The sequence below is a fragment of the Odocoileus virginianus genome, chromosome 2, assembly GCF_023699985.2.
Source record: "Odocoileus virginianus isolate 20LAN1187 ecotype Illinois chromosome 2, Ovbor_1.2, whole genome shotgun sequence".
NCBI classification, from domain to species: domain Eukaryota; kingdom Metazoa; phylum Chordata; class Mammalia; order Artiodactyla; family Cervidae; genus Odocoileus; species Odocoileus virginianus.
Window position 1 is genome coordinate 95,745,086 of NC_069675.1, and position 272,403 is coordinate 96,017,488.

The 272,403-nt window shown below is 53.3% G+C and overlaps 2 protein-coding genes across 2 annotated transcripts; both read left to right on the top strand.

The window, feature by feature from the left end:
- Positions 1 to 14,544: 14,544 nt before the first annotated feature.
- HMCN2 (hemicentin 2) lies at positions 14,545 to 189,675 on the top strand. Its single transcript, XM_070454654.1, has 98 exons — positions 14,545 to 14,800; positions 38,027 to 38,097; positions 39,704 to 39,862; positions 40,689 to 40,811; positions 50,084 to 50,255; positions 50,892 to 50,998; positions 52,123 to 52,243; positions 54,709 to 54,972; positions 57,976 to 58,120; positions 58,653 to 58,774; positions 60,694 to 60,966; positions 61,856 to 61,997; positions 62,434 to 62,561; positions 63,587 to 63,700; positions 66,267 to 66,416; positions 75,604 to 75,792; positions 76,745 to 76,840; positions 77,131 to 77,258; positions 79,069 to 79,213; positions 82,407 to 82,519; positions 82,643 to 82,802; positions 83,833 to 83,998; positions 95,005 to 95,132; positions 97,511 to 97,765; positions 98,454 to 98,540; positions 103,064 to 103,258; positions 104,206 to 104,336; positions 104,673 to 104,820; positions 105,218 to 105,344; positions 107,615 to 107,769; positions 108,747 to 109,025; positions 110,706 to 110,987; positions 111,665 to 111,773; positions 111,999 to 112,168; positions 113,680 to 113,834; positions 114,286 to 114,382; positions 115,444 to 115,539; positions 117,250 to 117,426; positions 118,514 to 118,671; positions 119,701 to 119,824; positions 120,474 to 120,649; positions 121,907 to 122,003; positions 122,209 to 122,328; positions 124,787 to 124,948; positions 125,759 to 126,040; positions 127,199 to 127,366; positions 128,940 to 129,053; positions 129,471 to 129,557; positions 133,457 to 133,648; positions 135,414 to 135,587; positions 135,705 to 135,818; positions 136,326 to 136,468; positions 136,833 to 136,983; positions 137,576 to 137,794; positions 140,194 to 140,307; positions 140,928 to 141,115; positions 142,438 to 142,534; positions 143,291 to 143,452; positions 143,642 to 143,755; positions 144,531 to 144,733; positions 145,433 to 145,514; positions 147,268 to 147,399; positions 150,432 to 150,575; positions 150,668 to 150,827; positions 150,917 to 151,041; positions 151,899 to 152,082; positions 154,566 to 154,663; positions 155,296 to 155,562; positions 156,315 to 156,505; positions 156,964 to 157,045; positions 157,140 to 157,276; positions 157,850 to 157,991; positions 158,078 to 158,222; positions 159,013 to 159,140; positions 159,771 to 159,927; positions 161,113 to 161,234; positions 162,027 to 162,191; positions 163,471 to 163,578; positions 163,795 to 163,929; positions 164,290 to 164,424; positions 164,974 to 165,164; positions 166,815 to 167,028; positions 168,199 to 168,333; positions 169,527 to 169,717; positions 171,287 to 171,368; positions 174,913 to 175,182; positions 178,842 to 178,991; positions 180,772 to 180,909; positions 181,030 to 181,151; positions 181,510 to 181,747; positions 181,881 to 181,943; positions 182,056 to 182,178; positions 182,839 to 182,973; positions 184,472 to 184,600; positions 185,131 to 185,448; positions 186,574 to 186,693; positions 187,538 to 187,664; positions 188,854 to 189,675. The coding sequence occupies exons 1-98, from the start codon at positions 14,545 to 14,547 to the stop codon at positions 189,197 to 189,199; spliced, it is 15,225 nt and encodes a 5,074-aa protein (XP_070310755.1). The 3' UTR covers positions 189,200 to 189,675.
- An 11,873-nt stretch (positions 189,676 to 201,548) lies between these two features.
- ASS1 (argininosuccinate synthase 1) lies at positions 201,549 to 253,936 on the top strand. The gene is made up of 15 exons (XM_020875577.2): positions 201,549 to 201,632; positions 209,346 to 209,455; positions 211,586 to 211,654; positions 212,955 to 213,143; positions 220,162 to 220,218; positions 222,137 to 222,211; positions 225,413 to 225,483; positions 225,622 to 225,652; positions 230,618 to 230,708; positions 233,317 to 233,401; positions 233,901 to 233,965; positions 242,644 to 242,775; positions 248,054 to 248,210; positions 252,575 to 252,640; positions 253,653 to 253,936. Exons 2-15 carry the CDS (start codon positions 209,351 to 209,353, stop codon positions 253,696 to 253,698), a joined length of 1,239 nt encoding a protein of 412 aa, XP_020731236.1. The 5' UTR covers positions 201,549 to 201,632; positions 209,346 to 209,350; the 3' UTR covers positions 253,699 to 253,936.
- Positions 253,937 to 272,403: the final 18,467 nt, after the last annotated feature.

Consider the following 272,403-nt stretch of genomic DNA (forward strand, 5'->3'; position numbering starts at 1 on the left):
CAAGGGGCTCTCAAGAGTCTTCTCCAGCACCACAACTGAATGCTTTATAGGATCCTAAGTAACTCTGTTTTTGATTTTTTAAGGAAGCTCCATTCTGTTCAAAGCCATCCTGACTGGTGTGAGGTGATATCTCATTGTAGCTTTGATTTGCGTTTCTCTCATAGTCAGTAATGGTGCACGTCTTTTCTTGTGCCTCTTGGCCATCTGTATGTTTTCTTTGGAGAAATGTCTATTTAGGTCTTCTGCCCATTTTTTGATTGGATTGTTTATTTTGATGATATTAAGCTTCATGAGCTGTTTGTAGATTTTGGAGACTAATCCCTTGTCAGTCACATCATCTATAAATATTTTCTTTCTGTCTGTGGGTTGTCTTCTCATTTTGTTTATGGTCTCCTTTGCTATGCAAAAGCTTTCGAGCTTAATTAGGTCCCCATTTGTTTATTTTTGTTTTTATTTCCATTACTCTGGGAGACGGATCAAAAAGATACTGCTGCAATTTATGTCAGAGTGTGTTCTGCCTATGTTTTACTCTAGAAGTTTTATAGTGTCTGGTCTTGTATTTAGGTCTCTAATCCATTTTGAGCTTATTTTTTGTGTGTGGTGTTGAAAAATTATCTGACTTAATTTTTTAATATGTAGCTGTTTAGTATTCCCAGCACCATTTGTTGAAGAGACTGTCTTCCCACCATTGTATAATTTTGCTTCCTATGTTGCAGATTAATTGACCAGAGGTGCTTGGGTTTATTTCTGGGCCTTCTATCCTGTTACATTAATCTATATTTCTGTTTTTGTGCCAGGACCAACCATACTGTCTTGATGACTGTAGCTTTGTCAAATTTTAATATTTTTTGATAGGGATTGCATTGACTCATCTGTTGATTGTCTTGGGTAGTGTAGTCATTTTGACAATATTGATTCTTCCAATCCAGGAACATGGAGTATCTTTCCATCTGTTTGTGTCTTCTTCAACACAGAAGAAGCCCCAGATCATGAATATATTATCTTCTATGTTTTTTTTTAAGTTTGATAGTTTTATTTCTTTTATGTTTAGATCTACAACTCATTTGAGTTGATTTCTGTATAGGTGTGAAGTTTAGATCAAGGATTTGTCAAGTTTTTGCGTATGGGCATCCAATTGTTCCAAGACTGTCTGTTGAATTGCCTTTTCACCTTTGTTAAAAAACCAACTGGCCGTGATTATGTGTGTCTATACCTGGACCTTCTCTTCTGCTCCACTGATGTATTAGCGATTCCTTTACCAGTACCACACTGACTTGATTGATAACTGCTATGTAGTAAGTCTTAAAATTGACTATCATGAGTCTTTGCATGGTAGCCTTCTTTTTCAAAATAGTTTTGACTCTTATTTCCCTGTCTTTCAGTATAAATGTTAGAATTGGTTTGTTTCTATCTTAGAGACTGCTAGGATCTGTATTGGAATGGCACTAGGTTTACAGATCAATTTGTGCAGAATTGACATCATGGCTATACTGAGGCTTCTTATCCAAGAACACAATCTCTCTTTTCATTGCTTTTATTTTTTTAAACATTTATTTATTTTTGCCTGTGCTGGGTCTTCACTGCTGCACGGGCTTTCTCTGGTTGCAGAGAGCAGGGGTTACTGGTTTGCGGTGTGTGGGCTTCTCACTGCAGTGTCTTCCCCTGTTGTGGATCACCTGGTCTAGGCACACAGGCTTCAGTAGTTGTGGCCCACGGGATTAGTTGCACTGCAGCACGTGGGATCTTCCTGGACCAGGGATTGAACCAGTGTCGCTCGCATTGCAAGGCAGATCCTTCGTCACTGGACCACCAGGGAAGCCACTGTCTTTTCATGTCTTTAGATTTTCTTTGCTTCCTTTCATCTACACTTCGTAGTTTTCAGTGTATGGATCCTATAGCTGTTTTGTCAGATTTATATCTAATTATCTCATTTTGAGGTACTATTGTAAAATAGCATTTAAATTTTTTTATTTCCAATTGTTCATTACTATTATATATGAATAAGATGGATTTTTCTGTGTTGATCTTGACCCTGCCACCTACGTAAACTCACTTGTTAGTTCTGGGATTTTGTGGGTTGGGAGTGGGGGTTAAAAAATTCATCGGGATTTTCTATTCTGACAATCATGTCATCTCAAAGGAAGAACAGTTTTATTTCTTGCTTTCCAGTCTATAGCCAGCCCCCTCTCCCACTTTTCTTGCCTTATTATGCTGACTAGGACTTCTAACATGATGTTGATAAAGAGTGTGAGAGTGGCACTGTTTCCTTGCTCCCAATCAGAGGGGGAGGGTGTTCAATCTCTCAGCAGTAACTCTGATGAGCAGTAACTGTAGGTTGGTTTTTTTTTTGTAGATTCCATTTATCAGGGTGGGTCAATTTCTTTCTATTTTTATTACTGAGAGCTTTTTCAAGAATGGATACCACATTTTCTCAAATTCTTTCTCTGAATCAATTGATACAATCACGTGGCTTTTCTTTTTCAGGCTGACCATATGGTGGTTACTCTGATTGCTTTTGAACACTGAACTAGTCTTACATTCCTGGGATAAACCCAACTTGATCTTGGAATATTATTCCTTTTATGTGTTTCTGAATTTGTTTGCTGATAGTTTGTTGAGAAGTTTTGCATCTCTGCCCATGAGAATTACTGGTCTTTGATTGTATGTCTTTATCCAGTTTTGGTATCAGGTGGTGTCATAAAATGAGTTACAAAGTGTTCCTTTCTCTTTCATTGGGTAGAATTTCTTTGAATATTTGGTATGATTTACCAGTAAATTATCTGGACAAGGAGGCTTCCTTTTTGGAAGGGTTTTAAATTATAATTTCAATTTCTTTATTAGTTATAGGATGAGTCAGGTTATCTATTTCAACTTAGGAGTAAGCTTTTGTAAAAACTTTTTTTTGAGGAATTTGTCCATTTCATCTAAATTATTTGGCTTATGTGCACAGAATTGTTCTATTATTTGTTATTCTTTTAATATCTGTGTGCCTGTAGTGATCTCTTATCTCTCATTCCTGATATTGATATTTTTTTTTCCTTTGTCAGTTTTGCTTGCAGTTTATCAGTTTTATTGATCTTTTCCAAGAAACAACCTTCGGTTTCACTGATTATCATTTTTCTGATTTCAACTTTACTGATGTCAGCTCTTATCTTTGTTTCTTTACTTATGCTTTAGATTTATCTTAAGCCTTTTTCTAGTTTCTTAAAATGGAAGCCCAGATTATTGATCTGAGATCTTTTTTTTCCCCAATATGAACATTTAATACTATAAACTTTCTTCTAAACACTTCTTTACCTGCATCCCAAATATTCTGGTCCATTGTCTTTTCATTTTTCTTATTGATTTCTAGTTTAATTCCACTATGGTCAGAGAACATACTTCATATATTTTCAGGTTTGTTATGACGTAGCATCTGGTCTTTCTTGGTGACTGTCCCAGTTGCAATCAAAAAGACAGTGTGTTCTGATGTTGGGTGGAGTGTTCTGTAAATGTCAATTAGATCCAGGTGGTTGTTAGTGATGTTCAATTTTCCTGTGTCCTTGCTGGTTCTATGAATTACTGCGATATGCTGAGTGACCACCCAGAGGATTTGTTCAAATAGGGGACAAAGTTGAGGGACAAGGCACCTTGGTCATCCAGAGGCTGTCTTCCCGGCTGCACTGGTGTTCATTGCACTGTCTTGGGAGGCAGACACATATTTGTTTGAATCACCTCGGTCCCCCTGCTTCCTAAAGCAGAGCTCATGGCTAACATCTGAGTTTCAGATGTCACCTATGGACATCCAAACACATATATACCTAAAATCTTACTTTTCATCTCTCCTGACATTTAAAACATCTATTTATTTATTCATAGCTGCGCTGGGCCTAGGTGCAGTGAGCGGGGATTACTCCCTAGTTACGCTGCACAGACTTCTTGTTGCAGTGGCTTCTCTTGTTGCAGAGCATAGGACTCTAGGGTGTGTGGGCTCAGTAGTTGCGGCACAAAGGGGTAAATGCCCCATGGCATGTGGACTCTCCCCAGACCAGGGATCGAACCTTTGTCCCCTGAATTGGCAGGTGCATTCTTAACCACTGGACCACCAAGGAACTCCTCTCATGACATTTTTGAGGAGGGGAACTTGAAAAAGTCTGGGTCTTCACTTCCTTTCCCCCACTAACCTCCTAAGGAAGATTTTGTTGTTTTCTCTAAGACTCTGGGCTGATAAAAAGTAATGGGTAGAGAAGTTGAGATAAATCAAAGGGGCTAAATTAAGTTGCGTTTTAAAAAGAGTTCATTGCTATGAAGGAGAAAATACTTGATGTGGAAGGGTGTGGAGAGGAGAAATTTAGAGGTGCAGCTCTGAGGATGAAATGACTTCAGGGGAGATGTGTTGAAAGCAGACTTTTACAGAGTTAGGCAAGATGTCAGGAGGTGTAATTCCCCTTCTGCCAATACTCCAAGAGCCTTCAGTAAAGGCTGACTTGACTCTTTAATGTCTTTGAGTCACATTTGTATTTCTTCGGGCTATGACACCTTGCCGAGTTGGACCTGAAGGTCAGTCAGAGGCCAAGCTGTCATTCAAGGTGTTAATTTAGGGGACACCCTACAGGAGTTTGGGAGAGTAGGGTTTCTTTCTTTTCAGGCCCAGAAGGCACAGAACTATGCTCCCTACGCCAACAGGGGAGACTTGGCAAGAAGGTTACATGTTGGAATTCAGAGAACTCCTTAATTTTGAAAGTACTGTATTTAAAGTGGATCACTTCCTCCAAAAGCAGGTCATCAACTCCCTCAGCGCACAGTTGTCTGGTTACATCAAAAAATATATTTTCCCCTTTGTCAAGTTCACAGAACTAGGAGGAATCACTTGGTACAGGGAGGGCTTTAATTAGAAATATTTGAGGGAAAAAGAGGGGAAACTACCCATCCTAAATCCTGAACCCACCTCCTCCCATCCCTCTCCACCAGCTCTCTGAGTTGTAAATGGGAAGGAGAGAATTAGAACCAATGATAATAATAGCTTGCTGTACCCAACAATTATTGAGTGCTTGGTGAATGCCAGATCCTTTCACATGCAGTGAAAGCGCCTAGGCCAGGACCTGACATTAGGAAGATGCTCAAAACCTGTTTGCTGACTGACTAACACTAGCCAGGTCTGCCAAAGATGCTTCAGTGCTCAGGTATTTTGCTCCTTTTAATGATAATTTACCTGCCATCTCAGGAGAAAGACAAGCCCATGAAGCCATCTCTTGAATAAAGCAACATTTCTCCACCTTCAGTATTTCAGCCTTTTGTTATAAATGGCAGAAACTCAGCCCAAACAATCCTAAACAAGAAAAGAGAACTTATCAATTCCTATGATCACACCATAGAAAGTAGGGGATGGGGAGCAAGGACTCAAAGGGTGAGACGCTTCCCTCTCTTCCTCCCTCTGCTTCTTGGCTCCGCTGGCTTCTCTCTCCTACTGCAGGTGGTCTCTCCCCACATGGAAGTGCTGAACATGATTGCCGGCCTGCCTCCTGCTCACAGCCTTTGAGCCCTGCCAGCCCAGAAGCAAGACTCTTCCCCAGTAGAAATATTCCAGGGAAGGATGTTGATTGGCTCCACTTGGGTCACATGCCTATTTCTAGACCAGTCCCAGAAAAGTATTCTGATTGGCTCCGCTTGGCTCACATGACCATCACTAGACCAATCTCTCTAGCTGGAGAGATGGGACAGTATGATTAGTTCAGCCTGGGTCATGTGACCTTCTTTGCTGGGGGACGTCTGCTGAAATCCATTTCCTGAAGCAGTGGAGCCCTGTTGTCAGTTGTAGGCAGCAGAGGTGAACTTTTGCTGATCTCGGCAGTGCAGTTGGGCGCTCACACATGAGCCAGGAATCATACTTGGTGCTCGCCAGGTGGAAACAAGCCTTCCCGGTCCCAGTCGGATGACTAAAGGCTGTGGCTAGTACCACTGCCCCTGCCACACCAGGAACTTGATCTTGCTGCTACTGCCACCAAGCAGCCAGCAGCTTTTTTGTGTCTGGCTCTGGACCTGAAGGGCAGCTGAGGGTATCTGATGGGTGCAGCCTGTAGCACCCGTGCTTCAGCTGCAGGGGAGGGCAGGAGACCAGGTAACTGTATTTTAATATTGTGGCTGGCCAGAACTCAAAACAAATGTCCACTGCAGGGTATATATTGAGCATTCATGCGACAGCCACTAACCACTTCGTTCCCAAAGCTTCTGCTCCTGCAACGTAAGCCTGTATCTACTAAATGTCAAATGAGAGGTCACCAGATCGCCTTTTGTAGTGGAGTCCACCCCATAAATCTTAGTGCTTGGCACGCCGCTCCTCTTCATGCTGAGAAGGTCATGACTTCATGTCTGGACTGGCAAGCATCATTTCTCTCTTTCAGATTTTCCAAGCGGGGTTTCTTAGGAGGTAATTCCAGGCGCCATTAATTTAAACATCTTTAATCTGATTTATTTTGCAATTCCCTGCTTTAATCAAAGGTCAGCTGTCCCAGCTCAGTTGTTAGGATGAATCTGTTTCCTTGATGGACAGCATCTTCCCGACACTGGATCTTTTGCTGGAGATCTCTTGAGGGCAAACTGAATTGGCAGGAAGTGAAAGGAGACTCGGGGGGTAGGGGTCCTGGGTGGTGTGTGAATCCATCATCTTCCCCCAGAGGTTGAGCTGAGCTTTACCCAGAGGCAGAGGAAGGCCCCGGCTGCCCTCCTTAGATCCCCTAATCCTTGTGCATGCATGCGTGCGTGGGTGCATGCGTGCATGCGTGCACACTCAGTTGTGTCCGACTCTTTGCAACCTCATGGACTGTAGCCTGCCAGGCTCCTCTGTCCATGGAATTTTCCAGGCAAGAATATTGGAGCAGGTTGCCACTTCCTTCTCCAGGAGATCTTCCTGACCCAGGGATCAAACCTACATCTCTTGTGTCTCCTGCATTGGCAGGTGGATTCTTTATCAGTTGAGCCACTGGAGAATGCCTTACTCTGTTTTCCCACTCATTCTCCTCAGACAGCCATGTCCTGCCTTAAAAAAAAATCTTTTTATTGTGGTGAAATACACATACCATAAAATTCACCATGTTAGTTATTTGAAAGTGTACAGTTCAGTGACAGTTCATATATTCATGGTGTTGTACAACCATCGCTGCTATCCAGTTGCAGAACATTTTCATCACCCCAGAAGGAAACCTCCATAGCCACAAAACAGTGGCTTGCCCAGATCCCCACCCCCAGCCCTGGGCTACCAGTCTGCTTTCCGTCACCATGGATTTGCCTAGTTTACATTCTGGATGTTTCCAGATTCTGCAGATGTGTTCCATATAAATGGAATCATACCATTATATGGCCTTTTGTGTCTGGCTTCTTTCACAATGTTTTTGAGGTTCATCCACATTGTAGCATGTGTCAGAACTCCTTTCCTTCTCATTGTTGAACAATATGCCATATTTTGGGCTCTCCTAGTAGCTCAACTGCTAAAGAATCTGCCTGCAATGCGGGAGTCCTGGGTTTTTTTCCTGGGTTGGAAAGATCCCTTGGAGGAGGGCATGGCAACCCACTCCAGCATTCTTGCTTGGAGAATCCCCATGGACAGAGGAGCCTGGCGGGCTACAGTCCCTGGGGTCGCAAAGAGTCAGACATGACTAAGCACAGTTCATGCCATATTTTGCTTATCCATTTGTCTGTGATGGACATTTGGGTTGTTTTCTCCTTTGGGCTAGTGTGCATAATGCTGCTGTGAGTGTCCATGCTGATGGACAGGCATCTCTCAGTGAGAAGTTTTTGGCTGCAAGTAACAGAGAATGCAATGTGATTGGCTTGACTCTGAAGGGAAATGCCTCGTTGCCTGTGATGGAAAGGCACACCTAGGGCAGCTCCAAAGAGCCCTTCTCGGCTCTTTTCTTCCCCTCAGGCTGGCTTTCCTCATGGTTTCGGGCTGCAAAGTTACAGGCACGACATCACTGAGTGGAAGAGGAGGGGCTCTTTCTTCCTTGTGCCTCTTTTTCTAGAAGCTTTATAGTTTAACTTTTACACTTTGGCCTACTAATCATCTTAACTTCATTTCTGTGTATGGTGTGAAGTTGGGATCCAGGTTCATTATTTTGTTCCATACAGATATCAGATATCTAGTTGTTTCAACACTGTTAGCTCAGAAAGGCTTCTCTTTCCCATTGGCACCTCTGTCAAAAATCAATTGCTGGGCTTGGGGGAGAATAGATGCATGTATATGCATGGCTGAGTCCCTTCGCTGGTCACCTGAAGCCACCACAGCATTGTTAATCAGCTACATCCCAATACAAAACAAGAAGTTTAAAGTTGGAAAAAAAATCAGGCCCGTGGATGTGCAGATCTATTGTAGGACTCTCTTTTTCTGTTCTATTGGCCGATTCCCCTTTCTTTCGTATAAATTGGAGGATAATTGCTTTACGATGTTGTGTTGGTTTCTGTCATAGAGTGGCATGAATTAACCAGAAGGATATCATCTTTCTTTTTGCCCATACCACTCTGTCTTAACTACTGTTGCTTTAGAATAAGCCTTCAAATCAGATAGTGACCTTGTTCTTTTGTGTGTCTTTTCTGGAAACACCCTAGCAGGAGATACCACTCACATCCCACTGGCCAGAACCACATCAACTCCCATTCCCACCTCAACCACTGGCCAGGGGACTGGGACCACTTGGGTGAGCTAGCCCACCAGAATTTCACTTGGAGAGGGGAATGAAGAGTAGACACCTGAACCCAAAAGTCAAAGGTGAAAGCCGAGCTTTCCAGGGAGAAGTGGGGGAAACTTCACGGTAAGAAGCCAACAGTTTCTGCCAAAATGCCCGAAGCAGTTCAGTGGAATTTTTAATCATGGGAGAGAAAGAGAGAGAACAAAAGAATAAAAGGGACAGACAGGAAACCTCAACTCATCCTGGATATTATTCCCAGCCACTGATGACAATGACAAAGAGGACATCATGGCCGTAAGTGACAACAAGGCTTAGCATACAGCACAGTGAGCAATGACCCCTTGCCAATGATCCGGGCCCCTTCCCCCCTGATGACAGCATCAGGGGCTCGGTGACACTTGAGATCCATCTGGGGGACGATGGTCGGGTCTGGGTGGTGGGGAGCAAGTCTTGGATCTCTTGGCTGTGGTTTAGCTCCTTTCATTGTTCAGTTTTGGAGGCATGGGGATGAGTAACAGTTCCTGTAACTCTTAAGCTGCTCAAATATTTCTTGGGACCATCTCAAACCATTCCTTAGGGCACATGTGACTTGGAGGCTGGTCCCACAGAGGGATGGATGCGGCAGTAAATCACTCAAGTGCCTGGCTGCCTGGAGCCCGCACACCGCTGTGATGAGTCTGGCTCCCCGGCTCCTCCTTCTTATCCTCAGTAGCTCCGTCTTCTTGACTTGTTTGTCAGTTCTTCAACTCCTCGCTAGTTCTGTCCTCCCGGGCCCTCACTCAATTCTTCAATTCCTTCTAGAAGAGAGAAGCAAGGCTTTGAGATAGTTCCTACCTCTCCAGCCCTGGGTGTGTGATCACACAGGGATGGGCAGACTTGTGTACGTGTTTGCTCCTCTCTCTCCTCTCATTTTCCCCAGGCAGTTTGGTGAGACATGGTAGGCTATGACTTTACGGCATTTCAAAGGTGCTGAGAGTCTGAAACATAAGTCTGAGTCCAGCCCACGGGCTGCCCACCAGGGTCCACTGTAACTCTAGAAGTTCTGCTTGTTGGGACTCCTGTACCAGTCATCTGCCCACGTTTCTGACGTAGCGTGGAGTGAAGCAGCTGATCACAGGTCTTAGAGAAAGGCGGGCATGGATGCCGAGTCCAGCCTGGACAGGTGACTTTGCCTCTCGGAGCCTTAGTTTCCCCATCTGTCACATGAAGGGTAAGTATTGACGTCCGTGGCAGTTAGAGGAGAGCTAAAGAGGCGTGATGCGGACTGTCTGGCACTCAATAAGGATGGGGCAGTTGCTCTCCATCGTTAGTATTTTACTCTTTCAGAGGAAAAGAGCAGTTTCCTTCAGGGAGAAGACTGGAGTGGGACAGGGTGAGAGGTGGGTGTCAGAATCACAGAGGCTTGGCACTTCCCTAGCAGTCCAGTGGTTAAGCCTTCACCTTCCAACGCTGGGCGTGTGGGTTCGATCCCTGGTCGGGGAGCTGAATTCCCACATGCCTCCTGGCCAAAAAAACCCCAAAGGTAAAACAGAAGCAATATTGTAACAAAAATAAAGACTTTAAAAATGGTCCACATTAAAAAGAAAAAAAACTTAAACAAGAATCAGGGAGGCAGAGACTAGGATGCGTTTAAGCAGTGGGATGTGAGGAAGGGTAAGGAAGGCCTATGGGTGGGAAGGGGCCACCTTTCTTGGACCAGCCAAGTGTCTAGAGCCACAGGTTTTGATCCAGCCCCTCAGCTGGTCTTGGATCCCAATGTGGACACAGGAGACAGGCCTGGATGCCTAAGCCAAGTCGGAGAGTGGTGGGAGGGGCCATAACAGTGCATGCCTCCTGCAAGTGGACGGGCCAGACCCACGATGCTCTCCATAGCAAACATGTGGTATGCTCGGAAACAAATAACCCCACTGAGACCGCTCTTTCTGGAAACAGGGGAAAAATGTGGATTATCTTGAGTTCAAAAATGTGGGCTCCCAGGCGGCCTATAAAGTCAAGGTAGTGGGATAGAAGCTGATTGATGAGTGTGGTTATGTTTTCTCTGGCCTTTCTGTGTTCACGCTCGGTGCTGTAAGGCCCCTTCACTTGGGTGACCATGGTTACATTCTTGGGGAGCACTGAACACCCGGAGGGGCTCAGTGGGGCCGTCCTGGATGCTGGGTGCCTGCCAAAGGCTCCTTTCCATGGTAAGGGGAAGGGCGAGAGAGAGGCTTTGCCGTGATGATTGCAGACAAGTTCCCTCGCCTCCTTCTATGTCTCCAAGGGACCCCGGAAGTGCTTCTAGAGGTGGGGGGCTGAAAGAACCACTGGAGGTCATCTTGTCAGCCCCCTTCCACCTGCAAGAATCCTACAGATGGGGAAATGAGCCAGAGAAGGCAGGGGCCTCGCTTGAGGTCACCAGGCTGTGTGGGGACTCAGATCCATGGTCCCATGGTTCTGGCAATCTGCTTGAGAAGCGTCTTGCTTTCTGTGGGTCCTGTCTGCTCTCAGCTCCTCTGGGGAGAAGGCTTATGGCTTCTTGGAATCTATAAGCTTGATGCTCTGAACTTGTGCTGCTGTGACCTTTCTGAAAGGCAGACTGGAGCAGGTTGCTTCCCAAAGGGCCATCTTCAGCAGCTCCAGGGCCTCTGCAGAGACCCCCACGTGTGCCCTTTGTAAGACACGTGAGGCCCTGCAAGAGCCGGCCTCTGTCCTCTCCTCCGCCATTCCTCTCCAGTCACACGGGCTAGCAGGGGGTCTCTCGCGTCCTCTGCCTTCGCACATGCTGTTCCTGCTCCTCGAATGCCCTTCCCTCTTGTTCTCGAAGGCTTCTCAGGCTATCCCCGTGGCCTCCTCTGACCCCTTAGACTCAGCCACTCCTTCCTGTGAGCTCCCAGAGCTCTCGATCACTCCCCTATTAGCACTTATCTCATTGACTCAGAATGATTTGTTTACATGTCTCTTCTCCCCAGGGTAGGAGGCGTGCCTTCCACATCTGTATGTCCTCCTTCCCCCAGCAGTGCCTAGCAGAGTGCCGGAAACCCAGCCTGGGCTCAGCCGGTGTACGTGGAGTGAATGGCCGAGGGACGTGTGTGTCCTCAAAGGTCCCCCTGCACGCGGCCTGGAACGTCACCGCCTGTGAGCTGTGCCTGGCTCCTGGCTCCTGTCCCCCTTTGCCTTCCACAGCTGGGGCCTCTCTTCTCCCTCCAACAGCTGGCCCAGCCCTGCCCAGACTCGGTGGGGGGGAGCCACAGCCTAGCCCAGGGAGATTTAAAGAGCCCGTGCTCGGAAGTGCAGGTGACTCAACCTCCTGTGAGCTTGACCGCGAGTTCTGTTGTCACCTGGCTCTAGACTCTTGGTTCCCACCACATCCATGAGACAGGCAGCTCCCCAGAGACCATTTTCCCCAGAACTTAGTCCTTCTTATGAAGGAGTCTAGAAGTAAGTCCTCCTGGCCTAGGCTTATTCTAGAACTGAGTCCTCCTGGCCTAGCCCCAGTCTAGAACTGAGTCCTCCTGGCCTAGCCCCAGTCTAGAACTGAGTCCTCCTGGCCTAGCCCTGGTCTAGAACTGAGTCTTCCTGGCCTAGCCCCGGTCTAGAACTGAGTCCTCCTGGCTTAGCCCCGGTCTAGAACTGAGTCCTCCTGGTCTAGCCCTAGTCTAGAATTGAGTTCTCTTGGTCTAGTCCTAGTCTATAACTGAGTCCTCCTGATCTGGTCCTAGTCTAGAACTGAATCCTCCTGGTCTAGCCCTAGTATTGAACTGAGTCCTCCTGGTCTGGTCCTAATCTCTAACTGAGTCCTCCTGATCTGGTCCTAGTCTAGAACTGAGTCCTCCTGGTCTAGCCCTAGTATTGAACTGAGTCCTCCTGGTATAGCCCTAGTATTGAACAGAATCCTCCTGGTCTAGTCCTAGTCTAGAACTGAGTCCCTGAGGATATGTGTCCCTTTCCTCCCCATGGCCAGGGCCCAGACACTGGGCCTCTCTGATATTCGCTGACCCATTTAGGTGGCAAACCTTCCCTGGGTGCCTAGCATGTGCAGGTACGGGGTCTGCTGCCGCAGAGCTCACAGTGGAGATGGGAGGACCAGTGATGACACTGGTGATGCTGGGTGGGCAGTGCTAGGACAAGAGGTCAGACAGGGGGCCCTGGAGTCACAGGGTAAGGTGCTGAAGTAACCTCAGAGGTGGGGTCTGAGCTGAGATGGAGGGGGCAAGGAGATGTTATGAGGAGAAGGTGCGGGGGTGCTTCTTTCTGGTTGAGGGCTCCGGAGGGGCAGGGTCTGGAGAAATCTACCACCACGCCTCACATACAGACCAGAACCTTCAGTTGTGTCCCTGGGACTGGCTGTGCCTGTCCTGGGAGCGTGATGTTCTCGAGGGAGGGACTGAAAAGTGAGAGGACTGTGGCTGCCTCCCATGGTGCTCCAAACCAGGCGAGCCCACGAGGCGGTTTCTTCTTTATTTTGTTGTTTAGTTGCTAAGTGGTGTTCGACTCTTTTCAACCCCATGGACTGTAGCCTGCCAGGCTCCTCTGTCCATGGGATTTCCCAGGCAAGAATACTGGAGTGGGTGGCTGTTTCCTTCTGCAGAGGATCTTTCTGACCCAGGGATTGAACCCAGGTCTCCTGCAATGGCAGGCAGATTCTCTGCCACTGAGCCACCTGGGAAGTCCCTCTTTTTTATTTATTCAGTCAATACTGAATGAGTCCCCACCATGAGCTAGGGACTGGGCTGGGAACTGGGGTTGGGGGCGGGAGTCTGATCTGGGGAACCAAGATGCATTCCTGCCCTCAAAGGTCTCATGGGCCAGTCAGGAGAGAGGCATAGAAGGAAGTCACGAGAACACAGCGCGGGGTTAGCGGTGCTGGGGTCCCAACTCTCTCCAGGTGGTGGGAGGGAGCCCCTTCTGGGAAAGGATGGCCATAGGGACCCAGATAGCACCACGAGCATCTCACCTGTGTCCCGGAACACTCACATGGGAGCCAGTGAGAGCGGTGGGCAGAGGGAAAGCCCCACCCCCGGAGTCATCAGGTGACCTACGGACAATGTCATCGCGCCTAGCAGAGGCAGCAGAGACCCGGGGTGGGGGGGGGCGGGGGGATGATCCTTCCAGTCGAGTCTCTGCTACTTGAGAGCTGAGTGATTTGGGGGCAAAGGACTGAGCTTCCGTTTACTCATCTGTAAAATGGGTTGTGTTATTGCCTCCCTCTAGGGTTGCAGCCAGCCTCTAAGGAAATAGTAACTATGTGATAAGGCTTAGCGACGTCATAGCTGCTCAACTTCTGTGCCTTGATTACATTAACCGTCCTAATAGACAATAACTGGGACGCACCCATCCCTGTGGAAAGAAAGGGACTTGCATTTTGTGTGTGTGTGTGTGTCTGTCTGTCGGGGGGTTTTTAGGGAGTTGGGTGCAGGGAGCCACAAAAGCTAGGGCCGTGGGCAGACCTCCAGGGCAGGGGACGCGCGGTCCCCGCCTTCTCCTGCCCCCGCAGCGGGGCGCGCGGTCGGCGGGAGGCGCAGGTGTCCAGCGGGTCCCGCGCGTCCCCATCCCTCGCCGCCTTGGCCCGGGCCCCAGCTCCCTTCTGCCGTCCGCCCCGCGTCCTCCTCTAACCTCGGGTCTGGACGGCCGAGCAGTGGGGCCGGGAAAGTTTGAGTCACGGTGGGGGGAGCGGAGGAGGCGGGCCCGTGACCCTGAACGGGGTGGGCTCTAGGACCCGCCTCGGGCTCCCAGCAGGGGGACCCCGCCGCAAACCCAGGTCCCGCGCGCACCGGCCGCGGCGCGACGGAGCGAGGGGCTGGCTGCAGCGCTCGTCGGGTGGCCGCTGGGTGCACCAGGGCAGTCGCGCTCCCCAGGACCCGCGCGCCTCCACCGCGGCAGCCGCAGCTCCGCGGCCGCGCTCAGCATGAGGCCCCGGGCGCCGCTCCTGCGGCTGCTGCTGGCGGTCTCCGCGGCCGCCGCGGCGATGGTCAACGAGCCCGGGACGGCGTTGTCCCCTACTACGGGGGGCGCCACCCTGGCCATCGTCTTCGACGTCACCGGCTCCATGTGGGACGACCTGATGCAGGTGTTGGACGGCGCCTCGCGCATTCTGGAGCGCAGCCTGAGTCGCGGCAGCCGGGTCATCGCCAACTACGCGCTGGTGCCCTTCCACGACCCAGGTAGCGCCCCCCGCGCCCCCGGCCTGGCGCCCTGGCGCCGTGCGCTCACCCGCCGGCTCTGCGCCCGGGGCGCACTGAATGCTCGCCGGCGGCACCGCGGCCCGGCACGGGCGCCTTCTCCACATGTCCACTCTGCTCGAGCCCCGGCACCTGGGCAGGCCTCGCAGCCTTCCCGTCCTCCCCGCCCCACAACCCCGAACCTGCTCTCCCCTTCTCCCGCGCCTCCCCGCCCGCGTCGTCGGGCGGGTGACAGAGAGGCAGGCGCACTGCCTTCAAAAGCCGCGCGGTCACCTCCCGGCTGCGCGACTTCAGCAAATGACTTGCCTCCCGGAGCATCACAGGGTGAGAACTGCTTCCCAGGCTCGCTGAGATGTTGAACTGGGGCCTCGGTGTCCAGGGCCTGGCACGTGCGCGCCTCCGCTGGGTTTGCGGGTTTGCCTTGTGTTAGACTTTGCTCCCATGGTGGGATTCAGGGGCTAAACTCTGCATATCGGCCCTCACCTGTTCTCCAGAGAAAAACAGCGGCCAGGCGGCCTCCACCCAGCTTGTTTTCACTGCCAGGCCCTTACCTAACCCTCTCTCCCCTGCAAGCAGCACCTCGCCCCCTACAGCCCCCCACCTTTCATCTCGGTGTTAAGGCCATGCCCTGGAAAGAGCTCCTGGGAGACCCCACTGTGAGGAGTTTCAAGGAAAACAGCTGTGGATCGGTGGGCTCAGACCCCCAACCTTGTGAATGGCAGGGCTGCTTGTTCTCAACATTTTTAGTGAAAAACTTCAGACTTACAGCAACATAGGGAGAAAAAAAAATACATGAACACCTGTCTGCCCACCACTCAGATCCCATGATTAATTTTACAGCGTTTTGTCATGTCTCTCCATTAGGCACCTCCCTGTTCAGAAGGCCAGCTTTCTAAAGCCAAAGACTAAACTAAAAATGGCAGAGTTTTTTGTAGAATTGTACTGCAAAGTGTTCTTGTTCAGAGGAAATGCACCCAAGGTGAGATGAGCTAGGAAGCCCTGTTAGAAGCCCTGTTTTCCTTGATTAATCACAACATCATTAGAGATTTTTGAAAAGCGGGGTAAGGCTGGGTGTGACATAATCCTTTACAGCCCCCAGGCTGAGTGTGGAGTCCCTCCGCTTCCAGGAGCTTTGGGCTCTGTAAGACTCTGCAGCTCACAGCCCAGAAGCCAGGAGTCTAGACAGATTTCTGGGAGAAGCAGAAGCTTGGCTCTCACCTGAGGTCAGGAAAGAGTGAAGTTAGGGGAATTGTGATATTGTGGGGTGTGGGGTGTGCGCTGTGTCCTGGAGGCTTCAGCTCAAACACAGCTCATCCTCTGTCCCCCTAACTTTCTCACTCCCTCCTGGGTCATTCTCGGGCTTCCAAAGATAATGCATTGAAAGCGCTTAGAAATCATCTAATCCACCCTTACTCTTACAATTGAAGAGACTGAGGCTCAGGACATGGATGGGACTTCCCCAAGGCCACCTGCCAGGCCGACATGATTTCTGACTGATGCAGTGAACATGAGTTTGAGCAGACTCAGGGAGCTAGTGAAGGACGGGGAAGCCTGGTGTGCTGCAGTTCCATGCGGTCACAAGGAATCGGACATGACTGAGCGACTGAACAATAACCCATATTTGTCTCTAAAATGCTCGGCTCCATTGGAGGGCTGGAGAGCAGCCTTTTGGAAGCAGATACAGTGTCCTGGGATCCATAGTGTCCTCACTGTCCCCTCTCTGGCCATCATCTTCCTGGAGCCCTCGTTCCACCCCCAAGCTCTCCTCTCCTCTCTGGATGCTGAGCGAATGTGTGACCCTCTAGCCTTCACTCCATCTTCTGCAAAACAAAAAAATCCCACCCCCCTTTTCCATCTCTGCTTCCCAGACCATGCTCCCTACTGACACCCCAGGTCCATTGGAGGGGGAACCTCAGTGTTTATTGAGCCCTTGCTGTGTGCACAGTCTTGTGAAGCTCTCAGTGTGAAGCAGGCAGGGTTTATGCCAAGGAGCTGGCAGCCTGCTGGCGACATGGGCAGAGGGTAGCAGGTGTCCCCCCTGACGGCTCCTGACTCTTGGTTAGTGTGGGAAGGGACTCAACAAGGCTCTCTGAGGAAGCAGCATTGGAGCAGGACCTGAGGAAGTTGAAGGGAAATTGATCAGCTTTTGACCACCTGCTGGTGGATGCTAGGTGCCAGGGATACAGAGGGACGGAGGTCTTCCTAAACACATGGAGCTCGCTGAGTAGTGGTTGACACGTTGGGGCATGTGTCTGTGGATGTGGAGCCTGGGTGCAGGAGGGGTGAGATGGGGCAGCCAGGAGAGGTGAGGTTGGTTCAGGCTGTTGTTAGTGAAAGGTAGGGTCTGGCTGCTTGCTGCTCAAAAGCCAGTAAACAGGCTGGGTTGGTGGAAAGGAAAGTTTGCTTTATTTCGGATGCCAGCAACTGGACGGGGGAGGGTGGACATCATTCAAAGGCCGACACCCCTCCTCCCCCAACCACCACCACTGACAGTCACTGGGGAGGAGCTTTTGTAGATGGAGGGAGGGGGCTAGATGCAGAAATAGCACAGTCAGCTCTGACAGTCATCTTGAAACTGATCATCGGTGGTCTGACCAGCATCATCTTGGTTGTTTTGGGTGAGGTTAACCTTCAGTTCCATCTGCAGTGATTTTGGAGCCCAAAAAAATAAAGTCTGACACTGTTTCCACTGTTTCCCCATCTATTTCCCATGAAGTGATGGGACCAGATGCCATGATCTTAGTTTTCTGAATGTTGAGCTTTAAGCCAACTTTTTCACTCTCCTCTTTCACTTTCATCCTAGACAGCATATTAAAAAGCAGAGACATTACTTTGCCAACAAAGGTCCGTCTAGTCAAGGCTATGGTTTTTCCAGTGGTCATGTATAGATGTGAGAGTTGGACTGTGAAGAAAGCTGAGCGCCGAAGAATTGAAGCTTTTGAACTGTGGTGTTGGAGAAGACTCTTAAGAGTCCCTTGCATTGCAAGGAGATCCAACCGGTCCATCCTAAAGGAGATCAGTCCTGGGTGTTCATTGGAAGGAATGACGCTGAAGCTGAAACTCCAATATTTTGGCCACCTTATGCAAAAAGTTGACTCATTGGAAAAGACCCTGATGCTGGGAGGGATTGGGGGCAGGAGGAGAACGGGATGACAGAGGATGAGACGGCTGGATGGCATCAGTGACTTGATGGACATGAGTTTGAGTAAACTCCGGGAGTTGGTGATGGACAGGGAGGCCTGGTGTGCTGTGATTCATGGGGTGGCAAAGAGTCGGACATGACTGAGCGACTGAATTGAACTGAACTGAACCTTTAGTTCCAGGGTCGGTCTGTTTGCATTTCTTTGAGGCACATTCTCAGAATTGGGGCAGCTTGGGTCATGGCTATAGTTTTGTCATCGTGTAGTTAATTTCTCCACCTGGTGGGGTTTCAGTATCTGCAAGACAGCTCACAGGATATGGCTCAGAATATTATCTATAGACCTTGAGAAGAAACCAAAGATCTTTGAATGTGCTTAATGAGCACATTATTATTATTTGGTCTCCTTTGACTGTTTCCCCTTATTTCTGCATATTCACACTTCTCTGATTATACTTATTCTTTGACTAAAGTTTTTCCACAGACAAAAGGCAGGCAGAGGACATGGGCAAGGACCCTAGTGTCCTGCTCCATTTCACTATGACCGCAGAACTGAGGACTCCTGGATGTCCTTCTATGGGCTTTGAGCAGACATTGAGTGTTTCTGAGCAAGGATTGGAGCTGTGGTTTAGGTTAGGCTGTGTCTTTTGACTCGGCCAGTAGAATTCCCTTTGGTGGAAGTAGGGCTGAGAGGTTGGGGTTTTAGCTGACAGTTCAGGGCTTCCGTGGTAGCTCAGAAGGTAAAGAATCTGCCTGCAATGCAGGAGACCTGGGTTTGATCCCTGGGTTGGGAAGATTCCCTTAGAGAAGGGAGTGGTTACTCACTCCAGTATTCTGGCCTGGAGGATTCCATGGACGGAGGAGCTTGACAGGCTACAGCCCACAGGGTTGCAAAGAGTCAGAAGTGACTGAGCGACTTTCACTCACTCACTCAGGTCCCCCAGGGCTGTGTACTAGGAGCATCTTCCTAAAGGAAACCCCTACATTAAACTCCAGAGACCACACTTTGCAAGTTTCAAGTGGTTCTGGGTGGCACATGCTTCAAGATAAACCAGAACTTGTGCTTTGGAAATGTTTTTTAATGGGAAAAAAAAAATGGTATGTTCCCAAATGGCAGAGTTAGAATTTTGCTAATGGTTTTATTTTGGCTGAAATTTAGGTTGTTTTCAGTTTTTCTCTATTAAAATGTCGCAAAAAGCACTCTGGTGTGTAAATCTTTGTCTGCATCTTTGATTGGTTTTTTCGTTGGATTAAAGTTTTGGAAGCAGAATTCCTAGGTCATTATATAAACACACTGAGTGGGGGGGCAACTCTTCAAATTGTTTTCCAAAATATCTTGGAAGTTAAACTTCTACCAGAAGCATCCGGGGGGACCGTTTCCGAGCAGCTGCCCTCAGCGCCAGTGTGCTGTGTACGTGCGCTCAGATCCATAGTCTTGCCTGACTCTTTGCAACCCCACGGACTGTAACCTGCCAGGCTCCTCTGTCCATGGGATTTCCCAGGCAAGAATATTGGAGTGGGCTGCCATTTCCTTCTCCAGGGGATCTTCCTGACCCAGGGATCAAACCCCTGTCTCCAGCACTGGCAAGCAGACTCTTTACTGCTGAGCCGCTGGGGAAGCCCGAACAGCTGATGAACTGGAAAGGGGCATTGTGTTTTTGCTTTTTTGTGTGTTCAGTCGCATCTGACTCTTTTTGGCCGCATGGCTCCTGTAGCCCGCCAGGCTCCTCTGTTCATTACATTTTCTAGGCAAGAACACTAGAGTGGGTTGCCATTTCCCACTCCAAGGGATCTTCCCAACCCAGGGATTGAACCCAAGTCTCTTGCATTTCCTACAATGGCAAGCAGATTCTTTACCACTAGTACCACCTGGGAAGCCCCCAGTCCTAGGGATTAGGATAATAATATTTCCCCCCCTAATTCAAAAGATGGAAAATGATCTCTACTGATTTTAATTGCTAGTGAGTTTCAGTAAGTCCTCAAGTGTTCACTAGATTTTTGTGTGTGTGTGAATTTCTTCTTTCATAAATTGTCAGTTCCTTTACTCATTTTTCCATGTGAGATTTTTAGTGGCTTTCTTATCAGTCAGTATGAGGACTTTATATTGATGATATTATTGTTTTTTGTTGTATGATTTTGTATGTTGTAGCGTTTTCCCTGATTGTTTGCCTTTTAATATTTGTGGTTCTTAATGTTCTGAAGTTTTAAATGTTTATGTAGCAAATCTAGTGACTTTTTCCCTTTGTAAATTTCTTCACTTTCGTTCTTAGAAAAATATGTTGTTTTCTTATCACAAAATCAGGTAAATGTTCTAGGTTTTTTCATTTGTTCTCTTTTTTTCTTTTTATATTCACTTTTAAAACCCGGGATTAAAAAAAAATCAGCATATGATATTAAAAATAACTTGATGTGATTCTTCTAGAACAGGATAATTAATGGTTAGGGTACATTTTATCAGATATTCCTTTCTTTTTCATTCATTTGGATCCTGTCTTTGTCCAAAATTACTTTATATCAATTAATTTATCTTTCCATTCTGTCCTATTGTATGACAGTTCTTGTGCCAGGGGCACACTGCATTCATTATTTGGGTTTATAATGGAGCAAATCCTTCCTCCTATTCTTAAAAAAAAATTACCCCCAGCCTTATTGAAATACAATTGACATGTAATATTGTGTTAGTTTAAAATGTCCAGTGTAAAATAAATAAATGAATAAAATGTCCAGTGTATTGATTTGATACATTTATATATTGCAAAATGATTACCACCACAGCATTGGCTAATGCTTCCATCTTGTCACATAATTACCATTTTTTTTTGTGGTGAGAACATTTGTGATCTACTTTCTTGGCAATATTCGAGTACATAATACGGTATTATTAGTGATAATTACTATGTTCTACATTCAATTCCCAGAACTTGTTCATCTCATAACTGGAAGTTTGTACCCTTTGACTAACATCTCCTTTCTCCCACTTCCTGACTCCTAGAAACCACCACTTTACTCTGTTTCTATGAATTTTGGTGGTTTTTTTTTTTTTTTAGATTCTATATATAAGTGAGATCATACAGTATTTGTCTCTCTCTGACTTATTTCACTCAGCATAATGCCCTCAAGGTCCATCCAAGTTGTCCCAAACAGCAGGATTTCTTTCTTTCTTATGGTCAAATAATTTTCCATTGTGTATGTATGCTGTATCATCTTTATCCATTCACAGCTGACCACTTTAATTTTTATCTTTTTTGCCCCAGTGTGCAGAAGGATCTTAGTTCTCTGGCCGGGGATGAAACCAGTGACCCCTGCAGTGGAAGTGCAGAGTCTTAACCAGTAGACCACCAGGGAAGTCCCAACAATTTAAAATTTTTAATGAACTTTTAATTTTAGAACAGTTTTAAATTTACAGAATTATTGCAGAGATAGTACAGCAGTTCCCACATACCCAACATCCAGTTGTCTCTATTATTACCATCTTCCATTATGATGGTGCATTTATCTCAACTGATGCTGGGAAAAATTGAAGGTGGGAGGAGAAGGGGATGACAGGATGAGATGGTTGAATGGCATCACTGATTCAATGGACATGAGTTTGAGTAACCTCCAGGAGTTGGTGATGGACAGGGAGGCCTGGCGTGCTGCAGTCCATGGGGTTGCAAAGAGTTGGACACGACTGAGTGACTGAACTGAACAACCCAATATTGAAATAGTATTATTAACTAAAGTCCATTCGTTATTTGGATTCCCTCAAATTTCCCCTAGAGTCTGTTTCAGGATCTCATCCAGGATCCTGTGTTACATGTACCTGCCATGTCCCTTAGGCTTCTTTGGGTTGTGATGGTTTTTCAACCTTTGTTTTTGATGACCTTGACAGTTTCAATGCGTATTGCTCAGATGTTTTGTCCCTCCATTGTAATTTGCCAAGTGTCTTTCTCCAGTTAGACTGGGTAATGGGAGGAAGATCACAGAGGAACCAGATATGATATGTTCTCATCATGTCATGTCAAGGGCACATGCTATCAGTGTGACTTATCACTATTGACGCTAACCTTGATCACCTGGCCAAGGTTGTCAGGCATCTTCATGGAAGCTTACTCTTTTCTTTCTCCCTTTCTGTTCTATCATCTTTGGAAGAAAGTCACTACATGCAGCCCACACTTAAGAAGTAGGGAGTTGTGATCCATCTCTGTGAATATGGAGTATTTACAAAAATTGTTTGGAAATCTTCTGCATGAGAGAGTTGACTCCTCTCCATTTATTTGTTTATGCAATCATTGGTATGTATCAGTATGGACACATTGTTTTATTCTTTGGGTTGTAATCCAGTACTGCTGGATTTATTTTGTTGCTCAAGTTTTTCCAACTTTAATCATTGGAAGCACTTTCATTTGGCCTCTGTGTACCTTTGACTTACACTTACTGTTGTGAGCTATTTTTTAAAGCACTTTCTTACTTTCTGGCTCTACAAGCTATTCCACTCATGTATTTCCTGCCCCAGTTCTAGAATTAGCAGTTTCTCCAAGGAAGCCTGGTTCTGCTTATTAAAAGATGGTATTCGATGCCAGCATTAGACACCAGCACCTGAGGGCTTCCCAGGTGGCGCAGTGATAAAGAATTCGCCTGCCAACGCAGGAGACACAGGAGATGTAGTTTTGATCCCTGGGTTGGGAACATTCCCTGGAGTCGAAAATGGTAATCCACTCCAGTGTTCTTGCCTGGTGAATTCCACGGACAGAGGAGCCTGGCAGGCTGCAGTCCATGGGGTCACAAAGAGCTGGACACGACTGAACTCACACCTCTCACTTCTGAGTGCAAGGTGTGCCTGTTGCTACTGGTTGTCACTGCTTCTGTATCTTTAGCTGACAGAGCAGGAGACAGATGTTGTATATGTGACTCGTGTGTGTACCTGTAACTATTTCTCTATTTACCGTTTGTATCTAGATTAAGCTGATCGAGTTCATTCTGCAGCCTCCAAGTCTCTTTCATTACCACGTGGATCCCTCTAACCTCCTAGTCTTGCTTATCTATAGCCTCCCACACCGACAATGACTAACCTGACTCTCTTCATCCTCCACCCACTATCGCTGACATAATTGTTCAGTGGCTGACATAATTTATGGTGGTTTTAGCCTTGCTAACTTGCACCCCATTGAAAACAACTTTATTAACAAGAGTACCATTCTTTAGCCTTTAGTCTTGTAGATGCAACTCATTTCCAGAGTTACTTGGCCCGGGACCTCCTTCATGTTCCTTTTTATTCTTCTTCATTTTCAAAATATTCTTGAACATGATTCTTTTCAGATGAAAAGTAGAAAAACTTAGTCAACTTGCCCCCAAAATTTCCTGCTGTGATTTTTCTCAGAATTGTGTTAAATTTTGATTTGGGGAAGAAAAATCATTAAAAAAATTTAATTTTTTCCATGTAGGAGTGCTGTGTGTGTGCTGCGTTAGGTTGCTCAGTCGAGTCTGACTCTTTGTGACCTCATGGACTGCAACCCACCAGGTTCCTCTGTCCATGGGATTTCCGAGGCAAGAATGCTGGAGTGGGTGGCTAATTCCTTCTCCAGGGGATCTTCCCCACCCAGGGATTAAGCCTGAGACTCTTGTCTCCTGCACTGACAGATGGATTCTTTACCTCTGCTCCACCTTGTTGAAGATCTCTTCCTTTTTTTTTTTTTTTAACATATTTATTTCCTTTATTGAAAACTTGTAGTCTTTTTCCGTTATAGGTTCCACCCATTTCTTTTTAAGATCTGTGAATATTCGGGGTTTTGTATGACTATTTTGACAAGGACTTTTTTTCATTACATTTTTTGCAAATGAGTATTGCTAGTATGTTGGAAAGCAATTTATTTTCATATATTTATTTCGTTTCCAACTTTCTTACTAAAGGGTTTTTTAAAAGACTAGTTCTAATTTTTTTTGAGGGAGTAATGTCTTGAGTTGTCTAGGTTGACAACCACAGCCTGTCCAAATTATAATATTGTTTCCTTTTTTCCAATCAAACTTTTCACTCATTTGGAATGTTTTGTAGTATTTAGCAGCTAGAGCTTTCAGAATAGTGTTAAGTAATAGTGATGGCTGAAGTGGGTCTTGTTTTTACTGTATTGTCTTTCTTGTTAGTTCTTGATTTGAAGTTTTCTTTATCAGATGGAGGAAGATACTCTCATTATTAATTTACCAAGGGTAGAAAAAACACCCCCCAAACAAATAAACCCCAATGGTGCAGTGGGTAAAGAATCTGTCTGCAGTGCACAAGACATAGGACATGTGGGTTTGATCCCTGGGTTGGGAAGATGCCCTGGAGGAGGAAATGGCAACCACTCTGGTATTCTTACCTGAAAAATTCCATGGACAGAGGAGCCTGGTGGGCTACAATTCAAAGGGTCGCAAAGAGTCAGATACAGCTGAGCACTGAGTTGCAATCAGACAAACAAACAAACAAAAAAAGCCAAATGAGGGTGGGTGCTCAGTATTAGCCAGTGACTTTCTGGCTTTGCTGAGATGTTTGTGAGATCTTTCGCCTGTTGACCTCTTGTTGTGATTCTTTCCTTCTTAACCATTTCCACATTCCGTGCTTAATAATTCACCATGACCGAGCAAGGATTATTCTTTGGTATACAGCTGGATTCTATTTGCCAGTGTCTTGTTTGGGACTTCTCCACTCATTTCAATATGTGTGATCAGTAAGTGATATTCTTTCTTTGTGCTCTTTGTCAAATTTTGGCATCAAGGCTTAGCTCTTTCAGTGAATAACTGAAATTATTGTTTCCTCAAAAAATTACAAATTTAACACATGCTTGTTAAATATTCTATTAACACTACTCTCAAGAAACGCAAACGCTTTTAATAATTTCGTGCTTCCAGACTCTGTGTGTGGTTCACTTGCATACATATGTACACTTCATTTTTTTATTACATAAAAATAGGATGATATTATGCATACTGTTTTGCAGCCTGCTTTTCTGCCCCACATAATATATCATGGGTATCTCTTCATGTTAGGAAATATCAAGCCACCCCATTGTTTTCATGACTACAGAAGGTGTTACAGGAAGGACCTTAATTTTTTTAATTAATAATTAATTATTTTAAAGTTGGGGTATAGTTGCTTTACATGCTGAGTTAGTTTCCGCTGTACAATGAAGTGAATAAGCTATATACATGCATATATCCTCTCCCTCTTAGACCTCCCTCCCACACCCACTCCCCCATCTCACCCCTCCAGGTCAGCACAGGGCACCAAGCTGAGCCCCTCGCTCTGAGGTCTAAGGAGGTCCCCACTAGCTGTCTGTTTTATACATGGTGGTGCACATACATCAGTACTAGTCTCCCAGTTCATCCCAGCCCTCCTCCCCCACCGTGTCCACGTGGAGAGATCTTCGCTTATCTTCTCTTGACTTATCCAGCCATTCTCATATTGTGGAAAATAGGTTGCTTTGAATTTCTTTACAACACACACACACATTTGCAAAAGCATTGCTATTGGATAGGTTCTCAGACTGCAATTGCCATTGTTAAAGCATGTGAGCATTTTTAACTTTCATAGAGATCAGCAAACTGTCCTCCAAAAGTGCTGTACCATCTTGCCCTCTTACCTAGAGTGTGATACTGCTTTTCCCAACCTTGTTGGCATCCAGGGATATTACTCTTCCTGTTTTTGCTAATCCAATAGGTGAGAAGTGTTGACCTGGTTTAATTTGCGTGTGTCTGATTGAGGGTGAGTTTGAGCATCTTCTCGGGGTCCCCAGGTGTTCTGCCAGCCTTCCACAGGGACGAGGTGGTTTTAGCTGGTCAGCAGCCAGGATTCTTGTCGTTGTTTTGTCACTCAGTCATGTCTGACTCTTTTGCAACCCCATGGACTATAGCCCACCAGACTCCTCTCTCTCCATGGGATTTCCCAGGCAAGAATACTGAAGTGGGTTGCCAATTCTTTCTCCAGGGGATCTTTCCCGACCCAGGGATTGAACCTGTGTCTCCTGCATTGGCAGGTGGATTCTTTGGCGCTGAGCCACCAGGGCAGGAGCCAGGATGCAGGCAGGCAAAGTGAATGTGTTCAGCAGGCAGAATCGCCCATGAGGTGGGGTGACTTGGATTCTTGCTGCATGCTCTAATATGTTTGTGTATATGTGTGTGTGTATGTGTACCTGTATATACTGTCACCCTGGAGTGACAGTGCATTAACAAACTTCTCATCATGAAATAGATAAATCAGTCTTTGCTCTGAGCAGAAAATCTAGCCCTTTGACCTGCCCCCCCGTGCGTCTCTCCTCGGACAGGCTTGTCCCTGTCACCGAGGGCACCTGATCAGAGTGCAGCGTCCCTGCCGGGGCTTTCCAGCATGACAGTGCAAGGCAGGGGTGTGGGGAGAGGAGCGGGCTGGGCATGCCTCTGAGAGAAGCAGGAGGATGAGGATGCGGTGAGTCTGAGGGTGGGGAGGCTGCCTGCCCGGCAGGCCTGGGGTGGCTGAGTGCGTTCAGTCCACCCAGTCCCCAGGGATCCCTGGCAGACTCACTATTCACTCGCTCCATATGCAATTCCCAGGGGATTGCCTGGGGAGGATGTGCCTGGCAGGATGCCAGCTTGTGCTGTGGCACCTTCAGTGGGTCCCTCCAGGCCCCCAGAGAAGGGCCCAAGTCCATTAACTCTCTGTCCCTGTAACAGAGAGTCCTGGGCTGCTCTGAGAGGTGGGGAGACAGGAGTGACCCTTGAGTTGAGATGGGGAAGGGCTGGGTGTGGGGGCGACGGTGGTGGTTTAGTTGCTAAGTCGTGTCTGGCTCTTTGTGACCCCAAGGACTATCGCCCGCCAGGCTCCTCTGTCCACGGGATTTCCTAGGCAAGAATACTGAAGTGGATTGTCATTCCCTTCTCCAGGGGATCTTCCCGACCCAGAGGTCAAACCTGGGTCTCCTGCATTGCAGGCAGATTCTTTACCATCTGAGCCACCAGGGAAGTCCTGGGTGTAGGTGGCAGGGGGCGTCCATATAGGACCGAGGGCAGCACAGTGGGCAGAAGGAACAGCACAAACGATGACTGTGCGGCTGGCAGGAGTATAGATCTGAACATCTCCCATCTCCCCGAAGATGGGGGGACTGGCAGATGTGGATGCTCAAGGCAGAGCCTGAATCCGTCGTGTGATCAGGGCCCCAGGAGACTCTCAGGGGACACGGATTCTAGACTCCTGGATGCCAAGGAGGACGCCGAGGAAGGTTCTGAGGTTCTGGGACTATTTGTGCTCTTTGGACAGAACCACAGTTGCTTCCTGCCCCGCCTCATCTGCCTTCAGTGGTGTCTTCAAGGGAGTCCGTTTAGCCATTCAGTTCCTGGGCTCAGGAACTGTTGTAATCCTGGCAGGCCAGACTTCCTTTTCTCCAGCCCCTGCCTTTTAAACATGGAAGGACTGAGACCCGGAGAAGGGACACAATTTGCCCACCGTGGTGGCAGATGGTGGGACCCTGCGTGGGGCTCCTGCAGTTGAAGGAGGGGCCATGTGCACATCCGGAGTGACCCCAGGATCTAAGCGCTGCTTTCAAGCAGGTGGGAAGCATCTCTGCAGCTTCCTCATTGTAAGACCTTGGGCAGTTTGCTTTACCTTCCAAAGCCCTCGAGTTCTCACCTATAAAACAGATAATAAATAGGAGGCTATAGGCTGAAATATGATTTTTTTTTTCCGATGCAAATGTATATTAAGTGCCTAAAACAGAATCGGGTGCTTAATAAATATCAAAACAATGGTAGCTGTCCTTGTCATCATCATCACCATCATTCTGGGATTCAGTATAGTCAATTATGTGGCTTTGGAGCCAATTATGTGGCTTGGGACATTATTCTAGATGAAACTCTAGACATTATTCTAGACTCAGGGAAGAGTCCTGGACTTGAGGTCTTTCTGAGATTGGACCTCTGGTGCCTGACTGTGGCCTTGACCACTGGGACGCACAGAGTGGGTGAGGGGCTGGACTATCCATCACCCACGTGAAGAGCTGGGTAATTCTTCTCGTGCGTGATTCTCATGTCCCAGAGGCGCCACACCCTCCTCTTGTCGAGTGGAAAAAACTTCCCTATGGAGAGACAGTTTTGGGCCAGGCTTCTGGGGCTTGCATGTTCCAGGACAGCACAAGGAGAGCCAAGGTCATGGGTTTAATCATCCCTATGGCCAGCGAGCCCTGCGCGGAAAGACTGCACGCCACATCTGCCCAATTGTTTGGCAAGTGCCCACCTTCAGTCACGAACCTCCCTCCCCTTCCAGTAACAGGACTTTGGGGCTGGGGAACAAGTGTCAAGGGTCTGCAGCTTCATGCGTGGTTGAGAGCTTGGATCTGGGATTGGATGGACCCAGGTTTGAATCCCATCTCTGCAACTTCCTCATTGTAAGATCTTGGGAAGTTTGCTTTCCCTTCCTAGCCCTCAAGTTCTCATCTATAAAACAGAGATAATAAATAGGAGGCTATAGGTTGCTAATTTTTTTACCCTGAACAAATATTAAGTGCCTAGAACAGAATCAGGTGCTTAATAAATATCAGAACAATGGTAGCTGTCCTTATCATCATCGTCACCATCATTCTGGGAGACAGTATAGCCAGTTAGGTGGCTTTGGAGCCAATTATGTGGATTGGGACATCATTCTAGCTGGAACATGGTCCTCACAGAATTCTTGTCCTTCCTAGAACCTCAAAATGTGACCTTTTTTGGAAACAGGGTAATTGAAGATGTAATTAGTCAAGATGAAGTCATGCAGAAATAGAGTGAGCCCTTAATTCAGTGTGACTGGTGTCCTTATAAGGAGAGAAGAGGCACAGGGAGGCGGCCCTGCAGCGATGGAGGCAGAACTGGAGTGATGCTGTGTCTACAAGTCAGGGAGCACCAAGGATTGCTGGTACCAGGAGAGGTGAAGAGGAAGACGGCATGGGGCAGATTCTCCTCGAGAGCCTTCAGAGAAAGCATGGGCTGCTGACACCTTGTTGTTGGACTTCTAGTCTCCAGGAATGTGGGAGGATACACTTCTGTTGTTTAAAGTCACCAAGTTTGTGATATTTTATTATATTAATAGTGATACCAGGAAACTAGTGGGGCTTCCCTGGGGTCTCAGATGGTAAAGAATATGCCTGCAATGCAGGAGACCTGGGTTCGATCCCTGGATTGGGAAGATCCCCTGGAGAAGGGAATGGCAACCCACTCCAGTATTCTTGCCTGGAGAATTCCATGGATGGAGGAACCTGGTGGGCTACAGTCCACAGGGTTGCAAAGAGTCGGACACGATTGAGCAGCTAACACTTTCACTTTCAGGAAACTAGTACAGATATTAACTACCACTTACGAGTTGTATGACCTTCACCAAGGTCTTGGCATCCTCAATTCTAACAGGGAACTGTTAATAGGACTGAGCTAAACTCTGTGAAATACTAAGTGCTCAATGCATTGAAACTGCTGCTAGGGTCATCACTCACTTCTACCTCCACGACCACCACCACCACCACCAACATCATCATCAGTGTCATCAGCATCGGCGTTATCAACGTCATCACCACCGTCATCAACATCATCGCCACCATCATCAGCATCATCACCAGCAGCAGCAGCAGCGCCACCACCATCATCCACATCAAGTCATGCTAGGAAGGGCTTTTTATCCAGAGCCACCCCTGCCTGGACCCTGTGAGGGAAGGAGATGGACAGGGGCTTAGGCAAGGCCTCTCAGAGGGCAAACTCACATGGAGACATGCCAGGTGTCCCGCCCTGTCCTGGTACCTCACTCTGTCCTGCTGAATGGCAGGTCTTGAAATGACCACCCTGCCAAAAGCACCCTGTCCTGGAAGCTTAGGGATGGTGAGTGATGATATTGCGGCAAGTGTCAGGAATGAAAAATAAAGCCGTGGACCAGCATCAAGGAAAGACAAGGAGGCATCCATCTCTGTCTCACTGCCTGGAACTGTAGATGGATGGGTGGGCGGGAGGACAATCGGAGAGCAAGGAGGACAGGTGGAAAGACCTTTGTGTCCCCATCCCTGTCTGGGCATCTTGATACCTGGTCCATTCCTGGAATGATGGGACTGGTCAGTAACAGTCAGCGCCCAGAGGTGTTTTGGGGATTATCTCTTCAGTACAAGGAAGAAATTAGACCAGTTTTGTGCATCAGTGTGTCTATGTATGCAAGTGTGCTCTCCCCTGAAAGCCTTCTTTGTTCAGAACTTCGGGCCAAGCTTTTAAAATGCCCTGTCCCCTACCTCAAGAGGAATGATACACACTTTTGTCCATCTGGCCAGCTCTCCCTTAATATGGCCAACTCCCAGGCATGCCCTGAATAACCACCTTTGGTTTCCTGCCTCGTTTTGGATCTGTTTCTCTGAGTGGTGGGCAGCGAGTGGCATGCTGTGATGGAGGGCCTCCCCACATCCTCCCCAGGGTCAGCCAGGCTTCACATCCAGCAAGTAATTGCTGAGTGTTGACTATATGCCTGGCGTCGTGCTGGGCATAGGATAGAAAGATAAATGAAACTTCGGTCCTGACTTGAGGCTACTTAAACAGTATACTCTAACAGGATTTGTTATGAGTAAATAAAGATTATTCATTTACTCATTTGGACAGTATTTCTTAAGCACTTACCATGTGCCAGACACTGAGGTTGGCACGAGGTCTATGATGATGAACAAGAGAAGGGATCACTGTGGGCATGATGTAGTCGGTCAGTTCTTGTGCCGGATCTTCCCACCTGACCTGGAAGGACTCCTTTCCCCTCTCTGGCCTCAGTTTCGCCGTCTTTTTAAAGCTGGGGTCTTCGGATCTCTTCATGCTCAACGTTGTTATGTTTGGCACGTAGGTTGATAGTCAAATCATTTTTCCCCAAGCCCATTCCTTTTGTTAAAATCTGTTTTATTGACGTACGGTTGCTTTACGATGTTAAGTTCTGCTACACAGCAAATTGATTCAGTTATACATGTTGTATATTCTTTTCCATTATGGTTTATCACAGGATGTTGAATATAATTCCCTGTGCCATACAGTAGGACCTGTTGCTTATCCATCCTATGTATAATGGTTTGCATTTGCTAATCCCAAACTTCCAATCCATCCCTCTGTCCTGCAGCCCCTCCCCCTCCCACAAGTCCATTCTCTATATCTGTGAGTCTTGTTTCCATCTCGTAGATGAGTTTATTTGTGTCGTATTGTAGATTCTACATATAAGTGATATGTGATATTTGTCTTTCTCTTTCTGACTTATTTCACTCAGTCTGATAATCTCTGTGTCCGTCCATGTAGCTGCAGACGGCATGATTTCATTCTTCTTTATGGCTGAGTAGTATTCCACTGTATACATATATACCACATTTTTAAAATCCACTCCTCTGTCGGTGGACATTTAGGTTGTTCCTGTATCTTGGCTGTTGTAAATAGTCCTGCTGTGAACATAGGGGTCCAAGCCCATTCTTGAAGGAGACAGGATGGTAGTGGTTGAGATAGGCCAGATAATGCCCCCCAGATACCCACAGAACTTGTAAATCTATTACTTGTCATGGCAAAAAGGACCTTGTAGAGGTGGCCAAGTTTGGAATCCCGAGATGGAGAGATGACCCTGGGTTGTGTGGCTGGGCCCGTTGTAATCACAAGGGTCCTTCTAAGAGGGAGGCAGGAGAATCGGAATAAGTGAAGGAGATGTGATGATGGAGCAGAAGGAGAGGAAGCTATTTTAAGACGCGACATTACTGGCTTTGAAGATGGAGGGCAAAGACCATGAGCCAGGGAATGCAGGAAGCTTCCAAAAGCTGGAGAAGGCAAGGAAACAGATTCTCCCCTCGGGGCGCAGGAAGGAACACAGCCCTGCCAGCACCTTGCTGTTAGGACTCCCGACCTCCAGAAATGAACGCGTGGTGTTTCAAGACACTGAGTTTGTAGTCATTTGTTACAGCAATAACAGAAAACTAACACAGAGTCCGTCAAGTCCTTTCCAGGGATCACCAGCCCAGGGGGTCCTCCAGGGCTCCTGAAATTTCCTGTGTCTTGTGTTTGCCATACGATCCCTGGCTGAGACACCCAGAGGTTACATGAGGTGGTTTCTGTTGGGGAACGTTGCTGAGGGGTGTGGGGGAGTTGGGATTGGGCAAATCCCCAAAGAATCTTCTTTCTTCTCAGTACAGAATATCTTAGAACAGCTTTGATGATGGAAAGTCAGACTTTAGACTGTAGGTCTGGCATTCTCCCCATCTTCCACTACAGGGCTGCCCATTTTGGTTTTCTCCACCCAGCAAAGTTGTTTAAAAAAAAAAACCTGAAAAAAAAGAAAAATGAGGGGAAATCCCAGAGGAAGCTGGTGACCTACATTTTAACTTGACAAGTAGAACCATGGAGAGGATCAACTCCCTTTGACTACTGTTATCCTTCCAAGAAACTTCAATACTTTGGCCACCTGGTGTGAGGGACTGACTCACTGGAAAAGACCCCGATGCTGGGAAAGATTGAAGGCAGGAGGAGAAGGGGACGACAGAGGATAAGATGGTTGAATGGCATCACTGACTCTGTGGACATGAGTTTGAGCGTGCTCCGGAGTTGGTGATGGACAGGGAAGCCTGGTGTGCTACAGTCCACGGGGCTGCAAAGAATCAGACACGCCTGAGCAGCTGAACTGAACTGATCCTTCCATGGAAGAAAGAACGACCCTTAGCTCCCCAAGAAGGAAACAGATGGACTGCAGCAGAAAGGGCTGTCCTTCCAACAGGAGCACATTTATGATAGCCATCTTTCTCACCTTGCTGTGAATGGGAAGGAATGTGATCAGCCTAACATGGGTCCAGCCTTGGGAACTGTCAGGTAGCCTGAGAGAGTGCCTCTGGTAGATTGTGATGGAGGGGGCAGGGCCTCCCAGATTCAGAACCGGGCACTAGGACTTCCCTGGCAGTCCAATGGTTAAGATGCGGTGCTCCCAATGCAGGGACCCAGGTTTGATCCCTGCTCAGGAAACTACAGCCATGTAGCAACTGAAATCCTGTCCTGCAACCCAGACCTGGTACAGCCAAATAAAATAAGACTATCACGTTTTGAAAAAAGAACTGGGCACTGCAGAGGCTTCTCTTGGTTTCCAGGCAAGGAGCAGTTGCCGATGATTCCTGAACGGGGGTGATATGAGCAACACTGGCCATGAAGGCAGCTCCTCTGGCGTTGACAGTGGATGGATCAGAAGCAGGAATGTCTGGGGATGAGGAGGACAGTGATGGGGTTACTGAATTTGCATCCAGAGTCTTTACAAATGCCCTTCCCTTTGGCCCAGCAAGTCTGCTTATGGGAGTATATCCCAAGGAAATGATGGAACTAGTGCTTAAATGTGATGAAGATAAAGATGTTCTTAATAATGTTGTTCATTATGAAAATTGGAAACATAACAACATGGGCAAGTCTTATCCAAAGGAAATAGTTTGTAGCCATTAAAAATGATTTTGAACAGAGTATTTGACCTTCTGGAGAGATGCTTACAATATGTTGTTCACTGAAAGGAATCAAGTTAAAAAGAGTATGTTATTTATATATGAACAGAACTTCTGCTACAAGTAGTACTCATTTGTAGAAGATTTACAAATATGATGAACATTTTGAAAGTTATGTGTAAAAATAAGAGTAATGATTTCTGGTTAAGTGGAATTCCCTGCTTTTTCTGCATGTCAGGAATTTCTATGTACAGTTCCTTAGGAAGTAGTTGTCAAGAGCTTAGATTCTGGAGTTGTACAGGCCTAAGCTAATAGTCAATCCTGAAGGAAATCAACTCTGAATATTCACTGGAAGGACTGATGCTGAAGCTAAAGCTCCAATACTTTGGCCACCTCATGGGAAGAGTCAACTCGTTGGAAAAGACCTTGATGCTGGAAAAGATTGAAGGCTAAAGGATAAGGGGGAAACAGAGGATGAGATGGTTAGACAGCCTCACTGACTCAGTGAACATGAATTTGGGTAAACTTTAAGAGATAGTGAAGGACAGGGAAGCCTGGTGTGCTGCAGTCCATGGCATCGCAAAGAGTCGGACATGACTTAGTGATTGAACAACAACGACAAAACTAATATTCTAGCTCTGATGCTTACTGGTTGTGTGTCTTTGGGCAAGTTACTTAGCTTCTCTGGGCTTTCATTTCTCCTCTGTAAGATGTGGGTAAGAGTTGGCTTTGCCAGGTGTGAGGGAGGATTTAGTGAGCTAATAATATACAGGCAACATCTCAGCACATGTGCTGATACATAATAAGTGCTTAAGAAATATCAGTATCGTTAACGTCATGTATTTTAGATGAATATATGAAAGTTAAACTGTTAGTTTCCCAGTTGTTTCCAGCTCTTTATGACCCCATGGAATGTAGCCCACTAAGCTCCTCTGTCCATGGGATTCTCCAGGCAAGAATACTGGAGTGGATGGCCATTGCCTTCTCCAGGAGATCTTCCCAACCCAGGGATTGTAGCTGGATCTCCTGCATTGCAGGCAGATTCGTTACCATCTGAGCCACCAGGGAGATCCCTGGATAAGCAACAAGGTCCTACTGTGTAGCATAGGTGGCTATATTTAATATCCTATGATAAACCCCGGGTTGGGAAGATCCCCTGGAAGAGGGCATGGCAACCACTTCAGTGTGCTTGCCTGGAGAATCCCCATGGACAGAGGAGCCTGGCGGGCTGTAGTCGATGGGGTTGCAAAGAGTCAGACACGGCTGAGTGACTAAGCGCATGAAGTACGTGATAAACCATAATGGAAAAGAACATGAAAAAGAGCACATATGTATAACTGAATCACTTTGCTGCTCAGCAGAAATTAACACAACATTGTAAATCAACCATACATCAATAAAATTTAAAAAAAAGAAAAGAGGGGGAAGATCAAAGAATCGCGTGTTCAGCTCATCAGGGCCATCTCCCAGTTGCTGAGGTTTTGGTTCTGAGCCAAGCATGGTGCTTCCCTGCCTGGCTTCACTGGATTCTCACAATGATCGTTCTCGGCGAGGAGATAACGCCTCGTTTTACAGATGGGGAAACTGAGGTTTGGAGCCGTGTAGTAAGCTCTGAGAAGGCCTATGGCAGGAGAAGGGTGGAGCCAAAATTCCAATCAGATCTGTCTGAGGTCAAGTGAAAGTTACTCAGTCATGTCTGACTCTTTGCGACGCCATGGGCTATACAGTCCATGGAATTCTCCAGGCCCAGAACACTGGAGTGGGTAGTCTTTCCCTTCTCCAGGGAAATCTTTCCAACCCAGGGATCGAACCCAGGTCTCCCAAATTGCAGGCAAATTCTTTACCAGCTGAGCAACAAGGGAAGCCTAAGAATACTGGAGTGGGTAGCTTATACCTTCTCCAGGGGATCTTCCCAACCCAGGAATTGAACCGGGGTCTCCTGCATTGCAGGCGATTCTTTACCAACTGAACTAGCAGGGAAGCCTGTCTGAGGTCAAAGGCCAAAGGTTTTGGCTGAATTAGTCACTGCAGAGTTCAGAAGGAGGGAGGCGGTGGAGACACTTGGTAAAGGCCAGAGCAGGTGCAGGAGGCGGCGTTGGACATGGTGAGTAAATATATAGCAGAGAGGCAGGGGCCACTGGGTAGAAGTGTGGTATAAATATATATAAATATTCAGCCAAATAAAAAATATAGATATATTTACTCAACCATAAAAAGAATGAAGTCATGTCATTTGTAGCAACATGGATAAACCTAAGAGATAACCATACTAAGTGAAGAAAGTCAGACAAATACCATGTGAAATCACTTATATGTGGAATCTCAAATACAACACAAATGAACATATATCTATGAAACAGAAACAGACTCCCAGATACAGAGCCCAGACTTGTGGTTGCAGAAGAAAAGCTGGTGTCCAGACTCTTCCTTGATAATTGTGGATGAATGCTGGATGATTCCATGTGCTTAATTTTCTAAGAACTAAGGTTGGTGGACGAGTTGCCAAGTACAGGAATATTTTTTAGAGAGTGATTGGAATTTAGAATTCTTGAACTAAAAATAGCCCGTGACTAGAATTAACCAAGAACTCAGATGACCTATTTCCTAAAGAAATGGGATGTCCACATCACCTTGCAAAACCCCCACTGTGCACATGTCCACATGGTGAGTTGGAATTCTGTCTCAGTTCTCTGTGCACTGGTCGTCTTGTCTTTAGTTAGCTGTGGCCTTCAGTGACTTCTCTTTAATAAAAGACTTTTTTATTAGGGAAAATGTCCAGTATATACAAAGTAAGCAGAATAGTGTAATGGATCCCTGTATCTCATGTGGCTCAGCGGTAAAGAACCCGCCTTCAGTGCAGGAGACAGAGGAGACATGGGTTCGATCTCTGGGTTGGGAAGATCCCCTGGAAAGGGAAATGGCAACCCATTCTAGTGTTCTTGCCTGGATAATTCCATGGACAGAGGAGCCTGGAGGGCTACAGTCCATGGCTTCAGGAAGAGTCTGACACAAGGGAACATGCACACATGGATATATCCGCATCCCCCAGCATCACCAAATACCCTGCAAAACCTGTCATTCTTGTTTCCTCTACACCTCCTTCCCTACTCCACTCTACCACTCAATGATGATCATTTTTTTATGGTTCTTTTTTTTATGAGGTAAAATTTACAAACATTGAAATACTGAAAATCTTTGCTTTACACTTTTGACAACTGGATACACCCAGGGAACCCACATTCCCATCACAATATGGAACACTCCTGCCTTCCCAGGTAGTTCTTTTGATCTCCCTCTTCCCTAGACAACCCCTGATCTGATTTATTTCAGCTTTGATTAATTCTGCCAGTTCCAGAGCTTTCTGTAAATGGAAACATATAGTAGACACTCTTCTTTGACTGTCTTCTTTTGTGCAGGACTGTATCTGTGAGATTCATCCATCTGGTTGCCTGTAATGGTAACTTGTTCTGTTTTCTGGCTGAGTGGTATTTGATTACATGAATGTACCGCACTTTGTTTATTCATTCACCAGTTGACGGACAGCTGGCTTGTCTCCAGTGCTGGGCTATTGTGAATACAGCTGCTATGAATATTTGAGTACAATTCTTTAAAAAAAATTTTTTTAAATCAGAGTATAGTTGTTTTAAAATATTGTGTTAGTTTCTGCCTGTGTGAATGCTAAGTCACTTCAGTTGTGTCCGACTCTTTGTGACCCTATGTACCGTAGCCCACCAGGCTCCTCTGTCCATGTGGTTCTCCTGGCAAGAATACTGGAGTGCGTTGCCATTTCCTTCTTCCAGGGATTTTCCCAACCCAGGGACGGAACCCAAGTCTCCCCTGTCTCCAGCATTACAGGAAGATTCTTTACTGCTGATCCACCAGGGAATCTGTCTCTGCAAATGGCACAATTTCATTTCTTTTTATGGCTAATATTCCATTATATATATGTACCATATCTTCTCTATCCATTCCTCTGTTGATGGATGTTTAGCTTGTTTCCATGTCCTGGCTACTGTAAATAGTGTTGCAGTAAACACTGGGGTGCATGTATCTTTTGGAATTAAAGTTTTTTCCAGGGGTTTGCCCACGAGTGGGATTGCTGGGTCGTATGTTAGTTCTACTTTTAGTTTTTTAGGAGCCTCCAGACTGTTCTCCATAGTGGCTGTATCACTTTGCACTCCCACCAACAGTGTAGAAGGGTTCCCTTTTCTTCACACCCCCTCCAGCATTTGTTGTCTGTAGATTTTTTGTTGATGGCCAGTCTGACCAATGTGAGGTGATACCTCATTGTCATTTTGACTTGCATTTCTCTAATAATTAGTGATGTTGAGCATCTTTTCCTGTTGAGCCTCTTAGCCATCCTGACATCTTCTTTGGAGAAACATCTGTTTAGGTCTTCTGCCTACTTTTTGATTGGGTTGTTTGCTTTTTTGATGTTAAGCTGCATGAACTATTTGTATGTTTCAGAGATGAAGCCCTTGTCAGTTGCTTCATTTGCAAATATTTTCTTCCAGATCTGATCCTGGCAGCTGCTCCCTCACCCCTCCCCACTTTGTGGGGGACTCTGAGGCCCAGGCCTCGGCTCCTCTCGGTTGCTGCCCAGCCCACGGAGGTTGTGCGTCTGGGGGTCAAGCCCACCTGGTCCTCTCTTCCCTACAGATATTGGCCCGGTGACCCTCACGTCGGACCCAGCGGTGTTTCAGAGGGAGCTGAGAGAGCTCTATGTGCAGGTGGGCGGCCCCGCGCCTGGCTTCTGGCCCCCTGTGCCCTTCGTCACAGACCATGCCAGAGGCCCAGGTTATTGCCACACCTAGGGGCCGAGGTGGTGCTTCCTACAGTGACCTGCCACCCAGCTCTGCCTGGGGCGCCCCCTCAGCTTGGAGGTCCTGGAGATTCCGTACTGCTTGGGGTTCCTTCCTTTATTCAGTGACCAAATACCTACAGGAGCCCCTGTGCCTGGCACCTAGTAGGTCTTATTATTGACCGCATGGATGCAGGGGTGGGAGGAGGGGGTATATGACAGCTAAGGGAAGATGTATGCCTGCTAAGTCGCTCAAGTGTGTCCTACTCTTTGCGACCCCATGGACTGTAGCCCACCAGGCTCCTCTGTCCATGGGATTCTCCAGGCAAGAATACTGGAGTGGGTTGCCATGCCCTCCTCCAGGGCATCTTCCAGACCCAGGGATGGAACCTGTGTCTCTTATGTCTCCTGCATTGGCAGGTGAGTTCTTTACCACTAGCACTGCCTGGGAAGCCCAAGGGAAGGTGCAAGAGAGGTCAGTTCAGACCCCCAAACCCAGCCCGAGACTGGGTCAGACATCCCATGGCTACCAGGGCTTTTTGGCCACGCTGAACACCCTGGTCCAGCCTCTGTTTTCCTCCTGCCAGCTTCCTGAATGTAGGGCGTTCTCTGATGTGTCCAGCTCACTGCCAAGTCCCCCAGGGCCCAGAACAGGGCCCGGCACACAGAACGAATGAGTGAACCAGGAGAGAAGATTTACTGAGGTTACCTTGTGCACATCCTGATTCTGATGCTGGATGTGCAAACCTGGGGAGGCAGAAAGCTCCCGGCTTGGGAGTGGGGAGGGAGGGCTGTGTGTTTATTTGGGATTGACTCCAAGGTGGGTTTGGTTTTCCCAGTGATATCACTTCCCAGCTCAGTGATAATGAACCCACCTGTCAATGTAAGAGTCTTGACTTCAATCCCTGGGTCCGATCCCTGGGTCGGGAAGATCCCTTGGAGAAGGAAATGGCAATCCCCTCCAGTATTCTTGCCTGGGAAATCCCATGGACAGAGGAGCCTGGCGGGCTACAGTCCATGGAGTTGCAAAGAGCTGGACACGACTGAGTGACTGAGCATGCAGGCATGCACCAGGGCAGGTTAGAGAGAAGGCTTGACAAGGCAGCTTTGAATGTTTCCCTCTGCCCACCCCTATCCCTCCTTCCCTGGTGAGCCTTCTACCCCTCTGTCCTCCAAACCGTGGCTCACTCATGCCCTCTTTGGTGTACCTGTTAGATGCTTCCGTGGCTCCATCCTTCGTCCCCCACTTGTAGCACTCGTCACCATGATGATTAAATAACTGTGTCATGTTTATTAATGTAAAGTCTGCCTCCCTGCCAGACTCCATGGGAAGGAGGGACCATGCTCCTCAGGCATGAGTGAGTGAATGAAGAAATGAATGAATGAATGATAGATGACGCAGGTGTGTCTCAGGGAGGGGTTTGGGGCCCCTGGACAGGTGGGACAGAAGCCACTGAAGGGGACGCCACCCCCCCCCAGGGCGGGTCCCACCTGGAGGAGGTGGGTGGCAGCTGCTGACCTGCCCTGTCCTCCAGGGAGGCGGGGACTGCCCAGAGATGAGCTTGGGGGCCATCAAGGCTGCCGTGGAGGTGGCCAACCCCGGCTCCTTCATCTACGTCTTCTCGGACGCCCGTGCCAAGGACTACCACAAGAAGGACGAGGTGCTGCGGCTCCTGCAGCTCAAACAGTCGCAGGTGAGCTACCAGCAGGGGCTCTGGGGGCCACTGGGGTCTCCGAGGGCAGCCCCGAGCCCCCGCCGGGAGAGCGGAGCTGGGGCTTCTCCTGCACAGCCTGGGTTCCAGTCCGCACCAGCCTCATTGGCCAGCCCACTGGTGGAGCCGGGCTGTGAAGTCCAAGTGTGTTCTCATGCTCCGGCCCCGCCCTCGGGGCTCACGCCTCCCTGGCGGGGGCCCACTTTTAATACAGACCACAGCACTCCTCCGCTGCCTTCACACCCTGTCCAAGTCTGGGCGATCCATCTTCCTCCTGGCATCTCCTCTGCTCCCCGTCTGTCATTCTTCACCCACTGTCTCAGGGTCTGGAAGATGCGTCAGGGCTTTGGCTCCTGGCTGTCACAGCGAGTGGTGGGGGAGGCGGGGGTGGGGTGGGGCTGCAGGGAGGAATCCCTGGGGAAGACCTCAAGAGCTGGGACTCCTCTCTGGATGGGAAAACTCCTTTGTTCTCTCATCTAGAAAAAACGCGGGTTCTCCAAGGTTCTTCTAGCTCTGCAGCGTCCGGGGGCCACTTGGAGCAGAGTCGATTTCACTCCCTCCCTTGTAGATTTCATAATGGCTCCTACTGTATTCCTGGCCCTGTGATGGACACGTGACCTGCATCCATCCTAACCCCCACGGGGCAGGAACTCTCATCATTCACATTTCACAGGTGGATCACCCGAGCCCAGAGAGACGACAGGGCTTCCTCCGGGTCACTCCCCCCTGGTCTGGCCGCCCCGCCCCACTCCATTCACACCGAAGGTGGTGAGGACGCCATGAGCCAGGCTGCCCGTCTGTCTTCTAGGTGGTCTTCGTGCTGACGGGGGACTGTGGTGACCGCACCCACCCTGGCTACCTGGCCTACGAGGAGATTGCTGCCGCCAGCTCTGGGCAGGTGTTCCACCTGGATAAGCAGCAGGTGACCGAGGTGAGCCTGCCCCGACATCCCCGTGTCCCTGGGCGGCTCTGCCCGTCGGCTGGCTTCCAGGAGCAGTGCTGAGTGCTTGCCTCACAGCAGGAAGCCTGGTGCTCAGGGCTTTGTGACTTCATCTTGTAGAACCCTCTCAGTCAGCCCCCAAAAGTAGGTGCTGCAGGTATTTCAGTTTTGCTGGTAAAAATGTCTGGGGCCTGAAGGAATATCCTGGGTTTTAAACCCGGGATCCCCAGCCAGTCCAGGCTGGCAGGATGGATCTAGCAAAGCTCGGCAGAGTAGGGATGTTAAGGGGAGCTTCTCTCCAGAGTCGAGGGGCCCAGGGGTGGCTGGAAGATCACCAGGGCCGTCAGATTCAGGCTGTGTTGCTGGGACAGCAAGCTGTGCTTGGGGACTTGGCAGGGAGGGGCTTGCTTGACACACTGTGGCCCGACATGCAGGGCCGCCGATGGCCCAGCTGACCGGGCGTCTGTCCTGGTCTCGGTCTTGGAGCAGGAGCCCCGCCTCCCTCCCCTCCGGGGCTCCATCAGTTGCTCAGATCTCTCCCAGTTCTCCCTCTGCTCCGCACGTCCATTCCTCCCCAGGAGCCAGAGGCATCCTTCCAGTGGCATGCTGGTAAATGTTTCACGACCATCTCTCTCTGGAAGGAATAAGAATGCCCATTTCCCCGGTGTAAACACTCCTACTTGGGCTGGTTTCAAGCCACCGTCATAAAGTCATAGAGCATGGGAAGTGATGCTCGCAATCTGCCGTCTTGGGCCTGTGTGATCCTACATCCCACCAGATCCTCTAAAACTAATTCGACCGACAGGCCCCTCCACGTAGTGCCCTGGGGAAGGTCCAGACGCTGATCTGAGTTCTGCCTCTGCCAGCACATGGCCTGTGTTTCCCCGCTTGCCTGCTGCTGCTGCTGCCTCTCCGCTCTTTCTTCCATGTCCTGTGTCTTTTCTACCTCAGGGCCTTTTCTCGTGCGGCTTCTTTTTCCAGCTCCTCCCCCCCAGTTCCTCATCTTTCCAGTCTGAGTGGAATCACGCCTGCCTTGATTTTTGTCAAGATTAAGTCTCCTTTCATACCCCCTCGGAGCTCCCTGGGGGGCTTTATATAATCATAATTTTACAACCGTGTGATTATTTAATGCTGTTAGGCTGTGAGATCCCCGAGGGCAGGGCCCTTAAGGTCCCATTTACGACTGTGTCCCCAGCACCTGGCGCAGCCTCCAGCATGGAGCAGGTGCTTGCTGAGTCGATGGAGACAGACACCTGGCGAATCGATGACGTGGGGTCCCTCGGGCTGGAGGGGGAGGAGAGTGGGAGGAACACTCCCAGTCTGAGGCCACTGCGGCGCGGCCTCCCGCCAGCCCGTGTGTTGTGTATTTTCGTCTCCAGGGCCGTGTTTAGGTTAGCGCCTTGGCTCCCTGTTGACAGATGGCGTTTATGGTTCTCTGCGACACGCCAGGATTTATTTCTTTTGGCATGTCAGCCTGCTCTGGCACCGAGCCGCCCAAGCGAGGGTGGGAAGCATTTCAGAGTGGAGTGATGGCTTGGTCCTTGTTTGGGGGTGCATCTTATCTGGGCAGTTGCTCAGGAACTGGGTTCCTGCCAGGGGTCAGTCAGATGCCAGGCAGCAGGTGAGTTGGTGGAGGACGGCTTGCTCAGGTGTGGCGCTGGACTCTCTGAGCCTCTCATTCGAGACATGGAATCTGGGGCGATCCCCTGGCTCCTGGCCTTGGTGCCCGCCTTCTGCTGTGGGAGCCTGGCTGGGCAGCACCTGTCTGATGTACTGGGATCTCCAGTGGCCAGGCCTGGTTGCCCCTGGCTAGGGGCCTGGGTCCCTCCCCTCCCTGCAAAGAGTGCCATCATCTGTTAGCTTCATGCCTTGTACCTGGCCCCTTCCAGATGTCCCCAGACATTTGGCAATGATCCCCACCAACCTCCACCCCCAGGAGAGAGGAAACGGTGCCTTTGCCTGGCTAGAAGCTGCCAAAGTGCCCACACCCTGCCTGTTTGTCCTTTGACCTTTTCAGAGTCTGGTGTGCCAGGAGTGGCACATTTTTTTTTTTTCCATTTATTTTTATTAGTTGGAGGCTAATTACTTTACATCATTGCAGTGGTTTTTGTCATACATTGAAATGAATTAGCCATGGATTTACATGTATTCCCCATCCCGGTCCCCCCTCCCACCTCCCTCTCCACCCGATCCCTCTGGGTCTTCCCAGTGCACCAGGCCCGAGCACTTGTCTCATGCACCCAACCTGGGCTGGTGATCTGTTTCACCCTAGATAATATACATGTTTCGATGCTGTTCTCTTGAAACATCCCACCCTTGCCTTCTCCCAGAGTCCACAAGTCTGTTCTATACATCTGAGTCTCTTTTTCTGTTTTGCATATAGGGTTATCGTTACCATCTTTCTAAATTCCATACATATGTGTTAGTATACTGTAATGGTCTTTATCTTTCTGGCTTACTTCGCTCTGTATAATGGGCTCCAGTTTCATCCATCTCATTAGAACTGATTCAAATGAATTCTTTTTAATGGCTGAGTAATATTCCATGGTGTATATGTACCACAGCTTCCTCATCCATTCGTCTGCTGATGGGCATCTAGGTTGCTTCCGTGGGAGTGGCACACTTTGCACTCACTTTTCTCTTTGTTAATTGAGCACCTGCTACACGCCGGGGCAGCTTTAGGTGCAGGACGCCAAGAGATAATCCATCAAGCGCACATCTCATGCTTTCAGGCATTTACCTTTCTCTGCCTTTGAGATTCTGGAGTAACAAAAGGAAGGTGAAGATCTTCCCCCCGCTAGCAGAGGTATTCTGGAGTTTTGCCATCCTTCGATGGCCAGTGGGGGTGGGCATTAACCAGGGGAAAAGCGAACTGCCCCCTGAGACAGTGAGCGGGGAGGGGGCGGGAAGGTGGAATTAACAGGTGAGGAGACACAGGCCCTGGAGGTGACCCTGCCCTGGATCCTTCTCTGGGGAGGCGGGGTGGGAGGGGGTGTCAGGTCACATGCTGGCTTCAGACTCCTCTCCAGCTCTGCCACCTGTCTGCTCTGAGACCTTGAGCATGGCACTTGACCTCTCTGGGCCTCCGTTTCCTCATGTTCACAGCTGGGTCATGAGGGCCCCCGCCTGGAGAGATGGTGGCGAGGGTGGGAGGAAGACCCAGCCTTGGGAGGGAGCCCTGAGTGAGAGTTAGTGGTGGCCACGGGATCTCCAGCCCCGTGCTTCGATAGGGAGTACAGAATACACACTCCCAGAGGTCCAGGGAGCCCCCCTCAAGATTAAGAGCTCTCTCGGGATAAGGTTCTCAGGAAGGTAGAGCCTGGGGACAGTGCCCCGTGATGCCCAGTTGGCAGAGGCCCTCGATTTTCTGATCTGTGGCTCTTGAGATCCATTCAGTGACCACTCCACCCCCCCCATCCTGCCTCACTGCCCCAGCTTCCTCAGCCTCTCTGGCTGTTGGATGTCTGGGAGGAGCCTTGGTTGGGGGTGGTGGTGGTGGTGGTGATTTATCTGCTGCGAAGGGCTGAGCGGCAACCATCTGGCCAGGGTAGCAGCGCCAGATTCTCTCATTCCTTCCCCATCAGTGACAGAGAGACGAGACCCAGCGCATTGCTGGCTCCTAGGCCCCTGGTCCTGCTGACATCTGGAAGTCATTACCTTCGCAAATAAACATTAAGCCTGCTTGATGAAGCCTCTCTGCTCAGGAGTGTCCCTAGATTCCTCTCTGAGCCCCAGAGCCATTGCCAGGTCCAGCAGGCTTTGCCCCCAGGCCTGGGCCTGCGGGGGTCTGGCCTTGCTGTGGGGTCAGAGGGTCTGCACCCCCAGCTCTGGAGTGGCGATGTGTTACAGGGCAGCCTTTGTTGATGGGCTGCCTCCTGATGGGGTCACTGGCCTTCTGGCCCATCTCAGCCCTCTCTCCGTGGCGTGGTTCAGTAGCATGAGCTCTTGGGCATCTTCTCTCCATCAAAACATCCTAGAAAGGGCTGGTCATGACAGTTGCAACACAGTAGCGGGTGTGGGATGCGTCTGGGTAATTGTCAGATGGTGCTGCCACCACCACCTGCCGGCTTTGCTCGGTTATGATTTCCTCCTGACCCCTGACAAGGCCTGGCCCTGGGCGAAGGGGACAGTGGTCACAGAGCTGTTTCTTTGCTCTGGGGGAGCTGCCTCACTTACTTGGCCAGCTTCTGTCTGCCTTTCTAGCTGGGAGCCTTGGCTGCTACGTCCCGTCCACCCCCGCATGGACAAATAACCTTGCCCTCATTTCTTAACCCGAACAGGTGGGATCTTTTTAAGAGAAACATTATTTAGAAAGTCAGGCAAAAACAGAAGAATAAAGTAGCTCCAAATGTAAAAACAGAAGAGTTTCAGAACACAGGATTCTTGTCCCGTGATAACTGAAATCTTGCTGTAAAATCTAGGCACATGTGTTTCAGCTCGGTCTCATCAAAACGTAGTCACTTTCCAAATCTCGAGCAGTTCTTCCAATTCCCTTCTGTTCCCTTTCTCTTCCATGGAAGATCACGTGGTAGGCAGAGCTGAAGGACTGTGATTTAGAGCGAGGATGACCAGTATGTAGCATGCCAGACACTATTTTCTAATTCCATATCCGTGGCAGACATTGCTAATCAATTACAGACCTTTTTCTAATTGAGTCTGAATGTGGCTTCGCATTTCTCCAAATGGCATTCCAAGAAGTTACTTCCAGTTGATTAGAGCTGGCAAGCGACAGGAGAGCACTGTGGTTGCTCAGGTATATTTTAAAGTCATACTTGTAAACATATACTCGTTCCTTTTAGATGATTTTTACTTAAAAATTTCCCATGAGATGTGTCAGATATTGAAAAGTAAAAAAAAAAAAAAAAGTACTATCAAGATTTAGCAATTCACATTTTTGCTCCAGCTGCTACATCTCTCTCTTTCTATACTTTTTGTTGAATCATGACACCGTATCCATAAATAATTCAGTGTGGATCAAAAAAAAAATAGACTCCAGCATAACCCATAGTATCACCTAATATAATGAATAGTACTTTGCAAGTATCATCTGATGCCAAGTCCATATTTAAATTTCTCTATTTGTCCTCAGGATGTTAAATCAGGTTTTAATCAAGGGCTGTGCACTTTATGGGGTTGTTATGTCTGTTAAGTTTCCTTAAATCTGGAGGGGATCCATCCTTTTTTCAGGCCACTAACTTGTTGGAGAGGCGTTGATTATGCCATGGCCTGTGTTCTGGATTCATCTGATCGCTTCCTTATGGTGTCCCATAAGTGGTCTCCCCACTTGTGCCTTTACTTCCTCTAAGCTGGAAAGTGAAAGTGTTAGCTACTCAGTGGGGTGTCCGGCTCTGTGCGACCCCATGGACTGTAGCTCGTTAGATTCCTCTGTCCATGGAATTCTCCAGGCAAGAATACTGGAGTGGGTTGCCATGCCCCCACCAGGAGAACCTGGGTCTCTTGCACTCTAGGCAGATTCTTTACCATCTGAGCCTGGAAGTTAGCTTTAAATGACTATTCAGAAGGAGGCTGACCTTTGTGGCAGGAGTATTTCATCCTTGGTGCTCTGTGTGTGTTTTCTTTTGCATCATACCAGGAGGAAAATGATGTCTGATTGTCCCCATTACTGATGACCAGTTTGATCGGTTAAAGCAGTGACAGCCAGCTCTCTGCATGGCAGACCTTTGCTTTTTCCTTTCTGACCCAAGGGGTCGGTGGGGTCACTCTGGGGCTCTAGTTCCCCAGGAGCTTTTTCATCTCATGTTTTAGCATCTCATGTTTTAGCAAAACCATGTTTTAGCATTCACTGAGGATGCTTGCCTGAAACAATAATTTTATTAGGAGGTTGCAAAAAAATGATTTCCTAATTGCATCATTCCTTCCACATTTGTTAATGGGCGTTCTCCCACGAAGAAGAGCTTTTGCTTCTCCAAAGGGGTGATTTGGTTCCTCTGAAGTCACGGTTCCTACTGAAAAAATAGGGATCACACTTCTCTCTCTTTAATTAAGAATTTGCTTTTATTGGTGGCAAATGAGATTTTGTTGTTTTGAATTTTTATTTTCTTTTTTGAGTATTTTTGTGGCACCTAGATTACATGGTGCTTCCCCGGTGGCTCAGATGGTAAAGAAGCTGCCTGCAACGCAGGAGACCCGGGCTTGGTCCCTGGGTCGGGAAGATCCCCTGGAAAAGGGAATGGCTATCCACTTCAGTATTCTTGCCTGGAAAATTCCGTGGATAGAGGAGCCTGGCAGGCTACAGTCCACAGGGTGTCAAAGAGTCAGACAGGACTGAGTGACTAGCTTAGATTGTATAATTCGGTGTGGTTTGATTGATTATAGTCATTATTCTTTTGGAGGCTCAAAGTCTCCCACATTTAGCCAACAGGAGCTCCTTTATGCTGGTTCCTATGTCCTTCTGATAGGTCTCCATTACTCTTGTTTTTTGTCTTGTCACATAGCTTGCAGGATCTTAGATCCCTGACCAGGGATAAAACCTGTGTTCTCAGCTGTGAAAACTAGAGCCCTAACCACTGGCCCACCAGGGAATTCCCTGTCCCCATTAGTCTTTGAGACCTTCCTTGCTTTATGAAATTCAGTAGTCCTAGGCTTTCCTTGTATATTGCCTGCCCCAGACCAGAAATCAGCCATTTCTCCAAGGAACTCTGGGGGAAAACAGTAGTTAGAAACCACTGGGTTCTGAATTCACTTGGAATAAATTTATATTTAAAAAAAATCCTTGCAGCTCTCTCCGGGCTGTAAGAGAAAAGTCTTGGTTGAGATTTCCTTCCTTGCTTTATTCTGCAAGAGACATAAAATGGTTTCACAACCACAATATAGCTAGTTCTGATTGTTATTATTGTTGTTCAGTTGCTAAGTCATATCTGACTCTTTGTGACTCCAATGGACTGCAGCACACCAGGCTTCCTTCCCTGTCCTTCACTGTCTCCTGGAGTTTGCCTAAATTTATGTCTATTGAGTCGGTGATGCCATCCAACCATCTCATCCTCTGTCACCCCCTTCTCATCCTGCCCTCTGTCTTTCCCAGCATCAGGGCCTTTTCCAGTGAGTTGACTCTTTGCATCAGGTGGCCAAAATATTACAGCTTCAGCTTTAGAATCAGTCCTTCCAATGAATATTCGTGGTTGACTTTCTTTAGGATTGACTGGTTTGATCTCCTTGCAGTCCAAGGGACTCTCAAGAGTCTTCTCCAGCACCACAATTCAAAAGCATCAGTTCTTTAGCACTCAGCCTTCTTTATGGTCCAGCTCTCACATCCGTACCTGACTACGGGGAAAACCATAACGTTGACTGTATGGACCTTTGTTGGCAAAGTGATATCTCTGCTTTTGAATATGTTGTCTAGGTTTGTCATAGCTTCCCTTCCAAGGAGCAAGTGTCTTTTAATTTCATGGCTGCAGTCACCATCCACAGTGATTTTGGAGCCCAAGAAAATGAAATGTCACTGCTTCCACTTTTCCCCCTTCTATTTGCCATGAAGTGATGGGACTGGATTCCATGATCTTAGTTTTTTGAAAATTGAGTTTTAAGCCAGGTTTTTCACTCTCCTCTTTCACCTTCATCAAGAGGCTTTTTAGTTCCTCTTCACAGGTGACATAAAACAATTTCACAATCACAATACAACTAGTTCTGCCAACTGCCAACTGCTAAATAAAGGTTTCTTTGCACTTTCTTTTTTCGCCCTCAGGGTGGCTCTCACTGAGAAAGTATGTGGAACTCCTTGGTTTCTGATTGACTTGGAGCTAACCCTTTCCCTCATACTGGGGTTATGTTATCAATTTGTCGTACAGTCAGTCCACGTTTCATTTTGATTCTGTTTCAGGGTTTGCACAGGATGCTTCTTGACGTAACTTGCCTTGAAAAGAGGTGGTTCAAAACTGGAGAGGTTCCCCCCCTCTTTTTTGTTTTCTTACTGGAACCTGGGTGGCTCAGCTGTTGCTGAAGAGGAGGTGTGAGCTGGGGTGGGGGGTGTGGCTGGAGCTGAGCATTTGTGAGATGAACTTGAGGACCCTGTTCAAAAGGTGTGTGCCCTGCGGCGTCACACACAGTGAGCACGTGTCCTGAGCCCCTTATCCTGCCCAGTCGCTGAGGCTGGGACACAGCAGAGTCTCTGCCCTCATGGGACTCCCAGGCCAAGAGGGGTTACGGGTATGAATCTAACCAGGAGTTGGCTGCTGAGGAAGGGGCAGGGATTTCTGCAAAGAGAAGAGCATGTGTGGGGGGGAGCTGCCCAGGGGGCAAGGGACGGGGAGCCAGCCCGGCAAGCGTGGGGGGCATCAGGAGCATCATGAGCTTGGGTCAGGTTGAACGGGTGAACCAGAGAACACAGGGACTTAGAGACCATGGTAAGTCTTGGAGAAACAAGATAATTTTGTGCTTAGTAGAGACTGTCTTGGCGGGGATTTGAGAACCTCCTGAAATCATACTCTAAATGTGTGCCTAACTCGTAGGATGTTCTGAAGAGTTATCTGTCACCTGATTTTTCAATGGGACTTGTCAAAAACATAAGATTTTATTATTTTTTATTTTAATTTAATTTTTTGGGCCATGCCATGCACAGGGCTTGTGGGATCTTAGTTCCCTGACCAGGGATGGAATCCCAGACCTCAGCTGTCAGACCATGGAGTCCTAACCACTGGACTGCCAGGGAATTCCCCAAACATAAGAATAAGCAATTGTACAACCAAGGATATTAGATTTCTCAGTGTTGTGATAAGGGTCAGGAGCAGACTGTCTGCTTAAAGACATGGTCCTACTTAGAGAGCATGGTGCCTGGTGGGGGATGTGGTCTGAGGGCCCCTGGGCAGGGATAGTGAACCACACTCTGGGGGAGATTCCGGACTTCCAGGGTGCATCAGTGTGTAGGAAGCACCAGGAGGGCTTCCTGGAGGAAGTGATGGATGTCATAGAAATTGGCCACGTGACAAAGGAGGGGCGTCATCCCATCAGAGGGGTGCCCTCTCCTCCTTCCATCTGGGCTGAGTCCTCTGGATGCCTTCATTCAGGTGTCACAGCTCTGAGACCACAGGCCAAGAGGGAAGTGGTGTGTGAATCAGGTCCAGTGTAGGGCAGTGGGGACTGTGACGGCCTCAAGTGACCTGGAAAGCCTGTATGCTGCCTGAAACTCACCAGGGGATAAGACGCTGCACACAGCTGGCAGCCTGCTAGGGACCCACCTCCGGTGGGCCAGACACAAGCAAGGCATCATGGGCACCTACTGGCGTCAGCCTTGCTCTCCTGCCTCCCAGGTGCTGAAGTGGGTGGAGTCAGCCATCCAGGCCTCCAAGGTTCACCTGCTGTCCACGGACCATGAGGAAGGCGGCGAGCACACGTGGAGGATCCCCTTTGACCCCAGCCTAAAGGAGGTCACCATCTCCCTGAGTGGCCCAGGGCCCGAGATCGAAGTCCGAGACCCGCTGGGTATGTGAGCCCCAGAGCTGGCCTCCTCCTTGGCCCTGAGACTGAAATAAAAGTCCAGGATGGGACAGAGAGGAGGCCAGGGGATTTTGGACACAAGACTCCAGGAGCATGGAGGGTAAGGGAGATGCTGAGTCGAGGGCAGAGAGGGTGCCTACAGTGGGTGAGGATTCAGGGAGGCCATTAGCAGCCCAGCGAGGGGAATTAAAGTGATGACAGTGCCCGGGGCTGCCAGATTCACATGGCATCTTCCCTGGGTTCTCTCTTCAGTGGCCTGAAGAGTCAGTGGGGCAAGAATTAGTGGCACAGTGCAGAGATGGGGGCTCTGGGAGGTGGGGTGACTTGTCAGGGTCATGCAGGCTCCATATGATCTGGACCCGGCTGCCTGGTGCTGTGGTGTTCCAAGGATGTCCTGAGTACTCTGGTCCAGAGGCCAGGGGTACAGCCAGCACCTGGGGAGGGATGAAGATGGAGAGCCAGAAGAGGGAGAGGCTCGGGTACCACCAAAGGCCTCTTGTCAGTTCCTCTAGGAAGCCCAAGGCAGGTGTTGGAGGGCTGGAGGTTCCTGGGGATGGGGAGGAGTGCTCTGTCAACCCCAGAAAAGAGTCGGGGGCTGAGCAGGTGCTGGGGCTTCCACAGGGAGGATCCTGCAGAGAGATGACGGCCTCAATGTGCTCCTCAGCATCCCTGACTCCGCCAGGGTCGTGGCCTTTAAGCCCGAGCATCCCGGGCTGTGGTCCATCAAGGTAGGAGGCCTTGGGTTCCTGCGGTTGGGGAGACCAGCTTCACCAAGCTGAGACACCATCTTCCTCTTGCCTGGGCCCTCGGGAGCCTAGGGCCCTGGGAAGCAGAGGGTTGGAGTGTGGGCAGTGATGTGGGCATATCAATAGAAGTAAAGGGGCAAGATCAGAGGAGGAGTGTTCTGCTTTGCACCAGTGAGAGAAGTGGAGTGGTTTGGGGTAAGTGAGGGGACTTCAGAGAAGGGCTTGGAGAAACCACTCGAGTGTCCACAGGTGGGCGACGGGGGTGGCTCGGGACCCTGTCCTTTGAGGAGTGTGCAGAAGAGGCTAGGGTGACCTTGGGCTCAGAGGCACAGGGCTGGCAGGGGGGCAGAGTCTGTTCCAACCTGCCAGGGGCTGGGGGCCTGGGGCTGGGGGCAGGGCTCCCGGCCAAGCACCCTGGGATGGGGTGGGCTGCTGTCTCGGGAGCACACAGCTGATCAGCAAATAGTTCTGGAGCCCTACTGGGTGCTGGGCTTCCCTGGTGACTCAGTGGTTAGGAACCCGCCTGCCAAGCAGGAGACTTGGAAGACGCAGGTTCAGTCCCTGGGTGGGGAAGATCCCCTGGAGAAGGAAATGGCAACCCACTCCAGTATTCATGTCTGGGAAATGCTATGGACAGAGGAGCCCAGTGGGCTACAGTTCACGGGGTCGCAAAAAGTCAAACACGACTGAGTGACTAAACCAACGGCAACTGGGTGCCAGGCACAATGCTGGGCGCTGCGGGCACTGCCAGCCTTCAGGTTCGGAGCGTCTTTGGGCTGAGAGCTCTCATGCCAGTGGGGAAGGCAAGGCAGGGGTTAGAGGGTTAGATGTGCAGGGGACAGAGGGGACCCTTGGGTGTTGGGGTGGGAGTGGAACGACAGGGCCGCTTTAGAGCCCCGCTCAGGCAGTGCCATGGCTGGTTTCTTCCTCCCCAATGGGGCAGTATCGTGCTAGGTCCCCAGGGATTGGGTGAGTCACCCACAAGTCTGCAAAGGCGGGAGAATTCCAGCTGCTGACTCCAGGCCGGGTCAGGTCAGCCACCTCCCACCTGGAGCTGGGGGGCTGGGGTCAGACACCCTGGTGACGTGAGCCTGGGCCTGGGCTAGGTCTACAGCAGTGGCCGCCATTCGGTCAGGATCACGGGCATCAGCAACATCGACTTCCGAGCTGGCTTCTCCACTCAGCCGTCCCTGGACCTCAACCACACCATTGAGTGGCCCCTGCAAGGTACGGTGCTCTGGGCCCTGGGGCGATGCAAGGCTGCCTCCTGCAGGGGTGGGGTTCACCTTTGGGAAGTTGAGGGTTGCAGTTCCGGGGGGCAGCCATGAGCCTGTGACTATGGAGTAGGCTTGCAGGGGTTGGTCCAGCCTCTCTCTCACATCACAGTGAACTGCACCCAGTGCTAGCACCTGCTCTTTGGGCTCCAGCCAGGGTGACCCTGGGACCGTTTACTTTTAGAACTTCCTTCCTGTCCCTCAAGGGCTCCACAAGCTCAGACTGTCCCCCTGACCCTCCTTTCCCTTTCTCTTTGTCAAGATTTGTCTGTCTAGAGCCCCACTTCTTCCAGTGAACATCAGGCTGTTGTTCAGGGGCTAAGTCACGTCCAACTCTCGATGACCCCGTGAACTGCAGCACACCAGGCTTCCCTGTCCCTCGTTATCTCCTGGAGTTTTCTCAAACTCACGTCCATTGAGTCAGTGATGCCATCCAATCATGTCATCCTCTGTCGCCCCCTTCTCCTCCTGCCTTCAATCTTTCCCAGCATCAGGGCTCAGAAATGTGGCCTCTTGCCATGAGGCTATTTGGAGGGTTTTGCTGGGACCGGCTGAACAGAGAGATGGGAGGGACTGGGTCAGAGCATATTAAAAAGCCGAGACATCACTTTCCTGACAAAGGTCCATATAGTAAAAAATATGGTTTTCCCAGTAGTCATGTATGGAAGTGAGAGTTGGACCATAAAAAAGGTTGATCACCAAAGAATTGATTCTCTCACATTGTGATGCTAGTGAAGACTCTTGAGAGTCCGTTGGATGCAAGGAGGCCAAACTAGTCAATCCTGAAGGAAATCAACCCTGAATATTCATTGGAAGTACTGATGCTGAAGCTCCAATATTTTGCCCACCTGATGTGAAGAACCAACTCATTGGAAAAGACTCTGGTGTTTTCTGGGAAAGAAATCTCTGGGAAAGATTGAGGGCAGAAGGAGGAGGGGGTGACAGAGGATGAGATGTTTGGATGGCGTCATGGACTCAATGGACACAAGTTTGAGCAAACTCTGGGAGACAGTGAAGGACAGGGAAGCCTGGCATACTGCAGTCCATGAGATCGCAAAGAGTGGGACTCGGGGACTGAATAACAGCAAGGTCAGGTCAGATAATTCTGGACCACGGAACAGTGACCCCAAAGTGTTGATGCTGGGTCCTTAGGGCTTTCTTTTGAGTCTATATGTCCACTAATGTTTGTCATTCTTGTCAGCCCTTGTGGGTTTCCCTGCCAGGACCAGCAGCGATATCTTCAAAATGAAAAGTGGGCTGCTTGTTCATTCTGTTTGTTTTTGCCAATAGCAAGGAGGTGGGAGGGAGGCAAGCCAAGAGAGATGAGAAATCCTAAGTGAAGTGCTGTGGGGGTGGCGGGGGGAGAGTTTGGAAGCAGAGTGGTCCTCAGCTACAGTCCCCGTGGGAAAGGGTGAAGGGGGCCACGTGTGACCCTCTTTGGTTTCTGCTTTTGATAAAGATGTGGCTCCATCCAAGACATTTTTTAAAAGCGAGAAAAACAGCAGGGCAATTGCAAATGATAAATGATGATTGGCACTTGACCCCAGGGCACCAGGCAGTGGGAGAGGCTGCAGCGAACTGAACAGTGGGGGTCTGGGCCACGGGAGCAGCTGCTACGTGCCTTTGGCTGGTTATTGTAACATGGGAAGGAAGCCCAGCACTGACACACTCGAGTTTTCAAAGAAATCTGGGCTTCTAGATTTGAACATGCCCTTTCTAGACTGTTTGATATTTTTTTCAAAAGATGGAAGGCATTTTATGGATCACGTCTACCACATCCTTTGGTTCCCAGTTTATGATGAGAGAGAGAGAGAGAGAGAGAGAGAGAGAGAGAGAGAGAGAGAGAGAGAGAGAGAAGAATAGCTATCTGAAAAGGGAGAGACCTAACAGTTTCCAAATCAACTTAGAAGATTGTGAAACCCAAGTCTAGTTCTGGCTTTCCTGGGATGATGTGGAAAGTACATTTCCAATGAGATGGGAAGGGAAACCACAGGAAAGCCAAGCAGGAATCAGCATTCCCAAACTGGGGTGTGTATCTCACCCAGATACACATCTCGGCCAGTCCCAGAGCCTGTCGGTTGACAACCAACACCAGAGTTAGTGGCGGGATGGGAGGGTGCCCTTTCTCAGCTCTGCTCCGTGAGCGCCCCAGTCTGCAGGGCAGAGGTGGCGCAATCATGGGAAGCCATGGGCCGGAGGAGAGTGCTGTTTCAGGACCACGGACAGTAGCAACCCCCCTTCTCTCCTCATCCCACCCAGCATTCCTTGGCCTGGGGAAGAGAAGGTGAGGGAACGGGTGTAGGCGGACCAAGCAGGCTGGGCCCCTAGCCATGGCCCTGGGGTGGGGCCCCTGCTTGGGGAGTCTCGTGGAGCCCAGCGCAGGTGCCAGCACCTCCTTCCCCGCCCTTTCCTCTGCAGGCGTGCCCATCTCCCTGGTGATCAACTCCACGGGCCTGCGGGTGCCTGGCCGCCTGGACTCAGTGGAGCTCTCACACAGCTCAGGGCGGTCCCTCCTGACTTTGCCCACACAGCCCCTCTCCAACGGGTCAACCCACCAGCTGTGGGGTGGGCCGCCCTTCCACAGCCCCCAGGAGCGTTTCTACCTCAAGGTGAAGGGCAAGGATCATGAGGGAAACCCTCTCCTCCGTGTTTCCGGAGTTTCCTACCGTGGGGTGACTCCAGGTGAGTAATTGACTCCTACCACCCCCAGCTCCCTGGCTCCCTTGCAGGCTTATTTCTCCCTGGAAGGCTTTCCTGATTCAATTAGATTAGGAAATGTTTATTAATTAAACTCCAGGCTCTGCAATACATTATGCCTAATACTGAGATGCTTCAAATGCAGTTTTCAGCTCCAGGGTTTACTGCAAAGTCATCTATGCATCTGTAAATCCATCCATGCATCTATCCATCCATCCATCCACCTGTGCATTCAACATTCACTTTGCATCAGTCATGGTTCTAGAAAGTGTAGCCACAACAGTGGGCAGGGCAGTGAGTATTACGCCCTTGCATAATCATAATTACTATCATCGTTATAGCGATGGTAACACTAATCTAATCACCATTTTGAGCACGTCTCGTGGGACAATCCTGGGCCAAGCACTTGCCATGCATTTGTTCACTAAATGCTTATACCAGTTCCTTTTATTCCCCCTCCTGGTCTAAAGGGTTTCTTTTTATAGTCTCTTGCATGCTCCTTGCAAAATCTATCTTTTCAAACCTTTTACTTTGAGATGTTCTTGAAGAAGTGAAGTGTGAAGTGCTAGTCACTCAGTTGTATCCAGCTCTTTGCGACCCCATGGACCATAGCCCACCAGTCTCCTCTGTCCATGGAATTCTCCAGTCAAGAATACCAGAGTGGATAGCCATTCTCTTCTCCAGGGGTTCTTTCCAGCCCAGGGATTGAAACTTGGTCTCCCGCATCGCAGGCAGATTCTTGACTGTCTGAGCCACCGGGAAAGCCCAAGGTTACCATAAAAGGAGTAAATTTCTTCACTTAGCTTCTCCTGCATTAATATCTTCTTATTTTCATTTTGTAAAATTGAAGTTTAATTGCTTTACAATACAGTGTTAATTTCTGCTGCTCAACAATAGGGATCAGCTATATGCATACGCATATCCCCTCCCTCCCTCTCCCCCCGCCCCACCCCCACCCCTCTAGGTCTTCCCAGAGCGCTGAGCTGACCTCCCTGTGTTCTTACACCCAGTTTGAGATGTGTCTCCATTTTATTGCTGGGGAAGTGAGACCACTGATTGCGCAGGGTTGCTCGGAGGGTTGCATAAACTAATGTTCGTAACAAACAGGACGGCTCTCAGATGCTCAGAGGCTGTACCCAGGGTGTGGGGACCGTGAACCACGCCCCTCCACATGGCTGCTGGCACTGTGATGTCACTGTAGGCACGAGTCACCTCGTGTCCCCACCTTTGGTGGTGTTGTGCTGTTTCCCACGTGTGTGGCCTCTGCGGGTTTCCCGTGTGTCCCAGAGGTCTCGGCATCCAGGCTGGAGGCTCCCGGAGGGCAGGGCGGCACCTCTGGCTTTCCATCTCTGCCTCTGGCCCTGGGGAGTGGGGTCTGAGTTCACTGGGCACCACTCCCCTGGTGGTGACCCAGGAGGAGCTCAGAGATGGGTGACACTGACATCCCACATCAGCAGTGCTGGGGGTCTCAGGCTCCCCTGGCCACTTCACTTAGGGATGCAGAGAGGGTGCTGAGATGCCCGTGGTGAGATGGGGGACTTTGAGGACCTGAGTGGGGCAGGGAACTGCAGGCCTAGGGGCTTGGGAACCCTTCTTCCGTCTCCCAGCTTCTACTCCCCGGCTGTGGCCCCCCGGGCTCCTCCTGCCTTGACCTTTGCAGCTTTCAGGAGGCATTTTCAGGCAGGAATCTCAGCAGGGAGACTAAAGCAGCCTTTCTCTCTCCCTCTCCTCTTTTCTCAGATGGCTCCCAGAGCTGGGGGGTTAGTTAAGTTCTGGCTTTCGGTCTCCATGTCAGCTCTAGATTAAAGGATGGGGGTGGAGTGGGGAAAAGATGTGGTTTTGGTGGGGGGGTTGCGCCCCCCCCCCCCAGGTCTGGGAGGCTGGGAGTTTGATTGGGAGCAAAAGACTCTGGGTTTGGAGGCATGGGGGTGGTGGGTCCGGGGGTCCCTGGGCTTCTTTCAGCCCAAGGAAGAGGGAGCCAGAGGCTTGCAGTGTGTGGGGGTGAGCCGTGGCTGCCGTACGCACAGCTGAGGACGTGGCTGCATGGTCCGACACCCCTCTCCCCTGGGACGTGGCAGGGAGCCTGTAACATGATGTCACCGCCGCCCTCCCACCCCCAGCGCTATGCTCGGAGGAGGTCTGGCCCATTGTCTCACCCTCGGAGCATCTCTGGCGGGGATGAGGGAGAGGGCAGCGCAAGGGTTCCCCACAAGTCTGCAATCGCCCAGCGAGGCATGGACGGTCCAAGACTGACCCTGGGGGTCAGTTCTCAGACGTTTCCCCTGAAGTGACTCCAAGAGCCAAGGAAAGACTATGTGTCACCCCAAGTCCAGGGTCAGGTGGGAGGAGGCAGTGGCATCTGATGGGGGTCCCCAGAGGCTCATCCGAAGCTGTGAGATTACATGGAAATCTCTTATTTTATCTTGAAAATGCGTGTGAACTCTGTAGTCACAGCCATGCTCCAACTAGGCTGATTTTTAAATTAAAAAACAAGGCTTCCCGCCCACAGCTTGTGAGTAAAACTGACCCTGCAGGAGGGGCGAATGATGCACAGCCCTCCCCAGGCCCCTGGAGAGTATCATCTGGGGAGCATTTCATCAGATTTGAGGGCTGGTTCGACTTCTCTGTCGCCCACACAATTGACACAATGGTAGCACAAGTTGTAAAACCCCCACAAGTCTTCATGGAAGGAGCTGGCTCTGCCACATGTGTGTGCCAAGGGCTTCCCACTCACCACCTCTCACCGGCAACTCACCACAGCTCAGTGAGGTCACTAATGCCATTAACCCATTTTACAGAGGTGAAAACTGAGGCTTAGGGAGGTGATGCCCCCTGTTCTTGGTGGCCACCGGATGGTGAAGCTGGAGATGGAAGCCCTGCCTTCTGGCCCCTGGTCATCCTTGTGGGTCTCTGTGTTGCTAGTTGTGTCGAGGGCAGACTGAGGGTGGAGGGCAGGGAGGAGTCCTGAGTGCTGGTCCTTGCCCACAGGTGCCCCCCTGGTCAGCATGCCCCCCAGGATCCATGGCTATCTACACCAGCCTCTGCAGGTCTCCTGCTCCGTGCACAGCGCCCTCCCCTTCCGGCTACAGCTGTGGCGGGAGGGAGTCAGGCTGGGTGAGGAGAGGCGCTTTCGGTGAGTGGCTCAGGACTGCCCATTCTCCCCAGTCCCAGGGCTCCTGGGGGCCTGATGCCCTGGAGGGACCTAAGGGGAGCGTGGGTGGCACACGTGGGGCCTTGGTCATCCTGCTGGGCACCTCCCAGCTTGGCCAGGGTTGGGGGAGAGTGGGTCCTGAGGCTCCCACCGCTGCTGGGCCATCACTCCTTGGATGAGCCATAGGCCTTCCTCAGATTCTGAAAATTCAACCCGTGAAGGCCCGGCTCTGTGCTGGTCAGCGCAGGAAGGACCCTCTGAGACCTTCCCTCCTATGGTTGGAAGCCCAGGGCTCAGAGAGGGGAAGGGACGTTCTCAGAGTCACATGGCATATCGTTGGGATTTGCACATCCTTAGCTGCCTGTCTCTTCTTACCAAGTCTCTGAGAGGTTTGGGGGCCTCTTTCTGGGCAAGATTCAGGGGGTCAAGCCCCCATCCAGAAGCCTGGATGAGGCCAGGGAGCCCTGATGGGGGGCAGTGCGGTTGTGTGTCCCCAGCTCTTCTGTGTTTGCAGGGAGTCAGGGAACAGCAGCTGGGAGATTCCTTGGGCCTCTAAGGCTGAAGAAGGCACGTACGAGTGCATGGCAGTCAGCCGGGCTGGGACCGGACGAGCAAGGGCTCAGATCGTCGTCACAGGTCTGTCCCCTTGGGCCCGTCCTGACTCTTCCCTGTAGGATTCCCTCCCAGACTTCCTTCATCTGTGGGTGAGTGTGCCAGCCAGCTGCCGGGGGCCGTCCATCATCCAGAGCCCGACGCCCACGCTGCACCTGCCTGCCGGCCTCCGGTTTGGGCCGTCTGCCCCAGGAGTGGCCTGTGGTTGCAGGAAGGTTGAGAACCCCAGCTCGGGGCTCCGCCTCCCAGTCCCCAGCCTCAATCCCACCCTTGACTTCTTGGTCAGCCCCCAGACCCTTACAAGGGCCACCGTCCACCTCGTCCCCAACCCGTAATGCCTGCAGGTCCTGCCGCCGTGGCAGCGGTGAACTCAGGAAGGTTGGAAATGCCACAGATCCTCTTACAATGCAATTGGCTTTATTTTTAAAATAATGAACCTAAGCTGCCTTGATGGGCTTTCCCAGTGGCTCAGTGGTAAAGAATCTGCCTGCCAATGCAGGAGACACGGGTTCAATCCCTGGGTTGGGAGGATCCCCTGGAGGAGGAAATGGCAACCCACTCCAGTATTCTTGCCTGGAAAAATCCCATCGACAGAGGAGCCTGGCGGGCTACAATCCATGGGGTCGCAAAAGAGTCGGACACGACTTAGTGACTAAACAACCACAAAGCTGCCTTGAAGAAAAGGGGCCCAAAGAACATAGAGGGATCAGTCACTCTGCATTCCTAAACTCACTCAAAATCACTCATGCTCCCTGTAGGAAGACTGGAAAAATATAAGCCAACAGAAAAGATGGAAATGACCTGTGACCCCTCCACTCTAGAGATGACTTTGACAGCATTTGCTTTACTTCTTTTTGGACCTTTATCCATGTGTGCATTTTAAGAAAAACGGGATAATATCGTACATACTTAAAGCAACCTGATTTGATGTCTGGAGTCAAATTTCCCCATTAGACATCATGGTCATTGGCATGTGGACCCAGTTTTTTTCCTACAGGTCCTGCAGACCGTCCTTGATTAGGTGGTCTCTGAGCTGTCACTTCTTAATGTTTTTTTCTTATTTAGAGTGTGGGTTTCTAAGCTCTTTCTTCTTTGGGGGCAGTGGCCTTCCTTAGTCCACATTTGGCTGCTGTTTATACAGAGAATAGCTCTGTACTTGTTACTCTTTTCCAGTTAAGGGTGATTTCCAAGACTTTATCCACCAGTGTGGAATTATTGGGGTTTCCCAGGTGGCTCAGCGATAAAGAATCTGTCTGCCAATGCAGAAGAAACTGGTTCAATCTATGGGTCGGGAAGATCCCCTGGAGAAGAAAATGGCAACCCACTCCAGTATTCTTGCCTGGGAAATCCCATGGACAGAGGAACCTGATGGGCTACAGTCCATGAGGTCACAAAAAGCCAGACACAATTTAGTGACTGAGCATGTACGCTTGTGGAATTATTGCCTCAAAGGGTGTGAAGTGTGGGTTGTTTGTTTATTTTAGTCGTTGCATCATGTCTGACTCTGAAACCCCATGGATAGGAGCCCGCCAGGCTTCTCTGTCTACGGGATTTTCCAGGCAAGAATACTGGAGTGGGTTGCCATTTCCTTCTCTAGGGGATCTTCCTGACCCAGGGATTGAACCCACGTCTTCTACACTGGCAGGTGGATTCTTTACCACTGAGCCCTGGGAAAGCCCGGAAGAATGGGCTAACTCTTGTTAACTTTTGCCGTTGGCTGTTGAATGGAAATCAGGCACGCATGCACGCACACACACACACAGCCCCCAGGCGGGTGTGAGATGGCCATGGGGTGGCATTGTCCAGGCATGATGAGCAGATGCTGGTGAACTGCCCTGCTGGGGGATGCAGTGGACTCTGGGGTCTGGACACCACCAGGGCCTGCAGAATGTCCCCTTCCCCGTGCCAACCTCTCAGTGCCTCCTGCGCTCCTGTTCCTGCAGACCCCCCGCCGCAGCTGGTCCCTGTCTCCAATGTGACCGTGTCCCCGGGAGAGACCGCCATCCTGTCCTGCCTTGTCCTGAGCGAGGCTCCCTACAACCTTACCTGGGTCCGGGACTGGCGAGTCCTGTCGGCCTCGACGGGCAGAGTCACCCAGCTGGCCGACCTATCCCTGGAGGTCAGGAACACCACCCCCAGCGATGGCGGGCGGTACCAGTGCATGGCCAGCAACTCCAATGGAGTCGCGAGGGCATCCGTCTGGCTCCTGGTGCGAGGTGAGGCTGCTTACTACCTGGCATTTCTCCAGGAGCCCATCCGTCCATCCCTCTGCTCAGACATCAGCTCTGGCAGGCAGCATCAGCCCTTCCAGAGTTTTCTCAACCTTCGGAGTAAGAGGATTCTGTAGCCTCCCAGCCTAAGTGTAGTGGTTTGGCACTGTTGGGAAGTTCATCCTCATATCTAGCCTCAATTTCTACTGCTGTCGGCCAAGCCAATTTCACTGTGTCCTGTCCTCTTTCTGGGTCATTGAGCACTTCCATTGTCCAGCCCTCTCGGTATGCAGGACAGAGATGGGACACCGGAAACTTCTGGAAGCCCAGAGATCAGATATGCTTAGCAGGGTTTGGGTAGCGCTGACCAGCTGGGGGTGGAGGAGGCAGTGAGAGGAAACACATCCAGAGGGTTAGTGCCTGGATTAGGTACTCACCTGGGATTTAGGTCCACTCAAGATTTAGACGCATCTTGCTCCTCTAGGGACCTATCTCCCAAGTGTAAAAGTGAGTATGTTGGAACAAATCTCTCTCTTGTGCCAATGACTGTGGATTGGCTGCTTAGAGTGTGTTGAGAAAGATTCTGAGGCCATATCGAGGCTGCTGGTATAGGAGGGGCTCAGCTCAGAGCAGAAATTCAGGGAGCTCAAGGTTCCCACCAGGGGCGTTAGGGAATTCAGGTCCCTCTGTGGCCCGGGGATGTGCCTGGGGGCTGCCTGGTCAACCCTGGTTCCCTGAGAAGCCAGTCACAAGGATGCAGGTCCCTCGGGCCCTTCCTTCCTATGTCGCTGCTGTCTGTGGCTGCGGGGAGGAGCGGGGGCCCAGTGCTGGGTGCCTGGGACAACACGGCTGCTCTGACAAGCTTCTCCCCACCTGTCCACTCCTTGAACCCCAGAGGCCCCGCAGGTCAGCATCCACACCAGGTCACAGCGCTTCTCCCAGGGCATGGAGGTGAGGGTCCGCTGCTCGGCCTCCGGATACCCTGCACCCCACATCTCCTGGAGCCGCGAGGGTCGCGCCCTGCATGAGGACAGCAGGTGAGGGCCTCGGGGACCTCTCTGGGCCTCAGTCTTCTTAACTGTAGCAAATGGGGAGTGGCATTTGCCCTGCCTTCCTCCTGATGATTTGAGACTCAGGAGCAAGATCATTTGGGAAACATAGCGATGCCTCATGTGGGTTCTGGAGTCAGGCGTTCCAGCTGCAGGATCTGGTAGACCTGTGCTTGCATTCTGCCTCTGCCATTCAGGCTGTGTGCCTCTGGGCAAGTCGCCTTACCTTTCTGAGCCTGATGAATGAAAAAGGAACATAAAAAGTGATGAACCTATAGCCTGGCACAGAGCAAACAGTCAGTGTAAAACGATGTCACCGGTGATGTCATTAATTAATCTGCTTTTAATAATGACTGGGGCAACCTCATGAGACCCAACCTAACCGGCCCCTTCCTGTTGAACACATTTCGTGGCACGACTCCAGAGTCCGCGTGGATGCCCAGGGAACCCTGATCATTCAGGGGGTGGCCCCAGAGGATGCGGGGAGTTACAGCTGCCAGGCTGCTAATGAGGTTGGCAGAGATGAAGAGATGGTCACCCTCTACTATACAGGTACTTGGGTCAAGGGCATTTGCAGAAGAGGGTCCCCAGGCCAGCCTTCCCCCCTCGCTCCCTTTCTCCCTCTCGTCCTCAGATACTTAGGAGTATCTAATGTGTGGCAGACACTGGGATACAATAGTGAACACAGGGTCCCCGTCCAGGTAGAGGTTACATTCTAATGGGGAAGCAGAAAGGAAAACATGCAGATAAATAAGGTACTTTCAGATGGTGAGGGTATGGGACGAGCACAGAGCAGGGTGGTGTGATGGAGCGACGTGTAGCTGGGCAGAGAAGGAAACACAGGATCAAACTCCTGCCCCAGACGGGAATGGGAACAGCGTTTCAGTGAGAGAGACAGGGTGGGGCAAAAGCCTCGAGGTAGGAATGGCCCCTGGGGTCTCCAAGGGGCTGCAAGGAGCAGGAGACTGGCTGGAGTCAGGGGCCAGGGAGCCCTGAATAAAATAAATAAAAAATAAATAAAAAAGAGTGTATGTATATCTGACTCACTTTGCTGCAAGCAGAAACTAACATAACATTGTAAATCAACTATACTTTAAAAATTATCTTTAAAAAGTATATATAAGAAAAAGGAAATATAAAGTGTTTAGAGGTAAAGGGATATCATATTTGGAACTTATTCTCAGCCATTTAGAAAAAAAAAAGAATACAGAGAGAATTCCATCATGATAAAACAAAACGAATATGGCAAAAATGTTAACATCTGGTGATATGTGTGAAAGGTACATGAAGAACCTTTGTATTATTCTTGCAACTTTCCAGTGTGAAATTATTCAAAATAAAAACTTAAAAAAAAAAGAGGACAAGAAGGGAGTTTAGTCCCGGGAGTAACTGGCTGTTAAAAACCGGCCGAGGCTGCATCTTTCTGGGGGTGACTGTCCTGGTTGGTGGGGGTGGGGAGGAGGCAGGCGCTCAGCCCACCCTGGCCCCTCTGACCCTCCCCCAGCTGGGGAAAACGGCACTGTCGCTCTAGGGAGTCTGTGGCTTGGTCCCCAATTCCCCGTCTGCTCCCCACACAGACCCACCATCCGTGTCAGCTGTAAACGGCGTGGTACTGGCTGCCGAAGGGGAGGAGGCGGTGCTGGCATGCGAGGCAACTGGGGTGCCCCCGCCCCGGGTCATCTGGTATCGAGGTACATGATTGGGTGGGGAGAGGGGCCTCCAGAAGGGGTCTGCGGGGGGCCCTGGAGGATCAGCTTTCCAGGATGGTCATGGGGGGCACTCGGAATGGGGTGTCTGGGGAGGACTGTTTCAAGCAGCCCCCATCACCCCTAGCCCAGTATCCATATATAACTGATGCAGACTGGCTCTGTGATCAGGAGCAGGATTTAGAGTAGACACAGATTTAAATTCTGGCCCCCCCGAGTGGCCTCGGACAAGTGATTTGGCAAGTGTGAGCCTGTTTCCTTAGTTGGAAAATCAAAGACAGTTTGTTTCTTCCCTAACATTTCTCTTGTTTATTTGGCTGCATCGGGTCTTAGTTGCTGCACATCGGCTCTTTAGATGTGACAGATGGGATCCACCTCCCCGACCAGGGATCGAACCCGAGCTCCCTGCATTGGGAGCTCGAAGTCCCAGCCACTGGACCACCAGTCTCTGAGATAGGCTGGTTGTGTGAGGATTAAATGAGTCCATATGTGCAAATTGTTTAGAACAAGCCTGGCCCACGGCCTGGGCTGTGTCCTTAATGGTGGTGATGAAGATGCTGTGATTATCAGGGAGCTGGCAGTCGTGGTGAGCGTTCTGTTATGAGGCTTTTCTGAATTAGTAAGTGTAGAGGGTTTTCTGTGTGTTGGACCCCAAGCTGGAGTTTGATCGACAGGAGCCACTCTTGCGCCCACACCAGTGGACCTGGGTCCTGGGGCTCCTGCCTTGGACTTTCCAGGGAAGAGCCCTGGGCTCCTTCTCAAGCACAGCCCCCTCCCATCCAGACGCACTCCAGTCTTGGCAGCACCTGTCTGATCTCAGCAGAGCCTCACCTTGACCCTGACAGGCAGTGTTAGCTCAGAGTTTGAGCATTTTGTCCGTGGTCACCAGCTAGTGGCGGGACTCCTTCCTCAGGGCGTGGTCACTGCCTGTCGTGGCTGGGAGCTCTACCAGCCCAGCCCGGGAGCCGCCTTTTTACAGGGGGTCTCCCAGTGGAATGGCTTCCCAGGTGGCATTAGTGGTAAAGAATCCGCCTGCCAATGCAGGAGACGCCAGAGACGCCAGTTCAACCCCTGGGTCGGGAAAATCCTCTCTTGATGAGGCAGTGGCTACCCAGTCTAGTATTCTTGCCTGGAAAATCCCAGGGACAGAGGAGGCTGGCGGACTACAGTCTGTGGGGTGGTAAAGAGTCGAACTGAGCACAAACGCACACTATCCCTTGGAATGTTATTCAGCCTTAAGAAGGAATGAAATTCAAGTTATACAACAACGTGAATATAGTTACATTGAACTGTGCACTTGAAAATGATTAAGATAATGCATTTTATGAGTTTTTTAACCACAATTAAATTTTTTCTTAATTAGTCTCCCATGACAAAGAAAAAAAATTAGAAAAAAAAAATCAGGCCCATAGCAGCTATTGTGTAAAAATTTCCCCCTACTTCTCATTGGCCAAATGAAGAAAAAAATATTTTATCTGTGACATTTTCAGAGACATTTGCTCTAATATGGGGTATTTAAGTAGTAAAATGTTAAAAGAAAAGATAAAAAAAATTTTAATTTGGAAAAAAGGAATGCAATTTTTATACAACATAGATGAACCTTGAAAACACGATGCTAAGCAAAATAAGCCAGACACAGAAGGACAAATATATGATACCACTTAACTGAGTGGGATCTCTTATAAGAAATGCCTAGTATGTGCAAATTTAGAGACAGAGAGGAGATGCCAGGGGCTTGGGGAGGGGGAAATGGGGAGTTAGTGTTTAGTAAGTAGGGCTTCCATTTGAGAAGATGAAAAAGTTTTGTGGATGGATCATGGGGATGTACCTGATCCCGCTGAATTGGACACTCAGTGCTTAAAATGGTAAAATCTTGTGTTATGTATATTTACCACAATTTTGAAAACAAAAAATTTAAATTAAGTTGTAAAAAAAGGTTCAAATCAGGGTGGTCCTCCAGGCCTTCGGAGCCTGGAGGGGTGGGAGTCAGGGAACAGTAAGAGAAATGAGAAAAAGGCATCAGAGAGGGAGAACTGGGGGGGAAGGTGGGGGTCTTCTCCCAGAGCTGACCCAAGCCTCAGTCTGCCCCCGAGCAGAGGGCGGGAACCCAGGAGGGAGACCCAGGCAAGGCGTTCTTGGGTGATGAACCTGTCACATGCGAGGGGGCAGGCTGAGACTCACTCTTGGCCAACAGAGGGACTCAGGGAACTGGATTCAGGGGTGCTGATCTAAAAGAAAATTTTTTTAGCTGTGGTAAATTGTGCATAACATATCCATTACCCTCTTAACCGTCTTTAGGTATATTCACATTGCTGTATAACCACCACCACCCGTCTCCAGAACTCTTTTCATTTAGCAAAACTGAAAATCTGTGCCCATTAAACAATAGGGGTCCTGATTGCAGGCTAGGGGATCTTTACCTCACCCACACCCCTCTGAGGTCCCAGCCTTGTGGCATCGCAGGAACCCAGGGTCAGGAAGGCAGCCTGATCCCCGGGCCTCCTGTGGCAACCATGAGTACCTGCCTGATGTTTTCTCATCTTTGGTCCAGGGGATCTTGAAATGATTCTGGCCTCTGAGGACTCCAGCTCTGGGATGCTGCAGATCCCAGTGGTTCGTGAGAGGGATGCTGGCGTCTATACCTGCCGAGCTGTCAATGAGTTGGGCGACGCCTCTGCAGAAATCCGGCTGGAGGTTGGACGTGAGTGTACACCTTGTCCCCCGCTGTGCCCTGCCATCTGCCCTACTTCTGAGCAGGGAGGAGAGAATGCTACCCTGTAGCCTGCCAGTGGGGAATTTGCATCATTTGGATCCAGAGCACGTGGGACAGGGATTTTAGAGGGAGATGGTGTATGCGTTACCACTTGCTGTGTAACAAATTGCCCTGAAACTCTGTGGCTTAAAACAGTGAGCATCTATTGATGCACAGTTCTGGGGGGCTAGGATTCTGGTTCTGACTCAGGGTCTCTCACGGGATGGCACTTATTACATTGGTTGGGGATGTGGTCATCTGAAGGCTTGACTAGGGCTGGAGGGTCCACCTGAAGTTCATTTATGAGGCTTTTATCAGGAAGCCTCTGTTCCTTACCCCACTTCTCGTGACATGGGTTTTCCTAGAGAAAGTGAGTTGAAAGGGATAGACAGAATCCAAGGTGGAAAAGTTTAGTCTCAGTCGTGTCTGACTCTTTGTGACCCCATGGGCTGTAGCCCACCAGGCTCCTCCGTCCTTGGGATTTTCCAGGCAAGAGTACTGGAGTGGGTTGCCATTTCCTTCTCCAGATCTTCCTGACCCAGGGACTGAACCCGGGTCTCCCACCTTGTAGGCAGATGCTTTACCGTCTGAGCCACTAGAGAAGTCTCTGAGCCACCAGGGAAGTAAGTCTTTATAGCCAGTTACAGTCTTGGAAGTGACATACCATCACCTGTTATATCCTATAGGTGACATGGACCAACCCTGGTATTGGTGAGTGGGAGAGACCCCTCAAGTGTGAGAGTCCCAGAAAGCAGGGGGACATTGCCCACCATGAAAATAGTTTGGCTCCAGCTTGGACATCGTCATCCCTGAGACCCGAGTTCCAGTCTTGTCTCCATCACTGACCATCTATGTGCTTTGGTCAAGTCATTGACCCTCAGTTTTCCCATCTGTAAAATGGAGCCAAGGGCTTCCCTGGTGGCTCAGCGGTAAAGAATCTGCTTGCTATACAGGAGAATTGGGTTCGGTTCCTGAGTTGGGAAGATGCCCTGGAGAAGGATATGGTAACCCACTGCAGTATTCTTGCCTGGGAAATCCCGTAGACAGAGGAGCCTGGCGGGCCATAGTCCCTAGGGTCACAAAAGAGTCAGATACGACTTGGCAACTACACAACAACAAAGCAGAGCTGACCACACTACTTCCTTTGTTGAGTGGCTGGGAGGGTTCAATGAAATCAGACACATAACGTTCAGCACTGGGTTTGGCCCAGCATGGGTGTTTAATAAATGGAGAAGTGATTATTCCCTTTTTACAGATGGGGAGTCTGGATTCTTCTGTGGCTGGAACACGGCCTTGGCTGTGATTGCCATGAGTTCTTGGTCCCAGGCCTGGATCCCGGGCACTGGGAATTGCTCGGAAGTTGTGGGCACAGCTCCTTGGCGTGCTGAGCCAGAGCAGATGGGGCTCTGAGGGTCAGCTGTGGCCATGACGGGAAAGACAGGTGCTGAGAGTTTGGGGGAAGTGCGGAGAATGGGGAATGGGCTTGAATGGGCCGGATGGGATGGCCAGGGGCCTCCCCAGGGAGGCTTGATCAGGAGGGTCTGGCCCTGGGGGAGACGGTGCCATCTCAGGCTTGGGGATCCTCCCACGCGTGGGGGTGCCTTTAGTGTTCATTCATCTGTTCCATCGTTGCCATCCTTCAGCACGTGGTCACCAGGTGGCCAGGCCCTGTACCCCAGACCCTGGGTTGGGAATGCAACCGCATCAGCCCTTGTGTTATCCTTGGTGCCAAAAAGAGAGACAGTAAACAGACAATTAGAATGCTCAGTGTACTGAGTAATTGGAAGTGGCAACCGTGGGGCCTATGCCCAGAGAAGGGGGCTAAGCCAGCACCAGAGGCTGGGAAGGCTTCTTGGAGGAGTCGATGTCTAAGCGGAACCTAGAAGCAGTCAGGTGACGAGCTGCAAAAAAAGATCTGTACAAAAAAGATCTTCACGACCCAGATAATCACGATGGTGTGATCACTCACCTAGAGCCAGACATCCTGCAATGTGAAGTCAAGTCAGCCTTAGGATGCATCACTACGAACAAGCTAGTGGAGGTGATGAAATTCCAGTTGAGCTATTTCAAATCCTAAAAGATGATGCTGTGAAAGTGCTGCACTCAATATGCCAGCAAATTTGGGAAACTCAGCAGTGGCCACAGGACTGGGAAAGGTCAGTTTTCATTCCAAGCCCAAAGAAAGGAAATGCCAAAAAATGCTCAGACTATCACACAATTGCACTCATCTCACACACTAGTAAAGTAATGACCAAAATTCTCCAAGCCAGACTTCAGCAATATGTGAACCGTAAACTTCCAGATGTTCAAGCTGGTTTTAGAAAAGGCAGAGGAACCAGAGATCAAATTGCCAACATCCTCTGGATCATCGAAAAAGCAAGAGAGTTCCAGAAAAACATCTATTTCTGCTTTATTGACTACGCCAAAGCCTTTGACTGTGTGGATCACAGTAAATGGTGGGAAATTCTGAAAGAGATGGGAATACCAGACCACCTGACCTGCCTCTTGAGAAACCTCTATGCAGGTCAGGAAGCAACAGTTAGAACTGGACATGGAACAACAGACTGGACCCAAATAGGAAAAGGAGTACGTCAAAGCTGTATATTGTCACCTGTTTATTTAACTTATATGTAGAGTACATCATGAGAAACGCTCAGTTGGAAGAAGCACAAGCTGGAATCAAGATTACCAGGAGAAATATCAATAACCTCAGATATGCAGATGACACCACCCTTATGGCAGAAAGTGAAGAGGAACTAAAGAGCCTCTTGATGAAAGTGAAAGAGGAGAGTGAAAAAGTTGGCTTAAAGCTCAACATTCAGAAAACTAAGATATGGCATCCGATCCCATCACTTCATGGCAAATAGATGGGGAAACAGTGGAAACAGTGGCTGACTTTATTTTGGGAGGGCTCCAAAGTCACTGCAGATGGTGATTGCAGCCATGAAATTAAAAGATGCTTACTCCTTGGAAGGAAAGTTATGACCAACCTAGACAGCATATTAAAAAGCAGAGACATTACTTTGTCAACAAAGGTCCATCTAGTCAAGGCTATCGTTTTTCCAGTAGTCACATATGGATGTGAGTTGGACTATAAAGAAAGCTGAGTGCTGAAGAATTGGTGCTTTTGAACTGTGGTGTTGGAGAAGACTCTCGAGAGTCCCTTGGACTGCAAGGAGATCCAACCAGTCCATCCTAAAGGAGATCAGTCCTGGGTGTTCATTGGAAGGACTGATGTTGAAGCTGAAACTCCAATACTTTGGCCACTTGATGCAAAGAGCTGACTCATTTGAAAAGACCCTGATGCTAGGAAAGATTGAGGGCAGGAGGAGAAGGGGATGACAGAGGATGAGATGGTTGGATGGCATCACCGACTCAATGGACATGAGTTTGGGTGGACTCTGGGAGTTGGTGATGGACAGGGAGGCCTGGCATGCTGCGGCTCATGGGGTCGCAAAGAGTCGGACACGCCTGAGCGACTGAGCTGAACTGACGAACTGCGGGGACTGTGTTGGACAAGACTGAGCGACTGAGCTGACGAACTGCGGGGACAGTGTTGGAAAGACTGAGCGACTGAGCTGACGAACTGCGGGGACAGTGTTGGAAAGACTGAGCGACTGAACTGACAAACTGCGGGGACAGTGTTGGACAAGACTGAGCGACTGAGCTGACGAGCTGCGGGGACAGTGTTCCAGGCAGAGAGAACAACATGTGCAGCTCTCCCCAAGGCAAGAGAAGCCAGGCAGAGGGTGAGGCATCGGGGATGGGGAGGGGCGAGGCCGGGGCGGCCGGCTGCCCAGCTGTGGGTCACTCCTGGCTTTTGGCTTGGGGAGCCCGGTGGAGTCTGGGCTTTGTCCTGAGGAGGCGGTGGGAGGTATCTAAGGAGAATGATGTGCTCAGACTTTCCCTGTCTGTGTGGCTGGGCTCTTGGGTGGGGTGTGGTGGGTGTGGAAAGCCATAGGGCCTGATGATAAAAATATAATCAGTCTTCTGTGAAATCTGCCCTGTAGCAAGCCCAGCTCTAAGCACATTTCATGTACTAACCTGTAATCCTCATAACAACCCTTTGCAATGGGTTCCACTTTATCCTTTCATAGATGGGGAAACGAGGCACAGACAGGTTAAGTGACTTGTCCAGGATCACACAGCTGGTGAGTGGCAGAATCTGAACCCAGGGTCAGGGCTTTTTAGCCCCTGGACTTGGTCCTGATGCTCCAGGGTAAGCTTGGACGTTGCTTCTGCACTCTGAGCCTCGGGTTGCTCACCTTCAAAATGTCTGTGGCTATTGTGTGAGTGAGAGATAGGAAAGGCCTTGGACAAGAAGGGCTCTGACAGATGTCACTGTCACTGTGATTAGTTGGTGGGTTCTGGGTAGGCAGAGAAGGCGCTCCAGGGACGGTGCCCTGGGCGTTGTTACAAGCGGTCCTCCTTTGTTCCGTGTCTGGTTGCTTTTCAGCAAAGCCTTATTTCTTTGGGGCCCAGGCCGACCCGCCTGCCTTATCCTGTTCCTTCACCTTCAGCCGTTGGTCTGGAGGCCATTTCCCCACGTCAGAGAAAGGAGGTGGCGGGCACCCCGGAGGCAGGCATCTGGGGCACGGGGCCACTGTGGCCTCTGGCCTTGAGGTCAGGGACGGGGTGGACTGTAGCCCAACACCTGTGTGTCTGGAGAGAGTTGGCCTGGCAGTGGTGGTGGGAAATTGAATTTCCTGCCCATCTGGGTGGCAGCTGTGGTGTGGCCTTTCTGGCCAGCCCGCCAGAGCCTTGCAGGGCTGAGGACAGGGGGCACTGTGCCCAATTCCTGCTGTTCGGCTGGGAACTGGCTTCCTGGAGGTATCGGTGGTGGGGGGCGGGGGCGGTGTACAGAAAGGAGGGCAGCCTTCCTCTGACCAGCCTTTGGGGGTCTCTCCCCTCTGGGCCTGGCATCTGGCAGACAAGAGTCCTGGATCGAGGTCCAGGGCCTGCTGTTTGTTTGGCCAAGTCATTTACCTTCCTGGGCCTCACCTTCCTCATCTGTAAAATGGGGCTGCTGATGACCGAGGCTTATTCACAAGGTCCTTGAGAGATTTAATGAGAATGTGCTTCACTCAGGACTTGATTGAAAGAAATACTCAGTGTACAGGAGGTCATGCCAGGTGACAAGGGCCTGGTGTGGCAGAGTGAGACGGAGTGGTTGTCACGTGGCTGGTGACCAGGCTACATGGCAGTACCCCAGTGCCCCCAGTCCCCCGATCCCCTGTCACCCCCAGAGCTCAATGCTCTTTCTACTATTTTAAAACTGCTCTGACCGAAGTTCCCTTTGTCCTGCTGGTTTCTCTTGAAATGGATGTTCACTCAGCCCTCTTTCCTTCTTTATTTTTAGGATTTTTATTTACTAGGCTGCATCGGATCTTAGTTGTGGCACGCAGGTTGTGCATTGCGGTGTGCGGGCTTCTCTAGTTGTGGCATATGGGCTCAGCAGTTATGGTGTTTGGGCTTTGTTGGCCCACGGCATGTGGGATCTTAGTTCCTCAGCCAGGGACTGACCCTGCATCCTCTGCATGCCAAGGCAGATTCATAACCACTGGACCACCAGGGAAGTCCCCACTCAGCCCTCTTTCTATCATCTCATTTTCGTCTCTGCTTCTTATTCCTGACTTGGAAGCACTTGGTTGCTGGGTGGATGAGCAGGGGAGCGGCGGGCGTGCGTCTGTGAAAGCAAAGCCCCTCCGGCCAGCCAAGGGGAGCAGGAGAGAAACACAGCTGGGCTCTGGGGCCAGCATCCGGGCTGCTACTCCATCAGGCAAGGGCCCAGAGCCCATGACCCTTTTAGGACTGCTGGACAGGGCTCTGCTTTTAATTTCTTTTGCCATCAGGAGAAAAAAAAAAGTGAAGAATAATAAGTAGATGAAAATTAACCCAGCCTGGATAGTATTTGTCTTTATAAACAGTCATAAAATACAGTTTAAGATTTTTTTTTTAGGGAGGAGAGTCATCCTGTACTTCGGCCAGTGGAGCTGAGGCTCCAGGCTCCACCGCAGGGTCTTTCTGTGGGGAAAGGGGTCTTCCCAGGAGGGGCTGTGGCAGCCATCCCCAGCCCTGTCTCGTTCCAAGAGACCCTAGAATCCCTCTATAAGCAGGGCAGGGCCTGAGGCCAGCCCCTCCCGTGGTCACCCTGCCCATCGGCCGAGTCTTTGGGCCTGGGTCCCCCGCCCTCCTTCTGGCCAGGCTGAGTCAAGACTGATTAGAGCTCTGTTTCCCAAGCTGGCACATCCCCACAAGCTCTGACTCAGGGCCCTGGGCCTGGGAACTGGGAGGTTGGTGGAGGAGACTGGGGGACTGAAGGGTCTCCAGATGATGATAAAGAACCCTAGAACTTTAAGGTACTGGAACTGGGAATATAGTTATCTCTTTCTGGAGGGGGATCCGAGGTCCAGAGTGGTGAGGGGGTTCATCTACGGGTGTCCAGTGGGGCAGAGGCCATGAAGCGGGGGTGGGGAGCGGCCCTGCCCAGGCTTCAGGCCTTCAGGCTGGTGGCCTTGCCCGGGGGGCCAAGTAAGAGGAAGTCATCACCTCTGTCCATGTCACTTCCTTGGAGGATCCCCGGGGGTGGAGGGAATAGCTCATCAGTGCTGTTACGTCTCAGCTGTGGCCACACCCTCCTGTCCTGCCCCCTCCCAGGCCTGTGGCTGGCATCCTTCACGGGGCAGTTTTCTCTTCCTGGGTGCTTCTGGTTCCCCACACAGAGCTGCCTCCCTGCAAACGCACTGCAGCTGTCAGATGATGAGATTACAGAGCGTGGCGGCTGCCGTGTGTCTAGCTGTCTCGGGGCACGCACAGCTCCTGCCCCGTAAACCTGCTCAAGGTCGAGGCAAACGGGGCCATTCCTGGGAAAACCTGGTGGCTGTGGAACCAGCTCACGGTCCCTCCCTGCAGAGGGGCACCTGAGAGTCTGAGGAGGGGGCTTGGAGCCTGAAAGCAGAGGTGGCTTAGCCTTGGGGATGGGACCCTGGGAAGGCCATGGGGCTGGCAGCCCACCCCACCCCCAGACGCTGCAGGACAAGCGTGGAGCCCACGGGGGCCCAGCTTTGCATCTCAGTCCCCCATCTGCACAGTAAAGGGGCAGAGGACCCCCGGCTCTGGTGCGCAGGGTTCTGGGGTCCCACATTGCTGCAGCCCGTGGGGTTGCAAAGAGTTGGGCATGACTTAGTGACCAAATGACAACAACAAACTGGGGTTGTGAGAATATCCACTTCATGAGTTTATTGAGACCATGAATGAAGTCATGTTTCTAAAGTACCACCATCATGCCTGTCACTGAGTAGGCATTCCATATGCTACGCTTTGATGTGACATGAAAGTCACTCATTCATGTCCAACTCTGTGACCCCATGGACCACACAGTCCATGGCATTCTCCAGGTCAGAATACTGGAGTGGGTAGCCTTTCCCTTCTCCAGGGGATCTTCCCGACCCAGGAATCGAACCAGGGTCTCCTGCATTGCAGGAGGAGCTATCAGGGAAGCCCAGAACCCTTTGATAGTTGCTTACTATTATAAGTCAACTGTCCCTTCTTGGGGAGGGAAGTGAAGTTCAGGATTGGGAGGAGAATGGGAAGGAGGGTGTGCTTTTTAGTACCCCACAGTTAGGAGGAAAAGTGGGACTCTTTGGCTATGGAAGAAGAGGGTCAAGGGGCAGCATGAGAAAAATGGGGAGTGGGAGGCTTGCGGGAGGAGGGAGCTTTGAGTTGGGCCCTGCAGTGCGCTGCGTAGAGCTGAGGAGGCAGGCTCTGGGGTACCTGGCCCTGGAGCTACCTACTCAGGGTGGGGAGAGGGGAATGAGAAAGCTGTATCCCCAGGGCCAGGGCTTTGCAGTACCAGTGACCCCATCTGAGGCACCCGGAGCAGATACTTGCTTGGATTCTCAGTCGCTGCAGCTGCCAGGCCCCAGTGAGAAAGAAAAGCGACGTGCGGGTGGTGTCTGAGCTCGGGTCCAAAACTGTCTTCCTCCTTGCAGCGATTTTCCAAGTTGTGTTTATATCTCCCTGGAACTCCCCTGCTTCCCAAGGCCAAGAGGGAAATTTGATGTCATGATTTGGATGGATGGGGGAGATTTCTGCAGAGAGACGGCGAGAACGAAGGGTTGGAGGATTTTCCTCTATGCTGGATGTGATGGGTTCAGAATAGGCCAGGGTCCTTCCTGGTCAGGGGTCTGGGGACAGGGATCTGAGGGCGTGCCCAGAAGCTGCAGGGAACGGGGCCTGGACCTGTCTGGAGTTGGGCCGACTTCTGGCCAGCAGAAGAGTGGAAAGGATTATGAGTCTCTGTTTGGGGAAATAAATTATTTCTATGTCCCCCTCCCCATCATAAAAATAAGACAATACTTAGAAAAAAATTTTTGGAAGAAACACTTCAAACCATTAACAGTGGCAAGGACATGAGGTTTGAAGTGTGTGGAGCAAAAATGAAGCATAAACCCTTATGTGATGCTTGAATTTTTTTTATAATTCAGGTGCCCTTGGTTACGTCTGTTATCCTGGTGTAATTATTATGATGGCTCTTTTCACTCTCCAGTGTCCCATTTGGACCATAAAGTCTAAGGTCAAGTTATTTATAGGCCTGTTTTGACTTTGTAGTAGAGATTTATATGCTTATTACAAGATGTTCAACAAGCAGAGAAGGATGTAGCAGCTAAAGTAAAGATGAGCTAGAACCTCCCTATGAAGTTGGCTGTTTGGGGTCATGCAAAGAGAAGCTCTGGTGGCCCAGGAGGAAGACATAGTGGTGGGGGGGCCCTCAGAGCTGGTGGGGTTCCTGTGGTCAGGCATGACTCGCAGCCCCTCCAAGCTGGCTTCCCAGGAGATGGCATCTGCAGGAGCAGGCGTGTTTCTCCCCTGTATGTCTGGACAAGGTGGGGTCCCCAAGATGCCATGCGGGGAGGACTTCATCCCTCCGAACGCCGCTCGTTCTGCCTCATCATCCCCAGGAGCCCTTCAGGGCTGCACCCTGCCAAGCTCAAGTTGGCATGAGTTAGGTTCTTGAGGGAGAGGCTGGAAGAGGGAAATCCCCCAGCGAGGGGAGAGGAAGGCAGGCCTTGGAACAGTGCCCTCGGGGCCAGGCGGGGCCAGCCACTGGGCAAGGCTGACTGTCACCTCCCTGCAGATGCGCCCCAGCTATTGGAGCTGCCCCAGGATGTCACCGTGGAACTGGGGAGGAGCGCCTTCCTGGCATGCCGGGCCACGGGTCGCCCACCGCCTACCATCACCTGGCGCCGTGGAGATGACCAGCCTCTGGGGCCCAGGCCAGGCAGCAGGACTGGGTGGCCCGATTCAGGGGTGCTGTTCTTTGAAAGTAAGAGATTGGGGCTGGGGGAGGGTGGACAAGGGAGACAGGATGGCTTTTGACACCCTAAGCCCCCAAACTGGTCAACTGGGAGCAGGACACTGACCCCTAGAACTGGCCATGGGTCAGGCTGATGTAGGGTCATATTTCGGCCGCGTGACTCTGGTCAGGTCACTCCGCTCCTCTGAACCAGTCACACTAGTAATAGTGATGGTACCTCCCACCCTGGTTTAACAACAGTCCACCTTAAGGACCTACTGTGTGAGTAATACACGCAAATCCCCTAGCACAGTGTCTGACACATATTAAGTGTTATATGTGATAGCCATCATCATCACCATCATCTTCCTCATTATCAATTCCATCATTACCACCACCATCATCACCATCACCATCATCATCACCTTTACTACTGTCATCATCACTATCACCACCATCATCACCATCACCACCACCATCATCACCATCACCATCATCATCACCATCCTAACCATCATCATTACCATCACCATCATCTTTATCATTATCATCTCAATCCTCACCACCACCATCACCATCATCATCACCATCATAACTATCACTGCCCTCATCATCACCCTCATCACCATCACCACCATCATCACCACAACCATCATCATCACCATTATTTTCACTACTGTGCCAGGCCGGATGCTGAGCACTATATTTGCATCATCTATTGATCCCTCCTAATCATACTACAGAGTGCAGTTATTGATAAATTATCCCCTTTCTACACATGAGCAAGCCTAGGCCTTCTCACCTTCCCAAGGCCCGGCTGTATCCCCTATCCTTCTCCTCCCTGCCATCCCAGCCTTCCTATCTGACCTCTGCAGGGCCAGGCTGTGCCAAGGGTGCTGTTGGCACCTGGGGAGCTGGAACCTGTGGGGGCTAGAGGCAGAATGTGCTCTGACAGTCAGGTCTGCCTTTTCCTGCCCCTCAGGTGTGGTCCCCGAAGACCAGGCCCCGTATATCTGTGAAGCTCAAAATGTCTTTGGGAAGGTCCAGGCGGAGGCCCACCTCCTCGTGACTGGACATGGTTCGCTGGTGGATCTGGAGAGGAGGGGTTTGGTGGGGACACTGGGCCCCCCAGGGAGGCCCCCATGGCTGCCCGTCCTTTTGGACAGGAGTGTCCACAGCCAGATTCTCCTAGAGGAGCATCTGAACCCCTACTTTCTGGGTAGCGTGCCCCAAGAAGTGTGCCGTTTGACCCTTGGGGATCCCCGATCCTGATGCCCCTCTGGGTTCTGTGGGGAGGAGGGAGAGGGGAGCGAGGGCCTTGGTTCCCACAGGAAGCCAGTGTACCAGCACCGTCTCCTCTCCCTGCAGCCCCGCCACAGATCGCCAGCAGTGCCTCCACCGTCCGGGTGCTGGAGAGGCAGCCGGTGTCCCTGCCCTGTATCGTCCTGTCTGGGAGACCCCGCCCCGAGAGGCGCTGGCTCAAGGCCGGCATGCCTGTGAGTGCTGGGCCCCTCTGGGTGCCGCGGGCAATGTTGTGGGGAGGAGGGAACTGTCACATTAACACCTCGACCTCTGCTTTGCGTTTCCCCTGTTTGGGAGTGTCTTCTCCCTTCCCTGCCTCTTTCCAGGACTTTCTCTGATAATGCACTAGTAGCATCCTTTACCCTCTCGAGTCCTTGTGCTTCATTTGTGCTGCGACTGGGGAGCAGCAGTTTGGTGGGGGCACAGACACAATGCATTCAGCCGTCGCCCCCGTTCTGGCGGTTCCACGACAGAGGCGAGATCTGTGCAACTGAGCATGTGCCCAGCGGCCTGGCACACTGCTGGGCACACAGTGGCTGCTTTACCCGCTCCCATTCTTTTGGATTTCTTTGTTGTTGCTGTTGTTTAGTTGCTAAGCTGTGTCTGACTCCTTGTGACCCTATGGACTGTAGCCTGCCAGGCTCCTCCGTCCATGGGATTCTCTAGGCAAGAATATTGGAGTCGGTTGCCATTTTCTCCCCCAGGAGATCTTCCTTTCTTAGGGATTGGACCTGAGTCTCCTGAATAGACAGGCGGATTCTTTACCGCTGAGCCACCTGGGTCCCTCTATTTCCCTTCTCCGTTCACTCCTCCTTTCCCTCCTTTCTCCGGTCAGACATCTGAGGTCCTTGTGCCCAGGAAGTTATAAAAAAGGTGCCCTCACCCCAGAAGACATCCCAGAAGATGCTGGACACCCAGGGGAGGCAGCAACTGTGTGCCCAGACCGCTGCCCTGGTCCCATCCCCGCTGTCCCAGCCCCTGACGCAAGAGGACAGACAGGGTCCAACTCACAGAGCGGGCAGGCTCTGTGGAGGCTGATCACGTGGGTGCCCCTCTGCAGGATCACCAGGAGGAGGACCCTGCCTGGGCACACGGGCTGGGGCAGGGAGGAGCATTCCCCAGTAGAATCCGACGGGCATGAGGGGAAGGGGTGGCCCTGGGCCTCGTCCACGCCAGGACAGGGAGTGACCAGAGATGCAGAGCCTGTTTTAGCTCAGCGGGGACACTGGGTGGGTCTGCTCCTGCCCAGATGCCGGTGGCAAAGAGCAGAAGCCCCCTCAAGCTTACTCATTCCCAGGGGGTCCCAAGACAGCCTGGGAGCCTCTCCCAGAACCCGAGAGCAGAATGTGCAGCCAGGCTCGAGGGACAGAGACAGGGAAGCCCAGAGCGGGCTCACCTGGCGGAACGGTCCTCACCAAGGATGGACTGGCTGGGCATCTCTGCAGAGGTGGCCCCAGGCCCCATTCTGGACCAGCTTCCCCTGCCCCACCTCGGTCCTGATGGGGACACACCTGGCCAGCCACCAGGAGCCGCTCTCTCTGGGACCACAGCTGATGCGGCCGCACCTCCGCTCCACTCTGCATGGCTCGGTTCTCTCCCCGAGGACGGGCTGTGCCTCCTCTCTGTGGCCTTGGTGTGGACAGGCCTCGGAGCTCCAGTGCTGACTCAGTGAAGGCTCTGGCCCCAAGCCTACCCTCCTGGGAGTGGCTCCTCTCAGCGTCCTTGGGTCAGGTGTCCTGCCCTGGACCAGTGGACCTTGGGCGAGCAGGGTCAAGGGTATGCCGGGGGTCAGACCCACCCGGCCCCGAGGGTCCGTGGGGGCTCATGACTACCCGGGAAGGGATGGGAATGTCACCCCCAGGCCCCCCACCATCTCTGCAAGCCCCTGACCTCTCTATCCAGGCTGTTTCACGCTGGGCTGGTGGACAGTGAGGTTTCTGGAGTTCTCTTAGCAGCTCTGAGTGGGGCCCTTGGTCCAAGCTGATTCTTCTTTGCCCACACCAGCTCCCACCGGGCAGCCGGCATTCCGTCCGGGCAGACGGCAGCCTACACCTTGACCAGGCGTTGCTGGAGGACGCCGGCAGGTACAGCTGTGTGGTCAGCAACACGGCCGGATCTCAGCACAGGGACGTGCAGCTGGTTGTCCAGGGTGAGTCCTGGGCTGGAGGTGGGGGCAGCACGGGGTGGGTGACGGTGCCCACGGGGAACTCGATCCCGAACACCTCTGTTCAAAGAGACTGCACACACAGTACGTATTCACTGTAGGAAATTTAAAGACTGGACCAAAAAACTCCAAAACAAAACCAACCTTCCATAATACCAGTAACTAAGAAGAACTGGAATAATCTTACATTTGTTGTGTATCTTTCATACTTTATACACACATGAGCTTCACATGTACACGCTGTATATATATTTATACACATTTATATAAATGTACGTATACTTTTACATGTACATTATAAATATTCTTTATATATCTTGTATATGTTATTTTTGCATGATATACATTCTGTATATAAATTATGTATACATTCTTTGTATACACATACATAGAAATATTTAGAAACCAGTTGGAGTAATATTACTGTCTTGCAACCCAAGTATTTCTTGTGACAATATATGACGTGCTTTCTGCTAATAAGACTCAGACTGCATGTCCTGTGTCTGGATGAACCAGGTGTATCTAACCTGCCCCCCAACCCTGTCCAGTGTCACCTGCGTGAACACCTGGGGATAAACGTCCTGAGGCCCCACCTTTGCCCATGTGACCAGGTCTTTCCCTAGGATACACTATCGATGTGGAATTGAGTTTTGACTCACGGAGACTGCACATTTTTAGGGCTTTTCATGTATTTGCCCAATGACTTTCCCATCCACAGGAGGGGAGGGTCCCTGTTTCCCTTCACCACCCAACCAGGTACCACCATTCTTTTTAACATAAAACAAAAGTTTAAGTCCAGTTATGTTTTGTCACTCACCGCATACATCAATATCCTCTTTTTATTTGTTTCACTTGCTTTATTAAACCCCTGAGGGATGAGTGGGAAGAACTCATTGTTCCCCATTTTGTAGTGGAAAACCGAAGCTCAGAAGGAGGCTGGGTCTAGAACCCAGCTGTCCTGTCTCTTTACACTTCCGGTTAAAAACAGTGACCAAAAGTGGGGTATGCGTCACATCCAGACCTCTAAAAGGGTGCTAGTTTTCCTAACCACTCCAAGTGGAGGGTTTAAGAGCCTCCACGCTCTGAAGTGAAGGAAGCTGAGGCTCCAAGACCGAGGTAACTCAGTAAGTCATACCATCAGCAAGGGCTGATTCTGCTGAAAGCCTCCCCCGGAATTCCTTCCCCGAACACAGCCCCCCCCACCCCACCGTGGGGATAGACATCAAGCTCCGCCCTCCTGGCTCATGTCACTTCCATTCAACAAATTCTGATTGACTTGCTGGCTTTGGCCACCTGGGAGAATCCAGAAGGGCATTCCCCGGAGGGAACTTAGTATTACCGTCAGAGCCCTTGGCTTCTGGCCTTCCTTCCCAGGTCTGATTTCTCCATGCCTGGTTCCCTTCCCCTGCTCCTCCTGCAGACAACCCCCCCTGCTCTGCCACATTTTAATGCCTAAAAATCTGGATGGCTCCCAGGATGGATTCTGCACTTGTTTTCAAGTTCACTGTGTCCTGTCAACATTCTTTTCTGCCACTTCTCATCTGTCCATCCCCAGAGAGTGAGCTGGGAATTGAAGTTACTTAGCTTTTTTTTCCCCCCTTTTTTTTTTGCTGACCAAGGAATACGGGTACCAAAAGATTAAGTGATTTATCCGAAGTCCCACAGTAAAGAAACAGCACAGCTGGTTCCTAGACACAGGCTGCCCTCTGTCTGGGACACGAATTTACAGCAGCGGTGGCCGTATTCTCCTGCTAAAGTGTTATTTTTAAAAATCATGATAAAATATACATGACATAAAGCTTACCATTTTAACCATTTTAAAGTGTGCAGTCTAGTAGCATAAATTAAGTCGCATAAGTGGCATTCGCGTTGCCGTGCCACCAGCTGCATTTGCCCAGCACGCATGCTTGTGCGTGCTGTCGCTTCGGTTGTGTCCGACTCTTTGCGACCCGATGGATCGTAGCCCTCCAGGCTCCTCTGTCCATGGAATTCTCCAGGCAAGAATACTGGAGTGGGTTGCCATGCCCTCCTCCGGGGCATCTTCCTGACCCAGGATCAAGCCTGCATTGGCAGGCAGGTTCTTTACCACTAGTGCCATCTGGGAAGACCCTTGCCCAGAATGCAGCAAGCCAGAACACTGAGATGCTGAGGCTTACTGCAGAGAAAGGGTGTGTTCACAAGGCAGTCAGGTGAAGAGACAGGAGAGTAAGTCTCAGGTTGGCCTCCCCAAAGGCCAGAGGCCTAGGGTATTTATTAAAGAAGTAGTGTGGTCTTAGGCGTGGGAAAAGGTGACTGCAGGCAGGGAAGGGCACAAGGTCATCAGTGTTCTGTGCAGGTGTCCCTGGGTGACTTGCTTCTTCATGAGATGCATGTCCAAAAATGGAGGCACCTAGCGTGATCTGAGGGTGGGGCTTTTGGTCCTCTGATGTCAAAAAGTCACTTATCAGACACCTGCGTAGACCCAGTTTTAGGGTCAGTGGTCCCAATCAGTCTTAGTTGGCTTCTACTTTAACTAAACACAGCTGACTTCCAATTGTTTTCTTGGGAAACAACTCAGACAAACATCTTATTGTTTAGGCTACACGAAGCTTGAAGGATATGCAATTTGCAATGAAACAATTAAGCGAGCTTGCTCAGTGAAGGCGGGCTCAAGCAGAAGGGTATGCAGCAAGCTGTAAGATAAGCTCAAGAATTTCTGTTAGTTGCCGGTATTGTTAACTCCATGGGGCTCAGTTTGGGGATGGGTTTTTAACTCCACGGAACACAGTTTCACACCCATCACCACCATCCATCTCCAGAACTTTTTCAACTTCCCAAGTTGAAACTGTACCCACCAATTCTGCATTTCCCCTCCCCCAGCCCCTGGTCACCATTAATTCTGCTTCCTGTCTCTATGAATTTGCCTGTTCTAGGTATCTCCTATAAGTGGAATCTTACACTACTTGTCCTTCCATGTCTGGCTTATTTCACTTTGCATAATATTGTCAAGGTTCATCCATGTTGTACTGTGTATCAGATGGTTGTTCCTTTTGTAGGGCTGAATAATATTGCACATGTACACATCACGTTCTGTATATCCATCACCCTCTGATGGCTACTTGGATTGTTTCCACCTTTTGGCTGTTGTGAACAATGCTGCTGTGAACTCTGGTTTATGAAATTGGTTTGTTTTTGAAAGTGCCACCTAGAATCCAGCCCACTGCCACCCACCATATCACCAATGAAGGCGTTCCAGCCTCTCTCCCCTGTGTAGCCTCAGGAGTTCCCACCCCAACCATCACCTGGACCAAGGTAGGTGAAGCCTGTTACCATAAAGGTAACCAGAGAGGTAGGCCCAGTGATCAGGGGGAGAGGAGCGATGCAAGTTGCCGTGGGAGGTGGGCTCTGCTGATGTCACCTGTGACTCTGCTGCAGGAGACCAATGCCCTGGCCTCTGGGGATCCCCACTACAATGTGAGCAAGGACGGCACCCTGGTCATCCCCCGGCCGTCTGTCCAGGACGCAGGGGCCTACGTCTGCACGGCCACCAACGCAGTGGGCTTCTCCAGCCAGGAGATGCGGCTTTCTGTCAATAGTGAGTGATGGCCACCCCTGTTCTGGGAGAGGGGCTGGGCAGGTGTGGAGGTGGGGGCATGTACAGTCTGACCTCCCCTGCATCTTCCTGGCACCCTGACAGCAGCCCTGCCTCTAAATGCTTCCTGTCTGCAGATCAAAGCTCTCCTGCCTCTGAGGACTATCCCCAGCAGTGTGGCCACGCTCTAAGAGTGGCTGCAGCTCAGTAACTAGGTGGGGAGGGGGAGAGACCTTCATGTTGACAAGCCGGGGAAAGACACCAAGCCTTAGACTGGACTCCCACCCCTCAGCAGCCCCCTTGCCCACCTTTCTCCACGACTCTTTGACTCTTCGTGCCCAGCACCTCTGGCCACCTTTCAATTTCTTAAATGATCCGTCCTACCTCAGGGCCTTTGCACACACAGCTTCTTCTGTTGGCATGCCCTTCCCTCACTTCTGGTCCACTGACTTCTCCCATCAGTCAGATCTCAGTGCTTTCTGATCCCTCGGGCTGAACTCTCTGGAATTTCCCCTTCTTAGCGCCCATCACAACTGCCATTGAATAATTAATTGTGTATTGAACTGTTCGGAGCCAGGGTTCCCCTCGGGCCCTAAGTACGGAGGGAGACTGGGCATCAGCTGATGGTTAATCCCATTTATTCCTGAGGATAAATGGGATGATCCAGGCCAAGAAGGGAGAGAAAGGAGGGAGGAAAGAACCTGCCAGAGTGTCCCCGGGGAAGGGGAGCAGGATGGAGAGAAGCTAGAGGAACATAGACGTTGGGGCAGGAGGGACCATGTTGGGGTCAGCAAAGCAAGATGAGCTTCCAGAAGTGGGGGGGTGGACAGGCGGAGGGGAGGCTGGGGGAAACCATCGGATCTGAGCCCAACCCGAAACCTACGCTCTCCCGATACAGCAGAGCCCACCTTCCTCTGCACCTCCGGGGTGGCAGTACCACCTCAGCTTCCTAGGGGAGCCACGCTGGTCCTCTGCGGGCCGCATCCCATGGCTTCCCGCCCTGCTCATACTCCCTGCATGCTTCCGCCAACAGCCAAGCCCAAGATCCTCGTGAATGGGTCACACGCAGCAGACAAGCCTCTGAGGGTCACAGCCAAGGCCGGTGATGAGGTGATCCTTGACTGTGAGGCCCAGGGCTCTCCACCCCCACTGGTCACCTGGACCAAGGACTCCCGCCCCATGCTGCCCATGACCGACAGGTAACCCCAGCTGCGTGGCCTCGGGTCGGGGGATGGACAGAGCTTGATGTTTGGGGAAACTGACCTCAAGGTGTCCAGTGACCCAGCTGGTGTGTGGACCCTGTGTATGGGGGGCGGGTACCTGACTGATTCCACAGGCAGTGCTTTTCACCCACTGGCCTCTAAGGGAGCATGGATGCCCTTCAGAGGGGCGAGGCCTCTGGAATAACACGCATATGGCCCTTCCCGCACAGCCAACGGGCGCTGCCTGTAGGATCGTCTCCTATCTGCTCAGCCGCCCTTGCTACCTGAGTGGAAATGAGGCTCAACCAGGTGGAGTGAGCTGCTCGTGGTCACTCAGCTAGCAAAGTGGAACGCCACGGTTGGGACCGCCTTCTTGAGCAAGACATGTGCTCCATCCTTGCCTGCTCCTCCAACCCGGTGTTTGGCAGCCGGGCTTTCAGGGGTCCTGGGAGTTGGGGGGAGAGGGAGGAGGCTGCCCTTCAAAGCCAGGCCGAACCCCCACCTCAGACAGGGATGTAGGGCAGGGTGGTTCCCGACAAGAATGCCTCAGAACTCCTGGGGCCCTTGACTCTCGCCGGGTGGGGGTGGGGCGAGGGGGCAGCTCCAGCTGGTGACATCAGTCCTGGCGAGGTCTCTGAGACGTTCCAGATGGAGAAGGTCTCAGAGTAGCCTGCGGTGCAGCCTCCACCCGCCCCCCCCAACACCCACACATGGGCTCTGCCTCTCGGAACATCTGTTTGGTGACCCTCCCAGTCCTGGAAGCCTACACACCTGAATGAGGCTGGGGTCCGTGACCGGGCTGGTTCTGTGCCGCCCCCACCCGCATGCCCTCCGGTGTCTCTGGAGGCTCCGTGTTGTGGGTGGGCGTGGGGGCCGGAGGAACCTGCCTCTCTCCCCAGAAAGCCCGGTCCTAGCTCCTTGGCTGGACAGCCGCCGGCGGGTGCTTGTTTATTTCTCGCTTGTTACTGAAATGGAGAATCACAATTCCCATTTGTTCGCCCCTCCTTGTTGTGATACGTTAATAGATCAGCCGGGAGCCATAAATCTGTGAAAGCTGCTTTTGCAATCCTAGAGTTTTGTTCTGCTTTTTCTCCCTTGCCCCCTCCACTTCTTGCTGGCTTATGGCTTTCTCTTGAGATTTATGAGATTCCGGGAGTTCACCTACATGAAAAGGCAAAATATGCCAGGGGGGGTGGGGCTGGGGTGAAGGGCAAAGACTCTGGCATTAAATCAGACCTGCCTGCGGATGCTGACTGCTTATGTATTAGTCATGTGGCCTCAGGTGGCCCCTGGCTCCTCTTGGCCTGTTTCTCCATCCATAAGGTGGACACGGTTTAAATTCTGCTTTCAAGATACAGTGATGAATGTGCGATGTTTGGTGCATTGTGAGCGGTGGAAAATCACCCCCTTTGATATCATTTTCCTGCTGCTGCTGGAAACTAAAGCACCATTTCCAGCTTTTGAAAAAATCATCATCATATCTAATATCCCATTTAATTCTCACTGACTTTTTTCAATAGGAAAGCTTTATTGAGATATAATTCACATGCTTTCCAATTATATGTTTTTTTAGTAAGTTCTAAAGTTGTGTAACCATCATCACAATTAATTTTAGAACATTTCCAGCACCCTCCTCCATGAAAATATCCCCACACTGGTTGGAAGCCACTTCTCATGCTTTCCCCACCCAAGCCCAGCCCTTGGCAACCACTACATCTGCTTTCTGCCTTTGGATTGATCTGCTCTGGATGGTTCACATAAATGTAATCATGAACAACGTGACTTTTTTGCATCTGGCTCCTTTCACTGAGAACCATATTTTTGAGGTTCCTGCGTGTTGTAGCAGGTGTCAGGACTTCATTCTTTTTTATGGCTGAATAGTATTCTGTTGTGGTGATGGACCACCTTTTGTCGATTTATTCACCAGCTGATGGACACTTGGTCTGTGTCCTCTTGCTGGAAATTGTGAATAATAACTTCACCGACTATTGATTATATCTTAGCTTCATTTGTGGGTTCTGCGTCCCTGTGGTTCTTTGGGCCTCCCCGTGGCTTCTGATAACTTCCCCGAACAGAATAGAGCTCAGTTTTCTTACCAGACACACAGTTCCCTTAGTCCCATGGCCATTTAGCCAGAAAATGCAGGTTTGAAAAGCCCGTGAGGCAAGGATGGGCTTCCCTGGTGGCTCAGCTGGTAAAGAATCCGCCTGCAATGCTGGAGATCTGGGTTTGATCCCTGGGTTGGGAAGATCCCCTGGAGGAGGGCATATCAACTCACTCCAGTATTCTGGCCTGGAGAATCCCCATGAACAGAGGAGCCTGGTCAGCCATGTGCTCGAAAAGAGTCGGACACGACTGAGTGGCTAGGCACACACACAAGAGGAAATGTCTGGAGGAGGGAGAGCTAGGGAGGTTGGGATGGGCATGGACCCACTGCTACCTCTAAAATGGATAACCAACAAGGACCTACTGTACAGCACAGGGAATTCTGCCTAATGTTACGAGACAGCCTGGCTGGGAGGGGAGTTTGGGAGAGGATGAATAGATGTATACCTATAGCTGAGTCCCTTTGCTGTCCGCCTGAAACTATCGCAGCATTGTTAATGGGGTATATCTCAATATAAAATAAAAAGTTAAAACAAAACCAAAAACACCCGTGGGACGCACACACGAAGCACTGATGGTGGTGGGGAGTGGGTGGCCTTGCTGTCCGCTGCTCTTCCACACTTCCTCCTCCATCTTTTCCATCTCCCAGGGACACGCTGCTGCTCCCGTCCCACCAAGGCTCAGCTTCAAAGCTCGCATTCTGGTTGCTTCAGAACTTATTTTGATGAGTCGCGGGCAACCATCTGCCTCCAGAACCTGAGATCCTTCCGCATGGCTGAGCCACGCCCCTATTCTGCCACACCCCTTCTGCCTGGCTGAGCCACGCCCCTACTCTGCCACACCCCTTCCGTCTGGCTGAGCCACGCCCCTCTCCTGCTACACCCCTTCTGCCTGGCTGAGCCACGCCCCTCTCCTGCTACACCCCTTCTGCCTGGCTGAGCCACGCCCCTACTCTGCCACACCCCTTCTGTCTGGCTGAGCCACGCCCCTACTCTGCCACACCCCTTCCGTCTGGCTGAGCCACGCCCCTCTCTGCCACACCCCTTCCGCCTGGCTGAGCCACGCCCCTACTCTGCCACACCCCTTCCGCCTGGCTGAGCCACGCCCCTACTCTGCCACACCCCTTCCGCCTGGCTGAGCCACGCCCGTCTTTTGCAGTGTCCACTTCATCTGTCCTCTGCTGATAGAGGGCAGGGGGAAGGCCTGAACTGCAAGGGTTGCCCAGGGCCTCTCTTTCCTGATGCTGTGCCGACCCTGGCCAAGGGGTTGTGGTCAGGGTCACCAGCAGACCTCCAGCACTGGTGCTCCATGGTGACTCTGGTGCAATCAGGGCTGAGTTCCACAGTGTGGCTGAGCCTCTGAGGCCTCCTCATGTTGGGCGAGAGGTTGCCCTCTTCTGCTGGCCATCCTGGAGGTGGGTGCGGTGGGCAGGGTCCTGCACACTGCACTGAGGGAGGAAACAGAAGCCATGGGGGATGGGGAACCAGAATCCTGACTTTCCTTCTCCTGGGCAGGGCCCTAGACACACATAGACGTGCACAGACACCTACAGACGTGAATGCACAAGGACAGGCACAGAGACACAGACGCATGGCCATGCACACTGCATAGACACAGTCAGTTCAGTTGAGTCGCTCAGTCGTGTCTGACTCTTTGCAACCCTCTGGACTGCAGCACACCAGGCCTCCCTGTCCATCCCCAACTCCCAGAGCCTACTCAAACTCGTATCCATTGACTCGGTGATGCCATCCAACCATCTCATCCTCTGTCGTCCCCTTCTCCTCCCGCCTTCAATCTTTCCCAGCATCAGGGTCTTTTCAAATGAGTCAGTTCTTCGCATCAGGTGGCCAAATTATTGGAGTTTCAGCTTCAGCATCAGTCCTTCCAATGAACACCCAGGACTGATCTCCTTTAGGATGGACTGGTTGGATCTTGCTGTCCAAGGGACTCTCAAGAGTCTTCTCCAACACCACAGTTCAAAAGCATCAATTCTTCGGCACCCAGCTTTGTTTATGCTCCAACTCTCACATCCATACATGACTACTGGAAAAACCACAGCTTTGACAAAACAGACCTTTGCAGCAAAGTAATGTCTCTATCTAGGTTTGTCATAGCTTTTCTTCCAAGGAGCAAATGTCTTTTAATTTCATGGCTGCAGTCACCATCTGCAATGATTTTGGAGCCCAAGAAAATAAAGTCTGTCACTGTTTCCATTGTTTCCCCATCTATTTGCCATGGAGTGATGGGACCAGATGCCATGATCTTTGTTTTTTGAATGTTGAGTTTTAAGCCAGCTTTTTCACTCTCCTCTTTCACTTTCATCAAGAGGCTCTTTAGTTCCTCTTCGTTTTCTGTCGTAAGGGTGGTGTCATCTGCATGTCTGCATATGTGAGGTTATTGATATTTCTCCCAGCAATCTTGACTCCAGCTGTGACATAGACACAGACACAGACACAGACAGGCACACAGACAGACCAGGGAGGCAAGCGTGAGAGCACGTGGACACACACATATCAGGCTTCTGGGCCAAGGTCAGGCAGGCCATTGCTTTCTCTGGAGATTCTAGAGAATATTTTGAACTCAGGAGACTTGACCTTCTAAGTCAGAAAGTCCTAATGAAAAGAAAACATAGTAGGAACCTGAATACCCCTGAAACTCTAAACCACCCACCTGTGTCCACGACCCCTTCTAACGTATTCTTATAGATGTTTTTAGAGAATTCAGTTGAGTGCATCTTGTATCCTGCCCTCATCATTGATTTTTCCACATTTTCCCACATTTACCCATTTCCTAGATTCATCCTGACCCATGTCATTGCTTTTCATTTAAAGGGCAAAATAACATTCCGGGCATTTCAGCTCTCACGGTTGCTAAGCTCTTCCTCTGTTTGAGGCAGATGCACTGTTGCCAGTTTTTGGTGATAATAAATGGGGCTGTTGGAACGTCTTTGCACAAATATTTCTCTTTATCTCCTGGATCGTTTCCTTGGGGTAGAGCCCCAAAAACCGAGGGCTGAGTCCAAGGCTGGGAATGGCCACCGGGTGCCTCTTACCCTGTGGGACTGCTGTTTGGGGAAAAAAAAGCATTGTAGTTGTGAATTCAAAATTGAAGTCTATAGGGTTTATTGAGCATCTTTGTGCCCAGGACTGTATAGGACAGAGAAGACCTGGGTCTGGACTGTGTGTGACGTCAGGTGGCAAAAGACCTCGAGTACCCTCCCAGCCGTGCCCCCAGCTCTCTGAGTGAACTTCCCCGTCTCTGGGCCTCAGTCTTCCCATCTGAGAAATGAAAGAGTTGAACAGGCGATGGTGGCGGGAGAGTGCCTAGTGGCTCTGGTCCCTTGACTCAGCCCGGGGATGCTGGGGCGAGGCGGTGTTGCTAGGCAACAATGTTTGTTTGTGGTTCTGATGCGTAGCTGGGACAGCTGCAAGTGCTCCTGGCTCCGGCTCTGGCTCCCGGGGGCAGCCGGCCAGGATCCACACAGGGCCAAGCCAACCGCGTCGGGGGGAAGGGAGGGAACAGTGAGAGAATGGAGCATCCAGGGATGCTGTAGGGCAGTGGGACACTCACTCCCCCTCCTGGCTCAGAGGAGGGGAGGGGGCTGCAGCTGGGTTCTGACGGTCCAAGAGAAAAGCTGCTCCCCATTGCAAGCCAATGGCATGGCAGGAACTGCCCAGGGGCTCCCCATGGGGGTCTTTACCTGGCTGGATCTTCATAACTCATGCCGATTCCTAGCCTGGTGTCTGGGTGGCCCGTGCACAGCCATGACTTCATCCCTCTGGGTCTCAGTTTTCTCCTCTGCGAAAGGGGAGATGACTGGATCACCCCTGCCTCGGGGTGACCTGCCTGCCTTGCAGGTTTGGATTTCGGGAGTTTCAAGTGTACGTGGAAGTGCAGAGCTCCACGGTGGCGCATAGGAAGTGTCTGAGTGTTGACAGCCTCACCTGTTAGCCGTCTCAGGGTTTATGTTCACGGGCTCAGGGGCTGTGCGTTCACCCCCGTGCTCACATATTTTGCTTGTCCCTTCGGTTGATGTCAGGCCCCTCTTGCTGAATTGTTCCAGCTTGGGGTTTCCGTTTGGAGCTTCCTTACAAAGGTCTATGATATGCCTGAAGATCAGAGTGGCCTCTGTGGATGGGTGAAGGTGCTCTTCAGGCTGAGTGGTGCTAGCGGGGGAGGGGGACAGTCCTTGTCCCTGGACTCAGACCCCGCCCTGGCCCAGCAGATGCATGGCCAGCATGTTAGTGACATGCGGTGGGCATCTGTTGGGCGCTGCCCAGCTCTGCTGTGCGCTGTGGGTGAGGATCAGCTTCTGGCCGGCTCGGTTCTGCGGCGGGTGCTGTTCATTCATTTGACAACCTCCTCCCGGAAGGTCCTGATCACAGAGGAGGCTGGATGGACTGCTTAGAAACAAGGGCAACAGAATGAGCGTGGGACCCAGCAAGAGGGACTGGGCGGAGACCAACCACCCAGACTCCCAGCAACCGGAGGACAGGGGACATTCACTCCGCCCCAGTGGTGGCTGGACCACCTTGAACCCAGTGGCTCTTTGTAAGATGAGTGAATCAATGAATGAATGAGCAATCGGCAGAACTTGGCTCCATAAAATTCAGAGCAGGGGAAGTGTAACTCACCTGCCTGGTCTCATCCGGAAAGGCTTCCCGGAAGAGCTGGAGGCTATGCTGCCTTGAAGGGGATCTGGGGGGCAGGAGAGCAGTGCTGAGATGGGATGGGGTGTGGGAAACACTGTGAGTAAAGGTGGGAAGGGGTGTGTGTGTGTGTGTGTGTGTGTGTGGACAGGGACAGTTGGGATTTCCCATCAAATACTTATTGAGTACCTGTGATGGGCCAGCGCCTGTGCCAAGGGCTGGGGACATGGCAGGAACCTGGGCACACCTGGCCCCTCCCCCCACAGAGCCATCAGAGAGCGACAGGCAGCTGCAGGGGTGATAAATGCCATCGTGGTTCCAGGAGCCTTTGTGTGAGAGCAGGGGTCCACCTGGGGCAGCAGAGGCAGCTGCCTGGAGAGGTGACCCCTAGCTGGGTTGCAGCAAATGTGTGGCCTGGGATTTGCACTTTCTATCCAACGCCCTCTGGTCTCTCCAGGCAGGTACGTCCCCCTTGGAGCTCTCAGGGCCAGGGAGACCCGGCAGGGTAGGTGGGTCTCCCCCACACCGTCCCCCACCATCTGTGTGGCTGTGTGAAACTCACAGCCAGCAGCGAAGGCTGGAGCCCAGTGCATGTCATAAACAGGAAATTCCCCTCAAACCTCTCTGCGTTTTCATCTGGGCGCCACTTGGAGCCATCTGGCTGCTCTCGCCGCGATGGGAGTCTGCTGCTAATTACGCCACATGCACCCGGCACACGGCAGCCCTCTCCCCAGTTCCTCCCACCTCACCCCTGCCCATGCCCACCCCCATGCCCGGAGGTTGTAGCCCCCAAACCTCAAGGATCCTTGGGAAAGTGGAGAAAGAGAGAGAGTGTGCAAGGGGCATGGGGTTTGGGTGGTTCAGAAGGGCTGCCCTGGAACCCCCAGACCTCCAGGTCCTCTCTGATCCATCCCAGGCCCCACAGCTTTGTCCCCAGTCTGGTCTGAGTGGGGGCTGCTCTGTGTCAGGTCTGGGCTAGGTTCTGGGGATACAAAGGAAAATAAGGCGGATGGAAATGTGTCCTCTTAGCGCCCGCAGGTGACAGGTGGTCACAAGCCGGTGTGGTGAAGGCTGCGATGGAGAGGTCTCTAGAGGTCTCAGCTTGACCATCTATAAGATGGAGTCTTCCTTCTCTCCATCTCCTCCTCTGTGACATAGCGAGCAGCCTTCCCTTTCTAGGAAATGACCTGGGGCTCATCATGAGAAAGACAAGAGGCCTCTTTTATTGTTGAGAATTGTTTCCACTTTTGGAAATTTCTTTCATTATTTTTTTTTTTTTCTCCCAGAAGCTCCGACTTCCTATCCTTTTAAGGGCTTGGTGAGGGAGGGAGCAAGAGGTCCTTTAGTCTCTAAAGTTCTCAGAACTAGAAGGCAACCTCTGAGATAAAAGGAGTCCAGAGCTGCCTTTTCAAATATGGAGACATTGGGGCTCAGAGACGTTGTCTGCCCTGTCTGAGGTTGCACAGCATGTCTAGAGCAGAATGGGACCTTGGATCCAGAACTCTGGTGCTCAGCCTAGACATCTTTCCACTGACCCAGGGGCTCCTGCTTGGCTAGTTGACGTTCGCAGCAAAGTCCCCGAGGGAGCCATGTCACCGCCCCAAGTGTGATTAAGTGTGTATGTTTCAGCCTCACACTGATTTGGCTCATGCTGTTGGATGTTGACATCATTTAACCTAATTAAAAAAAAAAACAAAACCACGATCACAGTGGATGAGAAAAAGCCGCACAGAGGAAATGCTTACTTGTCACTGGGACAGACAGACATCTGGGTGGTGTTTTCACTCCCTTTTCTTCCACTTTGGAAGACTAAGGGACCTACTGGTTGGGGGCTGGGAGCGAGCACATGGACACACTGGGGGTGGGTTTTTTACTAACAGCAGGATCGTGTATGGAGCACTTCCTATGTCCCAGGGACCATGGACTTTGTGTGCGTCATGTCACTTCATATGTGCTGTATCCTGTGACCCCAGGGGAGGATACTGAGACTCGGGGAGAGGGAGTCCTTGGCCCAGAGGTCATGGGCGGGGGTGATGGCACTTGCTGTCAAAGCCCGGCTCCCGTCTGCTCCTCTGGGTCACTTTTGGGGGGCAGGGGCGCTTCCCTGTGTCCTGGGTCAATGCTCCCAAGAGGTGGACCTCAGAGGGTCTTGGTACAACCCTGATTCCAGCCTCCGCCCCCCAAATCTGGCTGGGGCCTGGGAATGTGTATGTTTCACATGTGGCTGGAACATTCTGATGAGAAGCCCTGCCCTGCAGCAGTGAGTGATGGCCTCTGTGAGAGCGGATGGCGCGCGCCCATGTGGGGCCCAGGGGGCCAGCTTCTGTGCCTGGGCACGCATGTGTCAGTGTGCAGAGAACTCTGGCGGCGAGAGAAAGAACCAAGGAAGGAAAAAAGGGCTGGAGGAAAGGGAAGAAATCTAGATGTTTAAATGTACACCAAAAGGAGAGCTAATTAACCAAGTGTGGTAAATTCACACAGAGGACTACTATGCAACAGTGAAAAATGAGTGAATTGGACCCACATACATATACACTTTGCCATTTATATGAGTTTTAAACAATGCAAAATTATGTTGTATGTTGTAATGGATGCACCGTTGTCACCATGGTAACAGCTGACCTTCATTGAGTGTGTCTCTGTTCTTGGGTCTGGAAGATCCCCTGGAGAAGGGAATGACTACCCACTCCAGTATTCTTGCTGGGAAATTCCAAGAACAAAGGAACCTGGCAGGCTGCAGTCCATGGGGTCGCCAAGAGTGGGACATGACTGAGCGACCTAGCACACATTCACACTGTTCTAGGCACTGTGTTGTGAATTAGATCTTTCAGTTCTCTGGACAACCCCATGAGGAAGAAGCACCACTTCTGTCTTATTTCCCCCTGCCCTGCAAAGGAGCCAACCAACGCACAGAAAGGCTGAGTGACTTAACCAACGTCACACAGCAGGCACGGGGCAGAACAGGGTCGGAGCCAGCTGGCCCCAGCCCGGTGCCTGGGCTCTAGAGACCGCCAGCTGGTGTATCACTCCCAGCTGTCCTCAGAGGACTTGGCCCAGGTACCCACTGGACGTTCAGGGCAAACTAGAGGAGGGGATTACAACCCCACTTTACAGATGGGGAGACAGAAGACCCACAGGGCAAAGCTAGTGGCCCGAGATTGCACAGAAAGTGAATTGCCAACAATATCGACCTGGTGGATAAGTGTATGCCCAGTACTTCGCTTGAAGCTGCTTAGTAAATGGGGGACTGCTGTCATCCTTGTTTTGCATAGGGAGAATCTGAGACTCAATGAGAGGGGAGTGGGGACCGGGATCGGCGCTCAGCTGGACCCTGATGAGCACAGGCGGGGGAGGGACTGGCCCTTTGGGGTCCCCCACCGCTATGCTGGCTGCTTGTTCTCGGGGCCGGCTGGGGCCAGGGGCTGCAGCTGCCCTCCCAGTTCTATGGGGGCAGGGGCTACACGGAGCCAGCACATATGGGCCAGTGATATCATGTCTGCGGGGATCCCCTGGGGTTCAGTCCAGCTGCGGGAGCCTGGCTGAGGGTCCCAGATCTCTGTGGGCTGGGGGCCAGGTGACTTCAGCAGGTGGGCTGGAGTGGGGAGGGCAGTGATGGGGGAACCTCACAGCTTCCTCCCGAGAGCCCAGCACAGCGCCGGACAGCTGGACACCAAAAAACACTGTGTTCGTAGTCTGGGTGAATCTGACCCCAAGACGCAGAGGGCCTCTGGCCTGCAGCTTCTCCCTGGAAGCCAGGGGTCCTCCAGGTGAGGCCTCGCCTCCACCTCTCAGGACAGGGTTGAGGGATCGTAGGTGTGTGCATTAGAAAAGGAGGGGTTGCTGGAGACCAGGTGCTGGGCCGTGGACTGAGCCCACGTGGAATCTGTCCCCAGCCCCAGTCACAGCACTCCTTAATGTACCCATTTTACAGATGAGGAAACAGAGGTTCCAAGAGATGAAGAGACTTGCTTTACCCAGCTCAAAATTGGAGTTCAAAGTCAAACCCAGCCAGCGGACTCCTAGCTTAGTGTTCTTTGTCTCTTACACCAGTTGGAGTGGACCTGGCCTTGGCCTGGTGGTTTGGGGAACTGGAAGCAGGGCACGGGGGGCAGTGAAAGGTGGGTGGTGGATACTGCCTCAGTCCTGGCAGGCTTCCTGGAGGAGGCAGCTGGTTCAAGTTGGGTCCTGAGACCTTGCCAGCAGATGTGGGGTTGGTTGGGGTCTCACCAGTGTCCCTCATTTCCTCAGGCATCACCTCCTCCTGCTGGGCTCCCTGCATCTGGCCCAGGCCCAGGTCAGTGACAGTGGCCTCTATGAATGCACAGCCAGTAACCCTGCCGGATCCGCTACTCAGTACTACATCCTCAGGGTGCAAGGTAGGGCCCTGGCTGGCAGCCTCTGTCTCCCCACGTGGCCCCTGCCCCCACCTCTCTCAGGCCTTTTGGTGTTCCTCCCCATCCCCATGCCAGGCTCTGTCACCTTTTCATGGCCTTCCAGCGTGTGCTCCATCTACCCTATTTCCTTTTCCAAGTCTTGTCTCTCCTTCTCCCCACCCCTTTTCCTCCCCTCTCCTGTACCCCTTGGTTGAGCTCAGACAGGCTGTTAGAGCTCCCCCTGAGAACCGAGGGTGGGACTCCAAGGCGGCAGGGACTTAGGGTTTGGGAGGGCAACCCACATAGGGTATTCTGGGTCCCAGCCCAGGTGGGGGCCCAGGAGTGGGCGTTCACCTGGGTGGTCCAGGTCCAATTCACAGAAGCCACGCAGTGGAGTCACTCCACCAGTGAGGCGGGGAGCCTGCCACCTCCAAGAGCCCCAGTGAGTCATCTGAGACCCGGGTCCACCAACCACAGCCCTTAGCCACTTCTCGCCTACACGCCGTTCTCATTTGGCCCACAAGTGAAGAATGATGTCTGCGTTTTCTAATGATTGGGGAAGAAAAGACAAATAATGTGACATATGAAAATTATATGAAGCTCAGTTCTTCAGTGTCCATTAATACAAGCTTCACTGGCGCGCCTCCACACACGTTTGGTTACATAGCGTCTGTGGCTGCCTTCACACTGAAATGGCAAAGTTAGTAGCTGAGACAGAGACCATCTGGCCTGCAGAGCCTAAGATATTTACTCTCTGGCCCTTTCCAGAAAGAGCCAATCCCTGCTCTAGGCTTAACTACCCATTTTACAGGTGGACAGACTGAGGTTCAGAGAGGTAGGGGCTCAAAGCTTCGCTGTGTGTTCACATGAGCGTATGAGAGAAGGTGATTTGGATGTTAAAGAACCCACCTGCAGTGCGGGAGACCTGGGTTCAATCCCTGCTTTGGGAAGATCCCCTGGAGGAGGGCATGGCAACCCATTCCATTATTCTTGCCTGGAGAAATCCCATGGACAGAGGAGCCTGGCGGGCTACAGTCCGTGGGGTCGCACAGAGCCAGACACAACTGGGCGACTAAACATAGCACAGCTCAGGAGAGGAGCAGGGAAGCGGGGGGCGGGAGGATGAACAGAGCTGGGCTTGAGTGCTGACTCTGCTGCCGACTGGCTGTGTGACCTTAGGCCAGCTGCTTGGACTCTCTGAGCCTTGGATTCCTCATCTACAAAGTAGAGGCAATAACGCCTATCCCACAGTAAGGGTACTGATGACTTCAGGTACTCAGCACAGTGGAAACTGTTAGTGTTTTCAGCGGGGTGGTGGGCACCCTGTCCACCCTTGTGCTTCTGGACAGCAAGGCTCTGGGCTGGGTTTGGGGGAGCCAAACTCTGCCCAGGGGCCAGCTCTCATGGATGGTCTTATCTTCAGGCTCCTCTTCTGAAGCTGGGAAGGGAGTGGGTGTCCTCAACTTCCCCTGAGGGCCCAGGACATTATTCCAAGTCTCTGAGAATTCTCCCAGACTCACCCAGTCTGGCTGCATGGAAACCTCTTGCATTCCTGCTCATCCAGCCCCAGGTTTGGGGCTGATCCAGCTCCTGTGAGCAGATATGGAGTTGAAGACTCTGGTCAAGTCACATAACCTTTCTGAGCCTCAGTTTCTTCATCTGCAAAATGGGCATGACATCACCCACCCGTGGGAGGGACCAACTGGGAAGGAGGATGGGGAAGTGACTTGAAAACAGAAAATGTGGAGAAAATGAAACCCATCATCTACCTCATCCCCACCCCACCCCACCCCAGGGAAAGGAAAAGAGCGAGCTGGGAACCCCGAGAGTGGGTCTAAGCTGCTATGTTTTAGGCACCACTGTGGACCAGGCTCCTTGCTGGCTGCTCTGATGCCATGTCCTGTTGCACCTGGGGCAACTTTGCGAGGAGGAGAAACTGAGGCCCCGGCCAATGCAGGGCCCTGTGACCTCGAGGGGCAGGCCTAGGACTTGAAGCCCCCGCTCGTGCCTGCTGCGCCCTGGGCCTCGGTGTCCCCATACCACACTGAGCTGGTGATTCTCACATGGTGCTGGGGGCAAGCCCAGGGGTGGGGAAGTAAGCCCAGCGTGGAGGAGCGATGCTTTGGTGAGAGCACGGTTGTTCAGGGGAAAGAGTGATGGCACTCATGCTTGGGGGGTGGTCCACACAAGGTGGCCTGATGTCATTTCCCAAAAAACCAGGAACGGTAGGCCTCAGATCACCCTCTGCGCCCTTCAGGTTGCTGACGTCCAGGATGCGGGGAGCCCTGAGCAGGCCGGGCCTGCCCTGGGTGTCTGGGCCCGGCATCCCCTCCCCGCAGCCCGCGCCCCTGCCCTGACTCCCCTCCCCATGGCCCTGTCAGTGCCCCCGCAGGTGCAGCCGGGCCCACGGGTCCTGAAGGTGCTGGTGGGAGAAGCCGTGGACCTGAACTGCGTGGCCGAGGGCAACCCGGAGCCCCGGGTGACCTGGTCCAAGGATGGGGTGGCCCTGCGGGGCGAGGGGCCTGAGGGCTCCATCCACTTCACAGCCATCCAAACCTCCCATGCTGGGACATACCGCTGCGAGGCGTCCAGCAGCGCCGGGGTGGACGCCTGGGAGCTGGATCTCAGGGTGCTGGGTGAGTGGTCCCCGAACCCCAGAGCTCCCCGGCCCCCCCCATCTTCTGCAGCCCCCTGCAGCTGCCTGGGCTTCTGAGCTGCTGAACTCCTTCTTCCCCCCAGACCTGAGGCCGCATCAGGCAGCTCTCGCCCGCCCCGGGTTGCGGGGGCGGGGTTCCTTCCCCGGGGTGGGCTGCAGGCGCCCTAGGGTTGCTGATTGAAGAGCAGACGCCTGGGCCTGGGGCCAGCTTCTCCCACTTTCCAGCTGGACAGCCATCAGCCAGTCATTTACATTCTCTGACCCCATAAAATGTGTCCAATAATATGTGAGGGGTCAGTGCGAGAATGCGTGTGAAGTGTCTGGTGCATAGAAAGTTCTGGATCCCTGGTGTTAGCCTGTTCCCTCTGATGAATCTGAAACACACGCATGCAGAAAGCTGCTGCTGGAGGGGCCGGATGCCCGAGCTTAGCCCCCGAGCCTGGGGGGTTTGCTCGTGGCCCTAGAGGCTGTTCCATGGACCACCCTGGGCGGGGGGTGAGCTGATGCCTCTGGCCCTGAGGCTGAGGGCTGGGGTGCAGGGCTTGCCCCCCTTATTCCAACTGAGGCTCTGAAGGAAATGCTCCCTCCCCCCAAGGCCCTGGGCTCCTGGGGGAAGTGCCAGGCTTTGGGTTTGGGGGTGTGAGTGTGGCCACATCACCTCCCACCAGAGCCACCGCACTGGGGGACCGATGAGACCAGCGGCCTGCTGGAGAGGGTAGCAGGAGAGAACGCCAGCCTGCCGTGCCCTGCCAGAGGTGAGGCTGGGCCCTGGGTGGGCCAGGCGGGGGAGAAAATCCACCCATGTTCCAGCACCCTGGGTCACTCACTGTGGGCAGTGCCCATGGGTATGGAGGGTTATGGGGTCCCCACTTCCACCTGCCATGCCAAGCACTTCATCCCATCCACAACCCTACAGGATGGGTGTTAGCATTAGCTCTTTTTCACTAGGGGCAATTTAGGCTCAGAGAGGTTAAGCAGCTTGCCTGAGGTCACACAGCTGGAAGATGACTCACGGAGTATAATATGCTTTAACCCCTAGCTCTGAGTACCTGTTAAGCCCCGAGTCCCTCTGTGCCAGGGAGCGTAACACCTGGGGCCGAGGAAGGCACCAGGGTCCTGGGATCAGGGCTTGTGGCTCCGGCCTCTCCCCCAGCCCCAGACTCTCTCACAGAGGATGGATCCACAGGGTTCTGGGCAAACTGTCCCTTGGGGGCCCTCCTGGGGCAACAGCACAGTGCGGGGTCAAGATCGCCACCCCTGGTCAACTGCCCAGTGCTGGGCAGGTCACATGTCCTTTCCGAGCCTCAGTTTTCTCGGCTGTCCGGTGGGGGTCACACCCATTCTTCCCCAGAGGGCTGCCATGGACTGTGGGAGTACTAGGTCCCAGCACCGTGCCTGGCACACAGGAGGGGCTTGGGGAAACGTGTTGAATGCATGGAGTGATTCTACCATCCATGAAGCCTCCCAGTGGCACCCAGTGGGTGCCAGCCCAAGTTGCTTCTTCTGGCTTTGGACCAAGATGGCCTAAATGTCTCCTCTGTACGTGGACAGTGTTCTCTTGGAGAGCAGGCGTCTGGGTGTTCGGGGAGCAAGTGGCAGCTTACAGGAAGACTGGCAGGAGCTAGGAAAGTGGATTCCAGTTGGCACTGCACTTCCTCGTTGCTCGGGGCCTGGGGAAGTCCTCGGAAAGGGGCGGGGGGAGGGGCAGGTAGGAGGCAGGTGGGAGCCATGGGCTTCCTTGGTGGCTCAGCTGGTAAAGAATCCGCCTGCCATGCTGGAGGGCAGGAGACAGGTTCGATCCCTGGGTCAGGAAGATCCCTGGAGGAGGGCAAGGCAACCCACTCCAGTATTCTTGCCGGGAGAATCCCATGGACAGGGGAGCCTGGTGGGCTACAGTTCATGGGGTGGCAAAGAGGCATTCGCCACTGGAGCCCTGGGCGTCGACCACCTGAACGGACCCTCATCTCGCTCTTGACCAGGCCGCCACCTTGTGTTAGTATCTGGTAACAGCAAGGAATGTTTAGGGCACGCTCGCAGAGTTCAGTTCAGTCGGGTCCTGCTCTCTGCCATCCCATGGACTGCAGCACGCCAGGCCTCCCTTGTCCATCACCAACTCTTGGAGTTTACTCAAACCCATGTCCATGGAGTCGGTGATGCCATCCAACCATCTCATCCTCTGTTGTCCCCTTCTCCTCCTGCCTTCAATCTTTCCCAGCATCAGGGTCTTTTCAAATGAGTCAGTTCTTCACATCAGGTGGCCAAAGTATTGGAGTTTCAGCTTCAGCATCAGTCCTTCCAATGAACACCCAGGACTGATCTCCTTTAGGATGGACTGGTTGGAGCTCCTTGCAGTCGAAGGGACTCTCAAGAGTCTTCTCCAACACCACAGTTCAAAAGCATCAATTCTTCAGCGCTCAGCTTTCTTTGTAGTCCAACTCTCACATCCATACATGATCACTGGAAAAACCATAGCTTTGACCAGATGGACCTTTGTTTGCAAAGTAATGTCTCTGCTTTTTAATATTCTGTCTAGGTTTATCATACCTTTTCTTCCAAGGAGCAAGCGTCTTTTAATTTCATGGCTGCAGTCACCATCTGCAGTGATTTTGGAGCCCCAAAAAATAAATAAAAAATTTTCGGTCGCTCTCGCACAGGGAGTCCCGATATAGACCCATGGAGGAAATACAGGTTCAATCCCTGGGTGGGGAAGATCCCCTGGAGAAGGAAATGGTAACCCACTCCTGTATTCTTGCCTGGAAAATTCCCATGGACAGAGGTGTCTGGCGGGCTACAGCCCTTGGGATTGAAGAGTCAAACATGACTTAGCAACAGACAGCAAGTGTGGGCTGTGGGAGGCGGGACCACCAACCACCGCCTCTTGCCCTGATGCCTCACGGCCACCTACGACCCCAGCATCATCTCTGGTCAGCCAGGGCGTCCTCTGGGCCTAACTTCAGCCAGGTCGGCATCACCCAAGTCTCCTTCATTAAAACAGCCTACGTCCCCTCCCTGACTCCCCAGCTGCCCTTGGCCTTCTCCCTTTCAAGCAGGTGACTATCTGTTGGGGACTGGCATTCATTTCAGCCATGCGACCTTGGGCTCTGAGGGCGAAAGGAGAAAGCCCTGAGCACCCGGGTGTGTCCCCTGGGAGCCCTGGTCCCCTGCAGTGGATGGCACCATCTGCCTCCTCCTTGCGGGTTGTGGCAGAGGCCAGGAGCCTGGTCACCAACTTGCTGGTAATTTGGGACAATCGCCGCTCCTCTCTCAACCCCCTTAAAATGGGAGTGGAGTGATGAGTGACTTTCAGCAACAGCCCTGAGACCCTGGAGTCTTCATTCAGAGCAGCGGTGGAGTTCTGTGGTTAAAGCTTGTTTAGGGGTTCGCCATTTGCATTTAAAAGGAAAAGTTCCAGGGTTCAAAACGCAATGCCCCTCCAGGCCAGCAGCTCCAAGGTCCTGGTCTCTGGGGAGGAGGAGGAGGATGGGCTGGGGTCTTCTGGAGAAGATGAGGCGCTGGGAGGGGCTTGTGTGTGTTTGTGGGGGTGTATGTGTGTGTTCACACACATGTCCCCACTCTGGGGAGCAGGACCCGGCCGTGGGTCACCTGGATGAGCATCCTAGGCAGGCACAGAGGAAACGACAGAGGAGCCTATGAGAAAACAGACATGGAGGATTAAGTAGCTCAAAGATCACGGAGCGTGGGAGCGTGGGTGGCCGTGGTCCCTCCGTTTCCGAGACAGCCAGCGGGCAGACTCCCCAGCGCTTGTCGGTGCTGCTCGGGCAGGGCCTCCTGAACACCTCGGTTGCCTTGGATGTGCCGCGTCTTTTTTTATTTAATCATTCCTTTCTGGCTGCACTGCGTCTTTGTTGCTGTGCGGCTCTCTCTGGTGGCAGCAAGTAGGGACTGCCCTCCGGTCCCAGCTCGGGGGCTTCTCACTGCAGTGGCTTCTGTTGTTGCGGAGCATGGGCCTTTGTTGCTCTGCGCCATGTGCGGTCTTCCCGGAGCAGGGATCGAACCCGTGTCTCCTGCGTTGGCGGGTGGATTCTTAACCACTGAATCACCAGGGGAAACTGGACGTGTCGCCTCTTGGGGTCATTCCCGCCGTTCCCCCTAAGTGAGGTGGCCCACCCCTCCTTGCAACAGCAAGGATAAGAGAGCAAGTGAGACAGGCAGAATGTGTTTACAGAGTGCCCCGAGCTGCCAGGGGAGTGGGCAGATGAAGTGGGGGTGTGGTTCATGATGACGGTGTTTGGCGATGACTGTGATCCTGATGAGGGTGACGGAGGTGCTGTAGGCTGCCCTCGTCCTGGGCACTGGTGGAAGCAGGAAGGGAGGTGAGGGCCCAGCGGGCAAGACTGTGGGTAGGGGCTGCCTTTGGTCCTGAGGTCGCTCAGCGCCTCTGCAGAGCTGGGGCTCACGTGACCGAAGCCCGGCTGTGACCACTGGGTGCCTCACCTCCTGGGCACGTGCACTGCTTGGAAGACTGGGTTATGCCTCCAACACTGATCTGAGGACCTACTGTGTGCCCCGGCTGTTTATCCTGCACCCACTGTGTGCCAGGCCTTGTGAGCCGACAGTCTGATGGCAGAGCCAAACTCTGGACAGTGCAACGTGGGGGATGATGGAAAAGGGCATTCTGGGGGATCGTGACGCTCACAGGGTGGGGGTGTGTGGCCAGCAGTGCCCACCTTGTGCCTCAGAGGTGGCCAGGCCAGAGCAGGCCAGGCCAGAGCAGGCCAGGCCGAGCCGGGGCCTCCACCGTTTATGTGATGATCCAATGGGACAAGACCAAGGCTGAGCATAGAGAGCTGATTTCTTTCCTGTAGCATCTGCTGGGTGCCAAGGGCTGGGGTTGCAGCGGGGCATAAAGCAGAGACCCCGGACCTTGTGGGGGGAGACAGATAATAAACCAAAAAATATATATAGTGTAAAAAAAAGTGCATCTTACATACATTAGGAAGTTGTAGGCAGGGGGCAAAGGAAGACGCAGATCAGGGGTAGGGGGTGGGAGGGCCCGTGACGGTGCAGTTCCAGGTGGGGTGGGTCCTCCGAGAAGGGAACCGGCTTCTGGGGGCACTGGGAGGCCGCATGGACGCGCAGCCCTGGGTGGGAGGGGCCGGGTGTGTGGGCACCTGCAGGCAGCCTGGGGACCAGGAGGGGCCTGAGACGACCCCCTCCTGGAGGGTCGGTGATGTTCGCACCCAGGTTGAGGGGAGGGGCAGTGCGGTGTGGACCAGGGAGACAGGGTGTTGGTGCTGACGAGCCGGTGCCCTGCCAGGGACGCCCAAGCCGCAGGTCACGTGGCGGAAGGGCCCGTCGTCCGAGCCGCTGCGTGGCCGGCCCGGCCTGGCGGTGCTGGACGAAGGCTCTCTGTTCCTGGCCTCCGTCTCTCCCTCCGACGGCGGAGACTACGAGTGCCAGGCCACCAATGAGGCGGGCTCCGCGTCCAGGAGAGCCAAGCTGCTGGTTCATGGTGAGTAGGGACCCCAGAGCTGGGGGGTGATGGTACCCTGGGGTGCCAGGGTGGGGCAACGTGAGCTCCCTGGCCCGAGAGCTCAATGCCAGGAGTATACAGGTCCTTGCTCCTCTGTCCCTGATGCCTGTCAGGGAGGGCTTGAGGGTGTTGTTGGGAGAGTGCTTCCTTCGTGCAGAGAGCCTCCCATGGAGACAGTGTAAGGAGACCCTGGAATTCTGTAAATGGCTTTAAAATGGGCTAGGAGTGAATCTCCTTTAGAATGCTCACCAGTGGTCAAAGCCCACCTCCCACTAAAGCTGCTGAAGCTACCTGAGGCTCATATTCCCTCTTCCCTCTTGCCCACATGTCTCCCTGGTACCCGGCCCTCTCATCCAGGCTGCTGTGTGCAGGGGGAGGGGAGCCCTTCCCTCAACTCGGGCTCACAGAGGGGGTGAGAGAAGCCGCTTTAATCATGGGTTCCTAATGGAACCACCTTCTGCCTCCCCGTAACCAGCCACGCCCGCTTGCCCTGTAATGACTTGTCTGGGCAGTTTGTTTCAAAGACACACGCAGGCTGCACCTAGAGAGACTCTGACTCCGTGGGGGGGGGTGGGGGGGGGGCGGTCCCTCAGGCACCGTCCTTGGTGACCATGACAACCGTTTGGGCGGAGAACCGGATGGAACCAATGGCTCCCGCATCTTGGAGAGCTGAATGTCAGAGCGAGTAGAGTTCCTGGGCTCGACCAGGGCGAGGTCCCAGGGCGAGGCCGCCGTGGCCATTCCCAGGTCCACATGGCTCCTGACGGTCAGAGTCTGGAATGGGCGTCCTGGAAGCCCAGAAGCTGGGGAAGAGGGGGGAGGCGGGGCTGCCCTCCAGGCCAGGAAGAACGGCCTGAATGATTCAGGGGTCCCTGGCCGTGGCTGACCTGCCGAGGGGCGGCTCCTCTGCTTCTCCTTCTCCCAAGTGCCCCCCAGCCTCCGGGAGGACGGGCGCAGGGCCAACGTGTCGGGCATGGCCGGGCAGTCCCTGACGCTGGAGTGTGACGCCAACGGCTTCCCGGCCCCCGAGATCACGTGGCTCAAGGATGGGCGGCAGGTGGGTGTCTCCCGGGGCTGGATGGGCCCCGGGTGGGATATGGACAGGGTGCAGGCCTTCTGGACGGGTTCCTGCAGGTTACCAGATGTGGCTGGGAGATGTGGCAAGGTGACAGGTGTGTTTAGGGATGCACTGGGGGCTCAGGGCCACGGGGGTCCCTTCACTGTGGTCCCACAAGGAAGCCTGGAGGGCTGCATGGTGGAGAGGGCACAGAACCATTCTGGGTTCCAGTCACCAACCAACCCCCTGGGCCTCAGTTTCCTCACTGCTGTCGGGAGCTAGGGGGTGGCCAGACCACCCCCCTACCACCAACTCCCTCGGGCCTCTTCTGCTCAGATCCCCGCCGCGGGTGGCCACCGCCTCCTGGATGGAGCCCGGGCCCTCCACTTTCCCAGGATCCAGGAGAGCGACTCTGGCCTCTATTCCTGCCGGGCCGAGAACCAGGCCGGGACCGCCCAGAGGGACTTCGATCTGCTAGTGCTCAGTGAGTGAGGTGGAGCTACCCCAGTTCCCAGGGGTTCTGGCCCTGCAACCCCTCTCCTTTTGGGCGTGTGTGTGTGGCGGGGGGGGTACTGCCCGCTGGGAGCTGGGGACACAGAGGGGCCCATGGCAGACCGCGTCTCTGTCCTCACGGAGCTGTGGGGCGGACATTAGACAAGCGGGCCGGGAGCTGTGTCACTGCTGTTGGACCATGTGATACAATACAGCAGCGCAGGCGCAGAGGATGCACAGGGCCGGGGCTGCTTGGCCAGGGGCTTGGGGAGCTTCCCACGAGGGCCGGGCGGGAGAAGGGAAGGGTGAGCAGGCAGAGGCCCTGGGCAGGCAGGGATTGTAGGAGCTGAGGATTTTTCACCACACCCTCCCAACCCTTTCTCGGCTAGTCCCACCTGCGGTGCTTGGAGCCGAGGCTGCCCAGAAGGTGGTGGGCCTGGCTGGTACAGGGGTGGAGCTGGAGTGCCGGACCTCAGGGGTCCCCACACCCCAGGTGGAATGGACCAAGGACGGGCGGTGAGTGGCCCCTGGCAGGTAGCATGGGCCAGGTGGAGTGTGTGTGTGTGTTGAGGGGGGTCCTCTGGGGAGGTGAACTCTGCAGGGATGGGTTTTGATGGGCGTTGTGTGAGCCACCCAGGGCCCAGGCAGAGATCACCCAGGTGAGACCCTGTTTTCCATGGGCAGAGTCTTCTCATTACTCGGCCAGCCTTCCTTTTATTTTTAAAATTTTTCAAAAATATTTTTAAAGGTTTTTAAAAATTTTTTAGGTATTCATATGATGTTTACCATTCTGAAATGGAAGCTTACCATTGCTTCCCAAGTGGCTCAGCTGGTAAAGAATCCACCTGCAATGCAGGAGATCTGGGTTCAATCCCTGAGTTGGAAAGATCCCCTGGAAAAGGCAAAGGCTACCCACTGCAGTATTCTGGCCTGGAGTATCCCATGGACTGTATAGTCCGTGGAGTTGCAAAGAGTCTGATACGACTGAGCGACTTTCACTTTACTTTCACTTCACCATTCTGAAGTGCACAATTTGGTGTGAGTGGTACATCCATAGGCTTGCAGTCCGTCAGCTCTATCTAGTTCCAGAATATTTCATTACCCCCGAAAGAGACCCCACACCCATGAGCAGTCACTCCTCTGATCCTCCCTCGCCCCCAGCTCCTGGCAACCACTAACCTGCTTTCTGTCTCTACGGACTTCCCTCTATTTTGTATTACTTTCTTGCAGTCATACAGTATGTGTATGACTTTTCACGACTGGCTTCTTGCCCTTAGCACACAGCTTTTGAAGTTCCTTCACGCTACAACCACACTCAGTTCAGTTCAGTTCAGTCGCTCAGTCGTGTCCGACTCTTTGCGACCCCACGAATCATGGCACACCAGGCCTCCCTGTCCATCACCAACTCCCGGAGTTTACTCAAACTCATGTCTATTGAGTCGGTGATGCCATCCAGCCATCTCACCCTCTGTCATCTCCTTCTCCTCCTGCCCCGAATCCCTCCCAGCATCAGGGTCTTTTCTAATGAGTCAACTCTTCTCATGAGGTGGCCAAAGTATTGGAGTTTCAGCTTCAGCATCAGTCCTTCCAATGAAAACCCAGGACTGATTTCTTTTAGGATGGACTGGTTGGAGCTCCTTGCAGTCCAAGGGACTCACAAGAGTCTTCTCCAACACCACAGTTGGAAAGCATCAATTCTTCAGCGCTCAGCTTTCTTTGTAGTCCAACTCTCACATCCATATATGACCGCTGAAAGAACGATAGCCTTGACTAGACAGACCTTTGTTTGCAAAATAATGTCTCTGCTTTTTAATATGCTATCTAGTTTGGTCATAACTTTCCTTCCAAGGAGTAAGTGTCTTTTAATTTCATGGCTGCAATCACCATCTGCAGTGATTTTGGAGCCCAGAAAAATAAAGTCTGACACTGTTTCCACTGTTTTCCCATCTATTTCCCATTAAGTGATGGGACCAGATGCCATGATCTTAGTTTTCTGAATGTTGAGCTTTAAGCCAACTTTTTCACTGTCCTCTTTCACTTTCATCAAGAGGCTTTTAATTCTTCTTCACTTTCTGCCATAAGGGTGGTGTCATCTGCATGTCTGAGGTTATTGATATTTCTCCCGGCAATCTTGATTCCAGCTTGTGCTTCTTCCAGCTCAGCATTTCTCATGATGTATTCTGCATATAAGTTAAATGAGCAGGGTGACAATATACAGCCTTGAAGTACTCCTTTTCCTATTTGGAACCAGTCTGTTGTTCCATGTCCAATTCTAACTGTTGCTTCCTGACCTGCAAACAGGTTTCTCAAGAGGTGGGTCAGGTGTTCTGGAATTCCCATCTCTTTTAGAATTTTCCACAGTTTATTGTGATCCACACAATCGAAGGTTTTGGCATAGTCAATAAAGCAGAAATAGATGTTTTTCTGGAGCTCTCCTGCTTTTTTGATGATCCAGCGGATGTTGGCAATTTGATCTCTGGTTCCTCTGCCTTTTCTAAAACCAGCTTGAACATCTGGAAGTTCACGGTTCTCGTATTGCTGAAGACTGGCTTGGAGAATTTTGAACAACCACGCCACCTCATTCCTTTTAACGCTGAATAATATTCCATTGTAGGGAAGGACCACATTTTGTTTATCCATTTATCCATTGATGGGCACTTGGGTTGTTGGTACTTCTCAGCGACTGTGAGTTTTCCAGTCTTCCTTTTCCCAAGCATCAGGCCCCCTCTGTGCAGCCCGCCCCTGCTAGCGCCTTGGCCTTACTTCTCTCAACCATCTTTTTCCAGACCTGTCTTTCTGGGAGAGCCCCACATCCAGCTTCAGGAGGATGGCCAGGTTCTCAGAATCACCAACAGTCACCTGGGAGATGAGGGCTGGTACCAGTGTGTGGCCTTCAGCCCAGCCGGCCAGCAGACCAAGGACTTTCAGCTCAGAATCTACTGTGAGCCCAGCCTCTTCCCATCCTCACTAGGGGCTGCCCACTGCATGGGGTGGGGCGGGTGAGGGCAGAAATGGGAGTCTCTGAGGAGTCCGCCCCCAGTTCAGTAAAACTGGGAGGGGACGGACAGAGGGAATCTGAAACATTCCCCAAATCCCGTCGTCCCCATCCGAGCTTTCCAAGTTCTATCTTTGGTACACTCCAGATGGTCGTTTCTTTAAATCAAATCACTTTTCTTTCTTAAAATCATATCAAATCACTGAAGCCCAGTTACCTAAAAGGATGTTGGATATTTCAAAGGGAAGTGGGAACCAGGGTTGCTTGGCCTTCGTGGGAGGAAGCTGTGAAAACAAATGCCACCAAAGAGGGATGCTGGAAACCCTGAGGCATGAGCTGCCCGCATGTGGTAGAAAGTGCAGAATAGAAAGTGCTAGAAAGGTTAAGAACACAGTCACGCCAGACACACCAAGCTACCTTTTCCTTTGTCGTAATCAGGCCGGAAGGAGATTAGGGAAGGGCATAACTGTTCTGTTATGAGATGCATGTCCGTGTGTCCCGAGGGTCCGCTTGGGTAGCACCCGTGGTGTGTGACCTGCCCTGCGGGACCCCTGATCCAGTTCAGCCCCTCGTTTTACGGATGAGGAGGCTGAACCCCAGAGGAAGCGACCTCTCCAGGTCATACAGCCGCTTAGAGGCGGGGGGTGGGGTGGGGGCATCCAGACCTGACCCGCGGCCCCTGCCCTGCCTCCTGCACCTCTTGCCATGGCCAGGCTCGCCTTCCACGTCAGCACGTCCCGAGCTGGCCTCTCCCGTCTGTCCCCGAGTCCCCCGCCCCTCCCCGCCCCCTGCAGTGGAAGCTTGTGACGGGTGCGGTGCTGTGACCCACGGGCAGGGGCTTGGGGGCTGCAAGGGGCGGGACGCCAGCCGCCTCGGCGCTGGGCAGGCTCCCTGTGACCTTCTCTCACCCCCACTGTCTTCAGCACCCCCCTCCATCTGGGGCTCCAATGAGACGAGCGAGGTGGCCGTCATGGAGGGCCACCCCGTGTGGTTCCTGTGCGAGGCACGAGGGGTGCCCACGCCCGACATCACCTGGTTCAAGGATGGGGACCCCCTGGTCCCCAGCGCTGGGGTGATCTACACCAGAGGCGGCCGGCAGCTGCAGCTGGAGCGGGCCCAGGGCTCGGACGCTGGCACCTACAGCTGCAAGGCCAGCAACGCCGTGGGGGTCGTGGAGAAGACCACCCGGCTGGAGGTTTACGGTGAGTGGCCCGGGGGCGTGGCAGGAGCAAGGGTCCGCTGGGGTGAGCGGAGGAGGACCCTGCACCACGGTGGTCTCCGTCTGGCTCCAAAGGTGGTGAGGGGAGCGGCCAGAGGCCCAAGATAATGAGATTGAAGAGTTACCCCCGGGAGAAGGGTCATCCCATCCAGCCTCCCCTGGCCAGAGAGGAAACTAAGGCCAGGAGATGGGTCTGTCTTGGGGGCCCAGGGAGAGCCCAGTGGAGAAGCCAGGTCTCCCGTTATGGTTTAGGGCTTTTCAGAAACTTGCACCCAGACCCCCAAGACCACCACTAATAACTAACTGCTCTTGATTAATCACTTACTGTGGCCTGGACCCCCTGGGCCTCATCATAGCAACAGCTAATTTCATCTCAGGGACTAGGGCCCTGGTCCTCCCACTCAAGGGTGAGTCTGATGGGCTCTGGGACTGACCCAGGTCACCCCACTAGGAGGTGAGAGGACCTGGTTCACACCTAGAGGGTCTGACTATAGATAAAGTGAAAGCGTTAGCCATTCAGTCGGGTCTGACTGTTTGCGACCCTGTGGCTCACCAGGCTCCTCTGTCCATGGGATTTTCCAGGCAAGATACTGGAGTGCCTGGCCATTTCCTCCTTCAGGGGATCTTCCCGACCCAGGGACTGAACCCTGGTCTCCCACATTGCAGGCAGATCATTTACTGTCTGAGCCCCCAGAGAAGCCCTGACCGTAGATGATGTGCTGTTAACCTGGGCGTTGGCCTGCATGAAGGGTCTTGGCTCTGAGGGCATGCAGAGAACTCACAGGACAGGGTCTGTGTCGATGGCAGGGGTGGGTCCGAGCAGGCGAAGTCCGAGAGGACAGAATGCGGGCCAGTGGGGACCTTCTGGTTCCTCTCGAAGGGTCAGCTCTGGAGTTCTGGTCCCCAAAGACACCCACAGCTTGGGTGCTGGAGCCCTGGGAACCCCAAAGGGAAGCTGGGTGTCTGGGTTCTGTGGGCCCCTCTGAGAGTGAGCCCAGCTGCCAGCTCAGGGGTCTGAGGACCTCCTGGAAGTGGACGGAAAATGCACGTGTATTTTCATTATGTTTACAGTGGGGCTTGTGACCCCCGTGAGGCTGAGAAGCCCATCCTAGTCTCTTTTTGCCTCATGTCTCCTAGCAACAGCTCCATGGGCTTAGCAACTTGGGGGGCCCTCCCCAGTGGGAAGAGAGGAGCCCCCCTCCCTGGCTACCCACTTGGCCATCCCTGGCTGAGTTAGGAGCCCCCACAAGCTGGGTCATCTGGACTAGGGTCGGCTCACTTCCTTGGACCAGAAAGGGGACCAATAGGAGCAGAAGCTTTGGTCTTGGGCCCGAGGGAGCTCATCATCTGGGGTTCAGTGGATATGCCCTACTGGGGATACGCAGAGACGAGCGTTCTGTGGAAGATGAGCTCATGGGGGGAGCAAGGCATGGAGAGAAGATGCAGGCAGAGTAGGGGGCAATGGGGGGTGCCACCTAGGGACAGAGGATGGAGAGGGTGCTTCCAGCTAGGGGTTTGGGGGAGGCTCAGAGGAGGAGGTGAGGTCTGAACAGGGCTTCCAGCTAGCGGAGCAGGGAGGAGGCATCTCACACGGGGTGGGGTCAGGGAGGGGCTTAACTGGGCTGCTGGCCCCTGAACAGCCCCCCGCCTCCATCTCTCCTAGTCCCACCCACCATCGAGGGCACTGGCGAAGGACCTCGAGTGGTGAAGGCCGTGGCCGGGAGGCCCTTGACCCTCGAGTGTGTGGCCAGAGGCTACCCACCCCCCACCGTCTCCTGGTACCACGCGGGGCTGCCCGTGGTGGAGAGCAACGGGACGTGGCTGGAGGCGGGCGGCAGCGTGCTGAGCCTGGAGAGCCTGGGGGAGGCGTCCGGAGGCCTGTATAGCTGCGTGGCCAGCAGCCCCGCGGGGGAGGCTGTGCTGCATTACTCCGTGGAGGTGCAGGGTGAGCCCAGGCCTGCCCCCCCCGCGTCACTGGGCCTGGGGCCCCTCCTCGCACTCCGGCTGTGTGCGGAGCGGGTGGAAGCTGGGGGAGAAGTGACCAGTGCCTGAGACACATGAGGGCACTGTGACCTGGGCGGGGGCCCTTTGAAGCTACCGGGTGGACGGGGTTAACTCCCAGGTTCAAGGGTCCCTGTTCCCTCCCAGGACTCTGGGCCAGGTCACCACCTAGCTGGCGGTGGAGGACCCCTGGGCGGAGGACACCACCCCTGGAAGGAGGACATCTGTCTTCCAGGAGATGCTCCTGGTCAATGGGAGCTCAATGGGGAACTAACTCTCTGAGGCCCAAAGCTGGGTGGTGGGCGCCGGTCCCAGGACAGGTGGGCGGGGCTTTTGCCTGCTTCTTCCCACCACTGACTCCGAGATAAGTCAGGGAGCAGGCAGACGAGACTCCTGAGCCCTGGGTCTGGGGAGAAGACAGATGCTGAATAAACAGACCACTCTGGTGGGGAGGCCGAACTTGGGTGGTCCTGGAAGGCCTCCTGGGGGAGGGGCCACTTACAGGGAGACTTGAAGGGGGAGGTGGAGCTTGGGCCTTCCTCCGGCGGCACAGGGGCTTGGGAGGGCTGGAGGCCGGCACTTTCTCAACTCCAAATACCCAGTGGTGACTCCTGTCTGCAGTTGCCCCGCAGCTCCTGGTGGCTGAAGGCTTGGGCCAGGTGACCACCCTCGTGGGACAGTCCCTGGACCTTCCCTGCCAGGCTTCGGGCTTCCCAGTGCCCACGATCCAGTGCGTATGGGGTGATGGAGGCCAGAACAGGGGGGATGGGAGTGGGCAAAGAGCATGCTTGGAGGGGTGGGACTGGGAGATACTCCACCTCCCAGAAGTTTGAAGGAAGCCACGGAGCCAGGGGCGTGAGAGCAGGAGAGAGATGTGCCTGACCTCTTGGCCTGTCCCGTCGCCCCTGCCTGCCCTGGCCTAGACTGACCTGTTCCCCTCCCCGCCACGCTCTAGGTGGCTGCAGAATGGCCGCCCGGCCGAGGAGCTGCCCGGGGTGTGGGTGGCCTTGCCAGGGACCACGCTGCACATCGACCGCGTGGAGCTGGGCCACGCGGGTCTCTTTGCTTGCCAGGCCACCAATGAGGCCGGTACGGCCGGGGCCGAGGTGGAGCTCTTTGTGCATGGTGAGTGGGCCTGGGGTTCCAGGGCCGGGGTGGGTGAAGCCAGAGGGCCAAGGTCCTCTGCGCCTTTGGCAGGCCTCGAAGACTTGGGCAGGGTAGGCAGCTGGTCTTCTCAGGACGGCATTTCTGGGCTGGACTCCCCAGCTCACCAAAGAGACACAGACGTGAGCGGGGTCTCAGCTTCTCACTACGCTTGATGTCTCCCCAGTCCACAGACCCACGATCCTCTCCCCAGCCTCTCCTATCCCATTTGCTCTCTTTATACTGATCACACCGAACTTCATTCAACTCTTTAAATAAATTGGCTTTCTTACCTCAAGCCTGCAAATGCTGTTTCCTCGGCCTGGAACAGTCTTCTTCGCTTGCTTACCTCCTCTCTATCTTTTAGATCTGTCGCAAAACACCCTTTCCTCCAGGAAGCCCTCCTTGATTCCAACATGGTTACAATCTGCACTTCATGACCATAGCACCCCCACCTATTGTACTGGAATTGCTTGTTTGGTTGTTCTTCTCTCCAGCCCAGCTTGGGAGCTCTGGGGGCAGCACAGAGCTTTCTCTGCTGTGTCTCTGTGCCTAGTGCAGTGAGGGGCACAGGGCACATATGGATGGATGATGGATGATGGGTGGGTGGTGGATGGATGGATGGATGGATGGATGGATGGATGATGAATTGATGGATGAATGATGGTTTATGGATGGATGGACGATGGATGAATGGATGGGTGGATGATGGGATAGATGGTAGATGGATGGATGATGAATAATGGATGGATGATTGATGATAGATGATGGGTGGATGGATGGTTGATGGATGGATGGATGATGAATGATGGATGAATGGATGAATAAATGGATGGATGATGGATGGATGGATGGTGGATGGGTGGACGGGTGACAGTTTATGGGTGGATGAAGGATGAATGAATGGATGGATGATGGATAGATAGATGGTAGATGGATGGATGGTGGATTGTGGATGGACGGTTGATGAATGATGGATGAATAGAGGAAGAATGGATGATTAATGGATGGATGGATGATGTATGGTTGGATAGATGGGATGATGGATGGATGGTTGATGGATGAATAGATGGATGGTTGATGGATGGATGATGGATGGATGATGAATGATGGATGAATGGATGATAGATGATGGGTGGATGGATGGATGAATGGATGGATGATGAATGGATGAATAGATCTATGATGGATGATGGATAGTAGATGATGGGTGGATGGATGGATGATGAATGGATCTATGATGGATGGTAGATGATGGATGGGTGGATGACAGATGGTGGATGGGAGAATTATAAAGGAAAAGACCTGTTCTGCTGGCTCCCAGCCTGGTGCTCTTCCCCGCAAGGCCAGGTGTCTGGAGGGTTGAGTGGGGGGAAGCTAGAGGCCAGCCCCGCAAGGCCACTCCCTCACTACCCAGGCATTGAGGAGGTCTCTGGGTGCCCACTGCACCCCTCCTGACCCTGACTGGGCCTCCCTGCCTCTCCTCTGCCCAGAGCTCCCATCGGTGGTCGTCGTTGGGGGTGAGAACATCACAGCCCCTCTCCTGCAGACTGTGACCCTCCGATGTGCAGGGACTGGGGTGCCTACCCCGAGCCTCCGCTGGTGGAAGGATGGGGTAGCTCTGGCAGCCTCGGGGGGGAGCCTTCAGGTATGTGCAAGGGCCCCAGGGCTGGTGGGACAACTGCACAGGTGGAGCGGCTGCTTTTTGGGGTCCTGGAGAGCTCAAGAGGGGCCCTGGCAGCCTGAGGGCAGAACAGACAATGTCCACTCATCCTGGAAATGCTCAGTGGACGCTGGGGTCCTGGGTCTGAAGAAGGAAGGGAGCCCTTAGCCTCGACTGGGTCTGAGAGTTTGGGTGACCAGAGGGAGAAAGTTGGGGGAGGGGAGTAGCCCCCAAGATCAGAGGAATCCTCTGGAATCTGAAAGCGGGGCTCAGAACTCCATCCCAGAACCAAGCTTGTGCCCATCCTCACTTTCTCCTGCCCTGGGGCCAGCAGCAGCCTGTCCACTAGCCATATCCCAGTGTCGCTCTGACTGCCCTGACCCAGGGCCCCACCCACCTCCCTGGTACACACCCATCCTTCCTCCTGTCCACCCAGATCGAGAAGGTGGACCTGAAGGACGAAGGCATCTACACTTGTGTCGCCACTAACCTGGCCGGGGAGAGCAGGAGGGACGTGACGCTCAGGGTGTTAGGTAAGGAGACTATAATGGGGGTGGTGGGTGGTTGAGGGCCCGTGGGGCCACTGCCAGAGGTCCTAGATGGCCAGGGGTCCTAAAATCAATGTCACGTACTTAACTTTAGATGTCAATGGGACTTCCCTGGCGGTCCAATGATTAAGACGCTGCGCTTCCACTGCAGGGGGCATGGGTTGGATCCCTGGTCGGGGAACTAAGATCCCACATGCTATGCAGTGCAGCCAATAAGATAAAATAAGTAGAGAGTCATTTACTGTGGTCCCTTTTGGTTGTTTATATATATGTGTGTATATATATAATTTTATTTATCTATTTATTTATTTTTCTTGGCTGTGCTGGTTCTTCCTTGTTGCATGGGCTTTTTCTCTAGCTGCGGCCAGCAGGGGCTACTCTCTAGTTGCGGTTGGCTCCTCATTGCGGTGGCCTCTCTTGTGGTGCATGGGTCCTAGGGCACGTGGGCTTCAGTGGTTGTGGCAGGAAGGCTCAGCAGTTGCTGCTCACGGGCTCGAGAGCACAGGTTCAGTAGTTCTGGCACACAGGCTTTGATGCTACATGTCAAGTGGGATCTTCCCTGACCAGGGATCAAACCCACGTCTCCTGCATTGGCAGGCAGATTCCTTACCACTATGCCACCAGGGAAGCCTCTCCTTTGATCGCTTTCTGTTAGGCTTTCAGTGGACAGCCTGTTCTCATTCATTTGTATCTTTGCTTGTTTTATGCATTTGAGGGCTCATTTAGGTCCTTGGGTATATGGGCACATCCTTGCCCTTGTCACCCCTCATGACTTCCTGGGGTCCCTGGAGTCCACCTCCCCCTCTGTGCCTGATGCTGGCTGTTCCTGGGGGGTTGGGTACAAGTGATTGAAATAAAGCTTACATCCCAGTGCCTTTGTTCTTGGGCATGGTCCAGGAGGGGGTTCCTTAATCAGCAAACATGAGCTGTTGGGGTGCCTTATTGCCCAGGCCCCCTTTGGAAGGCTGGGGGGGGTTGTCTTGGGGTGGCTGAGCTGAGCTGCCTGGAACCTCACCCCGAAAGCCAGGCTCTTCTTATCTCCCTAGTGCCTCCCAACATCGAGCCGGGCCTGGTCAACAAGGCGGTGCTAGAAAATGCCTCCGTGACCTTGGAGTGCCTGGCTTCTGGCGTGCCCCTTCCTGGTAAGTAAGACCCCTCCTCTTTTCTGAAAGCCACCTCCAGCCAACCCCAGTGCCCATCTGAAGAGGTCAGCCAGGGCTCCAGGCCCCACTCTGGCTGAGGATGAAATCAGCAGGCCCTCCCCTTCCCTCCCCATGTTCCCCTCGTCCTTCTCAACAGCTGTTTATCTCATGCCCATTACACACCAGGGCACAGAGCCTTTGCGCTGGTGTCTGAAACGAACCTGCAGGATTTCTGCTGAGTTCGTGGTTTCATGGGGCTGCCCCTGGGCTTGGGGTTGAGATTAGACCAGCGGTTGACGAAAGGGCTGGGAGCTGGGGCTGCGTGTGAGTGCCCAGCAGACAGGATGGGCCCAGGAAGAGGGTCCATTTCCTGTCCCCCTTCGGAGCCACGGCCACCCTGCTTTGCCTGGGGTAGTGAGCCCTGGAGGTATTGGCCCTCTGCTGTGGGGGAACCCTGTTCTGGCATGGGCCCTGGCAGGATGGAAGGAAGTTGGAGATACAGCCGGTCCTTATTCATTTATAATCTCTTTATTAACTTTAGTTTTTAGTTGCAGTGCAGTTAATTTGCAGTGTTGTGTTAATATCTGCTATACAGCAAAGTGATTCAGTTGTACATACATATGTACATTCTTTATAAATATTCTTTTCCATTATGGTTTATCATAAGATATTGAATATAGTTCTCTGTGTATACAGTGGGACCTTGTCTCTCCATCCTATACATGATAGCTTACATCTGCTGACCCCAGCCTCCCACGCCATCCCTCTCCCTCCCCCACACCCCCTTGGGCAACCACACATCTGTTCTCTGTGTCTGTGAGTCTGTTTCTCTTTTGTGGATAGGTTCATTTGTAGCATATTTTAGATTCCACATATAAGTGATATCATGTGGTCTTTGTCCCTCTCTTTCTGGTATTTGTCTTTACTTCACTTAGTATGACAATCTCTAGTTCCATCCATGCTGCTGCAAATGGCATTATTTTGTTCTTTTTCATGGTTGTGTAATATTCCACTGTATACATGTACCATATCTTCTTTATCCATCCATCTGTTGATGGACATTTAGGTCGTTTCCTTATCTCAGTTACTGTGAATAGTGCTGCTAGAACCTGGGGTCCATGTATCTATTCATAACCGATCCATAATGATGAGGCTGCTGTTTTGGGGTGCACTATACTCTCTTTTGGGGCTTCACTGGTGGCTCAGAGGTTAAAGAGCCTGTCTGCAATGCTGGAGATCCGGGTTTGATTCCTGGGTCGGGAAGATCCCCTGGAGAAGAAAATGGCAACCCACTCCAGTATTCTTGCCTGGAGAATCCCATGAAGGGACGAGCCTGGTAGGCTACAGTCCACGGGGTCGCAAAGAGTTGGACATGACTGAGCTACTTCACTTTCACTTTCACTTTCACTATACGCTCTTTTAAAGATCTACCTCGTGGGTGGTCTCCTGGCAGGGGGAAGATGTGAAGGGGCCAGGCTGGCTTTGACTGTTCTTGCTCCTGGCTGCTCCAGCCTGTGTCCCTCTCTGCCTTCGATTCCATCTCAGACAACTGCCGTGTTCTGCTCCCATCCATCTTCCTTTCACCTTTCTCCAGTGCCTGAAATAAAGTTGCACCATATGGGCACCCTGGAAGCCTCCCTCGGATGCACAGGACACAGGCACACTCTGAAAGGCTGGCAGGGACCCTTGCCTCTCTCTTCTCTTCTCCAGATATCTCCTGGTTTAAGGGCCGCCAGCCTGTCTCTGCCCGGGACAGAGTGATGGTGTCAATTGATGGGAGAATTCTTCTCATTGAGCAAGCCCAGCTTTCTGATGCTGGGAGCTACCGCTGTGTGGCATCCAATGTGGCCGGCAGCACGGAGCTGCACTACCACCTGCGGGTCAATGGTGAGCTGCCCACAACCAGAGGGGTTTGTCCCCAGAGTCGTTGCCCATCCATTTGTCCCTGTCTGTTCCTCCCTCATCCGTCCATCCTTCCCTTCTTCCATCCACCACCCATTCTTCCATCCTTCCCTTCTTCCATCCACCACCCCTCCTTCCATCCTTCCCTTCTTCCATCCACCACCCATCCTTCCACCCATCATCCATCCATCCATCCTTCCTGTCTTCCATCAATCATCCATGCATCCATGCTTCCTTTCATTTATCTTTCCTTCCTTCCATCTATCATTTATCCACCCATCCATTCATCTATCCATTCTTCCATCTACACATAGAAACACCCAACTGTCCATCCATTGATTCAGCCAACCATTCAATTCTCTGCCCATCTAACCCACCCACCCATCTAACCATCCAGCTGTCCATCCCCCAACCATTCATCTGTTCAAACATCAATTCCTCCATCTGTCCATCTTCTATCCAACCACATTTATTGGGTACAGACACAACTCAGAGATAGTGCAGGTTGGGTTCCAGACCACCACAATAAAGCAAATAACAAAATAAAGCAAGTCACATGAGTTTTTTGGCTTCCCAGTGCCTAGAAAAGTTCTATATACACTGTACTGTAGTCTGTTACAGAAGCAATAGCATGTCTAAAACATGGACATACCTTAATTAAAAAGTACTTTATTGCTAAAAACTGCTATCATCTGAGCCTTGGGTGAGTCATAGTAACATCAAAGATCACTGATCACCATAACAGGGGTCACCCCTGTGACCCCTACACCATCGGCATGATGATGACCTCACGGTAACCAGGAGGCCCAAGTTTAAGGGCTGCTCCTGCCAGCTCCTGGTAGCAGGTCACTGGGCAGGTCACTGGCCCTCTCTAAGCCTCAGTTTCCCATCTGTGGGTTTGGAGGGATGAAACGAGCAGCCTCGAGACCCGGGGCGTGCCCGTGATGGGAGTGGCTGTCCCTGAGCTTTCGTTAGTGGCCACGCACTCCTGCGGGCGTGCCCGGCCAGGGGCCCTGGCTGCTTCACCCTCAGCGGGGCTCAGCCAGCGCCCCGTGTCTCCCTCGCACTGCAGTGCCCCCGCGCATCACGCTGCCGCCCAGCCTCCCGGGCCCCGTGCTGCTCCACAGCCCGGTTCGGCTGACCTGTAACGCCACCGGGACTCCCAGCCCCCTGCTGATGTGGCTGAAGGATGGAAACCCCGTGTCCACTGCAGGGACCACCGGTCTCCAGGTCAGTGGGGTGGGAGGGCAACTCACCTCTCTGGTGCCTCAGTAGGTGCTGGGAACAGAGGTCAGGGCCTGGGGACGCTGGGGGGAGAGGGCAACAGTGATGGCCCAGGTCGGTTGGCTGCAGGGAGGGAGGAGAGCCGCTAAAAGGAGTCAGGGGCCAGGTGGTCTCTAGGAACAAGGCCCACCACCAATATGAGATATAATCATAATATAATGTAGTGTAACATAACATACATTGCATTATGCATAGGGTGGACAGGGAAACCTGGCGTGCTGCAGTCCATGGGGTCGCAAAGAGTCGGACGCGACTGAGTGACTGAACTGAACTGAACATAAAGTAATGTTAATGTAATATATGTTAGGAACCAAATATATAGTTTAAAATTTTCTAGTAACTGCATTAGACTGAGTAAAAAGACACAGGTGAAACCAATTTTAAAAATACATTTTAGGGCATTTCCTGACTATCCAGTTATTAGGACTCCGTGCTTCCACTGCAAGGGCCAGGGGTTTGATCCCGGGCCAGGGAACTAAGATCCTGCAAGCTGCAGAGTGCAGGCAAAATAAATGAATGAATAAACAAAGAAACAAGCAAACAGAATACCCTTTGGCTATATAAAAATGGAATATTTTAAAAACTGCTGCATAAAAAATACATTTTAGTTCAGCCAGTATATCCCAAAAGCGTCACTATATCAAGTGATCATTATAAAACATTATTAACCAGACAACTTACCTTCTCCTTTTGGTACAAACCCTTTGAAATCTGTCATGCATCTTATACCTGGCGACCGGCCTTATTTCAAGGGCTCCCAGCCCCAGTCCTACTCCCCAGGGGACCCTTTCTCAGGACTGATGGGATTGCCCACCAGTCAGGACCTCAGAGGTCCTGAGGTCCAGGTATAGCTTGCATCTCCCCTGCACTGCCGGGGGGCTTTGGGGGCCTGGGGCAGGCTGCCCAGGGGTGCCTGTCGGCAATGCCAGCTTGTGAAGGGGACTGATCGCCTGTGGACTTTCTTCTGGGGCACAGGTCTTCCCTGGGGGCCGGGTCCTCACGCTGGCCAGTGCCCGGGCCTCCGACTCTGGCAGCTACTCCTGTGTGGCCGTGAATGCAGTGGGCGAGGACCGCCGGGATGTCTTCCTGTATGTCCACAGTGAGTCTTAGGCCCTGGAGGCTGCCGGGTGCAGGCTGGAGGCTCAAGATGGTGGGACTGGGGCATCCCCAGGGGGTGGATGTGCCAGGTCTGTCCGCAGACTGCCTCTGCCTTCATGTAGGGGTCCGTTGGACCCCCCCCTGAGCCATGTCTTAAACTGTCAACTCCCCTGTCATGGACAGGTGAGCTGGTGGGCCCTTTCTTCAGTGGTAACATCTGACACAACTAAAGTACAAAACCAGGGGTCTTCCCTGAGGGTCCAGTGGTTAAGACTCTGCACTCTCAATGCAGGGGGCAAGGGTTTGATCCCTGATCAGGGAACTAAGATCCCATATGCTGTGCGTGGCCTGGCCTAAGACTTTAAATAAATAAAGATTAAAGTTTCTTTTTAAAAAAATTATGAAAGTAAAATACAAAATGATATTCAGAATATTGACGTCATAACCCACCATCCTGTTCAGGTTTGGGGGTCTCCTCTGTCGGTCGTTGAGGGGAAGACAAGAGGGCTTCAGTTCAGGGGGTGGCCCCCATCCTCACAGCACCTCCCCGTCCCCTGTGTTTGCTCCTGGCTGCTGGATGGGGGAGCCTGACTCAGGACGTGACTTGACTCACCTGTCTGAGACAGCCCCCGCCCCACCCCCTCCTGCAGCACCCCCCAGCATCCTCGGAGAAGAGCGGAACGTGTCTGTCGTGGCCAATGAGTCCGTGGCCCTGGAGTGCTGGAGCTACGCTGTGCCCCCTCCTGTGCTGAGCTGGCGCAAAGACGGCCGCCCCCTGGAGCCCCGGCCTGGCGTCCACCTCTCTACAGACAAGGCCTTGCTGGAGGTGTGCGGCCCCCCAGGCCACCGAGGAGGGCCCCACCATGAGCAGAGCTGAGCCCTGACCCGGGTGGGCTGGGTACCCCCTCCAACATCAGTTCAGCTCATCTCGACCTGCAGCCCATCCAGTCCCCAGACCCAGCAGAGCCACTTCCAGCCAAACCAGGATGGAGAGTGAAGCCCCAGGACTGAGCCCAGGAGTTTCTCTCAGCCCCTTCAGTTCAGTTCAGTCGCTCAGTCGTGTCCGACTCTGTACAACCCCATGGACCACAGCACGCCAGGCCTCCCTGTCCATCACCAACTCAAACTCATGTCCATTACGTCAGTGATGCCATCCAACCATCTCATCCTCTGTCATCCCCTTCTCCTCCCACCTTCAATCTTTCCCACATCAGGGTCTTTTCCAGTGAGTCAGTTCTTCGCATCAGGGGGCCAACATATTGGAGTTTCAGCTTCAGCATCAGTCCTCAGCCCCTCCCCTCCCCCAAAGCTTTCCACCCATTTTTCACTCCTTGCTGGAAAACCTTCTTGCCTTTGGGCATTTAAGGCCCTTCCTCCAGCCCGGCAAGGCAAGGGTTAATTAGAGTCAGCCCGTTAATCTAGAGTCAGCCCATCTAGCTTTCAGCCACCCCTCCTGCCTGTGGTAGTCACCTGTCTGGACCTCTCTGGCCTCAGATCTCTCACCTATGAGCACGGTGACACCTTTCTCCTGGGCTGGCCAGGAGAATTCCAGAGAATGCCTGTGTGGTCCCCACTTGCCCCAGAGAACAGCTCATCCACGTCAGCTAGGGGAAGGGGGGAATGGCTCCAAGCTTTTGGGGAGCACACCCCACTCCAGCCGGCTCCTCCTTCTCCCAGCCTTTTACACTTGGTGATATGATAATTCCTAACTCCGAGCAACTTCAGTTTGGCTTCCTCCACCTGGAATACTGCCCCCTCCTTCCTCTTTCATTCTTCAAAGCCACAGCCTGGCTCCATTATCTCCCAGGTCAGGATCTGACCCCTGAGACAGGGCCCCCTCCACCTCCCCCTTGGGACACGGCTGTGGATGTGAAGTGGGGTGAGGCTGGCAGGGCCACCAAGCCCCTGGCTCCCAGAAACTCCCCGGTGCCGGAGGTAGAGCAGGTGTTACCATTGGCTTAGCAACCCCTAGGTTCCAGGTTGGAGCGTGGGCTTGGCGAGGGAAAGTGACGGGCCCGGGTCACACAGATGTGACACCATCTCTGAGCTAGACCCCTGATGGGTGGTTTTTGCTCTCGGCCAGGTGGACAGAGCCGAGGTGGGGGATACGGGCCGCTACACCTGTGAGGCGCTGAACCTAGTGGGCCGCTCGGAGAAGCACTTCAACCTCAACGTCTGGGGTGAGGGTCTCCCAGGCTGGGCTGGGCTGGGGTCTCTCCCCCTGCATCTGTCAGGGCTGGCTCTCAAGCCCAGGGTGGAGGGTGGTGCTGCCTTGCATGGGTCCCAGGATACAGCCTTCCCCCGCTGCACCCTCCCCCGGGGGTCTCTTTTTTCACCCCAGCCCCCAGCTTCCTGCCCTCCTCACCTCTGCTCTGTTTTTCTCAGTCCCTCCAGTGTTCCCCTCGTGGGAGCCACGCATCCTAACCGTGACAGAGGGGCACCCTGCCAGGCTCTCCTGCGACTGTCGGGGCGTTCCCTTCCCCAAGATCTCCTGGAAGAAGGACGGTAGGCTGGCTGAGCCCCAGGCTCACTGCCCCACCCGTCGAGGCTGCCCCCTACCCTTGCTTCAGACCCTGGCTGAGATGGAGATGGGTGCAGGCGCTGGTTACAGAAGCCCCCGGCGCCCCTCCAGCCCCTCCTCAGCCAGTGAGAGCTAGACTGATCTCAGGCCTCCTGTCAGATGTCTCTTCTTCCAGGAAGCCCTCCCTGACCTCCACCCCAGTCTAGGGAGAGGGGCCTCCTTGACACCGCCCCTGTGTGCTAACTTGTCATGTCACCCACCTTAGTCCTTCAGTGTCTGCTCCTCCATGAGCCCCGAGCCCCGGGAGGCATTGTCTGGGAACTCAGCAGTGGCTTAGCAGTGCCTGATACAAAACAGATGTTCAGTGAATATTTGGAATTCATTCATGTAACTAGTATTTATTGAGAGCCTGTCTGTGCCATGCATCATTCTAGGTGCTAGAAATGCAGCAGTGGATTGAGATAGTCAGATAATAAATAAGAAACGAGTACAGAGATACCTTGTTTTAACGCACTGTTTAGAGTTTCACAGGCGTTATGTATTTTACAAATTGAAGGTTTATGGCACCCCTGCCTCCAAAAAGTCTACTGGTGTCATTTTTCCAATAGTATTTGCTCACTTTGGGTCTCTGTCACATTCTGATAATGCTCACAGTATTTATGACTTCATTGTTATTATTAAGTCTGTTATGGTGATCTGTGACCAGTGATCTCTGATGTTTCTATTGAAGAAAGTTTATGACTTGTTGAAGGTTCAGATGATGGTTAGCATTTTAAAATATTTTTAATTAAGCTATGTACATTGTTTTCTTTTCACATAATATTGCACACTTAACAGGCTATAGTATCAACATATATGCACCAGGGAACCAAGAATTCATGTGACCGCTTCATTTCGATACTTGCTTTATTGCGGTAGTCTGGAACTAAAACTGCTATTTCTGAGGTGTGCCTGTAAATGACTTAATACCTGATGTGATAAAGGCTATGGAAAATAATATAAGCCAAGAAAGAGGAGAAGATTGCTGGGGGAGGGGTGGGGCTTGCGATTTTAAGTTGAGTGGTCAGGGACCTTTGACCAAGCAGACATGAAGAAGGTGAGGAATGAACATGAGACGACTGTAGGGAAAAGCATTCTGGGCAGAGGTGATAGCAGGTGCAAAGGCCCTGGGGCAGGAGTGAGTCAAGCCTGTTTGAAGAACAACAGATCGGTCAGTGGGGCGGCAGCAGATTCAGCTCGAGATGGTCACGTGAGCTATGATGGCTGGGTCAAAGGCAGTTGTAAGGGTCCCAGCTTTTACCTTGAGTAAGATGGGCTGTTTTAGGAGTCTGGAAAAAGGAGGGACACAATCTGGTTTGTACTTAGCAGGTTCCTGCCAGCATGATAAGAACAAACCGCTGGGAGCAAGGGTGGGAGCAGGAGGCCAGTGAGGGGGCTTCTGCAAGGACTCCAGGCAAGAGAAACTGGCACCTGGACTAGGTGGGTAGCCAGGAGGTATTGAGAGGGGGCCATAGTCTTCTGGATGCATTTCAGAGGTGATGCTGCCAGGATTTCCTGATGAGGGGATGAGGCTGGGATGAGAGGCTAAGGAGAATGAGGAGTTGAGGATGACTTAAAGTTTTGGCCTGGTCGAGAGAGTTGCTACCATCCCTGAGATGGAGAGGCTGTGAGGGCAGGTTTATGGGGCCAGACCAGGAGTTTGCGGCATTTTAATTTTCAGATCCATTAGACACCGAATGAGATGTTAAATGGGCAGTCAGACAGAGGTGTCTGGAGCTCAGAGGAGAGGTCTGGGCTAAGAATAAACCCGGAAGTGACAAGACAAGCCGAGATCACCAGGGGAGAGAGCGTGGACAGAGAATAGGATGTAAGAGCGAGGAAGCCTATTGTGTTGCCACCCGGGCCCCTCCCCAGCCAGGACACGTGCTGCTGGATGATGGGAACCCAGGGGGCTGCTCCTCCGTGAACAGGTGCAGGGTGATGGAAGTTAGTGCCTCCAGGGTTACAAAACCCTTCCCTGCACCGGGGTCTCCTTGCTGCCAGGCGTGTCTGCTGCTTGGTCTCCTTCCACCACCACTGTAGCTAGACAGATGGGTCATTCACTCAATAGCCTTCACTGAGCCCTATTATATGCCAGGCCCCGGGGAGCCTCCAAGGACCCCAGGGAGAAAGTGAGGCAGGGTCTTCCCTCCAGGACAGCCCAGGCCAGGGCAGGATTCAGATGTGCCACCTGTAGGTAGAGCTGGGCTGGGGAGAAGCTCAGAGTTGTGGGTTATCAGAGGGGGTTCTGCGATCAGATTTGGTGCTCAGGGAAGTCTTCCTGGTGGAGGTGACATTTAGCGGGCATCTGCGGGATGAGCAGGAGTTGGCCAGGATGGGTGGGAGGACAGATGTTCAAGGTGGAAGGATCAGGGACCAGGGGCTTCTTTCTCATGCATCCAGGTCAGCCCCTGCCCGGGGAGGGTGTCAGCCTTGGGCAGGTGTCCACTGTGGGGCGGCTGCTGTATCTGGGACAGGCCCAGCCAGCCCAGGAGGGAACATACACCTGTGAGTGCAGCAACGTGGCTGGAAATAGCAGCCAGGACCAGCAGCTGGTGGTGTACGGTGAGTCAGCCTGGGATGACCTGGACCAGGCGGGATGGGCTGGAAGGGGCCAGCCTGAAGGGTGGGCAACCAGGCACCCTGGCAGGACAGACCTCACCCCCTCAAAACCCAAGCAAAGACAGAAGCTGGATTCTCCTGTCCCCCTTTAGATTACTGCTATTTTAACTGCCCCCTCCAAGTCAGCTTCTTATAGCTCCTGACCATGAGAGAGCAAGCAGCTTGATGCCAAGAGACTCCCAGTGGCCCAGAGAGAAAAGGGAAACCACAGCTTGAAACAGCTGGAAACTAAAGAAATGTAAAATTAATATGAAATTCCCATATGTGATGGGAAAAAAAGTTTCCATCTACTTATCCTGTGGGGGATAAAATTAAATATCTCAGGCTTATAAAAATCATTCTAGAAAATAAAACCAAGAAAACTACTGTCCAACGTCTTGGGGAGAATCCCACCTGTGGAACTATCCCCCACCCCCACCACCACTCCTAACAACTGTTTAGAAGCCCCTGGTTTTTAAGGAAGAAAAGTCCTTACAAATCTTCAGCACCATGCTGTGAGCTCATTGTCCAAAGGGCAGGCCCTCCCGTGATTCCCAGGGTATGGGAGAGGGGTCTGGGGTACCATGGTTATCCGATTATAAAGATGTAAAGTGGAGGCCTGGGCAGGTGAGCTCACCTGGCTAAGGTTACACGGCCAGCGAGAGGCAGGGGGTACACAGGCCAGATGGAGGCGAGCCCAGAGCCTGGCCTGAGGCTGGTGCCCAGTGGCCCCCTTACCTCCCGCCCCCACGACGTGCTTTCTCCCCACCCCAGTTCCCCCGCAGATTGCCGGCTCCGCAGAGCCCTACGCAGACGTGTCCGTGATTCAGGACGAGGAGGCCAGCCTGGAATGCAATGCCACAGGGAAACCCATGCCCAGAGTGACGTGGGAGCGGGACGGGTGGCCCGTGGGGACCCAGCCTGGCCTGCGGCTCCAGAACCACGGCCAGAGTCTGCACGTGGAGCGGGCGCAGCCTGCCCACGCCGGGCGCTACAGCTGCGTGGCCGAGAACGAGGCTGGCAGGGCGGAGCGGTGGTTTTCACTCTCAGTGCTCGGTAAGGGCCCGCAGCCTCTGGGAGGAGGGCAGGAAGGGGGCACGGCAGCCTCTGTCTCCGTGTTCCTGGGGCCATCTCCTTGTATTGCCGGGAGCCAGGCCTCTGGCGAAGGCTGCTGTCAGGGGAAGCTGCGAACACTGCTCTCAGAATCAGGACGGGCTCCAAAGAGCCCTCATCCGCCTCCCCTCTCCCCCACCCTCTTAAAAACGTTTTGTTTACTTATTTGGCTGCACCAGGACTTAATTGAGACCCATTGGATCTTTAGTTGCTACATGTGGGAGGAGCTAATTCCCTGACCAGGGATGGAACCTGGGCCCCCCTGCATTGGGAGCCCGGAGTCTTAGCCACTGGACCACCAGGGAAGTCCCCCTTTCTCTCTCTCCTTTGCTGTTCCCTACTCTATTCTGGGCACTTTATCCTGCATGGTTTGTATGTGATGCTGGGATTTGGGCGTTCCTAAGAGATCAGCTAGACCATCATCTGTCTTAGGAAGTCAGGGTGGCTTCCTATAGGAGGCGACTTTTAAACGTGAAATGTAAAGGCTAAGTTGGAGTTCATCGGGAGCTGGGGTGAGAGGAAGAGTGTTGGGCAGAGGGAACAGACTCTGTGGAGGCCTGGAGCAGAGTAGCGAGAACAGCCTCCTGATTCTAACCTTTTACTGAGCTCCTACTGCATACCTCAGGGTGGAGGCAGGGAGTGAGAATAGACATGGAGAGAGGTGGGCAGGGGTCCTTTGGGGAGGGTCTTCTCATCATGGTGCCAGCATTGCTGGGACCCCAGGCCTCGCCCACCTGTCCCTGCCTGATAGAGTGGGGCTCCCTTTCTGAAGGGGACTCTGCTGTGTTGACCTGGGGTCCCATCTGTGTTCCCCTTGGCCCTGATTTCTGTCTCCTTTGCTCGATTTTGCTCCATACCAGGGTCTGAGCTAAGGGCTTCACACATGTCCTTGTCGGATTCTCCTGACGGTCCTCTGAGGGGTCGGGGAAACTGAGGCCTCAGCCTGACGCCAGAGTCCAGCCTGTGGCCACTACTCACCCCCTTCCGTGGGAGCAGCTTTGAGACTGGGGGTGGGGAATGCTTGGGGAGGCCGGTGCGGAGGCAGCAAAGAGCATACAGCCCCCATCTGCACCCTGACCGTGGCTTCTTCTCTTTATCTAGTGCCCCCAGAGCTCATCGGCGACCTGGACCCACTGACCAATGTCACAGCCAGCCTGCACAACCCCTTGTCGCTGTTCTGTGAAGCCACGGGCGTCCCACCACCAGAGGTCCACTGGTTCCGCGGGGAGAAGCCCATCAGCCCTGGGGAGAACACCTACCTCTTAGCAGGTAAGGTCTGATACTCAGCTTATGCCTCTGTCCATCACGTGCCTGTGATCTCTGATCCTGCCCTGCCCGGAGTGGTTGGGATAATCATTTCAGTTGTTAGTCTCCCAAGAGTGCACCCTAAAACACTGGTCAGATGAGGTGCTCCAGGAAAAAAAAAAAAGGATTTAAATAAGTCTGGAAAAGGCTTCCTGTTCAATTTTCCTGGAGACCCACAGGAACCATTTGCATAGTCAAGGTTCTGATAAGTCCTGTAGCCAAAAAAAAAAAATTCTCATGGAGCTTATATAACCTCCCATGGAGCTGTAGCAAACTTTTAGAAATGTTGGTCCAGGCACTTTCTTCTCTGAATACTCATATTCTTCACAAAGCTGGTTTGTGAAGGTTCTTGCTGGAATACAAATGGGGAAACTGAGGCTCAGGAGGCAGTATCCCATCAGAATCTTGCAGGGACTTCCAGGCCCACTGAAGCTCAGCCTCAGTGACCCATCAATTATTCCATGCAGTCCAAGCTGGGATGCTAAACAAGTTTCTCCTCGTATATCACTTCCTGTCACTTGGTAGGGGCTGCAATATTCATCAGATGAGATGGATTCAGAGACTGCATCTGGGTCCAGCAGAAAGGAGTGTGGTGATCGATTAGTGATGTCTGCCCTGGGTGCAGGAGTAGCCGTGATGAGAAGTGCTGTATATCTGCTTTCCTTGGGCTGGTCTTAGGAGATCCTTGTGTTCCTCTGAAAGGAACTGGTTCACCTCTGAGTGAACCACCTCTGAGAGGCCCTTGGGAGAAGGTGGACTTGCACCAGGTCCATCAGAGTAGAATGGGGTTCTGACCTCAGCCAGGATTACGTAAACCATTGCTGTCCTTTCAGCTCTAGTCAGTCCACGGGAGAGAGGGCAGCCAGGTGACAGAGTCTTCTTACTAGAACAGGGTCAAGTTTACCCTGTGCTTATGTGTGTTTAGTCAATCAGTTTTGCCCAACTCTTTGCGATCCCGTGGACTATAGCCCGCCAGGCTCCTCTGTCCATGGGGATTCTCCAGGCAAGAATACTGGAGTGGGTTGCCATTCCCTCCTCCAGGGGATCTTCCCAACCCAGGGATTGAACCCAGGTCTCCCACATTGCAGGCAGATTCTTTACCCTCTGAGTCACCCTGGAAGCTGGCGTAGGTCTAATATCCAGGCTTCCCTGGTGGCAGTGGTAAAGAATTCACCTGCCAATTCAGGAGATGAGGGCTTGGTCCCTGGGTTGGGAGCAACGCACTCCAGTTTTCTTGCCTGGGAAGTCCCATGGACAGAGGAGCCTTGCGGGCCGTAGTCCAGGGGATTGCGAAAGAGTCGGACATGACTTAGCGACTAATCAGCAGCAAGGACTGATGTCCAGAGGGCTCCATCCGTCTGCTGAGCCTCCGGGTCTCAGTTTCCCTCTCTGAGGAGTGGAACGCTGTGGGGGGCAGACACCCAAACATCTAAATATACTGCCCAGCGTGCTCCTCTGCCCGGTGGGCAGCCTGGACTCAGCTGGGGACAGGAGGCTGCTCACAGCTGTGCTTGGAGCCCACTCTCCCACTTCCCAGGCGGCTGGATGCTGAAGCTGACCCGGGCGCAGGAGCAGGACGGAGGCTTCTACTCCTGCTTGGCCAGCAACAAGGCTGGGGAGGCGCGGAGGAACTTCAGCGTGGAGGTCCTGGGTGCGTCACCGCCCGGTTCTCACAGGCGCCCACCCATCCTTCCTCCCAGCCTGGGAGCCTCTGGGGGTGGGCCCGGTACAGACAGGAGGGACAGACCAAGCCTTGTCTTCTTTGTCTCATCAGCAGCCTCTTCTCTGAGGCTGCCATAGAACTTTCCAGAAACAGCCAGAACCAACCCAAGATGAAAGGGGGCAAAGATTTTCAATACCACCCAACTGCCTTCCTCTGATTGGGACCTTCTCCCAGCGGCACTGGTATTTGTCTCAGCCAGCTGCAAATTTTTCTTAGACCCCCTGCCCCATGGCAAGAGGTGTGAGGGAATGGGGAAATGGAAGACAGATACTGTGGGCGCTTGGCTTCCTGCTCCGTGGCTGTTCAGCCCAGTCAGTGAGCGTCTGTCTTCCCTGCTTCTCGCAGTTCCTCCCAGTATTGAGAAGGAGGACCTGGAGGAGGCAGTCAAGGTCCCCGAGGGGGAGACGGCCCAGCTGAGGTGCAACGTCTCAGGTAAGGGACACACAGCGGGCTGGAGGAGGGTGAAGAGGCAGCTGTGGGAAGGAGGGGGTCCTCAGAGATCTGGGGTGCCTGCCCACTGCCCTGCTCTTCCCTGCAGAGGGTCTCTTGGCATCTTGGACTTTCCACTCTCTATGCCTCTGCCGCAAACACTCTTCCCTGCTCATCTGACTGCAGAGCTCAGCCTCCAAGGTCCTCGGTTCGGTTCAGTTCAGTCGCTCAGTCGTGTTGGACTCTTTGAGACCCCAAGGACTGCAGCACTCCAGGCCTCCCTGTCCATCACCAACTCCAGGAGCTTGCTCAAACTCATGTCCGTTGAGTCGCTGATGCCATCCAACCATCTCATTCTCTGTCGTCCCCTTCTCCTCCCACCTTCAATCTTTCCCAGCATCAGGGTCTTTTCAGATGAGTCAGTTCTTCGCATCAGGTGGCCAAAGTATTGGAGTTTTAGCTTCAGTATCAGTCCTTCCAATGAACACCCAGGACTGATCTCCTTTAGGATGGACTGGTTGGATCTCCTTGCTGTCCAAGGGACTCTCAAGAGTCTTCTCCAACACCACAGTTCAAAAGCACCAATTCTTCTGTGCTCAGCTTTCTTTATGGTCCTACTCTCACATCCATACACGACTACTGGAAAAACCATAGCCTTGACTAGATGGACATTTGTTGGCAAAGTACTGTCTCTGCTTTTTAATATGCTATCTAGGTTGGTCATAACTTTTCTTCCAAGGAGTAAGTGTCTTTTAATTTCATGGCTGCAGTCACCATCTGCAGTGATTTTGGGGCCCAAAAAAATAGTCTCTCATTGTTTCCATTGTTTCCCCATCTATTTGCCAGGAAGCGATGGGACTGGATGCCATGATCTTAGTTTTCTCAATGTTGAGCTTTAAGCCAACTTTTTCACTCTCCTCTTTCACTTTCATCAAGAGGCTCTTTAGTTCTTCACTTTCTGCCATAAGGGTGGTATCATCTGCATATCTGAGGTTATTGACATTTCTTCTGGCAATCTTGATTCCAGCTTGTGCTTCATCCAGCCAGGCATTTCTCATGATGTACTCTGCACATCAGTTAAATAAGCAGAGTGACAATATACAACCTTGATGTACTCCTTTCTCAATTTGGAACCAGTCTGTTGTTCCATGTCCAGTTCTAACTGTTGCTTCTTGACTTGCATACAGATTTCTCAGGAGGCAGGTCAGGTGGGCTGGCATGCCCTTCTCTTTCAGAATTTTCCACAGTTTATTGTGATCCACACAGTCACAGGCTTTGGCATAGTCAGTAAAGCAGAAGTAGATGTTTTTCTGGAATTCTCTTGTTTTTCGATGATCCAGCAGATGTTGGCAATTTGATCTCTGGTTCCTCTGCCTTTTCTAAAACCAGCTTAAACATCTGGAAGTTCATGTTTCATATATTGTTGAAGCCTGGCTTGGAGAACTTTGAGCATTACTTTGCTAGCGTGAGATGAGTGCAATTGTGTGGTAGTTTGAGCATTTTTTGGCATTGCCTTTCTTTGGGATTGGAATGAAAACTGACCTTTTCCAGTCCTGTGGCCACTGTTGAGTTTTCCAAATTTGCTGGCATATTGAGTGCAGCACTTTCGCAGCATCATCTTGTAGGATTTGAAGAAGGTCAACTGGATTTCCATCACCTCCACTAGCTTTGTTCATGGTGATGCTTCCTAAGGCCCACTTGACTTTGCATTCCAGGATGTCTGGCTCTAGGTGAGTGATGACACCACCGTGATTATCTGGGTCATGAAGATCTTTTTTGTATGGTTCTTCTGTGTATTGTTACCACCTCTTCTTAATATCTTCTGCTTCTGTCAGGTCCATACTGTTTCTATTTTGCCCATTGTTGCATGAAATGTTCCCTTGGTATCTCTAATTTTCTTGAAGAGATCTCTAGTCTTTCCCATTCTATTGTTTCCCTCTATTTCTTTGCACTGATCACTGAGGAAGTCTTTCTTAGATCTCCTTGCTATTCTTTGGAACTCTGCATTCAAATGGGTGTATCTTTCCTTTTCTCCTTTGTCTTTCTCTTCTCTTCTTTTATCAGCTACTTATAAGGCCTTCTCAAACAACCATGTTGGCTTTTTGCATTTCTTTTTCTTGGGGATGGCCTTGATCACTGCCTCCTATACAATGTCACAAACCTCAGTCCATAGTTCTTCAGACATTCTGTCTATCAGAACTAATCCCTTGAATCTGTTTCTCACTTCACTGTATAATCATAAGGGATTTGATTTAGGTCATACCTGAATGGTATAGTGGTTTTCCCTACTTTCTTCAATTTAAGTCTGAATTTGGCAATAAGGAGTTCATGATCTGAGCCACAGTCATTCCCAGTCTTGTTTTTGCTGACTGTATAGAGCTTCTCCATCTTTGGCTGCAAAGAATATAATCAATCTGATTTTGTTATTGATCATCTGGTGATGTCCATGTGCAGAGTCGTCTCTTGTGTTGTTGGAAGAGGGTGTTTGCTATGACCAGTGCGTTCTCTTGGCAAAACTCTGTTAGCCTTTGCCCTGCTTCATTTTGTACTCCAAGGCCAAATTTGCCTATTACTCCAGGTATCTCTTGACTTCCTACTTTTGCATTCCAGTTCCCTATGATGAAAAGGAATTCTTTTCTGGGTGTTAGTTAGTTCTGGAAGATCTTGTAGATCTTCATAGAACTATTCAACTTCAGCTTCTTCAGCATTACTGGTCAGGGCATAGACTTGGATTACTGTGATATTGAATGGTTTGCCTTGGAAACAAACAGATCATTCTGTCGTTTCTGAGATTGCACCCAAGTACTGCATTTTGGACTCTTTGGTTGACTATGAGAGCTACTCCATTTCTTCTAAGGGATTCTTGCCCACAGTAGTAGATATAATGGTCATCTGAGTTAAATTCACCCATTCCAGTCCATTTTAGTTCGCTGATTCCTAAAATGTCGATGTTTACTCTTGCCATCTCCTGTTTGACCACTTCCAATTTTCCTTGATTCATGGACCTTGATTCCAGGTTCCTATGCAATATTGTTCTTTATAGCATCAGACTTTACTTCAATCACCAGGCACATCCACAACTGGGTCTCTTCATTCTTTCTGGAGGCTTTTCTCCGCTGTTCTCCTATAAGGTCCCAGTGCTCCCCTGTCCCAGTATTGACCACCCTGGGCCATAGTGGCCTTGTGACATCTGTCTACCCTAGCCAGGCTCTGAGCTCCGTGAGAACCAAGGACTATCTTGTCACCGTGGTTCCCCAAGTGCCTGGCAAAGTAAGCTCTCATTAATGCTTGTGGCCTGGGAGAGATGGATGAATGGACGGATGGGTAAATGGGTGAATGTGTGTATGTATGAATGAATAAAAGGATGGATGGGGTGGCATGGGTAGATGAATGGATGGGTAGATGGATAGGTTAATGAATGTATGGATGGGTAGATGAATGCATAGATGGATGGGTTGATGAATGGATGGATGGAAAGGTAGATGGGTAGATGAATGAATGGATGGATGGGTAGATGAATGGATAGATGGATGGGTTGATGACCGGGTGGATGGATAGGTAGATGGGTAGGTGAGTGGATAAATGGATGGGTAGATGATGGGTAGATGAATGAATGGACAATGGATGGATGGATGGAAGGAATAATTTGCCGTTATGTCCTTCCTGTCTGTACCAAGTCATCCCTGCCCACAACCTGGGAAAGGAAACAGTAACTGAATCACATAGGAAAGGGTTCAGGCCAGGTGTGATGGCTGCTTCTGTGTCTTGCCCTGCTGTATGGGCCTCTGGACTGATATGGAGAGCGAGGTCTCCCACCCCGTCTTGGAGCAGCCTCTGACCTCTGGTTCGACCTGGTCAAAACCTGCTGAATCATTTCACCTGCCTCTCCCCTCTGCATACAGGCCACCCACAGCCCAAGGTCACATGGTTCAAAGACGGCCGACCTCTAGCTAGTGGAGACACGCACCACGTTTCTCCAGATGGAGCCTTCCTATGGGTCCTCCAGGCCAACCTGTCTAGCGCGGGCCACTACTCTTGCGTTGCAGCCAGTGCCGTAGGGGAGAAGACCAAGCATTTCCAGCTTAGCGTCCTGGGTAAGCGCCGAACGTCTCCTGGTGACCCTAGGTTCAGCAGAAGGGAGAACCAAGGCGACCAACTCCTTACAGGCAGCTTCCCACAAAGCACTTTACTTTTGTTTCTTCCATGTCAGCAACAACAAAAGTAATAATAGCGGGTATATTGGCTAAACACCTACCACGAGCCAGGCATTTGGACAGGCCTGATTGGTAGAATGGGGGAGGACGGGCACACCCCGCAGCACGTGGGATCTTAGTTACTCGACTAGGGATCGAAGCCAAAGCCCGTGCACTGGAAGGCAGAGTCCTGAGCACTGGACCACCGGGGAGTCCCGCTGACTATCTGAATCTTTACAGAAACCCTAGGAGGTGGGAGATGTGCTTGTCCCCGCTCACCAATGAAGCTGTGAGGCTTAGAGAGGTGACAAGACTCCAGGCCTCAGGGTGGGGGCTTACACCCAGGGAGTCCTTCTCCCAAGAGCCATCAGCATGAGCTGTCTCATTAGGAGAAACAGGGCTCTAGAGGATTAGACAGATCTGGTTCTCAAAGTGCTGTTGGTAGGACTTCCCAGATGGCTCAGTGGTAAAGAATCCACCTGCAATGCAGGAGACCCGGGTTCGGTCCCTAGGTCAGGAAGATCCCCTGGAGGAGGGCATGGCAACCTACTCCAGTATTGTTGCCTGGAGAATCCCATGGACCGAGGAGCCTGGCAGGCTGCAGTCCATGGGGTCGCAGAGAGTCAGGCATGACTGAAATAACTTAACACGCACAGCACAAAACTTCCCTAGAGGTCCAGTGGTTAAACATCTGCCAGCCAATGCAAGGGACTCAGGTTCAATCCCTGCTCTTGGAAGATTCCACGTGGTCTGAGGCAACTAGCCCTGTGTGCCACAGCTACTGAGCCCAAGGTCTAGAGCCTGCAAGTTGCAATTACTGGGCTTGCACACCCTAGAGCCCGGGGTCTGCTACAAGAGAAGCCGCCACAAAGAGAAGCTTGCATAGCGTAACGAGAGACTAGCCACTGCTCGCCACAGCTAGAGAAAGCCCGCACGCAGCAACAAAGACCTTGGGCAGCCAAAATTAATTAGTAAAAAGTAAAATAAACCACGTGTTGCTAAAAAGGAGGGTCCCCAGCAGGAGCGGAAAGAGAATACTTGGGGACCAATGAAAGCAGAGCTCTTCTACTCAGCAGAAAACAGAACTCCACCCCCACCTCTGCTCAGAGCAGGGTACAAACTGGAACCACACGCAGAAGTGGGAAGACGCTGGTTGAATTAGCAGATGTCTGGATGTTAAGAGGGGCTTCCTAGGTGGAGCAGTGGTAAAGAATCCACCTGCCGATGCAGGAGACACAGGAGACGGGGTTCTATCCCTGGGTCGGGGAGATCCCCTGGAGGAGGAAATAGCAACCCACTCCAGTGTTCTTGCCTGAGAAATCCCGTGGACAGAGGAGCCTGGCGCGCTGCAGTCCACGGGGTCATAAAGAGTTGGACACAACTGAGCCTGCACACGCATGGATGTTGAGAGCCTACTGGGGAGACAGGCAGACTTGGCCAGCTTCCCCTATGATACTGCTTAGCAAGGGAGAGCCTGGGCTCTGGGCCACCGAGGCCTGAATTGAAGTCTGGCCGCCCAGGGCGTGGTTCCTCTGAGCCTCGTTTCCCATCTGTGTGATGCAAACAACAGCTCCAAAGCCCAGCACCAGGGTCTCAGACTTTCCCGGGTCCTCGGGCTCAGGGTGGGGGATCCCTGTTCAGGAGCACACCCCCTGCCCCACCGCAGTGGTTCCCACCATCCTGGGAGTGACGGAGGACAGCGTGGATGAGGAGGTGACCGTGACCATCAACAACCCCATCTCTCTGATCTGCGAGGCCCTGGCCTTTCCCTCCCCCACCATCACCTGGATGAAGGACGGGGCCCCCTTTGAGGCCTCGGACAACATCCAGCTGCTCCCAGGTGATGCCCTCGAGGGGATGGGGGGGCAAAGAGGCGGGGAGCAGGTGACATGTCATCAGGCTGGGTCAGAGGCAGGGAACCCGGGGGTGACCCTGGCTGCTGCCCTACCCCAAGCAGGCACCCACGGGCTGCAGATCCTGAATGCCCAGAAGGAAGACGCGGGCCAGTACACCTGTGTGGTCACCAACGAGCTGGGCGAGGCCGTGAAGAACTACCACGTGGAAGTCCTCAGTGAGTTAGGGCCCCTCCAGGGCACCAGCTGAGGGGGGCAGGAGGCTGCCCGTGAAAGCCGGGGCTGCACTGGGCACCCCAGGTGCCTTCACGTGGTTTGTCTCCTCTGATGGTCCCTGGCCAACCAGGCCAGCTCAGTCCATTCAGGGCCTAGAGCTTAGGAGGAGGGAACCAGTGAGTTAGGACAGGGCCATGTGCATGCCTAGACCCACAGCAGTCCTGGCTTCCTTCTGCCACTCGCACTGCAGTGCAATAATAGCGCCCACAGCTGGAGGCCTGGCACCCCCGGAAGGGTCCCCAGAGGTCACCCCAGGAATTCTCCTGCCTCAGACCTGCCCTGTCCCATAACCATCTCTTCCCAGGAGCAGGTGGGCTTCCAGGCTCCCTGTTCCTCTGCTCTGGGGAGCCAACCCCCAATTTCTGGGATGGGCCTAGGGGCCAGGGGGAGTGTAGGGTCTCAACACCTCTTCTCCTGGCCTGCTCTTCAGACTCCTTTATGGTTTTCAGTTCCCCCTTCCATCTCCAAAGATGACCCCTTGGGGGAGGTCAGCGTGAAGGAAGTGAAGACCAAGGTCAATAGCACTTTGACCCTGGAGTGTGAGTGCTGGGCCGTGCCCCCGCCCACCATCAGCTGGTACAAGGATGGACAGGTAAGCTCAGGAGACCCTGGCAGCCTCAGATTCTCAGTCTGGGTCCCTGTCATCTGCAGAACCTTCCAGAAAAGGCAGTCATAGCAGCAGGCCCCAGAGCTGTCCTGGGCCCTGCCCCGTCCTTTATATTTTAATAAGAAGTTCAACTCTTTACAGAAAACAAGTCTCATAAACGTGAAACCCTATATTCACTCACTGAATTCTCTTCTGATTTTTAAGTTCTGTGAGTCTGATGTTACAGAATTGTCAGGGTGCTCTGACCACTTTATGTGGTGTTTTAAAAATTGTGTGAAAATGTAAGTACACTCATCTGGGTGCTTTCTACCCCTCAGTCCTGACCTCCATCCCCCCTTTCCACCTCCAGCCCGTGACCCCTAACCTGCGTGTCCGCATCCTTGGCGAAGGACGGCTGCTCCAGATCCAGCCTACGCAGGTCTCGGATTCCGGGCGATACCTGTGCGTGGCCACCAACGTGGCAGGCGAGGATGACCAGGACTTCAACGTGCTCATCCAGGGTGAGTGGGGCCATGGGGCGGGGGTCAGTGGGACTTGGGGGGTGTCAGTGCTTCTGGGGAGGTCTGGCAGGAGGGCTCTGTTCTCATCGCTGTCTGCACGTCTGGCCCCCCTGAACCCTGGCCTGGGCTCTTTCATGAACTGACCTGGGGACCAGGACATCACTGCCCCCCGGGCCTTAGTTTTACCTTTGTAAAATATGGGTGATCAGGGAACGTTCCTGATGGTCCAGTGGTTAAGACTTCCCCTTCCAATGCAGCAGGTGTGGGTTCCTGGTCCGAGAACTCAGATCCCACAGGCCTCCTGGCCAAAAAAAAAACAAAGCATAAAACAGAAGCAATATTGTAACAGATTCAGCAAAGACTTTTTAAAAATGGTCTGCATCAGAAAAAAAAAAAATCTTTTAAAAAAATAGCTGATAATAAAGAAAAAAAGACCATTAAAAAACAAAAACAAAAACTGCTTTGATGGAAGGGATTGGCTCCAATGGTGGGATATCCCTGCCCGGGGGAGGCTGGAACGGGAATCTCTGAGCAGAGCTTCATGCCCATCTCTCAATGGTGTGTCCTGACGGCTTTGTCCCCCGCTCCCCAGTACCCCCCATGTTCCAGAAGGTGAGCGATGCCACTGCAGACTTTGAGACCCCATTCCGGGAGGAAGAGGCCCGGGGTGGGGTTACGGAATACCGGGAGGTCGTGGAGAACAACCCCGCCTACCTGTACTGCGACACCAATGCGGTGCCAGCCCCGGAGCTCACCTGGTTCAGGGAGGACCACCCCCTCTCCATCGAGGACGGGGTGTCTATTCTGCAAGGTAGGCCGGGGCTGCATGGAAGCGCTGGCCCTTTATAGGCAGGCACCAGGGTCACTCCCACACCAGAGCTGGCCTCCTCTCCTTTCGGTGCAGCGTGAGGTCTCCTGCCTGCTGCTTGCTGTCTGACCCTGACAGGGCATCTGACCACTCTGGACCTCAGCCGCCTTTCATAAACTGGGGCTAGAAGTCCTTAACTAGTTTGAAGGCGAGAACAGGATCCCTTTCTGCCTCTGGTTAAAACAGAGGTCCTCATCTGCACCACACCCACCTCTGGGCTTCAAGATCTGTGATGTCCTGGCCCCTTTTTCCGGGGGGAGGGGGCAGTTCCTTTATTAAGACCCCACATGTTGAAGAAGCTCTCATGGGGCTCTGATGCCCACCCAGGATCCAAGATCATGGCTCATGTGACCTTAAAAAAAAATTATCTATTTTTAACTGGAGGACAGTTGCTTCACAACATTGTGTTGGTTTCTGCCATGTATCAACACGAATCAGCCGTAAGCATACGTATGTCCCCCCTCCCTTGAGTCTCCCTCCCACCTCCCACCCCTTTAGGTTGTCCTGTGACCTTCTTATGTCTTTTTCCTGCTTTACATATTTGTTTATTTGAAGTTGGCCTTCCCTGATAGCTCAGTTGGTAAAGAATCTTTTAAAGTTATTTGCTTTTTTGTTAAGAACATAAGCACTTTATCTTTTTTTAATATTTAAAAATTTTTTAATTTTTGCAGTGTTGTGCTGGTTTCTGCCATGCAAAACGCGAATCAGCCACAATCATACCATACGGCCCTCCCTCCCAGGCCTCTTCCCCTCCCCCGCTGCATCCCCCCAGGTCTCACCCGGCACCAGGCTGGGCTCCCTGTGCTACACAGCAACTTCTCACCAGCTGTCCATCTCGTGGATATTTTGTATTTATGCTGATGCTCCTTTCTCCGTTTGTCCCACTCTCTGCCTCCCCCACTGTGTCCACAAGTCCATTCTCTACAACTGTGTCCCCATTCCTTCCCCACAAATGGGTTCATAAGTATCATTTTTCTAGATCCCATATATATGCGTTAATATTCCATATTTGTTTTTCTCTTTCTGACTTACTTCACTACGTATATAACAAGCTCTAGGTTCATTCACCCCGCTAGAACTGACTCAAATCCCTTCTTTTTTATGGCTGAGTAATTTCCCATTGTGTTTATCTACCACATGTTTTTTATTCACTCATCAGTTGATGGGCATCTAAGTTGCTTCCATGTCCTGCCTAAACAACTGCTTTATCTTAGAATAGTTTTTTACGGATGGCTTTGAATTAAAGGGCTCTGGGGATGGCGCTTAGAAAGGCCTGGCTTCCCTGGCGGGGCCCAGGGCTGGGAGGAGTCCCAGACACAGAGCCCTGATGGGGGGGTTGCCTGGCTTGCGGTCACACGGTGCCCTGCCAAGCGTGGGTCCGTGGCGACGGCAGTGGTAGAGGCAAGGATGAGGTGGGCTGTAGGATGAACAGCGTCATGCCAGGGTTTGGACTTTGGTACCTGTGAAAGAAGGCGACCCCTTGGAGATCTGGGAGAGGCAGTGCTTACAGAGAGATGTTATTGACCCTTTAACTTGGCCACTGCCCTCTGACTTGGGGACACAGAGAGCTCAGTCACATGCTGACCCCCCAGTGCCACCATTGGCCTCTGACCCTGGCCACAGAGCCCCTAATCCTGGGCACACAGTGGTCATAGTCACCGCTGACCTTAATTCTGGCCCTGATCATAGATTAATCTCACACATTAAGTGACCTCTCCCTTGACCATGGCCACGGCCTCCCCAGCCCAGGCTACCACCCCTTGGCTCTGCATATAATGAGCCCCTGGTTCTAACCCTGCTCACAGCCCATCACATCCTGGGTCGGCCACCCCGCAACCCAGGATCCTGAGCACACAGTGACCTGAACCCCGCTCCTGCTAGACACCAGTTCCAGCTCCCTCGATGCCAGAGTCTGGTCCTGGCTGGCCCTCGATCACAGAGGGTCCCAGGTGGCGCCCCTCAAGAGCCCCCACCTCCACCCCCCGCAGCCTCCTGAGAGCCTCTGCACAGGCTTGTGCCCAGCTCCCTGCCTTCACCAAGGGGCTGGGCTCAGCCCTGCCAGGCACTCTTAGGAAGCCCCAGACTTTCCATCTGTAAGACGGGAGTAGTGACAGCACACAGTCGGAGGCCGGGACGTGCTCAGCCCGGGGCCTGGTGCAGAGCAAGCCGTTACCGCTTTAACTCACCCTCTCGACCATGGCCCCTGGCACAGCCGGTCCTCCTCTGCATGTCGCAGGTGAAGGCGGGGAGCGGGGCGGTGATGTGTGCCGGGCCCCCTGCATGGGGAAGAGCAGGTTTCTCGGTTCTCGCTGAGACCTCTGTCTGCCCCCATGTCCCTGCAGGAGGCCGGGTCCTGCAGATCCCCCTGGTGCGGGCGGAGGATGCGGGAAGGTACTCTTGCAGGGCCTCCAACGAGGCGGGTGAGGACTGGCTACACTACGAGCTGCTGGTGCTGAGTGAGTGGCCCAGCCTGGGGGCGGGAGGCAGGGAGCGGGCTCAGGTCTAAGGCCCCGTGAGGGCCCCTCAGAAGGGGGCCAAGTAGAGAGCAGCTGTAGTCCTGCCGTTCTCCAAAGCGGATGGCGCAGGGCTTGCAAGCGCGGACCCTGAAGCCAAACCGGACTGGGCTCAGATTCCAAGTGAGCTGCTTCCTGGGGCTTCCCTGGTGGCTCAGATGGTGGAGAGTCCGCCCACAAGGCAGGAGACATGGGCTCCGTCCTCTGGTCGGGAAGATCCCCCGGAGAAGGGAATGGCTACCCACTCCAGCGTTCTTGCCTGGAGAACCCCAGGGACAGGGAGCCTGGTGGGCTTACGGTCCGTGGGATTGCGAGCTGGACACGGCTGGTGACTCAGCACATGTGAGCTGCTTGCTAGCGGTGTGACCCTGAGAGAATCACAGCCCTCTCTGCGGCCTGCGTTCCTTAGCCGTCTCAGGGCTCGGAAGGGTTCCTTGGTGGGCAGGGTTCAAGGAGCCCCAGCCAGCACCTGGCACCAAGAGCTCTCGTCTCCACACCCCGCTCCTCCTGGGGCCTTTCCCAAGGGGGCTGCTCGCTCCTCACCCTCTTCTCCCCGCCCCCAGCCCCACCCGTGATCCTGGGTGAAACGGAGGAGCTTGTAGAGGAGGTGACCGTCAATGCCAACAGCACCGTCAGCCTGTATTGCCCAGCCCTGGGCAACCCTGCGCCCACCATCTCGTGGCTCCAGAATGGGCTGCCTTTCTCCCCAAGCCCACGGCTGCAGGTCCTGGAAGACGGGCGAATCTTACAGGTCAGGGTGACCCCCTAACCCCTGCTCAGGCTAAAGGCAGCAGCTGACTTCCCTGGTGGTCCAGTGGTTAAGATTCTGCCTTCCTTCCAACAAAGGGCTTGGGTTCAATCCTTAGTTGGGGAGCAGAACGAAGATCTCCCATGCTGCAGGGTGTGGCCAAAAATACTTTAAATTTTAAAAACTTATTTAAAAACAAAAGCAAAAAAGACTCTGCATTTCCAGTGCTTCCACTGCAAGGGGCCATGGGTTTGATCCTTGGTTGGAGAACTAGGATCTCACATGCCCTGTGGCATAATCAAGAAATAAATAAATAAAAGTAGCTGCTACAGTGACTCAGTTCTGCTTGTCTGGGGACCAACGAACTGCTATCATCTGAAGCTCTTTGCTTGGAACTGTGTTGGAACCCCTGGGATTTAATTCAGAGTTTAATTAATTATCCTGGATCAGGAAGATCCCCTGGAGAAGGGATCAGCTACCCACTCCAGTATTCTTGGGCTTCCCCTGTGGCTCAGCTGATAAAGAATCTGCCTGCAATGCGGGAGACCTGGGTTCAATCTCTGGGTTGGGAAGATCCCTTGGAGAAGGGATCGGCTGCCCACTCCAGTATTTTTGGGCTTCCCCTGTGGCTCAGCTGGTAAAGAATCTGCTTGCAATGCAGAAGACCTGGGTTCAATCTCTGGGTTGGGAAGATCCTCTGGAGGAGAGAAAGACTACCCACTCCAGTATTCTGGCCTGGAGAATTCCATGGACTGTATAGCCCATGGGGTCGCAAAGAGTCAGAGATGACTAAGCGACTTACACTTTCACTTTCTTTCGCTTTTACTTAATTATTTAATTCACCAAAGAACTGTATGTGAGGAGCCTTGGAGGCTGCTCGCAGCCCCTGGAAAGGAGCAGAGGCTGGCACGCCTGGAGCCAGCATGGCACAGAGCAGCCTTCCTTAGGAAGGCCATTGGATGCCCACAGAGCCGTGCGGGCACCTGGGACCTCAGGCAGCACCTCGGGCCCCCAGCATCCAGACACCCCTACAGGGACCCCTGGAGCCCAGCGCAGCACAGAGCACCCTCCTCGGGGCTGGGGGAGGGGGCCGTGGTCACCACCCCGTTTGCTACAGGGACTCATCTGTCAGCCCCACACCCCCCAATGTCACAGAAAGCCCTAGGTGGACGTGGGGTGGCCTCCCTAAGCATTGCTCCATGTAGACAAAGGTGGTCTTCTGAGGGGGCTCCGCCTGGTGCCTGCCGTACCTGGGATGGGTGGGAGGGAGCCCTCGCAGTTCCTGGGGGGCCCAGAGCCATCAGGCTGGCGACATGCACCCCCAGGTTTCCACGGCAGAAGTGGCTGACGCTGCCAGCTACATGTGTGTGGCCGACAACCCGGCAGGCTCCGCAGAGAAGCTCTTCACACTCAGGGTGCAAGGTGAGCCGGGCGAGCGGGCAGCCCCCGCGGGTTCCCCAGCTGAGCAGGGGCTGGTCCTCTGAGTCGGCCGTGGAGCGTTCCATGGGCTCACCAGGCAGGCAGGCAGAGCGCCGCGATCTTTCCAGCATCCTGGGCTTTCGGCCTGTGCCAGCCTTACCCCAGAACAGAGAGCTCTGGGGGACCCTGGCCACTAGAAACCATCTTAAGCAACCTTAGAGGTTCTCAGAAGAATGGCTCTTTCGAGGCCTTTCCAGCACCATGATTGATCATTTACTCTGAGAGCACTTACTTTCCTGGGCTCAAAGCCAAGAGGTGGGTCCCATTTTAGGGCCGTGGAAACAGGCTCAGAGATGTTACTCAGTGGGGGTCTCCCCGCCCCGGAGTCAGCCCTTTCAACCTCTGCGTTCCTGTGACATGTGCATCTTGGGGCCGAGAGCTCTGGCTCCAGACATGGGGCAACTGTGGCCTCAAGGGCAGAGGGATGCCAGTGTTGGGCACTCGAGGTCTAGGACTCACGCCTGATCTGAATGGATATTCTGGCCCTGCCACTGAGCAGCTGAGTGACCTGGGAAAAATGACGCTCCCTCTCTGATCTCTGAGCCCCGCATTCTCCTCTACAAGATGAGGAAGATGGACAGGAGCTGGTTTGAAGTGCCAGGAGCCCAGGACGGCCCCGCGCATCACCATATGGCCATCGGCTCCCTACCGGTCTTCATTGTCACGTCTTTCTTTATTTCCGTTGCCCCGCGGGGACAGTCCCACCACGTATCGCAGGTCCGAACCCGGAGCAGATCACCGCCACCATCAACAGCAGCGTCTCCCTGCCCTGCGAAGTCCGTGCTCACCCCAGCCCTGAGGTCACATGGTACAAGGACAGCCGGACCCTCTCCCTGGGAGAAGAGGCCTTTCTCCTGCCTGGTGGGTAAACTGAGGCTGGAGGCTCGGCTTGGAGGCTCTGTGGGGAGGCCGAGTAGCCTCCCCAAACCTGGGGCAGAACTGGGGGTCTGGCAGGGCTTTAGGATTGTGGCGTGGGGTCTGGGGATTGGGGCCTGTTCACTGGTGCCAAGCGCTGGCTCGCCACCGTCCTCCCACCACCACCCCCGGCAGGCACCCACACCCTGCAGCTGGCTCGAGCTCAGCTATCGGACTCTGGGATGTACACGTGTGAGGCCCTCAACGCCGCTGGCCGAGACCAGAAGCTGGTGCAGCTCAGCGTGCTGGGTACATGCCGTCTGTCCCCCCACTGCACTGACCCCCACTCCTTCCACCAGCCCTCACACCCCTCCGTCAGCACAGTCAGGAGAGGGGCAGCCGGCCCTGGGGGAGCCTGGGACACACTGTGAGGTCTGCCGCAGTGGTGTCTAGGGGCACCGTGGGGTTAGGTTCCTGGTTATTAGACTTGGACGCCCTTGGGTTTGAAATTCAGCGGTGCGCTCCCTTGCTCTGTGACCTTGGGCAAGTCACTCTCCCTCTCTGAGCCCTGAGTCTCCCATCACTATAAGGTGATGGTTGGTTTAGGATTAGATGGTGGTATGTGAGCATTTAGCCCAGCGCCAGGGCTTCTTCCCTGGTGGCTCACTGGTAAAGAATCCGCCTGCCAATGCAGGGTTCAGTCCCTGGGTTGGAAAGATTCCCTGGAGGAGGAAACAGAGCCCCACTCCAGTACTCTTGCCTGGGAGATCCCGTGGCCAGAGGAGGCTGGGGGGCCACGGTCCATGGGGTCGCAAGAGTCAGAGTCGACTGAAGTGACTCAGCACACATGTACCCCAACCGGGAGGCTGAGCCCAGAGAGGGCAGGAGGCACTTCCCAGGTCACCCAGCAGGTCCTCGGCGTGCTGGCCTGGATTCTCTTAGTCCAGCCCCCTGAGTCAGTACCGTCCCCTGGGATGGGGTCTGCTGTGTGACCCTTTCTCTCCATAGGCGGTTAACCTGCGAGGGGGGTTGGGGCGGACAGGGGAAGGCCTTGGCCCCTCACTCGGCTCGTCTCCTGCCCCAGTTCCCCCCACCTTCCGGCAGGCGCCCAGCAGACCCCAGGATGCGGTCCTGGTGAGTGCGGGGGACAAGGCTGTCCTGAGCTGCGAGACAGATGCGCTCCCTGAGCCGACTGTGGCCTGGCAGAAGGACGGGCAGCCCCTGGTCCTGGCAGAGAGAATCCAAGCTCTGCTGGGTGGGCAGAGGCTGGAGATCCAGGACGCCCAGGTGAGCTGTCTGGTGGTGCCGGCAGCCCCGGGCAGCCCTGGGGCTGTCACCTCCTGGTGTACCAGGGGGAGGCGGGCATCTGGGTGGCAGGATGTGGGGCCTGTTTCCTCCTCAGCCCAAAGAACCCCAGTCCAAGGTGACTAGCAGCCTCGGGGGCGGGAGATGCCGAAAGAGCACCAGATCCCAGGCCCGGCTCCACACTGGCCCTCAGAATGTCTTTGAGCAGATCCGGGCCCTGCCACCTGCCTGTTTCCCCAGGATCCATAAGCCTCTCCAGGCCCCTCTGGTTATGACTCCTGGGGAGTCGGTTCTACCTGCCCACCCCCCTCCCTGGTGTGGATTAGATACGCACAAGTGTTCACTGGGTGATTATTTGCTGTTCCTCTGGAACTGTACCCAGGGCTCCCCTCTCCGGGTTCAGCTCCATCCCCACCGTGAAGGAACCTTCTCCCCCTGGCTCAGCTGACACGCAGACCCAGGGGAGGGTGAGGCCTGGGTCCTCTGCACCCACCTTCTCTCATCCCTCCTGCATCTCTAGTATTTGGGAAAGGCCAGAAGGTCCCATCTCCCCCTTGGGTCTCCCAGGCATGACCAGTATACTCGAGGAGTCCTGCTCTGGAAGGTTCTGGGGCCTGGAGGTTTGGGGGGAGCCCACCCCCACCACATGCACACTGACATCACGTGCTCTGTCTGTCCCAGGTGTCGGATAAAGGTTTATACAGCTGTAGAGTCAGCAATGCGGCCGGGGAGGCCATGCGGGCCTTCAGCCTCACGGTCCAGGGTAAGCTGGGGACCCGCCTCCAAACACCACTTTGGGACCCCCCAAACACCACATGGGGCTACCACAGATGGGAAGGGCAGTGGCTGAAAAGGGACGCGTGTTGCTGAGTGTTTAGGGCACAAGATCTGGAATTGAAAAGATCAGGATCTTTTTTGAAAACATCAGGCACAAGATCAGGATCCGAATAGGACTCCACTGATGACTTGCTCTGAGTGACCTTGTCCCTTTGAGCCTCAGATTTACCTGCAGTAAAAGGAGCCAAAAATAGGACCTGCCTGTTAGGCATGCAGAAAGCATTCCATCTATGGTCTGCCATGACTGTGTCTAGAAATGGCCGGGCACAGGGCCCAGGATGGGAGCACTGGGACAGAGCCCTAAGAGATCAGACCCTCGGAGTCCTGGGACCATGTCATCCCCACCTGAGTCCTGAGACACCTGTCCTAGCAGCCCAAGATGAAATATAGATGGGCATTTCACTGGATGTGGCTCAAGCTGGGGGTGAAGGGAGAGCTTGTCGGAACTGCCTAGGGAAGCAAAGGATGAAGGCTTGGTCAGATTTTCTTGTGGTCAGATGTTGTGTCAGTTAGGGAATAGACTCAGCTGTGTAACAAAAAGACTCCAAAATATAGTGCATCAAGGAAGAGAGAAGTTTACCTCTGTCATCCAAAAGCCTAGAAGTGAGCATCTGGGCTGGAGGATAGCTCTGGACTTACCAAATGCTAATTTAGGGACCAAGATCCTTCCATCCTATTAATCTCCCATTCCCCGGGGGTTGTCCCTGTCTGCATTGCATCTTTGGGCTTTCTCAGGTGGCACTAGGGGTAAAGAAACTGCCTGCCAATGCAGGAGACAGAAGAGACTCAGGTTCGATCCCTGAGTCAGAAAGATCCCCTGGAGGAGATGGCAATCCACTCCAGTATTCTTACTTGGAGAATCCCATGGACAGAGGAATCTGGCGGGTTACAGTCCATGGGCTCTCAGAGTCAGACATGACTGAAGTGATTCAGCATACACATGTTGCATTGTACCCCAGCCCATGAAGCAGAAATGAGTAGACATAGAGAACTTGAGCAGCTGGCCACAGTGGGCTGCAAAGAAGACTGGGAAATGTAGTTTCTACCCGACTGACCCTGTGTGAGATGGGAAGGACAGGTAGGGAGACACCAGCTATCTGCTGCAGATGCCAAAGCCTGCAGCTTCCCCAGCACTGGGACAGTGGATGGATCCAACCCTGACCATACTAAATACCGGTGTTGAAAATTATTGATACCAGATCTGCTGCTCTAAGCTCATAGCTCCTTCACCCGATGGCCACCTTGATGAACAGGGGGAGGGTGGAATTCCGGTCCTTGAGAGAGCTGTTTCATCCTAAGCACAGCCATCTGTGTTCCACTGGCAGTGGCTGCCTGTGGTGCATAACTTCATGCTGGCTGAGCAGGAGAGAGTGTTGGGATCAGTTAGTGATGTCTGCCCTGGCATAGGTTAACACCTGCTGGTGCAATAGTCACGTATTTACCATCCTTCGGCTAAGTGGTCCCCTCTGGGCTCTGCTTTGTAAATGTTTTGAAATAGCCAGCTGCTGATCGTATTTATGTTTGTGGATAAAACAACTCATATCCGCATCAATGGCAAAACATAAAATGTCAGCTCCTAACCACAGGGAAGTGCTTCTCAGGCATCCCTGATCGGCCTGAGAGGAAGGAAGTAGGGGGCAGAGTCATAGGATTCTGGGAATCTGGCTTCTCTCCTGCAGTGCCCCCAACGTTTGAGAACCCAGAGACGGAGACTGTGAGCCAGGTGGCCGGGAGCACCCTGGTCCTGAGCTGTGATGTGACCGGGGTCCCTGCACCTACTGTTACTTGGCTGAAGGACAGGATGCCTGTCGGTGAGTCCCTCAGTCCTTATCATTTTGCTGCCAAGTATTTCTTCATTTGGGACTCTCCTGGTACCTCAGCGGTAAAGAAACTGCCTGCCAATGCAGGAGACACAGGTTAGATCCTTGGGTCAGGAAGATCCCCTGGAGAAGGAAATGGCAACCCACTCCAGTATTCTTGCCTGGGAAATCCCATGGACAGAGGAGCCTGGCGGGCTACAGTCCATGGGGTCACAAAAGAGTCAGGCATAGCTTAGCGACTAAAACAACAACAACTTTCTTTCTTTAATGAAATGGCAATGAAAGCAGAAGGGGATAGTTGGGTTTGTAACAACTTGCTTGCCGAAATCAAAAGCTGGCATTGATTTTGGCAATCAAGAGCTTGTTGATCCATTCCCCTATTTGTCTCTCAACCCTGTTGGCCTTGAAATCCCAACATTGAGGACCATTCACATGGGGGCTTGGCAGCTCCTGTGTTTGTGTCCACAGGACAGAGACACAGAGTGGGTGCTGAGGGTACAGCTGGCCTGACCCTGGGCTCCACGTTGGCCCCCAAAGCAGCTCCTCCTCCAGCACCTCAGCTCTGTCCAGCCCTGCCGTTGGTCACCCCCATCCAGGCCTCCATCCTTAAGCCCAACTCTTACTCTCCCCCAACCCGCCCGCCCATCAGCCAGTAGGTGCCTCGTCTTGTCTCTGTAAACACGTCTGAGGTCAGCCCTGCTCTCCACCCACAGCCTTTCCCATCTCAGCCCCCACGGTCCACACCCCTGGATGAGGGCACAGCCCCTACACTCGTCTCCTGGGCCCCGTCCAAGCCTCAGTGCAGATTCCCCTGGGGCAGAAGGGATGGCAAAGGGCAGGTCTGGGCGCATCAGTTATCTGTTGAAAATCCTTCCGTGGCTGGAGTCCTCAGGACCACAGCCCAGGAGGCCCTTCGGGGCCAGGGCCCAATGGCCGGGGCCAGCCCCCCTCCATCCTGCTCTGTACTCCAGACAGACCCAGCTGCTCTCAGCTCCTTGCATACGCCTGTGTCGGTCTGTCTCTCTCCATAACAGCTTTACTGAGATACAGTTCACATACTGTACAGTTTGCCCAATTAAAATGTATAATTCAATTGTTTTTTGTGCATTCACAGAGCATACACACAATCAATTTTGAAACATCTTTTTACTGTGTATTTTATTTTTCCTAGTTTATTGTAGTAGAGTTGTATAGTTAATTTACAGTGTTGCATTAATTTCTGCTGTATGGCAAAGTGATTCAGTTATACACATATATATATATATATATATATACACACGCACACACACACATATGCGTGTGTGTGTGTGTGTGTACATATATATAGGCTTCCCAGGTGGCTCAGTGGTAAAGAACCTTAAAGAATCTGCCTGTCATTGCAGGAGATGTGAGTTTGATCCCTAGGTGGGGAAGATCCCCTGGAGAAGGAAATGGCAGCCCCCTCCAGTATTCTCACCTGGAGAATCCCATGGACAGAGGAGCCTGGCCGGCTACTGTCCATGGGGTGCAGAGTTGGACACAACTGAACATGCATGCATACCTATATATATATATACATATATATATATATATTCTTTTTTATATTCTTTTCCACTGTGGTTTATCACAGGATATTGAACAATTCCCTGTGCCATACAGTAGGACCTTGTTGTTTATAATTTTAGAATAAGTTTATCACCCAAAGGAAATCCCTTACCCATTACCTTCACTCGTAGCCACTCTAGCCTTAGGCAGCCCCTAACCTACTTTGTCTTTATAAACTTGCCTGTTCTGGACACTTCATGTAACATGTGGAATCACACAACACGTGGCCTCTTGTTCCATTTAGCACCATGTTTTCAAGGTTCATCCATGTTGCAGCATGTGTCAGTTCTTCATTAAGTTTATTTTTTCATTCATTTTTGTGGTTGAACGTTCCACTGTGTGGCTCTATCATGTTCTGTTTATCCATCTGCCAGTCGATGGACATTTGTGTTGTTTCCACCTTTGGCTGTGAGAGATAACATGCGTGAGTGTTCTTGTACAAGTGCGCGGCATGCGCTTTCCTTCCTCTGATACATGCCTGGTAGTGGAGTTGCTCTGGGCTCTCTTCTCTCTGGCCTTCAGCTCCTGGCATGTGCTGTTTCCCTCCTGAAACACCCACCCTGGGCTCCCTGAACCACCTCCACTTTCACCTGGCTGATTCAGACCCGCTTTCAAGTCTCAGCTGAGGCTCACCTCCTCCAGAGGCCTGGCCTTGTCTCCCCAGGCTCCATCAGGGCCCCATCGGGCCGGGCACACGGGCCTGTGCCTGTGTCACTGTCTCTGATGCATTTTGAACTCTTTGAGGACGAGGACCACATTTCACGCGTCTTCGATTCCTGAGCTCGCTGTTGGATTTGTAGTGGTTGCTCAATACATTTTGTGTTGAAGGGCTGGCTGGACAGATGAGGATCTGAGGGTAGGGCAGACCAGCCTGGACTGGTGCAGTTAGAGAAGGCTTTGGGGCAGAGGTGCCGCTGGAGAGCACGATGGAGGTGGGGGGGGAGCATTCCAGGTGGGGGTGGGCGTGCAGCCTGAGCAGAGCCTCAGAGGAGCCCCTCACTTGACTCACATCAAAGGTCAGTGAGTTCTGGTTTGCTGTGATCCAGGAGGCCGGAGGGAAAGATCGGAAGGGAGGTGGGAGATGAGCTGGGCCTGAAAGTCAACAGGAAGAGGAGCAAGTCGTAGACAATAAAAGGAGTGGGATCCCTTGGGGAGAAATGTCCCCAGTGGAAGGGTGTATGGAGGGGCTGGTTTTACGGACTGAAGCAATCAAAGGTGCCCAGGCTGGGGAAGGCTGTGATGTGTCTGGGCCTCAGTTTCCCTATGAGTGCAAGAAAGGGGTGGGTAATTCAAGGGTTCCCGGGGTCTTTCCAGCCTTGTGAGTGGGGATTAACCACCCTCCCGGGGAGTCACGTGATTTTTGTGCCTGGGCCCAATAGTGGCACCGGGGGTGATGGGTCCGAGCAGATGACACCCAGGCCTGCCCCTCCTTCCAGCAGAGAGCAGCGTGGCACATGGTGTGGTCTCCCGGGGGGGCCGCCTCCAGCTGAGTCACCTGCAGCTGGACCAGGCTGGTACCTACACGTGTGTGGCCGAGAACGCCCAGGCTGAGGCCCGCAAGGACTTCGTGGTGGCCGTGCTGGGTACGTCCGCACCCTGAGCCCCTCCCGTGTCCCACTCCCCACACACCAGCCCCAGCCTCTGCCCCAGGGCCTCACCTCAGCCCCTACCGCAGTGGCCCCCCGGATCTGGAGCTCAGGCACCACTCAGGTGCACAGCGTCCTGGAGGGGCAGGATGTGTGGCTGGACTGCGAGGCCTATGGGCAGCCCCCGCCGGACGTGGTCTGGCTGAAGGACGGCCGCCCGCTGGACCTCAGCCTGGACCCCCACCCCTGGTAAGGCCCGGCCGGCACCCTCCCCGTCCCAGGCGGCGGGCCTGCGTGTCCTCACACGCCTGCCTCCCGACTCTCTCTCCCCTTGACAGGTTCTACCTGGACGACAGCTCCCTGGTGCTAAAGGGCCTGAGGGCCTCGGACTCGGGTGCCTACACCTGCGTGGCCCACAACGCGGCCGGCGAGGACGCCAGGCTCCACACCGTCAACGTGCTGGGTGAGCAGCCGAGGGCGAGGAGAGGCAGGCGGTCCGGCCGTCCCAGGATGGCAGCGGCCAGGCCAACACGGGGCCTCCACTGGGTTATCTGGAGGGTGCAGACAGGGCCCTGATGGGGGGACCTGTGAGCCCCCATCCATGCCCCCTCTGTGAGCCAGGCCCGTCTGGCCTCTCTGGCCCTCTGCCTCATCCTCAGGCCGGGGCACAACTGCTCCAGGGGTACAGCGAGCAAGTCGGGGGATAAAGGAGAGACCCACAGGGCGAGGCCACACCCCCGCGCCACGGTCATCATCCTCACCGGGGGTGGATGTGGATCTGAGAACCACATGGCGATTGCCACTTGATGATTGCTAGATATCAGTGCCATCTCCTGGGGCTTCCCTGGGGGGAGCCCACCCCCCCTCCCCTGACCCCCTCGCTCTTGTTCAGTCGCTCATTCATGTCTGACTCTTTGCGACCCCGTGGACTGCAGCACGCCAGGCTTCCCTGTCCTTCACCATCTCCCAGAGTTTGGGCAAACTCGTTGTCCATTGAGTCTGTGATGCCATCCAACCATCTCATCCTCTGTCATCCCCTTCTCCTCTTGTCTAATAATTCCCAGCCTCAGGGTCTTTCCCAGTGAGTCAGCTCTTTGAATCAGGTGGCCAAAGCATTGGTGCTTCGGCATCAGTCCTTCCAATGAATATTCAGGACTGATTTCCTTTAGGATGGACTGGTTTGATCTCCTTGCAGTCCAAGGGACTCTCAGGAGTCTCCTTTAGCACCACAGTTTGAAAGTCTCTGGCACTCAGACTTCTTTATGGTCCAGCTCTCTGACCCCATCACTGCTCCTTCTCTCCTCTCTGCCTGCCCACCAGTGCCTCCCACCATAGAGCAGGGGCCAGAGGGTGCAGGGACTCTGGTGCACAGGCTTGGTGATCTGGTGAGCATGGCGTGCCCTGTCCGGGGCTCCCCGCCTATCCACGTGAGCTGGCTCAAGGACGGCCTGCCCCTTCCACTCTCCCACCGCACCTACCTCCACAGCTCCGGCCGCACCCTCCGGTAAGGTGGTGGTTCCCCAACCCCCCAACCAGGACCCCAGAAATCCTCCTCAAGCAGCTTGCTTAAAAACACAACTGAATGGCTTTTAAACTGAAAATAATATAAACATATAGAAGTTTTTGACGAGGGGAACGAGAGGACCCAAATGGAACTCCAGAAATGAAAGTGGCCTCTGCCCTCAGGTTTTCATAGCCCAATAGGGGAGGCACAGATCCGGGTGGTGACATCCGGTTGCACCTAAGTCAGCCTAGCCCTGGTGGGAGAAATTAGGGAAGGCTTCCTGGAAGAAGGTGCCTGAGCAAAGTCTTCACACATTCAGCAGCACTTCGGAGTGCTTGTTCCAGGTGCAGTTCTAGGCATTGGGGTGGAGCAGTGATCAAGACCAAGTCTCTGCTCCGGCAGTTGTGGGGATGGAAAATAGACAAGTATAAAAGTGACATGTCGCAAGAGATGTGTGCTCGGGTGAAGGGATAGGAAGTGGCCATGGAGGGCACAATTTTAGGGTGGCCGGCGGCAGGCACTCAGAGGAGATGATACTTGAGCAGATGTGGAGCGAGATAAGAAGGGGAGGTGAGTGGATTCCATGGGAAAGAGCTCCCAGGCAGGAAGAACAGGTGCAAAGGCCCTGAGGCGGGCATGTGGCTGTGCGTTCTAGGAACAGAACTGGAGGGTTAATGAAGGGGAGGTCAGCCAGGCAACACAGGGCTTTGTAGGTGCTTCAAAAGACTTGGGTTTTCCTAAGGAGAGCAGGGGAGTCCTGAGAGACTTTTCAGCAGAGAAGCCTCATGATGTGGCTCGACTTTTGTGTCTGTAATAGTAGAATATACATAATAGAAAATCTACCATTTTTAGGTACACTGTTCAGTGGCATTAAGGACAGTCACACTGGTGGGCAGCCATCACCATCCTCCTTCTCCAGACCTTTGCATCTTCCCAAACTGCAGCTCTGACCCATTAAACACCAATTCCCCGACCCCTCCCCTTCTCCTGGCACCCAGCATCGTACTTTCTGTCTGTATGAATTTGCCTTATTCCAAGTCCCTCACGTAAGTGGCATCATGCAGTAGTTGTCCTCTGTGACAGGCTTATTTCACTTAGCATCATGTTTTCAAGATTTGCGCATGTTGCTGTTTAGTCGCTAAGTCATATCCTACTCTTTTTGCGACCCTGTGGAGCCTGCCAGGCTCCTCTGTCCATGGGGATTTCCCAGGCAAGGATACTGGAGTGGGTTGCCATTTCCTCCTCCAGGGGATCTTCACGACCCAGGGATCATCCATGCTGTAGCTTGTGTCAAACTTTCCACCCTAATATTTAAGGCCAAATAATATCACGTGGTGTGTGTAAAACACATTTCCTTTATCCATCCACTCACTCGTCAGTGGACACTTGGATTGCATCCACGTTTCAGCAGCTGTGTGAATAATGCTGAAAAATGTGAATAGTGCTGAAAAATGTGAATATGCTGCTGTGGACATCCTAGTGCACGTATCCACTTGAGCCTCTACTTTCACTTCTTTGGGTTGTGACTTAGGCTGCAGTGTGGACAGCAGACTGTACTGTAGGCAGACTGTAGGGCTGAGGGCTCAGTAGGAGGGTGTTCTGGGGCTTCGGTCATAATCCAGGTGAAACACGGTGGGGGAGCCTGGGTCAGAGCCACGTGACGGGGGTGATGGCGGTGGTCCAGCTGGTGGCGGCATCGTGGAGAGAGGAGAGATGGTGGGAGGAGCTGAGCAGGGCTCTGGGGTCTTTATCCGGGAACTTGGAAGGCTGAGTTCCCATTTTCTGAGACGGGTCCACAGTGCGAGGAGCAGTTTGAGGGTTGAGACCTGGGCTGTCTTCCCTCATGTTGGTTGGAGAGGTTCTTGGACATAAGGAAAGATGGAAATCAGGCAGTGGATGCTCAGTCGGGAGTTAGGAGGTGGGTGATTGGAGATGGTCCCCAAAGAACTGGTGTTGGAAGCTGGGACGGGCTGCAGTCCCCAGGGAGCGAGTGTGGGCTGTGCCCAGGGTGCCAGCGTTAGGGCGGGTATAACAGACATTGCAGGGTCACTGCGGGTGTTGACAGAGGCAACTCGGGAGGAGTGGTCAGGGTGAAAGGGCATTCAACAGACAGGGGTTCAGGCAGTGGAGGCAGTGAGAAGAGATGTTTGATGAGTCCTGAGAGCTAAGCGGGATTGTCTAGAAGAAAGGGGTGGGAATAGCAGGCCGCCCTGGGGAGGGATGGTGGAGCTTCAGAATCTGGGAAGCAGAAAGTCTGGGTGCAGAGTGAGGTGGGCAGGGAAGGCAGCAGGGGTGGAGGTGGGGAGTCCGGGCTTCATTCTGGGGCTTTGAGCAGAGGCAGGACGCGGTCAGGTGTATGTTTCAGAGCCCCGCCCTCTGGCCGGTGAGATGTTGGGGACGAGATGGAAAAGAAAGGGGTCTAAGTCCCTCTCTCTCTTTCTCCCCCTCTCACGCTCATCCCTCCCTTTGCTCGAGGGCGTCAGGATTTCCCAGGTGCAACCGGCAGATTCAGGCACCTTCACCTGTGTGGCCTCGAGCCCAGCAGGTGTGGCCAACAGACACTTCGTCTTGCAGGTGCACGGTACGGAGCAGGGGGTGGGTTATCAGGTCCTTTGGCCTTGGGGGTGAGAATCAAGGCCCTGTCCCCTCCCCTCTGCCCCTCTGTGTAGAACCAAGGGTTGGCCCTCAGGGATGTCAAGGCAGGACACACACTCAGCCCCTGGTTCATTCAGTCACTCTTTCATTGATCTCACAAGTAGTTCTTGAACACTAGCATGCCAGGGCCTCACCAGGATACGGCAGTGAGCAGAGGTGGCTGCGGACCCTAGGAGGTCGGTGAGGAAAACAGCTCTGTAGAAAGACAATTAAAATTCCAGGTGACTGGTGATGCCAGGGGAAGGCAGGATACGGCAGTGAGCAGAGGTAGCTGCTGACCCTAGGAGGTCAGCAGGAAATTAAAATTAAAATTCCAGGCAACTGGTGATGCCAGGGGAAGGAGAGGATGCCAGGGGAGCACCGAGGGGGCACCTTACCTGGCCTTGGGTGTTCAGAGAAAGCTTCCTGGAGGAGGTGAGGTCTAAGTTATGGACTGGAGATAAGAAGGAATAGACCGGGAGAAGGGCACTCTGGCCAAGAGTTACAGCCTGTGCAAAGGTCCAGGGGCCACCTGGCATCAGATAAATTGCCTCATGCTCACTCTTTGGCTCTGCACAGTGCCCCCTGTCCTGGTGCCGACTGAGTTCCAGAATGACGTGGCAGTGGTCCGTGGCTCCCTGGTGTTCCTCCCCTGTGAAGCCCGGGGAAGCCCCCTGCCCTTCGTGTCATGGATGAAGGATGGGGAACCACTTTTGCCCCAGAGCGTGGAGCATGGGCCTGGCCTGCTGCTGGAGTCAGCGGAAGCGGGGGACGCAGGGACCTACTCCTGCATGGCCATGAGTGAGGCAGGGGAAGCCAGGAGGCACTTCCAGCTGACGGTGATGGGTGAGTCACCTGCCCCTAGTGCCAGCTTTTCTGGGCTGGGGTGGCAGGGGGTCCTCGGAGTGGGGAGGCAATGGAGAAGGTGGTGAGGGAGGTGAGCGCCCCAGAGGCTTGGGGCTTGGGGAACAGGCCTTGCTGACCTGGCTGTAGTGTCTGGGGGCCCAGATTCTTCATTCCCCTGGGGCTGTGCCCCCCAGTCTCATCACCCAAATCTTGTAAAGCAGGTAAAAAGCCACTGAGGTCTTGGGGGTTCTGGGTCTCAAGTACAAGATTTTGCAAGAGCTGTGCCACATTGAAAAGATGCATCTCCCTTCATCCTGTTTTCTGGTTGGTTTTAAAACACAGATAATTGCCCCAGGCAGATGAGCCCATGGTCTGATGCTTTTAGGACCCTCCAACACCATCACCAGGTCTTCCCTGGTGGTTCAGTGGTAAAGAATCTGCCTGCGATGCAGGAGACGTGGGTTTGATCCCTGGGTTGAGAAGATACCCTGGAGAAGGAAATGGCAACCCACTCCAGTATTCTGGCCTGGGAAATCCCAAGGTTAAAGGAGCCATGTGGGCTACAGTCCATGGGGCCGCAAAGAGCTGGACACGAGTGAAGAAGTATGCTGCAGCAGCAGTAACATGATCACCACCGCCTGTTTGCGGCCCGTCTGCTGTCAGCATCTGGGTGGTGGGGGAGGCAGGGAGCCCCAGCTCCCAGTGCTCCCGGCATGGCCTCCAAGGCTGACCCAGGGCGGGGTGTCTTGCAGATCCCCCCTACATCGAGGACTCAGGCGAGCCCGAAGAGCTGTTGCTGACCCCTGGCACCCCCTTGGAGCTCCTGTGTGATGCCCGGGGCACCCCCACACCCAACATCACCTGGCACAAGGATGGGCAGGCCCTGAGCAGTCCAGAGGATGGCAAAGGGGCCAGGCGGGTGCTGCAGGTGGAGGGTGTGCAGGTGCGGCTGCCCCAGCTGCCACGGGACGAGGCTGTGGAGGTGCGGGGAGGGGCCCAGCAGCACTCAGCAAGGTTCGGCCAAGCTCCCCTTTTGTTTGGGGTGTGAGGATGTGAAGATGAGCCCCTTGGCCCGGGGCCATGCCCTTGGGAACCCCCAGTCAGGTCTGACTCAAGGCTGATGCAGAAACCAGGTAAATCCCTAGCCCAACCAGAAAAGAACTGGTACAGTCAAGGGGGACTTCCTGGAGGAGACAAGCTCTGCCCTAGCCCTGAAACAAGGGCGAGGCAGTAATAGGGAAGAAAAGTCCCAGAGAGGAGAATAGGTTTGTGGCAAAGGCGGGGTGGCAGACAACAGACCTAAGTCTGAGTCCTGGGCCCTTAGCTGTGTAAGTGGGAAGCCAGGTCAGGAGGTGGGCAAGCTGGGGTCAGAGGCAGCTGCTCACCCTGCTCCATCCCCAGGTGGGCGATGCTGGGCTGTACACTTGCCTGGCCCACAGCCCTGCCGGTGAAGCTGAGAAGAGCTTCCGGGTCAGAGTTCAAGGTATGGGGTGCCGGAGTGGGGGCAGGAGAGGAAGGCAGAATGGGACAGGCCAAGGCGAGTCCATCTCTCATGCCCTCTCTGCCTGCCCCACCAGCCCCCCCAAATGTCATTGGGTCCCATGGCCCCCGCTTTGTGGTTGGCCTGGCCCCGGGACAGCTGGTTCTAGAGTGCTCGGTGGAAGCAGACCCAGCACCGGAGATCGAGTGGCACCGAGAAGGCATCCTACTGCAGGTGGGTGCCAGGCTGGGCACCTGGGGCCCTGCCTTCTGTCCCTCTCGGGCCCCAGGCCCTGAGCAGACTGGCTCCCAGGTGCCAGGAGCCTGCTCTCCTGACTGTTAAATCATATCTCCGCCCTGTTAAATTGTTATATAATTATTACCTCATATTGGTGACGGGGCTACTGAGATGAGGCTAAGGTTTGCACCAGGACTTTTGACGCCTGTCTGTACTGTACCTTTGAGCCAGGCCTCGTGACTGTGTGGCCTGGGGCCCGTTCCTGAGGTTCTCTGTGCTCACCCCTGAGATGAGGCCCATTTGAGGCTGTGGATTCAAGGATTGTAGATCTGAGCGAGGCTCCAGCTCCTGCTCTGAGCATGAGCCCCCTGCAACAGGCCTGAAGGCGGAGCTCCAGGGAGGACACCCTTCCCTCCCAAAGGAGCCTGTTTCCCCAGAGAGCCCTCAGTTGGGCACCGGTGCAGGGGCTGTGGGCCAGTCCCACTGGTTCCATGACCCTGCCGCCTGGGGTCTGGCCAGGCCTAGCCCCGCACTGATGAGGGGCTGCCACCCGGTGGGGGCTCTCTCCAGGCAGATGCCCACACCCAGTTCCCCGAGGAGGGCAGATTCCTCCAGCTGCAGGCCCTGAGCACAGCCGACAGCGGCGACTACAGCTGCACTGCCCGCAACGCAGCGGGCAGCACCAGCCTGGCCTTCCATGTGGAGGTCCACAGTGAGTGCTCCTAGCCCACCCGCCCTGCCCACCCTCCGGAGAGCAACAGACTCCCAGCACCCGCTCTCTCTGTGCCCCTCCTCCAGCGGTGCCCACCATCCAGCCAGGACCACCTATAGTGAACGCCTCTGTGAACCAGACGACCCTGCTGCCCTGCCAGGCAGATGGTACCCCCCGGCCCCTCGTGAACTGGCTGAAGGACGGGGTCCCCCTGGATCCCGAGAGCCCCAGGTGGGTGCTGGCAAGGGGGGTCCTTAGGAAGGGGCTCAGGTACCTCTCTGCAGGTTGTAAGTGGAAGCCCACGTGGGAAGTTGGAGCAGAAAGGAGATGGGTCTTCTCAGAACCCAAGGGCAGACATGCCCGTTGGTTAAAGGCCTGAGAACCCTGGTCTGTCTGTCTGTCTGTCTGTCTGTGTCTGGTTTTGACTCTCGCTTGCTAACCTCTGTTTCCGTGTGTGGGTTTTAGGCCTGTCTGTCCCTCAGATCACTTTTCTATACCTTCTTTCTCTGTGAACAGGTTAGGGATGCTCCCCCACCAGCCTCCCACGCCGCCCAAGTTTTAACAAGCTGCAGAGCCGGGAGAGCTGTCTGTGAATCCCAGTCCCAAGTTCCCAGGGCAGAGAATTCCATTGGCCCGGCCTGCGGGGTGTGTTCGTCCCCAGTCCAATTGGCTGCGGCTAAGGGTGGGATCACAGGGTACAGACCGGCCCCTGGGAAAGGGCAGTTGCCAGACCTGATCTAGGGGCTGTTCTCAGAAGGAGTGGGGGTACCACTGCCTGCAGGCTCTTGGGGAGAGCCTGGGTCAAGGTGAGAGCGTGGAAGGCCGGAAGCAGCCCCCCTCACCCTTTCTGGTTCTAGGTCGCCATGTGGGTTGCTGCCCATGGCCGTGACCCCCACCCCACCCAGACCTTGGCCTCAAACCTGAAGGACTGCTGAGTTAGCGCCCTCTTGCTGGAAAAGTGAGGGACCGAGGGGAGGGTCTTGCTGGAGACACCACCAGGCGTCCCCTCCCTGTGTTCCAGGTTTCAAGTTCTGCCTGAGGGTTCCCTGAGGATCCAGCCAGTCCTCGCCCAGGACGCCGGCCACTATCTCTGCCTGGCATCCAACCCTGCAGGTTCTGATCGGCAGGGTCTTGACCTCCGGGTCTTCGGTAGGTAGACGAGTAAAGAAAGTGTGTTTTTTGGCCTTCAGCACCCACCCCCTGTCTGGGCTGGGTCCTGCTTAGCTTCTGGGTCATCCTAGCTGTCAGGAGCCAAGAGCAATGGTCTCCAAATGTTTTTTGACTATGAAGCCCATTGGTTAAAAGTTTTGAGTGTGTATACTCAAAGATGCACGTTTGTTTTTATGCAAACACATACACTTACTGCTATACTGTTATATTGAGAGAGAAACTATGTACCAGCTGTATGACACTCAGAATCACTGAGCCAGAGGCTCTAATCTGCTCTTCAGTCCAATCGATGACCTTGGTGGAGGAGCTGAGCGCTGGCTCAGGCAGGCTGCTGGGGGATTTTGCCCTGGAGCCCCATTCAAGGAGAGGTAGTTAGGGAGATGCCAACCTCGGGCGAGCAAAGGTCCCATCACCCCAGCTTTGGGAGCCCATTGGAAGACCCACTCTGGGAGTTTCTCCTGCCTCCCAGTACCTGCTTCCTTGGGAGTGGGTTGAAGGGGATAAGAGTAAACCCTGATCCTTGACTTCCTCTCTGGGCACAGCCCCACCAGACCCCCTCCCGCTGCCCACGTTCCGCACCCTGTCTCCTGATCACTGCTTTCTCCCCAGAGCCTCCAACCATCGCCCCCGGCCCCTCCAACCTGACCCTGACTGCTCTCACCCCAGTCTCACTGCCCTGTGAGGCCAGTGGCTCCCCCAAGCCCCTCGTGGCCTGGTGGAAGGACGGACAGAAGTTGGACTTCCGCCTGCATCAGGGCACCTACAGGTACTGAGCTGGTACTTCCGGGGACATCAGGAGATCCTCAGGGTGGAGGAGGGATTGCCCATCTCATGGACGGGGAGCTGGGTCACAACCGAGGTAGGGATGTGCTTGGGTCTCACTCACCAAAGCCAGCACCAGAACTTTTGTGTCCGGACCTCAGGGGGCAAGGAGATCTTTACAGGAGATGCTCGGTAGGAGGTGGGGGCATTGGTGACATACAGCCAACTGGAGAATATATGGCCTTTGAAACCACTTCAGTCACTATTTAAAAACCCACCTAGATATGGAATTTAGAAAGATGGTAATGATAACCCTATATGCAAAACAGAAAAAGAGACACAGATGTATAGAACAGACTTTTGGACTCTGTGGGAGAAGGCGAGGGTGGGATGTTTCAAGAAAACAGCATCGAAACATTATCTAGGGTGAAACAGATCACCAGCCCAGGTTGGGTGCATGAGACAAGTGCTCGGACCTGGTGCACTGGGAAGACCCAGAGGGATCGGGTGGAGAGGGAGGTGGGGGGGGGATCGGGATGGGGAATACATGTAAATCCATGGCTGATTCATGTCAATGTATGACAAAAACCACTACAATATTATAAAGTAATTAGCCTCCAACTAATAAAAATAAATGGAAAAAATAAATAAATAAAAACCCACCTAGAAGCTTAAGTTCATGCTGGCTAAGACTGAACCCATAGCGCCTGCAGCAGCCTTGGTCTCCCTGTTTCTCAAATCTGATCCTGAACTGATCCCTGCGAGGATTAAGGGAGCTGGTGCAGCAATGAATTCACCAGGTATTTGTTGTGTTAGGTGCCGGGTCATCGTGGAGCTTTGTGACGAAACAGGTGCTCAGTGAACACAAGCAATTCTAATCAGGGCTTTGGATGTGGTTGCTACTGCAGAAGTTATCCTAGGTGCTGACTGTAGAAAACTTTCTAGGATTATGGAGAAACCCAGGCACAGACATTAAAACCGCCCACAAACTCAACAGCTTGACCTTAGGAGGTGGAAAATTCTAGGAGAAACTTTTCGAGTCAGCCCTGGGGACCAGATACGGGAAGGGAAAACAGTCAGGAGACACATGCCCTGCCTCCAACTTCCCCGGCCAGGGAAGTCATGGCTGGCTGGTTTCAGGTCAGCCAAGCCAGTCACTTAGCAGATGACTGTCTGTCTCTCCGTCCAGACTCCTGCCCTCCAGCGCCTTGCTCCTTGAAGCCCCCAGCCCCCAGGACTCGGCCCAGTTTGAGTGTGTGGTGAGCAATGAAGTGGGTGAGGCCCGCAAGCTCTACTGGGTGACGGTTCATGGTGAGTTCAGGGGCAGGGCTGATGGTTTACGGGAAGTTCACGGTCAGGGGTGAAGGTTGAGGACAGTGCCTCCCTCTCCTGGGCGCTCTCTCCGCCTGCAAGGACCTGAGGGTTCCCCCGAGTCTTTCTTTTATTCCTGAATCACCTCCTCCAGGAAGCCCTCTCTGATCCTGCCCTCCCACACTGACATAACCCGACTCCAGCACAGCCTGTGGGAGCTTGTAGGAGAGGCTTCTCCCTAAATCCAAAATATCCTGAACCCAAATCTGACCTTGTCATCACCCCAGATTAAAGTCCCTCCCATCATGGCTGCCCACTGCCCCCAGGATAGAAAGCTCAGTGTCACCTGGGCTCACAAGGTCAGTCCTGCCAACCCCCAGGTTCAGCTCAGCTTTTTGTTCCTTACCTCGGGGACTTTGCACATGCTATTCCCTCTGCAGTAAACACTCTTCCCTTCACCCAGGCAACACCTGCTCTTCCTTCAGATCTCAGGTTAAATGCCATGTCCCCCGAGGGCCTTCTCTGGCCTCCCCAGCTCTGTGCTCCCACCAAGCGCCCTTGTCTTGTGAAACGCTCCCTGAGATACCTGGCTAGTATTTCTAGAAAGCAGTTCATAACTATCCCCAGGGCCCAGCAGAACAGCTGAGTGAACGAATGTGACTGCCTCTCTGCTGTGCCTCGCTCCCTGGCCCCCATCACTGACGTCCCCGTGTCTTTGTCTGTCCTCCTCATCCGCTTGGCCCCGTGGCTCTGTGTTCCCCAGGGGACCTCAAGCCCTGACTTGTGTTTCAGTGGCTCCCACCATTGCCGACGACCAGACAGACTTCACGGTGACCGTGACGGCGCCCGTGGTCCTCACATGCCACAGCACGGGCATGCCGGCCCCGGTCGTGTCCTGGAGCAAGGCAGGCACCCGGCTGGGGGTGCGAGGGAACGGCTACCGTGTGTTACCTTCAGGTGAGGAAGGGTGAGCCGCGTGGACCTCTGCGGAGGGGACACGGAGGGACACTGGGCAGAGGCCGTGGAAGCAGCCCACGGGGGCCTGGTGGTTGAGCAAGATGGAAAGTGCTGGCCCGACTCTGCCATTCCCTCCCTGTGTGACCTGGGAGAGCCCCCTGACCCTCTCTGGGTCTCCCCATCCAATCACTGGAGTGTTGATATTTATCAGTTGGTCCCTGATGCTAGCTGGTAAATCGGTGCTGCTTACTGACAAAATGAGAAAGATAAGAGTTACGTGAGAGTTTACATAAAGCTGGTTTTGGCTCATTAGAATTGTCCTTTATTCTGAAATAGTGCTTTTCTTAATAATTTGGGGTTGAAAGTTTTTATGAAATTAAGGTGATAGTAGATGTGATGTGACTTAAGTAGTAGTAGGTGTGACTTAAGTGTCTTTGCTTGTCAAAATAAAAAGTTGGCAGCTTTACGGGGATTCTCCAGATTAAATGTATTTGTATTGGTTAGGGAAATCCTAAAGTGTGTGAGCCATTGGCCAGATCTGTAGTTGTCCAACTCTTTCAACGCAGTAGAACCCTTCCTTCTGACAAGTGGCTATGAGGAAGCCGAACACGTGAGAGAAGCTAGGTTCTGGTTCCGTTTGGGGCTGGGGTGGGTGCTGCAGAGTGGTCCAGAGCCAGGCGGGTCTCGGCTTCCCTTGCCCACTCAGGAGGCCCTCAGCGGTCTACAGGGAATGATTTAGAAACCACCTTACCTGACTGTTAAGGTGCAGCTTACAGTCTGGGAAGGTTGAAATGGTGTTCACTGAGCAGCCAAGACGGAGGCAGAGAGGGCCAAGGGAGGACAGAGGAGGTGGTAACCTAGGAGGGCTTCCTGGAGGAGGCAAATTTTGAGCAGTGCACAACAAGGACAGCAGAGTGAAGGCCTGTGGAACCTTGCTAAGGTGGAGGTGGGCCAGGGATTCCAGGTGGGGCAGTGGCAGATTCAGGCACATCACAGCCGGAAAGGTCTAAAGACCATCCTGTGTGATTCCACATTGTACACCTGGCCCAGAGGCTGGAAGGTGCAGAGAGCGGAAGGGACTTGCCCATGGTTATGCTCTGGGCAGGGAGAGAGGCAGGCCCAGGTTCCCCCATGCTCCTCACAGATGGGCAGGGAGGCAGGTTGCATGGTCTGCAACAGAGACACCAGGGTGGGATGTGTAAGAGCCCAGCCGGCTTCTTCCCTGGGATGTCCGTTCCGGGTCCCCTCATCCCTCTCTCTGCCCCATTCCCACCCACAGGGGCCCTGGAGATTGGGCAGGCCCTCCCCATCCACACCGGCCGCTACACCTGCACGGCCCGCAACACTGCAGGCATCGCCCACAAGCACGTGGTCCTCACTGTGCGAGGTAAGCGTCCCGGGGCCAGACAGCTGTGGCCCTGGAGGCAGGGGAGCAGGTGGAGGGCTAGGGGATTCTCTGGGAGAAAACACTCAGCCTGCCTATGTCCTCCGTTCCGAGGTTTCCGGAAGCCCTTGTTCCCTTTAGAAGCCTCTGTCTCTGGTGCTCAGACACCCCCCGGTTGGAGGTGCCCCCAGGGACCTCTGCCACCCTGTTCCTTTGCAGCCTCCCCCGTGGTGAAGCCACTGCCCAGTGTGGTCTGGGCAGTGGCCGAGGAGGAGGTGCTGCTGCCCTGCGAGGCCTCGGGCCTCCCCCGACCGAGCATCACCTGGCAGAAGGAGGGGCTCAGCGTGCCTGCAGGTGAGTCCCCTCTTGGGGTCCTCCTTCCTGTCCTGGGGCCGCCCACTCCTGCGGGGAGGTCTGGAAAGCCCACGCCCTGCCCAGGGGCATGGCACCCACCTCCTGCCCACCTGTCTTCCCTCACCAGCCCAGAGCTCTTCATTCTGCCTGAGTGCTTGGTGTCTGGGTTGGGGGACTGAGGAGGGGGATAGCCCAGAAGGGCTCTGGGTCCAGCTTCCAGGCTCACTCTGTCCCCCGGTCAGCCTGTGACCACAGCAAGTCACTTGCCTTGTCAGACCAAACTGCCCAAGCAGCCTTCCAGCCCTCCTTGGGGGTCCTGCTGCCCCAGCCACCGGCTCCCATCCTCCCCACCAAATCCAGGGGCTGGTACCCAGGTCCTACCCAGTGGACAGCTGCGGATTATCCACGTCAGCCCAGAGGATGCTGGGAACTATTTCTGCCTCGCCCAGAACAGCGCAGGCAGTGCCGTGGGGAAGACTCGGCTGGTGGTGCAAGGTGGGCCCAGGGAGGGGGACCAAAGTGGACCCCAGTGAGCTAGGGGCTTTGAGACTCCTGAGAGCCCCTTCGGTCTCTGCCTGGCTCTGGTCCCAGGGGGGGGCATGTCCCTGCATCCACGCCTATTCCAGCATGGCTGGTGGTTCTAGAAGGAATTCAAGGAACACAGCTCCCATTTTTGCACCCAAGGTCTGGCTTCAGACAGTAACTCCGGTCCTCTCTGCTTCCTCTGGCTTCTCGTCGGAAACGAATCTGGTTGTTCTTCATTCACATTGGCTTTGCAGTAGCAACAGCCATTTCTGTCGTGTTAGCCCCTGTGTGCGCATGTGTGTGAATGGGGGTCACTATGTCACAGCTTCACCAAACTCGAGAAAATCCCCAGGTTGTGCAGACCACGGGCAATGGCTTATGACCAGGGGACAGTGAGGGGTCCAGCAGGTGAAGTGGAAGAAGGGGCTGAGGGTGTGCCAAGTGCCAAGGGCACTGGGACAGGGGTAAGCCACCCCAGGCCAGTCCCAGTCCCCGAGCAGACTCCCTCTCCCCCCACAGTCCCGCCTGCGATCAAGACTGGCCTCCCCGACCTGTCCATCACTGAGGGCGCCCACGCCCTCTTGCCCTGCACCGCCAGCGGCAGCCCCAAGCCTAACATCACTTGGGAAAAGGATGGCCAGCCTGTGTCCGGAGCCGAGGGGAAGTTCACCATCCAGCCTTCTGGGGAGCTGTTGGTGAAAAACTCGGAGGTGAGGGCCTGGCCCCCGGGAGCAGAGGGAGATGATAGTGACAGCGGAAGCAGCAGATACCTGCTGAGCACCTGTGTCATGGTCTGTGCTGAACTGCGCCACTTCTTAATCCTCGAACCTGGGGAAGTAGGTATTATCACCCCTGCTGCAGACGAGGAAGTGCTTCCCTGGTGGCTCAGTGGTAAAGAATCTGCCTGCCAGTGCGGGAGACCCAAGTTCAGTCCCTGGGTGGGGAAGATCCCCTGGAGAAGGAAATGGCAACCCACTCCAGTGTTCTTGCCTGGGAAATCCCATGGACAGAGGAGCCTGGTGGGCTACAGTCCACAGGGTCTCAGAGTCAGACACGACTTAGTGACTAAACAGCAACAGATGAGGAAACTAAGGTTCAGAGTGTACCCAGGTGTTCAAGACATGCCGTTTCCAAGAGGCAGAATGGAGATTTGGATCAGGACCTCTGTGGCTAGTTCCTGGGGAGGGAAGGAGAGGGGTGCATGGCAGTGACTTTATGTCCCCAAACTGCCCCTACTCTTCTCAACCTGAGTCACGGGCGTGGATGGGACCCGGGCCCCCTTCCCCCATCAGCATGCATCATGTTCTATAATGACAAAAAGTCGCTCTCCAGTTAGATGGGCAGCTGGCTGCTGGGCGGGCACACCAGAGGGGGTCTCGGGGGCAGGGATCCTGCCACACAGGGAGCCAGATGTGCAGTGGAGAGCCCTGTTGAGATGCCGGTCAGGATGTCTCCTCTCAGAGAAGGACTGGCCTCAGGATGATGGATGAGGTGAGCTCAGGTCCCATCCTGAGCATGTAGTAGGTGGTCAGCAAATGGTGACTATTATGAGCGTGTGGTCAGGCCTAGATGATAAAGGCTGAAAATTCAATAAACAATCAAATGAAGATTTTTTTTTTAAAGGAAATTTAATTTGAGCCCAACCGAGGATTATAACCCAGGGGACCTGTTAGACATCAAGGACACAGTCACATATATTTTTAAGACAAAGAATCGTACATCAAAATGAGACATTGGTATTTTAGATAAAGTTCACCAAAGACACATACTCCAGGTAAGCACGTACAAAGTGAGCAGCAACTCACCATGACCCGCTTAGAGAGCTGGGAAAGAATGCTCTTCTTTTAAGAAGTCAGAGCAAAGAAAAAAGATTGGTCTTTACGGCCAAGCAGGCACATCCGTCTTTGAGGAGGTCTGGTTAATGGGTAGTGCAGTTTAGTGAGGGGAAGGGGAGGCCCAAAAAGACTTGGAGAGAGAATCTGATGTTTCATTTTTCTTGTCCTGCCTTAAAATATAACTTTTATTTCATCAAAACGCATAGCCAGGACTTCCCTGGCGGCCCAGTGGTTAAGACCCTATGCTCCCAATGCCGGAGGCACGGGTTCCATCCCTGGGTGGGGAACTAAGATCCTGCGAACCGCACACGGCACAGTCCAAAGAAAACCAGTGCCTGGCCATATGGAGGTGTCAGGGAGGCACAATGGTGAAGCCAAGCCGTTCGCCAGCTGTGTGACTGGGGCAAGTCACTTTGCCTGTCTGGGCAGCATGGTCCACGGGAACCTTCCCGGGAGCAGGTCCCCAGGGAATATTCTGGCTGGAGCAGGAGCAGTTCTCAGGCCGACCCCTCCCTTTGCCCACAGAGCCAGGACGCTGGCACTTACACCTGTACCGCTGAGAACGCTGTGGGCCGTGCGCGCCGCAGAGTGCATCTCACCATCCTGGCCCTGCCTGTCTTCACCACCCTGCCTGGGGACCGCAGCCTGCGCCTCGGGGACAGGCTGTGGCTTCACTGTGCGGCCCGAGGCAGCCCTACACCCCGAATAGGCTGGACTGTCAACAACCGGCTGGTCACAGGTCTCGGCCTGCTGGGGGCGGGCGGAACAGGGACCTGGGACCCTGGGAGGTTGAAGAGGATGGGGAAGAGGGTGCCAGTCAGCCTGTGGGTTCTGGGTCTCCAGACTTGGCCCTGCGTTATGGGGACAGGGAAAACACACGTGGCCCTGCGTGACCAGTCACAGATCAGACCCGACAAGAAGCTACCTGCACAAAAGGCTCTGGAGACCTCTGGGCCGGGAATAGGGACCAAGCTCCAGCCCAGCCCCTCAGCAAACTCCTTTCCCGGGGGGCTCTTTCCTCCCACCTGTACCCCAGGCACTATTTCGGGAGGCCCAAGGGTTGGATAGCATCACCGACTCTATGGACACGAACCTGGCAAACTTCAGGAGATAGTGAGCGACAGGGAGGCCTGGCGTGCTTCAGTCCATGGGATTGCAGAGTCGGACACAATTTAGCGACTGGGCAACAACAAGGTCTATCCAGACCCTGTGGTATATAGAGTATGTGCTCAGTAAGTGTCTGCTGAATGGATAAATTGCTAAGCCCCCTCCACTGCAAATGATATTTTCGGACCCCCCTAGCCCAGGTGCTGGGGAACATGTGTGGCTCCCGTTTGCACGCCTACAGAAAGCTTTGCTTCAACCCCATGGCTTCCTGGGCAGCGAGCTTGGGAAAGAGATTCAGCCTTTGTGAACCCTGCTCTTCGTCTTAAAACGGAGAAAGCTGTGTGGTCCTGAGGGCAGCATGATTTAACGCAGAAGGCACGCCCGGCAGGGCCCCGCCCAGAGTGAATGGCCCATCAGGGTAGCACTTGGCCTTGTGCCCGATGTAGGGACCGTGTCCAATGATGACAGGGAATCAAAGGCTGGCCACAGCACCTATCTGTATGTAGATCATGGCATCATCTCTACAAGTGTCACATGTTAATAGGTCTCCAAACACCTACCCTGGGCCACTCATCAAACTCAGTGTGAACAGGAAGATGAGAAAGACAGGTCCTCAACTGCGTCCTCTAACATGGCCTGTGCCTGCCATGATCGGGCCTGACGTGCTCAGGCTTCCAGTCCAAGGACACTTCGTGCCTTTATGAAGCACCTGCCGGATACCCAGGCCCGAGTTAAGTGTTCCGGGCAGGAGGTCCCGGCACCCTGAGCCCAGAGCTCCACAGGGCGTCTTTCTCTGCCACAGAAGGGGTGTCCGAGCAGGACGGGGGCAGCACGCTGCAGCGGGTGGCAGTCACCAGAGAGGACAGCGGGACCTACACCTGCTGGGCGGAGAACAGAGTGGGCCGCGTGCAGGCGGTCAGCTTCGTCCACGTGAAGGGTAGGCAACGACCCCGTGGTCTTCCTCCAGGCTTCTGCCAACTCAGTCTAGTGGTTTTTCTAAGAAACTGGCCTCCTGATCTCTGAACCAATGCCTCTCCATCCTGGTTGGCCTTTGGAATCTCCTGGGGGGCTTCATAAAACCCCAAGGCCCAGATTTCACCTGACCAGTAAAGATGAGGCCCCGACATCAGTACTTTTTACCCTCCTCAGATGTCTTGGGCCTTCCCAGGTGGCGCTAATGGTAAAGAACCTGCCTGCCAATGCAGGTAGACCTAGGAGATGAGGGTTCAATTCCTGGGTCAGGAAGATCCCCTGGAGGAGGCCATGGCTACCTACTCCAGTATTCTTGCCTGGAGAAGCCCTTGGACAGAGGAGCCTGACAGGCTACAGTCCATAGGGTTGTACAGAGTCAGACACGACTAAAGTGACTTAGCATGCATAGATGCCCCGGCTGCAGGTAGAATGAGATCTGACCCATTGACCTTCAGCACTACCCTTAGCTGGACAGGGTAAGTGTGGGAGGGGGCTGGGGGCCTGGCCAACAATGTGAGAATCTCACCAGTTTTCCAGTTGCCCCCCACAACCCTCCTCCCCCAGGAGCAGCCCAGTAACCCTCACGGCACCATAACCTGTAGACTCAGCTTTAGGATGGAAGGGTGGGGCCCAATGGACAGAATGAGCTGCCCCTGGCAACAGGACTCTACTGCTGGTAGATTCAACCTCAGGAAAGCAGCAAGGGTGAAAACCGGCACAGGGCAGCTAAGAGTGGTTTAAGCATCGCATGGAATGAGAATCAGAGACGTCTCAGTGTTGTTGTGTCCAACAGAGGTATCCTAATGACCCTGTCATCCTTGTTTTCCAAAGTACTCTATGAGTATATGACATTCATGCCATTTCTCCATGCCTGTGCCTGTCTCAGGCATCACTAATCAATCATAGCACTATTTCCACTCGGTTTCAAATCCTCAGCACGGTGTTCCTGGCAGCCACTGCCAAGCTAGTGCACTTGACCCATGACACGGAAGTTGTTTGCTATCCCTAATGCATTGACTACACAGCCATGCCGAACCAGCAGGAGCCTCTGTGGGTCATTGGGGTCTGGCACGCAGGCCTTTGGGGATGGATTCGTGGGAGGCTTAACCTAAAGGGGACCTCCTTTCTGACCCCGCTGTCTGATGTCACCTGACGCAGAGGCCCCTGTCCTACAAGGGGAGTCATTTTCCTACCTGGTGGAACCCGTTGGGGGTAGCATCCGGCTGGACTGTGCAGTCCATGGAGACCCGGCGCCTGACATCTACTGGATCAAAGATGGCCTTCCGCTGCGGGGCAGCCGGCTCCGGCACCGGCTGCAGAATGGCTCACTGATCATCCGCAGGACGGAGGCAAGGCGGGGCCCGGGACTGGGCTGGGGCCACCAGGACAACCTCCGCTCTGTCTGATGGCCCAAGATACTTGTTTAGTAGGTTGGCACCACCTGATACAGTCTTCAAAGCGCTTTCCTGCCCATACCCTGAGATTCTCCCCCGACTAACTAGGGCGACCTCCAGCCAATGGCTTCACTTCTCTGCACCTCAATTACCTTATCCATTCAGTGGGGCTAATAATCATCCCACCTCATAGATGTGCAGTGAGAAATCAGTGAGATGATCCACACCAGGTATCTGAGAGTGACTGGCCTCTCTGTAATGCTAATGTATATAATCAATAACCACCCCATGGAGCAGAGTAAGCAGATAAGAATGCACTATTTTACAGATGAAGACACTGTGGGTCAGAGAGGCCCCCAGTCAGTAAGCACCTGAGTCAAGACCCCACCCCAGGTATCCTGATTCCTACTCCACGCTGTTTCCAAAGCCTTGAGCTCAGAGGCAGTCTCTGCTTGCTCACCTTTGCTTCTGTGTCCCAAGTCCCAGTGGTTGCACAGAAACCCACAGTTAGGGGCTGTCATGGACTGGCTTTAGAGGTCCTTAATCTCACCCATTTGGGAGCCTGTCTCAGACCAGTATCAAGGCAGCTACGGCAGCAGCAACAGGGCTTCCGTGACCTGCATATTTACAGTGTGGGGCCAGGCACTGTGCCTCGAACTTAGTGAGCATGAGCTCATCTGATGCTTACAACAATCCTATCATCCCCATTTCAGAGATGGGGAAACTGAGTCTCCAGAGACACAGTCATGCACTAGTAATGGGTTCAATATGGTAAGCAGGGGACCCAGAGCTGGTCTCATCTTGGACTGATGCCCAACTCTGCCCTCTTAATTGCATGCCATGCCTCCCGCTTACAGTCCCTTGGGAGCGGCCTCCGGGAAATTATCTTCTGGGTGTGGACCCTGGCCTTGGCTGCCCCCAGCTCCGTCTCATGGCGGTACTGCCCCTCGGAAATGAATCTGAGCCAGCATTCTTCCTGAGTTACCTCATTGCCGTGGTCATGGATATCCCAGGACGAAGTCTTCCCTTTCACCAGGGCCGGGAAGTGCTGCAAACACTCCCTCCTCCCCCGGAAGCCTTGCAGCTGTGCACCCAAGGAGCCTGCAGTTCTGTGTCTGCACCTGTTCTTGTCTAACTCAGTGTTGCCCCAACTATTTTTTTAAAAGGCATCCCTAATAATGTGCAGTGGCATCATAGTACTTTAATGTACGTAATTCAGAAGAGGTGGATCTCAAGCATGCATTGGCAGCATATGGTTCCACTTAGAGCCATGAACTGCCACCACCCTTAAGCTGCAGGTGTGAAAGGGGCAGGAGTTTCCTCTCTGGATTCTATTCAGCAGCAGCCGTGGCTGCCCTGCTGATGGGATGTGCTGGTCCCTGGCTGGTTTGGGCTCTCAGCTCCTTCCCGGTTAGGAGGGCCTTGCTCCAGGGGCCCCTTCCTGTGTCCAGCTGTCCCCAGATGCTCCCTGCCGGCCTCGTCCTCCTCTCCTGAACGCCACGCCCCCTCCTGCGCCCCCCACAGGTGGATGACGCAGGACAGTACCAGTGCCTGGCAGAGAACGAGCTGGGCGCTGTGGAGAAAGTGGTGGTCCTTGCGCTGCAGAGTAAGTCTCGGGCCCGCCTTTCTTGGGCCCTGGGTGGGGGGCACCAGGTGACAGGGGTCCTCCGGGGGCAGCTGTGCTGAGGCTGTGGCTGTCTGATGGGACAGGAGGGCCATTCTGAATATTTACTCAGAACACACAGTTGAAGTTCCATGAATTGTCTCCGCGACGTGGGATGGGAATCAGAGGCTGGTGAGTCCTAGGGGAACCTGTTTATGCAGAACTCAAGGGACTTCCCTGGTGGTCCGCTAGTTAAGTCACCATGCTTCCAATGCAGGTGGTATGGGTTTGATCCCTGGCTGGGCAACAAAGATCCCACATGCTACATGGCACAGCCAAATGAGTAAATAAATAAAGTTAAAAAAAAAAGAACTCAAAACTGTCACCAAGGTGATCATGACAGCTCCTAAATTTGCCAAGCAGCTTATAACTAACAAAGCACCATGTGAGCCTCAAAATAACCTTATGAAACAGTCTGAATAGAAATTTTTTAAAGTTTTTATTGGAATATAGTTGATTTATTAATATAATGTGTTAGTTTCTGCTGTACAGTAAAGTGAAACAGTCATGCATACACATATATCCACCCTTTTTTAAGATTCTTTTCCCATATAGGTCATCCCACATAGAGTATGGAGCACCTTTTGCTATGCAATAGGTCCTTGTTAGTTATCTATTTTATATACAGTAGTGTGTGTATATGTCAATCCCCATCTCTTAGTTTACCGCTCCCCCCAGCTCTGAAAGGAAATAATGCCATTTGCAGCAACATGAACAGGCCTAGAGCTTGTCATAATGAATTAAGTAAATTAGAGAAAGACAAATACCATATGGTATTGCTTATATGTGGAGTCAGAAAAATATGGTACAAATGAACTTACTTACAAAACAGAAATAAACAGGGATTTTTAATGATACTCTGTGTTGATTAACAGTCAAGGAGAAGGGTACATGTTGCAAGAGGACACCTCGTGAAATTTCATCACATGATCCAAAAACAGCGGTGTCAGCTCCCAGACCCTCCCCACATCACGCCGCCTTCCGGTCACTACCCCCTTCCCAAGAGAATCACCGTCCAGGGCTTCGCCTTTTAAAAAAATGTAGCTTTATTGACACACAATTTATATACCATAAAATCCACCCATTCATATTAAGAGCGCCCCACCCTTAAAAAAGAAGGAAACTCTGTCACATGCTATGGCACGGATGGACCTGGAGGACATTACGTTAAATGAAATAATCCAGTCACAAAGAGACAGATACTATAAACTTCTAACTGTATGAGGTCCCTAGAGTAATCAGATTCATAGAAATGGGAAGTTAAGACGGTGGGGGCCAAGGGCTGGGTGCGAGGCATGTGGATTTAGTGTTTAATGGATACAGAGTTTCAGTTTGGCAAAATGAAGAAGTTCTGCGGGTGAATGGTGGTGACAGTTGCATGAAACGCAAATACACTCAACACGACAACGGTGTCCTTAAAAACGAGTACGATGGTAAATTTTATGTTATATGGTTTTTACACAATTTTTTCCTGTCCTCACTGCGTGGCATGTGGGATCCTGGCTCCCTGAGCAGGGATCGAACCCATGCCCCCTACACTGGAAGCATGGAGTCTTAACCACTGGACCTCCAGGGAAGTTCCCACAGGTTTTCAAGTGACAAAATTCACACACGAGAGCGGAATTGCCGTACTGGCTGCGGGAGGCTACGCGTGGCTCCCAAAGATGCGGCCACATCCTAGTCTCCAGGACTTGTGATTTCTATTTTTTTAATTTACTTTTTACTTTATATTGGAATACAGTTGATTGATAGTGTTGTGTTCATCTGAGATGTAGAGCAAAGTGATGCAGTTATACACATATGTGTACCTCTTCTTTGTCGGATCCTTTTCCCATATAATATTATCTTACTTGGAAAAAGAATCTTTGCAGATGCAATTGAGTTAAGGATCTTGAGATAAAGAGGTTGTCTTGGATTGTCTTGCTGAGCTCTGAATGCTAGCAAGTGTTCTTTAAGAGAGAAGCAGAGGGGCGTTAGAAGGAGACACACACACAGAGACGCGGGAAGCAAGAGGGGGGAATCAGCTGTTAGGGTGTAGGTAGACAATGCAGTGATTCGGCCACGGGAGTTGAGCTGCAGATTGCTAGAAGCCCCCCGACAGCTGTAAGAGGCGAGGAGCGGCTCCTCCCCCGGAGCCCTGGAAGCACAGCGCTTTGACTTTAGCCCCGAGAAACGATTGACCTGGGACTTCTGGCCTCCAGAACTGTGTGAGAACAAATTTTTGCTGCTTTAAACCATCAAGTCTGTGGCCATTTGTTTCAGCAGCCACAGGAAACGAATACGCTGGCAAACGGTTTCTGCGGTGATGACACGCGTCCCCCCTGCAGGGCGAGAGTCTGGCTGGGCCTCACCTGCACTGGGCATCTTCCATCCTTTTCATTCTAGCCGTTCTGGGGGGTCCGTAGTAGTGAGGAGACAGGAATGATTATCTTCAGAGGCGAAACCTGAGGATCAGGGCGTGACTCAGTGACAAGCACTCACCTGTGGGTAACAGAGTCCACGTCTGCCAGGTACCCAGGTGTCAAGCAGAGGCACTTCTAGCAGACGTCAGGGCTTCACTGGAAACAAGCTAAATGTCCACTAATAGGGACCCAGTTCAGCAAATTGTAACCTGCCCAAACAGTGGAACACCAAGTGGTCACTAAAGATGAATATTGAATGCCATGAAAGGTCCTTGTGACCTATTATAGAATTAAGGAAGAAGAAAGAGAAAGGGCGATCTGATCACATTCCCATAAGGAAACACTGTCAAGAAGGAAACACTCTGAAACGAGTATTGGGGTGGGAGGATCCTTTGCCTCTGGGTTTTCTAGTCTGTCTGAATGAATACCGGTCACTTGAATACAGGCACACCCGTTTTATTGTGCTCCTCTTTATTGCACTTTGAAAATACTGCACTTTTTTACAAACTGAAGGCTTGTGGCAGCCCTACGTCTAGCAAGTCTGCTGGCACCATTTTCCCAACAGCATTGGCTCACTTAGGATCTCTGTGTCATATTTTGATAACTCTCGAACTAATTCAAACCCTCCCACCAAAAAGATTGTGACTCACTGAAGACTCAGATGATGGTCAGCATTTTTAGTCATCAATTATTTTGAAATTAAGATATATAGATTGTACGCTTTGGCATAATGCTATTGCGCACTTAATAGACTACAGTATATAGTGTAAACGTACTTTTTTTTCCCTTCTCCTTATTTTTTTTTGTCCGCACCACATGGCATGTGGGATCTTAAATTCTCTGACCAGGGATCAAAGCCATGCACCCTGCAGTGGAAGTGCGGAGTCTGAACTGCTGAGCTGCCAGGAAATTCCCTAAACATACTTTCTGTACGCACTAGGAAACCAAAAAGTTCACGTGATTTGTTTTATTGTCATCCTGGCTTTGTTGCGGTGGTCTAGAACTGAACCTTCAGTATCTGCGCACTCAGGCTGTGTGCAAACACAACTGAAGTGTTCCTGAAAGCTGTCCTGGGCCTCCTGCAGGTGCCCCGGTGTTCCAGGTGAAGCCCCAGGACGTGACAGTGAGATCCGGGGATTCCGTGGCCCTGCGGTGCCAGGCCTCCGGAGAGCCAGTGCCCACGGTGGAGTGGTTGCGAGCGGGCCAGCCCGTGCGGGCCAGCCGGCGGCTCCAGACCCTGACAGACGGGAGCCTGTGGCTGGAGCGAGTGGAGGCCAGAGATGCAGGCCCGTATGAGTGCGTTGCTCACAACCTCCTGGGCTCTGCCACGGCTCGGGCGTTCCTGGCCGTGAGAGGTATGGGGCGCCCCTGCCCAGATCTTCATGGATGGGGGTGGGATCCTCTGCCCGACGGGGATCTGTGTGTTGCTTGGGGGGCTCCTGACTCAGTGTCCTGTCAACTCCCTGACTCCTCTTTGCTTGGAGTCACAGACTTAGAATGAACCAGCCCAGAGGGCCTTAAGAGGTCATCTTGTCTACCTTGCCGTTTACACCTGGGGAAACTGAGGCTCTGAAATGCTGAGTGCTTGCCGCTCCTCTTGGATCCTGGCCCTTCCAGCTTAGCTGGTACAGACTGGTGTCCTTCGTTTGGACACAAAGGACTGAGCGTGTGCATGCTCAGTCGCTTCAGTTGTATCTTGCGATCCTACAGACTGTAGCCCGCCAGGCTCCTCTGTCCATGGGGATTCTCCAGGCAAGAATACTGAAGTGAGCTGCCATGCCCTCCCCCGGGGGATTCTTCCTGACCCGGTGATCAAACCTGCATCTGCCTGCATCTCCTGCATTGCCAGGCGGGTTCTTTACCCATTGAGCCACCTGGGAAGCCCCTTTGGGCACGCACAATCCTATAATGTGAAGGAGTGAAGCAAGGGTGTCCACAGTACCCACCTTGGGGGTTGTGGTGAAGTCTGTGAATTGGTGTTGCCCTGAGCTCTGCCCGGCCATGGTAGGTGGTCAGTAATGGATGCTGCCTCCTGGTGATGCTAAACCCTGACATCTCAGGTCTCCTCAAGTCAGCTTCCTTTTCCTTTGGGTCAGATCAAACTTTAAAATTTGGTAAAGGACTATGCTGAGAAACTGCACTAAAATGACTGAGATTGCATAAAGGAAAGTCACAAAATATATTCTTTCTGTGCATCTGTAGGAGACACTCCATATTTGTGGCTCTGTGACTCTGTCCCTGTCCATGGCAGACATCACTAATCTATCACCACCCACGACATCAGATCCCTTCTCCACAGAGCATTTCTCCATGCAGCATCTCTGCACTGACTTGGATTGGGAATCGACACTTGGCCACTTTAAAACCCACTTGAAACCCACTGCCAACCAACAGTGGGACCCTTTCTGGCCTTTTTGGTTTCCTCATCTCCTGCAGGCAGGGACAGAACATGGACACATGCAGTTCTGAAAACCCAGTGGTTCTCAGACTCCCGGCCACAGATGCTGTCTCTAGAGCAACTGTAGGTCTGAGCAGACCTTCCCTTTATTTCAGTTCTTACCCTGTCCTGTCGAAAAGCTCCCACCCCAAACCACAGAGCTCTTCACAGAGCTCTTCACATGGCCTCTGGGTTAGTTTCCTGTGGCTGCCATAACAAAATAGCTCAAACCAGGTGGCCTGAAGCAACAGAAATGTATAATCTTGCAGGAGGGTAGAAATCTAAGATCAAGGTGTCAACACAGTTGGTTACTTCCAAAACCTGTAATAGAGAATCTATCCAGCCGTCTCCTCTAGCTTCTGGTGGTTTGCTGGCAGTCTTTATTTTGATGTTTATTTTTTGGCCACACCATATGGCATGCAGTATCTTATTCCTTGACCAGGGATCAAACCCAAGGCCCCCACAAAGGAAGTGCAGAGTTTGATCCACCGGACCACCAGGGAAGACCCTGGTGACAGTCGTTAGACCTCCTTGGTTGTAGAAACATCACTTTGGTCTCTGCCTCCATGACCATGTGGCATTCCTCCTGTGCTCATGTCTTTCCCCTTTATATACGAACCCCAGTCATATCAGATTAGGGCCCACTTTCCTGACCTCATGTTAACTTGGTTACCTCTGTACAGACCTTATCTTCAAATAAGACCACACGCTCAGGTACTGAGGATTAGGGCTTCAACACATCCTTTTAGGAGGACACAGTTCAATCCCTAACAGCTTCCTTACTTTTTTAATGGAAACAACTAATTTTTATTATTATATTAACTCGTATATGTTAACCATAGAAGGGCCAGAAAATTTTTTAAAATCCATGAAGATAAAAATAGTGATCAATTATCTCTGATCATTCAGTTATCAGGAATAGCTCAGGTAATATTTGGGGGTGTATATTTATACCCTTTTCTCTGAATGTAAAGAGATATATATATTTTTTCTTTTTACAAATGAGTACAAATGTACAAGTTGTGTTTACAACCAGCCATCTTTCTTACTCTATTACGGAAAATATTCCATGACAGTAAGCCTAGTCCACACCTTCTGTGATGGTTTCATATCATTTCATAGGGACATTTTTATTTTTAATAGAAAAAAATTTTTTTGGCTGCACCACAAGGCAGTGAGATCTTCCTTTATTAGCGATTGAACCCATGCTGCCTGAGTTGGGGGTGCTGAGTCTTAACCACAAGACCACCAGGGAAGTCCCATTTTTAAAATATAATCGCTGTTGGCTTCGTTAAACAAGCAACAGGTTTTTCTTTTCCAGTTTCCCCTCTGACAACCATCATGTAGCGCACATCTTTGTGTACTGGCCTGAATATTTCTCTAGGATACATTCCTTCAAGGGAACATTGCTAGGTAAAAGATGTCCAAAGGCTTTGAGGCTCCCTACCCCTCTCCCTCCTTTCCCATCAGTCTGGGGGAGCACCCTGGCTCATGGGGGACAAGAAGCTGCCGAGTCACCCCACATCTGAGAAAGCTGACAGTGGCTTGTCATCCCTGGCCTCCAGTCTCTGTCCCCTTCTGCAGCTGCCAGGGTCATACTGCTGCCTTTTTACCTGCTGCTCCCAATTCCTTCCTTGCCCCCTTATTACAAGGCCAGGGTTAGGTTCACGGCCTTTCCCTATTCCCCCGATAAACCCGAGCTGCGGATATTGACAGGAGACATCCCAGATGGGCATCAAATCTCATCAAACCCCAGCAGGCAATGGCACTGCTTCCTGGAGTCCAAAATCAACCAGCCCCCTGATTTACCCACTTAGGATCTTGGCAGTTGAGTGTTTTATGTTAGTTTTTCGACAGATCATTGGCAATTTCTTGTTAATTTCCCCAGAGGGTTGGTGAGCAGAGAGTCAGGCTAGCTTCTGTTCTCTTGCCCCCTGGAATGCCATCTGTCCAGACGAGACAGCTGGCCCATTAGGCAGAGGAAGCACCCCCCTGTGCCCGTATCGTCCATTTGATTAGTGCTCAAGAGCGTCTGCTAGCAGACTGCCTGGCGGCTGCTAGAAACCCAGCCCATCCCAGCGGGGCCAGCAGCAGGGTGGCTGGAGCCAGCACTACACTGATGGAATGGGAGGTGTTCAGGTGGCGGCATTTAGTTCCTGGCTTGGTGCCCTGCCTCTCCACCCTGGCTCCTCCAGTGTACCAGTCCACCACCCCCCATCACCTGGCATTTCAGAACCCAACAGGTATCTGGCACATCTGCGGTCCCACCTCCTCATTTTATAGAGGAGCCAACTCCAGGGTGGCATGAGGGCCTAACTTGCCCAGCTTTTCAAGAAGGTGTGAGAATGAAAAGCTGGCACCACCTCTTCAGGGGCTTCCTCTTAAATGCCCCCTGTCTCTCTCAAAGCCAGAATTGTCTAGGTGTTAAATTCATCACCCATGAGCTGTGTGTCCTTGAGCAAGTTCCTGCCTCTCTCTGAGCCTCAGTTTACTCCAGGAAAATGGACAACAGCGCCCACATAGCCTTGAGGGCACAGAGGTGGATAGTGTCCTTCTTGTTCTCTTCCTTCCTCACAGGGGAGCCCCGGGGGAGCCGAGGCAGCATGATCGGGGTGATCAACGGCCAGAAATTTGGCGCAGCCATCCTCAACACCAGCGTGCAACAGGAGGCACGTTCCGGGGTCACCACCATCCGCAGCAGCATCAGCCACATCCCCGCGAGTGTGGGTGAGTGGGGGCCAGAGGATGCTCTGACTCCAACTGAATCCAAACCAAAGTGGGTGGAGGTGCGGACCACTTCCTCCCCACCCCGCAGCCCCAAGCCAAACAAAACAACTGCATTTAAAATCAGCCCCAGGGGGACTTGTCCGGTGGCCCAGTGGCTAAGACCCCATGCCCCCAATGCAGGGGGCCGGAGTTCAATCCCTGGTCAGGGAACTAGATCCTGGATGCTGCAACTAAGACCTAGTGCAGCCAGATATATTTTTTTAAAAAATCAGCCTGAGAGAGTGTGACATGACCAGGTTTATATGAATGCAAGGGCAGATCGTGACTTTTTGCCACCACTGATTGCTGTGGGAGGTTTTCTCCACTGTTAAGGCAAGAGCTTCTAGGGAAGCCAAGGGAAGTCATCAGTAAGGAGTAAGGAATTCAGGATGGAGGGGACAGACATGGGGAAAGTGGAGAATAAAATTATCTAGAAGGCCTGGAGAATCAAGAAATGTCAACTCTCAAACAGATTCATAAAATAGTGTGTTCTAAGCAAATGGGCTTCCCAGGTGATTCTGGTGCGAAGACCCCACCTTCCAATGCAGGAGGCGTAAGAGATGCAGGTTCAATGGGTCAGGAAGATCCCCTGGACGAGGGCATGGCAACCCACTCCAGTATTCTTGCCCAGGAAACCCCACAGACAGGGGCGGCTGGCGGGTTACAGTCCATAGGGTCACAAAGAGTGGGACACGACCAAAGCAGCTTAGCAGGCACGCACGCAGATGGAATGTTCTGGAGAGACATTATAAACGCTGCTGTAACAGACCCTACCATCTCACCCAGCCCAGGGGCTCCTACATCCCCTCATGGGGGTCCAGAGGAGGGAGAGGGTTGTGCTGAAAGGGGTTTTGCTACGAGCAGCCCCTCCAGCACTGCCCTTGACCACAGACTGTGTCAGCCCTGGCTGGGGGGTATGGGGTGGGGCTGCAGGGGGTCACTCCAGGCTGCTGTCAGTAGACAGCAAGTGAGACGCTGCCCAGATGCGGCTGCTTTTCTTCCAGCTGCAGGAGCAGGAGCCATGGAGAAGCCTCTGGCCCCAGGCCAGGCACTCAGGCTCTGTTTAGCAGAAGCAGAGACACAGAGGCCAGGAAGATTCTGCTCCCAGGCACGGGGGCCCGGCTGGCTCCTGTGAACATCAGCCCTCTCGCGCCTCTTCTGAGCCAGCAGTTTGGCCAAGAAGCTGGACCATCCCTGGCCCCAAGCCAGCAGGGATCCCCCTCCCCCCAGTCCCAGATCCCACCTGCCCCAAGCAGAGGCTGAGCTTCATGGGAGATCTGAGAATCCCTGTCCAGGACATTTTTTTTGGTGGTGGTGGTGGCGGGGTTGCTCCTTTTTCCAAGTCAGTGGTTCTGTGTCTCCCAGGCTGTTATGGAAGGTGTCTACAAGTTAGGAGACTTGGTTAATTTTCACCTTGGTCCAGCATGTATACAGTGATGGTCTGTACATTTCTGGGCTCTGTGGTGACCCAGTAGCCCTCAGTATTTATTGAACTCAGTTGAATACTAAATGGACTCCTCTGCATAAATATATTTTGCTAATTTTCACAACTAGTCCATTGGATTAGTGGATATTGTCTTCACCACTTCCCAGGTTCTGGCCCAGGTAATCATGAGGCTGGGCCTGGGCGGTGGGGGGAAAGGGACCGATCTCTCTTATTGGGGCAATAGGGAGCCACAGAGGGACCTTGAGCAGGAGAGCCTCTGCCCTTAGGATCCAGCCTCTGTGTCCACCCATCCAGGGCCTCTGATGCGGGTGCTCGTAGTCACCATCGCCCCCATCTACTGGGCCCTGGCCGGAGAGAGTGGAGACGCCCTGAACGGCCACTCCCTGACGGGTGGCAGCTTCCAGCAGGAGTCGCATGTGGAGTTTGCCACAGGTAAGCGTGGGGCTGGGGGGGAGGTGGTCTCCCCCGAGGTGGGCCAGGTGGGGCTGAGGTCTGAGCCCTGGGCCTCTCCCCTTTGGTGACTCCAGCCTTGGGGGGTGGGGTGGGTTGCAGGGGAGCTGCTCACAATGACCCAGGTGGCCCGGGGCCTGGATCCCAATGGCCTCCTGCTCCTCGACATGGTGGTCAATGGCAACATCCCTGAGAGCCTAGCGGACGCAGATCTGCAAGTGCAGGTGGGGGGTGGGGGGGTGGCGAGCCCTGGGGTGTGCAGGTGGGGTGGGTGAGAGAGAGTGGGAGGTCCTGCCCCAATGCCCCCCACCCCCGCCACTGTTGCCCCAAGCAGCTGAGGCCCTTTCTTTCCTGGCCTCCCAGCAGGGTCTGGGCCTGGCCTGGCCTGACTTAGAGGAGGACCAGCCCCCAGTGGGAGGATGCTCTGGGTCCAGCTTCCCCGACAGCCCGAGGGAGCCCAGCTGGTTGGAAGCAGAGCTGAAAGGCCCACCAAGCCCACATCCCCAGTCAAGGACAGGGTCCCTCGCCCCTTGGAAGTTGGTACCCTGATGTCCTTGTTCCCCCACCCCCCACCCTGCCCAGGACTTCCAGGAGCGGTACGTGCAGACGGGGCCCGGCCGGCTCTTCGTGGGCTCCACGCAGAGCTTCCTGCAGGACAGCCTCCGCTCGTTCCTACGCTGCAACAACAGCATCCGGTACAGCGCGGCCCAGGGCCCCCAGCCCCAGCTGGTGCAGCACCTGCGGGCCTCCGCTATCAGCTCGGCCTTCAACCCCAAGGCCGAGGCCCTGCGCTTCCAACTCGACACGGCCCTGCAAGCTGGTGAGGCCCTGTCCGTCTCCCCAGCTCCCATGGCCCCAGCCAGGGCCCCCAGATGAGGCTGCGCCGTCTCTCACCAGGCACCTTGGGCACTGGGGCCCGCGTGAACTCAGGGCCCATCCCCTTTGCCTTGCAGAAGAGAATGAGGTCGGCTGCCCAGAGGGCTTTGAGCTGGACGCCCAGGGAGAGTTCTGTGTGGGTGAGCACCCTCCCTGCCCCGGCACGGATGAGGGAGGCCTCCTGGCCTAGGAAGGGCGAGCTGGCGGGAGGGCCTGGGAGCACGCACCGCCAGACCTCCCCCCTCCCCGCAGACAGGGACGAGTGCTCCGACCGTCCCCGGCCCTGCTCCCACTCCTGCCACAACGCGCCCGGCCACTTCTCCTGCTCTTGCCCCACTGGATTCGCCCTGGCCAGGGACGGAAGGACCTGCAGAGGTGAGCGGGCCCCCTGGGGAGAGGCTCGCCGGGGATCTGGCCCAGGGGCGCGCAGGGAGATTCCGGGCTTGGACCCCGGGCCAGGGGGCACACCCCTAAAGGGACATGAGCCGAGGGGTTCCAATGCCCTGTTCTCACGGAGACCTTGCTGTTTTGAGGGCCTCAGCGCTGGGAGGCTCAAGTACTTGGGGGTGAGGGGGCTCCTCAAAGATATACACGTGCTCACAGCATGCACACCCCGAGAAGCCTCGGTGGGCATTTCTGGTCAACTGGAAGTGAGCTGACACCCGCCTGTCCCCTCCTGTTCTACTTGCCCCCTTATCAAAGCTGCTGGACGACAAACCTGACCGTGAGCTGCAGTCTAGACACTGATGCCCTGCCTGTGCCTTCCATCCCACCAGTGGGGCCTGGCATTGCTGGGTGTCTTCGGGGCATCCAAAGGGTGCTGTCTGCAGCCTCACTTCAGATGCCACAGGCCAAGGCCCAGGGCCCCTTGGGGTGGCCTGTGTGCTCCTGGGAGTGTTGAGACGATGGCCAGCGCTAGCAGGAGGGCCGGGGACCTTCGTGCCAGGGGCGTCTGGGCCTGGGGACAAAGCCTGTGTGGGTGGGTGGGCTGGGCCTGGGGACAAGTGTTCATGCGCCCCGCTCCCCCGCCCCCAGATGTGGACGAGTGTGCGTGGGAGGCCGACCTTTGCCAAGAGGATCAGCACTGTGTGAACCTGCTGGGGTCCTACCACTGCCTGCCCGACTGCAGGCCTGGCTTCCGGGTGGCCGCCGATGGAGCCAGTTGTGAAGGTGATCAGAGCAGGGGGCTGAACCGTCCTGCTCCTGGGAGCCCAGTGGTGGCCAGGGTGCAGCAGAGGGCCTGTCGTGTGTCTCTGGGACGCTGGGCCTTCAGGGAAGCTGGAAGTCTTCTTGGCAGAAGGAGCCCAGAGAGGCCAGGGAGGAGGCCTGAGCTGGGCACAGGAGGTCCAAGTACCCTTGGCAAGCGCCCTTCTCCTTTGTGGGCCCCAAGTTTGTCATCTGTCTGCCTGATGAAGGGGGGCCAGGTCAGGGATGGCAAACACAGGCTACTTCTGCTACCATCTCCCCTGACGGGAGATGCTGGACCATGCTGGGCGTGGTGCAGCCTCAGCATCCTTCTTGACACAGCTTCTCCAGCCACAGTGACTACTGCAGCTGCCCTTCGAAATGAAACCTAGGTGCCAGCCCTGGATACGTGACTTCTAGGGTCCTTCCGTCCTAGCATTCTAGGCTTTCATGACGGTGGGTCCTTGGGCTTCCCTAGTGGTGAAAGCATCTGCCTGCAATGCTGCAGACCCAGGTTCAATCCCTGGGTCAGGAAGATCCCCTGGAGAAGGAAATGGCAACCCACTCCAGTACTCTTGCCTGGAAAATCCCATGGATGGAGGAGCCTGGTGGGCTACAGTCTGTGGGGTCGCAAAGAGTCAGACACGACTGAGCGACTTCACTATCTTTCTTTCTTTCTTTCTGGTTCCTCTGAGAGAGGCCATCAGTGAGTGGGGAGAGCGTGGTCAATTTGGACCCAGAAGAGGCAGTCACTCCATTTCGGTGACTGTCTGTAGGACTCCCCTGCCTCCTGTCTTCTTCCTGCCCTCCCTTCCTTCTTTCTCACCGAATTTTGAGCTCTGCCCATTCACCAGGGTCCTAAACCCTTCACATGCATGAGCCAGTTTTCTCCCCGTGACTCCATGAAAGAGTCCTGTCGTGACCCCTTTTTACAGATGAGGAAACTGAGGCTCGGGGTGGGGAAGTTCCTGACTCAAGGATCCAGAGACATGGCAGATTTCAGTCCAAACCTGGGGCTTTGCCTCCAAAAGCATTAAGCAACTCAGTCGTGTCTGACTCTTTGTGACCCCCATGGACTGTAGCCGGCCCGCCAGGCAATGGGATTTCCCAGGCAAGAGTACTGGAGTAGGTTGCCATCCTTTCTCCAGGGCATCTTCCCCATCCAGGGATGCAACCTTGGTCTCCTGCATTGGAGGCAGATTCTTCACTGTCGGAGTCACCAGAGAAGCCCCGTGCCTCCAGAGTCCACCTTTTAAGCCCCTTCCTTCCTTTGAACCCAGACCCTTCTTACCCTCCAAAGCTGGTATAATTAAAAGTAGTGGTTGCAAAGGCTGGCATTCCACCTACTGGCACTGAAGTTGAAGAAGGAGACAGGGATGAGGCCCAGATGCTGAGAGGCGTGATGTGTCCTGGGGGAGGGGCTCTGGGCTCAGCAACCCCCCCCCCCCCCCAACCCCACCCACCCTTGCTCCTGCCTTTCCAGATGTGGACGAGTGTCTGGAGCAGACGGACAAGTGTCACTACAACCAGATTTGTGAGAACATCCCAGGCGGACACCGCTGTGGCTGCCCCAGGGGCTACCGGGTCCAGGGCCCTGGCCTGCCCTGTCTAGGTACCGGGAGAACTATCCCCTCGCTGGGACCCTGGTCAGCACCCCCAGCTCACGGGCAGGGAGCTGTCTTAACAAGGATGACACTGAGTTCAGTGAACAGAAATAGCTGCCAAGACCAACTGTGCGCCCAGCACGTGCCTGATCTGTGCTTCGCCTGCTGTTTCCCACCCCGTGCCCAGCAAGGTCACCTTCCCTGGGGGCCTAGGAGGGGGAGGAGGGTGGTGAGATGTGGGTGGGTCTCAGAGAAGCTTTGTCAAGAATGAGCCTGGAGGCTGAAGGGAGGAGCATTGAGGGACCTTGGGTCTGGGGCTCAGGGCTGGGGGAGATGGGAACCTCTCGGAGCTGTAGATCCTGGAACGGGATAGGAGGCTGGGGGTGCGGAGAGGGAGGGCTTAGTGGCAGGCTGGTGTGCAGGGGGTGAGGCAGCTGGATTCTGGGAAAGGCTGGAGGGCAAGAGAGATGGCCGGAGCCAGGCAGAGGAGCACAACTCTGAGCCGCCGGGGCACCCGGCCTGGCCCTGCTCCCCCCAGATATCAACGAGTGCCTGCAGCTGCCCGAGCCCTGCGCCTACCAATGCCACAACCTCCAGGGCGGCTTCCGCTGCCTGTGCCCGCCGGGCCAGGCTCTCCTCCGTGACGGCAAGACTTGCACCCCGCTGGAGCGCAGTGGACCAAATGTGACCACCGTCAGCCACCGGGACCTCCTGGTGGCCTGGCTGCGGGCCCGTGCCCCCAAGCCTGGGGGGTCCTACCACGCCTGGGTCTCCCTCCAACCGGGCCCCAGAGCCCTGAGTGTGGGCCGGGCCTGGTGCCCGCCTGGCTTCATCCGGCAGAACGGCGTCTGCATGGGTAAGGTCGAGCCCCGTGGGACACACCCCGCTGTGCTGTCTCAGGCCCCCGGGCTGGGCGTGTGGGCACCACACCCGTGTTCAGAAACCCAGGGTTCACCGGCGAGTGGGCTGGGCAAGGCAGGCAGATGGCTGCCCCCTCACTACATGATTTCTCGGAACCCCGGCTGTGCCAATGGGCAAGGGGCTTCCAAAGTGGGTGGAGCGTTTTCCAAACCATTTGACTTCAGGACTACTTTACCCCTGTGGCTCAGCTGGTAAAGAATCCGCCAGCAATATGGGAGACCTGGGTTCAATCCCTGGGTGGGGAAGATCCCCTGGAGGAGGGAAAGGCTACCCACTCAGTATTCTGGCCTGGAGAATTCCATGGACTATATAGTTCATGGGGTCGCAAAGAGTCAGACACGACTGAGCGCCTTTCACTTTCACATTACCCAGAGGGAGGGCAAATGTTCCCAGGAGCCCACTTGGAGGAACCCTCCTCCAGGTGCGCAGAGGTGAAGCAGTCAGGGAGGGAAGGAGAACCTTCCAGGTTGACCTGGGAAGGTGAGCGCTACAGACTCATGCAGGTAGAGGGCCCTTGTGTGGAGGCAGACTGGCGCTGGGCTGCAGAGAGGTGAAGGGGGAAGATAGCCTGGAAGGCAGGTGTGTTTCAGCATCACTGCCTGGACAGAACCGTCTGTCCTGGGAGCGCTGTCTGCCCCCCACCCCCACCCCATGGCTTGGTGCACGCGGAGCCCTGGGGCCTCTCCCCACCTCCCCATCCAGGGGAGGTTGAAAGTGAAGTGGCTCAGTCCTGTCTGACTCTTTGCAACCCCATGGACTGTAGCCTACCAGGCTCCTCCGTCCATGGGACTTCCCAGGCAAGAATACTGGAGTGGGTTGCCGTTTCCTTCTCTAGGAGATCTTTCCAACCCAGGGATTGAACCCGGGTCTCCCACATTGTAGGCAGACACTTTACCACCTGAGCCCCCAGGGAAGGGGCATGGCAGGGAGAAATCACTGGTGCCTAAGCAGAGGTCTCCCTGGCTTGTCCCAAGCCTGGCAGTAGACAGGCCTGAGGCCAGCTGGGCATCTGTGACTCAGTGTTTCTCTGCCCACACCCCCCACCCCGCCCTGGGGCCAGACCTGGACGAGTGCCGCGTGAGAAACCTGTGCCAACACGCCTGCCAAAACACAGAGGGCAGCTACCAGTGCCTCTGCCCCGCAGGCTACCGCCTCCTCCCCAGTGGGAAGAACTGCCAGGGTGAGCAGGAAGGGGCGTCTCTCACCCAGTCTGCGCTCTCTCCAGCCCCCCCACCCATCTCCTGTGACGGAGGGGCAGGGAGGGGCTATGTGCTGCCCCCTCCAGGTGGCCAGAGCCAGGGTGGGACCCACATTCCCAGCGGGAGCTAAGAAATTGTTGCGGACAGGCTCTGAAAGCAGCTGGGCTGTGTGTCCCTGGACAACTTGCTTCACCTCTCTGTGCCTCAGCCTCCTGGCAAGGTGGGGCTCACACAGCCCCTCCAATAAATGTTTGGATGAGGAGGGTGGGCGCAGAGCCCGTGCTCAGCAAGGCAGCGGCTGCAAGGAGTAGAAGGGAGGTCCTCTAAGCCCCAGGCCAGCACATTTCCCCTGAGGTGCTCTGGAGCCGGTCGGGTCTTGCTGCTGCTTCTCTATGAAGCAGGAACGCCCGTGTCTGCTTGGCTAGTCTCCATCCCTCACTCTCTATCATGGGGGGTCACCGAATGGCCTCTGCAACAGTGGGGCTCCCACGGGGATGGGGGTGCAGAGAAGGATCATTAGCCGTGGCCTCTCGGGTTCCTAGGGCAGTCATCGTCTCCCTCAGCCTCTCCACCCCAGCTCCAGGTTCAGCGGTCCCCGGAGCTCCCACCTGTGGAAACAGGGAGGTGCCAGGGGCCTGCCAGCTGGGCTGTTACAGGGCCAGGCTGGGTGGGGACCGGGCAAGGGGCTGCCCACCTCGCTGTCCTCTGAGGGCATCGCTCTCCCACCTAACCGCTCCCCCCCATGCCTCTCTGGTTCCTGCCTTGGGCTCTTTCCCCTTTGCCCCATGTCTTCACCCTGCTCTCCTCACCCACCTGCCTGCCCAGACATCAACGAGTGTGAGGAGGACGGCATCGAGTGCGGGCCCGGCCAGATGTGCTTCAACACCCGTGGCAGCTACCAGTGTGTGGACACGCCGTGCCCCGCCACCTACCGGCAGGGCTCCAGCCCCGGGTAAGGGCCGGGCTGGCTGGGGATAGGGGGCGGTAGGGGGCGGCTGGTCTGCCAGGAGCTGGGCAGCGGGGCACTCTGGCCCCTGGAGAGCCTGACTCCTCCTCCTCCAGGAAGGCCTTGTCTCGGGCCAGAGGGTCAACCCTGTCAGAATTCCTGGGCGGGGCTCCTGAGCTCAAGGGCAAAATACCATCAAGAAAAGCACTTTTCCTGCAGCCGTTTGGGATGTGAACTTACTTGAACGGTTATCATTTCCTGCACAGCACAGCTTCCGCTAAGCAGGGAGCGCAGGGAGAGGCCAGAGCCGGGAGAGCGCTGGGAGGGAGGGCTGCTGGGGGATGCACACACAGGGACACGTGGGGACACGTGAATCCATGCAGGAACACACGCGCAGGCGCATAAACTCCACCCAGAACCCCACACAAAACCCGAGGACTCAAACACGCACAGCCACACAAACACAAAACACGTTCCTCCAGGCCTCTCACTGTGGCTACAGATACTCATAAAGATGCGCAGACGGGACCTTGGCTGGCAGGAGCTGCAGCTGTCAGCGCAAGGATCTTGGGTGTCCTCCTGCCTGGGACAGCATTAATCAGGAAGCCTAGGCTGGGGGGTGGGGGTGTGTGGAGAGGCGAGAGAGAGTGGGCGCCCTTGGCAAGGTTGAACCCCCTTGGTGGTGGTGATGGTTTAGTCGCTAAGTCGTGTCGGACTCCTTGCGAGCCCATGGACTGTAGCCCGCCAGGCTCCTCTGTCCATGGGTTTCTCCAGGCAAGAATACTGGAGTGTGTTGCCATTTCCTTCTCCAGGGGATCTTTCTTCCCCAGCTAGGGATCAAACCCGGGTCTCCCGCATTACAGGCAGATTCTTTACCAATTGAGCTAGGAGAGAAGCCCCCCTTACCCCGCTGCAAATCCAGAGCCAATTCTGGCGTTCTGGAGTGCCTAGAGGGCTTATCACTGATGGGGGACCTGTTTGGGTGGGAAGGGGCAGGTCTCTGGCTTCTTGAAGCCTCAGTTCGCTGCTCTCTAGAATAGGCTAACAGTGACGCTTGTAAAGGCATGAGGCGCGCGAGGTGGTGGTCGGGCAGCTCACAGCTGAACTGCTGGAATTTGGGGTGGAGTCTGGTTTATGCGGACAGCCGGGACCCGCGGATGGCAACCCGGAGTCGGTCTGTCTGTCTGTCCCACAGGACATGCTTCCGGCGCTGCTCGCAGGACTGCAGTTCGGGCGGCCCCTCCACGCTGCAGTACAAGCTGCTCCCGCTGCCCCTGGGCGTGCGCGCCCTCCACGACGTGGCCCGCCTGGCCGCCTTCTCCGAGGCCGGCGTCCCCTCCAACCGCACGGAGCTCAGCGTGCTGGAGCCCGACCCGCGCAGCCCCTTCGCGCTGCGCCCGCTGCGCGCCGGATACGGCGCCGTCTACACGCGCCGCGCGCTCACCCGCGCCGGCCTCTACCGGCTCACCGTGCACGCCGCGGCGCCGCGCCACCAGAGCGTCTTCGTCCTGCTCATCGCCGTGTCCCCCTACCCCTACTGAGGGCCGCGGGCAGGGGCAGCGACCTCCGGGGATGGGGGCTAGAGAGGACCGGACCCGCCCCCCCCCCCCCCGGCGGTGCCCTGGCCCATGCCACCAGCTGTGGCAAGCGACGTCATCTTCTCCTGTCCCCGTGCGTCAGCGAGACCTTCAGCAAACACGGCCCGGCGAGGCAGCCTTGACCCCAGGACAGCGAGCACCCGAGCTCGCCTAGCTTCCTCCGCCGTGGGGGTGGAGCCCAGCAGACAGGTGACAAACGCTGTCCTTAGGTGGCGAAGACAGCAGGCAGGCTGGGGTGAATGAAGCCTGATGCGGTCTTTCCGCAAGCCTCAGGGGACCCCGGGCCGGGACACAGCGCCCTGAGACACTAAAGGGGAGCGGGGGCAGCAGCCGCTGTCACCGCCCCCACCCCCATACCTGGCATTGTCATCCTGAACCGGGTGTGTGTACGGAAACCATAAAAACGTCTTTGTTTACCAGTTTGGTTTCTTCCTCCGGTTATTTTGCTTTGGTAAGGAGGGGCTTTGGGAGGGAGACCACCACCCTTTAGGTCCTGGTGCTCCAGTCCCAAGGTGAGATGGGGCTACCACGGCCCTCCCCGTGGATGGAGCCCAGGCTCCTTGTGGATAGAGTGGCCCTGGCACCTTTCTGGGCTCAGTTTCCTCAGCCAAAAATATGAAAATATGAGAGTGCCCCCAACCCAGGGCTGTGGGGATAATTAAATGAAGAAGGAAATGTATCACACAGACAGCAGCTATCCCTGGTAGCAAAAAGTAATGCTTAATTTAAAATAATTGCTAATTGTATTTGAGGAACGAAATGTTTCCTGCCATATCAGTAAACAATGTTGTCACAGTCAGTGATTGCAGCCCTCCAGTCTGAGCTGGTGAGCCCCAAGGAAGCTCAGGATGTGAAAAACACAGGAAACTGACCCCAGGTGGCTGAAGTGCACATGAAAGGATTGAGTTCAGTGAGCCTTGCATCCTCCCATACATAGAAAAGTACTCCATTCCTTAACTTGGGACATGTGGTTTCCTTTAACAAAAATCTTTTAATGTTCAGCCTACCTGCCCTTTGTTGCAAAACTTCTGTATAATCTGGCTCCTACCCTTGCCTCCTCTGAGCAGTTTTCTCAGGCTAATTTGAGATGCTGCCAACCAGGCTTGAAGTCCTAAAAGTTGCCACCGAATAAAACATGACTCTCAACTTTTAGGTCATAAATACTTTTAAGTCGATGTATTTAATGAATTAATTACATTTGATCATTTCATCATCCACTGGAGAGTCATTAGGTCCTACTTATGTGCCAGACAGTGAAGGTAAAATTCCTGCGCTTGTGAAGTTTATGTTCTCATGGCAAAGGTTTATAGACGGCAAGGAAATGAAGAGTGAAATGGGTACCTGTCAGTTAGCAAAGGTGCTGGGGAGAAAAACTCTGTTGGGAAGGTGGGGGTTCGGGGGCAGTTTTTAATAGGCCATCAAGGTGGGCCTCACCAAGAAGGTGGCACTGGAGCAGAGACCCAAGGAAGGTGGGTCTGCACAGCCATGCAGAAGTCAGTGGAAAGGCGTTCTGGCAGAGGGAACGACAAACGCCAGGGTGTCCCAGGTAGGATGCTGCAGCTCGGCGGGAGGAGGGGTGGGGGGTGGGGAGCATGATGAGAAGCAAAAGAGGGTCAGGCAGATTCTGGGGGCCTGTGGGGCCACTGTAGGGGTCTTGGCTTCCACGGGGTGAGCTGCTGAGGGACACGATTGGAATGTCTGTGTTTGTACGGGCCTGTCTCCAGTGAGCTGGGAGAGGAGTCATCAGAAGCCCAGCAATGCTGTTCCTCGTGCTCCCCACTCCCTGCCCTCCCGCCCAGGCTGCCCACAGCCCCCGCTCAGGGATCTCTGTGTCAGCTGCCCCTAAACACAGCCTCTGGCAGAAAGAGGCCGTTTCTCTTCCACATGCTTCTGGAGAGGATGGGTCCTTTGTCCCAGCTCCCTTTGGTCAGTGTGACACTCACCTGCTGCCTAGCATCCCCAGCCTCTCATCTAGGCAACAAGAAAAGCAGAGTTATTTCCCACTAAGGGATGCGTGGCGATTAGACTTCATAAACGGAGCCCTTGCAGCTGTGCTGGGGTAAACAGAGGAGTCTCTGCGTGCATTTTATAGGTGGAGAAAAGGACACTTAGAGCAAACAGGGCCCAGTCCCTTGCCTGAGAGGTGACAGGTTAGTGGTTAGACTGGGACTCCCACCAGCAGCCCCAACTGAATCTTCCCCACTGTACTCCCAGTTTCAAAGTTTGTTTCTTTTGAACCAGGCTTCCTTGGTTGCTGAAGACAGTATAGAATCAGCCTGCAATGCAGGAGACCTGGGTTCGATCCCTTGGTCAGGAAGATGCCCTGGAGAAGGGAATGGCCACCTGCTCCAGCATTCTTGCCAGGAGAATTCTATGCACAGAGGAGCCTCGCGGGCACAGTCCATGGGATTGCAGAGAGTCGGACACGACTGAACAAATAGCCCTTCATTTTCTCTTAAACTGGGGGTCTGTGAACATCTTTCATAAAGAATCAAAGAGTGAAACATTTTGGCTTTGGGGACACATTAAACTTCTCCCCTGGCCATTGCACTGCAAAAGCAGTCACAGTCAACACACAGAGGAGGCGTGACTGGCTTCTAATAACACTTCATTCGTGTTTTAAGTTCAGTTCAATTCAGTCGCTCAGTCATGTCCAACTTTTCCCATGGACTGCAGCACGGCAGGCCCCTGTCCATCACCAACTCCCAGAGCCTACTCAAACTCATGTCCATCGCTTTGGTGATGCCATCCAACAATCTCATCCTCTGTCATCCCCTTCTCCTCCCGCCTTCAATCTTTCCCAGCATCAGGGTCTTCTCCAATGAGTCAGCTCTTCACATCAGGTGGCCAAAGTATTGGAGTTTCAGCTTTAGCGTCAGTCCTTCCAATGAATATTCAGGACTGATTTCCTTTAGGATGGACTGGTTATCTCCTTGCAGTCCAAGGGACTCTCAAGAGTCTTCTCCAACACCACAGTTCAAAAACAACAATTCTTCGGTGCTCAGCTTTCTTTATAGTCCCAACTCTTACATCCATACATGACTATTGGAAAAAAACATAGCTTTGATTAGATGGACCTTTGTTGGTAATGTCTCTGCTTTTTAATATACTGTCTAGGTTTTAAAGTTCATGAAATTTTCATTGTGCTGCAGAACAGTCTTTTTTTTTTTTTTTTTAAGCCATTTACAAATGCAAAAACCATTCTTAGCCTGCAGGCTTCATGAGAACAAATAGGAACCATAGTTTACCAATCGCTGGCTTAAAGCACAGAAGTTGCCAATGGTGGAATTTCAAGCTGGGTTGGTGAGAGAGTCCAGGGAGGGGGGAAGGAGGGAGGGAGGAGCTTCCCAGTTCCTCCTCAAACCCGCTTTGTCTGGGGCCCACCTGTAAAGACTATCCTTGGACTGAACAACCTTTTTTTTTGTGCAGCCCTAGGGGCCATGGGTCACAACTTGAGCCCTGCCCTTTGCTGGGCTGTTAATATTTTATGGAGTCAGGGACTTTGCCGCCCATGAAAGGGTCAACCCTGGGGACGTGGCATTGAGTGGTGAGAATTGCTGCTCTCCCGCCTCCTCTCCCCAGACGCACGCTGGCCCTTCATGTTTGTCAAAGTATTTGTTGACTGTTCAATGCCCTATAGACCTGAGTTTATTTAATTCTCCCAGAAACTCCAGCGATTAAAAAAAAAAGTAGTATCTCTATTTCACAGATGAGGGAATGGGAGCTCAGAGAAGGTGAGCCACTTGGCCAAGCTCACACAGCACGGAGGGGAAGAGAAGGACTCAACGCAGCCTCCAGGCTCCCCTGCCTCCAGTCTCCAAGAAAGGAGGATGGAAAGGAGCTGGCAGGCCAGGAGCAGGATGAAGAGGAGAGACATCAGCAACTCCAGACCTGAGGAGCCGCCAAAGCAGGGAGTATTCTGTTGACCTCCTCCCACCCCCATCTCCTTCCCCCTACCCCCGCTCGCCTTCTCTTCTCTTAAGTTTCCCATCTGAAGCTCAGAAACAGAGACAGGTGAGAGGGAGCGATTGCTCCAAGTCTACCCCAACCAGGGGCAGACTTGGCCTGGAATCCAGGCTGTGATGCCGAGTCCTGTGCTTCCCACGCCACCCTCATCCCCAGAATGATCGCCAAGGGGAGGACGTGCTTCCCAAGGAAGCTCAGCTGGCCACAGAGGGGTGTTTTCTACTCTGCTCTTCCAGCTGCCACCGCCATTGGCCAAAACCCCATCCAACTGCCCAGCCTCCTGCTGCTGCCTGACCTCTGAGGCTGTTCTGAACCATCAGGGGTGGAAAACAGCCCTGCAGGTCACTCATTAAACTCTCTGATGCAGCTTTTCCAAGAACCTACTCTGGACTCCGTGTTCCCTTTGGGTGGAGATAGGCAACCCGGGGTCCAACCCAGAGGGCACTCCCTGTTCCTGGGGCCAGTGCCCAGATCCAGACAGCAGCAAAGAGGCTTCTGGTGCCAACCATGAGATCGTCGCAGGGTGCGGGGCTGGGGTCTCTACACACCCAGGCCCCTCCATGAGCTGCGCATGCAGAGCTCTTGTGTGGCAGAGGAGAGATGGGGGACAAGAAGGACCTACTCTACGGTCACAAGCTGCATCTATGTTTATAGGTTCTCGGGGGATTTAACAAGATCACGTCCATTGAGCGTGCCCTTCAGTTCAGACAACGGACCTCAACAGTCAGAGCTGACCCTGAGAAAAGCCACCTTGGATGCAGTGCGGAAGGTGCATTAGAGCAGGCAGTGAGCATAGGCAGGAAGACAGGTGAGGCGTCTCCTGCAGAGGTGCAGGTGCCAAGGGATGGTGATCTAAGACAACAGCAGTGAGGGGACTGCCCTGCTGGTCCAGAGGTTAAGAATCCACCTGGCAATGCAGGGGCCTCGGGTTTGATCCCTGGTCGGGGCATTGATATTCTACTTGGCGTGAGGCTACTGACGCTGAGCCACAGCTAAAGAGTTTGTGCATCCCAACTAGAGGAGTCTGTGCGTCACAATTAGAGAGTCTGTGCGCCACAATGAAAGATCTCACGTGAAGCAATGACGATCTGAGTGCCACAACTAAGACCCGATGCAACCAGACAAATAAATAAATATTGAGAAAAACAACAACAACACAGCAGTGGGGAGGGGGAGAAGAGATCAGAGCCCTCCTGTTCCTGCATTTTGCCACTGGAGACTTCAGGTGTCTACTAGGTACCAGTGTGAGAGACGGCATATGACAAGGGGCCAACCGGTGAGAGGACGCGAAGGGTCAGAGAAGCAGACCCAAGGAGCAGTGTGTGTGTGCAAAGACCATAAGACAGGGGCAGATTGGTACACTGAAGACACCTAAAGCAGGCCAGTGCTGCTGGGGTGTGGCGGGTGAGGGCAGAAAAGGAAGCACAGGGTTCTAGATTTTATCCTAGGAGGGGTGGAGGGCCATCAGAGTCTTTTTAGAAATCATTTTAATCCATTGGTATTTCACAGTATAGCTCTAAACTTTAAAAATCTTTTTAGAAAAGATCTGTTATCATACCATTATCATACTTTGAAAAATCAACAATAATTCCTTGCTATTACCAAGCATCCTGTCAGTGTTCAAACTTCCAATTCCTCATAAAGATATTTCTTTTATGATGAAAAAAATTCCAGGATCCAGATAAAATCTACACATTGTGATTGATCATATCCTCTATGTGTGTTCTAACTCAAAGTCCCTCTGTCTCACCTTTTTTTTTCCCTTAAAAATAAACTTTATTGAGATATTAATAGAATTATTTGGGGAATGCAAGGTTGCTTTAACATCTGAAAATCAATGTAATTTACCACATTTACAGAAAATTATATGATCATCTCAACAGATGCAGAAAAAAACATTTGACAAAATTCCATACCTAATCACGACAAAAACAGAAAAGTGAATTTCTTCACCTGTGGAAAATATCTAATAAAAACCTGCAACTAACATCATACTTAATGGTGAATGACTGAATGAATGATCCCCTAAGATCATGAACAAGTGAAGGATATCAACTCGGACCAATTCTATTCAACACTGTACTAGGGTCCTCACCGTTGGAATAAGGCAAGGAAAAAAGGCACAAAGATAACACAGGGAAAAAGTACAGCTGTCTCTCTTCATAGTCAACATTACTGTCCACATAGAAAATCCTAAGGTATTTACAAAAGTCTACTAAAATTAATCAGCAAATTTAGCAAGCTTGCAGGAGACAAATCCAATATACAAAAATCAGTTGTATTTCTATACATTAGCAACAATCAATTGGAAAATAAAAATTTAAATATCACTTAACAATAGTATCAAAAACCTTAAAATACTTAGAAAGAAATTTAATGAAAGAAGCAAGACCCACACACTGAAAACTATAAAACATGCTCAGACATCTGAGTCAAGATGGATCTGTTGGCACTCGGGTTGAAAAATGAGGACTTTTGTACCAGCCATCAGAGATGCCCCAACCCTTCAGGTGTTCATTTCTAAATGAAAGACTTGGGCATTTGCCTGAGAATAGACTTCCGCCTGGCAAGTCATCCAAGGTGTCCAATAAAAGATCCATCTCAAAGCTGGGCTCTGGAGCAGCCATACCTGTGGCCCCAAGAAGCTCTGTCTCCTCCTCCAGCACAAGAGGCGACCTGTTCACACCGATGCCACGGATTCCAGCCGCTTCTTACGACAGCCACACATTCTTTCCCAAATGGAGCGTGTCCACACTCACCGAGTCCACTTACAACACCTCAGCAGCAGCAGGGATCCTTTTTCTTTTAAATTAATTTTATTGGAATACGGTTGCTTTACAATGTTGTGTTGCTTTCTGCTACACTGTGACGTGAGTCAGTTATGTGTATACATATCACTCTTTTCTTGGATTTCCTTCCCGTTTAGGTCACCACAGAGCATGGAGCAGAGTTCCCTGTGCCGCACGGCAGGTTCTCGTTAGCTCTCTATTTTATACACGGTAGTGTATGTGGGAGAAGGCAGTGGCACCCCACTCCAGTACTCTTGCCTGGAAAATCCCATGGACGGAGGAGCCTGGTGGGCTGCAGTCCATGGGGTCGCACAGAGTCAGACACGACTGAAGCGACTTAGCAGCAGCAGCAGTGTATATGTGGGGGCTCCCCTCACAGCTCAGCTGGGAAAGAATGCACCTTCAATGCAGGAGACCCCGGTTCGATTCCTGGGTCAGGAAGATCTGGGGAAAAAGGATAGGCTACCCACTCCAGTATTCTTGGGCTTCCTTTGTGGCTAAGCTGGTAAAGACTCCTCCTGCAATGTGTATGTATGGCACATATGTGCATTGTCTATACGTATATATGGCAATCCTAATCTCCCAATTCATCCCACCCCTCACACTTGGTAACCGTAAGTTTGTTCTCTACATCTGTGACTCGATTTCTGCTTTGTAGATAAGTTCATCCATACGTTTTTTCTAGATTCCACATGTAAGTGATATTAACGATGCTTGTTTTTCTGACTTACTTCATTCTGTATGACAATCTCTAGATCCGTCCACGTCTCTGCAAATGCCACAATTTTGTCCCTTTTTATGGCTGAGTAATATTCCATTGTATATATGTACCACATCTTCTTTATCCATTTTTCTGTTGAGGGACATTTAGGTTGCCTCCATGTCCTGGTTACTGTAAATAGTGCTGCAATGAACATCAGATTGCATGCATCCTTTCAAATTCTGGTTTTCTCTGGATACATGCCCATGAGTGGAATGGCTGGGTCATACGATAGCTCTATTTTGAGTTTTTTGAGGAACGCCCATATTGTTCGCCACAGTAGATGTGCTATGCTTAGTTGCTTAGTCGCTCAGTCGTGTCCGACTCTTTGCAACCCCATGGACTGTAGCCTGCCAGGCTCCTCTGTCCATGGGGATTCTCCAGGCAAGAATACTGGAGTGGATTGCCATGCCCTCCTCTAGGGATCTTCCCAACCCTGGAACTGAACCAGGGTCTCCTGCATTGCAGGTGGATTCTTTACCAGCTGAGCTACCAGGGAAGGTTGTAACAATTTACAATCCCACCTACAGTGTAGGAGGGTACCCCTCTCCCCACACACTCTCCAGCATTTATTGTTTGTAGGTTTTTGATAATGGCCATTCTGACCAGTGTGAGGTGACACCTCATTGTAGACTGACAGAAATATAGATCAGTGGAACAGCGTAGAAAGTCCAGAGATGAACGCATACACCTACGGCCACCTAATCTCTGACCAAGGAGGCAAGACTATACAATGCAGAAAATACAGTCTCTTCAATAAGTGGTGCTGGGAAAACTGGACAACTACATGTAAAAGAATGAAATTAGAACATTTCCTAACACCACACACAAAAATGAACTCAAAATGGATTAAAGACCTAAATGTAAGGCCAGATACCATAAAACTCTTAGAGGAATACATAATGACATAAGTTACAGCGATATCTTTTTTGATCCACTGCTTAGAGTAATGAAAATAAAAGCAAAAATAAACAAATGGGGCCTAATTAAGCTTAAAAGCTTTTGCACAGCAAAGGAAACCATAACAAGATGAAAAGACAAGCCTCAGAACAACGGGAGAAAATATTTGCAAACAAAGCAACTGACAAGCGACTAGGGCAAACAGCTCCTGCAGCTCAGTAACAAAAAACACAAGCAGCCTAACCAAAACATGGGTGGGAGATCTCAACAGACATTTCTGCAAAGAAGACACACGGATGGTCAACAAACACACGGAAAGACACTCAGCAGGGAAACTTCAGGTCTTCTAGCTCTGGGTCCTGCTGGTCTATATCCTTAAAATATTCTCCACTGAGATCTCACATCAAATAAAGGAACTGTTTTGTGACACGATGTATTTCAACATTATCTCAGAGATACACTTCTGGTTTAAAACAAAAACTGAATTCACCACAAATGAATATCATCTCAAATTGTAGACTGACCTGAGTTTCTTTTTCTTTGCTCATATAAACAAGCACAAATACTTCTGAATAAACAGTTTTAAGTTTTTTTTTAATGTTAGAGAATGTACAAGATATAAATAAATGGAGAGCTATACCATGATCATGGATTGAAAAACTCTATATTGTTAAGATGTCCATTCTCCCCTAGCTGACATACAGATTTGTTGCAAACCCCAATCATAATCCAAGCAGGCTTTTTACATAAACAGACAAACTGTTTCTACCATGTGAGTGGAAATGCAAAGGACCTGGAACAGCCAAAACAGTTTTGAAACAAAATTGGAAGATCTATATTATCTGACTTGGAGTCTTACTCTAAACTTACAGCAATCGAGATGGTGTGGTACTGGCATAGATATAAATAAATAGATGAGTGGCACAGAATGAATTCAGAAATTGGGCAACACTTATACAGTCAGTTAATTTTCAACAAAGGTGCTAGACGCAATCTGATGGGGAAAGGAAATTCTTCAACTAATGTTGCTAGAACAACAGGGGAAAATGAGCCGTCCAAGATCAGTTTATTCTCACCTTGATCTGTGCCTCTGGACAACCATCCTCCCGCTGCTCAGAGGGCAGGCCTGCTAGCAGCTGGGCCTCTCTCTTGCTCGCAGAGGGCTGTGACCTCACCCCTCCTCACAGCACCAGGGCCTGGGCATCAGGGAGGGACAGTGCTCCGGGCTGCAGCCGGTTCTGAAGCAGGGAGTAAAGGTCCCCACAGCCCTGGGACCAAGACTCCGGCTCCTCTATCAACTCAACTTAAGCCTGAGCTAGAGCAGAGGGTTTGGGCCAGAGCTCCAGACCCCAGATTCTAGTTCTGCTCTGCCACTCACATGCTGTGTGGCCTTGGGGAAGATAACACACTCGGGGTTGCAGGTTCCTGTCTGTAAAATGAGTTTGAAAATAAAGGTGACTTCATATAGGGTAGTTGTGAAAGTCAAATGAATGTAAGCATAAAAATGTGGTTAGCTAAATTTTTTTTTTTTTAAAGGGGGACTGCAATGTGGGAGACCTGGGTTCCAACATCCTCAGGTTGGGAAGATCCCCTGGAGAAGGGAAAGTCTACCCACTCCAGTATTCTGGCCTGGAGAATTCCATGAACTGTACAGTCCAAAGAGTCAGACAGGACTGAGTGACTTTCACTTTCACTTTCCCTGGAGGTCCAGTGGTTAGGAATGCCTTGCAATGCAGGGGACGCAGGTTCGATCTCTGGTCAGGGAACTAAGAACCCACATGGCGCAAGGCAACTAAGCCTCAAGAGAAGCCTATGTCCTGCAACGAAGATGCCATGTGCTGCACCTGAGACCTGGGGCGGCCAAATACAAAAGTAAATCAAAGATTTTTTTTTTTAAGCATCTAGTGAGGGCCATGAGGGTTGTGGTTACGGCCCAAGTCCATCCAGACATCCTCGGGACTGTTGACCTTACTTTCTCTTCTACCCCCATCCCTCCTGCCCCCATCCATCCTAGACTGGAGTGGCTCAGCTCCCACCCCACCCTCTTCCTAAGGTCTAGGTAACAGGGCTTCTCTCTGGGGCCACCAAGACTCTGGAGAGTTTGGGAGAACATTAGACCTGGCTGCCTCAGTTTCCCCTCCACTTCCTCTGTAATAGCTCCAAAGAGAGGGGCCCCCTATCCATCCTCGCCTTCCCCAATTTTCTTGAGGGGCAGTGACGAAGAAACAAGGAGGGAGCACAAAGTCAGAGGATGGAGACGTAGACAGCCCAGAGGGAATTCCCTGGCGGTCCAGTGGTTAGGGCTCCGCACTTCCATTTCCGGGGACACGGGTTTGATCGCTGGTCAGGGAGGCAGTACAAATGAGGAGTCAAGGCTGCAGGGGGTAGGAACCTGCCCACAGCTGCACGCGCCCTGGGGGTGTGTTGTTCTGCGGCCAGAGGCTCTGTGAGGCCCAGAGGTGGCCCTGTGAATGGGCTAAGGGGACCCAGCCAGCGTCTCTCGTCCTGCAGGAAGTGACTCAAGTCCCCCACGTCACCTAGCCCTGCAGAAGTCCTGGGGCCCCCGGCCATCATGGCCACTTGTGAGACCTGGGTGCCAGAGGCTGGTGGGGGGGGGTACAGACAGCTGCGGCGCTGCTGGGAAGGTGGTTTGATGCTTCCTCCCTCCTTGAAGGGCTCACAGCTCCTCAACTGCCGGCGTGCCAGGGTGACCGGAAGACCGGACCAGAGGGTGGGGCGGTGGGTAGGGGACCGGCGTGTCGAGGAGCTGAGAGTGACTGAGCCTTCAGCCCTCTCTGCCAAAGCTCCCTCTTTCTGGCTGCTTCTTGTTTGCAGGAAGGGGCCTGGGACAGGGCCACCTCCTTACCATGACCTCCCCCACCTCTTTTCCAAGAATGAATGAATAGCTAACCCAGCACAGTTGCCTCAGGGTTTCCACCCCGAGAAGGGTCCAAGGCAGGGAGGACTTGGGAAGCTGCCCTCTGGGGGTCAGTCCTAACTCAGGCGTTGCCTTTGACAGGTTGGGACCCGCTGTTTTATTGGGTTGCAGTTACAGTGATTGATGCTTTGGGGCCTATAAAACCAGGCTGAGAAACTCCTGACACAGAACCTTCTGAAGGCCAGACTGAGGTCACAACTCCCTTTTTATTTTGCAAGCAAGAAGCTTCGCCTCTGTGAACCTCGATTTTCCCTTCTGCTCAATGGGTTAGCAGTGAGCCAGTCTTTTTTTATCCATTTACTGGGTGCACTCAGGTCAGGTGCCAGGCTCTGTGGAGACAGCCAGGGACCCGCCCTGGACTGGAGGATGAAGCCCAGACCTTCTAGGGTCATCCCCTCCACTTCAGTTTTCTCACAAATACAATGGGCTCAGGGCTCGCTGGGGGTTGGAGTGAAGCGAAGGGAGGGAATTGTGAGGTCTGTAGCAAGGCCGCCACCGGACAAAAATGGGCCTGAAACTCACGAGTCTAAGGAATTTTTTTTTTTAATTCCACAACCACGGCAAAGCTCTTGAGCGTTCCCCACTGATCAGGTGGCAAGTCTGGCAGGAGGGGTTGTCACCCTGTCCATTGCGCGGGTTCCAGCCACTGCCTCACCAAGCGGAGCCGCCAGCCCAAGGGCCGGAGACGGGCAGCCTCCGGCTAGGGCGGGGGACCTGTCGGGAGGAGGAGTGGGCAGGGAGGTGGGATGGTGGGGGAGGAGGGACGGGGGGGCGGGGAGGAGGGAAAGGGGAGGAGCCAGGACGGAGGGAAAAGCCTGGCCCCGCCCCGGCCGCAGGTGGCCGCGAACGCTGAGCGGCTCCTCGAGGGGGCCGGGCCCGGGGGCGGGGCCTGCGAGCACGGTCCCCCGCCTTGTCCCCCGGCCACCACCCCCCGGGCCCTGCCCCCCGGCCCCGAGCTTATAACCCGGGATGCGCGCCGAAACCCGCCCTGCTCCGCCGACTGCTGCAGCCGCTGGTCGCCCGGTAAGGAGGTCCCCCGCCTTCCCACCCTCCAGCCTGTCTCCCTCTGCCCGGATCCCTCCGAGGACCAGCGGAGGAGGCGGAGGGGACTGCGCGCCCCCCGCCCCCGGTTTGGACCCGGACCGGAGGGAAGGGGACCGACGCCCCGACTCCTGTTGCTCAAACGCCGGGCGGCCGGATTCCTGGCTCCCTGGGGCCGCGGGGATGGGACCCGGGCGCGAGTCCGCGGTTGGGGGGGCCGCTGGGGAGCAGGTCCGGTTACTTGTCGCCTTTGCGGGCCGAGGTCCTTTCTGGATCTTCTTCCTTCTCTGATCCAATTTCCTTTATGCCGCGAACCCCACAAACGGAGAACCGCGGGAACCCGAAGGGTGTTGGGGGGGCGGTTCCCGATCTTGTTTGCCCCAGCTCTGACCCCCGTCTCTGTCTCCGCTAGAACCAGAGTGCTAGCCTCACCTGGGCCCCTCGTGCGCCCCCCGGGGGCTTGGGCATCTTGGCCCCTCCCACAGCCCCGCCTCGGTTTCCCCGAGCGGGTGGGCTCGGGGGCTCCAGGCAGCCCGCCCCGAGGGGCCTCGGGTGTGGCTGGGCTCCTTCCTCTGCAGGTGGGGGCTGGGAGGCGGGTCGGTCGCCCGCCTCTGGCTTCTGAAAGGGCTTCGCGTCCTCCGGCCGGTGGGGTCGGCCGCCTCGCCGGGCCGCGGCGCCCGGTTTCCGGCTGGCACCGGACTGTGGGAGGGGCCGCTCCGCAGGAAATGTCAGCCGTCCGTCCGGGTGGCTGTTGCCTCTGGCCCCTTGGCCGGCTGCGCCCTCCAGGGAAGGAGAGGCTGAAATGGAGAAACTCCTCTCCCAACCCGCCAGGGCTCGTCCCGAGGAGGTCCCGTGACCTCAGTGCCTCCCCGCCCCCCCCCCACCTCCAGCCACCGCGGTGTTCCTCTCTGCGAGGTGGGGGCGTCTGCTCCCGACAGCGCCGTCTGCCTGCCCCTCCCGGGCAGGAACAGACCTGTCCTCTCCCCAGGGATGGATCAAATAGGTCCTGGGCTTTGATCCCTCCCCTCCGCGCCCAGACGAGGGACAGGAGAGGGCAGGTTTCTGGGGCCCCGCGGACCCCAGCCCTGAAGGCAGGCACAACTCCACGACTAGATGAGGCTTTGGGTCAACCTCGCAGCTTCCCAAGCCTCAGTTTCTCCATGCCTCATGGCTGACGCAGGTTCAGGGCTCGGGGAACAGTAACAGGGTGTGTACTGTTGGGGGACTTCCCTGGAAGTCCAGTGGTTGAGATCCCCTGCTTCCGCTGCGTGCCTGCTAAATCGATTCAGTCGTGTCCAACTCTTTGGGACACTATGGACTTATAGTCTGCCAGGCTCCTCTGTCCACAGAATTCTCCAGGCAAGAATACTGAAGTGGGTTGCTATGTCCTCCAGGGGATCTTCCTGACCCTCTTATGTCTCCAGCATTGACAGGCAGGTTCTTTACCACTAGTGACACCTAGGAAGTCTACCCACATGTCCCCGGGCAGCCAAAAAAAATTAGGAGGATGTGTACTGTTGTGAGTGGGGCCTGGGTCTGTTTGCTCACTGTCTGGGGAGTGGCCCACCTGGTGCTACCATGCTGGGGGCTATGAATCGGGGTCCCTGCCCTCCTATCTTAGGTTCTGGTGCGGGAGGGAGACTGTGGGGGTGGGATGCTGCCCCAGGTGGAGCCCGCTGCGCGGTTATGCCAAGTAATACTGGCTCTGTTGAGTGCTGGAGAGTGAGTTGGTGAATCCTGCCCACTGAGCACCTAGATCCCAGGCCAGGCCCGGGGCGGGTAAAGGAGAGAGGCCCCCATCCAGCACACTCTTGAGCTCCCCTGAGTACCCACCTGTGCCCCCATCAGCTGCCTGCTTCCCCTGGGCTTATGTGGTCCCTTGGCTGGGATGGTAACTTGGGCCCAGGACCCCAGGAACCTGACTTGGGGGTGGGAAGCAGTCCCAGACTCACCTGCTATGCAAGCACTTTCCCAGTACCCCATCTCATCTTGGTCCTGTGAGTCCTGGGAGGCAAGCCAAGACTGCCAGATGCCTTCATCCAAAGGAACATTGAGCACACAGCCTCTAAAGCGAGCGCCTTGCCTGTGGGCATCCACGTGGAGGGAGATAACCTGTCTGGAATTCAGGGTCTAAGGCCCTGATTTTCTGCTGAAACACTTTGGGCAAAGTTGATCTTCCAGACTTTGGCTCCTTCTTGTGTGGCAGACGCCCTCCCCTGACTTGAGATAGGCCAGGTACCCAAAGGCATTTTGATAGAGTAGAATAAACAAATGAATGAACTCACTTTGCTCCATAACCAAATGCTGTTAGGAGACGGTTTGAGTGAGTGCCTGTCACCAGGGCCTGGTGAGGTCTCCTTAATCTTCCTACCTCCCACCTCCAGACATTCTTATCAAAACTGGAGTTTCAGTCTTCCTAAGTCAAGGCATTCCCCTGTGACCCCTCTACCCTGGCGGGAAGTTTGCTGGAGCGCTGGTGGTATTCCCAAGAGAGGTCAGCATTCCTGAATTGATCTTCAGGCCCCAGGAATTTGCAGCTGACAACCAGCTCCGTATGTAGCCTAGAGCACCCTCAATGCCCTCAACTCATCCATCAGATACAGAAATTGTTCCTCTGTGCCTCACCAAGTCTGTAGATGAAATGAGCTGAATGTGTCACCCTGACGTTCAGGCTGAATCCTGATAGCGGCACCTCCTGGTCAAAGTCTGGAATTGCAGCCTGGCTCTATCCGACATGAATGAGGGCAGCCAAAGGGTTCAAGTTGCAATCCTGAAGTGAGCAAACCCCTAAGTCAGAGAGAATTCTATGACTTAGGTAGAACCAAAAATGCTTTTAAAACGTTTTTAAAAACTAATGAACCCAGCTCGACAGAGTTAGAATGTGAGGGAGGGGTTCCTGAGGAAGAGTCAGGTGGCTGTAGCCACAACATAGAGAGAATTGGTGACTGGTGATGATTCATGGGTTTCCCAGGTGGCTCAAGGCAGGAGACATGGGTTTGATCCCTGGATCGGGAAGATCCCCTGGAGAAGGAAATGGCAAGCCACTCCAGTATTCTTGCCTGGAGAATCCCATGGGCAGAGGAGCCCGGTGGGCTATAGTCCATGGAGTCTCAAAAGAGTCAGACGCAACTAAACAACAGACAAGTCAAGTGAAGGGGAGACAGTCTGTGGCCCCTGTGAGGCCAGAGAGTGTAGGACAGAGAGCAGCAAAGAGCAGGTGGTCTGTAGTCGGCGTAGGTTTCGATCCCCCAGCACCGCCATCCGCTAGCTTGAAACCTGGGCAAGTCTTATAATTTTTCTGAGCCCGGGCTCATCATCTGTAAACAGGTGGTAATAATAGCCCCCACCTTGAAATGATGCCCGTGGGGCACTAAACATAGTAACTGCTCTTGTCATCCTAGCTCTGACGCTGTGGAGCCACATGAATTTTTCTAGTGCTGAGCAACTGCCCAGGCTGGCGGGGCGCATTCAGCGGGAGCTGGCCGGAAGGCTCTGGCTGGAGCCCTGGAGAATGCCTCCTGCCTTGCCAGCTAAGGTCAGGCTGGCAGGCGTCTTGGAATGAGGCCCTCTTCTTCCCTTCCCAGGTGTCCCTCTTTGGCAGCCGGTTGGCCGGACTGGCCCCGGGAACCAGGGGCATGAATGTTCTCAGCAGAGGTCGTGTGCCTGGGAGCTGGGGCACCTGCCCTTTGCCCTCCCTGGAGGTTGGGGCGATGGCAAGGCCCTAGCTGGGAGGATGGCTGAGTCCTCAGGCGGGAAGCCCCGTGTCCTGGGGCATCAGAACCAGAAGGACTTTCAGGCGGTGGTGCCAATGGTGATACTAAGGCTTGGAGAGTAAGGGGCTTGCCCAACAGGGGTAGGGGAGTTCGGTGGGCACAGGTGTGGTGCCCAGCTCTGGGCTCTGGGCCCCTCTCAGAATCTTACTGAATCCACAATTGCTCCGTGGGGGGATGGGATGTTCTTGCTCTCAGCTCCTGTAACCCAGGTCTGGAGAACCCAGCCACTGCACTCTGCGCTAGTCTCTTCCACTCCCTCTCCCCTAAACCGAGGCCTCCTTGCTTGCTTGGCTTAATTTAGGTTCTGCAGCAAGCAGGCTGCCGGGACCTTGCTGGTGGGGGAAGGGGAGAGGTTCAGCAGGAAGGCAAGAGCAAGGCCAGTGTCAGATTGCATCATATTCTCAGCCCACCTGCCCTGCTAATCTCTCTACACACGCAGGCCCAAACACACCAGACACACACACACGTGTGTGTGTGTGTGTGCAGACACAGGTACATGCATACGGTCTCAGGTACATGCTCCCAGGGAAATGCAGGCATACGTGTGCACGCACACACACACACACACACACACATCCCTGCATGCAGGCACACGCTCCAGGGTGCACACATTCCATCATGAGGTTCAGACCCGGAGGCTGAGGCCCTCCGCCTGTGTCCTGGCTGACAGAAGAGGCTCACGAGTTTCCAGATGAGAGTTTCCAGATGAGAGCGTGCGTGGAATTCCAGACGTGGAGGGGATTTTAACCCTCTCTTTTTATAGGTGAGGAGCAGGCCTCCAGACAGCAAAATCAGCAGCCTTGTTCTAAGCGCTTGCCACCTGCCAGGCACTGAGAGATGGTCCTTGTCTCCGCAGAGCTCACAGCGGGCAGTGGGGGCAGGGTGCATCGTGACTGTGCTGTGATGGGCCACAGACGGGGGCACGGCGCAGGGTGGGGGGGCGGTCACTGAGGCAGAACCAGGCAGGCCCAGGTGGTCTGCCTCCATGGGGCCGCCCCTCCCCTACTCCGGGGCCCATCCTCTGGCTCCAGGGCCTTTGGGGATTGGCAAAGTGGGAATGACCCCTAGAAGGTGGATGAGTTTGGGCCTGCCTCACCTCTCCCTGTCACTCTGGGTTGTCTGGGCCACCGGCAGCTTCCCAGACCCCACACCTTGTCCCAGGGATCCATGCCCTCCTCCACCCCACCCCAGAGAGGGTAACCTTGTACTTTTGAGTCTAGCTGATCTGAGTTTGAATCTGGGCTCTGCCACTTAGCAGTCAAATGAGGCCTTGAGCAAGTTCTTTAATGCAAGCCTCAGTTTCCCTATCTCTAAAATGGGGATGACACAAATGGAGGCCATCACCTATAACGGACACATTCATTATCTTGATTGTGGTGGTGATTTCATGGGTGTAGACACACCGAACCTTTTAGCTATATGCAGTTTATGGTTATTTGTATCTCAATAGAGCTGTACAAATAATGCAACATTACTCTCCTCACCCCATCCAGCCCTGTCAAAGCACACAAACACACAACTAGGAGCTAGACAGGTGGCTCTGGGGTCCTGAGTCTCCCTGTTCAGCAAGGCTGCCCAAAGGGGAGTCCAGGGACTGGGTAAGCTGTGTTCACGGCCTCTGGTGTCACCCAGCCGCTGGGTCAAGACAGGTTCTGGAAGCCGCAATCTACTCTTTCAACTTCAGGCACTTCCTACCTTGAGTCCTTCCTGCCTCCCTCTCTCCTGGATGGCCGTTGCCTGGATGGCTGCGCTTGCTATGGGCACAGCTGCTGGCCCCACCCTGCCCGGGACTGCCTGGCAGGTGGCTGAATGAATGCCCACTGAAGGGGGACGTCTTGGACATTTATCCATCAGAACCGTTCTCAACCTCACTGTTCATGAGATGTTTCCCCTTCCTAGTCCCAAGGGCAGGAAGGACATGTGAGCCCTGAGACCGGCCGGCGGGCGGTCTGGTGAGATGCCAGGGACTGCAGATGGCATAGGGCTTCCCAGGTGGCTCAGGCGGTAAAGAATCCGCCTACCAGTGCATGAGACGTGGGTTCGATCCCTGGATCGGGAAGATCCCCTGGAGCAGGAAATAGCAACCCCCTCCAGTGTTCTTGCCTGGGAAATCGAATGGACAGAGGAGCCTGGGGACTGCAGTCCATGGGGTCACAAAGACTTCGTGACTAAAACAGCAGCAGCTGCAGAACATAGGATGAGCACTCTTGTCCCTCGGTTGGGCTGGCTTCTGCTGCAAAGGGCTGGGTGACCGCTTTGCCACTAAACCTCCAGGCTCTTTGAGGATATAAGAGCCTGCATACTTGGGAGCAAGGTGACACCCCTTCTGGGCTTACGTGGATTAGTGCAGGGGTGTCCACAGCCTTTCCCAATAGATTCTATTGAGGATCGTGACGTTGGTCAGTCTCCAGTGTAAACGTTCCCACCAGAAGCAAGCACACTCCTAGTAAGTGCAGGAAGCTGGGACCAGATGGCCTGGATCCAGATCTAGCCCTGCCACCTGCTGACCGTAGGACTTCAAGCAAGTGACCCCGCCTCTCTGACCCTCAGTCTCGGATGCAGAACAGCATCTTTGCTCAGGGCCACGTGGAGAGTGCAGGGGAGGCAGGGCAAGCCAAAGTGTAGCCTGAGGCTTCGGGGAGGGCCTTCGGGGCTGAAGGAACAGCGGCTGCAAAGGCAAGGAGTGAGGAGGCCCTGGTACCTTCTGGAAGCTTCAGTGTAGCTGAGGAGAGGGAGGGGCCGGTGGGGGACACACCTGTCCTGGTGCGGAAGGACAGATCTGTCGTCCGGACGCCCAGCTGCCTTCTCCCTCTGGGCCTCGGGATGACCTATGGGCTTCCCAGGTGGCGCTAGTGGTGAAGAACCTGCCAATGCAGGAGACGCGAGAGACGTGGGTTCCACCCCTGGGTTGGGAAGATCCCCTGGAATAGGAAATGGCAACCCACTCCAGTATTCTTGCCTGCAGAACTCTCATGGACAGAGGAGCCTGGCGGGCTACAGTCCACGGGGTCGCAAAGAGTCAGTTGCAGCTGAGCACGGACAGGGCGAGACAGGGCCTCGGATCCCCCTCTGCACATGGGGCGTTAGTTGGTCTCCAAGCTCCTCCCAACTAATCTTTCCGGAGTTGAGTTCTCTGAGGTGTTTGGGTTCCCTTGTGTTTCCTGTCTCAGAGGTGATTGCATTTGAAAAGAACCTAAAACCCCTTTGTGTGAATGTTCCCTGGGCCCCGGTGGAAGAGGTCTGGGGGGCGTGGCTCTGCCCCCAGCATCCTGTCCCCCATGGAGCCGAGAGGGCACCCTGCCTCCTGGGGAGAGCCGAGGTCCTGGAGCCAGAGAGACGTGTGCTCTGCAAGCTCGAGCTAGCCACGACCTCTCCAAGCTTCAGTCTCCGCCTCCCCAGCGGCAGGCTTGACGCCCGCTTCCTGGGGTCGGAGCGGGGGTGCTGGGTAATCTGTATGCGGCTCCCAGGGCCATGCCTTGGCCTGGCCCAGCTTAGCAAGGAGGTTAGCAAGGAGCTGTGTGGGCTGCCTGAGACTCAGGAGACGGCCCCTCCCTCTCCTGATGCTGTGACCTTGGCCTCCTGACCTTGGTCCCAACAGCTCAGTCTTTTGTTTTCTTCTCCAGCTGGTGGGGGATTGGCTACATGCCCCCCCACCCCCCGCCAGGCTCCAGCATGGTCTGTGGGGGTGTGCAGGGTCAGGGTCTCCCAGGGAGAATGGGGCGGTGAAAGAGGTGTGGCTGCATGAAATGTCAGCTCCTCAGCTGCTCTTGTTGACAGCTGAACGTCTTGTTCCAAACCCCATGGCGGCCTGTCTGGGGGAGAAGGCTGCCCAAGGCCAGGAGGGAGCTGTTGGCAGGGGCTGGCAGGCGGGGTGTGGGGGGCTGGCTCCGGGTCACTCACATTCCTTCTCGCCTCCCTCTAGTCACGATGTCCGGCAAAGGCTCTGTGGTTCTGGCCTACAGTGGGGGCCTGGACACCTCCTGCATCCTCGTGTGGCTGAAGGAGCAAGGCTATGACGTCATTGCCTACCTGGTGAGGGGGCGCCCGGCGTGTCTGTCTTTCTACCTGTTGGCCCTGCTGCCTACCTGCCCCCTCACCCAAGCCTGTCTTAAACTGTAGGGAAATTCTTGTTTTCGGCCTCTTTCTGTTAGGTGAGCTCCTTTGCTGCCCCCCAGGTCTGAGATGCGCCCTGGAGCATAAAGGAGGCTGGCTGTCTGTGTACTCACTGAAGCAGGGGTGGGGGCACCAGGAGTGAGTGTGGCGGAGCTGCTAAGCCAGCCTGCCCAGCGAGGGTCCAGGGGCTTGGCTTGGGTCTGCTAAAGACCATGGAAAGTCCTCAGTAACTCAGCAAAGATCTAGGCTCCTACATGGGCTAAGCTAGATGATTAGAGATCACCTAATTCTGAACAGCAAATAGGCCACAGGCCATAGGTAATAGATTAACTAAAATGCCACTCCCCCAACCAGGGTCCATAGCAGATATCCCCAATCAAACCAGCTTCACTTCTGATAAACCTGGACATAACCTCTGAGTCTTTCTCCATATGACTGGCAAATTTTAGAAACCCAGCTTAAGCCAAACAAAACCAAAAATAAACAAAACAAGAAAAGAAAACCAACACAATACAGTTTTTCATATAACCGAGAAGGCCAGGATATGATGGCTTCAGGCAAGGCTGGATCCAGGCGCTTATCTGGATTTGCCTCCATCTTGGCTTGGTGTCATTCTTGGCCTCTCCACAGGGCAGGCAAGGCTCTCATCATCCCCTAGTCTTGCCAGAGAAAGGAAAGCTTTCCCCAAAGGCTCTGATAGAAAGACCAAGGGAACACTCATTCACTGACCAAAGTGTCTGCCCATCACTCATTTGTCAGTATGGTTGTCCCTTGGAGGCTTGTCTCTGTAGTGAGCAGGAAACATTTACTCTCATCCATCCCTATGTGAGGGCTTCCCAGGTGGCACTAGTGGTAAAGAACTTGCCTGCCAGTGCAGGAGATGTAAGAGATGCAGGTTTGATCCCTGGGTCGGGAAGATGCCCTGGAGAAGGAAATGGCAACCCACTCCAGTGTTCTTGCCTGGAGAACTCCATGGACAGAGGAGCCTGACTGGCTACAGTCCATATGGTCACTGAAGTGTCTTAGCACTCATATGCATCCCTGTAGAAAGAGGTCCCAGGAGAGAAGGTTCTGTTCCCAGAGGAAGTGAGGAGGGGGCACTGGACAGGAGAAGTTCATTATTGTCAAGAATGGTTTGCAGTTAAAGTCAGTCTACCACTGGAAACGGTGCTGACCCCGTGCCACTCAAGTGGAGGGTGAGGGTGAGGCCCAGGGAGGGGAAGTACCTGGCCCACAGCCCCCTGCTGAGAGCAAGCTGTGACTTTGAGTAAATGCGAAGAGCCTGGAGAGTGTGCATCCCTCCATGGCAGCACAGTGGGCTGTCCAGGTCCCAGACTATCACCAGGCAGATTTAAAAGCTGAGTGACCTCAGAAAAAGCACCTGCACCTGGACTCTGGGAACATTCTGGAATCTGCTGAGCGGAATCCAGGGTCAAGTCTGGGCAGGAGGCCAGAGTGTAGCCAGCAGAAAACACGCCCGTGTCTAGACGGGGCTGTCAGAACCAGAGGTCGGGCTCCAGCAGGGGGACAGCTGGGCACTCCTAGCCTGGGCCTCTGCGTCCCGCCAGCTCTGGTGCCCGGGGCAGTCAAGTTGCTGCACTTGACTGGGGCAGTGAGCGGGGAGTCAGGCAGCTGCTGACAAGTCAACCTTTGTACTGGCTTTGGGGGAATTTCGGGAAGAGGTTAATGGGTTCACAGGCAGCTTAGACCTTTAATGCAGTGGCAGCGAATGTTGCAACCCCTCGGGCCAGGTGCACAGGGCCAGATTCAGCCTGTCCGACTCCTTGAAACTGCTTTCCAGAGAGCTCCAAGGAGTACGGCGTCCCCAGACCCTGGTTCTTGTCCTTTCTCCTTCCTACTGTGACCTCAGCCATCCAAAGAAAACCACCTTCATCTGAAGATGGTTGTGTGTGAAAGACACCTGCCCAGGACTCACCATCGGGTGGAGATAGTGCGGTGGGGGATGGCGGAGGTGGGGGGTGGTGACACTCTTCTCAGCTCTTCTTTCTGCCCCTGGGCTGATGGGTTCTCCCTGCTTCTGCTTGTCAGGCCAACATCGGCCAGAAGGAAGATTTTGAAGAAGCCAGAAAGAAGGCAGTGAAGCTCGGGGCCAAAAAGGTACCGAGTGGGAGGCAGGGCTTGGGGCTGGAAATGGGATCTGACATGTTGGCAGCCGTGCGGGCCCCTGTCCCAGAGCTCCTTGCCTCCCACGCCCCTTCCAGTTGATCTTCTTGCTTCCAAGAGTGTGAGGTCAGTTCCTTCCGCTTTTGGTGTGAGGGGTTCCCTTGTGGCTCAGCTGGTAAAGAATCTGCCTGCAATGCAGGAGACCTGGGTTCAATTCCTGGGTTGGAAAGATCCCCTGGAGAAGGGGAAGGCTACCCACTTCAGTGTTCTGGCCTGGAGAATTCCATGGACCGTATAGTCCCTGGGGTTGCAAAGAGTCAGACACAACTGTGTGACTTTCACTTTCACTTTGGTGAGTGTACCATCTTCTGGTTTCTCCTAGCCTCTCTTCCACCCAATCACCTCCCCATCAGTCTACCTCTTCCTCATCCATCCATTCACCTGCCCACCCCTCATCCATCTACCTGTCCATCCACCCATCCTTCCATCCACTCAACAGTATCAGTGAGCAGGGCATAAGATGAACATGGCCATCATGGTCCCTGCTCACATAAACTCACAGTACAAAGGAACATGGTATCTGTGAAGTGCAATAAAATGCAATAAAACTCACATCAGAAGTATTAGGAAGCTGTCAAGTTCACAGTATCAGATACAAGTTTTCCATAACTCTAGTTTCTTTACTGGAAAGTTTGAGTTTTATCATTGGCAACAAATATTTTTATGCAAAACATGGCCAAAAACCCAAGTCTTAATTGACTTTGTTTTGTCTGTCAGTCCTTTATTCAAGTATGAATGATGGTTTATGAGAAGAGTGGCTAATTTAGCTAGTAACTCACTTGGGCATGCAGTAGAAATGCTTCGTGTGTTTATCACATTTTGTGTTTAAGAGTTGGGGCTTCATCAGTGGCACAGTGATAAAGGATTCACCAAAAATGCAGGAGACACTGGAGATATATGTTTGATCCCTGGGTCAGGAAGACTTCCTGGAGGAGGGCATGGCAACCCACTTCAGTATTCTTGCCTGGAAAATCCCATGGACAGAGGAGCCTGGTGGGCTATAGTCTATAGGGTCACAGAGTGTTGAACACAGCTGAAGTGACTTAGCATGCACACACTCATGCACTCAAGAGTTGAGACTTAGCAAAAGTGAATCGTTTTCTACTGCAGTTTCAAGACCACCATTAAGCATCTGTTAGCCACGTCTGCCTTAGACGCAGGCCATTGGAGACTCTGTATTCTGACAGTGCCCTGTCCTTGCCAAGGCTCCTTCCCATGGACTGTTCTTCTGTAGGTGTTCATTGAGGACATCAGCAAGGAGTTTGTGGAGGAGTTCATCTGGCCGGCCATCCAGTCCAGCGCACTGTACGAGGACCGTTACCTCCTGGGCACCTCTCTCGCCAGGCCCTGCATCGCCCGCAAGCAGGTGGAGATCGCCCAGCGAGAAGGAGCCAAGTATGTGTCTCACGGCGCCACAGGAAAGGTGAGGCCAGGCTGTGTGGCTGTGGAGGGTGAGGACGCAGGGGCCTGCCGGGGGGACATGGGCAGCCTGTCCTGATGGACGGTCCTCGAGCAGTTGTTGGTTCTCCCCCAGAACAGTCTGCTGTGCCGTGGACAGACTGGCCCACCCAGCATGACTAAGAGGAATATGTGGACAGACTGGCCCACCCAGCATGACTAAGAGGAATATGTGGACAGACTGGCCCGTCCACTCTAAGGGGAATATTTCTAGTAGGGAGTTAGGGACAGCTCCACTCTGTGCCCCAAGTGTGTGAGTCCCATGTTCCCGGTGTGGTGGGAGCCATGTCACCCCGTTTTTTCAAACCTGCCTCTGAGGCACAGGCCCATCTTTTTCTTTTTTCGTGCCTAGTATTATTTATTTCAAAACTATTATAAAAGATGAAAAACCATCAAATATCTGTAAATAGGGGATTGACTGCATAAATAACACAGTGGTATGCAATGCAGTCATGAAGAGCAATGAGAGTGATCACCCAGAATGCATATAGTAAGTGAAAACAGGCAAGGTGCACAATTGTATGATGTCATATACTACATTTTGCATAAGAAAGAAACACTGAGAAGTTAAATGAAAACTCTCCACAGTGAGTGGAAGGGGCAGGAATGGAATAGATGTCTCTATTGTGTTTGTTTTTTTTTGGCTGCGCTGGGGCTTCATTGCAGGGCGAGAGCTTTGTTGGCTGCGGCATGTGGGATCTTAGTTCCCCAACCAGGGATGGAACCCGAGTCCCCTGCATTGCCAGGCAGACTCTTAACCTCTGGACCACCAGGGAAATCCCTCTTAATAACATATTGCATAGATTTGATTTTGAAAACATCAAGGTTGAATTTAAAAGATAAAATTCACTAAGCCATCTATCTCAAGAAACTGAAAGCAGATGGAAAGAAATGAACCTACTGTATGTCCAGTCTGTGACGCAATCACACAGAAGAAAGAAGTATTCCAGTGTGAGCTTAGCACACAATATTCCACTGAACAGTAGGATATGTTCTGAGGTGGACATCTGGCCAAGGTCACAGCGCAAGTCGTGCAACACAGTGGACAGGGGACCTCCCGTTCCCAGAGGGCTTGAGTCCGAGCTGCGTGACCTTGATTAAGGGCCTTGCCTTTCCTGAGCCTCAGTTTCTTCACTTGCAAAGTGGAGAGCAGGCCCTGTCTTCGTTTCCAGGGCAACAGCATCACAGACTGGTCGGTGTAAACACCAGGAACGGAGCCTCTCACATCTCTGGAGGCCAGAAGTCCAAAGTCAAGGTGTTGGCGGCCCAAAAGTTCTAGGGAAGGGCTCCAGGCTCTCCCCTGGCCTCCTTGGCTCATGGGTGCATCACCCCAGGCCTCCATCTCCACGCGGCCATCTCCTCGGGCATCTTCACATTTGTCTTCCCCATGCATGTCTGGTTCTGTGTCCAAATTTCTTCTTTATCCCAGGACACCAGTCATACCCACCCTAATGACTTCATCTTAACTAGATGATGTCTGTAAGACTCTATTTCCAAATAAGGTCCCATTTTGAAGGGCTAGGGGTGGTTAGGGCATCACCATACCTTTTGTAGGGGGACACAGTTCAATCTGGGTCACACCTTCTACTTCCGGCCCTTGTGTGTAGGAGGGCAGGTGGAAGGACGATCCTGGGGGTAGAAGACATTAAAGCCCCCAGGAATCTTGTTAGGACAAGATCCCTAGCGATGCCCGTGGCTGTGTGGCGGCGTTACTGGGGACTCTCACACACTCAGTGGACACCCCGCCTACAGGGATGGGGCGCGCCAGCACCCACGTCCTGACCAGACACAGCCCCCGACCCCAGGCAGCGCGGGGGGAGGGGGCAGGCCCTGGCTCGGAGTGACAGCGAGTCACACTCAGACTGTGATGGGCGAGACGCCGTTTGGGCGCTGGGCACCGCAACGGTCTTGAACTCCTTGAGCCCCTTGTCCCGCCCTCAGGGGGCCTCTGTCCCAGCGAGGGAGAAGATGGACGCGGGAACGGGTGGCTTAGCGTCTGTGCCGGGGGGGCCATGGGGACAGCAGGCGGAGGCCGAGGAAAGTCTGCCCGGCAGAGCTCGGTCCTGGGCACGGAGTCCTGGGACGTGTGCCAGGTGGTGGGCAAAGGCCCGGAGACAAGGGGAGACTCCTGAATGGAGTGGGAGCTGCAGCCTGAGAGAAGCAGCAGGGCAGGGCTGGCCCGGGGCCACGCTAAGGCCTTTGGTTTCATCTGGAAGACCCCTGGCTGGACGGAGGTGGCCAGTGACCCCCCGCCCCTGCCCAACCCATGGCATGTAGGGGCTTGTTCTGGACCAAAACGGTGGCTCCTGTAGAAGAAGCAGGCTGGTGGGTGTGGCCCTAGTTTTCACCAACACCCTAGTTGGGAGCAGACTTTGAAAATCCAGAGCGTGGATCTGGCTGTTTGGACAGGGACCTGAGTTCCGCCTTCCACCTTCAGAGATTCCAGATTGTGTTCCGTCTTCCACTTGGATGGTGGGAGAGGGTACAGGAGAACTCAGAGGTTCTGGACTCCCAGATTTACAGCTGGGTCCAGGTTCTGGCTTCCCTGCATACACTGTGTGACTTCATCCCATGAGTCTCTGTTTCCTCATCTGTGCAATGGGAATAAAATAGAACTGGCTCATGGGGTAGCTGGGAGCAATGACCAGAATTTCAGTGAAGGGCTCAGTACAGACCTGGCACATCATCAACTCTCAGGGAGAGGGAAGTGCCCCACTCAATCACAGAATGAACCTCTCAGCCTCTCACCTATTCATGACGAAACAAGCTGGATAGTGAGCCCCCGGTTCCAGGAGGTATTCAAGCTCAGGCCAGGAAATGAGGATTATGGATGAATGCATGTATGGTGGGTCTGCCCCTGGCTGGGGAGGCTCTGTGGATCCAGGGAGAGACCCCTGCCAGACTAGCTCACAGGTAGCTGGGAATGGCCTCCCAGGCGGTACAGTGGTAAAGAGTTAATCTACCAACCTCGTCCCCAACACTTAATGCTTCCAGGCCCCGCCACCACGGCACCATTGAACTTAGGAAGGTTGGAAATGCCGCTGCTGCTGCTGCTAAGTCGCTTCACTCGTGTCCGACTCTGTGCAACCCCACAGATGGCAGCCCACCAGGCTCCTCCATCCCTGGGATTCTCCAGGCAAGAATACTGGAGTGGGTTGCCATTTCCTTCTCCACGGAAATGCCACAGACCCTCTTAAAATTAAATTGGCTTTACTTTTAAAATAATGCGCCTAAGCTGCTTTGATGGGCTTTCCTGGTGGCTCAGTGGTAAAGAATCCACCTGCAATGCAGGAGACCTGGGTTTGATCCCTGGGTCGGGAAGATCCCCTGGAGGAAGAAATAGCAACTCACACCAGTAGTCTTGCCTGGAGAATCCCCACGGACAGAGGAGCCTGGCGGGCTACAGTCGATAGGGTCACAAAGAGTCAGACACAACTGAAGGGGGACGTGGCAACCCACTCCAGTATTGCCTGGGAAACTGCATGGACAGAGGAGCCTGGTGGGCTACAGTCCTTGGGGTTGCAAAGAGCCAGACATAACTGAGCCTGTGAGCCCGCTGGTGGAAACAGCGGCCAGCAGTTGTGTGCGTCACTCCATTTGGACACAAGAGGGCACCAGAGGCTCAGGTTTGAGGCCTTCCTGGGCTGACCCCGCAGGGAATCTGTTTCCCTCTCTGGTTCTGCAGGGCTTGGGTTCTGAGAACACTGGCTGCGGTAGTTTTGTGGCCTCTGGAGATCTGGGGACAGTCCTGCAGTTCGGTGTCCATTAGAGAGACAGATTTGAAACATTACTGGGGGGGCTCCAAGACCAGCAGCAGGAAGGCCACAGGGGACGAGGTGTCCCAGTCTGCCCTCAACCCCGACATCTCCCACCTCTTCTGGGGGTTGATGGGCATGACTTACTCCCGTGCCTCGGTTTCCCGTAGTTTACATGACCTGGGGAAGCCCCCAGCAGCCTCTGAAGACAGATGCCTACAAGAGTGGGGAGAATGAGGAGGAGCAGGGAGGCCTGGAGGGTTCCAGAGGACGCCAGGCATGAGACAGGGGGTTGCTAGGGAGAGAGGGGCCACCTGCCTGCAGGGGCTGGTGGTCTGTTTGCCCCCCACCCCCCAGGAGGGGGGGCATCAGTGACTTGAACACGTGAGATGAGCGTCCAGAGTGAACGATGCAGCCTGCAGGAGGCTGGCAACCCAGAGTCAGATCCAGGTGGGACGCTTGAGCCGGAACTTTCTGCAAGCTGGGCCCCAGGGCCTTAGGGCCCTCGTTCCAGCCTCTCATGCACTAGCTCACTGACTCCACCCCCTGAACCCCCACCCAGCCCTGGCTTTCCTTCACGCCCTGGGATGCCCATATGTGCAAAGCCACTTCCTTCATGTCTGACTCTGTGACCCCAAGGACCGTAGCCTGCCAGGCTCCTCTGTCCATGGAATTCTGTAGGCAAGAATGCTGGAGTAGTTTGCCATGCTCTCATAAAGGGGATCTTCCTGACCCAGGGATCGAAGCAACATCTTTTATGTATTCTGTTTTGGCAGGCGGGTTCGTTATCACTAGTGCCGCCTGGGAAGCCCTTATAGGGGACTAACCCAGCAAGGGGTAATGGTGGCCCTGAGCCGTCTGAGGGAGCAAGACTCAGCAGTGATGTCGAGCAGGAAGGGCACTCCAGGCTGCAGGAACAGCTTGTGCAAAGACCCGGAGGCCCGAGATGGCTTCCCTGCCCAGGCTCAGCCCAGGGGGCGCCCGGTGCAGAGAGGGCTGTGGCCCGCCCCTTCACAGCCCTATGGGGACTCTGATCCCTCCCCGTCAGAGGACTGCGCAGGAGCCGGGGTGGCCCTTCCCAGGCCTCCTCCCTCCCTCCCCTGGTTTTGGAAGCGGGGCCCGGGAATAGGAGCCGGAGGGCCGCAGGCAGCAGTCTTGTAGACGGCGCCATCTGTGTGGCTCGTCCAGGAGCAGATGGGAGGGCCCCGTGCAGTCCCCGAGGGCACGGCACCTGCACTTGCACACGTGTGTCTGCACGTGGACACATGGTGGGTGTGCAGGACGTGATATGCCTCCCACCTCGGCTCCCTGGGGCCGGGGGTCCTGGAGTCAGGGAGGGGAAGGAGCGGCCAGGTCTCGGAGCCTGTTCGGGACAGAGTTTCAACTCTGGCTCCTGCGAGGGCGTCTGGCTCGGGAACAGATGGGTGTCCCCACGGCGATCCTGTTGTGCAGACCCCAGCCCGACGTGCCGGTCCAGGGAAGCACAAGTCACCATTGTGCTGGGGAAACCTGAAGCCCTGGAGGAATAATCGCCAGGATATGCAACACTAGACCATATGCTTTACGAGTCTAAAGTAAGCCTGCCTCTAATCAAGTACCACCGCCGCTGCTCCAGGAGCTGCAGCCCACTGGCCCTTGGGTGGGCATTACCACCTGTGCCTCAGTTTCCCCATCCATGTTTTATTCGATGCTCAGTCGTGTCCGACTCTTTGCGACCCCATGGACTGCAGCACGCCAGGCTTCCCTGTCCTTCCCTCTCTCCCCGAGTTTGCTCAAACTCACGCCCACTGAGTCGGTGATGCCATCCAACCATCTCGTCCTCTGAGACGGGGATAATAGTGGGGCGCTGCCATGTAAGGATTCATGGAGTTGGGTATGGAGCTCAGCCCCGTGACCTTACAGTGAGCTGTCAGGGTGGGATTGGTGCCTTCTGGCTGTGTGTCCCTGGACAAGTGGCTCCACCTCTCTGAGCCTGAATCGCCTCATCTGTAAAACGGGGTTAGAAACCCGCCGCTGCTGCCAGCTGGCTCTCCTGCGGGCAAGCCAGCACATAGTAGGCCCTCACTGGAGGGACTGGATGGAGGCTGATGGGGGCGGTGGGTCTGGCCCAGCCCGTGGGCCCCAGGCAGCGATCAGAGAGGAGCAGCCTCAGCTCCTGGCTCCGAGGAGAGGGGCTGAAACCAGTATTTCCGCGTCGCCTGACAAGACTCTGGAAAATAACATGTTATTCCCGCCGCTGCCTGGCTGCGCCCGTGCAGTTTTCACAGTAGGCGAGAGGTCCCTCTGTTATTTCCACAGCGCTTAAGCCTCCCTCCAGGCCGCCAAGTTGATGGGGGGCAGGCGGGTGGCTGGAAGCCATTGTCTCCGGGACTGGCGGGCTGGGCCCTCTCCTCCTCCGCGCGAGGATGTAGACCATCCGCACACGGGGGATGGGGGCGGTGGGGCCTGGGCTCTGTGCCCTCGGACGAGCCCCTCCTTCCTCTGGACTGGTTTGTGCAGAGAAGCGAAGGGCCTCAGTGGTCGTCTGCATCCGCCTGTCCCCCAGCCAGCCACTACGTAGACCCCAGAGGCTCCCAGAGGAGACGGAGCTCCCAGTTCAGTGGACACAATGCTATGAAACCACTGGAAGTGAGCTCGATCTTGGGGCCGGAGAGGCCAGGCAGGAAGTGGCTGAGATGTGGGCAACCCCGGGGAGGCTGCCTGAGATCTCAGCGGAGCCAGGCCTCCAGCCCCGCAGGTGTATGCGTCCCCCCTGAAGAGTGGACATCCATGATGACCCCTGTGTGTGCCCTGTCACGTTCCCTGACACACACCCACTCATGCCTGTGCACGCTGTGGCCTGCAGCCCCCACCTGCCATGGATGCACCCTCACACCAGTGCACGCAGAGGTCCTGATTGTCACAACTCCGCACGCACCGTCACGTGGGCATCTTGTGCACACACATCCTGCATACTCATGTGCCCGCACAGCTTGGCTCTGCACTCAGGGAGACCCGGGTTCAAGTCCAGGGCAGAAAGCCTGCTCCAAGAAAGCCCAGTGTTCATCTTTCAGAGGGGTTTGTAGCACCCAGATCAGGAGGAGAGAGCCCGTGGGGAGACACCCCACAGTGCTCCGTGGGGAGCACCCAGGGGGTGCCATCGAAGATCGCCCAGCACTGCCTCTCCCCTGAACCCCCTCAACCGGTCCTTATTCATTGGCTCCTGAAACCCCCCATTGTATGTTTCAGGGGAATGACCAGATCCGGTTTGAGCTCACCTGCTACTCGCTGGCCCCCCAGATCAAGGTAGGATGTTGCTCCTCCCCTGAAAGGGTGGGTACTGGGGGCTGAGGCCCCCAAGGCGAGGAGCAGGGCATGGGACTCCCTGGGAGGTTCCCCAGACAGGGGCCTCGTGGTGGGTAGAGCCCTTCTTCCCATGGAGAGCTCCCTTCACTTACCCCAGCCGCAAGGGACAGCATTCTGTCCCTGACCATTTGTCCTTCCCGGAGAGGCTGCCCAGGCGCCTAGGTGGTTCAGGCACTGGACGGAAAGACAAGGCTGCCCTTCCAGCAGCATCCTTGCGGGTCCAGGTCTGCCTTCCCATGTGCAGACTAGGACCGTTCTGGGCTGATTTCAGGGCTGCTCACAGCCCTCCGCCCCTGGTGGGGGCCCCTCAGCTCAGGCCCCCACCTCCCCAGCTGCCTGAACCCTGACCCCAGGTTCTTGGATTCCTTCATGGGATGGGGAGGCTTCCAGGCATCTAGTGAACAAAGCCCACAACAGAACTACACTGAGCACTGCAAACGCAAGCCCCGGGGTGATTATTTCAGTTTTTCTAGTGGCCCCATCAAAAAACCAAGATAAAAAAACAACAGGCGACATCATTTTAATGATAGAACCCTATATATCCAAAATGGTATCATTCAATATGTTATCGATGTTGAAATATTTTACATTCTTTTGGTATGAAGTCTTTAAGACCCGCTGTGTGCTTTCCACTTACAACCGGGACCAGTCACAGTTCGGGCCTCCGTGGCCACGTGTGGCCCCTGGCTGCCATTTTGGACAGCGTGGGTGGGGGTGGCCCTGAGCTTCTTTGCAGCCACTTCGGGCAAAATCTACAAAAGATGTGCCCTTCCCAAGTCCGCAAGGGGCCCTAACGGCTTTCATTTTTTTTCTTTTAAGTGGAACCTCTTTCTCTGTCCCTTTAGCCAACCAGCAAGCAGCTGCTTAGGGGGTGAGAGCAGCCCAGAGGTGAGCAGTAATAAGCTCTAGTGGTCTGCTTTGACCCCAAACACCAGGAGGCAGAGAAGCCCCCAAACACAGTAGCTGCCTGTTGATGCTGCAGGCGTGTGGGCCTGGGCCTTGGCCTGACCCCCACTCTCTGTTCCCACAGCAACTTGGGGGGCCAGGGCGTCTGGTTTCTGGGTCTTTGTCTGCAGAAGCCAAGCCCAGGGGTGGGATGGGGCCCCAAGCTGGTCTCTGGGAACCAGGATGAGGCCAGAGGGTGCTCCACCCAGATTCTGTTCATTTCAGGACTGGGGTGGGGGGCGGTGCAGCCGCCCCAGTCCCACTGGCACCCCCAGCCTAGAAATCAAACTAGCTTCTCCATCTAGATGACACCTCCCCACCCCCAGTTGGGCAGAGGCCTGGCTGGCTCCAAGGCTGAGCGGGGGTTCTTCGTGGGGGACCTGTCCCTGACCCCCCCCCCACCCCACCCCCAGGCTGGTAGGATGAGTTCCATACCTCCAGTCAAGCTCCATTTCCCCTCCTTTCCCCGACCCAGAGCAGCCCTAGGGGTGGGGGGTAGGAGGGTGGCAAGGAGGGGTGGGTTGGGGGGCATGCTTGAGCTCCCGCAGGGCCAGGCTGGCTGACTTTTAGTCACCAGGGGTGGGGGGCCCCGGACCTCTGGACGGGGGTGCCATCGAGAAACTTGAGGCCTATCTGGTCCAAACCCTCATGTCTCAATTGGGGAGACTTAGCTCCAGAAGGGCAGGGAACCCACCTGGGGGCATGCGGCCATTCTGCCATGGAACTCAAGATTTCTCCAAAACCACCCTCTGGGGTGGCAGGCCGTGTCCCCTGCCCACCGCCCTCCCCGTGGGCTACACAGACCCCCCACCCAGGCCACCGGTGGACCCTCAGGCCCCTTATCAGAGAGGCCGGCTCTGCAGCTTCAGGGCCTGGAGGAGCCGGCAGCCCTGACTCCTTGTCTCGTGTCCAGGTCATCGCTCCCTGGAGGATGCCCGAGTTCTATAACCGCTTCCAGGGCCGCAACGATCTGATGGAGTACGCGAAGGTAAGCCCGGACTCCGCCGTCACCCGGCCCTCGTCCACTGCCCACCCAGGCACATCCCTCCAGAGGCTCGAAGCCGGGGCTGGTGTCCGCGCCTGGGGACCGAGCGTCAGCCCTGGTGCCTTCCCCCAGCACCTGTTCCCTGGGCCGGCCCCACAGAACTAACTGTGGTCCCCGCCAGGACTGCGCATCTCTTAGGTCACCCCTGCACCCCCTCCCCCCCACCGCAGTCCACCCAGCGGGAGGACGCCCGGCCCCCTCGTTTCCCATTCAGATTGCCATCTCTGTGGTGTGTGTCACTCAGAGCACAGACAGGGCTGTGGGTGAGGCTGTTCTCTGCCCCTAGTTACCTGACTAATTGTCCCCGGCGCTTTCGCAGGAACAGGTAGGTGCTCCGAGGGTCAGAGGCAGACAAAGACTTCTGCGGCACCAGCCCTTTTTGAAGTACAAGTTGCAATAAAACAGATTAGAAGTTTTGCATCAAGATCCTTAGCCACTCCCCAGGGTACCTTTCTTTTTAGCGACTCGATGGCAGCGCTTGACAAACAGCCTCAATCAATCAGACAGGGGAAAGCAACCTGGTGCACGCACCAGAAAATTGCTTGGGTTTTTAAATAGCAGTCGCCGGGGCTGGCTGTGAGCTCTCGCCGCAGCCAAGGTGCCGCGTGGCGGGGGACGCGGCGGGGACCCGGCCCTGCCCCTACCGCCAGCATCCCATTAAGACCTGGAGAGCTCGGAGGAAAGATCTCCTCGACCATCTGTTGTTTTATTATTAAAAGGGGAGTTTACAAGAGCAAGCCCATATGTTGCCAAACAAATTTTCAAATAACAGAGCTATTAAGGGGACGGGGTTAGAGGCTTTCTTCCCCTCCTTGGTCTCCTTGAGGATACAGAATCTGAAGCATGTTTTATCTTGAAGAATAATGAATCCAGAGTCCTGGCCCATCCCCGTTCTCACGCCAGCAGTCATGGTTGGAGAAAGGGCTGACCCATAACGCTGTCCTTCATTTCTGTGACGCTCCCAAGCAGAAGCGGCTCCTGGGTTTTGCCAGAATTTCTGGAGTCATTGTTTGTCCCAAGGCTCTTGGCTCAGCTTCTGTCTCAAATAACCTTTTAAACAGGAAAATTTGCCCCAGCGAGAGAGTCTGGGTCGCCACCACTGAGCCTCCCTCAGAGGAGCTCAGAAAAATCAGAATCGAGCTCTGAAAAATGTGACCACGTTCTAGAATGATGGCAATGTCTCTGCACCCGGGAGTGACTGCAGTAACTGAGCAGCAGCCAGACTCTGTCCAAAACTCAGAGCCACGCAGCTGCTTCAGCTGAGACAGAAATCAATGGGGCTTTGAAAAACCCCTGCTTAAGTCCCTTAAGCGACCCGTTAAGTCGCCCAGGCCACAAGGTGCTGTAGGGAGATTCATGACAAACATGCATTTGTATCAGTTTCCACCTCCCCCCTAAATCCATCATCCTAGGGGAAAACCACTCAGAATCACCCCATCCTTATCACTGTCACCATAATGCTTTTAAAGCCAACGTGCAAGGTCGGGGTCCGGAAAGCAGGGCAGTCTTCTGTGCATGCGGAAGACGGTTTTGTTTTCTGTTGTCAGTTGCATCCAGTTTCCGGGGTGTGGGTGTGTGTGTTGGCGGGGAGCTCGGGACAGAGAAGGGAGGGGAAACAGGCCTCTTTGGATGAAGGCCTGTGTTTGGCATTTGTGCATATCTCCTGATGAGGAAGGGCCGCCCGTCCTGTTCTTCCCTCCTTGCTCCAGCGGAGCCCCAGTGGAAGAGAGAAAAGGCAAGAGTGTTTCCAAACCACCCCCCAAAAGAAAGGCTCCAAGGAACCTGCCCACTGGCTTTCTCGGCCCCCAGCCCAGGGGAGTCTCCTCAGTGGGGATTTCAGCCCAGTTGGCACAAGCGGGGTCCTGGTCCCCACACCTGGCCTTCTCTGCCTGGAGACAGAACAGGGCTAGCACGTGGATTTGACTCTTGGCCCCTCTGTGGGGGGCAAGGAGCCCCCTGACATTGATCAGCCTTGAAGTGAAGTGTTCTGTTTGCCCATGTGGTCTCCACTGAAGAGGATGCAGATTTTAGAGTGGATGTGGGCTGTTGCTTTAAAAACGGAGTGTGTAGGTAAAGCTGGGGGAAAAAAGACCTGCTTTATTTTGAAATTTTAAGGCGGTGATGAAGGAAACAGAAGCTACCTGGAGGAAGCCTCTAGAATCTTAGTTGTGGGTATGAGCTGAGCCAAGGCAGAGAGCTGTCCGGAAAGATGGGGTACTGCTGGTGGAGACTGCTGGGACCCACCTGGGCGAAGTGCTGAAAAGGGGGGCCTGGGAGACAGAGCGGAAGTCTTGCTGATTTATAGGGGATGGGCCAGGCTGCTTAGCTGTCTTCTGTACCCAGTAAACCCGGGAGAACTGAGCAGGATGGTATACTGTGCTAGATCCAACCAGGTGTCAGCCTGGGTGTCAAGGGACAGCTCAGGGAGCAAATATGTCCTCATATAAAAGACCTTCAACATGTCACCCACAGCCTTTCAGGCCCAGGGTTTCCATGGGGTCTCCCCCTAAACAAAGAATTGGATCATTTGGGAAGCAAAGGGTAATCAGATGGGGGATTACTCCTCTTCAGGGCTGCAGGATGATGTATGTGGTGACCATAGGCAGCAGGGGAGACGTGGGCCCAGAAAGTGCCCGGCCACAACCTGGGAACAAGTGACCTGAACCAGAGGCTCTCGTGGGCGCCTCTTGCTTCCTTGGGTGAGCGTTAAGCACCCCCGAGGGTGCACATGCCTTGGTTGAGATCCACAGTGAAAGGTGGGCCCGTTCCATCTCCCAGCTCGTAGGGTGGGGGTCCACAGATGGTGCTGGGAGACCTCAGCACCTGAAGTGTGGACTCAATCTTCTGGAAGAAACCTCCAAGGTTAGCATCCACTCCACAGCATTTCAGACACTGGGTCTTAGAGTCTCTGCCTGGATGTGTTCAGAAATGGGGCCATAACTCCCCAGGCCACCCTGGGGTAGGGAGAAGGAGACTGGGGGTGGGGGGGGCGGGTTCAGGGTCTTGTTGGCCTGGGAGCCAGAGTTTGGGGGTGTCTTTGACTTTGAAAGGAAACCGAGGCAAGCAGGCCTGATGCTTGTGGCCTTCAAGCTGTCTCATGTCAACACCTGTCTTACCTGTGCTGTCTTAACCTCTTACCTGCAGCAACACGGAATCCCCGTCCCAGTCACCCCCAAGAACCCTTGGAGCATGGATGAGAACCTGATGCATATCAGGTAAGGCGTCACCTGCCTGGCCTCAGTCCCTCACGGACGGAGCCCGGCGGCCTCAGGGAGGGCAGACCACTTCTTGCTGGTGTGTCCCTCTGCTCCTCCCACACTGACTCGCCCCCCTGTCTTCCTTCTCCCCTGCAGCTACGAGGCTGGAATCCTGGAGAACCCCAAGGTAATCCTCCGTCCCCCCGAACCGGCTGTCTTTAGGTGGTGGCTGTTCCCTTGCCAATGCGGTCTGGCGTGTTTGTAGCCTAATTTGAAATTTCACGGGGGGCCGGGCATGGGGCTGGGGCTGAGCCCTGCCTGTGTTCCCCGACCCTCCCCACCGGGCCCCCTGTCGCCTGCCCACTCCGCACTGCGTTTTTCAGATCCTCCCCCCTCCCCAGCGCTCTTTTTTTTCTTAATTGCTGCCAGGATGAATAGGGGAAGGAAATATTTCAGGGAACGGAGAGGGCGATTGTGAGACAATAAAGAAGCAATTAGGCAGATGAGACACTTGTGGGAGGGCCCAGTCTGTGCCCACCAGCTCTCCGGCCGCCTTGGCTGCTGCCACAGGGGGAGGTGGCACAGATCAGAGCCTCAGGACCCATTTGTCTGGGCCTGGGCTCCACACCCACCAGCCCGCCCGCCTTGGTCCCAGGTCCCCAGCCTCCCCGGCTCACGCTGAATCTCAGGGCCATGTTTGAAGTTTAGGTTTTTCTCTCTTTTGAGGGGGGAGGAGGGGTTCCTTTGTGTCTCCCCCTGCCCACCATGGGAGATGGGGGAGGCAGGATGAAATCTATCCTAAGAAGAAAGAAAAAAAATTCTCTTTGTCCCCCCAGGGACCGTCTCCATTCCCTGGCTGATTTGGGGGTGGGGTGGGCTGCTTGTCTGATGTTAGGGGGAAAGTGTGCTGGGAGGGCGGGCAGGGGCCCTTGTGCAGCTGGGCCAGGGCGGGGGGGTCCGGGGGGCACAGGATCTAGGAAGGCTAGCTGGAAAGGATGGTTTGGGCAAGGGTGGAGTGAGCCTGGTCCTGGGGAGAGCTCCCCATGGGGACTGGGCCCTCTGGGTCGGTGTTGGCAATAATCTAACCTACACCAGGGGCTGTTTCTGGGGCCAAGCCTGGGGTCTGCGTTCTCGGCTCTGAGCCTCCTTGTGTCCTGGGGGAGGAAACTGAGGCCCAGAGGAGTGACCCCCCCCCCCCCAGCAGCCTCGGGTTCCCTGGTGGCCCACACGCCTCCCCTCCCCACCCGCTCGGCAGAGCCCACACCCTCGTCCCCTGGGGCTGATGGCCCCACAGGCCGCTGCCTGCTGGTCGCAGGCTTTTCCAGTTCATGCTTGGCTGACCCCACGGCACTCAGGCCAGCCACCCCTAATTAGCCAGTCAGTCAGCGCCCAGGGGGCTGGGGGAGGCTGAGCGGAGCCCAGCGGCTCCTCTAGCGGCCTGTGATGACGCTCTCACCTCGCTGCCCTGCCGGGGTGCAGGTCCCCGCCCCTCTCAGGCCTCCTTTCTAATGAGGGCAATGCATGGACAAGGAGGTGCTAGCCAGTGTGTTTTTCAGGATTCTACCCCCTAGTCAAGTGGGAAGGTGAGTGCGTGGTTCCCAGAGACCTGGGCCTGAATCCTGGCTTTGCTTCTATGGCTGTGCAACCTTGGGCAAGCTACCCAACCTCTCTGAGCCTCTGGCTTCTTATGCAAACAGCTGGACATCGCCAACACCTGCCTCCTGGGGTGTGAAAGCCCTTGTCCTGTCCTGGCACAGGGCCCAAGGCCTCAGCCGTGGGACCAGGGGTCCCACCTTCCCTCCTCTGGCCAGCTAAGATTTTTTGGGGGAGGGAGGAGATGAGGTTCTCTCAGGAGTGGATGCTCTGCTCTGCCCTCCCCGGGGGGGTGGGAGGGGCAGGCCGAGGGACCCAGGGGCTGGCCACTCCGGCTCCGCTTTCCCAGGCCACCCTGCTGCAGGTGGGGGCCAGGCAGCCCCTTGCCACCAGTAGGTCCCAGGGGCCCAGGTGAGTGCTGCTCCCCACAGTGGGGGAACCCTGCACCCTGGACAGCCCTGGCCCCCTCTGGAGGAGCTGGGGAGACCCAGCTCAGGGAACCGCTGGCCCCCTCCCTCCCCAACCCCCGCTCCAAAAAAAGCCTGAGACCTGCCGAGGGGAGGGTTTGAAGGCAGATGGTGGAGCCATTTTCTGCCTCCATGAGGGCTGATTGAAGGGCAATGAGGCAGCTAATGCGAAGAAAGATAGAAATTTACTTGCTTTAACTTCATACGGCCCACAGTGAAAGAGTTCATTCAGTCTTCGGCCCGCCATATCTGATGGATGAATAAACCATTTGCCGCATCGATCATGCCTCTACATCATGGTTTACTTCATGGGCCATTTGCTTCCAATTTCTCCTTCTCAGCCCTGTTTCATGCTTTCTTTCGCCCTCTCCCCATCCCCCCTCCCTCCCCACCAACTCTCCTTTTTTTTTTTTCTTCACTCTCTTCCCTCCCCCAACACCCCCCCCCCCAACCCAAGATGACATTGGAAGTGAGCCCTCCCGCTGGGATGGATAAATAGGTGGTATTGATACTCAGCAACAAACTATTTGTCATTTGAACTGGGCTTTTAGGAAGGCAGAGTAAAAAGAAGGCAGGCGTGAGCCACCACCTCGGAATGCAAAGCAAATGTCACTTTATTTCTATTTAGTTATTTTATTTAATCGGTGCTGTCAGGGTGTCCTGCTTCCCACTGCAGAGAGAGCAGGGATGCCGGACCCACCTGGTCTTCCCACCTCCTCTCTCCTCCCAAAAGCACTGTCATCCCGTTCCATTCTCTCTGTGTTCATGGCTCCGGTTAAGTGCCGCAGGAGAAAGTGACAAGCCCCAGGTCAGAGTCTGAAGGCCCAGTGAGGGTGGAGGTGGGAAGCAGGCGAGTTTGGATGGAGTGGCAGGCGTCTCAACCCTGGCAGGCAACTCGGAGTTCAACCCGGGCTGGACAGTCAGTGAGGAGCCCCAGGGAGATAGGGGAGGAGGTGGGGAGTCCTGTTGGTCACCCTAAGGCCCCAAGCCCTGGCTCACTTCGCCTTTTGGCCGAGGATAGCCCTGGTCCCAGGGAAGGTGGTGGTTGGTTAGGCCTGGGGAGCCGGGCATGTCTCTGACCATATCCCTTGTGCTGTTTCTCAGCAAAGCAGCTGGCAAACGGTGTGGAGGGGTGGGAAAAAGCAATGGACAGGGGTCTAGAGTCCTCGTTCTGACTCCCACACCCGTGGGGCGGGGCAGTGTAATGTGGACAAATGGCTTCTTTGGCCTTGGTTTTTCTACCTGGTCCATGGAGCCATCAGGCTGGAGGTCCTCGAGGAGGCCTCCCGCCCCTCCTTGGGTCTGTCTTGGAGGTCCATTCTGGGTCCCTCTTCCTGCCCCCTAAGGGGAAACAGGGGAAGAGATGGCAGCTGGCCTCGAAGGCGCTTTGAAGGCGCAAGGGCTTTATTCCCAGTCCCATCTGAGCCCAGGAGTAAAACTAGAAGGATTACTGTTCCTGTTTGCCCAGGACTGGGCGGGGGTGGGGAGGGTCTCTGAGCCTGGAACCAGGATGGTTGGTCATCCTGACATAGAGTCAACAAGCAAGGTGACCGCAGGGAGCGACCTCAGGGGTTCTGGCGGCCCCCCTTCTCCTGAGCAGCTCTTCTCTGAGGCAGGTGTCACCAGGAGGCTGTTCCAGCCATCCTGTCACCTGTGGGGCCCAGTCCCCCACAAGAAATATAGAAACTGTCTATGTATTTAAATCATAAGGCAGTCAAAAGAAAGTGTTAGTCACTCAGTTGTGTCTGGTAGCCTGCCAGGCTCCTCCCTCTGTGGGGTTCTCCAGGCAAGATTACTAGAATGGGTAGCCATTCCCTCCTCCAGAGGATCTTCCCAGTTGAGGGATCAAACCCGGGTCTCCCGCACTGCAGGCAGATTCTTTATTGTCTGAGCCCAAGACAGGGAAGCCCAAGACAGTCAAAAGGAGGTATCATTCCCCCTCCCCACCCATTTTACAGATGAGAAAACTGAGGCTCAAAGTGGTGAAGCAACTTGTCCCAGGCTCCACAGCCTGACATCTCGACTCCCAGCTTTGGGGTGTTTTCCACCACTCTGAAATCTATCACATCCCTGTTCAAGGCCTCGTGGTTTTCCTGCCCTGGGCCATGTGACCTCTGTCACCCCCACACAGCCTACGTCACAGCATCGACAGTCCCCGTCCGCCTCTAGTTCTTCTTCCATAGGTGGGGGAAAGTACTTGACCTCACTAACCAGGGCTGCAGAAAATGCAAAGGAAACTGCAGATGCGCAGTGACATGGAAATGCTTGCAGGGTTTTGACAGCCAGGGATTGAAGGGACTGCACTTCCCAGGACGTCAGCAGGTGGACAACAGCTGGGCCCTGGGATGCCCACGGGACAGACTTGAGCAGTCAGGCCCAAGAGCCTCTCGGCCTCATCGTGGCAAGGGTCCAAGCCGCAGCCTGCAGGGGTGGGGGGTGGAGGGAAGGGACCTGGGGAGTTCCAGGCAGCCAGCCGCCCCTCCACCACTGCATCGAGCCGAGAAAAAGGCCCAATTTCCAACACGCCCAAGAAAAAATATACATAAAGGTTGATGTGTTTTCAAATGGGTTTTTGCTTCGCTCTTCTCTTTTCTCCCTGTGTGTATTAACCTCAGGGACCCCAGGGACAGCTCTCCTCGCCAGAGCACCTGCTGGGGTCAGGCGCAATCATTAGCTTTGCGGTCAGTGCAGAATAAACCCCAATTCCCGGTGCCGGAGAGAGAGAGAGAGCGCGGGTGTGCCCACGCCCGCTCCCAGGAAGCCCACCTCGCGCCTCACTCCCCCAAAGTCACGCTTTTCCTGCCTGACTGGCTCCTCCTGCTATTCCACCTCCAGCTGTGGGGGCGTCAAAGAAAAAGATGAGATCAAGTTGAGGGGAAAAATTGTCTGATTTCTCGAGCCCTTTGTTTCCCAGGCCCCTGGCAAGTGGGGCTGGCTCCAGGTAGGGGGGCTGGGAGGCCGGCCCGCTGGCTGGACTGGCCAGCAGACCACAAGTGCCAGCAGGACCCTGGCTCTGGAGAGGGCTGCAGGAGACTGACCTGGCACAGCTCGGCTCGGACACACCATCCTCCAACCTCTTTCTGTCTTGTCAGAACCAAGCGCCTCCAGGCCTCTACACAAAGACCCAGGACCCGGCCAAAGCCCCCAACAGCCCGGACACCCTTGAGATCGAGTTCAAGAAAGGTAGGTGCCCACCAGGACTCCAAAGGGTGGACTTTTAGGGCCCTGGCTCCCTGCCCCTCCTTGCCTGGGAGCCCCCTGGGCATGAGCTCTCTGCATTCCTCCTGTGTTTCCTGGAAGCCAGGGTTCAGATGGGGGTCTTTCAAATGTTCCCAGATACCCCCTCCCCGGATGGCATGATCCGTGGAAGCCTCCAGATTTTGGAGGAAAGCACCCCAGCGGCAGTCCCTGGTTGGTGGACACCAGGTCTGGAGAGAGCATTCTGGGGAAGTCATTCCACTATCCTGGGCCTCAGTTTCCTCATCTGTAAACTGTGGATAAAAGAGCATCCACTACCTCGTGTTTTCACGGAACAGAGTGAGATCTGGATGGGGTGTATCTGGTGCAGGAGTGGTCAGCAAGGGGGTGCTCACGCAGTAGGAGAGCCAACCTCGGGGGTCCCCTGACCCCACAGCTGCTCCTAAGTTAGCTGCCTGGTGCATCTCCCTAACTCCTCACCCTGGGCTCAAAGCTGCTGCCACACTTGCTTGGGTTCTGATTTCCTCTTCTCTGCAATCAACATGAAGCATTTGCTGGTCTGGCCCGAGTGCCCAGCCTTGAACCTGGCATCAGGCCCCTTACCCCCACCTTGCCTTGGAAGACAGAGGGGAAGGCAAGACATGCTGGGTAATGGAAGGAGCAGGACCCGCTTCAGGGCGAGGGCTGAGGATGTCCAAGGAAAGAACTTTTCCAGGAGGCTGCAGAGATCGGGGAGACTTCCGGGAGGAGGTGGCGCTGGGCCGGGGCTGGAGGAGCCGAGAAGGGGGCGTGAAGGCGTCCCAACCCCAGGCAGGGAGGCTGGTCCTTCCAGCTACAGGCAGGGAGGGAGACGAAGGAGAGGGCCTCGGAGACAGATCCCAGCTCCCCGCTGCTAGTGTGACCTTAGGTCTCGGGCTCGTTCCAATCGCCTATAAAATGGGCCACAGAAATGATGCTCCTAGGTGCTGAGCATGGTGGTACTCTAATCATTGGCCTCCTCCTGGTCTTTCTCAAGAGGCTGGCTGCACCAGTGGGCGTTTTCATGGCTCTGATCCCACCTCTGCCATCAGTTCAGACACTTGAGTGTCATGCCCCCTGGGTGGACCAAAAGGCCCTTAAAGTCTAAGCCCGTTAAGGACAGCTGGAGCACTGAGTCCATCTTATGCCCAGCCTCTGTGACCCAGGCCGCACCCCCCCGCAGATCCCCTGGAGCAGGGGAGAGTGGTGAGGCTGGGAGGTGAGCGGGAGGCCGCAGAGGGTCCTGCATGCTGGACATCAGCTCTGGCCCCCTTTTCCTCCAGGAACAGATAGACCAGCCCCAAGCACTGAGCCTGAGAAGAAACGTGATCCATTTTAATGATTTGGGGACTGTCTAGAAAAAAAAAAGTAGACGGAGGAACCCTCCCCAACGACTCCCCATTCACTCTCTAGTTAATTTATTTGAAGTTTTAATCTAATTATTAACTATTTTAAAGGCTAAGAGGCTTTCTCTGGCGGCGGCAGCAACAATGTCTGCTCGTCTCTGGGGGCAGGCCTCATCCAAGGCCCCGCAAGGACGACAATAGGACCCGGAGGGAGAGAAAGAGAGAGGGGAGAGGCGGGGGGTGGGGGGGCAGTGGGCAGAGGGGCTTAAGGTTCATTATTGGGCAGACTTACATTTAATAGCAATTTACAACCAAGTTATAAAACCCCTGGAAATGGGGGTTAAGAATGGCCAGGCTGACAGCCCCTGAGCGAAGCCCCTCCAAGCGGCGCCCGGCTAATAAAGACTCGAAAGCCGCTATTGAGGCCTGATTGGCATCCGATCGCTGGCTCCATGGTAATGAGCTGGGCAGATGGGTGGGAGATTAGCCGCCAACTTTGAACAGCTTTTCTTTGTCACTGTTACAGCTCTCTTGTTAGGCCGCTAATACATTTATTGCTCATTTCACACCGCTCGAGAAAGTGCCCCTTGCTATTCAAAGTCAACCCCGAACCCACCCACTGCCCCCCTCTCCCGCCACCCCCCTTGACTTCCCTCCCGAGCGGTCACCTTCCTCCTGCTGCCCCAGACCCGACTTCTTGGAATTCATGGGTGCCTCCAACACCTCGCCGGCTGGAACAGGCATCTTCTCGCCCCGATCTGGGGTGCAGGGTTGGGGCATGGGGGTCCGCCTGACAGACGTGGCAGGGGGCTGTATATGTGTGTGTGTGTGTGTGTGTGAGTTCAGCCGCACCTCGGCCAGGCGGGCCCCCCGGTAACTGGTGGGACAGAAGGTCCTCCCTCGTAAGACAATGGCGGAGCGTGAAATTCAATTAGTTCAGGGCCTGGTTCCAATTTCACAGCCCCTAAATGCAAAAGGGGCAGAGAGAATGGGAAGGGTGGGGGAGAGCGTTTTTATTGCATTTTTCCTTTCATTCTGGGGGGCTTTCTCGCCCCTTCTCTCTCCCCAGCCAGGCCTCAACCTGCACTGGGCTTCTCAAGGAGTCATTTGGAGTCCATATCTGTCACATCCATTTAAGGCGTTGCGGGTGGAGAGGGAGGGTGGGATGGCAGCCAGACTCCTCCGTTGAGCTCTGACCATGGGCCCCCTGCCCTCTCCTCCCGCCCTAGGGGTCCCCGTGAAGGTGACCAACGTCGGGGATGGCACCACCCACAGCACGGCCTTGGAGCTTTTCTTGTACCTGAATGAAGTCGCGTGAGTGCCTCCTGGGAACCACAGGCCAGCCCGCCCGAACTGCTGAGGCTGATGGCCCCGGCCCGAGCTTTAGGGGCCGAAGAGGACAGGCCCGTGTCCTGCAGCCAGCCCTGGCACCAGCCCCATAGGCATAGGGCCCTTTGGTTCTGTACGAGAGTCCCGGTGGCCCTGGGCCTTAGACGGGAACAACCCCACAGCATCTTCTGCCCCTGGGGATGGTCCAGTCGAGCCTCCCCAGGTCTCAGCTGGGTGTGAGGCCAGGCTAGAAGGACAGCTGAGCAGTGGAGAGGGCTGGGTACCACGCCAGGCCCAGGTGGAGGTAACGGAAGTTCACACACTGAACTCACTGTGTCCCAGGCAATCCCTTCCCTCCTTGGGCCTCAGTTGCCCCACCTGTACAATGGGTGTTTGGACAAGTTCACCCAGCTCAGATGTCCTCTGAGCCTTGAATCCTGATGCCCTCACGTGGCCCCCAGTGACCAGATGGTTCTTCCCACAGTGGCAAACACGGCGTGGGCCGCATTGACATCGTGGAAAACCGCTTCATCGGGATGAAGTCCCGGGGTAAGTCTGCTCGCCCATCTTGGGGACATGGCTCGGCTCCCAGAGGCCCCTGACACACACACCACCCCCATCGTGTTCCAGCATTGCTGACTTCGGGCAAGTCCTTTCACCCTGCCAGACAGTTTCCCTTCTGCGAAGTGGGGATGAGGGACCCTTGGCCACTGCCTTCTGATGGCATCAGAAGAAGAGCTGTCCCTGGAGCAGGGAGAGGCACAGAGGAAAAAGGAGGCAGGCCCAGGGCCCGGAGGTCAGGCACTCCCATGCCCTGGGAGGCAGGTCAGCCAGGCTTAGAGGCGGGCCACAGAGGGCCGATTTCCTGGTCATGAAGGCGACACTGAGGAGGCCAGCTGGCCTGGCAGGGTGGGAATCTCTCCAGGAGTGGGCGCTATGAGCTAGCCAGAGCTTGCGGGCCTGTCTCATGACATGGTCGTTGTCCAGTCGCTCCGTCGTGTCTGACTCTGCAACCCCATGGACTGCAGCACACCAGGTTTCTCTGTCCTTCACCATCTCTCAGAGCTTGCTCAAACTCATGTCCATTGAGTTGATCATGCCATCCAACCATCTCATCCTCTGTCGCCGCCTTCTTCTCCTGCCTCCAATCTTTCCCAGCTTCAGGGTCTTTTCCAATGGGTAGACTCTTCACATCAGGTGGCCAAAGAACTGGAGTTTCAGCTTCAGCATCAGTCCTTCCAATGTGTATTCGGAGTTGATTTCCTTTAGGATGGACTTTCTGCATGATGCTGGGGTGGGGCTCTGCTTTGGTGCTGAGTGGCCGCCCAGCCCATATCCACCTCTGGCTGGGCCTGGAAGGAGGTGAGGCTGGTCCCCAAGCAGACGCAGAGCCCGCGGTTCCCTCTCAGTCCTTCCTCGGGTCACCTCGACTGTGCCCAACCCCCATCCCGTTCGAGATCTCATGTCCCCCGTGATGAAGCAATGCTGCGTGCTTGACTTCCACGAGGGAGGGGCAAGCCAGCCGTTAGGAATAGCGGTGGTGGGATTAAGGTCCTTGTGTGAGCAGGTGTTCAGCTCGCTTTGCTAAGGTCAAGTTAAAAAGATGACACAACCAAAGAAAACCAGGCCAAGGTCACGGCCCTTTGTCTCTCGGGATGTTTTCACTAAGACTCTAAGATCCAAAGAGAACTGACGGCAGATTTCAGGTCAGGGCACTGGTCCTCGAGGCAGGGTGCCAGGGCTCCCACGTGGAGTTCAGGTTCACTGCTCCTGCCTGATGACCTTGGACTTGGTAGCTTGGTTTCCCCAGGTGCAATGTGGCAGGCGGTTGGGACAGGAGTTGGATCATTCTGGCTCTGACCTGTTTGAATTTATCTAAAAATGGGAAGATGGAAGGAAAGTGGCTTTGCCTCTTGTGTGTGTGTTTTTTTTCCTCCTCGATAAGACTATTATTGTGAAAAACAACCTAATTGAAAGTCTCGAGAAGACCTTGTGGAGAACAATATTACTAATTAGCTGCTCCCTTGTACCCTCACTTACCTTTGTGTCTTACCTATGTTAACATCTGATTAAATGTCCCTTTGTCTCACTTTGCCCTTGGGAAGCAGCACAATGCAGATTATCTGAGGCAGACCCTGGAAGGACCTCAATGAGCCAGAGGCCAGCACCCTCGCTTTACAGGCGGGGAAACCAAGGCTCCAAATCACAGGCACAAGTGGTAGGATCAGGACTAATGTTGAGTCCCAGAGAGGCATGGGGTGGAGGGCTGAGAGCTTGAACTCTGCAGTGGGGCAGATCCGGGTTCTAGCCCATGTGTATGAGCAGGAACTGGCCCAGTGGAAGAGCTTCTTAAATGCAGCAGTCCCATAGGGATGCTGAAAGGGCAAAGGCGGCCTTTGCCCTCTGGGAACTGTCCAATCTGCACCATGATCATGTCCTTTCTCTGTCCAAGGCAGGCATCACTGGCTGTGGGTGCAGATCAACAGTGCTGACAATGGATAAATAGCCTGAGATCACTCTGTGAAATGGCACCCAAGTGGACTGGACTATTCTGGGAAGACGTCCTGAAAGAGGTGGCAGGAGAATAGACTTCATGGTAGAAGAAGGTGGAATAGAATGGAGTGGGAGCCTTCCAGTATGAGTGGTAGGAGCAGCCTAAGTGGCCAGTGGGTGATGGGTTAGGTGTGAGGCTGGCCGGCCTCCTGAATGCCTGGCAGAGGCGCATTGAAGGGCTGGTGTCAGGGGCCAGGCTCGGGTACCAGACTTGACTGCCTGCCTTGGCCTCTTCAGAGAGGCTTCATCCTTGAAATGGGTTGTTGTGCGGATCAAACACCTCTGTGTTGACCTATAGTGGGTGCCATGCCTGGAGGTAGGCTTCCTACCTGCTCCCCAGAACTGGGGGTATCATCACCTTGAAGACTGGAGCCATGAGGTTAGCACTCAGTTCCAACTCCCTTGGCTTCTTACCATCCACCTGAGGAGGATTCCTGGAACAGAGCCCTCACGCTGCCCAAGTATTGCGTGTGCACCTCTGGGGGGCTTTCCCTAAAAGCGTAGGATTTAGCCCGAGAGTTGCTTGCTGTGTGTCCTCAGGCAAACTGCTTTCTGTCTCTGCAACTCCCACCAGCAAAGGTGGGCACACTAGGGTATCTCACCTTCTCTCTCGGCAAGTTGTACCTTGCCTATTTTCTGACTTGGGAAGTAAGAAAGGAAAGTAGCTTCATAATTTTAGGGGAAGGTCTTGTTTTTTATTTCTCCACTCCCAGTAAGTCACTGTGAGAAAGAAAGAGGGGCAATAAAGGAAGACATCGTGGATTTGCCCACAAGATTTTTATTAGGTCTATGGTCAGAGGAAAAGCTGTTAATTGTCATTTGTATGGAGGGCAGAGCAGGAAGGTGCTATTGTTCGTATGTTGGTGTACAAGGGGGAAATGTCATTTGTATTGATTTTACAAAGCTGAGAGTTGAAATTGGTTAAGGGCTTTTTTTTTTTTTTTTGCCGGGGTGGGGGAGGGCAGGTGGGTAGGAAGCTGGCAGTGCTAATGTCCCAGGTCTGGGGTGGCCAGGTCTGCGGCACTTGGGGCCATGGGGTCAGTGGGCCAGGGGCTGGGGAAGCCGCAGATGGAGTAGCTTTCTCTGTATTGTAACTGTTCACATCGTCATTATCACATTATCTTTTTAACTCTGGAGGGGGGCTAATTCAGTGAAGTAAATGAAATCAGTGGGGAGGAGGAGGGGGGCGAGGCAGGCAGGAGGGAAGCCGAGAAGGAGCTGGCGCTGGTCCTTCCTTCACCCTCTCCCCGGCTGGTTCCTCTCCCCCAGCCCTGCCCCACGGGTCTCACCTCTGCCGCTTCCCTCTGTGACTCCCTCCGCCCTCTCCCCTCCACCTGCCTTCTGTTCTCCCCTCCACTCCTCCCTTCCACGTTCTTCCATCTTCTTCCCTCCTTCCCATCACTCTCCCATCCTTCCCATCTCTCTCACATCCTCCCCTCCTCTCTCACTTTCTCCTTACGCCATCACTTTCTGGTGAAGAAAGACTTGAGAGTTGCCTCCCGCCTCTCCAGACCTCCCAGAGTCTCCGCTCAGATGGAACATTCCAGATTGGAGGGAGACCTGTGAGGCAAAGGTGTTCGCATTCCCAGAAGCCCAGAGTAGCCAGCGTCAGAGGCCCACCCTGATTCCCAGGGTGGGGCCCGTGGGGCACTGGGAGCATAGAGGAAGGCTAGCAACCCACCGGGACTTGCCTCCCCATCACCATGGCAACTGCCTCTCTCCTCGGCCGTGGGGCCTAAACTGGGAGCTCTTGGGCTCCAGCCCAGCTTCCCTCCCCCGGCCTTTCTGAATCCCTTCCTCTGGACACTGCTTACCCAAAGGACCAGAGGCGGTGGTCCAGGTGCCTTAACCTCCACATCTGCACCCCCACCCCCCGGCCGAGTTGGCCGATCCCACTCAATTCTGCCAAATTGCTCAATTTCTGGGCTAACCTGGCAGCCTTGGGAAAACAGATGAGAAAAATTTAAGCGGCCGCAGCTGTTTTGGTTCCCACCTCTTCCTCCTCGGTCCACTCTCCCCCCACCCCAGCCGCCCCCCAGCTCCTCGCCCTTCTCCCCCACCCGCTCCTCGGCAGTAATTATGGTGTGATTGAAGCCGCTCCGCAGAGAACCGCTGACACCTCTGTCTTTTTCCTGTAAACACTGGGAGATGAAAATAGACACTTGAATCCGCTGTGCGTGTCACTCGGAAGATGTCTGTTGTCTCTTCCCCAGCGACACCGAGACTCAGCTGTCATTTCCTCCTTCTTTTTGCGCAGTGGTTTGTATGCCGACTGTCAAAAGCCCTAAATCCATAGTCTTTAAGCATCAGGATTCTGTCACTGGGGTTTTTTTTAAGTGTTTTTTTTTTTTTTTTTTTTTTTCAGAAGAAATACACAGAAATCATCTGTACCCCCATCCCTGTGGAGAGGAGAGGGAAAGCTTTAATACACACACACACACACACACACACACACACGACAGCAGCAACCTGAAAACAAGCTTTTTGATCAGTCACAATTAACTTTAACACCTTCTAAGGCAAGGAACGGGAATATTAATCGTGCTGGTGTGTTTCACGGCTGAGGATTCTCTTCTTGCCTACAACTCCCCGCGGCGCCCTCGCAGGGCTGACGGTCCTGTGGCTGATTCTGAGGGCTCCGGAATGGGTGACTGTCCACCAGATAATCTCTGCTCTTTTCCTGGGGACAGCGATGATGGGGCAGTTTGGGGGTGGTGGTGAGGGACAGGGGCTTCTTGGGTGACTCAGCGGCAAAGAACTTGCCTGCCAATGCAGGAGATGCAGGTTCAATCCCCGGGCTGGGAAGACCCCCCTGGAGAAGGAAATGGCAACCCACCCCAGTATTCTTGCCTGGAGAATCCCATGGACAGAGGAGCCTGGCGGGCTACAGTCCATAGCATCACAAAGAGTCGGACATGACTGAGCGACTAAATAACAACAACGGAGGTGAAGGGCTAGGACAAGTCATAGCTCTTCCTCAATGGAAAGCATGGATGTCCTCTCAACTCTGCCAGTGACTGGTCCTGTTTCGTCTCTGGACTGTAGGGAGGTGATGCTAGGGAGCTGGCTGCAGTGTTCCAGAAACGAAACCACATAAGCACCGGGGACATTGTCTGGGTGCTCACCTTCAGGTGGGTCTCGGTGGGACTTAGTCAAAAAAGCAGTCGACACTCGCCACCGTCTCCTTTTCCAAGCAGGTTTGAAAGTTTCCGGGTTTTTCCAAAATGTGGCAAAAGTAATAATTAGGAAGAATTAGAAGGCCCATTTCTAGTCCAGTAAATACTGAATTCCTAGTATGTAGTGCTGAGTCCTCAGTCGTGTCTGACTGTTTGGGACGCCATGGACTATAGCCCACCAGGCTCCTCTGTCCATGGGATTTCCCAGGCAACGATGCTGGAATGGGTTGCCATTTCCTCCTCCAGGGGATCAGCCCTACCCAGGGACCGAACCTGTATCTCTTACGTCTCTTGCATTGTCAGGCAGATTCTTTACCCCTGAGCCACCTGGGGAGCCCAGTATATAGTAAATATATTTTGAGTTGCTAGAATGAGAAGACAAATAAGGCTTTGCTATTGTTTTGCTCTTGGCTTTTGGTGATAAAGTTTCTAGAATAATTGAAAGCTTGCCCCTTTTACCTTGTGGTTATTTCTGTCATTTTTTTTTTTTTTGGAGGCAGATGTTTCCAAAAGCTCTGCACACCTCTAGCATTGTAAATAGACTGCTGTAAACATCAGGCCTTTCTCAGTGGCCTGGGGTCATTGGGAGCCACCCTACTCTCCCCGAATCAGTGGACATGAGTTTGAGCAAACTCCGGGCGATGGTGAAGGACAGGGAAGCCCGGCGTGCTGCAGTCCATGGGGTTGCCAAGACACGACTGAGCGACTGAACAGCTGTCCCCAGAAGGAGCCAGCCCCAAAGCCTGTGCTGAGTTCTCGTCTGCGTTTCACGGGTTTTCTGCGTCCCTGTGCCCCGTCTCACGCTGTCATTTTCTCAGCCACCCATCTGCCTCCCACGCTGTCAGCCCTGCTAAGCTCCTGCGGGCTTGTGTCTCTGAGGCAGTCTGTGGACCTGGATGACAGAGCTGGTTTGAACAGTGTTTATGAGAGTCATGATGAGGGGTGGGGGAAGCCTGAGGCACTCCCCATGGAGTTGAGGGCTTGGGCCTGGTGCGGGAACTGGGGGATAGTGGTGTTTTCCTATCGGGGAGGCATTTACGCCCACAACTGATTCAGGACAGCAGAAGTGGCCCAAGAGCTGCGGCCACATGAGTGAAACAGGACCGGCGTGTCCTAGCAGTGCCTTGCCTTTCTGACTTGCATGTCCCCGAACCCCAGGATGTGGGGGGTTTGCAGATAAGAGACTCGATTCCCCACAGAGAGGCTCTTTTCCACTCTGGAGCACCTCAGAGCCTTGGGAACACTCTTCCTTGGCCACAGCACCTCAGACTTGGGTGTCCCCTTCATGCTTGGTGAGCACTGGATCACTTTGCAAAAGGCCTAAGAGGCAACCAAGAGCAGAGATGGAAAATTCAGAGGCAGGTCTCAGTCTCCCCATCTGTGAAATGGGTGTGCTGGGCCAAATCAGGATTTTTAAGGACTGCTTGTGGAGTCCAGGGTTTGCAGGGGGTTCTCTGCTCCCCACAGCTAGACCTCATCTTTGTGTATGCTGAGCTTCCGCCTAAGGATGTTTGAATGCTGGGTTTGCAGCTGAGTTAGGAAAATACAGGCCATCCCTAAGGATCCTGACATTTCTGTGGATTCCCAGACTTAAAGATTAAAGACTAGAGAAGTTCTCAGAGGAGAAAATTTCTGGCTACTTACATCAGACACAACCTTGTTCATGTCCCCTATGGACTTCAGAGTTTAAACAATTTCCTCCTTTTTGGTTTGGGTTTTGGGTTTTTTGTGTTTTTTTTTTTAAGCATTTTTAAATTGTGGTAAAATACAAAGCATTGGAAAAAATCCTGATGCTGGGAAAGACTGAAGGCAAAAGAAGGGGGGAGCAGAGGTTGAGATGGTTAGATAGCATCACTGACTCAATGCACATGAATTTGAGCAAACTCCAAGAGATGTCCAAGAGACTTCCAAGGGAAGTCCGGCGTGCTGCAGTCCATGGGTTCACAAAGAATTGGATATGACTTACAACTGAACAGCAACAAATACAAAACATAAAGCTTGTCATTTAAACTGTTTTGAGTGTACTGTTTAGTGGCATTAAATACAACATTCACGTTGTGTAAGCACTAGCCTGCATCTCCAGAACTCTTTCATCTTTCTAAAGCGAAGCTCCATTAAACACCAACTCCCCTCTCCTCCTCCCCAGCCCCTGGTACCCAGCATTCTACTTGGTTTCTATGAACTGGACTCCTTTAGGAACCTTGCGTAAGCAGGATGACACAGAATTTGTCTCTTGGTGATTTATCTCTGGTTGATTTCACTGCGCCTCTTGTCCTTGCATGTATCAGGACTTCCTTTTAAGGCTGAATATTTCACTATGGAAATATCTCTTTCTGTTTATCCATCCATCTGTTGTTGGGCATTTTGACTGCTTCCACCTTTTGGTTCTTATGCATAATGCTGCCATGAACTTGGGTGTGTGAATCCCTTCTGCGGAAAGATAACCACGTAAATTTTGAGGAAAACCAAAAATCTGCCCCTTTAACACCATAACATTATTTGGTGGGAAGAAAGGGACTTTTGGGGGTGGCGTTCATCGGGGAGGGTTATGAGCCTCCCATCAGGACAGCAGACACAAGGCAGGTTTATCCAAGGTGCTCACCCGAACTTGACTCATGGGGCTATACTGCCAGGATTGCCGGGGCCAATCCTGCCTCTTGGTGCCTGAGTGTCCCCAAACCTAGGGTGCCATGCACTCATCAGATCTCCCTCCCAGGGCCACACTCAGCCCAGGGCCAGGTGCCCCCTTGTCACTTGGAGACAGCGTGGTTCAAGCAGGTTGTTTAGCAAATGGAGGATTTGGGCCAGAGATGATGGGGAGGGCACTGATCAAGACCATCTCCCCATGACCTTCTGGGTCTGGCCTCATCACCTGCTGGTCCACAGGGCAGCAGACAGCACCACTCAGGGACTTAGGGGCCCAGATCCCGTTCCCAGCTCCACTTCAGCTACGTCCCTCCCCTTCCCGGGCTCAGTTTCCCCATCAGTACAGCGGGGTCAGCCCCAAGTTGACCAAGGTGGTGAGGATTTCTCTGCAGGGACAAGGCTGCAGGGGAGCCGCCAGCCAAAACTGCATGTGTGTGCACACCGTCCCCTCCCCTGGCTCCCTGGGGGAAGGCAGGAAGGGACGTTCAGGGCCCTGGGCTCCAGCAGAATCGGTTTAATTACAGGTTTTCAGCTGCAGGCCGGTGGGCATGAGTTGGGGAGGAGGGGGGAGCGGCTCTGAAACCCTGTCATTTTCCAGCGTCTGAGGGCCTCTGCAAAGGGGGGCATCTAGACATTTTCTCCACAAGCCGCAGAGTGGACTGTCGTGGCCCCAGCGTGAACATAATGGCAGATGCATTTTGCAGCAAGCTGGGAGTGAATGGGTCCGACCGGCTTGTCTCCTGTCAGACGAGTCATTATTATTATTTTTTTTTTTGTCATTGGCTGACAGTTTGGGTTTCATGCGTTTCTCTCTTTTTTTCTTCTCTTCCCCCTGCCTGGAAAAATGGCTAGGTATCTACGAGACCCCAGCAGGGACGATCCTTTACCACGCTCATTTAGACATCGAGGCCTTCACCATGGACCGGGAAGTACGCAAAATCAAGCAAGGCCTGGGCTTGAAATTCGCCGAGCTGGTCTACACGGGTGCGTAGACCCTGCAGCTGGCTCCCTCCCCTCCCTGACCCAGGGGCACCCTCCTCCCCTGGTCTCAACTCACCCACTGCCACCTGCGCGAGAGCCTGGAAGCTGCAGGTTGAAGGGGCTGGAGAGAAGGCAGGGGACACGGAGCGCGGAGGGGACGGTGGGACCTGCCGTGTTCACGAGGTCTTGAGGGAAGCGCGCCAGTTCCCCAGGTGTCCCGCTGCCCTGCTGCCTGCAGCCCATGGGACCGCAGCGGGGGCGCCAGGGCAGCATCCTGCCAAGTTTCATCCAGCATGTGCCGGGTGCCTGGCACCGTGTGGGGACACGAACCATCCCTGGGGGCCTCCCTCCCCCAAGTTCCTAAGAGAGCTGCGGCCAGAAACCGAGGCTCCGGGCAAACGGAGCTTATAGAGAATTACCCAACTGGAAGTGGCCAAGCTGGGCTGGACCTCAGGTCAGCCTGTCTCCAGGCAGAACCCAGAGCCACTCTATGAACTGCCTCAAGCAAGAGAAAGCCTATCTTGGCTAAGAACAGGGCCTGAGCACTACATGGGCCAGATCCCCACTGGGAAGCCACCAGGTACTGTCAAAGTACCCATTTCACAGGTGAGGAGACTGAGTTTCCATGCCTCACGTGCCATCTGACCAGGCCTCCTGACTCCAGATCCATCCCAGACATTATACTAGGAGTGATGAAATCCAACCTGTTGCCTGTTTTTGTTCAGCCCATGAGCTAAGACTAGTTTTTACATTTTTCGATGGTTGGAGAAATTTTTTTTAAGTAGTAGCTGTTTCATGTAATATGAAAATCATAGGAAATTCAAATTTCAGCATCCATAAATAGTTTTTTGGAGAAGGAAATGGCCCACCAATTCCAATATTCTTGCCTTGAAAATCCCATGGACAGAAAAACCTGGCAGGCTACGATCTATGGGATCACAAAAGAGTCAGACATGACTTCACAACTAAACAACAACAAATAGTTTTTTTGGCTCCATCTTGCTCGTTTGTGTCCGTGTTGTTGTCTGGGGCCACTTTGGAACTGCTCTGGCATAGCTGAGTAGTAACTAGAGGAGCTACATAGCCCGTAGAGCCTAAAATACTTACTATCTGGCCCTTCCCAGAAAGGATTGACCCTATTCTATAACATTCACATCTCCCTAATTTGAGAAATCACATAACAGCCCCTCTCAGCTGTTGGGAGGATGACCTGCCATTCTCTGGGAGCCTGGATGTCAGAGGGACCCCAGGAAAGTTAATATTCATAGTAACTGCCTGGTGTATAGATCTCACCTCTTCCACTGGTCCCCCACTTGGAGGTTTTGCTTCCTCTGAAACCTTGGAATAGCTGTAACTCATCTCGGGGTTTTAGGGCAATGTGGTGGTTATTGGCTGGCATTATTTTTTCCCTCCCATTGTTCCCAGCAGCTTTGAAACCCCAGGGCCCCCCTCTTCCCAGGTACAGACAGGTGTTTAAATACCATTGTCTCCTGCGGACTCTCGGGCTCAGTGGGGTTTCCACGCTGAAAGGTGGATTTGGGTTACAAAGCGGGAGAATCATTAAGCCGTGGCAGGCTGTGATGGGGGACAGCACCTGGCCGAGGCTGCTCCTGGGGCGTCTGTGGAGGCCGAGCGGGGACCAGGCTGCCAGGCTCCCCATGCTAGATCGGCTGCTGCCTCTTGCTGCCCGGTCCTGAGCTGGGTATTACCTAATCTTAGCTGCACAGAGGTGAGATGAAAATGCTTGTCCAAGGTTTCAGAGCTGCTGAGCCGTGGCTTGGAGCCCAGGACAAGCTGGCTTCAGAGGCCAAGTTCTTGGGCACTTCAGTAGATACTGGGGGATGGGAAGGTGGGCTGAGGCCATTTGCAAGGGGTGATCAAGGGGCACTGGCGTGTACAGGCCCACCCTGAGTGTCTGGGGCACAGGTTGACCCCCAGCTGAGGGGCTGGTGTCTCTGCCCTGGGCTGCCTGTGTTGAGTCCTTGCTGTCACCCACTGAGCCCCCTAAATCCCCAAAGGTTACAGTGATTAGGTTTCAAAGGAAATGAAACCTCAGAGTGGAGGCCCCTCACAGGCTAGTTGTTCAGCCAGGTGCCTCTAATATCCAGGCCCCCATAGATGTCAAGGTCAGCCTCTGATAGCAACCTGTTCCCTCAACAGCTCCAAGGGGCTGTGTGATAGGATTTCTCATGTTAGGGATGTATAAATGTTAGAGTGGAGTTTAGTTTCAGCATGTTCCTTAAGCCCTCTGTGCCTCAGTTTCTTCATCTGAAGAGTGGAGATAAGGCTGCCTGTCTTACAGTGAGGACTCAATACATAGATATGGGCTTCCCAGGTAGCATGAGTGGTAAAGAACCTGCCTGCTGATGCCAAAGATACAAGAGACACAGGTTTGATCCCTGGGTTGGGAAGATCCCCTAGAGAAGGAAATGGCAACCCACTCCAATATTCTTGCCTGGAGAATCCCATGGACAGAGAATCCTGGTGGACTACATCCCTAGGGTTGCAAAGAGTCGGACACGACTGAAGTGACTTAGCACATATGCATTACATAGATATTTGTAAAGCCTCTAGAAGAGTGCCTGACCTGGTCTCCGAGTGTGAACACAGGAGAACAGGGTTATGCCTCTGGCTGGGTAGGTCTGGGTAGATCTTGAGTAGGTCTGTCTCCTCCCTCAGCTTCAGTTTCCCCTCCTGTAAGATAAAGGGCACTGGGCCAGATCCCTTCTTGTTCTGTCTAGCTCCCCCTGCAGATCTATCATTCCTTGGCTTCCTCAGAGCCCCTGTGGTCTCGGGGCCCGGGAAGACCAAGGCTCAAGAAAGCCCTTCTGTCTCGGGCCCACTCCCAGCTGCCCTGGCTTCTGTGACCACTGTCTCTCCTTCCTCTCATGCCATTCTCGAATTTCCTAATGTGCCTGTATGAGGTCTGCACAGACACCTTCCCTCAAGGAGCAGACATGGGTGTCACCCCGCAGGGTCATCCTGGCAGGACCCCAGCTTCAGGGCCCCTCTCATTTAGGGGGTAGCTCACCTCTCCCCTCACCTCAGTTTCTTCAACAGTAAAATGGGTACAATACATAGAGGGTCATCATCCTAATTAACACAGAGATTGGCTCAGCCCCACCCACCATGCACCCCCAGCCTGGGACACTCAGGGTCTCCCCAGGGCAGTGCTCGGGGCACACTGTCCCCCCACCGCGGGTTGGTTCTGCTGGGAAGAGAAAGCTGAGCACAAGGCCCCCGTGGAGGCAGCAGGGGAGACAAAAACCCCAGGAGCTCCTACTGGGTTATGAAAGCTCCTACTGGGTTATAAAAGCTCCTACTGGGTTATGAAAGCTCCTACTGGGTTATGAAAGCTCCTACTGGGTTATAAAAGCTCCTACTGGGTTATGAAAGCTCCTACTGGGTTATGAAAGCTCCTACTGGGTTATGAAAGCTCCTACTGGGTTATGAAAGCTCCTACTGGGAGATAAAAGCCCAGGAGCCCCTACTGGGTTCTTTGCCCTCTTCTCTGGCTACATCGCCACCTCTCTTCCGACCTGTGAACCTAAGGGGCTAATTACCCTGACTTAAAAAGATGGCCGAGCCCCTGGGGCACGGGGTGGGGAGGGGTGTGTGGCCCTCAGAGTCCCGTCCCCACCCCACCCCCCGCCCCCGCCACGGGAGTCCGGGCTAGAGGCAGGAGCACTCCCGATCTCGCTGTGCGCTGGAAAGTTTCTCTCCCTCTCGGGCTGTCTGTCGCCCTGGATACAGTGAGGACCGGCAGAGGCCACATTCAGATCTCAAAAGCAGAAGTGCTCGCTGAGTCCACACAGCCCCTGGAGTGTGGTTAGTAGCGCCTGACTGTGCAAAGGAGGAAACTGAGGCACAGGGACCATGTGGGTTGTCAAGGTGGAGCCGGAGGTGGGCATCGGAGAGCGAGGACCCGACCCCTTCTCTCCCTGCCCGGCCCTCCCCGACGTCTGCGAGCCCCCGGGCCCATTGCAGGGAGGGCCTGCTCCCCGTTCCCACGGAGAGCCTCCGCAGGTGCCCCCGGAGGCTTGAGTCTCCAACAATAGCCACAGACCTGGGGCTGACCTGACCCTTTATCAGGGCAGGAGATCACACACCATCTGGCCCCACAGCTGCCCAGGTGGGCTCACCTTTCCAGCTCCGTTTCAGAGAAATCCTACCCCTCACCCTGTCCCTCCCCCAACCCCGATCACAGCCCCCCTGCCCTCGGCAGAGACGGGACTGAACACACAGCCCTCCCTGGCCTGAGAGGTTCGGGGCAGGAGGGGTGGGGTGCAATGCATTTCTCAGGCATTTCAGGGGTGTTTGAGATGCAGACGGCAAAGCTGCAAGACAATCATACAAGGCAGAGTTGTTAGGGCTCGGGCCCCCTGAGGTCAGGTCCAGCCTCCACCGCTACAGCCTGTGTGATCGGGGAAAAGTCTCAAATTCCCTGAGCCTAACTTCCTCACACAGAAAAAAGAGAGGCTAAGAGAAATTTTTGTCCCAAGACTCTTTGGGAGGATTCAAAGAGCTAGTCCAGGAACTTCCCTAGTGGTCCAGTGGTTAAGACTCCAAGCTTCCAGTGCAGGGGGCATGGGTAAGGGGTCTGCCCATTCTGAGGGGTGGGGCTCTGTCTGGCTCTTGGCCCAGTGTTCACAGCAGTCCAGAGCCCACAGCCTCTACACACAGTAAGCCTGCTAGTCCTGGGGGTGCAGGAAGGTAGGGTCATTCCCGCTTAGCAGATGGGGGAACAGGCACAGAGAGGTGAAGGCCCCACACGCCTGGTCTTGCTGACCCCAAACCCACCACCCAGCTGGGCACCCCCATCACTTGGTAACATATATCTGAGTCCTACTTGAGGTCTGCTGCCCTGATACAACTGAGCCCCCTGTGGGCAACAGATGGGGGCCCCTTCACCACTGTCTCCCCAGTACCTGACCTGTGGAGCCCCCTGAATATCTGTGGCATGAAGCAGTAGGTTAGATTCCCCTCCTCCTGACCCTTAAGAGGTGACTGCTTCCTAGCAGGGATGGGGGGAGAGCCCTACAAGGTCACAGGACCGGGCAGGTGGGCTTGCTCCTCGGTGTGGTCATTGACAAGTGCACATTGAGCCAGAACTCCACATTGAACAACATAGATTCAGGACCGCCTCCCTCCCAGGCTCACGTCTGCCATGACGGGGCAAGGTTGGGGGGTGCCCCACGTGGATCCCAGTTCCCTCTACATCCTGGCCTGGGGCAGACAACGCAGCGGCCTCACTAGCACCCTTGTTTCTTCCTCCCCACAGGTTTCTGGCACAGCCCCGAGTGTGAATTTGTCCGCCACTGCATTGCCAAGTCCCAGGAGCGCGTGGAAGGGAAAGTGCAGGTGTCCGTCTTCAAGGGCCAGGTGTACATCCTTGGTCGGGAGTCCCCACTGTCCCTCTACAATGAGGAGCTCGTGAGGTAGGTGCCCCCCACCCCACCCCCAGCTAGGCACAGACCCTCAGGTCCAGCATCTCCTCTCACTGGCTTTCTCAGCAAGAATGCTCCCAAGCATGTGCCAGGCATGGAGGAGACAGTCCCGAAGAGCATCCACACCAGCTCTGTCCTCATGGAACGTACAGGCTAGATGGGGAGAAAGCCCCAGAGGATCACCCGCGTGTAGGATTAGGGAAAGTGGTGCTGGACCACCCAGAGATATAGGATACTTGGGCTGGGTATAATAATAGGGGTGTGGAGTCGCATCACTTTGGAAGTCATCTCTGAGCTGGTCTCCAAAAGAAAGGAGTGTACCAGGGGGAGAGGTGGGTGGGAGCATTTCCAGAGAAACTGTCCCATGCAGAGAGTCCGAGTCATGGAAGAACCCAGAACATCCCCAGTGCAATAAGAACTCCAGGGTGGGAGGGCCCTAGATCCAGATTGTAAAGGATGGACACATCAGACCTGTGGCTTTGGTCCTCTCTGGCTGCTCTGGATTTAAGTGAGGTGGGAGCTGGCAAGGGTGGACACCAGGCCTCCCAGTGGGACATGCTGGAGGCTTGGACCAGTCTGTTGCATTCTGGGAATAGAGCGCAGCAGATGGATTTGGCAGATATTTAGGAACTGGAATTAAAAGGGCTTGAATGGGGAGAGAGATGGGAAAGTTCAGAACGACCTGGGGCTTTCCGGCATGAACCGCTGGGTACACTTTGATGGCGGTGACTGCGTTGAGAGAATGGGGGAAAATCAACCATTTGGATCCGGACGTCTTGAGGGTTAGTTTTCTTTGAGATTTGGGCCAGGAGAACTATTGTTGGCAGCTGGACACACGGGGCTAGAGTTAAGGAAAAACATAGGCTGAAGACACTGGGTGGTATGGCCAAGAGGAGACTGCTAAGGGGAGGGGCAGAGTTGGGTGAGAGGGAGTCAGGAGAGCTGCCTCCCCGATGGGCCAGGGTGAGGGAGCTGAATGACTGTGGGCGAGGTTGGGGAGCCCTGGCAGGCTGGGTCAAAGGTGAAAGTGTGAAAGGGTTAGTCGCTCAGTCTGACTCTTGTGACCCCATGGACTGTAGCCCACCAGGCTCCTCTGTCCATGGGATTTCCCAGGCCAGAATACTGGAGTGGGTTGCCTTTCTCTTCTCCAGGGGATCTTCCTGACCCAGGGATCGAACCTGGGTCTCCCACATTGCAGGCAGATTCTTTAGCAGGTGCCTATTAGCTGTACCTGTGTTTGCATCTTGAATGAGAGACTGGCCTTGACCGTAGAGCCAAGTGGCCCCTCTGGAGGTCACCTGGTCAAACAAGAGGTGGGGACAGGCAACCCCACCTGACGCAAGTCCCAGGCCCTGCGTGGCCCCGGTTGAAGCCAGCTCTCCCCTCCCGGAAGGCAATCGGGAATTAAAGAACGAGTTTTGTTTGGCAGTCAATATTATTTTTCTCTCTCTGTTCTCTTTGCCATGTTGCATTTCTCTCCCCCCCTTCAATCTTTCTAAACACTTTATAAGCCATAAATATAACCGAATCAGTTTAGATCAGTCGGGGTAAATGTCAAATTATCTTCTCTCTTTCTCTCTCTGGCTCTTTCTTCCCTCCCCCTCCAAATCTACAGCCTCTAATAATCTGTCCAACCCTTCATTAAGCCTTACAGTCTCACTCGGGGAGATTAAATGAATAAAGTAAAAAGGGAAAGGGGAAAAAAAGAGAGAAAAGCAGGAGCATTTATTCTCACTGTGTCTCCGACCATTTCCCTTTTCTTTCTGATTTCTACATCGCTGACTTGAAAGCCCTTGAGTGACAGCGTCACAGGGACCGGCGAGGAAGCCCCTAGAGGTAGCAGAACTGGAAATGCCGCGGCACAGTAGGTAGAAAGTAACGTAATTACAGAGCAGGTCAGAGCCACTCGAATGAACAAAAATAAAAGCGCAGAGGTTTTCTGTAGACCGTCAGGGGAGGTAAAAAAAAAATCATTGTAAACTCTTTTTCCACAGCGCACCCCCCCGCCACCACACCACCCAAACTACAGTTTTTTAAGAGAGGTTTTTCAGTTCCCCAGAAACATCTCTGGGACTCCTAGGCAGTCTGGTGGGACAAGTTTGTCCCAGAGGTGGGCTTCTCTTTGGCAGGGGCTGCCGGGGTGGTCTGAAGGGCCAGTCTGAGCAAGGAGGGTGGGAGGGTTTGTTTTGACTCATGAGAGATGGCCGGCCGGCCAGGAAGGAGGGGAACAGGGTCTGGCCTTGCTTTCTCCCTGGGCTGAATGCAGGGACCCTCCAAAGGGGACATGGCAGCTTGGAGAGCAGGAGTGAGGCCAGGTGTCCAAAGTCTGTTCAGTGATTGGTGGGGGCGGGGGGTGGGCGGCTCAGGGAGGGCTGATGTTAAGCTTCATTTATCACCCCAGCAACATCTGTAAAAGCCGTTCGAGAAGGCCGATGCTTTAGTTTGGTCCAGCCTCTCCCCTGCCCGGGGAAGGGTCCCAAGCAGCAGCCCCCTGGAAGCCTGGTATCTTCTCTGCTCACCAGGAGCCTGCTAATCGGCTCCTGGTGACTTCAGCCACCTGAGCCCTGGAAGAGTCGTGGAGGTGAAAAGGAGGGAGCGTGGGAGTTCCATGTGTCAGCTTCAAGGCCCCGTGAAGGTCAGGGCGAGGGCGTGGTGGAGGGAGGCCCAGAGCCCGAGACCCGACAAGCCACAGGGCAACCCGGTGCAGAGACTCCAGTTCACAATGATTTTTTTTTTTTTTTTTGTAACCTCCCCTGACAGTCTGCAAGCCCACAGTCCACAAAGAGCCAGTCAGAGACACAGCCTCAGGGTCTGGGAAAAAGAACGGCAGACCCCCTTAGCTCCCCCCACCCCCCAACCCCCCCATCTTACCTCTCTGGAGAAGGGTCCTGAGGGGGCAGGCCACCTCCTTGTCCCTGAGAACCTTGAGACGGCTTTATCCTGAGGCTAGATTTCTGCAGACATGAAGACAAGGGGCTGATTCAGGGCAGGATGCAACAGGGGCCCCCTGAGAAACGGGAGGGACCCCTTCCCCCAGGGGGATTCGGAGGGTGGCCTGGTAGAGTCAGATCGGAGGCCAGAACACCCTGAACTTGTCCTCAGAGTGGATCACAGTCAGTAAACTACCGAGGGCAGGTGGGTGATTGATTGCTTATGTCTGCACCCCCCGCCCCGCCCCCGTGGGAGCTGGCCCTGCCTGGTCCTTTGTTTCCCCAGCATCTGGCCCGGTGCCTGGCGGGTAGTAGGTGCTTAATAAATACCTGAGTGAAAGAACAGGTGCATGAGTGATGTTAGCGCCGCTGAGTGCCTGCCAGATGCCAGCTACATCATTTTATGTGGAGCCAGTGACAATGCTGGAGGGCCTTCCTGGCTGGCTCAGCAGGAAAGAATCTGCCTGCAACGCTGGAGATGTGGGGTTCGAGCCCTGTGTCGGGAAGATCCCCTAGAGGGGAAATGGCAGCCCGCTCCAGGACTCTGGCCTGGGAGATCCCATGGTCCAAGGAGCCTGGCGGGCTACAGTCCATGGGGTCAAAAGAGTCGGACACGACTGAGCGACTAAACGACAACAAGTGTTAACGATGAGGGCCCCATTTCACAAATGGAAGACTGGAGCTCAGAGAGCAAAAATATTTGCCCTAAGGTCTGTGCTGGGGGTGGAGCCAGGATACACAACCAGGTGACCGGATCTGAATGACTGTGGTTGGGAAGGGTTCCGAAGGACAGCTAAGTGAGAGCAATCAAAAGAGGAAGGCTGTTGGATCTGTAAGATGGAAACCGTAGATTGGGAAGGAAAAAAAATCTACTGAGGGCAACAGGAGTTGACGGTGCCTTTTTCACCGACCAGCTGGCATGGGGTGGGTGCCCAGGTTTGAAAATGGATTAGACTCGGTCTCACTCGCTGGGCCGACAGGGTGAAAAAGGCTTTGAGGACAGACCTTGAAGGCTGGGGCCTCCCCGCAGCTTGCGGAACACCGTCACGTGTGTAACCCCGGCCTCCCAGGCCTTCAGACCGCTGGACATCATCGGGTCTTCCCGGACACCCTGAGGGCAGAGGTGGCTCCATTGCGTGTCCTGAGGTTACAGGTGCAGTGCTCTGGTTGGTGGCAGGAGTTCACCCGGCTGGCACTGGTGGGGCCAGGACCCAACCCGCCCATCTGCATGGCAGGGATGTGGCTCCCTGCTCTCCAGCCCCGGCACAGGGTAGGGCTCCCTGAACCAGAAGGAAAACAGTGACGAGCTAGAGTGCAGAGAGGGTTGGATCCACACGGGAAACACCTGGGTGTCTGTGAGGCTGGGGTCCTCCGGACGCCAGGCCATGGCCCCTGGGATGCTGACGAGCTCCCCCTCTTTTGCAGCATGAACGTTCAGGGAGACTACGAGCCAGTTGACGCCACTGGTTTCATCAACATCAACTCCCTCAGGTGAGAAGCCCTGGCCCCTGATGGGCCCTCAGACCCTCCAGGTGTGACAGCCAAGGGCAACAGAGTCCTGGGCATTGAGTTCCGGGTTTCTGAGTTGCCTCTGACACTCAATCCCACCCTCTCCAGCCACAGGGACTCCACCAGGAGTCCCTTTCCTGAGCAGCTTAGCAAGGGAGACGGCCAAGAGGTAGAAGGGAGCCACAGAAGGTCACCAGCTCCTGCCTTCTCGTCCCCATGCAGGTCTAACTGGAGACACAGATCTCCGTGGCCCAGGGTGCGTGATGCATACCAACTGGGGCCACTCAGACCTGGGTTCAAGTCCTAGTTCTGCAGTTTGGGTTCAGACCCCTTCCGAACCTCTAGAAATCACTAGTGGGGTGTTAATCATATCTGCCTCACAGGTGTGGTGGAAGTTCAAGTCCAGGCCATGGATATCCAGCACTAAGCCCAGACCCTGGTGCCCAGGAAGGGCACGGTGCTTGGCAACCAGTCTATCAGGCTCTGGGTTCTTAATCACTAGCTTCCTTCTCCTGGGGGCATGGGGTCAAGAAGAAGGCATGAGTCTCTTTCCTCTCCCTGATAACATGCCCTCAGCACAGACCCACTTTCTCCTGGAGCCAAGACTGGGAGAGACATCGAACCCAGGCGGGCCGTCACCTCCACCTCCCTGCCTCCTTCACCCTGCGTTTTATAACTCTAACCCTTTTAAATGGCTCGAAACACACTGGGTTTTCATAATGGCCTCTTCACTTCTCCCATCGCCAGTTAAACGCTTTGTCTGCAACAATGACAAGCAATGTTTTCCCCCTAAGATAAATTAATTACATTATCCTGATTGGAGGGCAGGAGGGACCAGGGCAGGAGAGGAGAGAGGGAGAATAAAAAGACAACTTCACACACGTCTTAACAAACAGCTGCCCCCCGCCACCCCAGCTCTGCCTGAATTAATTGAACTGAGTGCATGTTGTTATTGTTAATTTACATTTTTCTTTGTTTTGAATCTGGTTTACAGGCTGAAGGAATATCATCGCCTCCAGAACAAGGTCACCGCCAAATAGACCAGCTGACAATGCAGAGCTGGGCCGCCTCACTTTACCCATCTCCCAAGTGTAGCTGCTAATTGTTGTGATAATTTGTGATTGTGACTTGTTCTCTGGGTCTGGCAGCGTAGTGGGGGCGCCAGGCCCCAGCTTTGTTCCAATAGTCCCCTGTAGCCTGCAGAAGTGGTCCACAGACAGAGGGATGGGGCGGGGAGCGGGGGACTGCAGTGAGAATTAAAAAAAAAATTATACATTAGTCTTTTGTTTCTTTATTTCTGCAGAGAGAGGGGTAAGAATGTGTGTGTGCGTGGCAGATCATGCTTTTCTTAGACCAACCTTTGTGTTTTCTGACTAAAGTGCTGCCGAAGGTCACGTTTTGCCAGAGAACCCATTTACCTGGAAGAACTGACCCCTCTCTTTAGCAAAAACCATGGAATCCAGAAGAGACCACCCCAGTCAGACTCTAGCCCAGCAGCCTGGCAATTTGTTACCAACTGTGGCACGTGCCAGGGAAACCCAGGAGAGTTTAAGTGACAAAGTTGGGGGCAGCCCAGCCCACAGCCAACAGCGAACTCCCTCCCGGGAACGGTGGCCGTGGCTGACCGCAGCACGCTCCCCCTATCATGGCTGGGTGGCCGTGAGCACTCTGCATCATGGAGGAGGAAGAATAGCTTGAGCAGAGAGGACAGCTGCAGACAATCTGGGGGTGGGGATGGGGCAGGTGGTCCATCTAGCCTACAAGGTTCCCTCCACCCTTCCCCAAAACAGGACCCCAAAGCCGCCATGTTTGCACTGGACTCCACCCGCTTGGTCATATTTGATGGGACCATGGCTGGACACCTGACTACAGTTGAGCCAATCAGAATCTCAGTCCCAGGGATTGGGCCTGGGAAAATGGCCAGAAGTGAGGAGTGAATTTAGACGTAGTGGGATGCCCTGTGCCTGGCCCAGCAGAGAGGGAAGAGGAAGCAAGAGGGAAGTGAGGGGAGGCGTGAATCTCTGGTTTAGAACCCCAGTCCCCATCCTGGTAGGTATTATGGGAGCTGGTGGCATTTCTTAACTTGAATTCTCTGAGACACTGATTACCATTTAGAGCTTAGTGAGATGCTGGTGAGATACTGGGAAGATTTGAGCGCTGGTTGTTCTGAGCCCTGTCCTGGTTCTGACCTCTATCCCCGTTGCTTTTGTTAATGAGGGTTTCTTTCAAAAGAGATTTTGTCTTTAAAACTTTTTACTCTTTTTATGAAAGTTACAAACGAATTCCTCAATGAATCTTAGCTTTGTGCCAGACCCTTGGCTTCACACTTTATTCACCTTATCTCATTGAAAATTCAAAATGACACTGTATATGTGTTAGTTACGCGGTTGTGTATGACTCTTGGCTATCCCATCGACTGTAGCCTGCCAGGTTCCTTTATCCATGGGATTTTCCAGGCAAAAATTCTCGAGTGGATTGCCATTTCCTTCTCCAGGGGATTATCCCGGCCCAGGGATTGACCCTGGGTCTCCCACATTGCAGGCAGACTTTACCCTCTGAGTCACCAGTCACCAGGGAAGTCTAAATGACACTGAGGTAGATGCTCTTAAGTGCATTTGGCAGAGGAGGCAACTGAGATGCAGAGAAATTGATCTGGCAACATTCAGTCAGCTAGCAAGTGACAGAGCCAGGAACCAAACCCTGGCTGAGGTGACCAAAATCTTGCGTTTATATCCTTAATCATCATTGGGCCGCATCTTACTTAAAAAAACCTTATAGAAGCAACTATCACCAATCATCTCGCCACTGAATTATAAACACTGCTTATACCTAGTGCATTTCTTCACAGTCATATATTTTTCTATGATTATAAATATTTTGTAGAGTTATTTAGGTTAAAAGTATTTTAAGAGCAAGTGTTTTACCCTACTTTTAACTTTATATCATATAACATCAAAAACTCAAATTATTTCAGCCACTGCATAACATTTCATTATATCATTAATCCATGATTTATTTAACCTTTCTTCATTTATATTGTTCAGTCACTAAGTCGTGTCTGACTCTTTTGCACCCTGGTGGACTGTAGCCCACCAGGCTCCTCAATCCATGGGGTTTCCCAGGCAAGAATACTGGAATGGGGTGCCATTTCCTTCTCCAGGGGATTGTCCTGACCCTCGAATCAAACTCAAGGCTCCTGCATTGGCAGGTGGATTCTTTATCAATGAGCCACTAGGGAAGCCCACTTTCTCATTTAGATTTAGTTTTTCCCATTCTAAATTTTTATCCTGCCTTTTATTGGATTTAATTGAATATTTTTAGTAGTTGGCTTATTATTAGCTCAAATTTTTGCCTTTTTTAAGTGAGTTCGCTAGGGTTTACAATGTTCATATATCTTTAGCTTATCACAGTCTATCTTCATGAATGTTATACCATCTCATGTGTAATGTAAGAATGTTATAAAAGTATACCATCATAGAAATATTTCACTTTGTGCTTTTGTTGTCATATGCATTGTTTCTACAAAGGCCCACAGTATGTTGCTATTTTTCTTTAGATAGTCAAATATCATTTTTAAAAGATTAAAAAATAACAAAGGTATGTTTTTTCTATTTATCCTTATGTAGGAGTGGTAATATTTCTTTATAAATATTTGATAGCATTCACCAAGGAAGCCATCTAGGCCTAGAATGTTTTTTCAGTTCAGTTCAGTTCAGTCGCTCAGTCATGTCCAACTCTGCAACCCCATGAACCGCAGCACACCAGACCTCCCTGTTCATCACCAACTCCCAGAGTCCACCCAAACCCATGTCCATTGAGTCAGTGATGCCATCCAACCATCTCATCCTGTCATCCCTTTCTCCTCCTGCCCTCAATCCCTCCCAGCATCAGGGTCTTTTCCAATGAGTCAGCTCTTCACATCAGGTGGCCAAAGTATTGGAGTTTCAGCTTCAACATCAGTCCCTCCAATGAACACCCAGGACTGATGTCCTTTAGGATGGACTGGTTGGATCTCCTTGCAGTCGAAGGGACTATCAAGAGTCTTCTCCAACACCACAGTTCAAAAGCATCAATTCTTCGGTGTTCAGCTTTGTTTATAGTCCAACTCTCACATCCATACATGACCACTGGAAAAACCATAGCCTTTACTATACGGACCTTTGTTGGCAAAGTAATGTCTCTGCTTTTTAATATGCTGTCTAGGTTGGTCATAACTTTCTTTCCAAGGAGTAAGTGTCTTTTAATTTCATGGTTGCAGTCACCATCTGCAGTGATTTTGGAGCCCAGAAAAATAGTCAGCCACTGTTTCCACTGTTTCCCCATCTATTTGCCATGAAGTAGCTTTTGGTGGGATACTTTTAAGGTATGAATTCAGTTTCTATGATTTATATTGGATTTACTCATGTCATGGGCTTCCCAGGTGATGCTAGTGGTAAAGAATCCACCTGCCAGTGTAGGAGACATAAGAGATGCTGGTTCCATCTCTGGGTTGGGAAGATCCCCTGGAGGAGGGCATGGCAACCCATTCCAGTATTCCTGGCCTGGAGAATCCCAAGGACAGAGGAGCCTGGCAGGCTGAAGTCCATAGGGTTGCAAAGAGTTGGACACAACTGAAGTAACTTAGCACACACACGCACTCAGGTCATCCATTTTTGGCTTCAGTCAACTTTGGGTAATTTGTGTCTTTTGAGGAATTTGCCCATTCCATTTAGATTGTCAATTTTATTGGTATTAAACCTTTTCATATTTTCTTATTATCCTTAACTGTCTATAGGATTGATAGTAATGTTCCTCTTTACTTACCTTGGTGACTTTTGTCTATCCATATTCTTTTTATTTTTTTTTTCAGGGATTGCTGAGACATGCAGAGAATTTTTACTTATCACATATGTTAACATTTATTTTCACTTATAGAACAGAGTCACAGATAAGAGCAGACCATTAGTAAGTATTCGTAGGGCTCAGGGGTCTAGCATAGCACCTAGTACACAGTAGATTGTCCTCCCTTTTTGTTTTTAATGTTTATTTTTTTATGGCTGTGTTGGGTCTTCTGTGTGGGCGTCTCTCTAGTTGTGGGGCACAGGCTCTAGAGCATGTGGGCTTAGATGCCCTGTGGCATGTGGAATCTTAGGTCCCTAACTAGGGATCAAACCCATGTCCCCTGCCTTGGAAAGTGAATTCTTAACCACTGAACCACCAAGGAAGTCCCCTCCCTTATTCTTGATCAAAGTAACCAAAAGCTTTTACTGTTGTTTTTCCTCTATATGTAATTTCTCTTTTTCCTGCTTTTCTGGCTTTCTCTTTTCTGCTGATTTTCAGCAATTTGATTACGATAGGCCTTGGTATGACTTTCTTATGCTCATTCAACTTGACATTCATCGAGTTGAGCCTGTGGATTTTTATCAAATTTGTAATGTTTGCAGATTTTTTTCCCCTCAAATTGGTTTGTCTACCCCCCTCCTTTCTGGCTCTCTAATTATACATATCAGAGACCATTTGAATCACTCCATAATCTCTGAGACCCAGGGCGTTCTTCTTCTCTGTTTGGTCTGTTTTCTCTCTGAACTTCATTCTGTGCAGTATCTGCTGCTGTGTTTTCAAGGTCATTGATCTTTCTTCTATATTATCAAATCTGCTATTAATTTCATCAAGTGTACTTTTCACTTCAGGTGCTGTTTTCATCAGTACAGCAGTCATTTTTATACCCAGTTTCTCTCCACATCAAGCTTATGTTTTCCTTTATAGCCTTGAACATATGGAACAAATTCACAATGGCTGCATGAATATTCTCTCTGTTAATACTGTCTTTCTTGTCATTGCTTGGTCTACTCCTGTTGACTGATTTTTCTCTTAACTATGGGATTTTTCTACCTCTTGGTATAGCTCATAATTTAAAAATATTGACACTGGGCATTGTAGCCTTGCCTAGTAAGATTCTCTTGTACTCTCTTGAAGAGTATTGGACTTCTTTAGAGAAGGCAGTGTAGTTACTTATAGATTAGTTTGCCTGGCGGAGGGCACAGCAACCCACTCCAGTATTCTTGCCTGGAGAATCCCATAGGGTCACAAAGAGCTGGAAATGACTGAAGCAACTTAGCATGCATGCGTACAGATGAGTTTGAGCCTTCGAAGATTTGTTTTTAGGTTCCTTTAGGGCAGCTCTAGTTTTTATTCTAGAGATAATTTAGCTCTGCTCCTAAAGTGGGGTCTTTCTAGGGTCCTTACTAGATGACTTGTATTCAGCGAGGTCGCTCCACTCTAGCTGGAGGAAGCAAACATTTTCCAGTCCTTTATGAGATTCCTGGTAATTTTTCCTTCCCTTGAAAATTATTCTTATGTATGCTCATGAGATTTCATTCTGTGCTTGGGAAGATATGTTGCTGTTGTTCAGTCAATAAGTTGTGTCCGACTCTTTACGACCCCATGGACAGTGGCACGCTGGTCTCCTCTGTCCTCCACTATCTCTCAGAGTTTGCTCAGATTCATGTCCATTGAGTCAGTGATGCTCTCTAACCATCTCATGTTCTGTCACCCCCTTCTTCTTTTGCCTTCACTCTTTCTCAGTATCTAGAGATTTGCACTTGGCCAAGTCTCAGCTGAACTCTATGCAGATGGCCGAGTTCTTTCTCTCAGTAGCTCCCTCTTCTCTGGTCATCAGCCCCATAGTTTCTGATTGTCTTGTCCTCCCTCAAACCCCATCTGTCTTCCTGGCATGCTCACTAGACTCTTTGCCTCTCCTCTCCATTCTGCAGTTTGGGGATTATCTCCAGGCACAAAGCTCGGCGATAGTAGGGCTCACCTTGTCTGTTTTTCGCTTTTCACAGTAAAGTTCTCCCCATTGTCAAGTGTCTGAAAATAGTTCTTCCTTGTGTTTCGTTCAGTTTCTATCATCCAGAGCTGTGGACTCAGTGTGCTGAGCGTATGGGCCCAGTGGCCCCATGACATGCAGGATCTTAGTTTCCCGACCAGGGATCGAACCCACATCCCCTGCATTGGAAGGCAGATTCGGCCACTGGCCCATCAGGCAAGTCCCTGTAGGATGGGATCTTAATGGGCACTTTTCCCTGGGATATTGAGGGACCCGGTGGGCCATCAGGGTTGGAGCCTGATCAGTCACCGCTCCACGCAGGGGCACTGCAGCATCATGGAATCTGGTCAAGGCAAATAAAAGCTGCCCTTCACGCATGCCCTGGGTGATCAGGTCAGAAGACCCTTTCTTCTTCTCCTTCATGCTGTGGGGGCATCGCCACCATCATGGTGACAGAAGGGCGGGGAGGGGGTTGAGGCTGCACACATCTGATCTTGCCTCTGCCACTTCCTAACTGGGGACCGGGGGGACTTCTTCAGTACTTCTTACAGGCATCAGTGTCCTCGGCCATCAGAGCAGGGTAACAGTAGGGCCCACCCGGGGCTTCCCTGGTGGCTCAACGGTGAAGAATCCGCCTGCCGATGCAGGGGACACGGGTTTGATCCCTGATCCGGGAAAATCCCACGTGCCTTGAAATAACTAAGCCTGTGCTCTAGAGCCCATAGGCCACGGTTACTGAGCCTACGTGCTGCAGCTCCCGAATCCCGCACACCCAGAGCCTGTGCTCTGCAACAAGAGAAACCACCACGAGGAAGAGAAGCCCCGCTTAACACAACTAAAGCAGGCCCACGCAGCAACGGGGACCCAGCACAGCCAAAAAGAGATAGATGACATTATTTTTAAAAATTAAAAAAAAGTTGTTTTAAATAGTGCCCACCTTACGCGGGCAGTTTTCTATAGAGCACCTGTGGATCTTGGGGCTCCTGGCTCCTAACTGCAGCCCATGCAACACACTTTGAGGGAGTAGGTGCCTCCTTGGTGCTGGTTTGGCCTGTGTGACAACTGGATTTTTGGTTACAAAGTCACAACTTGGCAGCTCGGTGCTTTTGTTTATTGCCAGCTGCTGCCTCTGAGCTGATAAGCCTGAGCCCTGACCAAGGCCACTTTCTTGGTCTTGGAGGTTAAGGACCACCTCCTTCAGCTTTTCCTAAATGCCCAGCCCTGGACCTTCTTGACACGGGTTCTATTTCCTTGCAGGCTGGGAGCAGTGACCGTGTCTGCGGTGCCCACCGCTATATCCTCTGGCACTCAGTACAGGGCTTAGAAAATAAGAGGCTCTCGATGAAATTGTATAGAACAAATGACAGGATTCTCCCATGCCCTGTTGGCTATCATTGTATTGTTTTCTTTCCTGTTTCTAAATCCCCCCATTTCTTCCTTCAGCTCCTGGTTGGGCAATAGGAGGGTTTCTCGTGTCTGGGGGAATCCTGAGAAGTCCGGTGCTGGGAGGCTGGGCCTCAGTAGGACGAACGTGTCAAGCAAGGACCCCCAAATCCCCTCACCTTCTGGGGCCAAGGAGCTGAGGAGTGTGGGGTCCAGGCCACCAGCCAGCCAGGCCCACCTTCCAGTCCTCTACTGCTTCCCTGGAAGAAACCACACATTCCTGTTCAAAGGCAGAAGATGAAGTTGGTTTGTGCTGGGGTACAATCTATAGACAACAGCATATAAATGCTACACACGTGCACATTTATATGTACACACACTCCTATGTAGACATGCATAGACATGCACACACACACAGGAGTGCATATATCTGAGATGGACAGCTTGATAAATTTCTCCCTGTGTTTTGACCTGTGTAACCACCACCCAGATAAAGCTATGGAGTCTTTCCAGTGCACTAGAAGGCTTCCTGGTGCCATGATGAGACGAGCGGAAACCATAGGGGTAAAAAAAAGGAAAGAATGCCTTTCTTCTTTTAAAAAATATTTATGTATTTATTTTTGGCTGTTCTGGGTCTTTGCTGCTGCATGGGCTTCTCTCTAGTTACAGTGCACGAGCTCCTCACTGCAGCGGCTTCTCTTGTTGCAGATCGCGGCCTCTAGGGTTCGCGGGCTTCTGTAGCTGCAGCTCCCAGCTCTAAAGCACAGACTGTAGCTGTGGCGTGGGCTTAGCTGCTCTGCAGCATGTGGGATCTTCCTGGATCAGGGATCGAACCTGTGTCTCCTCCATTGGCAGGCGGATTCTTTACCACTGAGTCACACCAGGGAAGCCTACCTTCCTTCTTTTAAAAACATATGGGGGCATGTTGGGCAAATGAGAAAGCTTCAAGCCACCTGAGCCGCCCCATCACAGCATCCCTGGATGACCGGGTGTCAGTGAGCGCATCTTGCTTGTCCGACAAGAGCTCCGTGCTGTGATTGGTTCCTGCCCCGCAGGGTTCCAAGAATGGGTGACTGGGTGAAGGAGGTTGCACCTGCCTGTGACTCTCAGCTGATTTCTACTGAGACATTCTGGCTCCCAGGTGTATGATGCTCCCAGCCCCGTGCTGTGGTGGGGGAAGCATGGCGGGGTGGGCAGGGAGGGGGCAGAGCACAGCCTCTGCCCTCACCAAGCTGCCTCTGGGACCCAGATGGAGGGCATCCCTTTTCCCACTTCCAGTGCTCCAGCGCCCAAGCAGAGGGAGAAGGAACAGACCTTAGAAGCTGCCAGCAGGTCAGACTGCCTGGAGCGGAGGCTGGACCCTCAAAGAGCAAATGTGGAATCAGGATTGCATCATGTCTGGTCCCAAAGCTGGCATTGCCCACCCAAATGGTGGCATCAGGCACCTACCCCCACCCGCAGCCTGGCCCCCTGCTTCTCCCCTTCTGGCCGGGACCCCAGCCAGACCTTACGCTCGAGGCTCTCCTTCCTGAAAGCCAAGAGCCGGTGGAGCCCAGGCCTTGGCCACAGCCCAAACCAGCCCACCTGGTGGGGCCACGGTCAGCTTCCCCTGGATCCCAAGCACTGGGGGACTGCAGGGAGGAAGTGGCAGGGCCCTGGAAGCTGCCAGCCAGGCGCCGAGCTGATCTGCACACATCTCAGGCTGGGGAAAGGGCTCGCCTGGGGTCAGCGCAATCGATATCTCATCTGTAGCCCTCCTAGCGGAAGTGATGGCTATTGGAACATGGTAATGGGTGTTGTCTAGTGGAAGAGACTAATCTTCCCAGCTGTGGTGAGCTCTGCAGGTGGCCTCGCCGCTGCTCTGGGCTGCTGCCGCCCGGGGCCGTCCAGGCACTTTTAAAGCCACAGCAGCCTCGTTGCATGCTGGCATCCGTCCTGGTTTCCCAGCAGCTTCCTGGCACACCTCGAAGCTGACCTTGACCCTGACCCTGTTTTTCCGGGCACATCTGGGGAGGCCAAAGCCGGTGATTCACCCAGGATCACTCAGTAAGTCAGCCAAGGGCCAGAAAAAGATTCTGGTCTTTAGACTCCTGATCCAGTACTAGATGACACGCTGGCCCACGGCTAACTACAGCCATGGGCCATACTTGGCCTTTAGGTGTGTCAGGGTTTTCTACTGTCTGGCTCAATGCTTCTTTAAAATAAAAGATTCAAATGCCATCGCTGTTGGCCGCAGTCGCTACTGCTCCCTAATATCTCATGTTCCCCCCACCACCCCGCTTTACACATCTCGTTCCCTGTCTGACCTTAGATCACTGAAGCCAAGCTCTTGGCATAGAGGGGTGAGGAGGAAGAGAATTGGCCTCCTCCCCTGGAGAAGAGGAGCCACTACCCCACCTTCCTTACCCTGGCTCACAAGCCACAGAGGTCTGATGGGCTGTAAGCCCCACGAAAACAAGGTCTGTGTCTGGTTTGCCCACAGCTGTGGATTACCTTCAAGTGCATGTTTCAAAAACATTAAATGAGCAGTTTCTATATTCCAGGCCGCATGCCAGGTCCTGGAAAATAGCCCAGCTAACACAAAGCCCAGCTAACACAGATGCTGGAGTGGCTTTCCCAGCCTCACAAGCTGTAAAAAGGATATTTGAAAAGAAAGGAAGGGACTTTCCTGGAGGTTTAGTGGTTAGGACTTCACCTTCCAATGCAGAGGATGTGGGTTCAAGCCCTGGTCCAGGAATTAAGATTCCACATGCCTCATGGCCAGAAAATCAGAACATAAACAACAGAAGTAACATTGTAGCAAATTCAATAACAATTTTTTAAATGGTCCACATTTTAAAAAATCTTTGAAAAAAAAAAAAAAAGAAAGGGAACCCAGAGGTTGTGAAATCCAAGCCCTTTGTTTTACATTTGGGGAAAACTGAGGCCCCAAAAGGTTAAGGGATCTAAGTCCACCCAGAAACTGATCTTAATTTTAACATCAGCAGCTTCACGTGCATCAGCGGGTACTCAGCAGTAAGCACTAACCCTCTGGGGGGCAGGCGGATGGTGAGGGGTGTAGTCCTAGACACTTGTTGCCTCAAGCAGCTTGACATCCTGGAAAGCTGTTGAATTGACTCTGCCACTCAGTTGCTGGGTGGACTTAGTCAGATCCCTTAACCTTTTGGGGTCTCAGTTTCCCCCAAATGTAAAACAAAGGGCTTGGATTTCACAATCTCTGGCTTCCCTTTCTTTTTTTGTTTTTTTTTTTTTTTAAGATTTTTTAAAAATGTGGACCATTTTAAAAATCTTTCTTGAATTTGCAACAATGTTACTTCTGTTGTTTGTGTTCTGATTTTCTGGCCATGAGGCATGTGGGATCTTAGTTCCTGGGCCAGGGATTGAAGCTACATCCTGTACATTGGAAGGTGAAGTCCCTCCCTTTCTTTTCAAATGTCCTTTTTACAGCTTGTGAGGCTGTGAAAGCCACTCCAGCATCCTCTCCATGTAGCTGCAGGGTCCCTGCTGGTGACAGCCGGGAAATCTCAGTGAGGTCAGGTCAGAACTTTAGACGTGGTTCCAGCCCACTTGTCTGAGTTCCAGACGAGCCCAGGCAGGCCAGTGAGAAAGGACTCTGGGCTCATTTTGTTGTTGATTTTTGAAATGTTGGAGCTGTGTTTTGCCACAGGGGGTGAGATATTTCTTGATAAATAAATATTTCTTGATGCGGATTCCTAAGTTGGGCCCTTGTTGTCTGTTTTATAAGCTACCTGGGTGATTCTGTTGTTCGCTGAAATTTGAAAACCATAGGCCTGGAGCGACAGTAGCAGATTGCATCCACCGAAGGGGAGGCCTGACAAAATGAGCTCTCTGATGGTTCCTCATTACCCACCTTGCCTCCATCGGATCTGGGAGGGGCCGAGTGCCTGTGTGTTTAACCAGGACTGTGCAGACTCAACTGCTCTGGCCATGCTCACCAGCCTCCTTGAGGAAGAGGGATAGAGGTTCCAGGGCCCTGGAGGGCTCCCTGCAGACCCGTGGTGACAGTGGAGAGCACAGTGGTTGCAAACTTTCAGTTAGAACTCAGGTGGACCTGGATTTGGAGCTGATCACTTCATCTCTCTGAGTCTCAGTTTCCCCATCTGTATCATACTTAACTCTTTGAGGCTGGCCTGAGGAATAAATAATACACTTAGCTTAAAACAGGGCAGGCCCCTGGTAACTCTCCAAGAAATGAGAACTGCTGTTCTATTATTATTGGGCTTTCCAGGTAGCAGCAGTGGTTAAAAAAAAAAAAAAAACCATCTGACAATGCACATAGACGTTAAGAGACGAGGGTTTGATCCCTGAGTTGGAAAAATCCGCTAGAGGAAGGCACAGCAACCCACTCCAGTATCCTTGCCTGGAGAATCCCATGGACAGAGGAGCCTGGCAGGCTGCAATCCATAGGGTCACACAGACTTGGACACAACTGAAGCAATTCAGCATGCTCACACATTCTATTATTATTACTACTTTCTATTTTTCGGCCATGCTGCGAAGCAAGTGGGATCTTAGTTCCACTTCCAAGGAAACCTGGCGTCTTAACCGCTGGGGCATCAGGGAAGTTCTCGTTCTATTATTATTAATGATCGTAACTCCACCAGCACCCCACCACACACTTGCTTCCTCCCGGGCCCCTCCCCCCACACCCTGACCCCGGGGTGGGCGCAGGCACCAATTGTGACTAATCACGACATTAGTCACCCCCACCGGGGATCCCAGGGACCCAGCCGGCCACTCAGTTAAGACGGTAATGAAGCGGCTGCGACACAGGAGGTCTTCCCATCTGGGACCCCAGCCGACCCGACTCCTGCCTGAGGTCTGAGAAATCGCCATGCAGACTCCAAAGCCCCCAGCCCGCTGTTTGTGCCTGGTGTGATCATTTATTTACATCCATGGTGGGCAGGACGGGCGGCTCCCGCCTCCCATTTGTTGCCTGTGCTCTTCCCCGGAGCCTCACCCTGCCCCTGCCAGACCCTGATCGTGAAGACAGCTGTCCCCGCGTGGCTGCAGCCAAGGCAGCCCCCAGCCCTTCGGCACCACTCAGAGGTTGGGGTGGGGGTGATGAGACAGACGTAGGGGTCCACCCCTCTCTCAGGGTGGGAGTGACCCAAGGGTGACCCTCTATAGCCATAGGTAAGAGACTGTGAGGCCCCTGGAAAGCTTTGGAAATAAACACAGGTGGGCTCCACGCTGGGCACTGCCTCCACTCGCTAGGTGACCCCCTCTTGGGGGAACACGACCGCTTCCACCTCTCTTTTAAAAAAAACTTGTATCAACGTGTAACTGATTTACAATGCTGCATTAATTTCTGCTGCACGCAAAGTGACTCACACAGGTACATACATTCTTTTTTTATATTCTTTCCCATCATGCTTCATCCCCGGTTATTGAGTCTAGTTCCCTGCGCTACACAGGAGGACCCTGCCGTTTATCCATCCTGTTTGTAATAGTTGGCATCTCCTAACCCCAAACGCCCATTTTCCCCTCGTCCACCCTCACCCCTTGACAACCGCACGTCTACTCTCCAGCTCTGGGACTCCGTTTCTGTTCTGAAGGTAGGTTCATTTGCGCCATAGTTCAGATTCCACGTGTGTGATATCACATGGTAAATGAAGTAAGTCAGAAACAGGGCTTTCTGTTTTATTCGATGGGCTGCTGCTTTTATTCGATGACTATTTTTTCCCCATGTCCTAGGGGCTCTGCATGGTTCTAGCTGCCGAGGACATACCTGAAGACACCCCCTGCCTCCTTGTCCCAGGGGGACAGTGGTGGTGGTGGTTTAGTTGCGAAGTCATGTCCAACTCTGCAACCCCATGGACGGTGGCCCGCCAGGCCCCTCTGTCCATGAGATTCTCCAGGCAAGAGTACTGGCGTGGGTTGCCATTTCCTTCTCTAGGGGATCTTCACGACCGAGGGCTCGAGCCTGCATCTCCTGCATTGCAGGTGGATTCTTTACTGCTGAGCCATCATGTTGGACGGTGGTCGGAGCGGCCTCTGAGGACAACAAGCAGGGGCAGCCATGTGAGAATTGCAGGGAAGGACATTCCAGGCAGAGGGAACAGCACATACCGTGGACGTTCAAGCATCTTAAAGGGCTGAGTGGGTTCAGGAGTGAAAGAATGAGGGCCTGAGAAAGTGGGTGCAGCCAGGTGGCCCAGGGCTCCATGGCCCCTGGGTTTGCTCTAAAAGCATCCAGAACAACGGGTGGCTCACGGGGTTGAGAAGAGCATCCCCTAACCCAAGAGCCCTGCTCTCAGAGATCTGAGCCCCTCAGCCCCATCCTCCCTTCCCGCCTGCATCCAGGACTCAGTGAGGCTGGTTGCCCTGCCCTTGGGAGCAGTTGGCCCCATGTGCCCTTAGGGGCAGGGTCTCCCTGGGTGGGGGGGTGCGGGTCTCTGCTCTGTCTGAGCCTTCCCAACAAGGCGGCTTTGTCTGACAGCTCAGAGGACCCCAGTACTCTACCCTAGGCTCCCTGCAGCGGCCTGAAGGGAGCTCTGAAAGGCGGCTTTATCAGTGTTCTGGGGCAGGTTCCTGGGAATTAGGCGGCCAGGGCTGGCACACGGGCCGGGCAGCAGCCTAAGGCCTGACTCCCAGGGCCGCAGATGCAGAAAGAGGCCAGGGACGGACGACTGTCCTGGGAGGGTACAGCCTGCCAAAGCCCCGCCCCAGAGGGGGACAAGCAGACTCCTCAGGCGCCCCGGTCCCCCCTCCCCACCCCCGCAATCTGCTCACTCCATTGCACTGGTCAGAGACACGGCCCTTTGGGCAACCCCTGCCCCTTGGGAGGAGGGAGGCAGGTAAGGCTGAGCCTCCTGCACCCAGATCTCGAGGGTCTGCTCCCCACTCCCTTTCTCTGGTCCTGGGAAGCATCCAGGTGGAAACAGACCATCAGGGAGGGCAGCCCTCCAAATGAAAAGGGGCTTCACGAAAGACCTGCGCACCCTGGTGGCTCATAAAGAATCCACCTGCTAATGCAGGGTTCGATCTCTGATCTGGGTAGATCCCACATGCCACGGAGCAACTAAGTCTGTGCGCCACAACTACTGAGCCTGTGCTTTAGCCCAGGAACTGCAACTACGGAAGCCCACACGCCCTAGAGCCTATGCTCTGCAACGAGAGAAGCCACTGCAATGAGAAGCCTGCGCATCACAGCTAGAGAGTAGCCCCCACTTGCCACAACTAGAGAAAAGCCCGCACAGCAATGAAGACCCAACACAGCCACAACTAAATAATAAATAAATAAAATGTATTTTCAAAAGAAAGAAAGGCCTATGCCCTAAGCCACCCTTCAGTGGGCTGGAGGTGAGGATGAGAACAAGAAAGAAATTCCGGGACTTCCCTGGTGGCCCAGTGGCTAAGACTCTGTGCTCCCAAAGCAGGGGGCCCCGGGTTCAATCCCTGGTCAGGGAACTAGATCCCACATGCTGCAACTAAGATCTGGTGCAGCCAAATAAATAATTAAATATTAAAAAAAAAAAAAGAAAGAAAGAAATTCCTCCAGCAGCATCTCTGTCCAACCCTGCTTAGCCCCGGTTAACATTCACCATGGTCATGATGTCCATGACATGCCTCCTTGGGTTTACCTCTGAGGTCCACAAGACCCTTTGTGCAGGGGAGGGCAGTCCCGTTTTATAGATATGGATGCAACCTCTTTAGGCAGAGAGGTTAGACTCCCTGCCTAAAGGCACCCAGCTGGTGAGAAGCAGAGCCAGGATTTGAACCCAAGAATGTCTGAGGCCAGAGCCCAGGCCCTGAGTGCCGTGTCTTCCAGCTGAGCTGGGCCTGCCCGCCAGGTAACAGCAGCTGGGTGAAGAAGCCACACGTCAGCTCCATCTGTGGACACACCAGGTGGAAGAATCAGGAGGACGCCTGGTCATCCTTCTGTGGGGGACCCACTTAGTGCTATTATCTACTTACTATCTCTTCTTTAAGGGACTCTGTTCTCTCTGACAAAAAGTGAGATCATTAGTGCTACCAAACTGTACACTTAATTAGTTAAGATGGTAAATTGTGTTTTTGTGTATTTTATCACATTTTTAATAAAAGCTTTAATATTTAAACATTTTTTAAAAGTGAGTTTAGCAAAGCTTTAAAAGGCACTAAGTATATATACAATGGAATATTACTCAGCCGTTAAAAAGAATGAAATAATGCCATTTGACAGCAATATAGATGAACCTAGAGATTCTCATACTGAGTGAAGTAAGCCAGACAGAGAAAGACAAATATCAGTGATATTGCTTACATGCAGAATCTAAAAAAAAAAAAATGCAAATGAACTTATTTACAAAACAGAAATAGATTCACAGACTTAGAGAACAAATGTATGGTTACAGTGTCAGGGATAGTAGGGCGTAGGGTTGACATGTACACATTGCAATATTTTAAATGGATAACCAATAAGGACCTACTGTATACTCAGGGAGCCCTGCTCAGTATTATGTAACAACCTAAATAGGGAAATAATTTGGAAAAGAATCGATACATGTATATGTATAGTTGGATCACTTGGCTGTACACCTGAAATTTTCACGACATTGTTAATCAACTATACTCCAATATAAAATCAAAAGTTTTTCTTAAAAGGCACTGAAGACAAACCAACACCAGCCCAAGTCTCCCTGACATACTGAGAGAAATGGAGGAGAATTATAAGGAGAGTATATATATCACAACAGGGTCTGATGTAACTATATGCAAAATCCCAGCTCACCTTGTGGGTGACTGAGTGGGCCTGTTGCTTTGAGGAAACACCAGTCATTGTACTGGTGGGGAGACTGAGGTACCGAAAGAAGATGCAGTGCAGGGCTGGTTGTAGCAAAGCCCAGGCTGGAACCAGCGCCCACTGGCCTCCAGATGCACCTCACGCGGGGGGCTGCAGGGTCCAGCAAGGACAGTTAGTGCTGCTGAGAGTCAACTCCTAGGCAGGTTGATAAGAAGTCCGGGGGAGGAGGAGGAGGAAAGGGGACGGGGAGGAGGGGGAGGAGGGGGAGGAGGGGAGGAGGGGGAGGAGGAGACAAACGCCTTTTTTTCCTCTACATTCCTTAGTCTTAGTCACATAAAACTTTTCTTTAAGCCGGGAACTGATGATTATACAACAAACAACTCAGCTGAAACTGCACTAAGGATTGTATAGCAACATTGTATCCTACTTGAGGGCAGTTTGTCCTTCCTGAAAACCTTCTGGCTAGTCCTGGTATCTTAAAATGTATATGGGAGTGGGTCTGCTAAGATCTTTCTATTGTTAAATTCTAATCCTGTCATCTTAAAATGTAAATTGTGGGAGTGGATCTGGTAAAAATTTTACAACCTTGAGACATTCTTTTGACTTGTGGTCATAACCAATTTTAAAAGTATCTAATTCCCTTGCTAACACTAGCCAGGGGGGCGCTCTCTGTCCCCCTTCTGATGTCTGTGTCAGAAGTTTTCTCTGTCCCTCTTCACACTTTAGTAAAACTCTGCTACACAAAAGCTCTTGAGTGATCAAGCCTGGTCCCTGGTCCCGAAGCTAAGTCTTCTTGGGAGATCAAGAATCCGACACCTCGCCGTAAGCTGCCGCCACCAGGAAGCAGAGGGGCAGAAGCCCCCTTGTTCTGCGTGGCATCTGTGCTCACAGCCCATCGCGCTGGCCACCAGGGACCTGCAGGTGTGATATCTGTACCTCCAGCAGCCGCTGCAGAAGTCCAAGGCCAGGAGCTCTGAGGCATCCCGGGGAAGACCACTGAGGCCGCCGGAAGGGGAAGCGGGATGATAGCAGCAGCCATCCTCGATGCCCCGCCCCAGGCGCTGTTAAACCTTTCACGCTCGTAAGCTGGGGAGACTTTCGGGTGAAGTGTCTTGCCCACATCCATGCAACAAGCCAGGGGCAGAGACGGGACTCAGGTCTGTCACGCTACGGCAACGTCAGGATGACTACCTAGGAAGATGGTGGGGGCCGGGAGGGAAGTTCAAGCCCCGTTGTCCATCACGCCAGCACCGGAGGCCCAGGCAAGCCTTCCCCACACCCACTGGGGAGAGCTTTCCAGAACAATAAGCACGTCATGCCGTGCCCCTCCCCTCCCCAGCTGACACCCTGCTGTGGTTCCTTAAGGAGTGAAGTTGGTCCTTAGCAGCCTCTGGAGCCTCACCCTAACCTGTCCAGGCTCCCTTGTATTTTGTCCCCCAAACTGGCCCCTTCGCTCTTCCTTAATTAAAAGCTCTGTGACCAGGAAGCTGAGCCCCATCTGAGCCGTTTCCCCACTGTCAGATGGGGCCATGCACCCCCACCCCCTGGAGTCTGCTGTAGCAAGGACAGGGCGTGGAGAGTTCCGTGCAAACTGTGAAGCGCCATGCCCCCATTGTATGGAACAAAGGGGAGCAGACAAGGCCGGGCTGCCTGGGGATGCTGGGCATCTGGCCACTTGGGCCATTGTCCAAGCATCCCTAGCATCTCCTGCCTCTCCTACCCCTTGCCCCTGTCCCCATAGTCCCCACTATCCCCAGGGGACGTAGACCCACCCCCAGATTTACTAGGGCATGTTAAGAACAGGGTTTGAAGCCATCTCTGAGGTCATGAGGTCATGGCAGTTTCCCATCGATCTATTTGTCCCTCCCTTGGCTGGAGCCCTTTGTCCCTGCCAGTCCCCAAAGCCGTATCAAACTTCAGCAGCCTCCCCCAAGCCTCGCTGCTTCCAAGCTAGGTCCCAAGGAGCCAAAACACAGGGCAGGGCTTTAAAACACTGCCCCTAGGCGATTTACCAGCTGGGCTGCCCAACCCCTGACCTCGGGAGGAGATGTAATGTATCTCCCTGGTTTAGCTGGATCAATGGTGCTGTGAAAAACAGCCCCAAGTGGCTCAGTTAGGGCAGTAGAGAAGGGCCTCCCCACCCTGGAAACCCCGCCATGACAGCCACTGAGCTGAGGTCTCCGTGTACACGTGGGCGCAGGACAACCCCAGGTGTGCCCATCAAAGTGTTTCAGGCACAAGCCTTTAAGAGCTGGGGATGGCTGAGTCCAGCCACCTAGGTTTCAGATGGGGAAACTGAGGCTCAGAGGGCTCCTCAAGGTCACAGACCAAGTTCAAAGAGGTCTAATTTTTCCCTACCCTGCTCAGCACTTCTGCCATCTCCTGTGGGCAAAGGTGGCTGTTCTGGCATTTGGGGTGTCACTGGCACTTCAGAAGGCCAAGCTTGTCTCTTCCAAAAACTTCGAATCAGACCACAGTGGATCCAAGCGCCACCAGCATGGAGCTCCCCACCCTTGGCTCTACATATAGAAGTCAGATCCCAGGACAGTCTTCTGTCTCAGCTAAAACAGCCCTCCAAGGACAGAAGCCAGAAGCATCAAGCCACCCTGTGTCCAGACTCCTCACTCCCCCAGAGAAAACATCGGCTTTATTTCAGGAGGAGGGTCACCAAAAGTTGGAGGCCCTTGAGTCCAGTTTTTCCTCAGTCATCGTGGGACCCTTACACCCAGCAGCAGGACCAGCAGGAAGAGGGGGTGGTTCTCCAACCTCCTACACGAAGCACAGTTCAGGAACCAGAAGGGTCAC

Bases quoted from the DNA above. Each gene is read 5' to 3' on its own strand.
- ASS1 (XM_020875577.2), top strand. From the start codon at position 209,351: ATGTCCGGCAAAGGCTCTGTGGTTCTGGCCTACAGTGGGGGCCTGGAC. The intron at 233,966-242,643 runs GTAAGTCTGCTC...AAAAATGGCTAG, and splicing joins CATCGGGATGAAGTCCCGGG to GTATCTACGAGACCCCAGCA. The intron at 252,641-253,652 runs GTGAGAAGCCCT...TCTGGTTTACAG, and splicing joins ATCAACATCAACTCCCTCAG to GCTGAAGGAATATCATCGCC.
- HMCN2 (XM_070454654.1), top strand. From the start codon at position 14,545: ATGAGGCCCCGGGCGCCGCTCCTGCGGCTGCTGCTGGCGGTCTCCGCG. The intron at 145,515-147,267 runs GTAAGCTGGGGA...TCTCTCCTGCAG, and splicing joins CTTCAGCCTCACGGTCCAGG to TGCCCCCAACGTTTGAGAAC. The intron at 157,992-158,077 runs GTGAGTGCTCCT...CCCCTCCTCCAG, and splicing joins CTTCCATGTGGAGGTCCACA to CGGTGCCCACCATCCAGCCA.